This window comes from Trachypithecus francoisi, unplaced genomic scaffold, assembly GCF_009764315.1.
Source record: "Trachypithecus francoisi isolate TF-2019V2 unplaced genomic scaffold, Tfra_2.0 Lachesis_group3, whole genome shotgun sequence".
Taxonomy (NCBI): Eukaryota; Metazoa; Chordata; class Mammalia; order Primates; family Cercopithecidae; genus Trachypithecus; species Trachypithecus francoisi.
Window position 1 is genome coordinate 107,965,914 of NW_022681468.1, and position 288,358 is coordinate 108,254,271.

Genomic DNA, 288,358 nt, shown 5'->3' on the forward strand with positions numbered 1-288,358 from the left:
GCCTTCTACCCAGTAGTCATTCAGGAGCAGGTTGTTCAGTTTCCTTGTAGTTACACAGTTTTGAGTGAGTTTCTTAATCCTGAGTTCTAATTTGATTGCACTGTGGTCTGAGAGACAGTTTCTTGTGGTTTCTGTTCTTTTACATTTGCTGAGGGGTGTTCTACTTTGAATTATGTGGTCAATTTTAGAATAAATAAGTGCGATGCGGTGCTGAGAAAAATGTATATTCTGTTGATTTGGGGTGGGAAGTTCTGTAGATGTCTATTAGGTTCGCTTGGTCCAGAGCTGAGTTCAAGTCCTGGATATCCTGTTAATTTTCTGTCTCCATCTGTCTAATATTGACAGTGAGGTGTTAAAGTCTCCCATTATTATTGTGTGGGAGTCTAAGTCTTTTTGTAGGTCTCTAAGAACTTGCTTTATGAATCTGGGTGCTCCTGTATTGGGTGCATATATATTTAGGATACTTAGCTCTTCTTGTTGAATTGATCCCTTTACCATTATGTAATGGCCTTTGTCTCTTTTGATCTTTGTTGGTTTAAAGTTTATTTTATCAGAGACCAGGATTGCAACCCCTGCCCTTTTTTGCTTTCCGTTTGCTTGGTAGATCTTCCTCCATTCCTTTATTTTGAGTCTATATGCATCTTTGCACGTGACATGGGTCTCCTGAATACAGCACGCTGATGGGTCTTGACTCTATCCAATTGCCGGTCTGTATCTTTTAATTGGGGCATTTAGCCCATTTACGTTTAAGGTTAATATTGTTATGTGTGAATTTGATCCTGTCATTATGATGCTAGCTGATTATTTTGCCCATTGATGGATGCAGTTTCTTCCTAGCATGGATGGTCTTTACAATTTGGCACGTTTTTGCAGTGGCTGGTACTGGTTGTTCCTTTCCAAGTTTAGTGCTTCCTTCAGAAGCTCTTGTAAGGCAGGCCTGGTGGTGGCAAAATCTCTCAACATTTGCTTGTCTGTAATGTTTTTTCTTTCATCTTCTTTGTGATGGTATATTTAGCCAATATCTGATTATTGACTACTTAGGTTGTTTTACAGTTTTCATCATCATATAACATGCTGCAGTGAATATCTTTGTCACAAATTCTTGTGCATTTCTGTAGCTCTTCCTTAGGATAAATTCTTTGACAGAATTTTGGAGCCAACGTCTGAATATATTTTGCAGTCATTTTTACATAGTACTAAATTGCTGTATAGAAAATTTGTACCAAATTATTCTTCTATCCTCATTGTCTAAGAGCATTCATTTCTTCTGTCTTTTATGGTTCTTTTTACTATTTTTTAGTTTACTAGGTGGGTAATATCATCTCACTGTTGTTTCAATTTGCATTTTATAATTACCAGCAAGGTTTAGTTTTTAAATGTATCTTTTGCCATTTTGCCATTTATATTTTTTCTTATGTAAATTGACCCCCTTTTGTTGTTTCTCTTTTCTTTCTTCCTTTTTTTTTTTGTTTTTTATTTTTTTGGTTTCTTACTGCTTTGTAAGAGCCTCTCATATGTAAAAACAGAATCTCAGCAGGAAGCAGATGGCATGTTAAGGAGCATTTAATGGCAGGATTGTTTGCAAATTGTGTGCATACAGTTTAGGGACCCCAACAAAGAGTAGTGCAGTAGCCCTGGGCTTGCAAAAGTGAGGGCCAGTTACCACCCTTAAGCCTGGATGCTGAGAGAGAGGGTGATTACTGGGACCGGGAAAGGACTCCTGACCAATGCTTTCATCTTTCTTGGAGAGATACAGTCAACTCACAGAGACACAGTAAAAAGGGAGACAGTGGCATGAATTCCCTAAGCCAGCACTTTCCTTCCTCCCTTCCATCTGTTGACGGTGCTGCCAATTGGCCAAACCCAACAGGGAGCCAGAGGGCCAGGCAACGGCTGCTGGACATGTCTTGGCCTCTTGGGGCCTATACAGGGCAGGGAAGGATGTAGAATTGATCTGGAGGCAGACAGAAGATGACTAGACATCCAAAGATAATAATTTCTTTTCTGGGATATGTATTTTAAACTCATTTCCTCAGTTTATTTACTGTCAATATTGTTTAGAGTTTCAATAATTTTATGTAGGCATATCAACCAATTTTGATGATTTTTCCTCTGATGTTTTGTGTAAGAAAGCATTCCTGATCCCCAACATTGTGTCATTATTCAACCATGTATCGAGTGTCTTCCTTCTAGAATATGAAGGAGAAATAATTATTTAAAAGATGCAAATAAGTAGAATTTCATTTTAACAGCTTAATTCTTTCTTTCCAAGGGACTGTAAGTCCTTGCACTCTTTCTTCCCACTTTGTGTAATTGGTTGGTTGAATGTGCTGATCTTGAAAGGTACAAACTGGGAAGGAGTTTTATTTTTTTTCTCCATGCTGTTTTTTTTTTTTTTTCTTTTTGACACAGGATGTTCTCTGTCACCCAGGCTGAGTACCTCAGGTACAGTGGTACCATCACAGTTCACTTCAGACTTGAATTCCCTGAGCTCCGGTGATCTTCCCACCTCAGCCTCCTGAGTAGCTGGAACTACAGGCGGGTGCCACCACACCCAACTAATTTTTGTGTTTTTTGTAGAGATGGGGTTTTTCCACGTTGCCCTGGCTGGCCTTGAACTCCTGGGCTCAAGCGATCTGCCCACCTTGGCCTCCCAAAGTGCTGGGATTACAGGTGTGAGCCACCATGCCTGGACTCAGTGCTATCTTAAACCTTCTTTGTTGACTCAGTCTTCTGCCAGTGATGAGCTGGCTGGGACCAGCTGGTGAAAACCAATTGTTAAATAGGAATTTTACAAGCTGGTTGTGAAACCATTGCAGCTGAAAATCAGCCATGATGGGAGAATTTACACTATGGGCATCAACAAATACTACAAACAGGGCTTCTCCCACCCACCACCCCCGTACCCCTGTTTCCAGTCGAGTTTACCTGCACACCACTGCTCTTACCCACTTCTTTTTGAGCACCTCCAGGAGAGAATGGGGACATTAGCTATTCTTCTGTCTTCCACTTTGCTTTTTCTCTCCACTTCTCCCATCTCTTCCTATTCCCGCTGGCTTCTGCAGGGGCACATAAGTGGGGGGATTGGAAGAAGAGGGGTTAAAAATCTTTAATAGGCCAGGCACGGTGGCTCACGCCTGTAATCCCAGCACTTTGGGAGGCCGAGGCTGGTGGATCACGAGGTCAGGAGATCGAGACCATCCTGGCTAACACAGTGAAACCCCGTCTCTACTAAAAAAACAAAAAATTAGATGGGCGTGGTGGCGGGCACCTGTAGTCCCAGCTGCTCAAGAGACTGAGGCAAGAGAATGGCGTGAGCCCAGGAGGCGGATCTTGCAGTGAGCCGAGATGGTGCCACTGCACTCCAGCCTGGGTGACAGAGCAAGACTCTGTCTCAAAAAAAAAAAAAAAAGAAAATCTTTAATAATTTGTGTTATGGTAGAAAGAGGGTTTGTAAGTGTCCTTTGTTATGGTAGGTGTCATTTATTGGCTGTTTGGCATGTTTGGAGAATATTCCAAGATCCCCTTACCAACTTTGATCTGAGCAAGACATTTTCCAGCTGAATACTGGTGAAACCCCTTGGAGTTACCCTATATCCTCTTTCTTTTTTTTTTTTTTTTTTTTTTTTTTTTTGAGACGGAGTCTTGCTTTGTCGCCCAGGCTGGACTGCAGTGGCCGGATCTCAGCTCACTGCAAGCTCCGCCTCCCGGGTTTAGGCCATTCTCCTGCCTCAGCCTCCCGAGTAGCTGGGACTACAGGCGCCCACCACCTCACCCAGCTAGTTTTTGTATTTTTTTTTTTAGTAGAGACGGGGTTTCACCGTGTTCGCCAGGATGGTCTTGATCTCCTGACCTCGTGATCCGCCCGTCTCAGCCTCCCAAAGTGCTGGGATTACAGGCTTGAGCCACCGCGCCCGGCCCCTATATCCTCTTTCTATCAGGAACCCCTTCACCTAAGCAGGCAGCCACTTCCAACAGGGCCCTTTCAAACTAGCTCACAGTAGGGCTGCACTAATTTCCACAGTGTACATTTGACTCATGGGAAGCCTCACACGTCCTTGCCCAGCCAAAAGGAGTGAGTACCCTGACCCAGAGGCTGCCCTTCATCCTTCCAGGCACTGCAGCAGCTCCAGCCTACATCTACCTTTGGTCATCTCTGGGCAAGAGGCACCTTCAACCTCTACCCTCCCACATGACAGGCATGCAAGGCAGGCTCTCCAGAAAACTGTCTCCCCCAGCTCCAACAGCAGCTGGATGACCTGTGAGTTTTAGGCACTCAGAAAGTGTCCAGCTGAGAAGTAAAATATCAGTCTCTTCCTTTTGTAAATCTCTGCAATCTCCCCAAGAGGGGTTCTCTTGGAACCTCTCACTGGGCTTACGGGATGCACCCTTTGAGAGAAGGGAAACCCAATAGCACATGGACTTGTATGTAAATTTCCTTCAGGGCATCTCCCCTTCAGTGACTCTCCAGCCTTCTCTTCCTTAGCCTTGAGGTGGGTCACCACTTCTTACCAAGTCCTTCACAGCTACTCTAGGAGCTTTTCCACAGAACATGGCGGTAACTGTCATCTATTGCCTCAGCAATTCCCATTACATAAACTGACACATCAAGGACCTTGAAAAGACCATCCTGCTCCCAACCTGATCACATTGAAGACAGGCTGCAATTGCGAGTCCTCTGCAGATTGTTTATACTGCTACAGGGTAGTGACCCCTGAGAGATAGTTCTTTGCTCAGCAGAGCACCTTGATGACTGTTAGGATATGAAAAGAAATGCCGAAGGCCAGGCACAGTGGCTCATGCCTGTAATCCCAGTACTTCGGGAGGCCAAGGCAGGCAGATCACCTGAGCTCGGGAGTTTGAGACCAGCCTGGGCAACGTGGCAAAACCCCATCTCTACCAAAAAATAGAAGAAATTAGCCGAGCGTGGTGGCACGTACCTGTGGTCTCAGCTACTCAGGAGGCTGAGGTGGGAGAATTGCTTGAACCTGGGAGGTGAAGGTTGCAGTGAGCCAAGATGGCACCACTGCTCTTCAGCCTGGGTGACAGAGTGAGACCTCATCTCTAAATTAATTAATTGAAATAAAAGAAATGTCTGGGACCAATCTTTTTATTGATGAGAGAGCAACAATTCTATACCTGATAAGGCAAGGAGAATTCTGATGTTCTAGTAGTGGCCTGACTCAGGAATTTACTTAAGGTGTGTGGAGGCGAATGGGAGGGTAGCGGAACTTCTGGGAAATGATGACTAATATTCTGTTTGAAGCTGTTGCTATACCGTATTCCTAAATCTTCAGCAAATTTCCGCTATAAATAACTTCCTTGTGTTTGTGTAATTTGAGGAAATCAAGAAGAAAAGAGGCAATCTGGGATGGTGAATTTTATGTGTCCACTGGACTGGGCCAGGGGCCACCCAGAGATTTAGTCAAATATGATACTGGGAGTTTCAATGAGAACGTTTCTGAATGAGATTGACATTGGAATTGGTAGACTGAGTAAAGCAGATGGCCCTCCCTAATGTGGGGGAGTGGTGCTTCATCCAACCAGTGGAAGGCCTGAATAGAACGAAAAGGCTGAGTAAGAGAGAGTTCCTTCTGCCTGACAACCTTTGAGCTGAGACACTGCTTTTTGGGCTGAGCTGAAACATTGGCTCCTTCTGGGTCTCAAGCCTGCCAGTCTTCAGACTGGAGTTACACCATCAGCTTTCCTGGGTCTCAAGCTTGTGTGCTGCCGGTCTTAGGACTTGTTGGTCTCTGTAATTGCATGAGCCAATTTTGTGTGTGTGTATGTGTGTGTTGCATTGGATGGGGATTGCCGAGTTTTTTCCAATCATGGGAAGCTAAGCAAGTTCAGCTAAATATGAAGAGAGGAAAGGTAGTCTCTAAAAACTGACCATACTCGAGTGGCCAATGTTTATAGTGGTAAGCCTGTAGGCAACAAATAATTTAATTTTGTTTTCTTAATAGAACCTGAAGGTCTTTCATTTTTAGCTGGGAAACCTAGGTTCGTTACGTACTGTTACTGCTGTAGTGGCTGTACTCCTCTTTTCCCAGGTGCTGTGTTGTCATTTTCTTTTTTCTTTTTCTTTTTTTTTTTTTTTGAGACGGAGTCTCACTCTGTGGCCCAGGCTGGACTGCAGTGGCCAGATCTCAGCTCACTGCAAGCTCCGCCTCCTGGGTTCACACCATTCTCCTGCCTCAGCCTCCCGAGTAGCTGGGACTACAGGCGCCCGCCACCTCGCCCGGCTAGTTTTTTTTTTTGTATTTTTTAGTAGAGATGGGGTTTCACTGTGTTAGCCAGGGTGGTCTCGATCTCCTGACCTCGTGATCCGCCCATCTCGGCCGCCCAAAGTGCTGGGATTACAGGCTTGAGCCACCGCGCCCGGCTGTGTTGTCATTTTCGTGTCATCTTTCTGACCTCTCCTTATGGAAACTGTATTTTGGTTTTTTTCTTCTGCAGTGGTGGGGAGATGTCACATTTTTAAATGCTATTCATTATCATCATTAGTTTTTTTTCCTTCTTAAACCTATAATTATAAATCTGTTAATGTCTAAAACAACGTGAAAAAATTTCCTCCCACAAGAGAAGATGAAGAAACCAAACATGGTGGTTCATATCTATAATCCCAGCACTTTGGGAGGCTGAGGTAGGAGAATTGCTTGAGCTCAGGAATTTGAGACCAGCCTGGGCTACCCAATGAGACCCCATCTCTACAAAACATAAATAAATAAATAAATAGTTGGGCCTGGTAGCTTGAGCCTATAGTCCTAGCTACTCAGGAGGTGAGGTAGGAGGATCACTTGAGCCTGGGAGGTTGAGGTCACAGTGAGCTAGGATCATGCCACTGCACTCCAGCCTGGGTAATGAAACAAAACCCTCTGTCTCAAACAAATAAACAAAAAAAAACAAAGATAGAGAGAAGGTGAAGAGCTTAACACAGCCAACCCCTCTGCACGCTCCCTCCTTGTATCCATTGTGCTTGTTATTACCATGTATCCCGGGTTTGTAAAACCCAATTTTCCTTTGTAAATATTAACAATTGTCTATCTCAAAATTGCTTTTGGTTTTGCACCGAATTCTGTGTTTATATTTATAAAACTTATTGCAATATCTTTGTGGTTTTAGGGTTGGTTGCTGGCTTTTTTTTTCCTGTTCTCCTTACCCCAATTTTAAATTCTTGATTTTGTTTCTCTATCTGATTTAGAAAATACCTTAGAGTAACATTTTCTGGAAAAGCAGCCAAGTGCTACTCTTTCTAAGCCTTTGTGTGTCAGAGAACTGTTTTCTTTTGCTCTCACCATGAATAACACCTAAGCCTAACTTTTCTGTAGACATGTTCCTTGTCTTCAATAATTAGTGTGTGGGCACCAGGGGAAGAATGAAGGAATCTTGCAGTCGAGGGGAGCAGTTGGATGCCTTCAGATTTTTAGCCCTGAGGTCTCTGTTCACCACACTTCATGTCATCAGAGCTAGGCAGCCTTATATAAAATCCATTCTAAACCTGCTGCCTAGGCTCTTAGGGTCTTTTTTATTTTATTTTATTACTATTTTTTAGACAGGATCTCACTCCGTCAACCAGGCTGGCGTGTAGTGGCGCAATCTCGGCTCACTGCAGTCTCCATCTTCCAGGCTCAAATGATCCTGTAGTAGCTGGGACCACAGGCACGCCTGGACCACACAGGACCACCACACCTGGCTAATTTTTGTATTTTTTGTAGAGATGAGATTTCGCCACATTGCCAAGCTGGTCTCGAACTCCTGGGCTTAAGTAATCCTCTTGCTGTGGCCTCCCAAAGTGCTGGGATTACAGGCATGAGCCACTGTGCCTGGTCTCTTAGAGACTCCTAAAACCACACTTCTCAGCCAGGCGCAGTGGCTCACGCCTGTAATCCTAGCACGTTGGGTGGCCGAGGCGGGTGGATCACCTGAGGTCAGGAGTTTAAGACTAGCCATGGCCAACATGGTGAAACCCCGTCTCCACTAAAAATACAAAAATTAGCTGGGCGTGGTGGCAGGCACCTGTAATCCCAGCTACTCAGGAGGCTGAGGCAGGAGAATCGCTTGAACCTGAGGGGCGGAGGTTGCAGGGAGCTGAGATCGCACCCCTTCACTCCAGCCTGGGCTAAAGAGCAAGACTCTGTCTCACAAAAAAATAAACAAAAAACCACACTTCTCAAACTTTACTGTGCAAACAACTACCCTGGGTCCCTTCCTAAAATGCAGATTCTGATTCAGCTGATCTGGGAGAGCCTGAGATTGAGCATTTCTAACCAGCTCCTGGTTATACTCCAGGGTGGTGCTGAATTTTTTTTTTTTTTCTAGTAGAGACAAGGTCTCACTATGTTGCCCAGGCTGGTTTTGAACTCCTGGGCTCAAGCGATCCACCTGCCTCAGCCTCCCAAAGTGCTGGGGCTACAGGTGTGAACCACCTCCCCCGGCTGCTGTTGATGATGCTGATGCCATTGACCCATGGACCACACTGTGTAGCAGGCTTTAGAGCATAGGCGTCTGATCTTTTGGCTTCCCTGGGCCACATTGGAAGAAGGAGAATTGTCTTGGGCCATACATAAAATACACTAGCACTAACGATAGCTGATGAGCTTTAAAAAAAATGCAAAAAAATCTCATAATATTTTAAGAAAGTTTACGAATTAGTGTTGGGCTACATGCAAAGCCATCCTGGGCTGCATGTAGCTCACTGGCTGTGGGTTAGACAAGCTGCTTTATAGCTTTCAAAGCTGAGTCATGCATATTGTTGATTCTGTTTGATGCTCCTGATTGTTTTCTGTGAGGGAGGGCAGGTCCTGGGACAATGAGCTCCTCCCTTCCTCCATCCCCTCCCCCAGCCCTCACCATTCCCTCCATCTGCGCCCCTTCTCACCCCAACCCAGCCCTGAGGAAATGAGGGCACTACCAGGTGCCTGTGGACTTGATGCTCCCAGGATTAAGCCCTTCCCACCACCCACATCCTACTCCTTTCTCTGCGGTTGAGAAAAACGCCTGCCGCCTGCCTACCTAGCCCCCTGGCTAAAACAGCTAGGATGGGGTCAAAGGGCATTGGGATTTTGACTTCAGTACTGGAGGCAGGAGGGTTGCCCCAAGGTCAGCTTTCATGCCTTTGTTCAACACAGCAAGCATACATTACCCAGCAGAACTCTGCCAGATATGGGAAAACCTGTGGCCTATGCTCTGTAGGAGGCTACAGTCTAGGGGAAGGGGTGAATGGTATAGGGGGCGCAATATCGAGGCACTGGGCCCTGCACCCAGGGGAGGAAGGAGAAAGCTGCCAGGCATGAGTCAGAGAAGGCTTTGTGTGGAGCTACGCCCTGGAACATGAGTAGGCGTGAGCCAAGGGGAGAGAGGGCAGGGTGAGTCAGGTCATCCACCATGTTATGAGGACTCTAAGATCCTTGAACCAGTGGGAGGGGATGAGGATTAGGGCTCATCTGGGGACTGGGGATGAGGAAGGAATGGGTGACCAGACTGGAGATTTAGGCATATGCCACCTCAGAGACTGCCTGTGTGCTCAACTCAGCATACCCTGTGTGCCTGTGGGTATGGGGACAAAATTCCCCCAATGCCTGCTTCTGGCTTTGTGCCATTGCGTTTTCTTTAGGCAGATGTTCTTAGCTGTCACTGCACTGACTTCTAAAGCCACCCCAGCCTCCATGAGTGAACGTCCACGTCTTCTCCCCTCCAGTCTGTGGGGAGGAGCCCCACCCCCTTTTCTCCAGCAATTCCTAACACATTGCCTCCAGGCCTTTTCAGCACCATTGCCTCACCAGGAATGTTCTTTGCCCTTCTTCACTTGGTTCATTCCTATGCATTCTACAAAACTTCATCTGCCACGCTTTTCTGACCTGTCCCCTCCCAGGCTGGTGAGGCAGAGCAGAGCATCCTGTCTGTCTCCCTGTGGACGGGAACGGTAGGTGGCCACTGGTCACCTAATGCATTGCACAGTGACTACCTGTGGGATTTGGTGACTATTGCAGGGACAAATGTTGAAGGACCCTGAAGTGCCTGCCTGTCCCTCCACCCTGACCTCTCTGTGGCTTCTTTTGCTGCATGTCTAGCTGGGTGCAGTGTCCTGTTACTTGATCGTTCCTCGTTGGCGTCTACTTTCCTAGTCCTCCCTGGATGCCTCTTCTATTGCACCTACTGAACCAGTGGGCTGTGCTCTCTTTCACACAGTGACACTTCTGGCTGAGAAGTCATTAGTAACCCGCCACCCCCTATCATCAGAGTCAGTAGGCCCTAAAACTGGCCCTGTGTTTGGTCCAACCCACCTTCCACTTTGCCTCTCATGACTGATCCTTGATTTATGCCCAGCTGTCCTCAAGCCCACACCCTGATAGCTGACCCTCTGTCAGACTGTGCCTCTTACAAAAGGCCCTTCTCTTATCCTTCTCTCTCAGCCCAACACCTGTCCTACTTCCACTCACTGACCTTCCCTGACCACTCCAGGTAATAACTACTCCCTGTCTTCAGAACCCTGCCACACCACTCATTGGGCAGATAATTTCATGTTCTCCATGGGGCCATTCTGTGTTCCTCTGTGTGCATGGTGCCTGGCACAGAGCAGGGGTGCAAAAATATTTGTTGACTGAGTGTGCAAATGTAATCTCTTTCTCCTGGCAAAGTTTCCTGAAGGTAGAGGCCATGTGCTGTCTACTGCACAGTTGACTTTATGCCCAAAGCTAGTCTGCCAGATATATTTGTGTATTAGCAGCTTAAAACCACCAGTCTGGTACCAGCCCCTTTAAGTGGATTGACTATACACAGATGCACACACACACACACACACACGAGACATAGTTGTTTTGTTTTTAACCTCAATGTATAAGACCCAGAAGCTCTTTGGAAATCATCAAGAGAAGAACTCTCTGTGATGACGGAAATGTTTTATATCAGCTCTATCCTATATGGCAGCCACTAGACACACATAGCCATTGAGCACTTGAAATGTGGCCAGTGTGATTGAGGAACTGGATTTTTAATTGCATTTAATTTAAATTATTTTAAATGTATGTAGCCCCGTGAAGCTAGTGGCTGCCATTGTGGACAGACAGTTCCGGACCACTCCCAGTTCACCTGCTCTAACCTCTGCCCCTCACTGTCTCCCCTCCAGACCCCTGAGCCCCTTCCAGCACTGCTTGAGGTGCCCTCTACCTGTGCCTACCTCTCGTCTGCCAGTTTGATTTGGACCTGTTTTTGCCACCTCAGCCCCCATGCTCTTGTCAAACATGTATTTGGCCTCTGGCCAAACAGGGCCTGGGAGGAAAACAGAGTCCTGCTTCTGCTTGGCTTCCCCATCAGGGAGGGGAGTTGAAGTGACAGCCTCCTGATGGCTTAGAAATGTGGAGGATGCATCATGCATCATGTTCTGGACATGGCTGGCCATATGAATGACATCTTTTCTTTCTTTGAACCATCTCCACCTGCTTTTATGGACCCCGTCCCCCCCCCCCCCCGCCATGGGCAGGGCAAAGTAGGATGTTGACATATGACTAGCTCTTGGGAATAAGGCCATGGAAGTAAGGCAGACACATGGGGTGATTTCATCAGCCTTATTATCCTTAGATAACTGGTTGTCTTAGGTATCCTTAGATAAGTTATTATCCCTAGATAAAATGAAGCCCGTTTTAATAGAAAATGAAACAGACAAGATGATGACATCCTTTGTATGTTTACTATAATACAGCAAAATTTTCCAGACCAGAGCCAATGTCCACAGCTCTAGGTACACCCCTTCCAAGCAATGCAAAGGACATCTCCAATCATGACATTTAAGACAGTTCTTTATTTCTCTGACAGTGACTTCTTGAAGTGCACATATAATAAATAAATAGAAAATATATCTTTGTTCATGGTGATGCCTACAAGAAATGTTTACAGACAAACACTCTATACATCTAACTCCCGAAAAAGGACCAGCTGTTTCGGCAAGAGAAAAAAGACAAGCATTTCAGAGGAGCGTTGCTTTCCTTAAAGACCAAACTCACTTAAGTCTTACAAACAGAAATAACAAGGAGGACAATTTTCTAAGCAATAAGAAAATTTGTGCTACCAAGAAAATGCCTAGATATTGGCTCTTGGTGAATGGTTTAGGAAAGAAAGTTTTAGGTACAGATCCTGTATGGTGAAACATATGTACAACTCTGAGAACTTTCAAATAGATATTTTTTTTAAATGAACTGAGCCAAAGACAGTCAACATTCCTGGCCACCTGAAAGTGATCACATCCTAAGTGGTTCACAGTGTGAGACTCTTGCATTAAAAGAGTGAAAACTCAACAAAACCGTGGACAAGAAGGACATGAGGTCATTTTAACTCTCCTTTCCATCACCGCTAATCTCCCTGGAAGAGGTCCTTCCTGTGAGTCTGGCCTTTGAAGCAGCCATATCTTTAAAAGCAGAGCCCTGTGGTCACCTCCCAGCAGCTGAAAGATGTTTGGTGGGAAAGACCTCCCTGGCAGTTGACTCCCACCTGGGGAATGGACTCTTGGACCGAGTCTCATGGGTGCAGTTGGGTGGAGGGAGCCAAGCAGGCCCTCTTTGAAGGAAAGTTTGTGGTTGGGGCAGGAAAGGGGATAAACGTAGTTCATCACAAGACCCAGGAAGACCTCGGTGCCTCGTGTGAGATTATAAACCACAGATAGAGTTCTCCCTCTTACAGGAGTTCTTTGGGCGCTCTCTAAGGTAGGCCAGGGAGAGAGCAGGGCGTTAAGCAGCAGCTGAAAGGGACTGGGGTGGACCCAATAGCTGTTCAGACACCCAAGATCAGTCAAAATCGCTCACCAGAAACATGGCAGGCCCTACTCCCTCTGCTGGGCCTAACCTGTAGAGCTGCAGAGACAGGAGAGCTAGGTAGCACCAATGGGGAGTTGGCATCTATTGTGCACCCAGGCTGGGCTGACAGGTTGTGAACAAAGTGAAGGCCACAGGGACCACCAACACCAAGGGGAGGGCGGGTTTGTGTGCGCTGGGAGAAGGAGGGAAGAGAGTGGCTAGCTGTCATTCTACTCTAGTCATTTCCTTTCCTTCAAGGGGACTTGTCCCCATTTCCAGAAGCTACTTCAGGAGTGCCTGGGCACTCAGGGGCCAGTTGTTGAGGCAATGTGGTGTGGCAGCAAGGGCTAGGGTGGGGCTCCCCGGGCCCTCCCCTGGCTATGTGGTTCTTTCCCATCTTGGGGGCTCATTTTCCCCATCTGTTAAAACGAAGGCTTTGGACTAGATATGTTGTATATTTCCAGCTCTGAAATCCCAGACGAAGGGAGTGTGAGCACATCTAGAGTCTCCTGGAGGCCCCCGTGCTCAGTTCCCTGGATGAAGAGCAAATGAGGCCCCAAGGCAGGAACTCACTTCTATGGGCTTCACTCCACCCTCTCGGCATCAGAGGCAGGGCTGCCTGGACACCAAATTCCTCTGTGCTCATAAGCAGCAAAGCCCATTGCTCCCTTCTGACCACACTTCTCCATCATGAGTGGGCCAGAGAGGCATGGGCAAAGGGCAACCCTGCAGTCACCAGCTTCAGCAGGCAGCAGCAGGGAGGGCTGAATCCCTGAGCCATTCCAGAGGCTGCCTCATCTCCCCCCAGCAAAATGCCCCCAGCCTTCATTCCTGCAAGCAAGAAGCCTTCCTGACTCTCCCCTCTGAAATGGCACTGGTCTCCATTTTACCTCTCTGTGATTTCTCCACCTGGCATTGCAGTGCACATGGACCTGACTGCCTGTCCCATTGTACTGCAGGCCCCTTGAGCTAGGCATTAGTTCTCACCTCTCCATCCCGTGTGCCCTGGGCACCGAGCATCATGGATATCAGTGGAAAGGAATGTTTTCATCCACTGTTGGGTTCCAGGTACCATGTGAAATGCAGCAGACTTCTGGAATCTCAGAACAAAAAGGGCCTTTGAGAGTCATCTAGTCCAAGTCCCAGCCTGCCGCCCGAAGTCTCCTGAAAGGTGGACACAGCCAGAGGCAGAGCTTGCCTCTTCCCCAAGGGTAGCCAGTTCCACCCCAGCTCCTAATCCTGTCAGGCTGGCTCTTGCTTAGCGGAGTAAAGATTTCCTTAAGGCCAAGGCTCTTTTTCCTACATTTACCACCCTCACTTGTCTGCTGAACACCATGGGGATCTGTGAATGACCGGCCCTCCAGGTTACCTCCTAACTGGGTCAGGGCTCCTGCCAAAGTGGATCTTCGCTGTCAGCACAACCCAGGTCTCCTGATATGGTCCCCAAATCCCCACTGAAGAGGCACAGATAGGAGAGAAGCACCCAAGAGGCTGCAGGAAAGTGAATGTTTCCAGCATTGGCCAGCACCACCCCAGGGGCTCCAGGTAGACACTTGAGTAGGGGCAGGCGGCAGCACCAGGGTCTCTGATATCTTTCCCTTGGCCCATCAGGGCTGAAACACGGCCTTCCCAGGCAGCTGCTGGCAGGGACGGGGGGAACCCAGCCATCCCCCACTGGTCTGCTGCCAAGAGTCATCGTCCGTCATAGTCTACCACGAGGTGGCACCAGGCGGCAGCTGTCTTCACAACTTCTTCTTCTTCACCACAGGGATAGGCACAACTTGGAAGATTTTGGCTTTGTGATCCTCAGTGTCCAGAGTCACCCAGATGGGCCGGAAGCTGCCTTTGAAGCCAACAAATGCCATTTGCTCTGAAAAGCAATGATGAGTCTCCTGAACAAAAGCCCTATGAGAGGACGGCTGCCCCACCCCGTTCCAGGGCTCCCCATCACCAGTCCCCCACCCCCACCAGGCACCCCCCAGCCACACTGCACTGTGGCCCCTTGGGAAGAGCTCTGTGCTCAGCTACTGATGGTGCCTGACATGCATTTGTATGGGGCAGGCAGGGTCTCTCCTGAGCCTCACTGCCACCTAGGCAGGGTGATGGCTTTGCTTTTGACAGAGGAGCCATGCACAGCAGGAAATGGGGCAAACTGTAAGGGAGGAGACCTCCTAGGAACCTGCCTACCTTCGAACTGCCCCTAGGACCACCAGCAAGTCCCTGCCCCTCTCTGAAGCCCTGTTCCCATCCATCAGATGATGGCATTGATCTACAAGATCTCCTCCCCCGCCCTATCACTCTGTGGCTTTAGAAGGAATTCTGAGAGGTGAAGGAATTTGACCAAGAGTGTGGAGTAAATGGTGCAGCCCAGATTAGAACTCTAACCCCCTGAACCCCACACAGCACTCCCCATCTTGCAGTTCAGAGTTTGAGCATCCAAGGGGCATGGGAATTCACATCTATACTCAGCCCATCCTGGCAGGCAACATGCATTTATCACCACCGGGAAAGTGCCATTCAACTTAGGTCACATTACATACATCAACTTTTGGCAACCGGGATCTTAATTTAAAAGACAGAGGCTCCAAAATGATTCCAGGACTGGGCTGGAAAGGATACTTCTCTTTTCCTTATGTTCTTCTTTGGCTGGTTTGAAGGGTTTGCATTGCTTCTGATTTTTCTTATCACCCCATATGATGGGCTTCTGATATGATGTTTTCCATAGTGAGGATGGTGTATAACTAAGAAGCCCAGCTTTGAGTTAGGAAGATTAGGATCCAAGTCCTAACCTTAAACAAGTGGCTTAGCTGTTAAATTCTTGGTGTCCTCATCTTAAATGGAAATAATAGTACCTGGTGTACAGGTTATTAATGAGTAAGTGAGATAATTATAACATGTTCTGCAAAGTGCAAGGCTGAACATTAAACAGAACCACAATGATCATTATCATTATTGCCCATGGAGCTGCTCTACTGCCCACACAACCTCTCTGAGGACTCTCCCTGCACCTAGTTTTTGTGATATAATGGGTGTCATGCTGATATGTCCCTCCTGGATGGCTTCTTCCAGCACAGCCTGCAAACCTGTGCTAGGCTTCACCACCAAAGAGCTGCCTGGCCTTGGACAAGCCATGTAGGTTCTCTGGGCTTCTAGTTTTCTTTTCATCTACCTATCTCAGAGGAACAAATAAGAGTTTTGCAAGCTGCAAAGGACTATACAAATGCTAGGCATCAGCTGGAATGTTGAAGAAGATGCAGGACCCCTGGCCAGTCTGAATAGCAGGAATGGGGTAGGAGGGTGAGGCTAAGCTACTTTTCTTATGATACTTTTGTTGAATAAAGGGCCACTTTCCAAGCAAATGAGTGAACAACTCTAGCAATTTTCTTTCAGTGGCTGGTAGCAAGTTACAATAAATTTGCTGCAGTGCAAGGGTGGTAAACAGGTGGCATCTTGCCCATCCATTCCAGTAGACCACTAGTTGTGTGGGGGATTCTGAGGTTGTACCCAAGTTTAGTACAAAGCATGTTCTCAACTCAGCAAAAGACGGCAGCAACCTCCATGCCAGGCATTTGCCTTCTCTGGTTTTGGGGTCAATTTAAACCCCAGTTCAAACCCTTACCTTTCAACTTGAGACCCCTGTCTGCCCCAAGCTTTTCCAGCACTCTGGTCCATGGGCCTCTGGAGACATATCTTCCCTTTGATGCCATGAGCACTATGGAACTGTGAGAGAAGAAACCAATTAGACCAGAGAGAGGGCAAACTGGGGCAAGTGGGCATGGGGAGGGATGTTGGGTTGTGCGTGGTGGGACTGGAGTTAGCAGTGCCCAGAGGCCTGGCCAGGGATTCGGGAAAGGGCAGCCTCTCCTGTGTTCTGAGCTGACGGGCTCTTTCCATGTGGTGACGAACATCCTGAGCTCCCTCCCACGCATCTGGCCACAGTTGATGCCCATGGCCTTCTCCAAGCTTGGACTCAGCTCACCACATTTATATGTCTCTCTCCAAACAGAGGAGAGGCTGTAAACAGAGCACGCCATGCCAGGGCTCGGCACACAGTAGGACTTCAAATATGCATCTCTTTCCTTGAACGTTCTCAGCCCTGGTTAGGTAAGACCACATAGAAATGTGGTGACAAAGGAAGGAAGGAGGAAGGGATGAGAAAGAGAGGAGGTGAAGGAAGAAGGAGGGGAGCATCTGTCAAATCATAAAACCATCCAGGAGCTCCTGTAGATCCTGAAGGTTCTAGAGACCAGCTCCATTTGGCATCCCTTGGGATTTCATTAGAACCACAGAATTCCTCCACTGCACTCTCTGAATCAGAATCTGCATTTTTACAAGATCTGCAGGAGATCGTATATACATTAAAGCTCTAGAAGCCCCATGCTAGAAGATTTCTCTTGGAGCACATCTTTCTTTTGCTGTCTTCTTTTGATGGACACAGGCTTAGTATAGTCCAGAGCCAGCTTCCTCTGAGCTGCAGGAAGAGCATGGCCAGGTTTGAAGTCTTTCTGGGGAGAACACCATGTCATTACCATGATGCTCGGGTTGTATCAAGAGCTCAGATTGACCTCTTATGTTCATGTCACCTCTCTCTCTGGTCAGGCAAGACAGGGCTATTGCCTCTATTTTGCAAATGGGGAGATTGAAGCAAATAGTTACCAAGTATCTCAGAAGACCTGCCAAAGGGAAATGTGCTTGAAAGAGGCCGAGGTTTGGAACAATGTGTGTGCCCAGCCTGAAGGTCCCAACTTGCAAAAGTTCGACTTGGGAATAAGGAGTGTCTATCCCCTGCCTCGGGGTGTATTCAGTCCAAAGTGCTGGGAAAATAGCCTTCACAGTGGCAGACTCAGCATGCTGGGCCAGACAGGAGGAAGTGAGCACCTCCCTTGGGAATAGAAATAGGGCAGAAGCTCAATGGGGCATCCAGTTCGTATCTCAAAGGAACTCTGTAACCACAGACCACAGTCCAGACATGGAAAAACTGTATAGGATTCTGGAACCCGTTGTTACCCCTATTTGTGTCCCACTGGGAGCAGCAGGAAAGATCTTAAGATGCAAAGGGCTCGTGTGAAATAAGGATAGATGGGAAGGGAGCTGGGGCTGCCTCAGGCCCTTGAGGAAGGCTGGAGAGAGAGGCCCAAAGGGTTGGTAGGGTGAGGCCCCTTAAGGAGAGAGGGCCCAGTGCTAACACATCCTCCACTCTAGATTCAGGATCTGTTCTCTGGAGGATATTTCTGCATTGTTTCATTTCAGAACAAAAGCTAATGGTCCCTTGTTGGAGCTCAGCCTTCCTACTTATGGGACTCAAATGTAGGTCCTGCCCTCCTGATGGGGACCTAGGTTAGCTCACATGAGCGGGACAGGGAGACAGGCTTCTTTTGTCCCCACCGCCTCCCACTGACGCCCAGAAGCCTGCCTAACTGTGTTGGGCACACTTCTTTGCCTGGTATGCCATCCTCATGGCCTCTAAGCCCATGCACCAGCCAGCACAGAGTCTCTCACAGAGTGGCAGGGCACAGGCAGCCCCCAGAAGCCATGCTAGATGTTTACGGTGTGAGCAGCTGCCCTCTTCTCTCCCCAGGACCCTGGGGCCAGTAGTGGCCTGCTGGATGGGGTAGGAAGGGTGGGCCAGGCTAGGCAAGGCCCGTAGCCACAGTAGGACAGGACCTGCCTTGCCTCATTCCCTGCTGCTTTCCGGGAGGTTAGAGAGGGGTCTAGTGGTACCAATGCCTGCCTGGGTACCCAGCACCAGCCCAGGGAGTGGCCCATTCCAGTAAGGGCTTCCCCCAGAGAGTTGCTGCTGCTCGGGCTGGAAGGAGCCTTGCACACGGTTCCAAACAGAGTAGCACTGCAGTCTAGTTTCTTGTTCCAAGCTCTGCATCCTCTTCCATTTCAAAAGAAAATCCTCTGCCCAAAACAGCATGATCTCTAAATAATAACTATTTTTCCGAATTTGGTCAACCTTGTCCTTCTGTCTGAATCTGCATATGAAAAATAGAATGGCGAAGAAGCATCTGATGGGGGAATGAGGGAGGGAGTAAATGTGGTTAAGCAAAATCCCATTATCTAAAATCTCACCAGGTACCCAGTTCACATCGTGCCCCTCATGGAGTCAGCATCTGGGAAGTACATTTGCTTTCATTCAATAACTATTAATGTTTACTAAGCACCTACTATGTAGCAGGTACCACATGAAGTGCTTAGACTTTCCACCAGTTTGTGGCTCCTGAGTGAACAGTACACTCACTTAACTAGCCATGTTCTGTGCTAGAAATGCAAAGGGAAGTTAGACATGGCCCCAACATTGAGAAGGCCACACTCTTCATGGGGCAACAGATGTGTCCACCAGACCTATTGTGAGTAGTGCTTTAGCAGAGGTAGAACTTTTTTTTTTGAGATGGAGTCTTGCTCTGTCACCCAGGCTGGAGTGCAGTGGCACAATCTTGGCTCACTGCAACCTCCGCCTCCCGGGTTCAAGTGATTCTCCTGCCTCAGCCTTCCGAGTAGCTGGAACTACAGGTGCGCACCACCACACCCAGCTAAGTTTTTTGTATTTTTAGTAGAGATGGGGTTTCACCATACTGGCCAAGCTGATCTCAAACTCCCGACCTCATGATCCGCCCACCTCGGCCTCCCATAGTGCTGGGATTACAGGTGTGAGCCACTGTGCCCAGCTGAGATAGAACTTTTGGGTTGGATAGGAAAAGACCTCACCAAGGAGGCAATGTGGGGAGACTTGTAAGGTATTGGGGAATTACCAAAGATTGCTAAGGAGAGGGGACATAGGTTTTCCCTACATTTAAGAAGTTTAAACCAGCAGCCAATATGCAAGATGGGTTGGAGTTGGGGCAACTGGAAGAGGGAGGCCCGTTAGGAGACTATGCCAACAGTGTTGGTGATGACCAGCAAAGGCCTGGGCAGAGCAGCAGAAGAGAGGATGCTGTGGAGGGAACCAGCAGGCGAGCAGTAATGCAGGTGGAATTGATAGTGTGTGATGATAGTGTGTGGAGGAAAGAAAGAGGAGTCAAACAGAATGCCCAGATTCTGGCCTAGCTATCAGGATGGACTGTGATGATTTCATCAAAACTGAAGAAGTAGGATAGTGGCTGGTCTGGGAGGTTAAACATTTTAAAAGGCTGAGAATTCAGTTCCATACAAGACGTCCAGGTGACGTTGTCCAAGTAGCAGTTGGATTGGAATGTCGGGTGCTTAGGAAGGAGATCCAGGCTGGAGATAGTAGCCACCAGCACTTGGATAGTATTGAAGGTGTGGGAGGGGATGAGATCATGCCGGGAGTGTAGTGAAGAGGGCCAGGGCAACCTTCCCATGTGTAGCGGGGCTGTCCCGCCTGCCTCCGCCTGACCTACATTCACAGCAGCCCGGCTCCAACACCAGAGTCCACAGGCAAGGACGCTCTCATCCAACACCCATGATTTGTGGGCAGGCTGTAGAGACTGCCTGAGCTTTTCCAGACTAATCTGTGATGAGGGCCTTTGTGAGAGGGAGGGGGCCCTTGCCCAGGGGTCTGCTGTGCCAGCAGCCAATCCCAGAAGCAGAGGCACAGACTCACTTGTCAGGGATGGTCGCCACATAGTTGAAAAGCTGCCATGGTATGCCCTGCAGAATGGAGTTCCTGAAGCTCATGTGGCTCACCATGCGCCCTTGGCTCCCGTCAATCACCACCACCTGGATGCCATCCTCCAAGCTAGGGTACTTCTTCCCATCCACCTGCAGAGTCAGAGCAATCCAGGTGTGAGGCGGGGTGCCAAAGCCCCAAGGTTCTCCTGCCCTGGTGGTTCCCAAGCAGACCCTGAAGGCAGAAGTTTGCCTATGCAGCTGTTCAAAGCATAAACTCCATTATCCACTTAACTCCTTATAGCCCTCAGTAGTGGGTCAAATAGTGGCCCTGCAAAAGATACGTCCACCCGGAACCTGTGAAAGTGGACTTAACTGGAAATACAATCTTTGCAGATGGAATTAAGTCAAAGATTTTTTGATGAAACCATCTGGATTTTTAGGGTGGGCCCTAAATTCAAAGATAGGTGCCTTTGCAAAAAAAAAAAAAAGGCAGGAGGAGAGGTGAGACGCAGACACTCAGGAGAAAAATCCACATAAAGACAGAGATTAATGTGTCTGCAAGCCAAGGAGTGTGCAGGAGTGCCGCCAGCCACCAGAAGGGAGAAAAGGCATGGAACAGGTTCCCCGCCCCTAGTCCCCGAAGGAAACCACTGCTGCCAACACCTTGCTCTTGAACTTCTGGCCTCCTGAACTGTGAGAATAACTTTCTCTTGTTTAATGCAAACCACCCAGTTTGTAGGAATTTGTGACAGCAGCTCCAGGACACACTATCCCCTCTCAGTGAGCAAACCCTAATCCTCCAGGGGCCAGAGGCGCTTACTTCAATGTAAGCGAAGTCATTCCAAAGGTGGAAGAAGTGCTGCTTGGAACTCTCCATCTTCACCTCCAAGAAATGGTCCTTTGTTTTCTGGAAAACACATAGAACCCAATAGAACCCAACTCTTCCTGTATCTCCAGTCACAGGAAATGGTTTGTGGAGCTGAGTGAGGGACCTAACTGGGTCTGGGCCCGACTGGACGGCAAAGGGGTCCAGGCTTGCTGTCAGCCACTCACCAGCTGAGAACCAAGGAGCTTCTTGGGCATCGGCACGTCCACGACAGCCCTCTCGGTGAACTTGGGGTAGGCTGTGGCTGTGCAGTCACTGACGCCTGCGTTCTTTGGGATCAGAGCTTTAATCTTTATCCTCTCACAGCCTTTCATGGAGCAGAAAGCAAACTTCTCTCTCTCGTTCTGAGCTTTCAGCTTCAGGAACAACAGCCTGCACACAAGGAGCATTGCTGGGCATTTGCTTGGGCACTCAAACCTCCCCCTTCTCCTCTCACCCACCGAGATATTTACTCTGAGCTGGTCACAGCAGGTTGACCCAGCAGCCTTATAGAATGGAACCATGTCTATCACAGAGTTGTATGTAGTTGGAGAAATAAGGAACAAATGCATTGAAGAAAAAGCTAATGAGAATGGCAATTCTATTCTGAGCACATTTTATGTGCCATGCTGTGCACACATAGTAAATCAACATATCTCATTTAATCCTCAAACAATCCTGTCCAGTAGGTACTATTATCATCCTGAATTCCTGGATGGGAAAATGGTGGCTCAGAGAAGTGAAGTGACTCACCCAGGACCACACAGCTGGGAAGTGACAGAGCCAGCGTTTTCCATCCCAGCATGGTGACTGGTGAGGAAATGTTCTATCTTCCTAACTCAACTTTTCTCCAAACCATAATTTATTCCAAAAATTATTTTATCATTTATTTAAAATAATTATTATTATTGTAAAGGAAGCTGACCCAGTGTTACAGGGAGTCAGATTATAAGGAAAACACAGTACTCACTTGGGATTCGTTATTGTTCTTTTAGTGCAACAAAGCACTTGCAGGCTGAGTCCTGCATCTGAAACATGGGAAGATAGGATATGGGGTATCTACCACCCATCTTGCTCTAGGGACCAAGCCTTCACTGAGCCCATTCAGACTAGGGAGCTAGGTTTGCACCACAATGCCATCACCCCCAAACCCCTACCACAGAGCTGCTCAGACCAGGGGCACACATTGGACTCACAGAGGGGCCATGGATTGGCTACCCAGTAACCAAGATTCTCACTCTCATGGGACCCAGCAGGTCTTGTCCACCACTGGTTGGTGCTTGAACTAAAAGACCACATGGAGTCGGGGCTGACAACCTTGTTGTGCCCCGTGCCTGCTAAAGAATCGCCAGAGGGAGGCAGTTTGTAGCAAGTAGCTGAAACAAGAGGTCAAGCATGTGTGCGTGTGTGTGTGAACATGGGGAGATGGAGAGACACAAGGGGTAGGCAGGCTATCTCCTCCCGGCTGGCTTTGTTGTTTTCAGCACCTGAGCCCATGAGGCCCAACTGGGTTTTTAGTTCTTGAAGACCCCTTGGTCTTCTCTCTGTAGCACCTCCACTTAATCTGAGCTTCCTTGAGTGGTTTTATGTTTCAAGCCATCCACATCAAGTGATCTCAGAACAAAGTAGAAACTGACTGTTACAGAGGCCTCATGCTCAGGGCTGACAGCAGAGCAGCCATATCTGTGTTCCGTGCCCGCATGGTGGGGAAGTTGGGGAGGCAGGTGAGCACCCACTTTGAGCAGCTTAGGAGGAAGGCAGTTCAGTGCTGCCCATGGTCATGTCTCCCTGCAGGCTCCCAACATGGTCCAAACCACTCCTGGGACCAAGGCACAGGAATGGGATTGGTCCTGAGGCTTCTGCACAAAACTTAACAGTATTCAGGTTTCTCTGTTGTCATTATATATCAGATTATCTAAATCGGGAGTGACCTAAAAGACCTTCCAGCCCGTGGTAGGTAGCAGCTGCCTTCCCTAATCCTGACCTACAACTTGGATGTGTGCAAGCTGGCTGAATTGCAAGGCCCTGGGAGACACAAAAGCAGCATGGGCCTGGGCACCTGCCAGCCCAGTGCTCAAATCCTGGCTATGACCAGGTAATGTTGCAGAGCAGCGCTATTGATGGCCGTGCACCTTAAATAATATACTTGTTTATAATTTAGTAAGAATCATTATAATAATTCACTGAGGTGGTGTTAAGCAAACTTAGCTATCCAGAACACAGCTACAATCACTTAACAGTTTTTTTAACCTGGAAAAAATGACAGCTTATGTATTTCACACTTTGAAACCCCCTCCCTTTCAGCTGACTTATTTTAATTTTACCCCTAATTATAGCAAGCTAGTTGTTAAGTATCCTAGCCCATAGTAGATTATTAGAAGGTAGCTGCTAAAGGCAGGTGCTCTGAATAGAAAAAAATAACAAATGTATAAGGCAGAAAGATTTTTAAAAGCCCAACAGTTTGCAGCTGTTCTCCATAGGAAACAGACCCCCCCCTATAACCCAACTCCTGGTCCCTAAGGCATCGCCAAATTGAAACACAACGTAATGATCAACAGGCATAGGGCTAAACTAAGCTACCAACCAAAAAAATGTGCTTAAGGTGACAAACGGACAAGCCTTAGATTTTTAAGACTTTGATCAAAGAGGTTCAACTTACTTAGTGGAAGTTTCCATTTGAAAATTTCACATCTTTTGGACATTTCAGCTCACGAGCCGAAAAGAAGAAAATCTGCATGGATGGTATCCCAGGGACTTTACCTTATCAACATCTGTTACTTTAATCATAATATTTCCTAGTGGTATGTGGGGCATATCTCATTCCTCCTCCTCTGGTTTTCATATGGGAGGATTTTCCTAAATACTTCTGGCCCCTGGTCCCTCCCCTCATCCACTTCTTCCCATGGGAAGAGAGTGTCTCATTATTGGTTGGTTTTGGGTATTTGGCTCAGCCCGTAGAGCAGGGGCACTCTGGTCTGTCTTACATGCTCTGAGGTTTTGGGGCTGGGCCCTATGTGGGGAGCCTGTAATTGCTCAGTGCTACCTGCGGCGGAGAAGGTAAAATTGGGGACGATATTGGGAAGCTCTATTCTCCAACAGCTTTATCATCAATAAAATGGATCGCTTCCTCTTCACCTGCCAGCTTGTCTGCCCCCAACTGGCTTAGTGCTTGTGTGGGGAGAAAGGTGTTTTCTATTGCCCTCCCATCCCAACATTGTACTTATACTTTTGATTCTAAATTTTAATTTTCCCTTAATCAAATTGATGGAGCCATAAATAAGACAGATCACCTGTTATCAGTTTCCTTATCATTGGCTTCCATATAAGAATAGAAAACTGGCCATCAAATGATCTTTCACCGTTACTCCTCACAGTTTGCTATCGACATCACTGTGGAGCTGGCTTGGCATTCTTAAGATATTAGACTAAATTTCTTTTTTTTTTTTTTGTTGAGACGGAGTCTCGCTCTGTCGCCCAGGCTGGAGTGCAGTGGCCGGATCTCAGCTCACTGCAAGCTCCGCCTCCCGGGTTTACGCCATTCTCTCGCCTCAGCCTCCGGAGTAGCTGGGACTACAGGCGCCCGCCATCTCGCCCGGCTAATTTTTTGTATTTTTTTAGTAGAGACGGGGTTTCACCGTGTTAGCCAGGATGGTCTCGATCTCCTGACCTCGTGATCCGCCCGTCTCGGCCTCCCAAAGTGCTGGGATTACAGGCTTGAGCCACCGCGCCCGGCCTAAATTTCTTTTTAAGAGAGGGGATCAAAGAACTCCCAGGAACAGATACTCTGTTTTCATTATATCTCTATTGAATAGAACCTAGTGCAGGTTAGTAAAAGGGTGAGGGGCTTTGAAGACAGACAGATCTAGGTTCAAATCCAGCTGGGTCAAATTTATGCTATGATCTCAGGAAGTCTCTTCTGTTTTCCCTGTGCCTTCTTTGCCCATCTCTCTCACTCTCTCTCTCTCTTTTTTTTTTTTTTTTTTTTTTTTTTTTGAGGTAGAGTCTCACTCTGTCACCCAGGCTGGAGTGCAATGACGCAATCTTGGCTCACTGCAACCTCTGCCTCCCAGGTTCAAGCAATTCTCCTGCCTCAGCCTCCTGAGTAGCTGGGATTACAGGCACGCACCACCATGCCCAGCTGATTTTTGTATTTTTAGTAAAGATGGGGTTTCACCATGTTGGCCAGGCTGGTCTCGAACTCCTGACCTTGTGATCTGCACACCTCGGCCTCCCAAAGTGTTGGGAGGCGTGAGTCACCACGCCTGGCTGCCCATCTCTTAATCCTCTGCTCCAAGTGGGTTGTTGTGAGGATTTGAGATAATGTACCATGTTTTCTGGATTCTAAGATTTACTGCCTTCACTTTTTTTTTTGAAATATGTAAATTCCCTACAATTCACATGTATATTTAATAGAGTGTTTACTTTACTTTTAAAGCTTAACAGCTTTAAAAATGTCATTAATGTATGAGACAGCCAGCCTTAGAATCAAAATGCCTAGAAAGGTGTCTTACATTAATTGGCATTAACTACATGGCTGTTCTTAGACTTATTGGAAAGGCCAAGGGGACAAGATGAGGTCATGCCACTTTCCTGCAGCCAGGTGGGCACCTGCTCACCCTGAGTCTTCGTCCCAGTAGTAGTGGCTCCTGCCAGGATAGCTCTGCTCCACTTTGTCCATCTGCAAGGTCCTCACGAAGACACCTGTCTTGGACGTTTGCTTCAGCAGGCGATTGTGAACATCTGAGAGGATGGAGAAGGTGGTGCCTCTCGGGTAGCAGAGACCCACTCGGATCCAGTCGCCCCTAGGATTGGAAGTAGAGTCAGGTTACAAGCAAGGGTGTCCAGGCCATAGGGCCTTTGGAGCATGCCTTGGAGAAACAGACCAAAAAATCTCCACCAAATGACACCTCCACTTCTGTATGGGAAATTTTGAAAGAACATTTGCTGCCATGGCGACTGAGTTGCAGTGTTCAAGGAGCGAGGGAGAGACAATGGCCGCCTGTGAGCAGAGAGTCTGAATGCTTCACTGGTGTGTCTCCAGGGCCAACCCTGGGGGTGTTCCGTATGGAACTTTGGGAAAAAGACATTCTTTTTGTAGTTAAAGAGCACAGGATCCAAAGGACCTAGGCTCAGCCCCTTCTGGGTCCAGCTTGATTGTAGGGTCCATTTCATCTCTTCGGTCTCATTTCCCACATCTGATCAATGTCCGTCTCACAGAAATACTGTGACAAGTAAATGATATGCATAGCAAATACTTGAATCTAAATATAGGAAGCCCTATCTAGATGCCCTCACCCTCATCACTTTATCTCGCAGAACCTCATTTCCCTCTCTGTAGGATGGTAACAACAATACCCAGATATTTTTGCCATCTATCGAGCACTCCCTAATGCCAGGTCCTGGGTGCCCACCATACCTCATCTCCCTAGATCCTCATTGCACTCCTGCAAGGTAATACTATCCTCAACTCAAAGATCAAGGAGCTCAGGCTCAAGAGGTTACATGCCCTACCCAAGGTCACCCATGCCGGAGCAGGGACTTGCCCTGTGTCCTTTAATGCTTAACTCCTGGGTGATGTCAACCCCTCTAGGTACTCCTGCAGGGATCAATCACATGGGCTAGCTTGTGGTTCCGTAAGAGGCAAGGCCAGGACTTTGCAACAAGTCATCGTTATCAGCTTTGAGCTCAGTCGGAGCAGCTGCCCACAGATCTCACTGCTCCTGGCCGGGCCCCCACTCACTTGTTGAAGTTGATGAGCCAGATGGCGAGTTCGGCGGGGGCCGTCTGGTCCCAGTGGATGGTGTAGCCCTTCTGCAGGGTGACAACCGGCTGGTACTGCTGGTAATGGGTGCTCCTGGTGAGCGCCCCCTCCAGGTAGAGAGGGTGGCTGGGGAAGTCATTCTTGATGATCTTCATTCGCAGGTTACTGGTCTTGTAGGCTTGAATGTACATCTTTTAAAACCCAAAAAGGAAACACACAATGAGGCTATTACAAAGGGTTATTCCAAGAGCGTCTGGTTAACATCTGACTACAGACTGCACTTTCAAAGGCACTTTCTCTTTACAGAACCCTTTTTAGAAGGCTTGAATGAAAGAAAGGCCAAATAAGGGGACATCTCTTTCTGCTGGTGGACACAGCCCAGGCCTTACTGTGTAATCCAGCTAATGCTTTCTGTGCATCTTCATAAAAGTGCTCTGTTGAGCTTCCAGTGGAAATTTGAGAAGAGCCTGCATAATAGTCAGATGGCAAATTTTGGACAAAGGACAGAGATGTGGACGGAGGAGGCAGGGAGTGAGAGAGAGAGATAACTTTTATAATTCTACCATAAAATGCAACTCGCCTATAACTGGCAGTTACTCTGCCTGCATTTGAGAGAGTGCCTGGGTGTGTTGGCCTATTTCTCCCTCCTACTTCCTCTCAGTGTCTGGCCCCTAAGGCCAGTCCTTGTGGTGCCACAACACACTGCATGAATAAATGGTGCCCCATTTCAGAGGAAAAACTGAAAGCAAGACTGTCAGCCATTGAGATCCAGGGACCTGAGAGCCTGAGCCCAGCATTGGTTTAAAACACTGTGTCGGCCAGGCGCGGTGGCTCACGCCTGTAATCCCAGCACTTTGGGAGGCCAAGGTGGGCGGATCACCTGAGGTTGGGAGTTCAAGACCACCCTGGCAGACATGGAGAAACCCTGTGTCTACTAAAAATACAAAATTAGCCGGGCGTGGTGGCACATGCCTGTAATCCCAGCTACTAGGGAGGCTGAGGCAGGAGAGTCTCTTGAACCTGGGAGGCGGAGGTTGTGGTGAGCCAGGATCACGCCATTGCACTCCAGCCTGGGCAACAAGAGTGAAACTCTGTCTCAAAAAACAAAACAAAACAAAACAAAACACAAAAAACAAAGCCACTGTGTCCTGTTTTATGGCACATCCCAAATTCATAAAACAATATCCCCGTAACTGTGGCCAAGAGATCACACCAATGTGTGATCACACCAATGTGCAATGATGTTGTGCTTTTGGAAGGAAGTGGTTATCTTCCCCTCTAGTTTTATCGCATATAAGATGGAAAGAGAAACCAACCCTGCCCATCTTAGGGAGTTGCCCTGAGTATCAGAAGGTAAAGGATACATTAAAGCATTTTGTAAGATGTAAAGTGAAGGGAAAATACTATGGATAACAGTTAACCAGTTGCCAGTTATGATAATCTGGCAAGCTCTAACAATGAGCTTTTCTTCACAGAAGATAAGCAACGTATCAGAAAGAAAGTGTGGGAAGGAAAATCAAGGCTCCGTATGGGACACCTAGACCTTGAGCTGAGGCTGTGTAATGCTGACAGCGTGGATGCCAGGCTTGAGGGTTTGGTCATCCTTCAATTACTCAGGGCATGACTGTCCTCCATCAGCTCCCTTCTGACTCCACTACCCTCCTTATCTTTCTCAGACCATCACATCAACCACTCACTCCCATTAGCATCTTGGCCCTTCCTCTGCCCACATCTGCAGCAGAAGCCTCCCCCTGGCTCATTGCACAGCTCTGCCTCTCCCAGGGCTCTTGAGCAGAGCTGAGAAAATCCCACAGCCTGGGAGAGAGATGCCTCTGCAAATGCACCGCCTCCAGTCTCCGCTAGGTTTTCAACACTGCCAGGTGCTCCTTCCACAAGCTTCTTGTCAACATTTTCCACTCTCTATAACAGCTCTTCCAAATCTTTAATCACTCTCTGGAGGTTACTTTCCTTAAGCCCAGTCCCCAAATTCTCAGCACATGACATCACCTTCTACTGCAGAGAGAAACACCTTCAGCTTCCTGCCCTCTGCCCCAGTCTTCCTCTGGTCCTTCTTCCTGCTAAATGCTAGCCCTGCCACCTCCTCTGGCACCTGATCCCCACCAGCTGCACCCTGTGCTCCCTTTGCCCCTTATGGCCCTTTTCCTTCAGCCCAACACTATCTCCCTCTCCTATCACCCCTCCGCACCCAAATCACTATTTAGCTCTTTTCTAACACCCCAATTCCTGACACCCACAGTGGTGATAATAATGCCTGCCTTGTAGGATAGTTGTGAAGACAGCGTCTTCATTCATACATGTTTCCTTCACTCTCTGAGATGATCTGGCTCACTGTGAGCCTGCCAATTCATTTTCTCAGGCCTCTCTCCCCTTAGTCATTTATTCATTAGTCATTCATCAAAATACTAGAAGTAACAATAATATAATAATAGCTAATTAATATTTTCAGTTCTGCCCCATTCTAGGCACCATCTAGACCTGCCCTGTCCCTCATGTGGCCGCTGTGCACTGGACATGTGGCCACTGTGACTCAGGATCTGAATTTTAAACTTTAATTCATGTAAATTTCAAAACAAAAGCAATGTAAATATTTTTTCCTATCCCATTACCCTGATTTGATCATTACATATTATATACATATATCAAAATATCATGCATGCTCCAAGAGAATATACTATGATATAGCAATAAAAATGCAAAAATAAATTAAAAATAAAATTAAAAATTCACATTAAACACAACGTTATTGTTTCAGTAGGACTACACTTCCCTTGGTTGAAAATTGAGTGGGCAACAGTAGATTTTGAAGACTTAGAAAAAAAACAAGAACTGTTTAATGATTTTCTACACTGATTCATGTTGAATGATAGTATTTTGAATATAATTAAAGTATTATTAAAATCAAATTATGTTTCTTTTTACTTTTTAACATGGCTACCAGAAAATTTAAGATTACATGTATGGCTTGCATTATATTTCTATTGGATAGGGCTGGTGAAACATTTTACATGTATTTTCTGAAGCCACCCCCAAAATCTCGCTAGGAAAGTTCAACTATTTGACAGGTGAGGAAACTGAGGCTCCAAGAGTCCAAGTAATTTGCCCAAGGTCCAATGGTAAGTGTTGGAACCTGACTTGAATCGAAGCATTTGACCCAGGGGGTTCTTTTTTTCTAAGCATTTTGTTTACCAAGTGTTTTGATTTTAACTTTGTAAAAATCCTACTGGGTGAGGGGGAAAAAATTAAAAGAAAGAAAGAAAAAGAAAAAAAATTCTATATCTCTTTGTGCCCTGAAACAGAGCTAGGCATACAGTAGACACTCACTGAATGCTTGTTGCATGAGTGAATAAGTGAGTGACCGGCCCCCAGCAAGGTGTCCCCACCTGTGCATAGCGCCCACTGCAAATGGCCCCTCTCCAGTCGGGAACATTGATGCAGTCTGGGTGCCGGACCAGCCAGTTGTCATCCTTCGTGAGGTAGGAGCCAGGGTACTCGGACACGGAACCATCAACGTCATGGAACACAGATGTCTTATCCCCATCCATGTCCAGCTGGTTGAACCAGGGCCCAGGCTCTCCGAAGAACACTCTGGAAGTAATCTAAACAGAGCCCAGGAAAGTTAGGCAGGGCTAGAAGGTGAAGGGAAACTGCAGCCGTCATCAGGCCAGGGCGAGGTTTCCGATTTCCATTGACATTACAAGCCAGCCAAAACAAAGATGCTTTCGGGCACTGAGAGAAACCGCAAGGCTGACCCCTCCGATGCAACCGGAGTCACAGTCAAAGGTTCACCGTGCCTCAACTCCCAGACCTAGCACACACTTTTGGCCTCTGCTCACTGGAGGGTTGGCTGCTGTGGGTGAGCTTGAAGACTGCTCTGACACACAGGCTTCACCAACTGCGGAGATGGAGGAAGGGGACTGAGGACTGTGAGTGTGAATGTGTGTGAGAGGGAGGTGGTGGTGATGTGTGTATGAGAAAGGGCACACACACGTTTACACATACACATACGCATGCACGGGGGCATCCATGTGCAAGGGAAAATGTGTGTGTGGCATGTTTCAGGAAGACAGTTTTGCAGCATGGGTCCTCTCAGATTTCCATGACTGACCTTTTTCAGGCCCTCAGTCGCCTGAGTAAAGACGTTAAGTCATTTCAGTTTCACATCATTTCCCTCAGCCTGCCAGAAACTGGGCAAACAGGCAAAAGGCAGGAGCAGGGGGGAGAAGGAGGGAAAAGTCTGGGAATCCATAACCTGAAGGAAATGCACAGGAGGCCTGGCCCCGGCTGGTCTCACGGGGCAGCCCTTGCTCCTGATCTCCTAATCCTCAGCTCCTCTTCTGCCTTCTCTGTCTAGGGCAAGGAAGGCTCTGTTTATAGTCTGCTCTCGGGGAGAGATTAAACAGAACATCATCAGTTAAGACTTCCCTTGGAAACTGTGGGGCTTGTTAGATTCTTTGTGCCAACTCAGGTGGCCTGGTCGTAAGACTCAGTTTGTCAAAGTCAAGACCCTTGGAGGAACAGCCTAGGAACCTCGATCCACACGTCGGGGTCCTCTGGAGGCTGGCCTGAGTTTTGAGCAGGGAGAGAGCAAGCGGGCATTTACCCAGACCTGACCTGTGGGGCAACCTACGCTTGTACTTTTCCAGTTTGGATGAAGAGCAAACTGGGACACGGCCCAGCCTAGTTGGAGGAGGCTTTTCAACCCCTGCGGTGGTGGCAATAGCTCAAACTCTGGGCCCCAGGGGACCTTGTGAATCACCATCCAAAGTCTGGGTTTGCCGGGAGTCTGCCGTGGTGCCTCACTCACCGGAACGTCCTCAAAGGCAATGCCGGTCACGTTGTTATGGGGGCAGCTCTGCCAGGCATTATTCAGGCGGAAGGCCAGGGCGCTGGTGTGCCGGCCCTCCAGGGCCACAAACTTTCGGAAAGTGCAGTTTTGGATGTTGATGGGGCCATCATAGAACTGAATTCCTCTAATTGGAAAATTCCTATGGAGTTAAGGAAGATGTCAGTCTAAATGTTGTCCATTCCTATGGAGTTAAGGAAGTAAGATGTCAGTGTAAACGCCATGTTGTTTGCCCCTTCTGAGGTGGATGGTAGCAGAGACTTCCTGGGTAAAACCATTCCTGATCCCCACCTCTAGCAACTCCCCCTGCCCCAGATCATTACTGATTCATTAATTAATTATTAATTCATTAATTAATTTAAAGCATGTATAGACACACTAATTGTCAATGAATGACTGTCGGATGAATGGATGGATGGATGAATGGATGGATGAGTGAATGAATATCCATCTAGTTGCTGATTTGGAGTTTGGAGAATGGTCCTGTATTTCAACATTTCCCCCAATGTTTCCATTATATAAAGAGTCATTGGGTAAATACTGTAAATACCGCTGGAGTCTGCCAATAATATGTTTCTTGGGAAGGTAGAGCTGTTAGTCATTATCGCCTTAGTTTTAGTTGCTATAACAATTTAATCAGATTAAGACCCACATGAGTTTTTCCTCTGTGAGTAAGCCTTTCACATTGGCAGTGTGCTGGGTTTGGGAAACAGAGGGGAAAAGAACACAGAATGGAAGGTGATAAACATGTGATAAAAGCAATTGTAAGGCAACATTTTCAGCACCCCTAGAAGAAAGGGAGGTCCCACTGAAAAGCATGACTATGGACTGACAGAGAACCCCAAGAAGGCCCTGAGACCCAGAAGGAGGTAGGAAGCGGCAACAGGCTTGGACGTGGAGGTAGGAGAGACTGGACAAGAACTGGTGACTTGAAGATTTTGCCTTGGTCTAGCATGGAGTAGGTTGCTCAGACACACTTCTCCCGTTGCCTCAGACTCCTGAGCTGAGCACAGGAAACAAGGGTCTGCGAGGTTGGCTGGGCTTCCTGGTGGCCCTTCTTGGGCCTGGCCCCAGTCTAGGCTTGCTCCTTCTCCAAACCCAACATGTATGCTTATGCTGGTGTCTCTATATCTGGGTCAAGCCCATTCTCTTCCACAGCAAATATAAAGAAGAAAAGATAGAAAGATGGAAAAAGAAGCAGAAAAAATATCTGCCCACAGGGAGAGACCATACTCCAGTTGTCCCTGATCTTCAACCCTGGGCTCCCTTCCTTTCCAATATGGTTCCTTGAGGAAGACCCTAGCCACAGCAGTCATGGTAACATGCCTTCAGCAGGCACCAAAGACTCCTTGCATTTCTATATTTTAATGTTTATAATTGATTAACATCATGACCTAGAATCCTGATTCTCATGGGGTGGCTCCATGCATTTTTTCATTTCACATATTTTAGAGACAGCCCATTTTTACTAGCTCTATACTTAGGTTTTACACTTCAGCCTGACCCAGCTCTATACAAGATGGATCAACCATGATGAGGACTGCAAGGTCTTAGGTTCCTACTTGCAGATGCAATTTGAGGAACATGCCTCAGTCTGATAGGTTTCCATAAACAGGATCACCTTTGGAAGTCATCAGAGCATTCTGGCCCTGGGAGGCTGCTAACTCTTGGCAAAGAAACCCTGAACATGCAGATTCAGGGTCACTCATACAAATGCTGAAAGGGACTGCTCCGTCACTCAGGTTAGACAGAAGGAAGGGCTTCTCCCACCTCGTGCTGAAGGAGATCATGATTTTGCCTTTGCAAAGTCTTTTCCATGTCCACTTGGGTTGGAAGTTTTAGGTCAATGTGTATTTTGTGTCCTGGCTCTAGTAGTAAAAATTATATCTTCCTAGAGAGAGTAGAAAGCTCAGAAAGACAAGAAGGGCTGATCTTATCATCAGGAGCACAGGGACCACCATGCTGCTCACAGGCTCTGAACCTTGCTCTCTGGCTTAAATTCACACCTGAGCAGAAACACCAGCAGAAGAAGGGAGATTTCCTCACCACCGACCCAGCCTGTGGCTTTCCAAGGAATTGACTGAGTTCATTATCCCTATTTGCTCATCAGCCTTCCAAGTCACTCACTCACTCTCCACCCACCTGCTTATTGTCTGACCTTCATTTGAACTCCCCCAGCTGCAGAGCCCAGGACTCCTCAGGACAGTCCTGCTATTCTGTTGTTGAGCATATCTGATGTAAAAAGATCCATCCTTCTTGCTCTAGACTAACCCTAAGGACCATTGTAGAATGAGTCTCATCCCCTATGTGCACAGCGGCTCTGAGAACGTGCAACAATATCCCCCATGTTGTCCCCAAAGTGATGATCCTGTCTCCTGTTTGAAGACCCCAACCTGCATGTGACATGGCTTCAGCTTTTGTCACCCTCCTGGTTATTCTCCTTTAAGTGTGCTTTGGCCAGACTCTATCGCTCTCCCATCCTCAGGAGTGGATGCAACACTCCAAGTGAGTGTGCTGTCAGAGAAAAGGACTCATGATCCCTGATCCCAGACATTAAATTCCCATTAACGTAGCCCAGGAACACATTACGCATTTTGATGGCCACATTACCCTGTTGACTCATATTCCACACTATTTTTTGACTTCTCTCTCCCCATTCCAGATTTCATCCCTTAATTGTTAGTCTCAGTCAGCTCAATGATTCCTCTGGCTGGTAGAGGACAGAAGAATTCAGAGTCAACAGGTAGAAACTACCCATTAAGTTTTTCCCTTCCAACACAGCCACTTAGGTTAAGCCACTCAGAACAAGGAGCTACATGGTTGCAAACCTACTGGCCTATAGGGAGGGTCCTTCCGCTATGGTCCAAGCCACCAGGGCCCCAGATCCTATTGTCCATCATTTCTGTCCCCACGTTGCCGCTCTCGCCAACAAACAAGCTGTTCTTTATCTCTTGCTTGGAGCCGTCGTCATATGGGAAAGTTCCACCACTGTAGAGAGAAGATGTTTAAGGTGAGATGTCCAGAGACAAGATCCCACAGAGGTCCAAATACAATGACAGTTGCCCTTACCTGGCCAGGGTTAAGCCGATGCCATTGTCAGCAAACCTGTGGACAAGAGCAGATAGATAGTCAGAGCATGTCCTAGCTTCACATTCAGTGGAGTCGTGGAGAGAAGGACACTTCCCTGCCCTTAGAGTCAAACTGAATACCGTGCAGAGGAAGGAGTCTCTATGTAAGCAGACATGTGCTCTGGGAGTTGTGGCTCTCCTGTTCTACACAGGAAGGGGATGTTCTGGGTCCCCTCCCACTCCAACTCTGACTCTAGAGAGAAAACGGTGACCTCTGAGGCTCTCCATGTTCAACGGCATTGACAGCATGCAGACTGCGGTCCATGAGCCTCCCTCTCCAGCCCTATCCTCTGTGATTCCAGGGCTTAGTTTGAGGTTGGATCAGGAGAACTTGAAGGGCCTTCCGCTGTCAGGACCAGCACCAGGGAACGGTGGAGTATGTGAATACACTTCTATTTTTTTTCTTTTACCATCTTCACTGCTGTTTCAGCCATAGAGAGAGGCAACAATAGCTACTTTTCAAGTTTCCGGGAAGTCAGGCAGATGCAGGCCCTGAGAAGGGCAGGAAGTCATTTTGCAATTGTGCTGGAACCATCTCGTTAGCTCCTTTTCACCTCTGCCCTTTTTAGGGGTCAGATGAGCATGCTCCTGGAGGGTGTCTGATTGCGAGGGCCAAGGAACTACACAGAATCCAGAGCTGAGCCTTGGGTCCGTGCTACCACAGACTCTAGGGCCAAATACAGTGGCCGCCTTCACTTCCTGTGTCCCAGGGGTAGATTTAACTGGTCTCCATGCCTCTGCTCCTTCCACCTGTCCTGTCCACCCTACCAGGCTCATCTCAAAGTGCCATTCTCACCAACCTTTCTGCTCCCTAAAATTTCCATGGCTTTATATCCTTCATAGATCCAAGCTCAAGGGCTTGGTGAATCCACATCAGCTGCACCAGGCTGGTCCCGGTGGCCCGCATGCTCTGTAATTCCCAATGTACTTTTTCATCCTCTGCTCACCCTCTTTCAGACACACGGACCTTTTTCTTTTTCTGAAGCACATTTAGTTCAAATGAATCATTCCAATCCCATCATTAGGGCACTGTCTACTCCATTTATTTTCCAAAACTTCCTGAGTCTTGTCTCCCAGACCCCTCCATGGCTTTTCGTCATTGCTTCTGTCCCCCATTGCTCGGCTCCTGGTCCCCTCATTCTTCCAATCCTTGTAGGGATCCCTATCTTCTGTTAGCCCCTATTGCACCAACCTTGTCCACGCATAGGACCACAGCCTTGGTGCCAGCCAGATCCTAGGCTACCTTGGAATGAGTCTGGTGGGGGATTAAAAGACACACCCACTTTGGCAGGAGGGGTCTTCGCAATTTTTCTTACTGCCCTAAATCTGGCATTCACCGTCTCTTTAAGGACCTAAACTCTGAAATGCCCACAACCAGAACCAAGAGATTTACCGAACTTTGGATATTGCGAAGAATTTTGGCATTGACACCATCTAGTTTCTCTTCAACCCAAGGCTTCCACCCACCTTCTGCATAGTGCCCCTCCCAAGGATGCTCTAGGGTCTGCTCTAGGGATAAGGAGCCTGGCAGCTTATCGCATAGACTGGTGTCTCATATGGTAGGAACGGTTTTCCTTCTCCAGAGCTGAAACCTGCTCCATGCCTATCACTTTTGCCTTCTATAGCCAATCAGAACAACCCTGTCCCCTTCCCCTAAATGCCCTTCAGAAACCCAGAATCAGCTCTCTTCTTTCCCCTCCCTTCTTCTTAAAACCAATGACTTCTTTTCTCCTGTGCAAAATGAAGGCCCCTCGGCCTGGCAAAGTGACTCACGCCTGTAATCCCAGCACTTTGGGAGGCCGAGGTGGGCAAATCACAAGGTCAGGAGTTTGAGACCAGCCTGACCAATGTGGTGAAACCCCATCTCTACTAAAAATACAAAAATTAGCTGGGCGTGGTGTCACATGCCTATAATCCCAGCAACTCGGGAGGCTGAAGCAGGAGAATTGCTTGAACCCAGGAAGCAGAGGTTGCAGTGAGCTGAGATTGCACCATTGCACTCCAGCCTGGGTGACAGAGTGAGACTCCATCTCAAAGAAAAAAAAAAGGAAGGCTCCCTCAGTCTCTCTGCGTCTGTTTTTAGGTTTTGTTTTTTTGACTTTTTAAAAAAAAAAATTTTATTGTTTATTTTTGGCCACTGCCTGCTGCCATTCTATGCCCCTGCCTGGCTGGGCCGAAAGCCTTTGCACCTCCCCTTCTCTGTCTCTCATGCATCTTCCTGGGGTTCCATTGTTAAGTCAGTTTCTCCCCAGATCTCTGCATATCTGAGCAGCCTTTCTCAACCTCCCTCTCTCTCTTCTCTCTCTGTCAATGCTGTGTCTCTGTTTTTCTCCTCACATACTTTTCAATTTCTCTTGTTCCCTTTCACCTTTATTTCTCCTTTACTTGGTCACAATAAAATAGAGAAATATGTTTATTTCCTAATAGGGTTTCTGATTTCCCATTTTTAACACAAAAGGCAGACAAGGAGACATTTCACAATACTCCCTGGAAACAAATCCCAGCTCTGCTGACTGTGCCTTCTGGTCCTTGGCATGTGCCGGTCACTTATATAGGGACTTCATATGAGAGCTCAGCGTTCCCTGCCTTTTTCATTTGGGTCTTGGAGTCCAGTGAACTGTAGCTCCAAGTTCCAGTTCAAACACTAGCTAACTGCATGACCTTAGGAAATTCACTAACTGAAACTCAGTTTATCATCTCTAAAATGGAGATTGTAATTTATATGTTTGAGAAACACGGTAAGAAAGAAATGCAACCAAGGCTTCCACACAGTAAGTGCCCAGAATATTCTGGCTTCTTTCTTCTTCCCTCCCTTAGCTGATGGGCCGTGTGACCTTGAGAGAGCCAAGACCAATGATTATTTGGAAGCAAATCATAACCCGCAGCACCTGGCGCTATGGGCTGAAGCCAATATGCTGCTTTTAGGTTTTGCTTTTTCTGATTTTTTCTTTGTTGCTGCTGCTTTTTGGCCACTGCCTGCTACCATTCTATGCCCCTGCCTGGCTGGGGGACCAGAAGGCCAAACGTCAGTATGTCTGGCTTCCCCTCTCTGCTTTGCTCTCCTCCCTCTGTGGGGTGCTGGGGGAAGATGCGCCATGCCCCCTTTGTGCCAAAGCCACACGCCGCTCTGACTCACCGGCAGCTGTCCAGCCACACATCCCCACCGCGCAGCCAGGCCCCGTGGTCCTGGTTCTTGTAGGCAATGAAGTGCCTGATGATGGCTGGCTCCCGAGGCTTCAGCGGGTCAGCATCCTGGTGAGGGCTGTATCTGCAGCACACCATGGGGAGTGCACAGGTGGTGGTTTTGGGGGCATGCCTCTGCTTCTGGGCTCTGTAAGCCTCTCTCTACTCACAGTGCCCAGGAAGGCACTGACTAAACAGAAACCCATTTGCATTTCCTGGGCTCTGGAATGAACTTTCTGAGTTCATCACAGAAGCAAGAGGTCACTCCTCCATCAGTTCATGCAGGCTCCTCACATACTGAAGAACCTGCCCCCAAGTGGGTCAAAGCACAGAGGAAAGTTCAGACAGCCATTCCCACAAGGGCATGTGACACAGTCCTCGTGGCCCAGGAGAAGAGTCTGGAGATACCCAGTTCTCCCACTAACTGGCAGGTCACCTTAAACTAGTGCCTTTTCTGAGCACTTCTTAGCTACAAAACGGAGTGCACTATCATGTTACCATATTACCCACTTTTGATGGAGACCAAGCAACTTTTCTCTTTAAAGGAGATTGGTTTTGCTAATTACCTTGAGGTTTTTAAAGCACCTTTTAAAAGTTGCCCCTGGCTTTCAGCTGAACAGTAGGTTTATTTATAGGCATGACCTGCATGTTCCTTCCCATTAAATTGATGGTAAAATTCTTCCATTCTATTCTCTTTATCTTTTCATCCTGGCCCAACCTACTGTGGCCCTGCTCATTTCTGCTGACTTACCAGCTATTCACTTTGCTGAGGGATCTAGAAACCTCTGGGAATTTCTATCTTCCTTTGGCTACTGGAGCTGGAATCCTAATTCAGACTTTACTCTGCTCAGATTTTCACCATTGTACCCCCAGCAAATAGCTCAATGCCCAGCACAAAGCAAGGGCTCAACAGATGCTCAGGGAATGAATGAGTGATTGAAGGAGAGGGAGGCAGGAACTGGAGTGCAAGGTCACCATGGACTGTGTCTTCCCAATGGCTGATTACCTGGCAGAGATGATTGAGAGGAAGGGCCGCTTGTCCTTGGCAGAGGCCTCAGTGGTTTTGACTCCGTTGTCTATGATCATGCCAGCCTGCAGGGAAGAGATATTCAGGGACACATTAACTTCTACTGTGGGCTAAAGGCATCTTCTCACACTCAGCCTCACTGTGTACTTCTGAATGCTCCGGGAAAACTGGCTCTGTTCTCAGGCTGCATCAACAGAAGTAGAGGATCTACAGTAAGGTAGGTGAAGATGCTGCCTTATTCTGCATTGCTAAGACCAAATCTGGAATATTTGACCTCTTTGAGGAGCATATGTGGAAAGTGAGGTCTAGAGAGATTATGTATCTTGTCCAAGGCCAAATGGCAAAGTCCATGTGCAGAACCCATACTGCTTTGGACAGCCCAGGCCCCAAGTCAAGAACAACAGGTGTACACTCGTAGGAAATGTATCTGCTGTGATTTAAAGCAAATGCTGAACCTAAGTCCCATCTTTACCTTGGACAGGGGACATTGACCTTCCCACAGTCTCATTTTAGCTCCTGTCTGTCTTGAAGAGAGAATCTGGCTTTCTTGTTTGACTCCAAATATGTCCACTTTGTTAGCCATGGGGTAGGGAGAAATCAAGGCAGCTGAGTGATGCTGCCCAGGGAGGCCACCATTCAGTCTTCATTCCTTTCTGGATTCTCTTGGCCTCTTGTGAATGCTCAAACTCAGATTTCTCTTCTTTAGATAACTGGAGGGCACTGCGGCCATGTCATTCTCCCTCTGGCTTATAATTCAGCAGCAGTGATGTGAGTCAGATGATGTGGGGTTGACTCGCAGCTCTACTCCCACTAACTGACTGGGCAAGTCCCTTCACCTCCTTAGCCTCAGTGATATCATCTGCAAAATGTGCTAGTAACACCTATGTCACAGGATGGTTATGAGGACCCAATAAGAGACCCCAGGTGAAGCCTCCTGGAACAGGTCCCTCTCACTGTGGATGTGGAGTCAAGGCTTACTGGGCATGAACACCAAGGGCGGGACCTCCTCCTTAGCTTAGACAATTGAATCATCCAGCTGGAGGCTCCTCTTCACTCCTTCCGTCCCTGCCTCAGAGAATGAGACTTGCCACCTTCCTCAAGACCCACCCCCGCCCCACCCATAAGCCCTTGCATGCCTGCTTGTTAGAAACCATTCACCTGCATGCACTCCTCCCCTTTCCAGCCTCTCCATACCTGCTAGGTTCTATGTGGCCCACCTCTCTGCTCATGAAGCCTTCCCAGGGGTGGGAGTGGGGGGTTTCTTGACAAGCAGCCAACACATTCTCTCCACTGTTCCCCCTGCCACCAACAGCAGCATGCCCCCTGCAGCTGCCTTTGTATGGAAACAGCTCTCTGAGGGCCATGTCAGCCTCTCAAATGCCCTCTCTGATACCCTGCACTAATTCTCCTCTGTCAAGGTGAGACTGTTGTCCTCCACACCTCTGCTCACTGCCCAATGACACTACCCTCTTCCTAGTTCCTGGGATATGACACTGCCTGGGGACTCTTCTTCTCTTTCTGCTGTTCCACTCTGCAACTGCTCACCCCTTGCCCCACCCTGCAATTGCTTGCCCCCTGCCCCACCCCATCTCCTAGGTGTAAGCACAGATCTATTCTGAGACTGTATCTCTTCATTTTGGTCTTCTCTCTGGTTGGGCTTTTACAAATCTTTTTACTTTTTGACTCTGAATGTATCTGTTTCCTTTGAGGAACATCAATTTTTCTTCATTGGTATCATTAGGGATTGGGCCAGAACACCAGCCTAGGCATTTGGGAGTCTGCCTGTGCACTGCCCTGGCATCCTTGAGACAACCTCTGCCCCCACAAACAGCGTCTCTGGTCTCAGCCATGCTCCAAGCTCCATTCCTATGCCCCACGACTCTGGTCTTGACTGCTGTCCTTACTGGGAGGTCCTTGAGAGACTTGAGATCCCAGTCATCTTGGTATGCCCTCTGTCCCCCAGTGCCTAGCTTGGTGCTGGACACAAAAGCAGGTGCTTAGGACATACTGATGAGCAAATGAAGATGACTGAGGACTTTGTGTCCCACCTGCCCCCTTAGCTCTGTACAGATGCAGCAACCCATTCATTTCCCAAGAAACAAGACAAGAGCGAACAGCAAAGAGGATGCCAGTGCTGCCTCCACCTTCCTTCAGAGCCATGTCTTGATTTCCTTCAGCTTATGGATCAGGCCTAACTTTTCATGGTTGAGACTACACCCAGACCTGCCAAGTGAACTGCAAACCAAATTCAGGTGCCCAGCTCAGGGGCCACCAAGAGAAGCTCTCCCCTCGTCAGCATGAGTGAAGGTACAACTTGTTCCTTTTGGCTCTGGCCATATGCTAAGTCCATGCCCGTGCAGGAACCACACAGGAAATTTGTGTGAAGAATGTGGCCAATGGCCTAGGAGGCCTCACAAGGCTGCTCCATTTTCTTTGAGACCAGTGTTAAGCATGCAGTTGTTCCCAGCTGTCGCCAACTGGTTGTCCCGGCTCTAATCATCTGCAGGCCTAGGAAGGGGACCAAGAGGCTGGCCAGAGAGGCGCAGTCTGGAAAGACTTACCCGGTAGTTGGAATGTGCTCGGTTGTTATAGAATTTTCCCAGTGGAATGTGCTCTGAATAACCTGGGGAGTACATTCCCACGGAGGGGCCCGTTGGTACGTGGTGAAAAATAAACCAAAATCCAGTTTCCTGTTGGGGAAGGACACAAGGGAAAAGCCACAGCGTTCAGCCTCAGAGAGTTCCTGGGCAAGGTGGCCACGCAGCTCACACTGGAGGTGGGTCTAGTATCTAGTGCCGTCACCCACACCAGCCCTCGATGCCCACCCCCAACACACCTCAGTGTGGTCCAGTCTGGAGGGAAAACAGTGACAAGTAGAGCCTACCATGAGAGTTGAAGCCCATCATGGGTTCCTACTCTATCAGGCATGGCTCAGAACTGTTGCATTTCAATCACTGCGGGCTTTAACTCCTCTTCCTGACACACAGGGGGATTTCATTGTCTGCTTTCCCCTTCATTCTACAGATAAGGAAGCTAAGGTCAAGGTCAGGGTCCCAAGGAAGGCCAGAAGCATGAATGGGTGGGTGAGAGCAGGACTGTGTGGATGGAATGCTGTGGCCACCACCTCCCAGCTGTGTGTGTGCCCCTGGGCATGTCAGCTCTCCTAGCCTTAGCTTCCTCCCCCATCAGATGGGGATAATAATAGTACCTGCGTCACTGGGTTCTTACAAAAATCAAATTATGTGAACTTATTTTTTTTATTTTTATTTTTTTTTGAGACGGAGTCTTGCTCTGCCACCCAGGCTGGAGTGCAGTGGCCGGATCTCAGCTCACTGCAAGCTCCGCCTCCCGGGTTTACACCATTCTCCTGCCTCAGCCTCCCGAGTAGCTGGGACTACAGGCGCCCGCCTCGTCGCCCGGCTAGTTTTTTGTATTTTTAGTAGAGACGGGGTTTCACTATGTCAGCCAGGATGGTCTCGATCTCCTGACCTCGTGATCCACCCGTCTCGGCCTCCCAAAGTGCTGGGATTACAGGCTTGAGCCACCGCGCTCGGCCAAATTATGTGAACTTATAACACTGATACATCAGGTACCATTCTAAGCTAAAATCATGGCATTCTAATATGATTTATTATACATAAAGCATTCAGTGTTCACTAACTATGGTCACCAGTGTATTATGAAGTGACAGGGCTGTCCTTTAAAACCAAGTCCAAAGGACACCCCCTGCCCCACCACCCCCAGTCTGTTGTTTTCCTCTTCACTGCAGCTAAGCCTGTCTGCATGGATATCTGGGCTTAGGGCTCAGAGCACAGATACTTCAAGGTAAGCCTCAGGGGCTGTCTCCCGGACTCCAGTCCCTACCCTCACTTTCTGCCAAAGAAGGGATACTTCTGCTCACCTCAGATCCTGCAGCAGCACAGTTTATGAGGTTGTTGTTGGGATTGGCCATCCAGAAGGTGGACACAGCACTGCAGGGAGGGCAGAGATACCTGAGGTCAGATAAAGGCCACCAGGGGTCATCCTGCCACACGGCAGGTGCAGGTCGGGCACTCTGATATTGGCCTGAGAGTCTCTTTTTTTAATTTTTTTTTTGAGACAGAGTCTCGCTCTGTCACCCAGGCTGGAGTGCAGTGGCGCAATCTCAGCTCACTGCAACCTCCATCTCCTGGGTTCATGCAATTCTGCTTCAGCCTCCCGAGTAGCTGGGACCACAGGCACCTGCCACCACACCGGGCTAATTTTTTTTTTTTTTTTTTTTTTTTGTATTTTTAGTAGAGACGGGGTTTCACTATGTCAGCCAGGATGGTCTCAATCTCCTGACTTCGTGATCTGCCCACCTCAGCCTCCCAAAATGCTGGGAGGCCTGAGAGTCTCTTATCAGAGATCTGAGAAATAATTGAGTTGTTGTTCTGAAATCCAGTTTTCTAATTAAAGTGTGGTGCTCGTTTAAGCACTTAAAATGTTCAGAAATTAAAAAGAGCATGGGTCTTGAAAATAGAAGCAGTGTGCAAGTGATGTCTGAGATTGGCTCTAAAACACTTGTAGGTCAGAAGAACCCAGGAAAGTAGTCCTTTCTAAGGGGGGGGCACTGCACTTGGAAGGCTGGCTGCAGAGAGATATCACCCCGTCTCTCTGTCTCTCTCTCTAATATCTAGAAAAGGGTCCATGTGGTTGGGGCCTCCGTGGCAGCTGAGGTGACAGCCACTTCCTCTCATCAAAGAGCACTGTGTGGATAAAGAGAAGCCCCACAGATGAGAACAGGGGTCCTCTTTGGGCAAGAAAAATGCACATGAGGCAAACTGAGAAGGGAGAAGAGAGAAGACACCTTCCCACCTGCTCTGCAGGAAGCTGGAGCAGTAGGTGGTTAAGGGCTGTGAGGCCCAAGCTGCTCAGAGCCCCAAAGTGCAGAAGTCTGGTGCTGGGCTGAGTTGAGTGAACACATGTTCACACATGCACACCCCTTCCCCCCAGCACACAGAGAGAGATCCAGGCACTTACTTGCAGTCTTGCCTGGGCTTGGGGATGTACCCTGGATAGGAGTCCTCTGTGATCATCTTGCACATCTTGCTGTCACGGTCTGAGGGGAGGAGGGTTCCAGACTTGACAAGGAGGCCAAGACAGTGGTCAAAAGTGTTGCGTTCCTCTGGCCCATCTTCCGTGAAGAAGCAGTGGCCCAAAGAGTTATAGCCCACAACGTCCTTGGTCTGCAGGAGTCAAGACAGGGATGTTTCACCAAGCATCCAGTTATTCATGTGCCCATTCATTCATTCAGTAAACACTAAATAGTCTCATGTGCTCATTCATTCATTCAACAAACACTAAATAGTCTCAGCCATACACTGGGCCCTGGGAGGAGCATTGGGGGTTTGGAGATGAGTAGGACACAAGTGAGAGGCCTGGGGAAAGTGGGACATGGGGTGGGATGGTGACTTTTTTTTTTTTTTTTTGAGATGCAGTCTCGCTCTGTTGCCCAGACTGGAGTGCAGTGGTGCAATCTTGGCTCACTGCAAGCTCCGCCTCCAGGGTTCAAGCAATTCTCCTGCCTCAGCCTCCTGAGTAGCTGGGAATATAGGCGTGTGCCACCACACCCAGCTAATTTTTTGTGTGTTTTTAGTAGAGACCCGGTTTCACCATGTTGGCCAAGCTGGTCTCAATCTGATTCGTGGTCCACCTGCCTTGGGTTCCCAAAGTGCCGGGATTATAGGCAAGAGCCACTGCACTGTGCCAGGGATGGTGACTTTTAAAAGTCCTTTCCAGCTGGAGGAGTTGGGGGTGGTGAGGGTCTATAGGGTAGGAAAGGGGGCAAGATATCATATGTGAGAAGGTGAATCCAAGAGGAGGCCATGGGCTGGGCCATGCACACCCACTCCGATGGAACACACAGCTGAGTGCCCTGCGTACAAGGACTTACCATGGAGGGACTCCACAGAGGAGATCCCACTGAGGAAGGGTGGACGAGAGAACTTCATCTAGGAGCAGCACCTGATCTGGGGCAGGTGTGCTTTTTATTAAGACCAGTATAGATTCTCCTTATTGTACCCTCATCCAGAGATCCAAGCCAGCTTGTTAGCCCAAGATGCATATCAAGCCACAAGTGCAACACCTGGGTTCAGAACTAGAAAGGGCTGCAAACTCCAGCTCTTTGGTTTCCTTTTTGGAATACACAGTTAGTGGGGAAAGCAGAAAGAATATTTGCATGGATATTGAGATACCAGGGATGTAGTTTCAGCAGCACATCCAAGCAGCGTGGGGATCTCAGACAAGACTCCTATCTTCTCTTCAGTCACTTTTTTTCCACTGCAAAAATGAAGGACTTGAATTCCATGATCTCTGAAGCCCCTTCTGGGTCTGAATCTCTAAACTCATCAATCTCAGAACTCAGGTCTTCAGAGGGCCTCTAGCCTGGGCCCCGCCTCCCTGTCCAATCCCCAGACTCTGTTCCCAAGCATAATTGGCAAACAGGTACCCTACTTCTGCTCAGACACTCCAGAGAGATGCTCACTTCCTTGCAAGGTGGCCTGTTACACAGTGGGGCAATGGCAAGAAATGCCTCCCTTATCTTACACCCTTCATCCCCACCCCTGGGTACAGACTGCCCAATGATGTCATCCACCAAGGGAGTTCCTGCTTCCTGATGACATCAATTCAACACATACATAGTCAGTACCTGCCACCATGCCAAGCACCGGAAAATCCACATACCAACCAGTAACAACCCTCCACCTTCCACCCCTGGCACTGTGAACATTTTGAGAGGCTGTCCTATGCATTGCAGGATGTTTAGCAGCCTCCCTGGCCTCTACCTACTAGATGCCAGGAAAACCTCTTCAGTTGTGACAACCAAAAATGTCTCCAGACATTCATTGCCAAATATTCCATTGGGTAGAAGGGAGGAAGGGTGACAGAATCACCCCTGATTGAGAGGCCCTGATGTAGACACCACAGTTCCTTCCAGGCTTTTTTTTTTTTTTTTTTTTTTTTGAGACAAGGTCTGGCTCTGTTGCCCAGGCTAGAGTGCAGTGGTGTGATCTCGGCTCACTACAGCCTCTGCCCCCGGGCTCAAACCATTCTCCCACCTCAGTCCCCCCGGGAGCTGGGACTACAAGCGTTCACCACCACGAATGACTAATTTTTGTATTTTTGGTGGAGATGGGCTTTCACCACGTTGCCCAGGGTGGTCTCAAACTCCTGGGCTCAAGCAATCCTTCTGCCTTGGCCTCCCAAAGTGCTAGGATTACAGGCGTGAGCCATTGCACCCGGCCCAGGGTCTTTCATATGATAGCCGCCTACTCCCCAACTCCCAGGCAGCCATCCTTTAAAAGCATCCTCAAACCACACTCCATATCCCAGCACTGGACTGGCCTCTTATACCTTTTAATCTTGCTGAAATCTCACACCATCCTCTATTCAATTTTTATTTTTTTTAGAGATGAGGAAAACGAGACTCAGAGAAGGTAAGTGATTTGCCAAAGGTCACATAAGCCATATGTAGAAGGTCAAGGCTGGAAGCATGGTTTTCTGTGTCCACTCACTCCATAAGGGAGAACCCAACATACATGTAGCTCTGTTCCAGGCAGGCTCTCTGTTCTTCTGAATAAACATCCTTCCCTTCATCTTTAGTAATAGGCAAGGGTGTGATCTTGAATCCTACTCACCTGTTTAATAAGTCAATCAATATCAAGGTCAGCCAATGGGACTGCTTTCCTTTCTCCTATTAAGCTCGAAAAGTTTGTTATAAATAGCCTGGACAGACAAGCATGGGAGAAAAAGGCAAGAACATCTGAGGTCAAGTGTAATGCCTTCAACTTTACAGAGGAGGATCCCAAGGCCCAGAGAAGGGACGTGGAGTGTCCCAGGATGCTCAGCAACCTCATTCTGCAGCTGTGATCAAACTCAAGCCTCTTGCTCCTGCCTCCTGCCTCCTGCCTCCTGCCTATAGCTCTTTCTAAATCTTAGGAACCCATTTACCCTGCTGTGTGGATCATACTTTGGGTAGTCTTTCTCTGAATAGGAGTAAATAATGAGTTAGGTACATTCTTATTCTAAAAAATGCCAGAGAAAGAAACTAACTCCTGAGAGAAAAACCCTCATTGAAAGGAAGAAAAATGATCACTTTTTATTGGATAGTAAATGTTTTTACATGTTATCTTATTTAAACCTCATCACAGCTACGATTCCATAAGTGACACAGACTTAGAAAGTTGCCCCACATCACTTCTCTTGCAAGGACTGAATTGGGACTTGATTCCCCATCTGTCTGAGTCCATAACCTGTGTGTTAATCAATACTCAACAATGCCAGAAAGAAAAAGACGCTCTCACTTTGGGCTGCATTTCTTTCTTCTTATTAGGAGTGGGGTGAGGACGGCACACAGAATCAAGAGGGAAGCATGATAAGGCCGAGGACAGCCCTGGGGTGGGGGTAGAAGACACAAGTTCAGGTCTTTACTCAGCCACAAACTTGCTGTGTGTGACTTGCGTAAGTGTCCCTGTGTGATAGGATGACATCTAAAGTTTCTTCCAGCTCTAACATTCTGGGATTGTTCTTCCTTAGAACATTACCCAAAGTTAAATATTTAAACTGTGACGTAGCTTGGGATGATAGACGTAGATAGATGGATGGATGGATAGATAGATAGATACATAGATAGATAGAGATAGATAGATAGCAGATACATCAACAATAGCTGCATAAACAAACATGCATATAGATTCACAAGTGGCCATTCAGTCCCTATGTATGCCAACCAGAAGTAATATGTAAGTTCTCCCCCCATTCTTTTGCACAAATTGTATTTTCCCTTTGTTCTTCTGGATATCTTCCTCCCTGCTGTTGGTTGGCAGTTGTGAAAGCAATTCCTGAATACTGTTTTAAGTCTTCAATTGTTGTTAGGTGTGGTCCAGGCAGAGGATTGTGAAGGAGAAAATTCCTGGGCTCTGCCTGACACAGAGCTGGAAATGGCCAGCAGGGACTGCTTCAGTGGCGGGGGAGGGTGTGACCATTTTATTTGGTTTATGGTCTAAACCAGGACACGTTTGAAGTGAAGGAGGTGTGATTAGTAGTTAAGCTGGGACAACAGGTCTAAAATGGACCATTCTGTGCAAATCAGGACATATCTATATGTAATAATTTCCACCATCAACCTGTATACAGCAAGTAAAAGAAACTGCTGTTTAAAACAAATACAGATAGAAGTGAACTTTACTTGTTTCTGCCTTCTAGGGTGGGTGTGATATGATTTGTGTGATTGAGAAACTCAACAACAAATACAACCATGTTATAAAGAAGACTGGAATTTCCAATCTTCTGCCATTTTTTTTTAAGTTTCTTTTTGAACGGCTGAAAAGAAGATTGCCATAGAGTAGAGTGTGGGTCATTTGTTTGTGAGTGTCTTAATGAGTTTTTGAATATGCAAATTAAAACCAGGTGCAAGAAAAAACCTGGACAATCAAGTTACTCTGCCTAACAAGGAAAGGAATGAGTTTCTAAGGCAGCCCAGAAGAGATGGGGAGGAGGATGGGAGAATGAAGAGGAGGGGACAAGAACTCAACAACCTGGTTGGGGGTGGGGAGGCAGTAACCTGGGGGAAGCGTTTGGTCTGTAGAGGGACCTGTTACTCCATCTCTTACTGTTGGTTTTGGTGCTGATCTCTAGTGTACTCCCTCTCCCTCTGCATCTCTTACCCCAATCCACCAGTAAAAGCCCTGGGCCAATGAAACTTTTGGGGAAATCAAGGACAAGAGTCTGGGTTTCATATTTGGGTTCATATGGAAAGGAGAGATTGAAACTGCCTTTGCAGCAATTACAAGAGTTAGAAAATTATGACAGTGAAAGAGATCTGACCTAACCAACTCCATCTTGCTTCTAACCTCCAAGTTGTCCTTGGTCATTCCTGGGCGTAGGCCAAACTGACTTTGGGAGGAACTTAGTTTATAGTTTAACTTTGAAACAAAAACGATAACAGCCCCTTCCCAAAACAAACCCCAGTCTTATGGGGGGACTAAACTGCTTTTGTAGGACTAACAAATTAGCCACGAGATTAGAAATTATGGTTTAGGAGTCATGCAGCTAGAGGCCACAAGATTCTAAGCCTCCCCAACTTCTCCTGGGGACAACATCGCTATTGTAAACCCTAAGGTTAGTGCTTGAGATATTTTTCAGATTCCGCACTAAATGGATCAGCTAGTGCCTCCCAGATCAATAAACTGGCTCATCTGACCTTGCGGCCCCCACCGGGAACTGACTCAGCACAAGAGGACAGCTTGGACTCCCTGTGATTCCATATCCAACCTGACTAATCAGCACTCCCCCTTTCCCACCCCCTAAACATCAAATTATCCCTAAAACCCTGTTCCCCCCATTTTGGGGGAGACTAATTTGAGTAATAATAAATCTCCGGTCTCCCATACAGCCAGCTCTGCGTGAATTAAACTCTTTATTGCAATCCTCCTGTCTTGATAAATCAGTTCTGTCTAGGTAGCAGGAAAGGTGAGCCTGTTGAGCAGTTCCAAGTTGAGAGCAGCTACCTGAATCAAGAAGTGAGTGAGAATGTGAATTCAAGAAACTGAAAGAGGGAGGTAACCAGGAAAAACCGAAGCCTCTCCCACAAATTCCAGAGCTGTGAGTTGGGGAGAGAGGGCACTGGATTTCCTGCCAGATACACAGAGGGCTCAGCCATCTTTCATAGGATGCCAGAGGGAGGATGTGTCCCTGGGGCTGGGGCACTTGGGGACTGGCTGCAGTCCATATAGATGGCACCCCTGGAGCAGTGCAGGGCACAACCTGCAAGGCCACATGTAGCAGCCTGTTGGGGACATCCTGGTTTCAAGCATCTTGTGGCTATTGGGAGCATTTATGTCAATGATAGAACATTTTGAGCAATGCACAAGGAGGAAAAGAAGGAAAGGAAAGGGCATGGTTTCTTCTTCCATTCTCTGCCTTAAAGAGGAAAGGGAGGAGGAAACAAGCAGAACCCATACTGAAGTCATTTTGTGCTTCCACGAAAGTACTGGAATGGATTCATTTCCTCCAGGAAAAACAGGAAGGTGATTCCCCCTATGTCCTGCCTCAGAGTTAAGAAACACATGTTAAGATGAAGTGGGGGCCCATTTTGCATGGGCCCACCCCCGCTATCCAGCCTACATATACATAGAGCCTTCCTTTGAAGGCAGACTGCACCCCACATCTGCCTGCATCCTGCAGCTTTGGTGCTAACCATTGCATTTCAAGAAAGACACCATTGACAATATCAATACAGTGAGAAGCATTTTCCAAACTGTGTTATAGAACACCAGCTTTGTGAGATGCGAATGAGTTTAGGCATCGCTAGGATAACCAAAGCTAAGCGTGTGTTTTTATTGCAAGCCTTTGCTCTGCTAGCACTCATCATGAATTTCCAAAACAGGGAAAGAAGACATGTATGCAGTGTTTGCCAAGGTCTTTTAACTACAGAGGCCAGTCTCTTTTTGTTTGTTTGGATACTTGCTACTATCTTACAAAACCAAAGATGTTTACACAGAACACAGTTAGATACAGAGGCACACAGTGATACTATTTAATAAGTAATACTATTTAATATCATTGCTGACTATGTCATATACATTGTCTGGTTTAATCTTCCTAAAGACCCATTGAAGTTAGTTCTATCATCATCCTCACTTCACACAGGAAGGAACTGAGTCCCAGAAAATTTCCATCAGTCCCACAAGGCCACACTGGCAGATGAAAACACAGGTCTCTGTGACTCTATGCTCTTTTACCTCAATGTTCTACTGAAGCCCATAATAACTGCTATATCAAGAAAGAGTTAGGAGTTGAATGAAGAAGGAGAGACAGCAGTGGGTTTGCTGAGCTTGGTGGTGACATTGACATCTTGAGAACCATCACCAAGGCTCAGAGAGAGCAAAAGTTGAGACGCCCACATTTGTGTCAGGACAGGAGTAAGAAGCAGGAGTTGGTGGAATTTCAGGCCACCCTTCCCAAGAGTTGGTGGTGAAGAAAGGGAAAGAGCAAAGGTGGCTGCCCAGGGAAGAATTAGGGATGAAGGAAGCTGTCCTCTGAGGATAAAGGATATCAGAGCCTGTCTACAGGCAGCAGGGAGAGAGGAGCTCATGAGCAAGGGGCTTCCAGGACACTATAGGATCAGCCCAGGGCCAGGCTTTAAGGCACTCTCAGCTCTGCACACCTAGAAACCCTTCTTTCTCCCAAGCCAGTATCTGCTTGTCTGGAATCTTCCTCCTTCAGATCAGGGATGGTGTTAGGAAAAAGGCTTCTCTGATGCTACTGAGTGGCCTCTGCATTCCAAATCACGATCTCATCTTTGTCTGTATTTGGCCTCCTTTTGTCCCATCAGCTAAAAATGTCTTTCCAAACATAGTCAGGCGTGAGTAAATCCTTCAAGCCAAAATGAGGGAAGCAAATGTAAAATACCTATGGAGATCATCCAGTTCCCAAGGCAGCATCTCCGAATGTGGAAATCTCTGCCCCAGTGGCGGAGCATTTACAGGGTGAGGTGCCAATCCATAAAACCCAATTCCCATGTGGGGGATGGATCTTGGAGATCTTAGGGAAGGACACTGGAATATGCTCCATTACCCTGCTGTCTGTCTGGCTTAGAGAGTTAGAGGCCTGCACTTCATCTAGCTTCTAAGCCAGGACAATTTGGTTTTACCTTGGGAAGGCCTCAAGGGCTGCAGACTTCAACTCCTAACCCACCAGCTTGGCCATCAAGCTCAGTCCTGAGCTGAGTGAGGCTGGAGTCCTACGTGGCCACCAGGACCAGGCTGTAACTGGTACCTCGGCCACCTAATGTCTGGACAATGGCCCTGCCAGTTTGGCAGCTGGCATCCCTAAGAGCCAGGCTGGAGGGAGACTTTGGCATACAGGGCAGCAAGGGTCTTCTGGTTCTGAGAGGTTGTCCAAGGCTCTGGCTCCAAGAGTCCACCTCCACTGTGTGTATAAGTGACCCACGTGGCTGCTCCAGATACAGCCCCGTGGGTTACCCCCGATCTGCTGCCTTCCCTCTTGCCCCACACATTTCTCACTCCCCCAGCCTATCTTCATGAACTCACACTCCTGGCTCAAGGCCTATGCCATCTTTCCCAGCCTCTCCCAGCTCTCCCAGCCTCTCCCAGCCTCTCCCAGGCTGCAGCCCTGCTGGGATGCTCACTCTCAATACTGCCCTGCTGGGTGTCCTAGAGTGCCCAAGGCCTCTGCCCCTGCCACCAGTAATTCTTGTACCGCTTCCCCCTTTTTGAGTCCATTGCTGCAGCTGAGACCTGGGCTCAGCGCTCTGAGAAAGGTTTGCTATTCCAAAGACAGCCAAAAACATTTCACAGGTGTTTTCTAACTGAACCACCCTGAGAGGAAGCCATCACATTCTCCACAGCACGTGTGAGGAAACTGAAGACCTGCCTGGTTAAGTAGCTTGCCAGCAGTCACACAGCAAGTGCGTGAGAAAGCACAGCCACACATCCACACTCCAGGGTGTGTGTGTGTGTGTGTGTGTGTGTGTGGTGTATTTTCCCTGAGATTCACAAGAGCTTCCATTCAAACTGCTCCAGATCTGTAATCACAGGCTTCTGGTAATCTTAATATCTTTCTTTTTAACAAAGTTGAATGTAGGTGAATTTAAGCTAAATTTACGAATAGAACTTCAACGAAAATGCTTAGAACAAGCAAAGCTCCAAAGACTCAGTGAGGCCTGTTATCTTTCCTAACCAATTCTACATTGTTCTCTTCACTATGTATCCTGACTGCCATCACCACCCTGTGTGAGAAAGGTGTGATTGCATCCATTGCACTGGTTCTGCAAATCACACGAGGGAGCAGGACAGACCTGAGGCCTACACCCAAGGCAAAATGTGGGCCACACACTGGGCTCCATGCTTTCCGTGTTCTCTGCTTGCTTAATCCTAGAAGCAACCATGTAGGGTAAGCAGTGCCATCCTCTCCATTTTACAGAAGCATAGAGTGGTAAAATGACTGGCCCAAGATCACACGGCTTATAAGTGGCAGAACTCCAGTTGCAACCCAGGAAGTCTGGCTCCAGAGCCCATGCTCATCCCTGACATTCTGAATTTATTGTAAATCTTGATGTCTTTCAGCTTTAGCCAGAAAACATTCTCCTTTCCTTTTTCCTTGAGCCAGAAAAAATTCATATAGCTTCCAGCAATGGCTCCAGCACAGTCCTCTACCACCTGCTGGGGAGAATCAGCCTTCATGTGTGGACAGTACCTCCACATTAAACCTACCTGCATCTCATTCATCCTCACAATAGCCCTATGTTTGGTGTTGCTTTTTTACTTGACTGAGCAGGAAGCTGAGGTTTAGAGAAGTTAAGCTACTTGCCCACGGTCCTACAGCTCACAATCTGTGGATCAAGCCCTTGAACCCAGGCCCTCCTAGACTGGGCTCCAAAGCCGAGGATCTCTTCTCTTTACTCAGTGGGAGGTTTTAAATCAGAGCATTTAAACACAGAAACAACAGACACTCTTTATAATAAAAGAGTACATTGAATAGAACCACACCAGTGTCACACGGAAAGCCTCCTTATTTTCCCATAACCATGTGCCTGTTGGTGAGGCTTGCTCTGCGCAGGGTTTACAAACACAAATGCCCACAGGGGCCAGCAGGCAATGAAAGGAGTGGCACTGGCCTGGGGGATTTACAGTAATTGTAACAGCCATGATAGGCCTGCTGCACACTGGAGAATGCACACCTGTCTTAGTGGAGGCAGCCTCGAATCTGCTCCAAGCCATTGTTGCCTTGCAGGGAGGCAGGACAGGCATTGCCAACTCATCCTACTTTTCAAAAGAAGACAGGAATCCATATTTTTATGTAGAATCTCTTAATTTTTAAATGATGGAAACGAATTCAAATGTTTCTTGGCACTATTTAAGCCAAACAAAACGCATCGTATAGCTGGATTCAGCTTGAAGGGTGTCATTTTGTGACATCCAGTTTTAAAGTTTATAGAGGATATAAAGTGTAGTTCATTTAAAGAAAGTCCAATTTAGTGTAAAATTATCAATTTAGTGTAAAAATGTTCAAATGTTTCTCTAAACACAGTATAAGCCAAACAAAACACATCTGGTTGCTAGATTCAGCTAGCAGGGTGCCATTTTGTGATGTCCAGTGTTAAAGTTTATAGAGGATAGAAATGTAGTTCACTTAGAGAAAGGTCAGTTTAGTATAAAAAATTATCTGTGGAAATCAAGACAAGCCTCTGATACACATGCCAATTTGCTAATGAGAGTATTTCTCCCAGCAGCACTTGCTCTGAAGGAACACTTGGTTCAACAGAAGAAAAAAAGCCCATTGTTGTCACCATCTCAAATCTGTTGGGTATTGGGTAGATACCACCGCCAAGTCTTGGCATGACCCCCCTGTCTGCAGTTAGCAGAGCTGTCATGCTATGTGGCGGCGGAATGATCTCCAGATTTCATGTTATGCCAGTGAAGCACAGGAAAGACTGGACTCCTAGAAACCACCACAAAGTAATCACTCTCCCATCTCTGCTTGGTACATTTGGTAAGGACAAACCTCTATTTTCTTCTTCCTGTTTGATTGGTGATCTGCTCCCAGTTGATATTGTTCTAAAACCTGAGCTAAGGATGGTTCAACCCCCAAAGGCCCTGGATTAAATGTCTACATCCAAACACCCCACCAGTGCTAACCATCCATGGCCCATCCCCAGTGTTTCCTGAGGGAAGGAGGTGCTTACCAACAAGCCATTGGAGCCATGGACTGTGACGCAGCGAGAGAATGTATGATGGATGGAGAGGTCCCTGATGTATGTGGGTGGGTTATAGCCTCCCCTTTCATCTACATCACCGGCCAGGTGGAAGTGAATCGGGTACTGACCCATCAGCTGCTGTCCCATATGCTTCAGCTCCATGCCCTCCAGGTGTGCTGCCTTAAATCCCAGAGCAAACTAGGAGAGGAGAACCAAGAGTCAGAGGAGCCCATGAGACGCTTTGGGATTTCCCTGGCTAGTGCCCATATTCTGAAGATGCAGAGGCATTGTTCTTTGTCAGTCCCCACCCAATACTCAGTAAATCAAAGATATTCTCTGCAAATGGGTTAGAATGCCTGGCCCTTCTTATACTGTGGAAGACAGACAAGGAGCTGCTAATGACAGAGGACATTGTGAGGAAATTGAGTGCTTGGAAATGAGATGTTCTGAAGGGCTATTCTATAGTTGGGGCTCACTTTGACCCTCCTTTCCTGTCTCCCAAACCATCAAGTGTTAGGAGCAAAGGATAACTCTGAGACAATCTGGAGGAGTGAGCTAGCAAAAAGCATGCCCTATGAGCATGGGCAATCCAGGTTACAGTGAACTATGGAGCAGCAAGAGCTTTTGCCATTGTCTCCCACCTAAGACCTTCTCCTAGCAGAGGGAAAGGGAACACTGACTCTGGAATCTTCATGAGCCCATGTTCTGGTGGCATGTGTGTGAGTGGAGGGGATGCCACACACTTGCTTCATGATATGCCTAGAGTCATTCCTTTCGGGCTCAAGAAAACCACTTGATCACACGGAATTCCTGCCCTCCAGGTGCTCACCATGAAAGCAGTCTGAAAATGATTCCTGTCAAAGGTCAGGCTCAGCTAACCTCTACTAGAGAAGGATAATCTTGGCATGCTAACCATTTCTTCCAAAAATAGGTGTCAACTGGAGTGTCAACTCCAGCAGTGGCTGCCCTGGAGAGTTGTGTTGAGAATGACTCTGAAGGCTAGTTTGAGCTCAGTGGGAAAGAGTTCCCTGATCACTCAGGGACTGCTCTCAGGATTGGAAAGGGGGCTATAGCAGCTTGTGTAACATAGACCTGTTATTTCTGCTTTAGTTTCACTAATGAGTTTCTCAACTGAGGACAGTATTGTCGCCTCTGCCCCACCCTATACCCAGGAGATGACTGGATATATGAAGTGTTTTTCATGGTGATAATGACTGGGGAGCACTGCTAGCATTGAATTAGTAGGGGCCAGGGATGGTAGAAATCCTATAATACAGGCCTATGTGACAAAGAACTATCTCACATAAAATGCTGCCAGTAGGGCCCCCATTGTGAATGCTGTAAGTTTCACTCCATTTGTCTCTTCAGTTCCACTACCAAAAAGTCTTATCCTTAAAGTGCATGATATTAGCTTTAAGAGAACTGTCTTCGCAAAACTCTGAGGTAATATTATGCTATCGGCATTGAAACCAATTACCACATGAAGAAATTTTGGGTATCTTAAGCAATACAATATGCCTGGAAAGGCACTTTGCATTATGATATAAAAGAAATTCCTCTTTGAGCTTAATACTAGGAAAACGTCAGCACCAATAAACTAGTATCGTTTTTCTATATTGTGCGGTAAGAACCCTGCAGCTCACTATGTCTCTTCTTTGTCTTGACTCTAACCAGGAAATTCACAGGTAAATGATATGCTACAACTTCTTCTTTTTGTTATTGTTGTTGTTTTTGTTTTGAGACAGAGTCTCACTCTGTCACCAGGCTGGAGTGCAGTGGCGTGATCTCGGCTAACTGAACCTCTGCTTCCTGGGTTCAAGCAATTCTCCTGTCTCAGCCTCCGAGTAGCTGGGATTACAGGCGCCCACCACCAGCCCAGATAATTTTTGTACTTTTAGTAGAGATGGGGTTTCACCATGCTGGCCAGGCTGGTCTTGAACTCCTGACCTCAGGTGATCCACGCACCTCGGCTCCCCAAAGTGCTGGGATTACAGGTATGAGCCACCACGCCCAGCCAATGCTACAACTTCTAGTTCCTCTCACCTGCTTATTGTTTTATCTATATGGTAATGGATCTATTGTAAATGTGACCTTTTGCAAGTTCAATGCTAGTTGTTTTAGGAAGTGATCAGGGCAATAATGAAGTAATAATGAAGTAGTCATGAAATAATGAAGACAAGGAATGAAGGCAATGTTGAAACAGTGTGATGTGTACCACGTGGCAGAGAGCTGTTTGTTGTCGAGTTAGCTCCGTCATCTCTCTTATTCCCAAATATTTGTAGGGGGAGCTGCACACCAATGGATAATACATAAGACTTCTCAAACTTCCAGAAGGCGCCCTCCCGTTGATCCCACCTCCTGTTCCCCGACCCTCATCCCTACCAAGAAGCCCCGCCTAGAGGCTGACATCATGGGAACTCTCCTGGTTGGGTTGAAAGATTCTGCCAGACTGATACATACCTTGATGTGGCCCCCAAAGGTATCGAAGTCAAAGAAATTGCAGATGTGGTTTCTGTAGGGGTAGCATTTGTCCTCCATCTCCCCCATCACTATTATGTTCCGGCTCAGAAGCCCAACCTCCGCCCGCATGTCCACGCCATCTATCTCCTCCCCGATGTGCAGGTACATTGGTTTCCCTAGGGCAGAAAGGGAGGAAGGTAAACAACAGCAGGTACTGCATGCCCACTGAGTTCCAGGCCCATGCCAGGTGCTTCCATGGCTGTTGCTTACTCATCACCATGACCGGTGTGCACAGTGGTCTCATGTTACAGAGGGATGAAGGTCAGGGAGGTGAAGTCACATGCCTGCATGCAGAGCCAGATCTCACAGCTACACAGGCTTAGGTCTGAAGCCCTTAGCAGAAATGGCTGATTGTCCCCTAATATTTGTCTCCTCTTCTGCTTTTCAGTCCTAGACTCCCGCATTTTAGCTGGACACAGGGCCACCCAAGGGAATGACATTTCTCAGCCTCCTTGCAGTTAGGTGTGGCCGTAAGATGTGGGAAGTGGTAAGTGCCACCTCCAGACTGCCCTCCTCTTTCTCTTTCCTGGGGGCTGTTGGGCTAGCCTCGCCCATGCAGGTAAGAATCATGCCCCAAAGACGGCAGAGCAATGGGAGAGAAGAAACCTGGTCTCTGGGTGATACCGTAGATTGCCAATGTTAGGGAGATAAAACAGATCCCCTCTGTCTTTTAAACAGTGCAAATTCATAATCTGTTAAAGCAGGCAAATCCCTATTCTGCTTACCTCAGCCTCATGCAGAGTATGTATCTACAGCCTGGGGCTCCAGAAAGAGCCAGGTTGGAGCTTCTGCATCCACCACTGTGCCCTGGCTCTGGATGCCTCCATGGTACCACGTGGAGCAGGGAAGAAGGGCCTCCATCTGACTCTATACGGAGCTCCTCACCATCCCCTGCCCTCTCTCTGGTGTTGGTGGAGAGGATGCTCTCCCCACTTGTGCACTGACCCCCCAGTCCCACCCCTTTCCATATCCTTAAGGCCCTGGACTCCCTGCACTAGTAATTTCATTTCTTCCTTCATTTGGGTTCCTTATATTCTATCTTCAAACTTCTCTAGACCTTCCCATCCTTAAAAAACTAACAAACAAAAGACCTTTTCCAGTTCTACTACCTCTCCTAGCAATTGCCAGTCTCTTTCCCGCTGTAATTAGAGCCCCTGAACTTGGGGTCTGCACCTAACCCCTCCGTTTTCTCTCCATTCTCTCCCTCCCATCACTCCACTCAATCTCTTGCCAAATGCAGTCTCTTCCTCTCCACTCTGTGCAGAAAATGCATCTCAAGAATGGTGCAGGGTGACAGGAGTTCAAACTTTAGAACTTCCTTTGATCTATAGCCCCAAATTCTGCCTCCACAACAATCCCACAATCTTTTATGGAATAAAGAGATCTTAGGCGAGCTCTAAATTTGTTGGGCTCGTCACTGAGGTTGCTGACCTGGCTTATGGATACTTTCTCTTCCATTTGAGGATGCAATTACAGACAGCAATAACCTCCCATGTGGATTCCCGCTGTGAACCACACCACCTACACAGCTTGGCTTTCACTGTGATCTTGACTGGAGCAATGGAGCACCGGCCTCAGCCCCCAGACACTGCCAGTGTTCACAGATGAAGACCATGGTTATAATTAGCCCTGAGCAACACCTTCTACGGTGACATTGTCCTGCTGTCTCCTCCACAGGAAGAGCTGACCCTTGCCTGCCCCTTCACCCTGCGCATATCCTGTGTGCCTGCAGTGTTTCTAGAGATGTTTACCATTTTGGGATTCTGCAGAGTCAGTGAGATTGTGGGTTTTTCTTTCTTTCTTTTTTTTTTTTTTGAAGTCTCTTATTCAAGATGTGAAATTGATGTACGGCAAATTTGAGAAAATATCTCCCATGGAGTTGGTATTAGTTTCCTATCCTGCAGTAACAAATTACCATAAACTTCGTGGCTTAAAACAACATAAATTTATTCTCTTATAGCCTTGGGAGTCACAAGTATGAAATGAGTCTAATGGTGATAAATCAAAGTGTCAGCAGGACTGGTTCCTCATGAAGGCTCTAGAGGAGAATCTGCTCCTTGCCCTTTTCAGATTTGAGTGGCTGCCTGTGTTCCTTGGCTCATGACCCTTTCCGCCCTCTTTAATGTGCATCACTCCAGTCTCTGCCCCTGTCATCACGTCACTCTCTTCTGACTCTGACCTTCTCATGTCCCTCTTTTAAGGACCCTTGTGATCACATTTGGCCCACCCAGATAATCCAAGATAATCTCCCATCTCCAGAGCCTTAATTTATCACATCTGCGAAGTCCCTTTTGTCACATAAGCTAACATTCATGGGTACTGAAGATCAGGACATGAATATATTTAGGGGTTATTATTCCATCTATCACAGCGTCCTCCTTTTTTTTTTAGATACTGGGTTGGGTCTTGCCCTGTCACCTAGGCTGGAGTGCAGTGGTGTGATCACAGCTCACTGTAGTTTCAAATTCCTGGACTCAAAAAATCCTCCTGTCTGGGGATCCCAAAATGCTGGGACTACAGGCAGATGCCACCACACCCAGCACAGGATTCTTCTTTAAACAAGTATCAGACATTAAAAAATAATAATCTTAGAAAGATTTGATTTACTGCCATGGACCCTTACTCCCTGATATGCAGATGCCAAAAAGTTCTGTGCCCTGCCAAAGGGGTCAGGAGTGCACACCATACATGGAAGTTGTCAGGCCTTTGGTTTCATCCGGGGTTCTGACACCGACCAGGGGAAATGATATGAAATGAGTTAACTCTGCAGAATGCTGGAGCTCCCTCCTCCAGGGCAGCCTATTGAACGTGGCTTCTCATTTGGGCTACAGGGCCATGTGTCTTTACGTTCTGAGATCCAGAAGCAGGGCTCCCTCTGGCCACCCTCAGAAAAACCTCTCCTTCCATCCCTGACTCATCTCCCATCCATCAGCTCTGTGGCCTTCAGTTACGGGACCTTCCCAGGTGTGGGGGTGCAGAATCTTTCTGAAAAAGAGCTTTGCACTGGCTTCTGAGTGGATCCTGAGAGCACAGAGCAAACTTTGCCAAGGAAAGGAAGGAGACTTCCCACACTGCCCAATGGGTTGAGCATGTTGAGGGAACAGGCACAGAGAGCAGCAGGATCAGTCTTGCCAGGCAGGGGATGGCAAAGAGGTCTCCATGCAAAACTCAGTTCCCTGTTTACCAGTCTAAGGGGCTGACACAGTGAGACTCCAACTCCTGTGGGTTCATCTCTTATCACTCCCACACACCCTCTTCTGTTCCGGCCGGACCAGACCATCATCCTTCCTTGAACATGCCTTTGCTTTCATCAGTGTATCTCCCTCTACCTGCAGAAAGCTTTCTCCACTTTGTCCCACTTAGCTCCAGTTTCTCCTTCTCAGTGATGTGCTCCTTGACCACACTCAGTGTTAGTCTTTCCTTATGGGAGTTCCTGCAGTGCTCAGCAGAGCCAGGAAGCCAGGCTGAGCCTCCCCACCTCCAGGACACTCATCCTTCATCTTCCAACCATCCCTCACAGCACGTGCATCCTGGTGCTCTGGGTGCTTCTCTCAACTTGCCAGCATCCACCTTAAAATATAGTGTCCAGGAAGGACGCTGACTAGAGGTTTCTGCTCTCATAGGTGGCCAGAGGAACTTCCTCAGGGATCTGGTCTTGAACGTGGCTGCAGAGGTAAGATAGTGTGATGGGGAGGATTGTAATTCTGGAGCCAGGCTGTGAGGGTCAGATTCCAACTCAGCTCACAGCTGTGAGTCCCTGAGTGTATTTAAGCTCTTGGAACCTCAGGCTCTTCATCTATAAAATGGAGATAATAATAGCACATACCTCAAAAGGTGGCTGTGATTGTTAAATGAGTTAATCCATGGGATGTGCTTAGAAATGTAGCCCCTGGCATATGGTAGGAGGCTAGCGTAACAGAAATGACACCTGCAGCTGTCACCAGCACCATCTCCAAGGCTCCCACTGCAGTCTTCACACCTATAATAACGGGAGTTGGTAGATAGCAAATTTGGCATTTTCTTTGTTCCATGGGGGAAGGTTGGCAGGGTGTAGGAGTGACTGTCAGGTAGGTGGAGGCACTATGTTTATCAGACTCCTGTCAGCCAAGGAAATATAACTCAGATTGAGAGCTGCAAGAATATTTCAGTCCAACAGCCGTCTTCCCAGCTGCGGAGCTTCCTACCAGAATCTTTTACAAGACCTGGCCATGGCTGTTAGCTGCAGCAGCCACCTTATCTGTCCTGCTGCCGTCTTCACTGGCCACTCCCAGGCTGCTATCCGAGAGACAAGGGACACTGTGTGCCTGACTCCCCCGCACCCCATCCTGCCTCAGAATTCTCCCACCAGCCACCACTCCTCCCTTCCTCCTCAAAGTACTGATACATGAAGCCCAACCAGGGAAAAACAGATGTGGCCAAACTAGCCTTGTCTCAAATAATCCAGAAGAGCTGTGAGCACCTGGGTGAGGGGGAGGAGGCCTGTGAAGCAGAGGGGCTCTGCACAGTTGCCCTACACAGGACTGCAGATGCCGACCTACCCTAGTCTTTACTCTGCAGGTGTCCTGGTTCCACAACCTGCAGACCCCTCTCCACAGGGTACCTGTACCCTTCTCTACAGGTGCTAGGCACCCTGGGGTCAAGAGAAGAAAAAACATCAAGGACCTTCCAATGGAAGGAGCCAGAGTGTGCACATGTAGCTCAGACCTAGCAGGACTCAGTGAGTCTGGGGAGATGGGGCCTAACCTTCTCAGATCGGGTATGAGGACGAGTCCAGAGGGACTCAAGTTGGAAGACCCCAAAAAGCAAACATAAACCCAGGTTCCCCACAGTCATCTTCATGTGGAGACCTTGGGAACAAGAGCTTTCATGGAGGGAGGATGAAGCGGCGCGTGTAGTCTCGGAGCCAGATAGCTCTGAGTTGGAATCCTGGCTCAGCTGTTGACTTGCTTGACCCTACATCAATGCCGCCCACTAGAACTTCATGTGATGAAGGAAATGCTTTATTCTGGGTTGTCCAGTATGGTAGCCACTAGTTACTGGTGGCTACTGGACACATGAAACCTGGCTGCTGTGATCGAGGAACAGAATTTTGTTTTCTTTTTTTTTTTTTTTTGAGACAAAATCTCGCTCTTGTCCCCCAGGCTGGAGTGCACGATCTCAGCTCACTGCAAGCTCCACCTCCCAGGTTCAAGCAATTCTTCTGCTTCAGCCTCCTGAGTAGCTGGGATTACAGGTGCCAGCCACCGTGCCTGGTTAATTTTTGTATTTTTAGTAGAGACGGGGTTTCACCATGTTGGCCAGGCTGGTCTCGACCTCCTGACCTGAGGTGATCCACCCGCCTTGGCCTCCCAAAGTGTTGGGATTACAAGTGTGAGCCACTGCGCCCGGCCAGGAATAGAATTTTTAACTTTATTTAATCCAATTTAGATTTAAGTAGCCACATGTGGCTGGTGGCCACCATATGGCTCAGTTTCCTCATTTGAGTCATGAAGAAAACAGTAGCCCCTACTGTATTAGGTTGTTGTGAAGAGTGAACAAGATGGTTTATGTGAAGCACTTGGAATATCACAGAAAACAAAATTCATGTTAATTCTAGCTAATAGCGGCATTCTTTAAAGATGTGGGGGGTGTTCACGGGCAAAGTGGGGAGGTGGTAAAGACAACAGGGCAGAAAATCAAGGGAGGGGAGTTCTAACTGCCACACTGTGAGGTGTTGGCAATCATACTGTGGTTGACAAAATTTTGAAATTATTTTTTAGGTGATTCATGCATTTTCATTACTATGTTACCCCTATCTGTTTCCCATCAGAAAGTCCTTAAGGGAAATGCAAACAGTCCTGTAGAATGAAATCTGGGAGCAATGAGGAAGGAGGACCCAGATAGATTGTGTCCCTGTCTGCAGCCAGCCTGGGGGAGAGAAGCCTAAGAGACAGCTGGGTGGGTGGGGGTGCTCACAGAAAAGGGAGAAGTGGGTGGAGTCCTTGATCCTGTTAACGGGGAGATGGAGAGCCAGAGAATGGGCTTGGGGATGAATAGGAGGAATGTGAGCCTCTCCAGAACAGACAGACACAACACACACACACACACACACACTCTCACACACTCACACACATGCACCCCTACCTGGGGCTTTTCTGGTGCTGTTCACCAGGAGCTGCTGTTTTCACGGGGGCCCCACAGCTCCTGGGCAGAGCAAAGGAGGTGGCTGCTCCGAGCTGAATGTCTTTAAGGGAGGGGAGGTAGGCTGGGGTGGGGCTAATGGGGAAACAAGCACAGGCAGTGCTAACCCCAAGGAAAATAGAGGGCATTGAGGTGGGCGCAGCATCTTCTCCACTTATCCTCTCCTGCTTGGTACTTGGGGCCTGGAGCTGCCCCCCTGCATTCTGTCCAGCCTTCAGGGACCTCCAGAAGCAGCTGACCCTGGTGGTCAAACATGATCAAGAAGAGCAGCTCTCCTCCATGGACACCCCAACCCCACCAAAGCAGAAATGCTTTGACGCACACAGGTTCTCCATTCTCAGGGCCACCCTTGGCACCACAGTTGCCTTGTTAGGACCTGCTCAAAGTGAGACCACCCATGCAGGCCTCAGGGTGACCCACCCTGGGGTGCAGATGAGGACTGGTCTGAAGAAACCCCGAGCAACTCTCCCTAGAATGCCCTCCCACCTCCATGCAGGCAAAGGCTCACAGTCAGGCTTTCACCCTCCTAAATAGCCCAAGTGCTACCCCAGGCCCATGGATCATCTTACAGTGAACAGTGACATCAGCTCAGATGGTCTCAATGCCACTCCTGCCAAGAGTCCAGGAGGACATCTGACCTCCCAGAGGCTTCTTCACAATTGTCCCTGGGTGACACATAGTCATTCAGTGAAGACCGAAAGGTTTAACAATCATTAGGAACTTGCTTCTCTTGACACCCTCCTATAAACATAGATCTAGACAGTCTTTCCTTGCCAAGGGAAATCCAGTAAGCTTCTGCCCTTCAGTGACTTCCCTGTGCACTCAAAATAAAGCCCCAGATTGTACCATGGCCCCGCCCTCTCTCTCGAGCCCCATGCAGCTCTCCCATTCTCCACTTCAGCTACTCTGGCCTTTTGGTAGCTGGAACACACCATGCACCCCTCAACTTTACGTTCCCCTCTGGCAGTACTTCTCCCTAGGTAGCTTCTATTCTGTCTCAGCTCAGTCACTCATTCCTCTGGGAAGACTCCCATGCCTGTTTGTCTTTGCCAAATCTCCCTTTTCTATACTCCCAGCACCTCCCATATCCCACTTTGATAGCAGTTGTCATCTTTCTATTTTGGAATTCTATTTTGATTGGAATAATACTTTGGTGGATATCTATATTCACTGCTGGACTGCAGGTTCCCTGAGGACAGGGAACACGTCTATCTTGCTCACCATGCCGTATGCAAGCTTGGCACATTGTATGTGTTCCCTTCCTTCCTTCCTTCCTTCCTTCCTTCCTTCCTTCCTTCCTTCCCCTTTCTTTCTTTTTTTTTTTTTGAGACAGAGTCTCACTCCGTGCAGTGGCATGATCCTGGCTCACTGCAACCTCCGCCTCCCAGGTTCAAGCGATTCTCCTGCCTCAGCCTCCTGAGTAGCTGGGATTATAGGCACAAGCCACAATGCTTGACTAATTTTTGTATTTTTAGTAGAGACGGGGTTTTACCATGTTGGCCAGGCTGCTCTCGAACTCTTGACCTTGTGATCCATTTGCCTCAGCATCCCAAAGTCCTGGGATTACAGGCGTGAGCCACCATGCCCGACCTGTATGTGCTTTCTAATGGCTTGTTGAATACATGATGAAATGCTCCTGCCCACCTCCTCGTGGAGAAAGGGCGGGACAAGGTCACCTGCCCAGGCTAAGGGTGGGGGAAGTGTGCAACATGCACACTCACACCTTGAAGCACTGGAGACATGCACAGAAATAGCTGCAGGCCTATGACAGACCTCGAGTGTTCATTAATAATGATGATAGCCAGGTGTGGTGACTCATGCTTGTAATCCCGGCACTTTGGGAGGGCTGAACGGGGAGGATCTCTTGAGCCCAGGATTTTGAGAACAGCCTGGGCAACATAGTGAGGCTCTGTCTCTATAAAGTAATAACAATAATAATAATGATAGAAATAGTTTGTTTCCCTCTCACTACAACAAAAGGAGCAGAATTGGTATAAATTGCTGTTAGCCACGCCCCTTCCTCCTTTCCCATCTTTAAGCATAGTTGCTAAATTATTACACCTAATGGTAATAATAAGAGCTAACACTCATTAAGCACTTACTGTGTGCTAGGCAATATTATAAGTGCCTCACATATACAAACTCCTTTAATCCTCACAATAATCCCATGAAGTAGTCACGATCATTATCTCCATTTTACAGATGAGGAAGCTGACATAAAGGAAGATTACTTAATTGTCTAAGGTCATACAGCAAATAACTGGCATTCCTGGAACCCAAATCCCGGATGTCTGGTTCCAAAGCCCACATTCTTTATTCTATTCTGCCTCTGCCAAACAAAACCCAAGCCAAAAATGTCTTCTTCAAAACGTCTTTAGAGAATGTGACCAACAACATGTCCCAATTTACTATTAGGAGTCAAACTGCAAATAGCTGCACAGACAGCATCTTTGCATAAAACTGCTCCTAGCATTACTGCTGGCAAATTCCTCAGTGGTTCAGAACTACAAGAAAGTTGTCCCTCTTGGTCTTCTGGGCTCCTTGTTGCCTTCCTTTCAGTGGATGATAGTTAAGTAATTTGTGAAGTTTCTTTCTTTGCTCTGGCTGCCAAGGAGCTCAGAGATAAAGTTTATTGTCTATTTTAGTATCTTCTGCTCTTCCACTAATCTTAGTCACCTCCCCCTCTGGTTTTGCTGAATTTATTCTCCTTCCATCTTTTTTACCTTCGTTGCCAGATTTACTTGGACTTGTGTTTATGGTAAGATACCCCAAAACCTTTTGCAAATAATGTAGGGGTTCAAACACTGTCATTTTAAAAAGCAGACTCTGCTACTTTGTCAAGGAACAAATGTCTAGTCATCTCGGCCTCTACCCACAAGCTGCTGTTTCTTTCCCTCTCTTTAGCTACACTCACCAAATTACCACCTGCCTCCAAAACACGTAAGCCTTCTTTTTCAGGTTCTGAAGTGTAAGGTGGGCATGCTGACATCACAGCCACATTGTTTGTGGACTGTCTCCGCCACATGACCTCTAGGGTCCACTTCCCCATGAGTGAGATAAGAGGACTGAATTCCATCAATGTTCTCGGATTTTTTAAACTTTGCCACCACAGATTCTTCCACAAGCACATCTCAGGCAGCTAAAAAGATAATGTTGAATTTTATGTTCTGTGGGTTTGTTTCCAAAATAGTAGATATGGTGAGTATATTGGATATGCTTTCTCAATCCATGGTCTTTCTCCCAGCCCCATATTATAATACTCCTCCAGGTGCTATGGTCCTGTAGCATTTGATATTTTTAATGCCCCTTATGTGTTGATTTCCCTTTCTTCTGGTAATACATACCAATTTTCCTTTGGGGAACGGCCATTTATCCGTTTGATGCAGTCTTAGAAGAACTTTCACTGATGGTTTTGTCTTTCCTAGCCAAAGGGTGAGCACACAAGCCACCAGCCCAAGCAGATGCTCTCTCCCTGGAAGGTGACTTTTGAGCACTGTGTCCCAGGGCCTAAGCATGGTTCTTAAAGATGATGCCTCAAGGATGCAGTCCATTAGTTCCTGCTACCCAGATCCCAGAAGCTACCCTGTCCTTTTGGAGGTTAGTTATTCAGCTTTTCCTTCAGTTCTCCAAGTTGAATAGCCTCTCAATAAATTCCTGTTTTGCTTGAGATAGTCAAGTTGGATTCTGTTGCTTACAATCAAAGAAGTCTAACTGATACATAACTCCCCCTACTAAGAATAATTGACCTGGATTATATTTGAAGTCTCTTTTTACCTTTAACAATCTGTGATTCCAGTAACCTCACATAACATAAGTTACAGGATATCTAAATCAAGATTTAAGAGAAGAAAAAGAAAAACCCCAAACCCACAGATAGAAGAGATTAAAAATTTTGTAGTAGACTGAATAATTGTCTAACAAATATTCACTTCTTCCCCCTCAGATTTGATGAGAGATATATGCTTCCCTAGCCTCTTTGTGTTGTGCTTTACCATGTGATTTACTTTAGCCAGTGGAATGTGAGTGTGAGAATGTGCCATTTTTGAGCCTAGGCCCTAAGAGTTCTGTGTTTCTGCTCACCACTAGGAGTTTGCAACCTCCTCCATGAGAAGAACATGTTTTGGGAAGAATGGGAGTCATATGGAAGTGACTTGAACCCAACTCTCAGCCTGGAGTCAGGCTCAGTCTAGAGAAGCTGAACCCTAGACAACCTGCAGATGCATGAGTAAGAAATAAAGACTTGTCATGAGGTTTTAAGATTTTTTTTTGTTATGCAGCATTATTACAGCCATAGCTGACTGATACAGATTTGTTGTAACTTCACTTTACTTTAAGCCTAACAATTTTCAGATTGATCCAGTCTACGAAGGGGTTAGTAAAAGTCCTACCTGCCACTTTGACCTGGTTGGGAGCGCAGGATCTGCAGGGAAGAACCTGGAACTCTTCTGCCTGGTACATGGAGTAATCAGTACTGGCAATGACCAAGGTATCTCCAGGCTTCCATGACTGTACATTATCCTCCAGGTTCAGAATGGTGCTGTTCACATTGGTGTCAATGGTGACTGTGAGTTTGGGCCTCACTGTAACCCAAAACAGGAAAGACTGAGATAGAGCCTTTTGCCCTTGGCAAACTTTTGGCTATCTCTTTTTTCCCTTCCCCTCCCTAAATAACTAAATGCCAGGTTTGCCTATCCAAAACCCAAATCACTAGCTTGCTCCATCCCACTCTTGGTAAAGGTTTTTGAAGTCAACAAAAACCCTACCAGAAAAGAGCCATTCATTAGCTCTGGGCAGAGGAATTTTCCACTAACTTCTTAGCTGGAGTTAAATGTGGCTGCCTCACCCCACCCACTTTGCTCAAGATGTAAAACAAATATAGTTCCTCTCAACTATTATTTTCAGTTGCCATAAACCTCTCCCCCTAAACTTTCATTCCTAATGACTGCCTTCTGGAGATGGCCAAGTGCCTCTGAGAACAACCCGACCATTTCCAATCTCTTCTAACAAGCACCTTAGGAACTGGGTTTAAAATAATAGCACCCAAAGAGGCAAAGAGCTGCACATCTCTGCAGGGGAGGACAGCTCTGTCCATCTGTACCTTGACTGTCTTGGACCAGGCCCTTCCCTTTCCTGAAAGGCTTATGGGCGGGGTGGGGTTCTGCTGTCTCCTGCCAACTCCAAGGATCCTCCCACTGCTCCTGTGTCACAAAAGTGCTCTCCTTTGGGAGTACTGTCTCACTGAGATGTCTGGAGGTTGCCTGCATAGCTGCCAGTTCAAGGAACCGAGCCTTGTGTCCCCGACAAGGGGCTGCCAGTTCAAGGAACCGAACCCTGTGTCCCCAACAAGGGGCTGCTTACCAGGCTTCCCACAGAGGAACCGTACACGGTAGCTCCGGCAGGCTCTGCCCCGGTCATAGCAAGCAAACCTATAATCCTGGCCTTTTTTGTAGACAACCTCGGTGCTGAGGTTAACTCCATCCATTGTAGTGGCCTGGGAATGACACAGAAATTACAGAGCAAAGTCTTTTTTTTTATAAAGAAGGAAGGTAATGATTAATGTTCTAAACATATACTCAGAGGTCTAAAATTGTCCCTGCTGCAACACTATTTACAACTGCCTGAGATGATTATCCCAATGATTGCCCCCATCACTTTTGTTATGAGAAAGACAGCCTAAAGTCTTGGAATAGATAAATGCCTGGCTTGAGGTCCTACAGTACTCAATATTGAAACCAGTGATCTACTGCTTATGGCTGGGTGAACATTTTATGGAGCATCTACAATAAGTAACCACTCTTCTAGGCTCTGGGCTGGCCACTTTTTACAGTTTGCACCATCACTACCAGCACCATGAACAGTGGCCAACAGGCCAAACATGGTTCCACATCTCCTGGGGAGGAGTCTTTAAAAAACACTCATGCCCAGTCCCCATCCTTGGAGTCTCAGATTTGATTGTGTCTGAGGTGCAGCATGGAATCTGGACCTTCAAAAGTTGCCCAGGTGATTCTAATGGGCAAGAAAGTTTGAGAACCACTTGTGTAGTTATAAAGCTAGATGTTTACCTATATTATCTCATTTCATCTTCATAGCAAAACTATGAGGCTGCTGTTACTTTTACAGATAAGGAAACTCATCCTCAGAGAAGTTCAGTCACTTACCCTGGATCACAAAGTCAGTAGGTGGCAGAGCTAAAACTTGAACCCAGACTTATGTAACTACAACGCAACACTTCTAAGCCCCATCCACTCTTGCCCTAAGGCGGAAGCCACCTAATGTCTTTTGTTCAAATGTCTGCCTCCTCCCACATGATGGGCTCTGGGAGGGCAAGGAGCTGGTTTCTGCCCCCTTGTCCCCAGCATTCAGCCCAGGGCCTGGCACAGAGTGAGGTCTCAGTGGATGAGGGCTGGCTGGTGAGCCGCCACAAGGCCAGGTGGAGAATTTAGGGAGCAGGCTCCCAGGAGGGCACGATCCCTGCCAGCTGGGGCCCGTCCCAGAGCCAGGGTGTGTCTGCATCCTGACCGTGACTATCATTCAGACATGCAATTTAGAGCAAGGGCTGTAGCTGCTGTCATCTTTGGCATAGAGACCAAAGGGACCAGACTGGGGTAATAAGGAAGGAAAGTATAGCCGATCAAAAAAAAAAAAAAAAGAGGAGACTTTTTAGGAAACATTGTTTTAAACCCAGCAGATCCATTTTCTTTGGCTTGGAAGAACAGCCATGTGGATGTGAGTTCAGCCACAATTAAAACTCAGTCATTTTCTGCAAAAACACATTCACACCCACTATCTCAGGTGGTTTCCACAGCAGCCAGAGAGACAGGGGTTGCAGACTTGCTTTTAGACGGAGGTCAACGCTGATGGGGTTCAGATGTAAGCTCAAGGTCAGTTAAGGTAAGCACAGCTCCTCCGGCCTCCTGACGTTTTCCCCTGACGCTAGCATTTTCTTCAATGGGAGACCCCGTAAGATTGAGAACTGAGCCTGAAAACATCATCGAAGGGAGCTGGAGATTTTTTCCAGGTGCAACATCCAACAATAATTCCAGGAGAACATTTACTCAATTCTGCTGCTTTTTCTTTTTTTCCTTTTTCTAACCTGAAGAAAGATCTCAGTTTTGGATAAGAAGAGTAAAAGGGAATCCATCGTCATTCAGAGAAACAGATCTTTAAGTAGACTTGAGTTTATTATTATTCCTGGTAATAATAATTAGTAACAAAATAATTATCAATATTATAACTAATAATAATTTTGTTTTATTTTATTTTATTTCATTTTATTTATTTTGAGACGGAGCCTCACTCTGTTGCTCAGGCTGGAGTACAATGGCGCCATCTCTACTCACTGCAACCTCCACCTCTCGGGTTCAAGCGATTCTCCCACCTCAGCCACCCGAGTGGCTGGCATTACAGGCATCCGCCACCACACCCAGCTAATTTTTGCATTTTTAGTAGAGATAGGGTTTCATCAGGTTGGCCAGACTGGTCTCAAACTCCTAACCTCAATTGATCCACTCACCTTGGCCTTCCAAAGTGCTTGGATTACAGGCGTGGGCCACTGTGTCCGGCCAATAAATTAATTTTAAATAATAAAAAATGTGTGGGCCACTTTTCAGTTTGCACACTTCGCTGCACTGAATCCACAAATCATGCCCATGAGGAAACAATTATTAGCCCTGTTTTTACTGTGAGTAAACTGAGGCACTAAGTAACATGACTGTGAGTGAGGTACCCAGGGCACAAAATTTAAGGCAGCACCCACTCTTGGGGTCATGCGAGTATTGAGTTGGCACTGGAGGGAGTGGGCTGCCTTAAATTTTGCACTGTGGGCACCTCACTTGCTGATATGCCAAACCTCACAAGTGGTAGAGCTGTGATCTCTCTGGCAGGCTTAGATCTCTCTGACTTCAAAATATGTTTTCGTTAGCATCAGGCCGACCTCTAGCCACTGCACCAGATGCTGTGGGGAACACACAGACTGCCTGATGTCCCCAGAGAAATCTGAGTCCAGTAGATCCCACTGGCCTCGAAGGGTGGCTGGGTTTTAAGAGAGAAGGTGGGAGGCAAGAGAATTTTCAGCCAAGGAGAACTGAACGAAGGGCAAGACATAGAAACAGTGTGTTTTTGTTATTATTATTTTTTTCAGAATCACAAAATATCAGATCTTGGAAACGCTTTTCTTAAGGTCAACTGTGCAGTCTTGCTGCTTCCCCTTTCTTCCCAACCTGCCTCCTCCAATCTTGCCTAGGTTGCAAATGTCCTTGACACTCCCTGGCCCAGAGGATCTGGCTATGTCAGTGCATGGCAGGTATCCCAGGACCCACTGTGTATGACACAGAGTTGGGCACTGGGGGCAGACACAAGCAGGAAGAGGAGCACATAAGAGCTCAGGGCCTGGGGAGGTGAGAGGCACCAGGTGACCAGAGAAAAACTGCATTTTTGCAATAGTGGCAAAAATGAGCATGTGGGAAGTTCTGTTTCATCTTAGTCTCTCCCTGGGTTAATTAACTAGGTCATTTAGCTTTTGGCTGATGCTTTTGTCACCTGCTAAAAAGGAGGAAATCCTGCTTCTCTCACCTCTTGTGACCATAAACAAGAATGGCTTTGTTTTTCTGGCCTTGGAAACATCCAGGAGCATATTCTGCATCACCATTTTTGCCTTTGATGAGTATGAAGAGATGTTCTAGCTAAGTCTGGGGATGACCATTGATTAAAGATTGGTAGCGAGAATTAGGAGTAAGACCCATCTCTCCAGCCTGGCAACATCTTCTCATCGGTAGAGATGGAGGTTTGAATTCACCCTTGGAGGCACATGACTCTTACCTTTTAGATGACCATCTCCACAGACCTTGGTTTTGCCAAGAAAAAGCCAAAGGTCTTATTATGGAATTGGGAGTTCTGAATGCTTTCATTGTGGGAAGACATCCCTAAGCTTCTGAGTAAGGGGACCACACTGCTGTTGGATCTTCTATTCTCTGAACCTCAAATAATGGAGAACTCGAACTTGGGGAATGTATTGTCAAGGGAACTCTTTTTATTGGAAGAAAACTAGGCCTTGCAATATGGCAACAGACTAATAGCTATAGAGCGTAGGGTTGGGTCCCTATGAAGGGTCTTGGCTTTCGGAGCTCTCAGCCTGGGTTTAATTGTGTTTTGGGACGTTCAAGGAAGGGCCTGTGTCTGTGCTGGGAGCAAAGTAAATGCAAGAGTGGAGAATGTCTAAGGAATGCTGTTTTCCTGGCACCGAGAGGTGGTCTTCCAATCAACAATGTCTGGAGCCAGACAACTGGCAGAGCAAACACTGGGAAAGATTTGTAGACCATGTAAGCATTCCTTGAGCATTTCCAGAAGTATTTGGAGAGGGGAGGTTGGTAAAGAGCTAGACTTCCTGTGGTCAAGTGAACTGGAGGGATAAGATTATGGCTATTTCAGAATTAAAGCTGGAACATTCAAGGTTACGAGAGAAAATTAAAATTAAATCTGGAAAGAATGTGCTGTGGGGGATCAGTGCTTTTTGATTCTGTTGGACCCAAGGAGAATCTGCAACTTGAAACTTAATCTGGGTAAATCCTTCTCAATAACATTGAAGCCATGTGAAGGGAAGAGCCTTAGCCAAATTATGAGAAAGTTTTCCTCAGCCTTTGCTAAGTGCAGAACAGAGGCTCCTCCCTTGGATAAGGGGTCCTTCCCACAATGCAAGACAGAGGGCAGACGTTCTGACCAGGTTGGTGTGGCGGGGTGAAAGCACAGACAGATGGCCTGGGACTCGAGCTGACCTGGGACATGAGCTTTGATATTCTAGGAAAAAGTGTTGTACAAATGTGGTAGCTATTTTTATTGGCTGAAGGAGGATAAAATGGGCGGAAATGGCCTTTCTCAAATGCCTTTTTTTTTTTTTTTGGAGTCGGAGTCTTGCTCTGTCACCCAGGCTGAAGTACAGTGGTGTGATCTCAGCTCACTGCAACCTCCACCTCCTAGCTTTAAGCAATTCTCCTGCCTCAGACCCCTGAGTAGCTGGGACTACAGGCACCCGCCACCACACCAAGCTAATTTTTTTTTTCCGTGTTTTTAGTCGAGAGGGGTTTCACCATACTGACCAGGCTGGTCTCTAACTCCTGACCTCAAGTGATCTGCCCACAGCCTCCCAAAGTGCTGAGATTACAGGCATGATCCAGTGAGCCCAGATCAAATGACTTCTAATTCTCTATCAAGCATTTAAGCAGCCTCAAATCTTGTCTTGGAATGAGACTGGGCATAAGGAAATAAATCTCATTTACCTTGCCTATTTCTCCTGTCTTTCCTGTTGTTCCCAAAGCCCAGCATCCCAATGGCTCAGCTGGTGAATGGTGAGGGCTGTGTATTTACTCAACACTTTCTTGATGGATGGGGCCAACTGAGAACATCAAGGTCCCCTTCAGATGGAATTAACTCCAATGAAGATTTTGAGCAAACACTGTCCATTCTATGAATGCTGGCTTTGATTTACCTCAGTCGAGAATAAGGCCGTGCATGTGTTCTACATCTGGGCTGGCCTGGCCTGCACCCCAAATCCTAGCTGCATCCTGTGCACTCAAGGTCCCTAAGGAAATTGACTGGGAAGTGAGGCTGGGGAGGCCAAACCCATCCCTGTGGTGGGGGCACACTCAGCCATGGCTGAAGAAGCAAGTTAAAGAGAAGCAACTCAGAAGCTGGACCCAGGAGAGAATCTGAGCCCTGGTTTTGGGCAGATAGTCAGCCTCTGCTTCAGTCTCTAAAGTGGGAACAGTACTCTTTAACTGACCTACCTCACAGGAGGGTCATGAGAATCACAGCACCCAAGTGGCAAGAATGTCTGTGATCAACAACACATTTCTATGTTCTATTTTTGCTGTGAGTTTGGTACCTGTATATCAATGGGACGATTGCAGATTTTTCCTGGGTGAGCTTTCCAGAGGTCTGAAATTTTATCCCCACCTTTAGTCTGAGATACTTTATCATGATTGAACCACTCCGTCCACTCCACATCTAGGCAGAAAGCAAACAGCACAGTCAGACAGGAGGTTGCCTGTGAGGGCAAGTCACACTCAGTGTGTCTCCAAGCGTCCTCAGCACTATGGGAACTGAATATTATCTGTCTGTGGTTGCACCAGGCTGGGGCATGGATGGCTCTAATCAATCTGCCTACACTCCCACGTTTTAATTAAAAAATGAGTTTCTCTTAATGAGTTTCTTACTTTTATAAAAGCAATTTATATTCTCTGTTATTGCAAAAGCAAATAAACCAAGAGAAAAGAAAGAAAATCCGTCTGTAAACCCATTATCCAAGGACTGCAACTAGGATTGCTGCTTTCTGTAGTTCTTGAGTGTGGGCTATTTGAAGGGCAGATTCTAGTCCTATCTGCATTTCCTGTTCAGTGCCATTGCCTGCCACATCAAAGATATTCTGTGAACTAAGCTGAATGCCACAGACCCTAACTGAGGTGAAACTGAAATCTTAGCCAGAGGACAACATCCTTCTGGGCTATGGGCTAAAGTGGTTTGACTAATTAAAGACAATGTTTGGTTGCACATTTTTAGTTGATTCTGCAAAAATTAAAGTGGTCCTACTGGTACAAGAGATAAATCCTAGTTCTGCAAAAGACAGTGATTTCTGGTCTTCTATCCCACTCTTAGGGGTCACCAAATTGTCTGAAACTCCTCACCTTGAACCCACTCGCTGGACAAAGAAACATTGAAATATTCTCCATGCTCGGTCTGGAACAATTTGAATACCCGGGCAGCAGCAGAGCCTCGATGTCCTGTCAGAGAAACCAGACCCTTTAGGAGCTGGACAGACCCCCAAATTAAAAAAGCTATGATTCCAAGGCAAGGAAATCCCCCTACACACATGGACATTGACTCAGTTCTTTAAAATTTTTTTTTAAGTAGATAAAAGAAAATCAGGACATTCATTCACTTGGGAAGCAGATTATCATCCATTCTTTTGCTTCAGTTTTGACAGTTTAGTTTCAGCCTCCCAACAAATTCAGATTGTAGAACTCTAGCATGTCTCACGGTCTGAATTCTTCCTTGGCATTAGAACTGCAGCGCTTCCTGCAGCCTTTGCTGGGCAAAGGAGGCTACCACTGTGTCCTGAAACCCCATCTAAAGTGTTGTTTTAGCTCTTTTTAATTTTTACTTTGTATTTTTTATTTTTTTGAGACGGGGTCTCTCTCTGTCACCCAGGCTGGAGTGCAGTGGTGTGACCTCCTCCCAAGTAGCTGGGACTGCAGGCTCCCGCCACTATGCCTGGCTAATTTTTTTTTTTTTTTTTCGTATTTTTAGTAGAGATAGGGTTTTACCATATTGGCTAGGGTGGTCTCGAACTCCTGATCTCAAGTGATCCACCCGCCTCAGCCTTCCCAAATGCTGGGATTACAAGTGTGAACCACCACACCCGGCCTCGTTTTAGCTCTTAAAGTACCAACCCTGCTGGCTCTATCTCCATTCTTATCTTTTCTATGCCAATTCTAGGTTTTAGATTAAGTCAATGAAGATTTCCATGAAAAGGTAAATATTATCGCAAGTGATGGGTCTTTGGCCAGCATTGGCCTTTGCCACTTCCATGTAAGGTGGCCAGTTAAGCGGCTACTCACTCATCTAGGCATTGGGAGCTGGACAATCATGCTCAGAGAAAAGTGAGCTATTCAGAAATGCCCTGCACCTCTTGGTCAGAGAGACACTGGAGGGAATCAAGCCTCCAGCCAGCTATGTATTACCATGATATTCAATATGGTCTTCCACTGAAGAAGATGGATTTCCTTTCACAGTTAGAAAACTCCAAGGGTGTCTGAAAAAAAGAAACAAATAACAAAAAGTAAAGCTCTGCACAAGTCTGAACCTGCACAGGGTGTGGGGGGATGGAGCAGAGTTGAAGCAGCATCAGGTGGAAGAGGGTCCCTCCCTGCTGTTTGGGGGAAATTCATTCACTTGCTGGGCTTCTCTTCTCCAGAAGCAGCACCTTTCTTTGCAAGCACTCCTCTGGGCTTCCTCGCTCTCTGGCCTGCCTGATGTTTGCTCCCTGTGAGTCTCTTCAGCTCCATTCTGGCAGAAGATGGGAGTATGAATCACAAATAAACAAACAAGCCAACAGACCTACTATACCTCCCGCCAAGCTCAATTATGTCCTGAAGCAAGTGCTTGCATACCTTCAGGAAAACATGTTCCAAGAGAGAAAGGTTATTTCTCTCATGCTCAGCTCCCCTAGAGTTGAGCTTGAGGAAAATACCAGAGGCTAATGTGACTGACTACCCTAGCCATCTGCCTTGGGCCGTGGAAAGGAGAGAAATCTCTCTTCTTCTTAATGGGGAGGGAAGCAAAAAATGGTTTAAGGTTTTCAAAAATTGTACATCCATCTTTCCTCCATGAAAGCATGTGCTGCTTTAGGGCAGGAAGGTTTTCTTACCCCATTTTGTTTTAGGCATTTTGCATAATGCCTAACGCAGTAATGGGGTTCAGGACATGCTACCCCCCAAAATGGCAACTTGGCATATTGAATATTTCAAGCTCAAGGAATTTGTGAAATGGCAGGAAGGAGTTTCTGACTTTCCCCTGAAGCAGGTCTTAGACCTTTATGTGGGAGGGCCTTCCTTATTCTGAGAAAAAGATCATCCTTATCCCCAAACACAGAAGGAAGCCAAGAGGAAACTGAAGGAACAGAGACCTTGCTAAGTTTCCCCTGTTTACTGTGCGTAACTCAAGCCCCTTGTCCTACCACATTTTCCCACAGCTCTCCACTTCATCAAACCTCGTGTACAGACACTCAGGTTTAACTGTTTCTTTGGGTCCTTGTTTCCTTATGAAGGCTCCCGTGTTGTGTAAAACTTACTACATTTGTGTGCTTTTCTCCTGTTAATCAGTGATTTGTTGCAGGTGCTCCAGCCAAGACCTTAGAAGAGTAGAAGGAAAGAGGTTTTCCTTTCCTACAGTAGCCCTCTCTTACTATAAGCCATCAATCGATTTTGGTGCTGAATAGCTCTCATTATTCTTGTTTTGATCTCTTGTCTTGGAAAATGAGTCACTATTGAATGGTGTTTAACTGAGGTTGGGGATTTGACTGTCCACTTTCCTGCTTAAATCCTTCAGTAGTTCCCCATTGCCCTTTGGATAAAATCCAAGCTCCTTGGCACAGAATCGAAGGTCCTCTGCTCCCGCCCTCCTCCAGCCTCACCTCTCATCCCTTGCCCTCTCTCATATACTGCCACTGCCTGACCATCCCCACCTTCTTTGGGAGAGGCATACTTTTGCCCCTGGGCCTCCGAAGCTGCTGATCTCTCTATGGGAACTTTCTTGGTCTCATCCTCATGTGTTCATCTGCACTAAACTCCCTTGCCCGCTCTGTTGCTTTCTCATGCCCCGTCACCAATTTCCATTCATACCTTCCCCCGAGAGCTCAGGACACCTGGTCTAACCAAGTACCTCCCACCAGTATGTGTTCAATAATCATTTCCTGAATGTGTGAACAAATGAAGGGTCCAAGTTTCAGTTCTCCTACTGATTTTCGATGCTTTAAGTTTATCACTCAAAGAATGTCTCTATACAAATGAGGTGTGGACATGTAATTCCTGCCTACATATCTCCACTGCCCATGTGAACCGCCCTAGCAAAAGATGGCTAGTGCCCATCTTTCCAGTGGCTCTTGTTTATAAGGAGAAAATAGTTGTTAACATTTATGGAGTGTTTATTCTGTGCCAGACATAATGAAAAATATTTTGCTCATATTATCACATTTAATTGTCCCATAGTCCTTTGAGATAGCTGCTGGTATATCCTATTTTACAGACTCAGGACCAGGCAAAGAGAATGAGTCACTTGCCTGCAGTCACACCTCCTAGGAGGTGCAACCCAGACTCAAACTCAGGCCACTGGATGCCAGATCTTGGGCCCTTAGCCACTTTCGTCTTCTGCTGAGGCCCTAAGTAGTCAGCTTCCTGGTGTTTCTAACTCTCACTGTAAATTAATAAACTGGCCTTTTGGTTTATAAAACAACAGAATGGAAGTGCACTTAGTGTTTGATAACAAAGGAGACTTGCAATGCCAAGGTATCACTGTCATCTTTGGCTGCTTAAGTTTCCTGCTTGAGTTTCCCATCCAGAAGAAGTAGTCTCTGGGCTGTCGGAGAATGCACTCTGGAACCTGGAGCACTCCTCCCTTGCCCAGGGAATTTCTGCCCAGCCAGCAAAATTGCTTTGCTCCAAGCCCAAAAAAGTCTCTGGCTTCCCTCTGATCTTGCTCCTAGATGCGGGAAGCTGAAGTGGGGAGCATCATAATCTCTAAGCAGCCGTGGGACAGATAACCTCAACTTTCCACTGAGCTGAGATTTGATTCAACATGATGAAAAAGCATGCTTACCATGGACACCAGGAGGGGAACAACACACACTGGGGCCTGGCAGGGGCGGGGGCAGAGGGAGGGAGAGGATCAGGACAAATAGCTAATGGATGCTGGGCTTAATACCCCGGTGATGGGTTGATAGGTGCAGAAAACCATCACCGCACACGTTTACCTATGTAACAAACCTGCACATCCTGCACATGCATCCCAGAACTTTAAATTAAATTAAACTTTTTTTAAAAGATGTGTTTACTATGGGGCAAGTAGCATCCTCTTGGTGCCAATGTGTGTGCATGCCAATGTCAGGCATGATGCTGCACTCCAAGGCAAACAAAACACACACTAGAACATGTCAAAGGGCTGCTTCTCCTTGGGCATTTGCCTCAGCAGAAGCATTTCACATAATCTTTGAAAAACTATCTGCCAATCCCCAAGCCATGACATGATCCCTTTGCCAAAGAAAGGGAAAATGAATATTAGTTGTGCATTGGAGACATGGCTCTTACACACAGTAGATACTCACTTAGTATTTTGTTAGTGGCTGGCTGAATGAATGAGTTCATATAAACACAGAGCTTTTGTGTTTTTTGAGTGAACTATCCTTGTAAGAAAAAACAAGGTTTCTTTAAGAACAATTCCCAAATATGCCAAATGCAGATGTCAAATGCAAATGCCTGTATCTACCAGGTCATTTAGGATGGTACGGCTATGGGGAGGGGAGATGGGAAAGGTAAATTCTCAGTGGGATAGGGTGGCTTCAATATTCCAGAGCCCAGTGGAAGCCGAAGTGAGGGGCAGTACCTAAATCCAAGGTGCAGGAAGTGTTTGCTTCCCAATTTGGTCATTGCCTTCCTGGCCATGTCATCCAGATTTCGAGAACCTTCATCATTCACTGCAACAGAAAGGATCCTGCCATCCGGCACCGCGTTCAAATACTGGACCAGACGTTCACTCTCTTTCTTGGATCTATAGGTGTCAAACCTAAAAAGGGCAGAGAGAAGAGATCTGAATAGTCTTGACAGACGCCAAAACAGAGAACTCTAAGCACATGTCTGTGCTGCAACAACTAACATGCTATCCGATGATCCCAGGGCTACAATTCTTAAAGAAGGAAGCCTTTTCTTTAAAGAGCAAGCATGTTTCATTATTTTGCATACCATACAGGGATAGCCAAGAAGAAGGGTTATGACTTGACCATAATGTTCATTCGCTAAGTAAAATGCCAAAGAAATGATTGCAGCAGTGAAGACTTCAAGCTCCAGGATGTTGAGTGGGTCAAATACTTGAGGTCTAGGCCTTTTGATGTTCCCTTTTCATCCTGGAGGCAGAGGATCATGCCTCTTGCAAGAGCCTGACTTTAGGAGATAGTTCAGATAGCTAGGGCATTAGGAATTTATATCTCTGATCCAGACTAAAACACCAGTCCTAGAATTCTTGGAAATGACATGGAGACTATCCCAAATCCCTTCTCCCACCCCTAGAGCAGCTTGCAGAGAGTTACTTGCAGAGATCCAACTTAAAGTTTATTTATTGACCTGTTAATGATTCTTATGATAATGTATCTTAGAATCATTAAAATGTAATCTTGATTCACACAGTAGCAGTCATATAACATTTGAGTATTGTAAATGTTGTTGTATTATTTTCTCCTGTTTACTTTTTAAAAATTATTTTTACTTTATTAATTTAATAAATTTTTAATAAAGTAAATTAATTTAATAGTTTAATAAAGTAAACATTATTTTACTTTATTGTGGTAAGAACACTTACATTGAGATCCACCCTCTTAAAATTTTAAGTGTACCGTACAGTATCGTGCAATGTTAGACAGCAGATCTCTTATAAGAGCAAGAACTAATAATCTCCAAATTGACTGATAACCTACCCTCATGCACATAAAATATCCATGAAATACAAATCACACACAAAAATCTATACTCCTGGTGAGAATAATTTACAAAGCAAAGACACAATTTTGTAATGATTCAAACTCTTCCCCATGTAAGGATAAAGATTTTATGCAATTGCAGTGGAAATTCCTAAATAATATGTCTTGGAACTTAAGGAAAATAGTTCTAAAATGAATCTGGAAAAGTAATCTAAGGAGGTTTTTGGAAAAGAAAAACAATGTTGGTACCAGTGGTAGCTGGATAGCTGCTCCTGGGTCCTCACACTTGTTTCTAACTGTGGCACAATCTGGTCCAGTCCCACCTAAGCTCTCACCCTCTGCTGACCTTCCCCAGGAAGCTCCTGCTACAAGCCTAGTGCTTCTCAGTGACCACCTCACCCACCCACTCCTGTCTTCATCATTCCTTCCCACCTTTTCTCTACCTGATCAAACACCTACTACCTTTCAAGAGCTGACCTAAGTTCCTGCTTCTCTGAGTGACCTTCTCAGATGACTTATGCTTGCATTTACGTGTGTGTGTGTGTGTGTGTGTGTGTGCGCGCGTGTGTGCTTATTAATATCTTTACTCATACACATTCATCTGTCAGATTATTGAGATCTCCAACACATACTTTAAGCAAAAGATATTCGGAACAAACAGACATTCTGTCCTTGCCGTCTCCACAGCATCTGTCCAGATCACTTCTCATTAACAGATCGGTAAATAAACTTTAAGTTGGATCTCTGCAAGTAACAGTGTTGTACTTAAGAAACAGCACCAAAAAGATCAGCACACAATTGAAGAGGCCATCCTCTCTAGTATGAAGGCAGGGGCTCCCTGACATACTTTGTGTCAATCAAGGCGTCAGCTGTTTCCTGTGGGCTCAACCTTGCTCAGTCTCAGGGCAAGGCAAATGGCTGTCACTAGGCAGCCCATGGAGGAAATACAGGCACACCTGGGTTTGAATCCCATCTCCTACACTTTCCATCCTTGTGACTGAGTAAATTTAGCCCGTGAGCCTCAGTGCTTTCATGTGTATAAGGTGGATAATAACAGAACCTGCCTCACAGAATTTTGATGAAGATTGAAGCATATTTGACAGGTAAAGTGATGAACAGTGTTTTGTGGGGAGAAAGTCCAGTGACTATTAAAGGCACTAATGTTTACCAGCAATGTTGGGTGTCTGTGAGCACCAGCAGGCACTTCAGCTCCTGCCCACCCTGTCCCTGACCACAGCTGGCTCCTGCTGCCTTCATGGTGACACCCACAGCTTGGGCCCTGTTCTTGAGGAATGCCTGTCCCCCTCCCCCAGCAGCCCCAGGATAGCTCTGTCTCTGCTTGTCTACCACACCTCTGTCCTTCCCTCTGAAGGGCCAGGATGAGAGCCCCTGGGATTGCAGGGCAGGTCCAGCCTTGGCAGAATCTGCCAGCTTACACCTGCCCATGCTGCCTTCCAAACATCTCACAGGTACATCCACTAACCGTCATTCCTTTTGGGTCTCACCACTGCCATGTCTTGCCTAGACCACAGCAGAAGCTTCCTAACCCCCTGCACCGTGTTTGCTTTTGCCTCCACAATTAAAACCATTCTCCACATGGCAGCCAGAAAGTTCTTTTAAATCAGCTCACGCTCTTCTTAATGCCTTTCAGTGACTTTGCATCCCACTTAGAAGAAAACCCACCTCCTTACCGTGGCCTCCGAGGTCCTGTCCCATCCCCATCTGTAACTCCCAAGTGACTGTGTGCTGCTCTTGCGCCACTCGCAGTGCTCCCACCACTCTAATGGCCTTTCCTTCATTTGAGAATGTCATGCCCTTTCATACCTCTGGCCTTCTGCACTTGTTCTCTCTCTTGAACACTCTTTCCCTGACATAGCCTCACCCTTCATTTCTCAGCTCACATGTTGCGTCCTTACACTGCCCTTCCCTGACCACCCTATCCAAAGTGGTCTTCCCTAGTTACACTCTAGCATCTCTGTCTTTTTTTCCCACTTACTACCAATTATCACAATCTGAAACTACGTTATGTATACGTATGTGTGTATGCTTGCTCCTCTTCAATACAGCATCATTGGGCCAACACCTGGGGAAGGACAGAACTCCTTGAAGGCAGGGATTTCCGTCTGTTTCATTCATGCTGTTCTCCCAACACCTAGAGCAGTACCTGGCCAGGAAGCACACTCAATAAGTGTACTTTGAATGAATGAGTATAAGTTTAAGTGAAGGCAAACCTTACCGGTCAGAATGGATGACTGTGCCTGATTTGGGGTCGATGACGTGAACAATAACTCCACGGTGGCCCCAGCTCCTTTCAAAAAAATAGCCTCCTTCTGCCATGCCACCTGGGTGAAGGGTCTTGTTCAGAAAAGTCCAGGAGAGCTTTTTCTGTCCATGCAACTCAAGAGTGCCTCCTCTACCGACCCCAATGTACTTCAGACCATAGTAAGGATCTGGCTGGATACCTTCATCAGCCCTGCAAGAGAAAACAGCTCCCCAAAGTTGGCTGACACATCTCTTTTACTGGATACTGAACCCAGAGGGAACCTAGGAGTCACAGCTCAGCTCCCTGACTCCCCACCATAGCCACCATAGAGCCAGTTACACTTTTATCACCTAAGGTCAGTAAAAATAACACTAGCGGCAGGGCATGGTGGGTCATGCCTGTAATCCCAGCACGTTGAGAGGCCGAGGCGGGCAGATCACTTGAGGTCAGGAGTTCAAGACCAGCCTGGCCAACGTGGTGAAACTCCATCTTTTCTAAAAATATAAGAATCAGCCAGGTGTGGTGGAACATGCCTGTAGTTCCAGCTGTTTGGGAGGCTGAGGCACCAGAATTGCTTGAACCAGGAAGCAGAGGTTGTGGTGAGTTGAGATCATGCCACTGCCCTCCAGCCTGGGCCACAGAGCAAGACTCCATCTCAAAGCAACAACAATAACAACAAAAACATTAGCAACCCAATCTTCCTAAGCCAGACCAAAATAAAGCCCTCAGGGCCAAGCAGAAGTGCCAATTATTAGTTCACAGGTTGGCACGTCTTCCATTCAGTTTAAGTGTTTTGTATTTTGGTCCATATCAGATGCGGAATCACCTGGACATGAACTGCATATCCTTGTGCATTCCTGGCTCTCACTTCTTAGCACTCCCAATTGTTTAAAGAGGGAACACAGCCAGGGGGCAAGTACCACTTGGAATTTTCCTGTATCTTGTCCATCGTAGCCTATTATATAAACACTTGCAGAGCCTCCCTGAACATGATATGATTGGAAGGTAGCTGAAAGGCTGGCAGTTTATACTCTAAAACAAGTATAGCATCCAGGCCACTATAAATAACATGCCTCATGGACTTCAGCTCTCCCAAATCACCATGTCTGTCTTGTTCATGATCCCCATCTGGCAGGACAGAATGATTCCTATCTTACAGGCAAGTCTTGCCCTCTTGCCTCTCTCTCTGTCTTGGAAAGCCTCCCTCTTGTCAGATCCACGGGTGGCATTTGATCTGTAGGAGTGGTCTACGCACCTTCCATACAAAATGATGGTGAAATTGCCCTGGAAAGGGCAGAGGGCACTCCCAGCATGCAGCTCTCCTCCGTTGTCAATCAGGATGTGCCGGGTTCGCAAAACAATTGGCTCATTGTGGTCTTTAATGACTAGCTTGCCTGAAGAGGTAGCATTGGGGGAGGTTTTAATAACACAATGTTAAGGGTAAGGTTATATCAGAGCCAAGGGCAGACTCCCTAAGCACCCCCCATCTCACTGGGACAGGCAAAAAGGCACATCTTCCAAACATTTCTCTGCTTGGTGTACTTACAAGTACAGTCATCCCTCAGTATCTGAAGGGAATTGGTTCCAGCACCTCCCACAGATACCAAACTCCATGAATGCTCCAGTCCCTGGTTCAAATGGCATAGTATTTGCATATTTGCATCTAACCTATGCATATCCTCCCATATACTTGAAATCATATCTAGATTGCTTATAATACCTCATTCAGTGTAAATACTGTATAAATCACGATTAAACTGTATTTTTAGGAAATAATGACAAGAAAAAAGTCTGTACATGTTCGGTACAGGTGCAAATTTTCTGGAATATTTTCAATCTGGGATTGGTTGAATTCATGAGCAGAACCCACAGATACAGAGGGCTGGCTGTAATTCCTTTTCTATGCTCTCTGCTTTACAATGTGTAAATAATGTCTGTCTGCTGAAATGCCATCACTGCATGTACTGCATTCAATGACCAGGCCTCTAAAGGTAAGACAAGCAGAATTACTCAAAACACCAATAAGGAGTTTCCTCTATAAATGCTCCTTTCACTAAGATTGGACCTCCGACAAGCCATTCCTAACAGCTCAGAACTGACGGTTATCTCAGACAACCAAATGCCAACATGAACCCAAAGCATGTGATGTTTATTCTGTCCATCTGAGCTCATGGCAACCTGCATCCTATCTGCTAAGTTGTGGGGCAGTGGAGGGAAGAGGGAGCAGCAGAGAGAGATAGGCTTACCTCCCTCTGAGATGTGGATGGAATAGACTGTGGCAGAAGAGGTGAGCAGCAGTGTCTTGCCCTGGCCGATATGCACATGGTAGTCTTGGTCATGGCCAGGGTTCCAGGGTTGCAACTCAGGGCTCTGGTCAGGGCACCCAGCAGCCACTGCCAAGGACAGAGAGATGTCACTGCTCCCATCTACCAACCTCACCAAGCAAGAATGCTACAGGCCAAAAGGGGGACTCCCATGCATCTTTAAGGCCCCTGCCTCTTCTCTGTTAGAGCTAAAAGAAAGACCTTAGAGAGCTGAGAAACCTCCTGACATAGGAGGCTGGAACCTTGGGGACCAGTCATATATTTTGCATGAATTCATCACATATCTGTGGATAAGTCACTTCCCTTTTCTGGGTTCAGTTTCCCCATTTACAAAATAAAGGGTAGATAGATGGCTTCTCAGGACATTCCAAGCTCTGAAGTTATGCGATGATTTACCCAGACTACTCAGATTCCAAGATATTCTGTCTTCTGGAAAGCAACATTTGAATAGCTAATAAAGCTCTTTCCCTTTCTGCATGAGAATTAGACCTTTGGTTAATTTTCTAGCTCTGTTCCCCTGGAAACCTGAGAAAGACAATATTATATAAATTGTTACCTAGCAGCATTGTTTATAACAAAGTGACCCCTGATTGGTGAATGTCATCTAAACTGGGAGAAACTATAGTTTATATTTATATGTGGTGGAGATGTCACACTGTAGGCTTCCCTGAGTGCAGTGACTCTTATAATGGGACATTTTGCAAGAACCCTGAAAGTTACATCTATGGAGTTGCTACTGGCTCCAGTGGGGCATGAGGCTTCTAAGACACAGTGGTTTCCACACTTGTCCAATTACAGTCTTATTTCCTTTCACCTGAGCTGTCACCTGGAGAACCAAAGACAACAGCTTCTGGATGGCTGTCTGGAAGGCTGCCAGGACCACTCCCATGGAAGAGAGGAGCCTGATGCTGCTCTGATGGCATCTGTGTTTCCCATTCTATATTTTCCAAAGGAGTCTGATGACCAGTGTGACATGTGGTCACCTAATGAGTCTGATATGTTTAGTTGAGTCTAAAAAGACCTGGGGTGGGTATTGCAGAGACACTTCTCCCTGACCTCTGTAGAAGCACAGGAAGAAGTCTCTATGTTCACATGGCTAACAAGGCTTGAGTGAGGAGGACTGGTGCTGTCACAGAGACTGGAACAATCTCCATCAATAGCACGGAAAATTCAGAGGCAAACAGGTGGGAAGAGACAATGGACAAAACAAGATGAGAATGAACTGGCTCCGAGAACAAGCCCCGGTGCCCTTTTTTTTTCTGTGACCAGAAGGGTGTGAAGTATGAAACAGTAGCTTTCAAAATAACCCGGGGTGGTGGTGAGGAGGCGGGAAGCTGACGTGCAGGTAAGCTCATGGCAGGGCAAGGTTTCAGATGAGAAACTCTGGGGCAGGTACTGGAAGGAATGGAAGCAAGCTCACAGGTCAGGCCCTGAAGAAGGGAGTCTAGGAGAAGCTGTGTCTCTCAAGCAAAGAGGATGCCACAAACCCTGGGAGGAACTCTGGCTTCAGTGCATGATATGATGGTTGTGTCCCCACCCAAATCTCAACCTGAATTGTAGTTCTCACAATTCCCATGTGTTTTGAGAGGGACCCAGTGGGATATAATTGAATCACAGGGGTGGTTTTCTCCATACTGTTCTCATGGTAGTGAATACATCTCAGGAAATCTGATGGTTTTATCAGGGGAATCACCTTTTACTTCATTCTCATTTCCTCTTGTCTGCTGCCGTGTAAGATGTACCTTTCGCCTTCTACCATGATTGTGAGGCCTTCCTACTCATGTGGAACTGTGAGTCCATTAAACCTCTTTCTCTTTATAAATTACCCAGCCTCGGGTATGTCTTTATCAGCAGCATGAAAACAGAGTAATACAATGCAATTACTGGCATGTCAGTTCTAAATGCTCCTTGATTTTTATTCAGCTATCTCCAGAGTAAGAGTGTCTGTCCCATACTTACATATGTCAAGGAAAACTCGAAGGAAGTTCCCCCTTCATCTGCACTCAGCAGCACCAGATACAGACCCCACACCCACACTGAGTTGTCCTTTTTGCCCATCCAAAGGCAGCTACTGGCCCTTCTATTCTGTCCAAAGCGGAGTGTAGGCACTCAGTGTCCACTGCCTGGATCTCATCCTCATCCCCACTTCCAGCCCCATAACAACCCTCCTCTATGCTCCCTCTGCCTTGCTGTTAGCCCTAGCACAGACTTTGGATCTCTTTCATTAAGAAAAGAATTTCACATTTTTTAGAGTTTCACCAAAGTAGCTCTTCCAGCTATTGTAAATATCAAGGGGCTCAAGCAGTGGCAACAAAAGGAAAAAATTTGGGAAGACGTGGGTTTGCTCATCAGTGGACTTTCCATTTTAATGTAAAAGCAGAGTTGCCAGCAGTGGGGTGGGCTCTCTGCAGTGATACTGAGCAGCCAAGAATGGTCTTGAGGGCTGGGCTGCGAAACCCGCTGCTGGTTTTATCTCCAGACAGGGTCAGGTGCTTGGCTGGCTTCCAGTAGAGGCCAGTCAGAGGCCCTGGGCTGCCTTCCATCAAGTCCTGGACAAGAGTGTCAGGCTCCAAGGTGGTGAATTCCCAGCCATGTGGTGAACATATGTGGCCAGCTGAGGATCCCAGTGGTCCAGGGAAGGAGCCATGAGTATGCTGGAAGGAGCCATTGCAACTCCACTGGACAAAGCCTTGCAGCCTTGTAGTCCACATCTGCCAGGACAATCCTGACTGTCCTTTTCACTCTCCAAGTGCAGGAGTTTGCATAGACTTTGCATCTGGATTTGAAATTGGTCAGTCTGACCTGTGTGACCACACATCCCAGCTCTCCAGAAGCTCTGACACCACTGCTAAAGCACAGCAGTTGCAAGATTGGCCTTGAATGGACACTCCTTTTTTGGAGCTGGACATTTTCCTCTCAGTGAAGGCCAGTGTTAGTGGCTTTTCATTTGTATGAATCAGAAAGTGTCTAAAGAGGGTCAGGGCTTTCGCTGAACTATCACCATGGCAACCACCCTCACTTTCCCAGGAGAGGCCACTAGAAGCGGGATTGAGAGGGAATGCAAGCCCGACCTACTTGGAGCATGAATAGCAAGGGTTGGCTTCTACATCCCTCTGACATCAGAGAAAAGCACAGGCCAGAGGGAACCAGAGGCTCAGCCCCTTTCCACATGGCTGATATGCAAACAGCAAGAGAGGTGCCAGGATGTGGGAAGAAATAATCAAAGGAAGTACCTGAAGGCACCTCTCCAAGGTGGATCACCTTTAAGGTAAGTCACCCTAAAAGATAAATCCAAACCCAGTTCCTGGCACAGAGTCAATGCTCACTCTGTGTTTGTTAATTTAATAAATGAAAGAAGGATAAATGAATGAATTCAGGTAATATAGCCAGTTATTGCCTGGAAAGTTAAAATAAGGACTATTGGCTGGGCATGGTGGCTCACACCTGTAATCTCAGCACATTGGGAAACCCAGGCTGGAGGATCCCTTGAGCCTAGGAGTTCGAGACTAGCCTGGACAACATAGTGGGACTGTCTCTACTAAAAACTTCTAAAAATAGTCAGGCATAGTGGTGTGCATCTGTGGTCCCAGCTACTAGGGAGGCTGAGATGAGAGCATCTTTTGAGCCCAGGAGGTAGAGGTTGCAGTGAACCGTGATCATATCACTGCATTCCAGCTTAGGCAACAGAGTGAGACCCTGTCTCAAAGAAAAAAAAAAAAAAAAAAAGCTACTTGCTATGTCCCCTAAGGATCAGAAAGATTCTTCAAGAAATCACAGTGAAGGAATTTCACTAGTTATTAATTATTTTCTTCTATCAATGGGTAGAGAAAAACAAAATATAAATTTGATGTAAGGTTCTTTATTCTTACAGAAAAGCATCCAACTCAATGGACATAAAAATAGCATTAATAAAAGAGTAATCAATGGTGATTATAATATTGCAGCACTAAACCCCCATCTGAAATTTAAAAATTGTCCCTGTCTCGGCCGGGCGCGGTGGCGCAAGCCTGTAATCCCAGCACTTTGGGAGGCCGAGACGGGCGGATCACGAGGTCAGGAGATCGAGACCATCCTGGCTAACACGGTGAAACCCCGTCTCTACTAAAAAATACAAAAAACTAGCCAGGCGAGGTGGCGGGCGCCTGTAGTCCCAGCTACTCGGGAGGCTGAGGCAGGAGAATGGCGTAAACCCAGGAGGCAGAGCTTGCAGTGAGCTGAGATCCGGCCACTGCACTCCAGCCTGGGCGACAGAGCAAGACTCCGTCTCAAAAAAAAAAAAAAAAAAAAAAAAAAATTGTCCCTGTCTCTCACTGTCTTCTGTCCCAAGTTTGGATGATCTGATCGGTGTTTCCTGTAGCCTAGGGAAACTTACCTTACACTTCTAGATGTTAACTGAAAATCACTTGAAGAAAACGTTGACAATGTTGAGATAGAAAAATAGATCTAAACCTGGCTTAGAGCATCACAGCTGAAAAGTACTTTAATGTACCTAGATCCTAAGATACCAAAGCAGGAAGGGAGCATTGAGACCAGGTGGTCCAGACAGAGTTGGAAAGATATCTCTCAGATATGTGGGGTTTTATTTTTTTTTTTCAGCCTCTTAGAGTGGTTTTTACATTTTGAATTCATTGGTAACATTTAAAAACTAGGGAGATTTTACATAAAGCTCTAGATTTCTGGTTTCTCTGAAAAATTCAGATCCTGCAAAAGGGGATCCACCTTCCCACAGTAGCAATTGGCTAGAACTGAGAAAAGTGTTTCCCTGCCTGGTCAGCTTCACTCATTTGTATCAGGTACCTGGCTCCTGTAGGCACTGAGTTTGCAACCCCTGATTCTAGTCCAATCCCTTCATTTTGTGGATGATGAAGCCCAGGATGAAACGTGTTGGGGACCAAGGAGTTTAGTGAGGTGGGGCCAAAGCCCAGGCACCCTGACCCACTCCTATGGCTCCTTCTCCTGGCTCCCCCAACAGCAGCCTTGCTCCAGTGAGGGGCCGTGCCTTCCATGCCGAGATACAGAGGTCCATCTGTTTGCAGTGCTCACCTGTGGATGTGGCCCCAGGGAAGCAGGTCAGAGTAAGCCAGCTGATTGTCAGCATAGCCTTGAAGGAGAAGTCCTGCCTCCCAGCAGCTCCCATCCTGGCAGCGTGCTCCCTGAAAGAGAAGCACACAGAGTCAGACATGCAGCCTTGGCAGGCTGGAATCAGTACACAGGGCTGACACGGAGACAGGCAGTGCCAGAATGTGCACACTCCAGCCAGCCCACACTCCAGTGCAGCGTCCTCACCAGTGGCTTCCCCAGCTGCCACAACTCAAGGCTGGGCAGACTGGGGCATAAAAACCCTACCGTTGTCCTGCCTGTGTCCTGCAGCTCAGAGACCGAATGATAGATGTAATTTCATCCTTTGCACTCAAAACTCCCTCCCCTCCAGAATGAAGCTTTTTTCTTAAGTTAAGAAACAGAGCAGAACAAAAATACTCCAACTAAACATGAGCTGGGTATTAGATTCCACCAACTTGCTGTGTGATCTCAGATGATCTGTTTAATCTCTCTGGATCTCAGTTTTCTAACCTTTAAAATGGGGGTGTGGACTGGATGATTTCTAACCTTTACATTATCAGTCTATGCTTCTAATCCAGCCTTGGATATTAGTATTGAAAACATAAATATAGATGCCTGCATGTTATAAACCCTCTTCTTATCTATCTAGGAGGAAGATGTGGCAAAGATAGCTAATTGTCCCCAATATTCATTTTCTTCTCCTTCCTCAGTAACAGAATCCCTGGTTTTTATCTGAGCACATGGCTACCTAGAATAAAGATTACATTCCTTAGTCTCCCTTGCATTAGTTGTGGCCTTGGAATTCAGCTCTGGCCAATATAGCAGAAGTATAGTGTCTGAATTCCAGGAAACTCCCTTGAAGGAAGGACAGAGAGACTTTCTTCTCTCCCTTCTCCTTCCTGCTAGCTGGAAGGAAGATATGGTGGCTGGGTTTTCAGCAGCTATCTTGGGTCATATAGTAGCAGCCATGCATGCACTGAGGATGCCAATGCAAGCAGAGAGAAAACTTAGGTCCCGACCCTGTGTAGAATGAAAATAGCCCTAGATGATGGACTCATTTTATTGAGAGAGAATTAAGCTATTTTATTTTATTTTATTTTATTTTAAAGACAGAGTTTTGCTCTGTCACCCAGGCTAGAGTGTAGTGGCAGGATCTCGGCTCACTGCAACCTCCACCTCCTGGATTCAAGCAATTCTCTTGCCTCGGCCTCACCAGTAGCTGGGATTGCAAGCGTGCACCACCACACCTGGCTAATTTTTGTATTTTTAGTAGAAACAGCATTTCACTATGTTGGCCAGGTTGGTCTCAAACTCTTGATTTCAAGTGATCCAAAAGTGTTGGGATTACAGGTGTAAGCCACCATCTCTGGCCTGAATTAAACTTCTAGTTTATTAAACTTTGATTTTATTTAAGCCACTGTTACTTTTTTCCCTTTTACTCATATAGAAGTTTACTATGGGAATCTGTCTAGGTAAACTTCAAGACAGGAACTTAATAAAGGAAACGATGTGAGATTTCCTTTTCAGGCTATAATATCACTTGGAGAGATGTCTTTGTTCAAGTCCTCTGTAGCACACACAGAGAACACAGATGAGCTTTGGGGGTGGCCAGCTGCAGCTTCTATGTCATCTCCCCAATTCCTCCTATGACTATGACTGTAGTGCCCAGGAACAAACAGATACTCTCCCACACTGAGAAAAGGGCCAAAATCTATCTCACCCAGCCCAGGTTCCTCCCTTTGAACAAGCTCAGTAAAAAATCTGATCACTCCTGACCTTTCGGTTCAAAGTGAAGCTCTTTGTGCGAGTTCAGTGAGTTGGGACAGCCAAGGGGTCTGAAAGGAGAACACTGGGCCCTCTGCCTGGTACCTCCCACACAGGTGTGCTTGGGAGGCTGGGGGAGGGAGGAAACGATACTCCCAGAATCAATGCTGGCCGTGTCCTCTTAACAGCCACCCTGCCTGACCCAAGCCTGCTCTGTGGAGAACAACAGGGCCCATTCTAGTCGCTTCAGCCAGATTGCTGAAGTCACGCATCACAGCATGTGGGAATGGCTCCTTTCCCATGGCCCCCAGAAGAGGAGTGCTCCATTTTATGCTCCTTGTAATAGAAAGAAGGGGACCCCAGGAATAGCAGCATTTTATGGTCCTCAGAGAAAAGCCAGAACCCTGGTTTCAGATCTCCACCAGTTTAGAAAAACCAAAGGTATTAATAGTTTGCTGTCTGCTGCCAAAGGGCCCCAAATCATCATGGCTTCAGAAGAGCCCTTCCTTGGTAAAGGAAGATGACAGACAGCAAGGTTGGAGGCGGCAGGGTATAGGGGGTAGGCTGGGTGGGGGTATCCCTCCTGCCCTAACTTGTTGGGTGACCCTCATTAAGACATTTCTTTCTGTGGACCTCAGACTTCCCAGGTACCAAGTGGGGAGGTTGGTGACATGGACATTGAAGCTCTGATGTCTTCTAATTATATCACAGGTGATTTCAAAGACCAAAAAAGAGTCACTTTCTGGATAAATGCAAAAATAATTCCACATAGGGGAATAATGCTCAACCCCCTTTTCCTAACATTTGTGAGACCTTCTGCTATGTCTCAGAGCCAGCTCTCTAAGCCACTGGGGGCAGAGAGATTGCCCTGCCCAAAGAGGCTAATCCCACATTGCTGAGCAAGGGGTCATCCATGCTTTCTTGCCCCTGAGTGGCTTCCAGTGCCTGAAGACACATGTCCAGAGAAACATTCTGTTGAAGTGAATCCTAAAAGATTCTCAAATTTCTCTTGGGAATTCTTTCACCAAGGGAGGACAGGATTCTCCATTGGCCATTAAAAGCTTTCTGGCAACAAGAACTGGGATTCCTCTTCTTAGCTGGCAAGATAGTCTTGAAACAGTTCCCAGCTGTTGAAGGCCTCAGAAGAGCGCACATTAGCTAACAATGCTGGAAGTCTCTGCAGGAAGCTGTTAGCTGGAGACTGGTTGACCGCTGTCCTCACTGGGTTAGAGGGCTGCCCAGAGATCGAGCCATGAGGACCTGAGCTGGCCTGTCCCTTCAAGGGTGCAGCAAACTCCTTCAGCAGAGTCTGTGCAGAAGAAAATGCAGGCACCCGTTTCCAAAAGCCAGCATTTTGGGATACTCCACAAGTCTTCACAATAACAAGCTAAAATTTTCCAGAAGCTCGTCTGCCCCCAGATCCAACTGCTACTCAGTCCCCGTGGTTGCTGGGCCTCACTGGGTCAAGAGATACAAGAGCAAAAGCAGGGGCAGGAGGCGTTGCTTGCTGGCGTCGCTCTCTGCTTCTCCTCACTGCCATTGCTCACCAGGCACCTGAGTCTCTGCTCTCCCTTCAGGTAGCCCTAGCCCCAGCTGCACCGGAGTCCAGGGCTTGTTACCTGCAGAGCAAGGGGAGACAGGGGAAGAGGAACCAAGTGTTACAGGAGCCTCCAGAGAGGCTGCAGAGCAGTGGCACTCCCATGGCATCCTCAACCTTATGGGGATGAGGATTCCTGCTGTCCAGAGAGGCTACGGAAGCTAGGATCTTTTCTAGGGATTATGGAAGAAGAGGGAGCAGGAGGTAAGAGGAAGGGCCAGTTTAAGCTGTGAGGCAGGAGGCGAGATGAGACCTGCAGGGTGACCTGGAAGTTCCTGAGATAAGACAGCAGAGGGACAGCCATCCCCATCCCTACCCACACTGCATGAGGTGATTCTTACTTTAGGCCAACCTAGGCAAGTTTCAGCTCAGTGACTAGCAGGACAGTGGGGTAGCCAAGAGCAGGGGCTCCAGAGTCTTCAATCCCAGCTCACATGGAGGGTGCCATCTGGCCACTTGTACCCCATTTAAAAGTCTGTAACGCTGAGATGATGCACTGTAAATTCCAGGGTCAACGTGAGAATCAAAAGAGGCACTGTGCCCCGTGGTCAGTGCTCAAGCCATGAGGGCTCTTGGCATCAAGGACAGTCTGTGGCATGAGAGAAGAGATGGGAGATGGGACCTGAAAACCTGGGTTTGAATTCCAACCCTGGCTCTCATCAGCTGTGTGACCTCCGGCAGCCCATTCAATCTCTCTGTGCCTTATCATTGTGAACATGGGAATAACACTACTGATAACCAGGAGTTATTGTTGTGAGGGTCAACTGAGATTTGCTAACTTGAAAAATGTCAACTCATATATATCACTGGTCTCGGGAGTAGGAGTTTTGGGAGGTACAGAGAGGAATCGGATGTGAATCCTGCCTCTCGAGTATCTTACTGGCAAGAGGAGAGAGAGGCAAGTACACAAGGAACTACACTCCCAAATGGCAAGCTGCTATCTTCTTAGGCAAAGGAAGATAAAGAGATGGTACCATTGACAGGATAGCACAATCTAGACAGTCACTGCTTCACTTAGCAAAGTTCAAGGGAAATATTTTACTTGAGCCTAATGACTCTGAACACTTCCCTTAAAATGACATATGAGAATATAGGTCACTTTTTCTCCTGTTGAGAGGTGGCGGGCTTTGGAATCAACCACACCCTTGTGAATTCTCTTGGGCACAGTTTTGTTTATGCTTATATGTCACTTAATGGTTATATATCTGTTACGGGCTGAACTGTGCACTCCCCAAATTCATATGTGGAAATGCTATCCCCCAATACCTCAGAATGTGACTGTATTTGGAGACAGGACCTTTAAAGACGTAACTAAGGTAAAATGAGGTCATATGGGCGGGGTCCTAATCCAGTATGACCGGTGTCCTCATAGGAAGAGGAGACTGGGATGCAGACACAGAGGAGAGACCACGTAAAGAGACAGGGAGAAGACAGCCACCTGCGTGCCAAGGAGAGAGGTGGTTTCAGAAGAAACCAACCCTCCTGACACCTCGATCTCAGACTTCTAGCCTCTAGAACTGTGAGCAAATACATTTCTGCTGCTGAATTCACCCAGTCCATGCTACTTTGTTATGGCAGCCCTAGCAAACTAATACAGCATCCTTGAGTAAATTACCTAGCTTTTCTGAAGCTCACAGGTTTCTCATCTGTCATAATAACGGTAATAATTGAAGCAAACACTACCAGAGTCCTGTTAGGTGCAAGGCGCCTTTATGCACTTTTCATATATTGACTCATTTACTACCTCAAAGCAATACTCTGAGCTGGGTATCATTATTATCTCTAGTTTATGGATGGGGAAACTGAGGCACAAAGTATATAACTTGCCCAAGGTCACACAGGAAGTAGATGACAAATTTCAAAGCCTGCCTTTCTTCTCCAGAAGTTGTGCTTCTAAGGATTCAATCATTTGCAGCATAATCTCAGGATCTCAGAATATAGGCGCTGGTAGGCATATGAGAGATTATATAGTCAGCACTTCTCAAACTTCGGTGTGCACCTATGTTTCCCCAGGAAACTTGCTAAGAAATGCAGATTCTGATTCTGTAGGTCTTTCGAAGAAATGCAGATTCTGATTCTGTAAGTCTTGCTGAGAAATGCAGATTCTGATTCTGTAGGTCTGGAGTCGGGGCTGAGGTTCTGCCGAGGGTCACAGAACTAGTAGGTGGCTTAGTCAGAATTTGAAACCAGGTGGTCTGGCTCCAGAACCCACATTCTATAAAATGGGAACAATAACACCACTCCCTGCTTATCTCTCACCCAGGTTTACTGGGAAGAGTAAATGCTTGATTTGAGCCATTTCTCTGCCCTGGTAGACAAAATAATGATCTTGAAATAAAGCCTGGGTGAGCTTGGGGGAAGGTGGACAAGAATCTCCCTCCAGCTCTCTTGTGGTCAGGGAAGCTTTTACGTTTCCCCCTTCCTTTGTGACCTAGTCACATGTTCATGGATTCTTAAATTCATGCCATGACTCCTGGAGGACTGGATCACCTGCACAGGGTCCACTAAGATTCTTTTCTGACTAAGGACCCAAAAGTCTATCTTTGTGGACACCAGAAATCATGGAAACAGGAAAGCAGAGCTCAGAGATCTTGCTCCCACAGGACAGAAATCTTCCCTGACAAATTGTGATGCAGAAACCCTTCTCTGACATTGCCCAATAAGAACCCTGTCTTCCTCTCCTGGGTCAGGTAAGGGGCAGCCAAACACCGCCTCCCGCCCCACTGTCTCCGTCTGCCACTTGTTCCTCCCCAGGCCCAGCTCTCCCCTGACAGAGAAATGCATCTCTCTGGTCACCTGGTCCTGACACAGTATCCCTAGAGAGAAGAAAGAAGTGGGAGACAGAACAATCCAAGCACCCCTCTGGATCACAGATAAACACAGGAAGAGTTCCAAGCCTGGGGAACTCCCAGCAGCCCTGAGCTCCTTCCTGCCAGCCCTTTCTCAGAGGGGTTGCCATCAGCACAGTCTCCTGAGACAGGATGTGTGGGGCTGCTGTGCAGGGGCCCCAGGGACAGGGCACCCCAGTCTGCATCCTTGGAGAGAAGCACTTAGAAAACCCTTTGCTTCTGCAGATTGGGGCATCCCAGGGTGCTGCAAGAAACATGTTTCTCTGGCATGAGTTACTTTTACCTTTTGAAAACACACGTGCCCAGACCTCTCCCATTGCTGCAAAGACCAAAAACCCCAGAGGCCCTCCAAAGCCTGGTCTCTCTTCCAGAAACTGTGCTTCTAATTCCTAAAAATAAAACAACTTGCAGTTTAGCTTCAGGCTCACAGAAGGTAGGAGCTGAAATAAGACACCTATTCCAGCACGCACTTTCTTATGCCTATCAATGTTAGGGAGGGAACTTGTTAAAATGCAGATTCTGATAGGGCAGGTCTGGGGTAGGGTCTGATTCTGCGTTTCTAACAAGCTTCCAGGGGAGGCTGTTGCTGCTGGTTGGTGGACCATATTTTAAGCAGCAAGGATCTAGTTCACCCCCACCCTCCCCATTTTACAGATTTGCAAACTGAGGCCCACAGAGTAGAAGAGAATTGCTCCTGTTGATTAGGAGCAGCTAAATGGAAACCTGATCCAGTATCTGATAGGGGAATTACTGTCTGAACTCAAGTTATGGGACACATGTCATTTCGGTCACTCTGCTTGCTTGGGAGGAAGGGTGAGAGAAGGGAAGACTAGGCCCATTTATTCCTACTGTTTCTATTGAGACAACACTTCAAAGCAATATTTGGATAGTAAACACATGCCTTGGGTACCTTTTATTTATGTACCCATAGAGTCTTTTTTTTTAGACAGAGTTTTGCTCTTGTTGCCCAGGCTGGAGTGCAATGGTACGATCTCAGCTCACTGCAACCTCTGCCTCCCAGGTTCATGCCATTCTCCTGCCTCAGCCTCCTATGTAGCTGGGATTACAGGCATGTGCCACCACACCTGGCTTATTTTATTTATTTATTTTTGAGATGGAGTCTCGCTCTGTCATCCAGGCTGGAGTGCAGTGGCGCCATCTCAGCTCACTGCAACCTCTGCCTCCTGGGTTCAAGCAGTTCTCTGCCTCAGCCTCCCTAGTAGCTGGGATTATAGGTGCCCGCCACCACGCCTGGCTGATTTTTTTTTGTATTTTTAGTAGAGACTGGGTTTCACCATGTTGGTCAGGCTGATCTTGAACTCCTGACCTCAAGGGATCCACCCGCCTTGGATTCCCAAACTGCTGGGATTACAGACGTAAGCCAACCTGCCCAGCCAAGAGTCTTGAATTGTCTTTTCCCCAAAAAACATTGATATGGGAAATTTCCAATAGGGAATCACCTACAAAGCCAAAGAGGAGAGATGCTACAGTTCCCTGTGATAACAGAAATTCACCTTCACGGACTCACCCTATCCCCAAGCATGGCAGAGTGAATCCCGTTTGATCCTGCTGTGCCATCAAGTCCAAATCCCTCCTCACCCCACCAATCAGCTGTCGGGGAGGGATGGGAAAGGTAACTCTGAAACTATTTCACATCCTCCTATTCATTCAGCTCACATCGCTACCCCATGGGCGGCCACTGCGCTGGTGCTGGGGGCAAAGGAAAGTAAGATCCCCACCCTTAAGGATCCCCCAGTCCCATCCCCCTGTGCAACAGGCACTGAAATCTAAATAATGCACGTGACCCTCCCAGCAAACCAGATATGTCCTAAAGAAAAGTCAATCTGTAGTTACTCACTTGAGATGAAACATAAGAGTAAATAATTTAGCCACAATGATAAATCTGGCAGGGTGTCCAAACTTTTGGTTTTCCTGGGCCATATTGGAAGAAAAATTGTCTTGGGCCACACATAAAATACACTAACAGTAGCTGATGAGCTTAAAAAAAAAAAAAAAGGCTGTGCATAATTTTCATGATATCCACCATTACACATAAGCAAAAAAGTCCTCACGTTCAAAGGGTTGGACACAGCTGCATGCTGTCCAGTACGGTAGCCATGAATCACATGTGACTATATAAATGTAAATTTAATTATAATTAGATAAAATTTAAAATGTAGTTCCTTGGCTGGGGGTGGTGGCTCACGCCTCTAATCCCAGCCCTTTGGGAGGCTGAGGCTGGTGGGTCACGAGGTCAAGTGATAGAGACCATCCTGGCCAGCATGGTGAAACCCCGTCTCTACTAAAAATACAAACAGCTGGGCGTGGTGGCGCAAGCCTGTAGACCCAGCTACTCAGGAGGCTGAGGCAAGAGAATCGCTTGAACCCGGCAGGTGGAGTTTGCAGTGAGTCAAGATTGCACCACTGCACTCCAGCCTGGGTGACAGAGCGAGACTCTGTCTCAAAAAAATAAAAAATAAAAATAAAAAATGTAGTTCCTCAGTTGCACTAGGTACATTTCAAGTGCTCCATAGCTTGTATATGGTTAGGGGCTACTATATTGGACATCACAGGCTGAGGACACATTTATCACTGTAGAGACTTCTGTGGAACAGCTCTGAGCCTCACTACTCAGAGTGGTGTAGTTAGGTCCACACTAGAGCTACAATTCAGTTCAGAGCGACAGTTCTCATGGTGGTATTCCCTGAACAGCAGCATCACACTACCTGTTAGAAACAGATTCTCAGTGCCACTCCAGACCTACTGACCGAGTGACTCAGAAAAATCTGAGAGTGGAGCCCAGAAAGCTGTCGTAACAAATCCTCTGGGTGATTCTGATATGCACTTAAGTTTGAGAACCGTTAGTTACAGAGTATTAATTAAATCCCAAAAAGACACTTGTCAGCCATCAGTTAAGTGTCAGCCTCCTAAATATTTGAAAATGTATCAGGCTTTATCACAAGATAGATCCAAATTTAAGTCTCAGACCTGCCACTTAAGGGCTGTATGTGTAGTTGGCCAGTTACTCAACAATCTAAGCCTCTGTCTGCTCAGTTGTAAAATGGGGGAATAATAGTAGCTGTCTTAGAGGTCTGTTAGATGGGATTAGATGATGCATGCAATGTGTGTGGTACATGGGTTAGCCCTGATGAAGACTCCATAAAGGTCAGTGTGTCGCCATTACCAAGGTCTGCCTCCCGGGCAGTGATGGACACAGCTGACCATCAGCCTGGCTTACTATGTGGGCTTTTAGGGTAGCCTTTTTCACTAATAAATTGGTAAAACTGAGTCTTCAGATGAGTGTTACATCTAAACAAGAGGTGCTTTCTCGAAAGCTTGTCACAGAGGGCTTTATGCAGGAAACTCACCCCTGTCGGGCAATATGTTTATGACCTGGGGAAAAAACCCAAATATGACCTAATGAGAGTCCCTCACTGGGCTCTGGGCAAAAGTTCTGCCTGGATTATGTGAAGTGTGGCAGATGCACCAAGCCAGAGTCCTGAGGTCCTGAAACAGCAGAGAATTCAGGAGCAGATAAAGGGAGGTTCCTGCTACCTCAGAGGGCCAGGGTATAAGAAGAGGTCATTTTTGCACTGCATCCTGGCTCATTGTTTTATTCCAGGGGGCTTTGCTTGTCTCTCACATTCAAGCAAAGCACAGCTCCCAAAAGAGGGGAGGGGAAGTGAGAAGAGAGGAGAGAAGGAGTGGGGAGGGCAAAGGAGGGGACAGGAGAGGAGAGGCGTTAAAAGATAAAATATGGCCTTGTTTACCCATCTTGGTATTACATTCCCACCCTTCTGGGGGATTCCATGAATGAAAACACAACACCTGCTGGGCGAGGGGCTGTGAAAGATGAGAAAGGGTGATGGAAATGCAGCACCCAGGGAGCAGATCTATTCTTAGTGCCATGAATTTCCTCCTGGTCTCCAAAGGCCTTGCCCCATTCTGATGTTTGCTTCCTTGACTTCAGTGTTTTTTCTCTTCCCGACCATCCTCCCAGCTGCCATGCTCAAGCTTTTGAAATGCATAATTTGTTTCAATTACAAAATAAAATAATTTCTCCCCTAGAGGGTTCTTCCTGGACCTAAATTTCCTATCAATTCCTTCTCCCTCTGCATCCACATCATATTCATCAAACCCTTCTTTAAACTTATCTCATTCTGTCTTTGGAGTTCCTGAACATTTTCCACACTGGGCTGCGGGCTCCTTGAGGGCAGGTACCCCGTGAACACATTTTTCCTTCCCAACAGACCTTAGTTCAGTAGCTTGACACACCGAGGCTGCCCAGTCAGCATTGGACTAAGTGAATGTGTTTGCCAAATGAATTTGGTTATTTGCCAGCTCTGCAACTTTCAGCTCTTTGTCCAACACCCTCTATCAAAACAGGTGGGTGTATTTTGAAGTAGAAATTGGAGACATTAAGCAGATTTTTAAAAATATATATTACTCTTTTTTGTCATTCAAGCATTACCCTCAATTGAGTAAAAAAAAAAAAGAATATCTTCCCTGTTAAAGTTGGTTTTGTCTTCCAGCATCATAAAGCAAGAGGAGAAGTCTTGTTACTGATACAGGTGCTCCCAGGCCCACCAAGTCCGAGGACAGCCTTCCCCTCCTACAGTTTGGAGTGACTGGAGGCTGCAGCGAGGAAGGGTCCTGGCCTGTCTCGCCAATCCCAGGACTCTCTGGAGAGGGTGCTGCCCACTATAAAAGGTAAGCCAAGTGTCCCAGTTTTCCCTGCCCTCAGCCCCGGGCTATAGTCACCCATCACCTCTGAGATTCACTTATTCCTATAGGGCAGGCCTCTTGCATGATTCCTCTAGGTATTTCTGGGACTCCCTACGGGTGCCTACACAAATCCTGTCCCAGCTCATGCTGCAAATATCCTGGGATTTCACAGCCACAGCCTCTTGCTGGGGGTTTAGCTAAGCTCCATCTCCACCCCTGCTCCTCATCCACCTGCTGCTATCTTTGTGCATGGGACATGAGGGATTCTCCCCCAGCCCAGCCTGCCCTGGAAGCTGCCTCTTACCTCACAGTGAAAGTGGCCCATCTTATCTGCATGGAGAGGGAGAGTCCATGCTCAGTTACATGTTCCATAGCCAGGTGACCCAGCTCCCATGGTATTATGGAGGCTAACAGAGAGGTTCATTCAACACACCTAGGACCTGGTGATGAATGCTACTCGGGTAGCTGGGTCACTCTCCACCTTAAACCTCTCCCGACCGTCCCTCTGGCCCCAACTTTGAGTCTGCATGGCACAGGATGGCTTCTTCCATGATGGGATTCCTCTTTCCAAAGCCTCATTGTCCTTTCCTGAATTTGAGCATCTGTCTGGCCTTCCCAGTCCATCAGATGGTCTGTAAACAAGTGAGCCTCATCTGGAAAGACAGTTTAAATTCCACCAGCTCAACCCAGGCTCCTCAGCTTCCTTATAAATCAGTGGATGCAAGTAGGTATTTTAGGAGAGGAGCTGCCACCTGACGTCAAAGACAAGTTGACCTGAGTCCCAACTCTGGCTTCCCCGGGCATCATCCATAGAAGGCTCTGCCAGCTGGCTCTTGTCCAGGCAGGGAAAGTCTGCCAGGGTCAGGGGAGCCCAGGAGGCTGCCCCACCATGAGTCTTTTTATTCCCAGGTCCCTGGGCAAATGTGGTGTGGGCTGGCTCCTCAAAGCCAGCAGCTAAAAGGTCAGGTGATGCCAAGAGCAGCTAGATCACAGAGTTCAAAGACCTCAAAGGTAAGGTGAGCCTCTCTTGAGACCCTGAGTCAGAACTTGGAGCTACCTAAGTCTACTCACTGGGCTATGCATCTTCCCAGCTGGTTGTGTGCACTGTACTGGCTTGGTAAGTGATTGTAGCAATAAACACTTCATCAGTTGTATTTGTTAACTGAAAATACTAGCATCAGCAGTTGACTTGGCATTTATTGTGGCCTGAAGTTATTCTATGTGTGCCTACTTGTTTCTGAGGCTCAAGAAAAATTTCTACCAGATGTCCCGTGCCCTCTCCCCATCACCTCCTACCAGGGTCAAGACCCACATCACTCCTCATCGAGGTTATTTAGTGGCCCTTTTGTCCCCATTCTCCCCACTGGGGGGTTCCTGGCCCAATGGGGGAAGGGAGGCTCATGGTCCCAGGAAGAGCTTTGTTTCAAAGAGGATAAAATCATTGCTTAAGGAGATTGAGGATGCCTGGAGAATACCGCAGGTGCCAAGGATCAACAAAGATGAACGTAGTGCAGGGTTCATTCATGAAGTACCTTCAGTGCAAAGTTAAGGAGTCTGGACTTTATCCTGAAAGTGTGGGTGTGGGGGCACTGGCGGACAGGAGGAGCCAGAGGAATGAGTCGATGTGTACTTTTAAAAGATACCGCTGCCAGGGACAGGGAGGAGGAATGGGAGGGGAATAGTAGTGCAGCCTGGAGGTTTCTGCTGGAATTTAATCAATCAATTCATGTTTATTATTAGTGCCTACTGCATGATGGCTCTAGGCATTGAGACACAGCAGGAAACAACTCAGGAAAAGACCCTGCCCTGGGTCAGGTTAGAGCTCACAGTAAGATTGTTGGAGAGAGGGGTTGCAGGAGGAAGAATAGAAACCAATAAGCAAGGAAATGCATCCCATATATGTCTGATCATACAAAGAGCTACAGAGAGAAATCAAGCAGAGGAAAGGAAAGCTCTCTTTGGTAAGGTGACATTGGAGCAGGCACCAGAAGAAAGAGACATGGAGTTAGGAGATGCCATGGGAACACATAGGCAGAGGGAACACAGCAAGAGAAGGGTGTGAGGGAGTGCAGCAGGCAGGGGCTGGAGCTGCATGGTGAGGTCAGAGGGCAGAGGGGTCAGCACAGCTAAGGGGTAGGGTAAGTTGAGGGTGATAAGACATGAACAGTTTCAGGTGGCTGAAACTGGGGTGGAGGCAAGGTAGGGGTGGGAAGGGATAGGAGGGACATGTGTAGTGTTTGAGGCAGGGCATGCTGTAGAAACAATCTTTCTCTGCAGCAGATGCCCACTCAGCTCAGCGCTTCATTGATTACCTGTTAGGTAAGATGGCATTGAAGCTGCAATGCTGGCTTAAATAAACTCTGCAGCAAGCATTGTACCATTCTCATCCCATCCAAAGCTTTCACACCAACAACTAATCCTTTTGGAGTGATGCCTCCAGGCACTGCAAGTACATCATCTCAGACAGTGTGGGCCCGACTTACAACTGTCTTTAAGATTCTAATGCCCAGAGAGGAGATAGGTAATGTGACAGGAAGGCTGGACTCTAGCTAAGTGGGCCACACCGTACATACTTGGACATGAAAGGAGTTCTCAAAACCAGAAGATCCTGGAAAATGTTAGCTGCCATTGGAGTGGCTGTATGTATGGCTCTGTTTTGTGTGTTCAAACTATTTTGTATGATAGAAGTGTAATTCTAAAGCATCCACTTTCCAAATTAAACAAAGGAACAGGGGAATGAAGCACCGGAGAGACTCACCCAGAGGCCTTGAAAGCAGGTGGAGCCAACAACCTGAGCTGGAAAGGTCTAGAAAATGTGTGTGCGTGTGCCTGTATGTGTATGTGTGTGTGTGCATGTGTGCATGTGTATGAGTGAGAAACAGGGAGATTACTCTGCAGAGCTTGACAAGCAGGCAGATCCACCCTACCCTTAGGGTTCTGACTCTGTGGATCTGGGGCAGGACTCAGTAATCTGCATTTGCACCCCTGTCAGACACCCTGAAAGATTCTGATGCAGGTAAAGCCCTTCTAGAGGTACAGTGGAAAGGGGAAAACGTGTTTTCTTCTCTCCACCAACTAAAGGAAAAACTGCTTTTTCCCTCCACTACTCCAATACTTCCGACCACTACATGTGCAGGGGATTTTCAAACCAAGCAATTCTCCAGTTCTTGGTGCATAATAACTAGGTGCTCTACAATCCATTCAATTCTGATACAGTCTACCTGGAGTCGGCACAAATGCCATGGATTGAAATCTGTGTATAGACCCAGGGTAGGGCCACCATTGCCTTTCGGCGTGTGGACTGTGAACTAGGGGTGTCCTTCAAACTGGAAACAAGGGCCTTGTGGGGCAAAGGCCTTCTGACCTGGGCAAAGGCATATTCTGCTGGGAGCAGCAAGAGAGATGGAACAGGTAGGGCATCATTGCCAGCAAGATGCCTCCTGCTCCCAGAGCTAGATGACTTCAGGAGGGACAAGATCCAGACACAGGTTTAGAACAAAATGTGATGAATTGGAACCAGCCTTAATGATTGATGGAGAAGGTGCTACATTCAAAATGAATGAGGAGCCCACGGAGGATGTTTGCGGGTTTCATTCCCTGCTCCCGAATTCAGCCCCTTGATCTTCCTTTGCAGCCATCTCTCCCTTTACTCTCAGACCATGTGGCTCAACTGGGGCTGACCCGCCCACCTTGCTTCTAAGGTAGATCTGTGACCTGGGCTGGCCAATGGATAGATCCATTCCCCTGGCTGCTGTGATTGGTGCAGGGATGTTCATATGACCCAAGCCAAAAAAAAGGGACATTGGCTGGAACTACTGGGAAAGCTGGATCTCAATCCACTGTGGTTGGCAAACCTGGAGTTGCTGGGGCCACACTTGCCTCTATATTGAGAGAGGATCCCTGAGAATGAAGCTTGCACAGAGGAATGTGGAGCCTAGAGATGGAGAAAGCTAATACTTGAGCACCTAGACCCAAATATGCCTAAAGCTACTACTATCCCTGGACTTTTCAATTGCATGAGCCAACAAAGTTCCTTTTTCATTTAAGCCAATTTGAGTTGTGTTTTTGACATTCACTATGGAAACAATCCTAACTAATAAGGAACCAACAGGAGAAGAAAAGATGAAGGCTAGTTCTTTCTTTTTTTTTTTTTTTGAGACAATTTTGCTTCCGTTGCTCAGGCTGGAGTGCAATGGCACAATCTCCGCTTACTGTAACTTCTGCCTCCTGGGTTCAAGCGATTCTCCTGCCTCAGCCTCCCAAGTAGCTGGGATTACAGGCATGCACCACCATGCCCAGCTAATTTTATATGTATATGTATATGTACGTGTGTGTGTGTGTGTGTGTGTGTGTGTATATATATTTTAGTAGAGACGGGGTTTCTCCATGTTGGTCAGGCTGGTCTTTAACTCCCGACCTCAGGTGATCTGCCCACCTCGACTTCCCAAAGTGCTGGGATTACAGGCTTGAGCCACCGAGCCCAGCGGAAGGTTAGTTCTCTACAAGTCTTTTTGTTCTCATAAAGTGTTATTTAATTAATGAGGCCTTACATTACTTTATTGTAAAAGAAGATTTCTTCTCCTCAATTGTTTTGTGTCCCCAAAACATGCAGTTCCCTAGGAAATGTGACCGACATCAGAAAGAATGAAAACTTCCACTACCACTAAGGTTGACGACTATTTCATGAAGGATTGTGCACCACAATCATGAAGAACCACCCACCAGCATACTCTCCACCTTATTCTAATCCATCTTCCACAGATGCACCAGCATGAATCATGGCACATTTTTGCTTAAAACCCTCCAAGCGCTTCCCATCACACCTAGAATGAAGTCAGAGCCCTTTATCCAGCCCTGTGTGGCCTGATTCCTCTCCAGCCTCATCTCACGCCCATCTCCACCCATGCAACATGGGCCTCTCTGTCACTTCCTTGATGATGGCAAGCTTGATTGTGCCCCAGGGACTTTTCACATGCTGCTCCTTCTGCCTGGAATGCTTTCCCTACTCCACTCACCCTCAGGTCCCAGTCTAAAGTCCTGTTCTTACAGACGCTTTTCCTGCCATCTTCTTCCCATCTGAAGATCCCTCCCTCAATACCCTTTGTAGCATCCTGGTTATTTTCTTCACACAGTTTATAACCATATATTCACTAATGAGTTTGCTTATTGTCAACAAACTTCATGAGGGGAGGGATTTGGTCACTGGTGATGCTACTCAGAGTGTGGTCCAGGGACCAGCAACATCAGCATCACCCAAGAGCCTGTTAGAAACCAGAGGTCTTGCTGCAGGCCACTGACTGGCAATCCTCAGTGACTAATGTGCCCAGTGAAGTTTGCAAACTTCAATTTCTAAGGGTCCTTCCTCTGCTCTACGACACCTTCTGCCCTCATCCTTCCCCACCATGAAAGGAGTCAGAGGTGTTGGCTTCTGTGCATTTCTTTCCATTCTCCTTCCCTTCCCCCAAGAAGAATTAATATTAACCACTAGGGCCACCAAACACAGAGGATGCCGTGAAAAGTTCCTCAAAGAGCTGGGAGCCCTAGCGGGCTTATGTGAGAGCCCAGAGACAGGCATGCAGCTCACGAACAAGCCCCTTAGGCTCGGACACACAAGAGGCCAATTTGTTGGCACCTGCTGTGCCTGGAAGCCAGGCTGGAATGTCATGAGGCAGGGCCTGGCAACAGTTCAGAGAGTGCAGCCTTCCTCCAGGGCTCCTGTTCTCAGGCTCACACAAACCCAGGAAGGGCAGAGACAGGGAATGTTTGCACAGCAGATAGACTTTCTCCACTCCTCCCTCTGCCCAGCCAGAGTAGAGTCGAAAGAGCACACTTGATTTTAGTTCAAGTTTGGGCCAGAGTCCTCCTTTGATCTGACAGGCTTGTCTTTTCTTGGGTTATTTATTTGTAGAAACCACTCTGGTTTCCTACTACTTCAAATACACCTACAGGAAGCCACTGGCAGGTGGGGTTCTAACGCATAGGCCTGTTTTACTGCCCCGGGTGCCACCGGCTTATTGTGATGGGATCAGTTACCTGGATCTCTGCATGCAGGTGAAATTTACAGCCCTGGGCTATAGAACAAAAGGCCCTGTTCTATGGAAGAAAATGGGTTCTGATAAAGCTAGCTGGGAGGAGTGGCCAGAAACAGGGAGTCCTGGGTTCTAGTCCTGAGAGACCTTAGCAGGTCTTCCTTGGGCCTCAGTATTCTCTCTCTAAAGTGAGACCCAGGGAAATGCATATTTTAACGCTTACTTGGGCCAGGGAGCTGTGACAGAGATATGTAAGGATAACAGTTCCTGACTGCATAATCTCAGCTCGCAATTCTGAGCTCCGGGACCCCTAACTCACCACTAGGGGACCCCAGGGTTCCACAGAATCGCTTTCCCCTCCAACCCAACATTTTGCTATGAAAATATTCAAACTCACAGCCAAGTTGAAATAATCTCACAGTGAACACTAATACAGCCACAGCCTAGATGCTACCAGTAACATTTTGCCTGTTTATTGCATATCTATCTGTCCATCCAGAAATCAATCTTAGTCTTTGGATGCATTTCACAGTAAATTAAAGACACCACGGCAATATTTCCCCTTAAACACTTCAGCCTGCATATTATTAACTAGAGTTCCATATTCTTTTTTTTTCTTTCATCTTTTGAGGGAAATTTTACATGTAAATAAAACACACAAACCTAAAGCACACATTTGTTGAGTTTTGACAAATGCATACGTCTCTGAAACCCAGATCCCCAGGAGGGTCTGGAACATTATCATCACCCCAGAAAGTTCCCTCATCCCCTTCCCAGTCAATTCCAACAAGAGGCAACCACTCTTCTAGGTGAGAAATACCAGAAACATTCCATAGATTCACTTTGCCTCTGCTAGGACTTCAAGTAAATGGAATGATCCAGTATGCAGACCTTTGTACAAGGCTTCTTTCACTCAGTATGCTTTTGGGATTCACCTACGTTGCTGTGTGTATCAGTAGTTCATTTTCTAGAATGGCAAAGGAATATCCAATTGCATTAATATACTCTACCACACAATTGCCTTACTATTACTGCTTCAGGGAACTCCAACAAAATGGGATTTGGGAGCAAAAAGAAGGCACAGGTCGGGTGTGGTGGCTCACACCTGTAATCCCAGCACTTTGGGAGGCCGAGGCAGGCAGATCACTTGAGGACAGGAGTTCGAGACCAGCCTGGCCAACATGGCGAAACCCCAACTCTACTAAAAACACAAAAATTAGCCGAGTGTGGTGGCGCATGCCTATAGTCCCAGCTACTTGGGAGGCCAAGACAGGAGCCGAACCCAGGAGGCAGGAGCTTGAACTCAGGAGGCAGAGGTTGCAGTAAGCCAAGATCATGCCACTGCACTTCAGCCTGAGCAATAGAGTGAGACTCCATCTCAAAAGAAAAAAAAAAGAAGGCACAACTTTGCTACCAAAATGCAGCGAGAATGAGCTGTGTTTGCCGCCATCCTTCTCCAACCCAACAAGACACTTGGGAGGCAGGTGTCCTCGGCCCAGTTCCCAGTTCCACCACTCATTTGCTGTGTGAACCTGGGCAAGTTCTGGTACCTCCCTGTTCTGCAGCTTCCTCATCTGAAAGATGCTAGTGACAATAGGACCTTCCTCAAACAACAGTTGTGAGGAAGAGTGAGGTAAGCACATGTTCCATAAATGTTACTATATGTTATTGAGGAGGAGCTTTGACTTTTATTTTTATTATTTATTTTTTGAGATGGTGTCTCACTCTGTCTCAAAGAGCTTCAGTGCGGTGGCATGATCACATCTCACTGCAGCCTCAAACCCCTGTACTCAAGCAATCCTTCCATCTCAGCCTCCCGAGTGGCTGGGACTACAGGCACACACCACCATGCTGAGCTAATTTTTTAATTTGTTTATTCTCACTATGTCATGTTGCCCAGGCTGGTCTTGAACTCCTGAACGGAAGTGATCCTCCTGCCTTGGCCTCCCAAAGGGCTGGGATTACAGGCGCGAGCCACCATAGACATAGTTTGACCCCTGCATGTTCTACTTAGTGGCTCTGCAGGTCTGGGAAATTTCTGTAGGTTTTTTTTTTAAAGTAGGTATGGCTTCACTATATTTTACAACATTATCTCATGGATTTATTTTTCCTCTTCCTGGTTTTCTCCTTTCCCTCCTCATGACTTCCCTTTGCATTTTTAGGCTAAGATTCCTGTCCAGCTTATAAGGCTGTTAAGTATCTTCTGCCTAATTGAGGTTTCAAGAGGATTCAAAGAGATAATATATATGAAATGCTTAGGAAAGCACCCGGTTTGCAGTTAGCTCTCTTATATAAAAGTTGTTTTCCATTATTAGCTGTGTTCTCCAAAAGGGCAGAGCAGGGACTGATTTGCTGAAAACAAATGTGTATGCTCAAGGTATACTTTTGAAAGAGTCTTGCCCTGAGAAGTCAGGACACCAGGCTCACATGTCAGCCTTGTGCTCCCTGCCCTACAGATGCTATTAAAAATGGAATTCAAGGGAGCAACTGCAAATTGCCTGAAGTATCTCCTGGGCCTTCAGCCTGGTCTCCCAGGGGCTGCAGCCCATGCTTGGTTTATAGCCAGGAGAAGTTGCCAGGCAGAGAGAAGAGCCCCCGCCTCGGGCTCTGGCTGCATTTGCAGAGCTGAGCTGTGGCCCAGGATGCTGGCCTAGTTTCAGCTGTAGTCGGCCATGTTGCCTAAGATCTTCCAGAGGCTTCAGTTGGAAAAAGTTATTCCTTGCTTTTCTGCATAAAATGAGAGAAAGTGGTCCTGGCAGAGAGAGGAGGTGGCACTGTCATCTCAGGGCAAGCCTTGCTGGCTCACTGAGGGCCTGCAGAGGCCCAGGGGACAGTGCCTGGTTGGAATCTGAACACAGATCTCTCTGACTCCAGCTTGTTCCTGCCTCTGTCAGTTTGCTTCTGGGTATTAAATTTGGAAGTTGTGCTTCCAGCACCTGGGTCCAAGGAATAACCTTAAAAACCCTCAAGATTCAAAGCAAGGTCTCAATTCAACCCACTGCTCGTGCATCACATATTAGGTTGAACAATACAAAATCATCTATATTCAACTGTCTTGATCTACAATAATGTCTATTCTATGCAATTCAACCTATACATTTATTCAGTCCTTCTTATGTATACACCATTGTCCTTAAGTCTGGGAGGTGGGGTTGGGAGACCAGAGAGATGAGAAAACAATGCTTGCCCTTAGAGCTTATGTTCTAGAGCCCTTAGAATCTAATCTCTCTGTTTTGATCTTCTCTCTCTCAAGTAGTCCTACCTCTTACTATGAGATCCATGCCATTTGAATTGGGTCAATTCCCTTCTTAGGGTTTCAAAGATCACCATATTGTAAGGCTTCCCAAATCTCTGCCTTGAGTCAGGGTCTCCACTCTGTTCCAGAGCCCTCTCTGTGATCCACCCTTTCACAGGATGGACCTCCTAGAGTCACGCTTGTTCAGCGAGATTTCTCACTCCCAGGTCAAACAGACTGGACCGGGGCACAAGGGACCAAAGTTGGGCTGATTATTTTTCTCCTGGTTTCAGTCCCTTCTTGTGGCCTGGCTTTATTTCTGCCTTTGATGCTTGGAGACATTCCCTATGTCCTTATTGTAAATCCAAACCCCATGCTTTTTTTCCCCTTTCCATTTGACTAAATGTAGCTAGACTTCGTTTCTCTTACTTGCAACCAAAAGTCTTAGTTCTTCAGCCCATACATGAGTGATCTAATTTTTTCCTCCCAGGGTCTTAAATGGGCATTGGAGCTTTCAGCCACAACAAACACTTTTTTCTGCATAGATTTCTACCCTATTTTCCATGTCTTTCCTGTGCTAACAGTACCATCTCTGGTGGCCAGGACTTTGTAAGAACAGAGGAAGTCATTCTCCTGACTCACCCGGTATCCCAGGGCTGGACAGGAGTGAGCTGTGCAGGCTTGAAGGGCTCATGATGATGGTACATGTGGGTGTGGGCCACTGGGACATTTTGCCCCTCAGCTATTCAGGCACTTATTGGGAGCTACTCTTGTGTGTTTACCATTCAATCCATGTTGGAACAAAGGCAAGCTGAAAATCAAATAAACGCCTTCCAGACACTTAACACTGCACACACTTTATCTTCCTCCTCCTTCAGGACTGAAAATGAGATAAGCACCACCTTACTTGGCTGTTCTCCAAGGTCCTGGCATAAAAGGGGAAAAGGGAGGGGGTGAGACTATCCCTCAAAGTATGTTGGGACATGAAAGCAGAGGCGTAAACCCTTCTTTGAATGGGGAGAATTTATATATATATATATATATATATATATATATATATATGTGTGTGTGTGTGTGTATATATATTTTAAACCACACTTCAGTATGCAAGAAGACAATGGCAGAGGAAATGTCAGTAAGCTGGGTCAGAATGTTTCCAATGCCATAAAAGCAAATGCTGTCTTCTATATGCAACTATTAAAAGTAACAGCAAAAACGCAATTACTTTCGCACCAACCTAGAATAATATTTTTGCTTCTACTAGTTACTAATCGTACCTCTCCAATTAAAACACACACACACACACACACACAATGGAAGTAGCCATGGAGTCCAAAAGGTTCTGATTCTGGTGTAAATGTCACACTTCAAGGGCCTTCTGTGTGCCAGATATCAGGCTATTTACCACTACACGGCTTAACTCCCACCACATCTCAGAGGTTAAGTGATTTGTCCAAATTCACATAATCGGCAAATGGCACTTCTGTTCCACGGTCCCAGTTAACAGAATTTCAAGCCATTGCATTTTCTCACCACTCTGCTGTGCCAAGGAATGAACAGTTCCAACAGAAGACAGCAGTGAACTCTCAATCAAGCACTTCTTCCTGCCCTGCAAACTTTGCCTCCTCTCACCCTTGTTCTTGAACTTACTTTGTCCCCCTTGAAGTTCTACCCATAGCCTTCTACTTCCTCATCATCTATTCAGTACAGGAGGACCTCTCTATCCTGACATTCATGATGGCCTCCTGATGGTCAGCCCATCTCCAGTTTCCTCCTCCTTCCAGTCCGTCGCCTACACTGCTGCCAGGATAGTCTTTCTCATAGGAAAATCTTGTATTTTACACCCTTCCAAAACCCGTGTTGCTGTATGAGGTCCCTCAAGAAGTGGTCCCTTGATGTCTACTCAATCTCACCTGTTCTCTCACTTCATGACCCACGCCACCTTCTAACTTACACTCTGGCCACACTAGTACCACCAGAAGACCCCCTGCCCACCCAATGTGTGACATGAGCTCATGGTCTGTGCCTTTTATCACATTGCTGTTTCTGCTGGAAGGTTCTTCTCCAGCACCAATGCCTGGAGGAACCCTACTACCCATCAAGCCTTTAATAAATTTCCAAGAAGAATGAATCACTCTTTCTTCCTTATTTTCCACCTCTATTCAGCATAGGTCTCTTATTAGCATAGGTCTCTTATTATTATAGAATTTTATTACGTGGATTTCCCATGCTAGAACATGAACGACTGGAGGGCAGGGAACCTTATTTTCTTCCCTTTTCTATCTCTGATTGAGGGCCTGGCCCAGACTAGGAATTCAGTAAAGGCTTGTTGGATGAATCACAGAATCAATGCTCAGCAGATCAATGAACAAATGACTCATGTTAACTCTAAAAAGAACCTCACCTAGAGAGGGATTAGATTTGTTAGCCAATCACTGGCCGCATCCCTGTCTCATGTTCACCCTTTGATTGCTCCCTGGCCCTGCTGTGGAGCTGCGGCGACCCCAGGGTTGTCTGCCCGCCTCCCCTCCTCTATGCCCTGCCTCTCCCCCTCCCACAGAGTCACTCCAGGGACTCCCATGAGGGCTAGCACCACCCTGGCCCTGGCCCTGGCCCCTGCCAACTGGTCCACAGGCAAATGCCTGACTCAAGCCAGACCAATAAGTTGCTTCCCTGGATCCTGGGTTTGGAGCTAGAAAGAGTCTGAAATCTGTCTCACTGCTGTGGTGAAAGTTACTCGGTACAAGGCAGCAGCCCCATCAGCTGCCCCATTCCTTGTTGGCACTGGAGCCCTGCAGCCCTGTTTTCAGCCGTCCCTGAGCCTGCCTCCCCCAAAGGTGTTTCCAGAATTTCATTTCTCAATCCTATCTCAGATTATCTGCACCTTCACCTTCTCTGTTGCCTTGGAGCTGGGTTTCTGTCACTGACAATCCCAGAGCCCTGATGAGTAATGAGCAGACAGACCTGGGAGAAAACTGAGCCAGACTATAGCTGAGTCCATGGGGATCACCGCAGTGAAAAGGAACCCCCTTCCCTCCACACCAGCAACTTTAGGGAGCAGCAAAGACCCTGACAACATGGCTTCTCCTCACCCACCCTACAGGACACGTCTCCTTGGGAAAATAACAAGAAGATGATGGCTGGGCGTGATGCCTCACACCTGTAATCCCAGCACTTTGGGTGGCCGAGGCAGGTGGATCACTTGAAGGCATGAGTTTGAGACCAGCCTGGCCAACATGGTGAAACCCTGTCTCTACTAAAAATATTAAAAAATTAGCTAGGCGTGGTGGCACATGTTTGTAACCCCGGCTACTTGGGAGGCTGAGGCATGAGAATCACTCGAACCTGGAAGGTGAAGGTTGCATTGAACTGAGATTGTGCTACTGCACTCCAGTCTGGGCAACAGAGCAAGACTCTATCTCAAAAAAAAAAAAAAAAAAAATGACAATAAAGAAGCTGTCACCACTCTGTCCTTGTACACATGCCCAAAACCCCTGACTAAGAATCACTCCTCTGGCCAGCTCCCGCCAAAGACACCCCTCCGACCCCTCCTATATTCACCTCCCATCTCTCCCACCCCCAACCCTGACATTTCCCTGCTCTGCCCGTCCCTTGCCTGGACAGCCGTAACAGCCTTCTCTCCCTGAACACTACTTTGCCAATGGAACCTTCCCAAACACATATTCACTATGCTCCAGTCTTGTTCTAAAGCTTTCAGTGCTGCCCTCTCCCCACCACCACTGTTTACAAACTCTTGATGGCTTAGCAGAGAGTGGCCCTTACCTAACTCATCACACCTTGGGCCAGCTCATCTCCAGCGTGTGTCAGGCACAGTGGGCCATGCATTGTCTCTTGGGTCATCCTTGAGCATCTCTGCCTCTCTGCCTTCACTTGCTCAGCTGCCCTGCCTGGAATCCCTTCCCATCCATTCAGGTATTTAACTTCCTTTCGTATATTTCAATCTGGCCTCATTTTTGAGAACCTGCCTGATAACAGCAATTTGACAGGGCACTTCCTAGTTAACCTACTTGCTTTCTCTCTCTCTCTCTCTCTCTCTCTCTCTCGTGCTCATTCTGCTCAACCACACAGGACATTTAGATTAAGAGTGGCCTCATCCACCTCATTTGACCAGCACACGAGTAACTAGAGCTGGGCCTAAGGAGTGAACTGGCCCGAGAGCTCTCAGGTCACTGGCAGAGTCGGTAACCAATCCCACAGCGTGAAGTGGGTAAGCAAGAGGGAGGAGGCCAGGGTGACTCAGGGGTTTGTAGCTGGAGTAGAGAGTAGGCTCCTTGCCAAGGCAATGGTGAGCAGATTTCCCAGCTGGCTGGGAGTTCCTGGTGAATTAGAAGTGCTTTCAGATGGCCGATGTAGAGGTGCAGTGGGCAGTTGCACAGGTGGGTCTGGAGATCAAGAGAGAGACATGGACTCTAGATATATTTTAAAGAGATTGGCCAGGCGCAGTGGCTCATTCACCTGTAATCCCAGCACTTTGGTAGGCCAAGGCAGCACTTGAGGTCAGGAGTTCGAGACCAGCCTGGCCAACATAGTGAAACCCTATCTCTACAAAAAATAGCCAGGTGTGGTGATGCATGCCTGTAATCCCAGCTACTTGGGTGACTGAGGTGGGAGGGTCACTTTAACCTGGGAAGCAGAGGTTGTAGTGAGCCAAGATAGCACCACTGCACTCCGGCCTGGGCAACAGAGCAAGGCTCTGTCTCTCTCTCAAGAAAAAAAAAAAAAAGTCTAAAGAGATCCCTGCAGCCAGGGGATGTGTGTGTGTGTGTGTGGGTGTGTGTGGGTGTGTACGCACGCGTTCATCAGAGAACACACTGACCGTGAGGAGGTTGAGGCCTGAGTTCTGGGAGCGCAGAAAAGATTCATCTGGAGTGACCCTGTGTGGTCTACTTAGTCCCTCTTAGGCAGCTGCACCCCATTTTGCAGGGCTGGCCCTACTTTCAGAAGCTGGGGAGACTGGTATCTTGGGTACAGCTTCCTGCACCCCTTCTTTACACCTGGGAACCCCTTCTCATCTATGGGCAGGCAGTGCTCCAAGACATCAAGAGATGGCTTCCTTCGTTTCTTGTTGATGCTCCTTGGAAGAATAACCCCAAGAGAGATCTTCCATAAATGGGATGATGTGAACTGGACTTCAGCCCTCTCCCTGGAAATGCCAGCCACTGCATGAGTCCAAGGCAAGAAGAAAAGGCCCCACAGGCTTGGGGCTTGGCCTGTTGAAGCTCTGCCCTTCCCCACAGCTGTTCCTGAGCCACAGGTCTATAAATGTATTACAAGGTGTTGAATGGATTGTCTGAGGCCAACCCAAGGTGTCAGAGCATGGAGCAGGAACAGCTGAGGGGCGGCTGTCCAGGAACTAAATCTCTCATCAGTCCATTTCCCAGAACTGTGGAGCGTGAGTGGCTTCTCTACAGGAAAAAGGCTGGCAGAGGCCTGGTGACGAGGCCAAATAGGAGGAGTCCATGTGGCTTGCGGAGGCCAGAATAAGAATACTCTACCTCAGCCCTTCCAGACCTGCCTCCTGCAGGGGTCCCTCTCAGACGTTTTTCCAGGCTTTCTGATAAATTACCCAATTTCTGTTTTATCTGGGTCATCTCCTTCTTAAAGTTCTGAAGATCATTATCTCCATTCAATTTGCCATATTTGGGTACAGAACTGTGTCCCACTCTTGAGGATAAAGCCTCTTTGTCCCTGCAGAAGGCATTTGAGGAGGAGATGAACATGCTGGAGAGCTGTGCATCGTGACTTCACCATCTCTGGAAATCATGGAAGGAATTTCAGGAAGAGCTGAGCATCTCCATGGCTCACTGTTTCACCTTCTGCTCCTGGCTCCTCCCAGGTGGGCAGGGACACTGATTTGCATCTGCTACCTGGCCAGCAAGCATCCTGCCACCCACAGCGCCCTTCTGCATTTTGACATTCTGAAGAAACCCACGGTTTTGCCAGAATGAAAAAAGATGGTCCCAGCATCAGCCTTCTGAGCCCATGGAGTGAGGATCTATTTTCGCAGTAGCCTTGCTGGCCACTGCCCTTGGTGACTAGGATCATCACACAGGCACAAATTGCAGCTCTTTGTCAAAGGCATCTTGCTAGAGTGGATGAAATACCTGAAATATTGGATTCTGGGGGTCCTACTCCCAGGCGGTACAGCAGTGAAGGGACTTGATCTTCACTTTCTTCACAACATGGTCCTGAGTCATTGCTGGAGCTGTGGTGAGCCCAGACTGCACCCCAACCTGGAAGCTTTCTGTTGGTTCACATTTGCTTTATTGATATAATTTGCTGATGCTTCCCAAAAAGCCCTAAGTTCACCCCTCACTAGTTTCCAAAAGCTACGCAAAGGCTGGGTGCAGCAGCTCACGCCTGCAGTTTCAACACTTTGGGAGGCCAAGGTGAGCTGATCACTTGAGGCCAGGAGTTCAAAACCAGCCTGACCAACATGGCGAAGCCTTGTCTCTACTAAAAATACAAAAATTATCCTGGCATGATGGCATATGCCTGTAATCCTAGCTACTTGGGAGGCTAAGGTAGGAAGATGGCTTGAGCTGGGGAGGTCAAGGCTGCAGTAAACCAAGATTGTGCCACTGTACTCCAGCCTGCATGGCAGAGTGAGACCCTGTCCTGCCCACCCCACCTCCAAAATAATCAAAAGCTACATAAGAACCCCCTGGAGAACTTTTAAAAAACACAATTTCCTAAGTCCTTTCCTGGAGATCTTCATTCTGAACGTTCTGGTATGGGACCCAGGACTTGATCTTTTAAAAATGTGCTCAGGGCTTCCAGTGCACAGCCAGGAAATGGAAACCACTGACTAAAGCCCCCAAGTCTTGTCACCAGAGTGAGTGATTATTAGGCTCTAGTATCAACAGCTGAGTTGCTGAACCAGGAATTAGAACTTCACACTTATGCTTAGAAAGCGTCCTTTTCATTTCAGCCGCCTTTGATCTTTCAGATCTTGAACTTATCACTCAAATCCTGCCCCACTGAGTGGCTTTGGGACCACTGGCAGGCAGGCCTTTCTCCCTTCCACACGGGTTTGAGAAAAGAGATGACACTGTCTCTAAGCTGCTGTTAGTCACCAAGTTCACTCCTCACTAGTTTCCTGAGCAATATCAGTACCACCTCAGTGAGAAGACGAGCTTGCACACAACCTGTTTGAACATCAGTTCCCTTGACCCAGACGGCCAAGCACATGAATAGCTGCTCCAGAGGCCTGTGACTACAACGATGATGACTGCAGGCTAAGCACTACTGACAGGTGATCCACCCAGCAGGTGAAGCACAGGAAAGGTTTTCCTGGGGGAGGAAAAGCCTGCCTTGGGGTATCTGGAGACCTGCAGGACAAGCATGACTGACCCAGAGAGAGAGAGGGGAAGAGTGCTCTGGTTGGTTGAGTGACTATAAATGAACGAGTCAATGCATGTCCCACATGGGCCTATGTGCATGAGTTTATGGGGATGGGGGAAACATCCAGCTCCATAATAGAAACCCTCTGGGCCTGACACTGCCAAAGGGTTAGATGGAAAGTATTCCATGACTGTCCTTCCCAAGTGTCTCCCCTTCCCTCTGCCACCTGGCCCGGTCCAAAGCAAAGTGATCTGTATGGAGATTTACACTGAGGTGGGTGGGTAAAGGAAGCACCCGTCCCTCAGCCTGGAAGTGAGGTTTCGGGGTGGGAGTGTATGTGGCAGAGGGCATGCTTGCCCAGAACAGGGTCAGGCTGAATTCGATGAGGTGGGTGTGTCAGGAGGAGTCGCCCAGATCTAGAGGATGGAGGGAGGAGGGCAGGTGCTGGAATGTCTGCTGGCTTCACTAGTTGCCTTGTGTGTCTTTTCACAACACTCCAGGGTCTAAGCTATTTTCTCTGGTCCCATCCAGCCCCGCCTAGTGACTCCATCTAGCTCACTGACAGGATTTTCCACCTCAGTTATGGCCTACCCACCTCATCCCAGGTCATAGTCAAAGTCACTGTGGGAGGGTTAAAGGCTGGAATGCCTGCTGTCCCAGATCCCACTATATCAAAATCAGTTCATGGAACTGTCTGTCTTCCCTGGATGAAGACCAAGGAGAAGGAGACCAGCGAAGAAGACCAGAAGAAGACCAGAAAACCAGAACGAAGAGGAAGGTGATGATCAGCATGTCCCATATTGTCTCAAGTAGGGTCCACTGACAGGTTTTTTAGTGCCATGTTCATATACTCCTTGTATCATCCACACTGTGTGTAGCACAATATTTGCTCAATATATTTCTGGTTACTTTTTTTGAAACAGGGTCTCACTTTGTTGACCAGGCTGGAGTGCGGTGGTGTGATCACTGCTCACTGCAGCCTCGACCTCCCAGGCTCAAGAGATCCTCCCGCCTCAGCCTCCCGAATAGCTAGAACCACAGGGATCCACCACTACGCCTGGCTAAATTTTAAATTTTTTGTAAAGACAGGGTCTAGCTACGTTGCCCAGGATGATCTCAAACTCTTGGGCTCAAGCGATCCTCCTGCCTTGGCTCCCAAAGTGCCATCACACCCAGCCTCAATATATTTTTGAAAGGTATTCCTCCTCAGATATTAGCTTCATCGCCCAATAAATAATTGTCAAATCACTGGTTATGCAGAAAAATTTAACTTTATCCATATATGCATATGGATAATATTTATGGATATATATTATTCCTATATATCCATAACATCATTTTACAAATCATTCATACTTAGGAACATATGGATGAGCTGATTTGAAGGTCTTTCTAACACTTAGAGAATAAATGAGAAGTGGATATGGTGTGTGCTGGGTTCTGGGGCTGAGTTCTGCCCATGGGCACCCTGGGGCTGGGGCCATGCCCTGCTCTCCCAACACAAGGCTGGGCCACCTGGCTTCTCTCCTGCTCCTGCTCCATGCCCCAATCTTTGCTGTGTTTCCACAGCAGCCTCAGGATGTTTTCAGCACCTCTGATATCTGAGCATGGCTGCCTCATTCCATGCTATCTTCTGTCACTTTGGGAATGGTAGGCCCTGAAATCTGATGGGGACACAGGAAGTGGGAGGCAGCCCAATTCTGACACGATGGAGCTGCTGGTCAGGTCCAACTGGCTTAAAACAGCCCTAGCTGAAATGAATAGACATTCCTCTCTGAGCTGCCACAGCTCTGTGAGTCATCTGGGGGGTGGTTTTGAGGAACACAGTCCTACGGTGGAGGCAATGGCCACCCAAAAACCCCAGAGAAGGAGGAGCAGGGCAAAGCAGTCACCTGGCTAAATTTGGAAGAGGAGACTGCAGCTGTTTCCACCCCCTCCTGCCCCCTCATCCTGGCATTAGGCTTTTTTTTTTTTTTTAATGGCCTTTGCTTGTCGCTTGAGCATTACCAGCTATTTTCCCCAGGAGACATTAAAGCAGGGCACAGGCTGGCTGGGGGGCACAGGCAGAGAGGCCCCGAGGCAGCTGCAGCTCATCCCAGGCAGGGGGAGGGCACGACAGGGGTGGGGGCACACAAGCAGGAACTCCACGCCCACTGACCAGCTGCTCCGGACACTGGGTGTGAGTGCCAGAGAGGCTGGCCCGGGACTGTGTGGGCCCGCCTGAGTGGTTGCTGGGTGGCAGCCTTAGTGCTCTGCCTTCCAGGGAAGTGGGAGTGCAGAGCTGGCTTCCCCAAGAACAGCCCCCATGGAGAGTGAAGGATCTGGGGCTGAGTTGAAGCAATACAAACACGGGCTGCATTATCACTTGGCTCTGTCACTAATTCACCAGGAAGCCTTGGGCAATGACTGGCTGTTCCCTGCCTCAGTTTCTTCTTCTGTAAACCAAGGAGGGGTCTCATACTTTCCAAAGTGCCATGCCACCAAGATCCTAGTTATTCTCTGGAGTGAGGGGCAGGCCTCTCTCTTGACACCTGGGTGGGCTGCTAGGGGCTGGGTGACAGAGCGCCCAGAGGAAGAGCCCCTTCATGATCTCCTCAACACGTGGTCTCCACCACGAGCTGATAGAGATGGAGGGATATGTCCAGTTCATACAGAAATCCTTTGAGACTGATGCCGCAAAAGGGTTAGAAGGGTTATGACTGTCCTTCTCAAGTGTCTGTCCTTCCTTCTGCCACCTGGCCTAGCCCAAAGCAAAATGGTTAGTATGGGGATATAGACTGAGGTGGGTGGATGAAGGAAGCACCTGTCCCTCACCCTGGAAGTGAGATTTCAGAGTGGGGGTGGGTGTAGCAACCCCCCTGCTCCTCCAGCCAGCACTGTCATCCCATATCCTCAGCTGTCTCTAAGCAGAGGCAATGTGCGCAGTAGAATAGGAGCTGCGTGAAGGCAGGTCTTCTTGACTGATACATTCAAAGCATCTAAATGGTACCAGCCTCATAGTAGGTCTTCGATAAATGTTAATTGAATAAATACATGAAATGGGCAAGAAGATGGGCTCTGGGGTCAGATTAGCTCTACTCACTTGGACCAGTGACCATTGGACTGGTGAGTTATCTAATATTTCTGACCCTTAAAATAGTCACCTGAAAAGTGGGGATCATGATGGTGCCTTCCCTCATAAGGCCATCATGGAGATTAAATAAGATACAACACCTAAGACATTCTGCATGTGTCTGGCATGTAGTGGGTTCACTGTTATCATTTACAGGGTGGTTCTACCTGGATGTGCCACCAGCATTTTAAAGGTCACCTTGTATGGTCCAGCTCATCACCTCTCACTAGCAAGATGTTCTCTGCTGCTCCTGCTTTCAGTTGGTGACAATGTCATCCACTCAATCATCTAAACAGAAATGGGGAGTTCCTCTTGGCTCTTCCCACCCCCTGACCCCTGGGACGTCCTGGAAGGTCCCTCTACAGGTCTCATGCATCTGTCTTTTCCTCATTCCTGCTGCCATAACCCTTATTTTCTCTCAAGCCTTGCTGTAAGATCTCCAGATGTCTTCTGCATTCCAGGCCCCTCCACACCCTGGATTTCTCTCTCTCTCTCTTTTTATTTTTTTATTTTTTTATTTTTTATTTTTTTTGAGATGGAGTCTTGCTCTTGTTGCCCAGGCTGGAGTACAATGGCACAATCACGACTCACTGCAACCTCTGCCTCCCAGGTTCAAGTGATTCTCCTGCCTCAGCCTCCCCAGTAGCTGGAATTACAGGTGTCTGCCACCATGCCCAGCTAATTTTTGTATTTTTAATAGAGATGGGGTTTCACCATATTGGCCAGGCTGGTCTCGAACTCCTGACCTCAGGTGATCCACCCACCTCGGCCTCTCAAAGTTCTGGGATTATAGGTGTGAGCCACCGCCCCAACCCTGGATTTCTCTTTATCCTCAACCTTGCTGCAATCTTCTGTCTTCCTCCCTCCCTAGCTGTCAGCCCCTTGAGAACAAAGAATGAGTCTTTGTGCTTAGTAAACATTTGTTGACTAATGAATTAGCAAACACAGGAGACCAGAGTAAAGGTCCTGGTGGGGGAGAAAAGCCAAATAGGAGGTGAAGAAAAATGAAAGGCAGTGAGAAGTGAGAAGCTACTTTGTGTGTAATTTATTACCTTTTAATCCACCATAATTTTGTTTAAAAGAGAATAGGTAAAAGACAAAATGGAAATACATCTATAAGATATGTACAAATGGTACCCAACGTGTTTCTATTCTAAGAGTGTGTTTCTAAGTTGATTGTTGAGAACCTGACATCACATCTTCTGATAGACATGCAACTCAAGAATATATTGAGAGCTCATCCATACTTGTCACTGTCTCAGATCATGACAATTATGGATGAGCTCTTAATATATCCCAGGCACTGTGCTAGACATTTTCCATGCATCTTTGTATGTAATCCCCACCAGGAATTAGTATCCCCATTTTATAGATGAGGAACAGAGTTGTGGGAAATTTGTGCAACTGTTTCAAGGTCTTTTGGCCAATTAGGAAAGGAATTGAATCTAGGTCTGTTTGATCCCAAAGCTCATGCTTCCCCATATACCATGTTGCTGTTAATTCCCAGCAATATGGCCAACTGCTCTGATTGGTCGGCCTTGGCCTCCCAGCCTTGTCATTGGCCAACACCACCTGGAGGGAGGGCTCTGGCAGCTACCAAGGACCTGTAAGAGGGAAAGCCATGGACAGAGAAGAGAAGGAAGGAAAAAGAAAGAGCCTCCTGATAAACATACCAGGTGGACTGAACCAGCAGGAGATCACGCCAAGGGCAAGTGAAAGTGCCTGAGAGAGAAACAAGGTCCAAATTCTAGAAGTCATACCCCTCGTCCCCTTCCCCCATGTCTGTACCAACAGAGTGGACGGGAACCAAGAAGTGGGGCAGTGCCTACCCTTTTGGAGGAGTAGGGGAAGGATGATCCATGCCTTTCTTGCCTGTGGACTCGGGGGTCCCTCCTCGAGCGTTTGCTACACCCCTACCCCATCACTGTTGCGGGGATGCTTTGCTTAGGTGCCTGGGTGTCTGAAGGCGGAGAGTAGAGGTCACTGACTGGCTGCCTCGGAACCGAGTCTGGCCTGCAAATGTGTATAGATCGTCCTGCATAGTGTTTTTATACATTGTTTAAATCGGGAAAGTTTCATATGAACATCTGGATTTCCAGCTTTGCTGGAAAATCTGAAGATCTGGCAGCCCAGGTCCAAATTCCCATATGGCAGCCATCAGCTGGCAAAGCCACGGCTGCCCCCTTCAGCTGGGGCACAGCCTGCCTCTCAGAGGACGAGATGAGAGGGGAGGGAACACAAGCTGTCCCTGGCTATGGCCCCAGGTTCCGGGATAGCACCCTGGAAGTTTCCAAAAGCTGTGTCCTCCTCCCCTTGTGGCCAGTGAGGACAGAGAACTGCTTTGTCAGCTAATGAAACTGAGGCATGGCGGCTGCACGGCGGGAAGCCTGACAGCCTCCAAGCCTGCCTATTTCTCGACCACAAGGCTCAGTCCACTCCAGGAAGCCTGCTTGTGCACCACTGACTTCCTGTTCTGGACCCCCTAGGACTCCCTCTCAGGCGGCAGTGCCTGCGCCCTAGGTCCCTGCACCCTAGGCTAGTGTGTCCAGGGCACCTGGGCAAACACTCGGGCACTGCAGGGCCCAGGGCTGGCCTCCCACGCCTCGGCCAGGGACACTCAGCAATCCAGCAGTGTGGCCCCTGCAGCTCCCCATGCACAGGCCTGTTTACTTCTTCAGGGAATGCTGTAAGAGCCAGGCCTGCTGAGCCGAAGAGGCCATTTCAGAACCACCAGGCAGATTTTTCATTCCAACTTCAAGGAGCTTCCAGAAAACCCAAACAAACATTTGAAAACGGCTGCCTCGCTACAGTTCTGGAGGCAGCACCAAGGAGAAAGGCATCACCTGTGGGCCAGCAAGGGTCCCTGCCAGGAAGGAGGGTCCTGACATGCTGGGCTGACCTGTGAGACCCGCTGCTTGAGCCAACTGGGCGTGGAGTCCCTATGAATGACCGTCCCCCTCCACGCCCCGTGAGTGGAACGCGAGTGGATGGGTGATCTCTGTTTCTACTCTGCCTGGAATTCCCTCTCCTCTATCACACTTGCCCTTCAAGACTCCTGGAGAACGCTGATACCCTGGGGTTTTCTGGGACCACCCTCTGAGCCCCTAGGAAGTCCCTTTTGACTTAGACACCCCCCTTTCCTCTTTCTGCCTTCTACCAGAATCGGGTGCTTATGACTTTCTCTTCCCTGCTGGCCTGGGAGACCCCTTAGAGGAGGAGATTCAAAAAGACCCCACAGCTTCAAGTCCCACCCCACCTTTCCCAGTTGGGGGGCCTTGGACTTGCCACTTCTTCATTTTTACAGTTCTGTGTCCTCAGCTGTAAAATGGGGTGGATAGTGCCTACCTGGTATGGTTGTTGTGAGGGCAAGGGAAGAAAATGTGTGTGATGTGTCTAGAACTTTGCCTAATCAAGACTGAAGGAATATCGGACAAATAAAAAGCCAGAAGGAACGACCTCCTGGGACGGTGAATTGCCCCTCACATCCAGCCCTGTGCCCATGCCCCATGCAGCTCACAGCCCACAGCCCAAGGGAGGTGGGCCGATGAAGGGGATGGAACTTTCTAATGCCCCTCTCAGCCTGCGGGGACTCTCCTGAAGCATTTGCAGTACAGCCCCAGTTAGCCACGAAGGCAAGCGCAGTGTTGCCTTTTCCCACTACACAGGGCCCCATTGCTGAAGGCCCACCCTTCTGCTGTGAGGGAGGCCAGGAGGTCTGGCCGGTTCCGCTGCTGCTGAGGGTGCTGGCCCTTCTGCAGGGCCCAGTTTGCAGGGAGCCCAGGACTTTGCACTTGACTCCCTCAGAAGCTGGTGTCCTCTGGCTCCACACTTATCCCTCCCCCACTTGGGACAAGCTGCCCTTGTTTGCCTCTTTTATTCATTCTTAAGTCTGGCCTCTGTTGAAGCCACAAATTAAACACACACACACACGCACACACTCACAGCCTTGACTCCACAACCTTTGCTCCTGACTGGGCCTCCTCTGAACAGAGGTTTCCTGTGCTATGGAATACGATTCCTGTTGGCTGAGGAGAAGTGGCTTTCAGGCCTCTGGGCCGGGGCCCCTCTCACTTCACTGAGTGTGGCTGCCACCACATCAGCGGCTTCTTGTCCTCTCCTGCTACCCAAAACACCTCAACTGCAGCCTGAGTCCTGCTGCCTCCATTTCCTGTATCCTCAGAGGGCTCAGCTGCAAACCAAGATGCCTGAGGGTGGCCTCAGCTCCTGAGTGCTGGACACCCTGTGACTTAAACCCCCTAATACCTCAGCACCAAACATGCATGGAGCTCTTTGGCTATCCAGAAAAAGCAGGGCAGAAGGCTGGGAACACAGATTTTGGAGCCACGTAGGATCAAATACTCAGTCTGCCCCGTCCTAGCTGAGTCACTGAAAGCAAGTTGCCCAACCTGTCTGAACCTCTGCAAAATGGGAATGCCTTCCTTATACATCTGAAGAGAGAACATGGAAGTACTCAATGAATTTTAAAGAGCTGTGTCAGTATTGGTTGCCACTGAGTATAGGGCATTGGGATAGGTCTTGGGAATACAAAGACAAATCACACAGGCATGTTTATACTCAAGGACCTCCTGACTAGTGAGGTGGATGAAGCACATAGAACAACATAGAGGAAAGAGGACTTCTTAAAGGGGCCTGATGATGTGTCTGGGAATTTCAATCCAACCATGCGTATTTGGGCAGTGATGGGAGGTGGCATTGTGCTCAGCCTTGAACCAAGGGAATGCTGCAGAACCCAGGTCTGCTGAGCCGGAGAGGCCATTTCAGAACCACCAGGCAGATTTTTCATTCCAACTTCAAAGAGCTTCCAGAAAATCCAAACAAACATTTGAAAACGGCTGCCTCACCACAGTTCTGGAGGCAGCGCCAAGGAGAAGGGCATCGCCCACGGGCCAGCAGGGTCCCTGCCAGGAAGGAGGGTCCTAACAGGCTGGGCTGACCTGCAAGACCTGCTGCTCCAACCAACTGGGCGTGGAGTCCCTATGAATGACTCGTCCTCACCCTCTGCTCCCCGCGAGTGGGTTATCTCCGCTCCTACTCTGCCTGGAATTCCCTCTCCTCTGTCACACTTCCACATCACAGGTCAGGGTCTGGACAAGCAGAGAGTCTGGGGCAGGGAACAGCAGCAGTGTAGAAACCTGGAGGGGCTGTAGCATACAGCACACCTGGGACAGCCAGAGGGGCAGAGTGGGAAATGCATTGGTAGAAGTCCAGGGGAGAAAGGGTGTTCTCACCTAAGATGGGTAAATAAGGAAGTTGGTGTGGCCAGTGGAGGGCACAGAGGAAAGCAATGAGAGACTCCAGTCTGTGCAGGGGTGGTATTTGGGATGCAAGGTGAAACCTCCAGGTGGGGAGGGATTACTTTAGCAACTGCCCATGTCTATACCGTGAGCTCAGCGGAGCAACTTTGTCCCCAACAGCTGGCATCTTGAATGAAAAGAAATGAGCACTAATAATGCCCCCAAATAAATGCAAGGATGCTTGGTCAGATGCTCTGGAATATCTGTGTACTTCCTCTTGATGGAAGGCATATGGGGAAGAAGGAAAATATCATCAGATAGTATTTGGAACAAGAGTTCCAGCCAACCGGTGGCAACTTCTTGGAGGCAGTCTGGTGAAGTGGCTGGAACTCTAGCATTAGAATCTGAGTTTTGACTGTATGTTTCTGGGCAACCCCTGGTTTCCTAAGCTCCAATGACCTCTCAAGGGTGTTGTGAGGACAGACATGAACTGGTGACTGTGTTCTGTACCAGGTTGCTGTAAAGAATGGTGTTCTTTGGGTCTTGTCATTTTGAACTCCTCTTCCAGAGTAGCCTGGGAAACCCTCTGCTTACCTGATTCTAGACTCCACCACCCATCATTTACACCCCTCCCATCTCTCTTGTTCATTCCATTTGCATATCCATCTGTTTGTCTGCCAAGCATGGAATCTGGTATGACATCACTCTCCCCCATCTGTACATCTCGGAGTGCTTATGAAGCAAATCATTCTGAGCAACCACAGATTACTGAGGAGGGCCTGCTAGTGCTCTGGAGTTTTAGCAACCTCATCTTCTCCTTGGCCTCAGGGACTGTGCTGAGGGCCAGACACATCCCTTAGACCACAGTCAGCAGATGATTGCAGATATAATAGGGATGTTGGGTGTGGGTCTGTTCCCAGTGAAGGGGAGAGTGGTTCTGGGGCCGGCTCTGGTAGTTGGAGCTAGGGGCTGGGGAGAAATTAGAAATAACCTTTCTGAAATAGAACTCTAGGCAGCCAGGGGCTCAGAACATCTTCTAGGACTCCACTGCTTAGCCCTTACAATCCTATCACATTATTCTGCCTTGCTGCAAAATATCACTTATAACTTCCTACTGCTCTGGTCCTGATAACTGCAGGGTCTTCATTTGCTGAATGCCCTGTTGGATAAAAAATTAAAATCTGGGCATGGAAGCTGACACCAGACCAAATTTCTCTGCATAATAAGCAGGGAAGCCTTTGGATGTGATGGAGGTAGAGGGTAAGACTGGCAGGAAACCCAGGAGGAAAAGGAAAAACAAAAGAACTCATAGGATTGGACACTATGGAAGAAGGAACTGTGGAAAACAAACACATTTGAGGAAGGTTTTCAAGCTGTTTTTTTTATGGTGTGTGTGTCTCCAAGCCGTCCTTCCCTGTGAGACCTTCAGCAAAATGTCTGCCATGTTCATGAACGCATTTGGTACAAAGTGGACAAAAACCAGAGAGACAAGGGGGATGCTAGACATTGGCGAAACAATTTGCTTGAAATCACTGCCTTAATTTATCACAGAGGAAGGTGTTTTTCTGCCCTTTGGAACACTGTCCTCCTCAACCCATTAATACCACCAGTCCTGAAAAAGATGTCTTTTCGATCTTAGAGAAGCAGCACTGAAGGTCAAGCCGAGCTCAGCACACTTAACTCTTCCGTTTGGGCAACAGAAGCCTGTACCAGAATTTTAAGGCCAGGAAAATGCTCTAGCAGTGGAGAGGGTGGAGAAATTTTCCAAGCACTTTTTGGTTTAAAAAGAAAAATAGAGAAAAACTGAATGCAAAAAAAAAAAAAAAATCACTTCCGTCTCCTCTCTAAATATACCAAGTATGAGCCACTCTGTTTTATGAGCAAACCAAGTTACACATGACCTATTTTGATGTTTCCCAACCAACCGAAAAACTTAACATTAAAAAAAAAAAACACTTAAAAATAAACATGTAGATATTTCCATTTTCACCAAAATTTTATTATGTTTTATTTCGAAAAGAAAAATCCATGGTTCAAGTTGGGGCAAGGCTCTAATCTGTCCAGACTATCTATGGCAACAGCGAGACAGAGAGAAACAGACCGTGGGAGAAGGGAGACTGTGGATGATCATAGCACCAGCCTACAAGGTCCCTAAGAAAGAGGGAACCCTTAAGAAATTCCAAGTGCCCACAAACCATGGACACACAGGTGAACATACACAATGTCCTCAAGGACATCTCCAATCTGTAATGAACAAAATAATATCTGTTTCCAGACTTTATGGGCACCCTGTAGATGCAGACTACAGAAAGATGGGCCGGTAGATTCCACATGTTTGAGACAAACTGGTTCCTTCTGTGAGCCAGAAAGGCAGAGATTGGCTGCCCCTAGAGGGCGAAGGGTGGCCATGCAGGGCCCTTGCCTATTACCCAGGTCTGGGACCTGACAAATATCCCAGGTGGGCAAATACTGATTGAATTCCTACCCTGTCTTGGGCCTGGTTAGGCATTAATGGCGAATGGGTATTCCCTTGTTTCTGCCTAGAAATTCCTACTTTGGAACTCAGCGATGGTACTACATTCTCCACGAAGCCCTTCCTGACATTCCAGGTGGAGAGGACAGTAGGAGCAAAAGCATGGTGAATTGGGGGAACTTGGAGTAGCTTCACAGGGCCCAAAGAAAAGATATATAAGATAGGAAGGAGGGCAGGAGGCAGGCTGGAACTAGCTTGCTAAACCCACTGAATGCCAAGCTAAGAAATTTGGCTGCATGCTCTCTTCCTCTCTCTTCCTCTCTCTTTCTCTCTCTCTCTCTCTCTCTGCAATGAGGACTCAGAATAGTTTTTAGTCCAAGAAAAATAATCTTCTAAAAATGCAAACAATCCCTATTTTGAAAAATAACAACACTTGAGTAATATAAGAAGCTGTCACATGCTCTTTTTTTAAAAAGCATTTTTTTTTAGCAAGAGACAAATTTTCAAAGGCCTGCATAATGGAGAGATCCTATCTTCATGAATTGGAAGACTGAATATTGTAAATATTTGGTTTTTTTCCAAGTTGATAGGGAGAATCCCAAACAAAACCCCACTATGTTTCCCTTAATGGAAACTGACAAGGTGATTCTAGAAGTTGTATGAAACTGCTAAGGGCCAAGAACAGTAAAGACAATCTTGAAGAACAAAGTGGGAGGCCTTAATCTCCTGGATATCAAGACATATTCTAAAGCTAAGTCTTTAAGACAGTGTAATATTGTTACAAGGATAGATAAATGGATCAGTGAAACAAAATAAAAGCCCTACAGATTACAGACATTTGATTTATGACAACTGTGGCTCCCCAGGGCAATAAGGAAAGAACAATGTTTTCGACAAAAGTTGCTCAGTCAATTCAATAGCCATATTTTAAAAATGAAGTCTGACTCTAATTTTGGCCATGCAAAAAGTCAATCCCAATGTAGATGGTACCTCTAAGTGTAAAAGACAAAAATAAAGTTTCCAGAAGAAAAGGTAGGACAGGCAAAGATGTGTGAAACAGAAATACAAAAGGACTAACCATTTAAAAAAAGATTGGTAACTGGACTACATTAAGAACTTCTGTTCATCAAAAACACCTTTAAGAGCCTGAATGCTGCAGAGTGGGAGGAGATATTTGCAAAATGTTTAACTGACATAGGGTTCCTACCCAGAATACGTAGAGAAATCAGTGGCTCTCAACTGGGGGTGATTTTACCCTTTTCCCCTCCCCCTTGGGACATGTTGCCATGTCTGGAGACATTTTTGGAGACAACTGGGAGGTGGGGGTGCTATTAGCACCTAGTGGATGAAGGCCAAGGGTGCCACTACACACCCTACAACGCACAGAATAGCCCCCCAAAATAAAAAATCGTCCAGCCCCAAATATCAATAGTGCTGAAGAAGGCTGAGCACGGTGACTGTAATCCCAGCACTTTGGGAGGCTGAGGCAGGCGGATCACTTAAGGACACGAGTTCAAGATCAGCCTGGCCAACATGGCAAAGCTCCTTCTCTACTAAAAATACAAAAAATAAGGTGAGTGTGGTGATGCAAACCTGTAATCCCAGCTACTAAGGAGGCTGAGGCACGAGAATCACTTGAACCCGAGAGGCTGAGATTGCAGTGAACAGAGATCATGCCATTGCACTCCAGTCTGGGTAACAGAGCAAGACCCTGTCTCAAAAGAAAAAAAAAAAAAATAGTGCAGAAGCTTGGAAACTCTGTTCTTAATCAGAAAAAAAAAGAAAGAAAAACAAACAAACAAACAAAAAACAGAAAAATAAGCAAAAGACTTGAATAGGAATTTCACAAAAGAGGAAATCCTAATGGCCCATAAAGAGCCCCATTAATTAACAGGAAAATATAAATAAAATATAAATGAAAACCACAATGAGCTACTACAACACACTCTGAATGGCTAAAATTCAAAAGACTAACAGCCAAGTGTTGGCAAAGATGCAGAACAACTAGAATTCTCATGCACTACTGGTGAGAATGTAAACCAATATACACGCTTTGACAATGGTATTCATGCTAGCCAAAAAGTGCAAACCATCTAAATGCCCATTAAGAGTAGGCTGGATAAATAAGTGGTGGTATACCCCTACAAGGGAATACTATGGACAATGAATATGAACAAACTAAGATATAAGCAAGAAGAGCACGATAGACTTCCATAAACAAAATAGGCCAGGCACAGTAGAGTCATACTGTAGTATTCCATTTATATACAGTTTCTCGAGGAAACAGGCAAAACTGAAGTATGGTATTAGAGGTCAGTATGATGTTGACTTTTGAGGAGGAAGAAGGGGATCATGATAGAGAGGGGCCACAAGAGGGGTTCTGGGGAGCTGGTAATGTTCCTTTTGTGGGAGTTTTTTGAGCTGTGCATTATGATCTGTGCACTTGGATGTATGTTATGTCTGCCTAACAAGATATTTTTCTTTTTTTTTTTTGAGACAGAGTCTCCCTCTTGTCGCCCAGGCTGGAGATTTTTTAAATACAATTTTAAATGCCCTCTTGTGAATAATCTCAATTACTGAACACAAAGCACTGCATAGATATTTGTTTTTTTTCTTGTATACATATACTGAGTAGATTCAGTCAGTCTTTCCAGCCTTGGAGGTGTAGAAAGGCTCTGCCATCTACCACTAACCTAGGAGTCATCCTGGCTGCCTCTGCCCATGCCTCTGACACAGCCCTCCAAACTGCATCTCTGATACCCAAAGGAAGGATGGGTAATGAGTTGCTTGGTTCTCGAAAAATCACCTGTTTGGATATAACCTGATTCCTTTGGGGGAAAAAATTTACTTCTGAGTAAATTCTGAGTTCTTACTTTTCAAAAATGGGAATTCCTTGTAAATTGAAGGAGCTGAAAAGTGAGTCTGAACCCTCAGATATAGAAAGCCTAGAGTGGCAGACCCAAGCTCAAATGACTACAGGGGTTGAGTGCAATATCTCGGTGGGTGGAGGGGACCCAGCAATTTGGAGGGCCCATGCTCTGTCTACAGGGGCAGCCACTGCTCAGGCCACATCTTGCTGGGACCCCGAATTTCCCAAGAGAACTGAGAGGTCGGCATGCTGGTTTTAAAACATGTCTGCATTATTTGATAGTCCTCCCATAAAAAAGTGGGCTCTAATTCCCCTCTCTGTGCATATGAACCAACTTTAATGACTGACTTCTAATCACCAGAATGGAGCAGAAGTGTAACTTCCAAGACTCATTTAGAAAAATGATGTGCCTTCCACTGGGGGGGGGGTCTCTCTCTCTCTCTCTCTGTGGACTTTCACCATTGGAACGCAGCTACCATGCTGTGAGAAAGCCACATGGAAAGGCCACTGTAGCCCCTGGGGAGGTTTCGGTTGAGAGCCAGCATCAGCTGCCAAGCATGTGAGTGAGCAAGCCTCAGATGCTTCCAGCCCCAGCCTCTCAGCTGATGCAGAACAGAGACAAGTTGGCTCTGCCCACATCACAGATTTCAGAAACAGATAAATATCACTGTTCTTTAAAATCACTGAGTTTTGAGAAAGTTAAGCCTTAAGAGATACCTGGAATATCTGGATTTTAACGTGAATTTTCCAGATTTTTAAAAGACTACATAGGCTGAACAAAACAACTGCAGGCCAGATCTGACTCATGAGCTGCCACTTTGAGACCCTAGGTTAATGGACATATTAACTGCCTCCAGCTTCCAAAGTGGCAAATCCTGACATGTATGAGTGCCTCAGTGAGACCCCCAATACTCGTTCCGATCTAATTCAAATGCACAACATGCACTCACTTGAAATGTCAAAATGAGAGCTGGGAGTGAATCCTGCCAATTTGCAAATCTACAGTTTTGACCAACTTTTGAACCAAACAGATCACAAGCAAGTCCCACCAATTGGAACTAGCAATGCCTTAGTGTCTGTTTCTCTTACACACACACACACACAAACACACACACACACATACACACACACGCACACACAGAGTTTATTTTAAACCAAAGCTCCAGAAACCTGAAGTCCTGTCTAATATAGTAACATATAGGCAACATAGATCAAAGAGTGAATTACTTTTAGCCATGACTGTAACAATATAAATTCACACCCACTGAAATGTTGCTAAATATGGAAAGTGCAAAATTTTCAAACCAGATTTTGCAAAACAGAAGCAGGCTGCCAACTTGGAAGGGTGCTTTCTGCATGATGTATGCCAGGCATCCTAGAAGCTTCTACAAACACATTCTTGTCTTTTATGACCAGAACAGGTGATACTTAAAACAGTATCCACTTGAATGACAATAGATGGGAAATGTTTGCAACAGGTTCTTTCTATCTCTGTCTCTTCCTCACTGTCACTCCTTTTGTAAATCCACCTTTCCCCTGGAGCTCCATTTGTACATAGATCAGCATGAGGAAGGCCAGGGAGAAGGAATTTGGCACTAACGCCCTTGAATGAGCCCAGTGGCCAGCAACTGCACCTAGAGTCCCTCTGACAAGAAAGACAAGCCGTGACTTGTGGTCAGCTTGAGGACACCTGACCTTCACCACCACATTGCCCAGCATGAACCCCTCGGGACATACAGAGCTGCAGGTCTTTGTAAGGAGATACAGTTAGAACCTGGATACTCCAGCCAGGGCTTTGGAGTCATCTGGAATGCTCACCACTGCCCTGTATTCATTATCTCCACGTGGGACCCAATTCAGAGAGGCTGGTCTTTCCCTACCCATTGGCTGCTGCTTGACTCTGAAAGTAGCATGATTAGCCCAGGTCATAGGTACCACCTCCCAGAGATCCCGAGCCAACATGCTGCGTATCCTGTCCCCCAACTTAGCCCTAATCTGCACTCCTGTGCCCACCGCGAAACTGGAATCAGTCACTTGGGAAGTGCCGTGGCCCACTGAGCCCATTGAGCGCTGCTTGGCGGGTGACCTTAGACACTACCAGAAAGACATCCTCACAGGCTCTCTCTATCCTCCTCCAAGCCCCCAGCCACCCCATGCTTTCTCTGAGCCTCTCCCACGAAACCTTCCAGAGCTCCTGTTCTATAATTCACAGCCTTGCCTAAACCTCAACACCTTCATGGAAAGTGCCCTCTATCTCCTCCCTAGACCCAAAACCAGTTCTTTCTCAAACACACAGAGTCCTATCAGCCTCCCAAGGTCACTCGTTTCCCACACCTCCCAAATTTCCAGCCCGGAAGGCTAGACCAAGGTTCTCAAAACTAACAGTACATAATCTCCCAGTACGGTAACTACCTCTTGATTTACTTCCGCCTACATGTGAACTCCATGGGGTCAGTGCTGGACCCAGCACATGATTAGTATAGGCAAAATACACATAAAACGTTCAGTACATGTTGAATGACTTAATAGATACAAGCAGATATTATTGCACCCATTTTACAGATATGGAAACTGAGCCTCAGAGAAGTTAACAGATGTGCCTAGTCATACAACAAACAGGTAGCAGAAACACAGCTTGAACCAGGTCATCTGTGTTCCTCCACACGTTGCTATCTAGTAACATTACTCAGCCTATGGGGTCATGATTAGATAAGCTAAAAGCATAGCTTAAAAATAAAGATAATTTTATTTCCTGTTAACACAAAGACTTCCAAAGAGCTTACAAGATGAAAGAAATAAAATGCAGAGAGTCACCTTAAAAAAAAAAAAACACAAAGACATTCATCCCCCGGCAACTCCAAGGGGCTCCTTTCCTGTTCAAACTACCTTTGAAGCAGGAGGGAGGGGATAGGAAGGTTGGTCCCATTGAGCTCCAGGGTCCTGGGGCCTTCCTTAGTCGTGGGCAGAACAGACAGCTCAGAGAAATCACAGTCCTAGAACCAGAAGGGCACCTCCAGTGCATGCCAGTCCTGGCTCTTACTCCATCCTGGACTCAGTCTGACACTGTAAGAGACAAAGAACTGTGGATACAGGCTACTACAGGAACCATGCTCACTGTCAAGGGCTGCTGCTTTATGCTAATTACAGTAATGACTGCAGGAAGTTGAATTGTGTCTTGTTGCTAACAGACAAACGTGAAAAAAAATAAATTACAAAATGCTGAGCCAATGACTAATAGGAGGGTTGAACAAAGGAAGTTTACGGGCGGATGTAAAAGTGACCAGCCATCAGCCTGGACCAGGAAACTTGGCCCATGAGACATTGTGAGACAAGGAGTCATTTGTGTCGAATGGTCCCAGATCCCCTTACAACACAAAAACTGGTTTAGGAGTGGCCAGAACCTCTGGAGCAGTGGCCTGGTTGCTTATTGGAAGGATGTGCACATGCACACACACACATGCACACACACACACACACACACACACACCTCCCTTCTATGGTACTAGGTCAAAAGCATCAATCCCAAGAGGCTCTTAATAGAAGATAACTGCCTGGAGATTTGTGAGAAGAGATTTGCACAGTAAGATTTGGGGAAATTGCATAAAGGAAGCATTGGTTTACCAGCCTTCCCATACTCCCCATAAAATCCCAATACTTCTTAGAGGTATTTGGTCAACCTGCAGAAATTCCTGCCTCTGCTGTGCACAGCCCCAGAGCAGGCCTTCTAGGTGCATCTACCATAGGCCCAGAGCCTGTGCAGTAAATCCCTGTTCTAAGAAACTCCTCATAACATCCCAGTAGTTAATTGATAGGAGCAGTTGCACTGGTTGAAGCAGGGTGAAGACCAGCTTATTACCTCCTTTCCTCAAAACTCCGGAGAAACCTTTGTGTAAATCCTAGGGTTCCGTGGAACACCATCTGAGAACTGATCTAAGGTGTGCCCAACATGACAGGGCAGTCCAGAAAGATGAAAAATGTGGGTAGCTTTTAAAAGGAGAGGCTCTGTGGAACCACGAAGGTAGAAGTGAGACAGCAGGAGCTAATGAGGAACTGTGTGACAGGGAGCTGAGGGTGGCAGATGCAGGTATCTCATTCCCAAAGGCATCGGCTGAGCAACAGCAGCAGCTGAATGAGGATCAGGAATCATATGAGGGTGCTCAGATATCAGGAACCCAGGAGATGGAAGGAGAGGGAGGGAAGGGCCCAAGCAGGAAAGACAAGGCCCTCAACCTCTAAGTCCTGAGGAAGGCCAGAGATGTGGGCGATGACAGGTATTTGAAGGTAGGAGTTGAAGGTACTCTGGCCAGATGGGTCAGGCCTCCATTAGGGCAGGGATCAGGAGAACAGAGAAGGCCTGGAGCAGCTGTGGGGTGGGCTTGGGAATCCCTCTGGGATCACAAAATGTGGCCTCTACTGTGGGTCCCCAGCATGAGTTCCTAGCAGCTGTTCTCCACTTTAATTTCACAAACTGCTTTCTGTGCAGGGAAAAGAGGAAGAGGCCATTGTTCCCAGTTGCAGATGAGCAATCCAGAACTCAGACTGAAATTCCAGTCCCCAGATTTCTACCCCATTCCTGGCTCACACAGATCAACTGCCATTGGAAGCGTTGCAGCCATTTGTAAGTCTACTCAAGACCACTCCAGTGGAGACCTGCTCCAAAGCCTGATTTTTAATTACAGCACCTGCAACACAGACTGAGAAAAACAAGAGGAAGAAAACCAGTTCCTGCCATCTCAAAGTGCCTGCTATTTTTCTTAGAAGATTCAATTCCACTATGCCTTGCTTTTAGAAAACTCCATGTGTGAAATTCATAAATAGGCTAGGAAGTATATATTTACATCACCAGAAAAAAATTCATTATATAAGAATATTCACTTTACAAATGATTAGCCATAGGTTTATTCTAAGGAGTGAACAACCCTTCTAGCGTTCAAAATATGTCTTTCAAATCAAGCTCTATGATCAAATGATTCAAATTGTGTATAGCCTTATTATTTTGGACAATGTGATGTTTGGACCAGACTTTTGACCTCTGGATTCTGGGACTGCTGCATGGCATTCAGCATTCTTTTTTTTTTTTCTTTTGAGACAGAGTCTTACTCTTTCACCCAGGCTGGAGTGCAGTGGCACAATCTCGGCTCAATGCAACCTCCACCTCCTGGGTTCAAGTGATACTCCTGGCTGAGCCTCCTGAGTAACTGGGATTATAGGCATCCGCCACCACACCCGGCTAATTTTCTGTAGTAGAGACAGGGTTTCACCATGTTGGCCAGGTTGGTCTTGAACCCCTGACCTCAGGTGATCTGCCTGCTTCAGCCTCCCAAAGTGCTGGGATTATAGGCGTGAGCTACCACACCCGACCTGCATTCTCAAGAAGTCTTAGGGAAAACCAAAGCACTCTTCTTCACATGAAGAGACTACAGCTTAAGTTCAGGTCTTAGTTCTCTGCCAGACTCACTCTGATTATGAATTGCTGCATAAACCTGTAACTCAGTTTGTACACTGAAAATCCAGGAAAACCCTTACTATGACCACAAAAGATAGCACCATAAAGTTTTAAGTGATATTCATGGTACTAACCAGGTTATTCTAAACTAGCCCTTTGCTTATCCTAAGGCAAGATATAGAAGCCTCATAGAAGCCAAGGCCACTAACGGTTACTATGCACCAGGAAGGTGGCAGGGGAAATGAGAGAAAAGAGCTGTATGCAGAATAAACCCAAAGAGACAACAAAAATGCCCAGACTGGTAACTTGACAGCAAATGAATTTTGTAAATAATGCAGTATTTGCAGCATCTGGAGAAAATGCAATAGTATCTAAAATATAAGATCTTTGAGAGTAGGATCACATATATTTTTAATTCCCTACCGTGCATAAAGCAGCCTAAGCATGCAGAAGGTGCTTGGTTAACACTAAATGAATGAAAATGATTGGACGGAGTTGCACAGAAGAAGGAAAGACGTGCAGACAGTGAAGTTCCTAAGTAACAACTTGTACAATTGTAGGTGTGAGAGTCTAAAAGGTGAGTCTGTATGTCATACAAACAGAGAAGGCCAGGTGCCCACAATCTTTTCTTTATCTCAGATGTTTCTGTTGTCTGGGCAATAACAGACAAATGTGCCCTCGGGCAGTCTGTGACGGTCAGAGGACGGCACAGGAGGGCTATCTGCAGATCTTAGTTGGGGAACGGGGAGCATTCTTAAAGCCTGAGGGGTCATCCTGCACTTGCCACCCCTTCTGTGCCCTAAATGACATCTGAGAGATCTGGCCAGATGCAGATCCAGGTCCTTGGCTTCAAAGTGAAATAGCTGATGGACACTTTGCCTCTCTCACTTTTGTTCTCCTCCCAGATGCTAATGAGAAGGCGCAATGGCTTTGCTTACTTGTTTGAACCACGGCCATGCATGCTGTGGCTTGGCCAATGCTCAGCATTTGGAGTGGTTTAAATAGCAGGTCAGACAGAGGCCTTTCTAGCCCAGCCCTGTCCTGGAAATTCTTATTAACATTTACAAGAATAAGAGGAGAAAATAATGCCTGCTTCACCGAGGGTGGGGGAAAGGGCTTGGGCCTTGAAGTTAGGAATTGCACATTTTTCTCCTAGTTCAGCTATTCCCTACTGAATGTTTTTTTGACATATCATTTAACCTTTCTGAGCCTCAATTTCCTCATTTATAAATAGAAGGTAATGCTACCATAGGTTTGTTGTGAGAGTTATTAAATGAAGTTTTACACACACACACACACTTCATAGTAATACAATGCCCACCCAGTACACAGTTAATTCTTAGTTATTATCTTCATCTATAAATGGTGATACCAAGACCCCTCAACTGTACATCACAGGTTTGTTATGACAGCCCATAGGTAAGACGTGAGCAGCCTGGGGTGCTGATGACACTCCCTTCTTCCCTTTTTAGCTGGTGGGGAATACATGCAGACCCAAATGGGGGTCAAAGGATCTATTTTACTCAATCTCACAGTTCACAGCTAAAGAATATTCCCGAACTTCATATGTCCCAATCTGATGATAAAAGCTGAGTCCAAACATAGGAAAACACTGCTTCTGCCACAGGCCCTGTGAGGTCATGTTCTGAGCTAGAGAAAGGTGGGCCTATTGAGTCTGTTCCCAATAGTCTGCTTACTATGTGGGAACCAGAAACGTAAGCACCCACCCTACCTAGCTCAAAGAGGTGGGAAGAATCAAAGACAAGAGATAATGAGTCTTTCCTATTTAGTAACCATCTTTCAAACTACTTATAAAATGTAATTAGTGAATCAAGACAATATTAAAGAACCTGCCACGCTGTTGGACCAGGCTGCTGATGTCAGAATAAGGTGCAGACCTCCTGCCCCCTCCCCTCCAAACAAAGAGGCCAGAATATCCAGATGTGTTGAATTGAGGTGTAGCGGCTGGGGACATGGATGACTCCAAGTGCTCATGGGGCAAGAGGCTGCAGGTCTGGAGCAGAGGATGCTGGAGACTGTCCTCTTGGGTCTTAAGAGGCGAGGACAGGAGCAATAAGCAGAACTCCTCAGGGATGCCAGTTGAGACTGTGACAGAGGGGACTGCCCTGGTGACAGTTTCACCCAGAAGCCCAAAGATGAGAATCTGAGGCCCAAACAAGAAAAGACCATGTGTCTCCAGAGGCCAAGAGCAGGTGGCACTGTGGGTAAGCACCAGCAGGAGAGGGTGGGGGAGCTGCAGCTGTGGGCTGGACTGCCTCGCATCTTATAGCACAGCCACGAAACATAAAGCAAACATCCCTCACTTCCCCTTCTCAAACTCCAGGCAGATGTCACTCATCAAACACAACACCTGTCCCCAGGGCCCCTCAGTGTGCCTTCATGGTCCTTCTCGCTTGAGTTGATAAGCAAGACAAAGCCTAATTGCTGTCCCAGGCTAAAGAAAAGACTTATAGCCCCAACAGCAGGGAGAGTTCAGTGCTTCAGACATACCAAGTTCAGGAAGGCATTGACCAGGCCCTTTCTTGATGCTGTGCTGGGGTCTTAGAGTCTGCACAGTGGGGGTTAAATCTCAGCTTTATCACTTACCAGTGGTGCTCAGTTTTCCCATCTGTGAGATAGGGATAGTTTACAGGTGGATGAGAGAGTTCACACACCTGGCCTGTTGCGCATGGTAAATGTGAAAGAAAGAGCCATAGTCTTTTTTTCTTGTATTCATCATTTCACCTCTGGAAGTGCCTTCATTTTGACCTCAGTCCAAATATACAACTCACAGAACATTTTTATCGCCTCTCCCTATCTTAAAAATTAGTAAACCTGTTAAGAGTTACCCATATCTGGTGTAGCTAGAACCCACCATCAGGGTTGAGTTGGGAAAATGGGGCCTCCTCATATCTAGTCTCAGGACAGGAGACCCCCAAGTGATGGTGTGGGTGGTGTGAGGATTATAGAAGGGGAAAGGGACTGGGTCCCCAGGGTCTAGAGGAGAAAGCGGACCTGTTGGAAAGCTAAGTTAAGACTGAGAATTCCCTGCAGAGCCATATCAGGAAACCCCTGTGGTTGCCAACAGGATCCCAAGTCTCCATCCATGCCCCAACTAATTCTGGCCCTGGAATACCAGGGCAGATTCCTCTCACTGATGGCATCATCTCCAAAGGCCTCATACGGGTACACACATTGCGCCTGGCCAACCCTCTGGGGACACCAACTGTGTCTGAAGCTAGTTGCCATCAATGGAATGACTTGTACTTAGCTCAAGGGGAATTAACACATACAAATATCTGTAAAAACCACACAGGCTGAGACTCCCCAGGGGTGTAAACAGAGGCATACTCTCATTTCAACAAGAAATTCAAACAAACCGTTTCCCCAGTTCCCTTCCTGAAATCCTGTTCTCTCCCACTTAAATCTTAGAGTAAGAAAGGATTGTGGGTTGTTGTTGTTGTTGTTGTTATTTTTTTTAATGTGCAAATTAGCAGATGCCCAGATACGTTAAGCAATTTTTCAGGACCACACAATCAGTCAGTAGCTCATCCAAGCCTGGATTCTGGCCCCTGGACTCCCAGCCCCATGTTCTCACTTAGTTTGACTGCTTCTCAAACTTGGCTCTCATTTCTGACCATCTGTTTGAAAAGCTCAAGAGTGAGGAGGTGTCCTATGTGGCAGCAGATGGAAGTCAATCAAGGCATATAAACCAAATGGCACCATGCTGGGGGGAGGGATACTCTCAAAGTGGAAATATCCTCATTTGATGCCACAAACAACATGAGAGGAGGAAATAAAACCAAATCGTTAGCCAAGCAGCTGTGCTGGGTCCTACAAAAACCGAGCCACCTTATAGTGTTCACCATCACTGGGCAAACCACTGTTTTCAATGTGGTATTGACACTGCTAATGTCAGAGCAGAGCTTTCTGCTCTGAGCTTATTCACAATCTTTTCTGTCTTTCATGTGGAAAATCGAGGAGAAAGACTGGATCTTGTGAAAACAGAGCCTGCACAAGAACTGGACAGTGACAGCTTAAAAGGAGGCTCATGAATCCACACCAAGGGGAACCTGGCCCTCGTTTCAGAGACCTGATGCCTGGCACAGGCTGGATTTGGGTTGGAAAGGGACAGAGCTGTGACTGCACATATGAGAAGACCATCAAAACACCGTGAGGTCATTACAAACATCAATCACTCTCACTTCCTGCAAGGTCTCTGAGGTGGTGGCCCCAGGGGCAGACAACAAGGAGGCTCATGCATTCAGCCAACAGCCATGCTCTGAGGGCCTGCAGAAAACCAGGTTCTGGGCTTGGCACTGGGACTGATGGGAAACACATCTGGGGGAGCCAGGAAGCTGTGCACAAGAAGCATAAAAGTTTCAGTCCTGACTGGGAGCTTCTGTCAAACCCAATTGGATATACAATGGCTTCAGGGGCTATCAGATCCCAGGTAAGACTGGTACACACTGACACACTTCCAGTTATTCTCCACTTGAGGATGAACTGATCCAATCCTTGTACCATAGTCTCAAGGTGCAGCAACCAGGAGGAAAAGGAAACTAGCTGTGTCACTCTTCAGGTGCCCAATGGCAAACAACAGCCTTCCAACATGGCAGCCTCTAGAAAGTTCAAGTGCTTCCAAGAGCTCCTGACATGCATACCTTTCTAATCCCAAGGGGAGACTGTCCTGAGAGTCCCTTTCAGCGATTTGACACACAGAGCTGCGCCTTCAGGCAGTCCTCCATCTCCTCTCAGCCCCAACCTGTTCCATGGCCCATGGGCACATCTAAGTGGCCCATTAGAGGAAGTTCCAATGGAGGGAAAGAGATGTAAGGGATACACAAAGGTCTTTTCTCCACCAAAGACCTCATTCCCTCTCCCTCACACTGTCCCCTCTCACACTCGGATTGAGTGGCAACCCTTCAGCCTGTCTTCTTTGATGAACCTGTCTACTTATCTCTCATAGGCTTCTTGAATATGCCTTTCTATTTTTGGACCCTATTATTTTCACCTGGTTGATGGAAAAAGCCTCCCTGCCAATCTCCCTGCTTTTATCTACCTAGTTCTACCCAGTCCACTTAGTTGCCAGAACTATCTTCCCAGAATGCACCTGTACTCATCCTTTCTCCTGCCTAAACGCTTTCCACGGCTCATATATATATATATATATATATATATATATATATGTATGTATGTATGTATATAGGTCATAACTTCCTAACATGACCTTTTATAACTTGACCTCTGCTTCTTGTTCTGGCCACTGACAGCACTGGTAGATCAAACCACTGGGAATAAAACAGAAATTAGGGTTCCTGAATGCAATAAGCCAGGAAAGAATGAGTCTCCCATGCTCCGTGCTCCCTCATTCCTCTGAGTCGTCTGCATCCTCACACTGCCATCCTGCCAGTAGCTATTTCTCTGTGAGATTATGTGCTCCAAGGGGCTAGTGGAATGAGTGAAGCTCATCTCTAAATTCTGAGCAACCAGCACAGAGCCTGTTGTTTGAACAGTTCCTTTCCAACTACTGCCTTCTCAAAGGTTTCATATCTTTATGATGAAGTGCAAATATTTTGAAGCATCTTTTGGGTTCCAAACTCTGTATCAGACACTTCCACATTTTTAGTTTATTTGATCCTCACTGCAACCTTGTAAATTAGTTAATAATAACATAAAATAGTAATATTCAAAACATATTTAACATTTAATAAATACCAGAAATTGTCCTAAGTGTTCCCATGTTTATGTTCATTTGCTGTGTACAACATCCCAATGGGTTAAGTATTATTATAATTTCCTTTCTATAATAGGTGAGAAAACTGAGGTTTGAAAAGGTTGAGGGACTTCTCTACAGTTACCTAGTTCTCACTGTCCTTGGGAATTCAATCCAGATCTATTAGCTTCTATAGCCTGTGTCCTTAATAACTATTATTACCCCCTTTTATAGACTCAGAAACTGAGGATCAGAAAGTTGAGGGGATTCAGGGTCACTTGGCTAGTCAGCAGCTAAGCCAGCCTTCCTGAATCCACATCCTATGCTGCGATCCACTGCTACTCCTTGTAACTGATGATCCTGACTGTGGTTCAGGTTGGATGAATCAAGGAAAAAACCTTGACCCATCAAAAATCAGGTTCCTAAGCTAAGAAGACCCCAGGAAAATACACGCATCTATGAATATAAAGGATACACTGTGTTACCAGTCCTCAGAAAATTTATGCAGGCCAAAGGAATACTGGGCTCTGCTTGAATATTTTTGGCAGTTGGGAAGACATGTGACTCATGGTATTTATAAGGAACAGGCTGCCCACTTTCCTCTGACTAGTCTGGGTAGCAGCACTACCATGGAATACCACTGCCCCGGAGAATTCCAGATTAAATAGAGGAAAATCAGTCAGGGAAAAGAAACATCCAACTCAAAGAGAGAGGGAGACAGAAGAGGTGGCATGTTTTTGCACAGCCCCACAGAATTCTGGAACAGTCCAGAGCAGGAGTGACCTTAGCCAAGGATCAAAGATTAACATGGGCAAGAGAAAGCCTGGCTGAGCTTCACTGTCCCACCTTTGTCACGCTGGCCACTTTGAGATGTCTACAATTCAATTCTCTGGTTGGCTGCAGAAGTCGAAGGGTTTCAGACAGACTTGCCTTTGAATCCTGACTCTGTCCTATTGTGACCAAGTGACCAAGTCAACCAACTTAACTGAGCCTCAGTTTCCTCTATCCACAAAATAGGGTTATTGAGACCTATAGCTCAAGGATATTCATGAGGATCAATGTCATAATGTATGAGAAATACTTGGTGTGGGCCTAAAGTAAGTGCTTAATAAATGTTTCCCCATTCCCTTCCTCTTTCTCTAAGAAAAGATCCTTTATTTCCTCCTTTAAACAAAATAGGCTGAAAACAATCTAGCCCGTCATTTAAAATGATTAAAGTCCCCAATTTCTGTTTATGAATGCTGTAGAGGGTAAAGGGGGAATATACAGGGCGTGCTGTCACTGGTCTTGGTGAACATAAATTTGAGGAATTGTACCAGTGTTCCCATTCCAGGTCACATCTTGTCATGATCAAGACATTAACGGGTATGACAAAGATCCCAGATGAAAAGCAACTCCTGAACCACACTACTGGCATCATGATTAAAGCAAACATAAGCAAGCTGAACCCAGCAAGACATCTGGAACCATCCATAAAAGTGACCATCCACTAGACAGGACCCAACCCTGCCATGAGTGGAATCAACTTCCTGTCTCATGAGGCTGCAGATTTCAAATCCTGTGCCTCTACATGGCTGCCTGAGATCCTAACCACACTCTGACAGCCATGGCATCTAAGCAAAAAGGGAAATGAGTGAGGCCAGTTGAAGAATTATATAATCCTCCATTTTAAAAATAGGACTGGGTATTTTTGGAAAGAACTGGCTGGGTGAGTTATTTAACAGCCTTTCTGGCTAGCCTGTGGAAACTCAGAAAATGGCATTCTCTCAGGGTCTCTAGAAAGATGTGTTACCTGGTACAGCCAAAGAAGACTGAAGATGCCCAGGCTAGGCTGAACCTGAGACAATGCAGACATAGCCTGGTCCTTTGTAAACTGTGGACTGGCCCTGGAATGCACACTGGGAGGAGAAGAGTTTGGAAGCCACTCCCCAGGATGGATCTCTGTAGGCAAATCCTTTCATCAGCTACTGTGACGCCCTCTGAGTGATGCAATTGATTAAGGATGACAAAAGCCTGGCAACAGCTTCCGCTTCCCACTTCTTGTTCCCATGTTAGACATTATTAATCAATTGCAACTCTTTCTCTTCAAGCCCCAGATACAATCCTTTACACAAATCTCCCGGAAGCCACCAACAATCAATGGGAGTTGGCAAGAGGTGAGACTTCTCCAGTCTCTCTGCAGTAGCTAGTAAGTGGCGCACTGGCTTCAGTTTGGACCACTGCTACATTGTGGAGTTGACCTGTTGAAACGGATGAGCTATTCTGACATCAGTAATGCTGCCTGCAGCTTAGAGTTCAGGACTTCCGTTGTGATACAAATACAGCTGCTTGGAGAATGAAAATATTCATATATTTTTGGAGCAAATTCTAAGTACTTTCAAGTTTGTGCCAAAATTAAAACTATCCACAAATACTCTGATTCTCTTCTCCTTTGGGCCCATGGTAAGTTTGCATTTCTCCTGCACCTTTTCAAGTGAGACTATGGCCATGTGACTTGGTTTGGCTGATGATACATGAATAGAAGTGACATATGTCACACACATGAAGTCTTAAGAGCCAGTATATGATGCACCATGCTCTCTCTCCTCTGCCCTCGTGATGGTGGAAGCACATATGGAGATGCAGCTTCTCCAGCAAGGGGCCTTGCATGACTGTGAAAGACAGTATCTCTTTGCTGACCCACATTGGACATGAACATGAGTGAGAAATACATATTTTTTGTAGTAAGCTGCTGAAATTTGGGGGTCATTTGTTCCTGCAGCATTGCTTTACTTATCCTGACTTTTACAAACACTTTCAACTAGTCATTCCATCGGATCCTCTCAACAACCACGTGAAATAGGAAAAATGCTATTATCCGCATCATATAAATAAGATGACGAATGCCCAGAGAGGTTAAATAATTAAGAAACACTGAAACCTTTTACATTAACTGGCCAACAACCTATCACCAAAATGGAAATATATACGCTCTGATCATATAATTTTTACAAGAAGTGGTGCATGTAAGCAAGTCATAGATCTCACTGAAAAATTAAATATTGTCTGAAAATTGACCCAGAAGCACCAAACACAGTCATCCAAGAATGAAGCCACAATTTGCCACCACAGCCTCCTAAATTAAGGTTCTTGCTCATCTTTGCAGCAGTTGTCAGGATCCTCACAGTCAGCTACATAGCCCTAAATGCTCCCATAATCCTCTGTGCTTCCACTTACTTATTATTATTATTATTATTATTTTGAGACAGGATCCCACTCTGTCGCTCAGGCTGGGGTGCAGTGATGAAATCACCACTTACCGCAACCTCTGCCTCCCGGACTCAGGTGATCTTCCCACCTCAGCTTCTTGAGTAGCTGGGACTACAGGCACACACCACCATGACTGGCTTATTTTTTGTTGTTGTTTTTGTAGAGACGGGGTTTTGCCATGTTGCTCAGACTGGTCTTGAACTCCTGAGCTTAAGCTATCTGCCCACCTTGTCCTCTCAGTAGTGTAGTGGTGGGACTGCAGGCATGAGCCACCATGCCCAGCCTACTCTCACATTATTTATGCAAATCCTATTCTCCTATAAGCAATATCCAATTATTTGAGCCACTTTCTCCCCACTTCTCCTTCAAATGACGGACACTACATGTTCCAGGGCAGCCTTCCACATCCCCAGCTCCACGCTGTGTATAATCATAATGATTACATCAGTTAATGTATCATCATTTTAGCTCCTTCCTCCTTCACCATGGCTTTCCATTTCTATTTCTATATAAATAGGCTTGTTATAAACTCTTTACTGTCAGCCAACTCCATTCTTTTCTGGAAGTAGGCAAAGTATATATTACAAATATAAAAATATAATAATAGACTTATCTTTACTCTGTTCAGGCATATAAATAAGATCTCTGTGCTGAAGCCTGAGAAGAGAGAATCCTGTCTCCTGCTTTGTTTGCAGTTACTTTCCTAGAGTAAGGGTGCACTGCAGGCTCCTAATGACGAGTATTCATTGCTCACCTGGTTTGTGCTCATTGCTGGGCTTGGAGCTGTGCAGGTACAAGGACACTATGTCCTCTCACCCTCGTTTGACCTGTCTCCTCTCCCAGTGCCCATCCTGAGACCCATCCCCACCCTTCCTCATGCAAACATGTACGAGAAGAATTTCAATCCAGCTGATGGGGTCAGGTTAGAGTGTTGAAGGAGATCATTCAGCAGAGACGATTCAATCTTTTAAAGATTCCAGGAAAGAAAATTCTGATATCTGGAGTAATCAGGGAAGGCTTCCCAGAGGAGAAGCAACTTGACCTGGGCCAGGAAGTGTGGCTTATTTGTGGGAGGACTGGCCCAGGTGGTGCAGAAATTAAGCAAGGAGAAGAGAGGTGATAAGATCCTAGTGATAGTACAGACTCCTGCCTGCAGGAGGCCCTGGAGTAGGAAGTAGACAGGGGTCAGAGGAAACGTCCAGACAGACAACTTTCCTGCCTCCCTCAGGGACCCGTTTCTTTGATTTTGGAGCTTTCCACTCCCTAGAAAACTGTGAGTGGGAGCTAGCCTAGCCTGCCTCAACCACCACTGAGTGGTGATGCAGAGAAGGGAAGCATTTAGGGCTTAATGGGCCCTGCAGAGATGGGAAAGTTTCTCCTGTGGTCTTGATCTGATATAATTCTTCAGGGTTACCATATACCCACTTTTCCCTGAAATCCACATTCAGCCGTCACAACTTAAGGGAAAAAAAAAAAAAAAAAGCGCTGACTTTTCACAACAAAATAGCATTGCAAAAGAGTTTGCTTTAGAAAGTCACAGTCTCTTAACTCACTTGGATTTTTAAGCATAAATTTCAATCTGGAGGAATATTGGAAAGAGGGCACCGGTAATGGATTCATCCCAGGAAAAGTATTTATTCTTGCCTTTCCTCGGCCAAGGAAAGTTTCTATGCTGGAAAAAGCACCTCACCATCCACCGAGCTGTATGGCAAAGATTATAAATAGAAATAAAGAAGTCATTCTGACATGTTTATCATTTTGCTTTAAACTTCTGGAGCTCCCAGGGCAGAAAAAAGCTGGATCTTTTCCCTCCTACTTGGAAAATATCATATTTCTTTGGGTTTCCAAATAATATCTCATTATGATCTTTACTTTTTTAAAAAGGCACAGACTTAGACTCTTTAATGAGAGGATATTTATTCTAACTCCTCATTTTTATAACTAAGAAACAAAGGAGAAGGAATGAGAGAGGGAAGGAAGGAGGAAAGGAGGGAAGGAGGGAGGAAAGAAAGAAGGGAAGTAGGAAGGGAGAGAGGAAGGAAGGAAGGAAAAAATAAAAGAATATCCATTGAATATCTACTATATACCAGGCACTGTACTGTGCATTTTCCATATGTTACTTCATCTAATCCTCATAGCCAAATGATCTGGAAAGTATTCTTGGCCTCATTTTCATGACCAAAGAATTCAAGGTACGGTAATTAAATGCCTTTCCCAATGTCTCATAGCTAGATAGAGACAGAGTGTTGCTCATCTGGTCTTCACCACAGCACTGGGAATTGGGCCAGGCAGGCTACATGATACCCATTTTTCAGATGAAGAAACCTAATTGCAGAGAGGCTGAGGCATTTGCCTTTAGTCTGAAAGTTAGTGAGTGACAGAGTTTGGATAAGAATGCAGTTCTCCAAGCATCCTGGTCAGTGGTTTCTCTACTGTCTTACCCATAAGGTATATATGGCATGTTTTCCTTACTCGGACCGGTTTTTCCAAAGAAGTGAATTGCTACTGTGATCTCCTTGGAAAGACCTTCTCAGGGATCAGGAAAAGCAGTAGGGACACTCTCTACCTGTATTGAAAGTGCAACCATTGGGCCGGCCCAGGGGCTCATGTCTGTAATCCCAGCATTGTGGGAGGCCAAGATGGGAGGATCACTAAGGCCAGGAGTTTGAGACCAGCCTGGCCAACAACATGAGACTCCCATCTCTTAAAAAACGAGAGAAAAAGAAAGCACAACCCTAGAATTTAAGTCTGCTTGGGGAGGAGGAAATAATACAACTCACACTGGAGAAAATAATGATTTGGAGGAATTAGTGAAATCTCACTGAGAGCCATTCATTCTCCAGGTCTGTGTGTTGCCCATGCTGTCACTCTGGCTAAGGTACCTTTCCCTTCTTCACAGGCCCAAAGCCTATGTATCCTTTGAGGTACAACTGAAGACCCTCAGTGAGCAATCTTCCAAGGCACCCACACATTCTGCCCTGAGGTTTGGGGAATAGGGAAGATGCAGGAGAAGAATTCTAAGAGGGGTGACATCGAGCTGGATCATGAAGGCAGAGTAGGAGATTGTCAGGGACATATGAACCTTGAAGAGGATCTTTCAAGCCAAACGAATCAATGACCAATGTGCTGCCCTAGCTGGAGCAGAGAGAGAACTGCTGGGGACGAGGCTGAGCTGGAGATGGTGGCCAAGCCGTGGGTTGCTCTGGTGTTAAGCCAAAGAGTTTGGACTTTTTCCTTTTATGGATGGGAGAGGGTGTCTCAGCTTTGATCAATAAACCTTTGCTGCTAACAGGTGTGGAGCCAGGTACTAGAGATACTTCAGTGAATGAAACATCTCTTCCACCCTTGAGAAGCCCAGGGGCTAGTGGATTTTAAGTAAGAGAAAAATGATCAAAGCTGTCTTTTAGAAAGATATTGGTAACTGACATAAATTTTAATTCTTACTTGTACAACATCAAAATCATTTTGAAAAACATAATTCAAACTGCTGGCTCTGAAATCACCTGCCCAAGTTCAAATTTGGACTGTTCCACTTGCCATTGGACCTTGAGGAAATGATTTCACCTTTAGAGTGCTTCAGGTTCCTACCCTTACGACAGTACTGCTGCTGCAGCTGAGTGTGGTGGCTCATACCTGTAATTCCAGCACTTTGGGAAGCCAACGCAGGTTGATCACCTGAGGTTGGGAGTTCAAGACCAGCCTGACCAACATAGTGAAACCTTGTCTCTACTAAAAATACAAAAATCAGCTGGGTGTGGCAGCATGTGTCTGCAATCCCAGCTACTTGGGAGGCTGAGGCAGGAGAATCGCTTGAACCCGGGAGACAGGGGTTGCAGTGAGCTGAGATCATGCCACTGCATTCCAGCCTGGGTGACAGAGTGAGACTCTGTCAAAAAAAAAAAAAAAAAAAAAAGACAATACTGCTGCTCCTATTACAAATGATGAGGAGGAGGAGGATGGCAGCTAACACCTGCTGAACACTGACTACGTGCCAACCACTGTTTTAAGCACATCTGCATGAACTCATTTAACCCTCACTACAACCTTTTGAAGGAGATGCTATTATTGCTTCCATTTTATTAACCCAGAAGTGACCAGCTTCTGGTCACAGAAGCATTAGATATCTTGCTCAAGGTCAAGTGGGATAGTTACTATTAGCTCTTATTTTCATTCCTCATCTTCTGCCTCTATTGACAAAAACAAATGCATTAGTAAAATTAAAATTAATCATGCATTGTAAAGGGAAAACATGGCAATGATGTAAAACACAACATTTCTTTTGAAGTCTATCCCCCTTGATTTCAGCGTGATGCTAGTGTAGGGATGGCTATTTCCAACTCTGCATTTTCAATGAAGCCATCACAGGCCTCTGACCCAACCCCTTCCAATAGGGCACATGAAGCTTTCAAGCTAAAACACATGTGATTATTGCCCAGCCTATGCTAAGTGTTTGTTAACAGCACTTTCATTCCAGTGTTTTCTCAGCCTAACAAATTAGACCTAATGATTTGCTTTCCTGCTGCATTTAAAAAAACATGACTTCATGTTTTTTATAAACATGTTTAACCATAAATCTGGTTAGTCTGATCCATGAGCCAATTCTGCCTGTGAAAAAAATATGAGAATTCTTCCAATGTAATTTAAAATATCAAATGTCCCTGGGAATCACTGCAGTAACAGCAACCACAAAAGCAGCTCCCATTTCCTGAGTGTGTTACTACGCTTTACAAAGGTGCTTTGCATTTCACATGCACTAGCTCCAGAAATCCTCACAGCAGGCCCACAAGCAGGTACTATTGGGCCCATTACACAGGTGAGAGATCTGAGGCTTAGCAAGGGTATACAAGGCTGTGCAACTGACTAATGGCAGAGCTAGGATTTGAATCCAAGTCTCTGTCTCCAAAATCCTCTTCTTTTACACAAGTTTGTAATACAAACAAGAGAGGAAGAGGAGTCTATGGAAATGACCTAGAAGCTTCTCATTGAAATTATCCTGAGATGGACTTGAAGATGAAAGCATTTAAGTGATCCCCAGATGCAGGCCACCACCCAGGTAATTATAACACTGCAGAATATGCTCATGAGAGGTTTGCCAAAGCTGGCTACAAACAACTCGGGTTAAAACAGGACATCAAGCCAGCCCGGTGTCATGCGCCTGTAATCCCAGCTACTAGAGAGGCTGAGACAGGAGGTTTGCTCGAGCCCAGGAGTTCAGCCCTGTAGTGTGCTATGTTGGTGCCTATGAATAGCCACTGCACTCCAGCCTGGGCAACACAGAGAGAAAGCCCTTCCCTAAAAACAACAAACCAGGAGGTGGAGTCAAAGCAAAAACCATGCTGAGTGTGAGCTCCCAGGCACAATGACGTAAATTCTCTGGCACTCAAAACAACTGGTCAAATTATACCAGAGAAAGCCAGGTGTTTGTGGACCAGGTTTAAATCAGGCTCATGGACTAGGTGTGGTGGCTCATGCCTGTAATCCCAATACTTTGGGAGGCTGAGGCGGGCAGATTTCTTGAGCTTAGGAGTTCAAGACCAGCCTGGGCAACATGGTGAAACCCCATCTCTTCAAAGAAATAGAAAACATTAGGCGGGCATAGTGGCAAGCACCTGTGGCCCCAGCTGCTCAGGAGGCTGAGATAGGAGGATCGTTTGACTCCGGGAGGCAGAAGTTGCAGTGAGTTGAGATCGTGCCACTGCACTCCACCCTGGGTAAGAGAAAGTGAGACTCTGTCTCAGAATAAATAAATAAATAAATAAATAGAATAAACCAGGCTCACAGGAAGTGTGATTTAAAACGAGACACTCATCACTGTCTGTTTGGAAAGGTTGCCTCTGGCATGTCTCAATCTTCCCTGTCATTATCACTTGACCATGTCCAGAAGAGAGCAAAATCAATGCCATCGATCCAGCCTTCCAGGACTGTGCTCTGTAATTTCTACAGTACATCAGTCACACTGGGAAAATGTCACCTTCACAGAGATTGAGAACACTTGCAATCTCCAGGCTCCATGATGGATGCAGTAAAAACTTGCAGGATTTCATTCAGAAATGGACAACTGCGTATCCTCCAAGGGCCAGTTTATGTATCTTTTTTCACAACTTCCAGAAAAACTTCCTACCCCAGTTTGGGCTCCTAAACCACCTGACATTCTTCTATTATAGGAATTTTCATGTGAATTCTATCTATTTAGTTTTTTTTGTCTCATTTTTCCACTAGACAATAAGTAGGTTGGGGGAAGAGACTTTATCCTAGTATCCTAGTGTCTACTACAAGACCCAGCATGTAGTTAGAGTTCAAAGCAGTTTATTAAATCAATGAGAAGCATGATGTCTGGGTGATGGGTAGGTTGGTAAATAGATAGGCAAATGAATGAACAGAAGGTTGAGTAGGCAAATGGATGGGGAAATTGTAATTTTGTTGCTGGATGGACAGCCGGATGGTTGGAAGAGTAGATGGATAGCTGAATGTGAGGGTGGCTGGTTGGAAGGATGGATGGATGGATGGGTGGATGGATGAATGGATGGATGAATGGGTAGATGGTTGAATGGATGACATAGATGGATATACTGTGGGTGATTTGGTAGATAGAGAGACTAGTGGGTGGATAGATGAATAGACAAGGAGCAGACAAGTTCTCAAGGAGCCAAGTCAGTGAGCCATTTTTAAATACAAGTTTAAGAACACAGGTGACTCAAAAAAGGAAATGGAAAGTTGTCCTTCAGGGGAGTTCAAAGCCAATCTTACCCAAATCAAAAGGGAAACATAGTTGTAGGCTATATTTGTAAGACTTTTTCTGCTTCATAAGACTTTATGAAATCTTATGAGGCCTGGTCTCAATAATGTCACAATACTGCACATCCATAGCGGTGGCTCAAGCCTGTAATCCCAGCACTTTGGGAGGCCGAGACGGGCGGATCACGAGGTCAGGAGATCGAGACCATCCTGGCTAACACGGTGAAACCCCGGCTCTACTAAAAAATACAAAAAAAAAAAAAAACTAGCCAGGCGAGGTGGCGGGCACCTGTAGTCCCAGCTACTCGGGAGGCTGAGGCAGGAGAATGACGTGAACCCAGGAGGCGGAGCTTGCAGTGAGCTGAGATCCAGCCACTGCACTCCAGCCTGGGCGACAGAGCAAGACTCCGTCTCAAAAAAAAAAAAAAAGAAAAAAATCAATTTATCAATTGTGTGGCAGGCAGAATTCTAAGATCCCCCCACCAAGATTCCCAGAATGTGGTATACACACATACCTTGCTCCCAGTTTACACACATACCTTGCTCCCAGTTACCCAATCAAACACTAATACAGGTACTGCAGTAGAGAGATTTTGAAGATGTAATTAAAGTCCCAAATTAGTTGACTTTAAGATACAGATATTATTCAGGTGAATCTGACTTAACCACATGGGCCCTTTAAAAGAAGAAAGTATTCTCTGGCTGGTTGCAGAAAGAGAACCTAGATACTCAAAGCACAAACAGTATTTGCTGTACAATTGTTGACTTGAAGACAGAGGGGAACACATGTCAAGAAGTACAGGTGGTCTCTATGTGCTTACAGCAGCCCCCAGCTACAACAAACACGGAAATGAACTTCAGTCCTACCAGCTCAAGGAAATGAATTCAGCAAACCACAAGAAAGGGCGCAGAAGTGGATTTTTCCCCATAACCTCTAGACAAGAACTGGGCCTGGCCAACACCTTGATTTCTTCCTGGTGACGCCATGGGTAGAGAACTCTGTCACTCTGCACCATGCTTCCTATCCACAGGACTGTGAACTAACAACCTGGTGTTGTTTTAAGTTGCTAAATGTATGGCAATTTGTTAAGCAGTACCATGAAATTAACCTATCAGTTTCATCCAGAACAATTCCACAAAAGGAAATTCACACTTGATAGAAACGGAATTGTTATATTTTCTTCTAGTTGATTGAAGAAATATTTAATAGCAGCACTCTGTCTCAGATAGATTCAAATGCTGACTTCACAATATGAACATTTTCCCATATAAATAAACATTATTTTGCAAGATTTTAAATAGCTACATATGATTACATTATATGGAAACACAATAATTGACTCAACCTTTCCCCTACAGCTGGGCATTTGGGAGGTTTCCAATTATTCACTATTATAAACATCACTATAATAAAAATTATTGTAGAGGCATTCCTGTGCTCTTCCCTGATAAAGTCTTTAACATCAGGTGTCAGAAGTGAAATTGCTGGCTTTAATATAGTAACCATTTTTAAATCTTTCAATACAATTGATATTTTCACAAGCATTATATGAAACTGTGCAAATCCCCACATCTGACTACAAGTAGGTAATGTAAGAAAAATCAATAACTTACTCTTGTTTCTTCATCCTCGAGCATTCATATTTATCATATTGTCCCCAGTTAATGGCATTTCTTTCTATTTCTCTGCGATTCTGGGACAGCAGCATATGGTGTTGATCAATTAAATCACTGACAATTTTTAGCAGAGACAGTTCTACTCTCTAATTTTTTCTGTTTCTGCTTTAAACCATCCTAGCCCATTGTTGGCTTCTTTATGGGTATTTTTTTTTAGCTTCCCCATATGTTATTTTGCTTGAACCGGTTATCTCTTATTTCATAGAATTGATTTTTTTTATTGCAGAGAGTTCAAAGCTCTGCAATAGTAGATGCTATCCAAACTACTTCTATTTCCTGTAACAATTTTTTGTGTTTTTTTTTTTCCTCTACCTTTCCATGCTATGGTTATTTCCTTCTTTTCTGTTCCATAACATTTTCGTGGGCCTAAGTTTTGTCTTTTGTTTTTTATATAATTTATTCATCTGTGATGATACCACTGTATCCTGGTTTGTTATTTCTCACAGGTGTGTTATAGGTAGATGCTCTGAATCTCATGGGTCAGCTCTATGGGTGCTGCTAGAATCCTGCCTGCCGACCTGAAGTTAGGATGGAGGCTGGTTGATGCCAGTTTATATTCCCAGCTCAAGGATGCAGCTGCCTAAGTGGAGGCAATGGGAGGCAGATTCCCAGCTCAAGGATGCAGCCACCTAAGTGGGGGCAATGGGAGGCAGCTGGGCTGTATGTAATACCTTCCATTTACCGCTGTGAGGGTCTCAGCGGTAGAAGTCTGCAGGTGGGCCATCCCCAGCATCAGGTCTGCCGCCTTGTCGGTCAGCATCTATGCACAACTCACCATTCCTAATATGCTGGATACTAATAGGCCATGGTGATATTGGATGACTTAGTTCTCCCTTTTGAGCCTTAGCTTCATCTATAAAGAGAAAAATACCTAGCCTAGTCTCCTGACTTCAAAGGGTTACTATGAGTGACACAAGTGTCAAGGAGTTTTATAAACTGCCCACAAATCCTGGGTTAAGTATTATATTTAGAATGAAGCTTGGCAAGGGGCTGCAATGGGTAGAGAGAAGAGACAGAGAGAGGGAAGATCAAGTGGACACTGCCAGCAGGAGCCTGCGGACAAGTGCTCCCTGTTCAGGAGCACACAGGTGCTCCCAGACACATGCTCTCTCCAGAGGACACAGGTGCCTACAAACATCAGGACACATTCTCGGCAAACTATCAACTGTTCCTACTACAAACAGGACTTCATAAATGTCAGTGCAATGGCAGAGCACTGACAGAAACATTGAAATGGAAAGAAAATGTTTTAAATGAAGGCCACTGTGCTGGCTGATAACCTTTTGATGACTCAATGTTTTTAAGACAGCCTTTAGCTATGATGTCTTACTGTCCCTCAACAGTTGATCCAGTGGCTCCCACTGACTACAGTACCATGCACTCTCTTGTTCTGGCTTCTAAGGCCTCCAAAATTTGGATCCAATCTATCTTTCCAGACTTATCCTCCCTCCAGTCCTTACAAATATCCTCTCCTCAGGCCAGGTGTAGTGGCTCATGTCTATAATTCCAACACTTTGGGAAGCCAAGGCAGGAGGATCATTTGAGGCCAGTGGTTTGAGACCAGCCTGGGCAACATAGTGAAACCCTGTTTCTATACAAATCAATTAGCAGGGTGTAGTGGCATGCACCCGTAGTCCCAGCTACTCAGGAGACTGAAGTAGGAGGATCACTTGAGCCCAGGAGTTTGAGGCTGCAGTGAGCTATGATTGTGCCACTGCACTGTAGCCTGGGTGACAGATCGAGACCCTGTCTCAAAAAAAAAAAAAAAAAATCCTCTCTAGATACTTTGTCTCTATTCTTCCTTCAAACTGAAATGCCCCCTTCCCTCCTCTCTATAACTTATTTCTCACCTATCCTACATCTAGTCCCACCTTTTCTTTAAACCTCTTTTGAGAAAGCCCATCCCACAATTGTAGTCTCTCACCCAAACTCGTAATACTTTTTGTTTCTGACACTGATTTGACATTGATCACCAATTGACTTCCACGCACTATTTCTTGGGTTGCTTTGTGTTGTAAACTGAGGCTCTTCTATCCTAAACACAGCGGAACTTAGATGTGCAGATGATTATCTCATCTAACACACACTCTGGAGGAACTAGGGACCTTAAAGGCTTCTGCACATCCTCAAGACTATTCTCAAAAGTGACAAACTTATCCGTCTTAGGACTTAATTCCCAGAAATAGACGGTCACTTGAAAAGAAAACTGGAAAGTGAGCAGATGATTAAACAGTAAAACACTATGCATAAAGTGTCATGTAACTCCAAATGTTAGAGATTAATTTTCTTCTGGAGCTTATAATCTAGTTCAGAAAGCAGCTGCAAAGAGCTTTTCAAACTCTCCCAAGCAGCTATCCAGGGGAGCAATTATATTAATTTTACCACAACCCTTTTCCCATCCCCTCTGCTAGGCATGTAAAAAAGGTGGGATTCCATGCATATTTAGTGAGTAAATGATCAAATGGACAAATTCATCCCCATCTCCTCTTTCCTAGTTCCTGGAAGAAAATTGTTCTCTTGGGCTGTCCCACATTGCAAGGAGACCTTTTTCTTCTATGAGCGCTCACCATGAACTTCTCTCCAGAATATTTTTCAGAATTGGGGTCCAAAGACCCCTGTGGACACAGTCTCAAGGGCTCTGTCATACAAGCCTTTCTTCTAGATCAACTGGATAAGCTCTTGTAATGAAGTGCTGCACAGAATTTCAGTGCCGTCTGTGTTAGTGAATACCTTGGACCAAGTTAAGGTCACACAATGCCTAGGCACCTCAAAAGTTTCCACAGTAATTAGAATTAAGTGGTAGAAGAACCGAGTCATCACATGACATATGTTGGTATGGGCATGCCAGCCTCCCCAATAAAATGTGTTATAGGATATTCTGGTTGCTCACAGATGCATTTTACATACCTTGCCTTTGCCCTCACCAGTGTTCAATTATTCAGTACCTGTATGTAAATACACGGTGTAGAATATTCCATTAACCAGCATCTGAAATTTCTTTTAGTGTTAGGTATTGGGAGATTTCCTTTTATAGCAACCAGCTTAATAAAATAATAATTTAGTGGCCTAATATGAATTCAGTGTTAAAAACTGGGAAAAAGTGACACAGGATGACTCAAACAATGGTCCTTTATACACAAAATTAAATAAGCCGAGACCAAAACAAGTGAAACGCAAAATGGAGAGATAAAACTTTTTCCTATGAAGCCAGATTGCTAGATCTGGCATATGAAGTTTATGTTAACAATTTAAATTTGATTCATGTTAGAGTTTTGTTTGCACATCATTTGTAAATTTGTTTTAGATTTATAGATGTGTAAGAACTATAAGCTGAGGAGCTTATACCTAGTTTTATGTTTGTATATATTTAAATAACATAATAATCAAGGTAATTTAAGTCAACAGTGTACATCCTTGGGAATGTTTTCCCTTAAAAAGAGTCTGTATCTTACTCAGGCAAGAGCAACACTACTCCTGAGCTTCCTAACCACATGGTAACCACCAAAGGGAAGGCAGGCAGCTGGCTGGCAAATGCGTTTTTTAAACACCTAACTTAGTGCTGGGCAAGCACCCCAGCACGGGAACCGCCTGGCTCAGTAGGGAATTTAAACCCGAAAAGAAGGTCTGCTTGTTTGCATGTCTGCTTTGTAAATATTGTCCCAGGCAGGCAGGAAGAGGCAGGTTTTCAAAACACCCATAATCATCTTCTTCTGTGTATTCCTTTTGCTTCGGACCTGACTCACAGAATGCAAACAGCCTTTAGAAGCCTTGTCAAATCATGAAGCAGTTTCTCCAGGGCTGATGTGATCTCTAAGCCAGCCACTGATTTTATCAGTGCACAAAGCTTCTTCTTGGGGCTGTTAAGGCATAAATCCGCCTCTCCTGCTTTCATGTGGTTGTGAGACCTGGTGGGAGGATAGGTGTTGATACAGGAATTGGGGCTCTCTAGTGCTAGCTAAATGCGCAAAGGGGAAAACATGCAGTTCCAAGGTGGCCATGGTAGCTCTCCATGCAGCCATGTGACTTGCTCCCAGCTTTGGATCTTCTAGAAGTTCAGGCCTGGCTACCTCCTACATTAACAATGAATTAAAGCCATTCCAAAACCTTATTGTTGCTTTTATTAAGCAACAACCAAAAGTCTTTCCTATGTGACCCTTTTGCTTGTCCCCTAGTTCAAGTACTATGACAAGACCTCTGTCTCTGCGTATTATCAACCAGAGGAAAGATCTTGGTTTTATCATACAAGGAAGATGAGTTTGTTCTGACATTAGAGACTTTCCCAGAGTTTTTGAGATTTTCACCTGTGAAGGAATCCCAGTCATTAATTAGGAAAGACACATGTGCTTTCAGCAAGTTGAAATCCTGCATGGAAACCTCTCCTGGGACATCTGCAGCAGTAGGTGAGGTGCCTGGCATCCTTGCCCAAATGTCAGAGCTGACAGGAGCCTAGAGCCAGTCCTGTCCAAGCTTCTCGTTTCTCAGGTAGAGAAACTGAAGTTCGGAAGAGTCAGCCTTTCTCTGGTCACATGGCCACATGGTATTAAAACTAAAAGTAAAACCTAGGCCTCCTGTCTCTTAGTCCAGAACTCTTTCCACCAAACCACAGTTATGTCTTCAAAATAAAGGAGACACTCTCTCCCACATTCTCTAACTATGCAAGTCATATTATTTACAAAAAAGGCACTGAAAAGGCATCATTTTCTTCTGCAAGATGCAAGACACAGGGATCAGAGTACTTTAGAACTGAAAAGACATCTTGGGGTCTGATATGGTTTGCCTGTGTCCCCACCCAAACGTCATCTTTAATTGTAGCTCCCATAATTCCCATGCATTGTGAGAGGGACCTGGTGGGAGGTAATTGAATCATGGGGGCTGGTCTTTCCGGTGCTGTTCTCTTGATAGTGAATAAGTATTACAAGATCTGATGGTTTTATTAAGGGGAGTTCCCCTGCACATGCTCTCTTGCCTGCTGGCATCCAAGATGTGCCTTTGCTTCTCCTTTCTTCCACCATGATTGTGAGGTCTCCCCAGCTGTGGAACTGTGAGTCCGTTAAATCTCTTGTCTTTAGAAATTATCCAGTCTTGGGTATGTCTTTATTAGCAGCATGAGAACAGACTAATACAGTGTCCAACTGATTTATATTCCAGATGGGATCATTGCAGTCCAAAGACAGCCATTTACCCATAACAGAAAATGAGTCAGAGGCAAAGCAGAGACCGGTGGCTCTGGAGCCCAAGACAAACTTGAACTCAGACAGCAGATCTCTTCCACACCACAGATTAGCTGTGTGTCTGTGGGACAGTTGCTTAACCTCTCTCAGACCTTTTTATTCTCAGCTAGATAATCTGGATAGTCTAGAACCAACTGCATGGAGCTGTTGGGAAGTCTAAAGGAGATAATGAATACAAATACTCATCACAGTGTCTGGCCATCAGCATCATCATTGTCATCTTCACCACCTTGTCTCCCCATCCAGGGAAATTTCCATTATAGTATTTTGCTGCTTCTAAGATTATTTTTCATTTTGGTTTTTTAAAAACATAAATTCTAAAGTTAAATGTTTTGGGTTTGGCATTTCCTAATCCAATGCCTGGAGCTTTGGGTCAAAATTGTATTGAATACTTTCCACACATCCATCAGGAGAATAGCATTCCTGCCTAGTGATCTGATGACCATGGAAAGTCGTCTTTAGCTTTCTGAATATACACACTCGTTTCAGGGAGAAATCCTATCCCAATAACCTCCTTGTATATGGGGGGACAGAATCCAGTCATCTGTGGCCCCAAGGGAGGTTCTGTACAACTCTGCGGGACTGGTCACCCATGATGTAAAGCCTGGTTTCTTTACATGAGGAAGTACAGAGTGGCAAGAGCAGTTCACAATTGAACTGAGGAATCACTCTCTTCCTTAGGGCTCTGAGAAGCATGAATGAAGAATAATGGTGTTTAGGAGCCCTCCAGAGCCCCACCATGCTGGCATCCTGAGCTTGGACTTCTAGCCTCCAGAACTGTGAGAAATATATTTCTGCTGTTAACAAGGCACCTAATCTATGGAACTTTGTTATAGCAGCCCAAACTGACTAAGACAGTGGCTCTGATAAAAGATCCCAGTTTGTCCTCACCATTCCTTTACAAAAACAAGGGTGTTCCTCCCATCATGGTACAAATGAGAAAACACAGGCCTGGAGAAGTTAAGTTGCTAGTCCAAGTCATACAGCAAGTTAGTAGCAGAATCTTGAACCCAGGACCTGTAAGTCCAAAGCCATTGCTCTCCTGACCACATTCCAAGATAGACATGTGAATATGTCAGAAATCTTCCAGGAAATGTACCCAACCAGTAGATTTATTTCAGTCATTCAAAGATACAGAGAAAAGCAGCAGGAACTGACCCAGAATTGCAGGAAAGTGATGTCACTGCTCTTGCCAGCCCACGCCCCATGGTCATTATTTTAAAAGCGATGAGACCATCCATTAGAGCTGGCGCTGGAGCCATGCCCCTGTCAACATCCGGGTGTGTGGGCAGGGCCTGAGCAGATCCTCTGGAGGCTGCATTGCTGACACTGTGGGTAAGGGCTGGAGCCTCAGTGGGTGGGGCCTGCCCACGCCCAGCTGAAGGCAGAGGCAGAGCCATCAGGAAGGGTGAAAGAGGTAACAGGCCTTCCTTTGGGCTTTGGACCCTGCCTGGCAGCCATTGACGGCTTAAGCCAGCCTTTAGGCCATGCAGCCATGATTCTGTACATATGTCCCTTTCCCACCTTAGGGTGCCTGCCTCCTGGTTACCTCCACTCTCAGGTGTCTTGTTACTGCACTCAGTGCCCTGTGCCTTGTTACTGCACTCAGAGGATAGAAGGCTGTGATTAATGCAAGTACCAGGCCATGTTGGCCGAATTAGGACTCAAAGAAACAATACAATATGACCCCACATGAGTACTTCCAAGTACAATAGTACAGTTGTCCCTTGGTAACTGCAGATTAGTTCCAGGAACTCCCTCAGATACCACACTCTCCAGATGCTCAAGTCCCTAATATAAAAGAGTGCAGTATTTGCATATAATCTACATATATCCTCCTGTATACTTTAAATCATCTCTAGATTACTTATAATACCTAATACAATGTAAATGCTTTGTCAATAGTTGTTATCCTGTATTATTATCCTGTAAGGACAAGAAAAATAGTCTGTACATGTTCAGTGCAGATGCAAACATTTTTCAAATATTTTCAGTTTGCAATTGGTTGAATCTATAGGTATGAATCTATAGTATGGAAGGCCAATTGTACTACAGAGTAAGTACCTCTACCAAAGCTGGGTGTAGTGGATTGATCACAAAAATCAATCAATCATTCCGCTCCTCCTTCCTTCCTCCCCTCAGATCCTTGTCTTTTGCAATGTAACTATGCAGCTTCTCCCATTAAAAGGTAGAGTCTAAATCTCCTCCCCTTGAATGTGAACTGACCTGGCTTCAGCCAAAAGAAAGCAGCAGAAGTGCTGGTGTGCCATTGGGTTTTGAGATCCAGGCCTTCAGAAGCCATGCATGCTTTCCTTCTCTCTCACAGAACAGCATCAGTCATCTTGAGAACAAACACAGGCTAGTCTACTGGGTGATGAGAGACACATGGTCCAGTCACCCTCATCCACTGAATTGAGAGCTAGCCAATGCCAGACACATAAATGAGGCCATCCTAGACCAGCCAGCCTCCTGTTGTCCTGCTGATAGACACAAAAGGGAGTTGAGATTAGCCAAGCCTGTCCAGATCAGCAGAACCAGCTGCTTGACCCCCAGGACAGTAATACACAGTTGTTTCAAGCCACTGCCTTGGGGGTGGTTTGTTACACAGCAGTAGCTTACTGATACATTGGAGAAAGAGAGAGGGAACTCTTCACAAAGAAGGGGATGCCTCAGCAGGGTCAGGAAGAATGAATGGTAGTTTGCTAGATGATTGAGCAGAGAAAGCAGCATTTACAACAGCAAGATGGCAACAAGCAGCATTGCATCAACAGGACCATACAATTCTGGGATGTTGCTAGAGTCTAAAATGAAAGGGAGAAGCAGCCGGACAAGAAGCTGGAGAGGAAGGTGTAGCCCAGCTATGGTAGGCCCCAGGCTCCAAGGCTGAGCTGTATCCCCAGAGATCCCCAAACCTCCGAATCAACAGTTTACTTTATAACACATTTTTGGAAAGTTATTAGAAGGTGTAAACTCAATGTTTTTGTCCCCACATCGAGTCCTGAAATATTTCAAATATGAACAGAGATGGTGAGAATGTTAATTACTCTGCAAATCTACTAGAATGTGAGTTTCTTCTCTAACTCTGATCTAAAGTAAGGTTTTCAAAAGACTCCCTCAAGAGCATGATGATGGTTTGTAAAGATCCCTTAAGAGCATTATCATAACATGTGTTTGATGAAAACTAAAGCCTGGATTTTGGGAAAAGTCCCAAAGTAAAATGACATGAAAGTCAAGGTTTTCCCAAGATTTTATTGAAGAGAAATACCAACAGTTTAAAAGGAGTTGTCTCAACAAGTATTAAGTATTCCAGCTGTGGGAAGACGTGGAAAAACCAGCCACATTTAGCCATTAATGATTTTATTCAATCATTCTGCAAAGGTAGCAGTCATTGACTCTGTCAGATCCTGCAATAGGCCCTGAGACTCTACAAATAAATGACATGAGCCCTGCTCTCTTGGTAGTCCCAGGCAGAGGGAAAGAAAGGACATGGAACCACGCCCCACCATACAACTCACATGGGCTATAAGAATGGAGGTGCTCTGGAAACCCAGAGGATGGTGAGGTGATTTCAGCTACCCCTTCAACATAGACTATTAACAAATTTCCAGCCAGGTGCAGTGACTCATGCCTGTAACCCAGCACTTTTGGAGGTTGAGGTGGGAGGATCACTTGAGTCCAGGAGTTCAAGACTAGCCTGGGCAAGATGATGAGATCCTGTCTCCACAAAAAAATGAAAATAAAAATAAATAAAAAATTAGCTGGCATGGTGGTATGTGCCTGTAGTCCCAGCTACTCAGGAGGCTGAGGCAGGAGGATTGCTTGAGCCCAGGAGTTCCAGGCTGCAGTGAGCTATGATCATGCTACTGCACTCCAGCCTGGGTGGCAGAGAGAGATGTTGTCTCTCTAAAAAATAATAAATTATTTTACAAAATTTGTGATCAAGTCAGGGCTTATTTCACTTAAGATGAAGACCTCTGGTTATACTACCATGTTGCTGCAAAAGATGGGATTTCATTATTTTTTGTGACTGAATAGTATTCCATTGCATATATATACATTTTCTTTATCCATTCATCCTTTGATGGACACTTAGACAGATTCCATATCTTTGCTATTGTCAATAATATTGTGATAAAAATATAAGTGCAAGTATCTCTTTGATACTAATATAGTGTTTTCTTTTCCTTCGGGCAGATGCTCAGTAACAGGATTGTACAGGGTAGTTCTGTTCCATACACTATTTGTGAATAAACCTTTCATAAGCTCCCATTTTGCAGAAGAAGCTATATATGACACTCAAAATTGTGACTTCTCTCCAGACCAGGCCTTCCCTAGCCTGGGCCACAAGTGGGAGTTCCAATGTGGCCCCTTTCAGGTCTCAACTCATTGAGAGAAACACAGATGAGGCTTTAGGGAAGAGCCATCTAGTTCCTCTCCCAACCAGTGCTGCGCAGGGACTGCCTGGATCTAGTGCCCTCAAGGTGGCTGGCAGCCCAGTGTGCCACTCCAGGCTAATCCTCACTTGGCTAAATCCTTAGTTCAGAACATCCCTAAGCTGGCCACATCTCTGCAAAACCTGGAACACACCCAGGCTTGGTCTGCTAAGATTGAATCTCTGAAGTATGCCCAGATGGTCGAATCAAATGTCTGGCTGAATTTCCACTGTGCTAGCTTTATCTTATTCTTGTCATCTTCCACACTGGTAACGGGATCAAATAAGCTTTTACTGGCAGGACAAATCAACAGATAAAGGAAAGATTGTTCCATGAAGCTGTCCTGGGATAACAAGTTAGTAAATTGAAGGGAAAATTGTGTTAGAGTGTCTCCTTGCACTATGAACTGAAATAAATTTGAGACAGGTCAAAGAACTTAAAAATCAATCCACAGGACCTTTAAAAAAGAAATCAATATGTAAATGATCAACACATTGAACTGCATGAAAATATTTTATATATTTTACAAAATAACTGAAAGGGAAGAACGGGAGAGAAAACTTCAAATATGTAATGAGATCAGACATACTGATAAGAAAAATATGAATACCCCATAAATAGGCATATGATATGAATACATAATTCCAAAAACTAAAAATAACTAGTAAACAAAAACATAGGATGGCTTTCAACCTCTACAGTTATCAAAGAAATACAAACCTATTAGCTATGATTTTCACGTATTAAAATTATTTTTTAAGTTATAGTAATATAAAATATTAGTGTAAATAACACTGTTGTACACAATTAGTGAGAGTGTTAATTTGAATAAATCTTTGGAGGCCATTTTCTTGTTTACTTACACTTCTAAATATCATTCTATGGAAATCAGCAAAACTTGGGAAAAAATGTATATAAAATGGTCATTTTAAATGTTTAATAGTAAAAATTTAGAAATAAACTTGATGTTATTTTATATCAATTAAAAAGATGACTTCGAAAGCTGAAAATGCTTATGAATCAACTTTAAGATGTGTTACATATAAGGTAAAATTCTATCAACATCATGTAAAAAATATACAATAATAACACTAAAAAAATTCATCAAAATTCTTATAGTGTCTATCTTCAGTAGTAGGATTATGAGTTTTTCTCTTTCATTTCTACATTTCCCAAGTTATAAGGAAATACATGGTTATGTGGCTTACATAATGGAAAAATATGTAATATGTATATACATATGCACTATGTACGTTCTTTTTAAAAATGTAATAAAATGCCTCCCTTGACCACTCCAACTCCTAGTTATTGCTCCTTCCTCCAAAAGTCTTAGAACCAGGCTGGTTTCGCACAGTGCTTAGAGCACAGACCCAAATGTTTGTGGAATGAATTAATTAATGAAGGAGCATTTCTTTTCTACACAGTGGCCTAAAACACAGTAGAGACTGCCTGGCATTGCTTACTAGTGAGGATGGGTTATGCTCTGCTATAGTAATAAAGAACCTAAAGCTGCAAGACTTCTTTCTCACCTAGTCCCCAGGTCCACTGTGGGTGTGTGAAGGACCCTGTGCTGTTATGTGCACCTAAGCACCCAAGTTGGCCCCTCCATCCACACCATTGCCAGTCACTGCAGCAGAGGAAAGAGGAGGTAAAGAATCGTGTGTTACTTTTTGTACATTTCTTCTAGAAATGGCACACATAGCTTCAGTTCCTATTTCACTAAGACAAGACACTTGACCACAACTAACATTGAAAGTGTGGAATGCATTATCCTCCCTTGTGCCCAGAAAAGAACAGTGAACAGTGTGTCTGTTGCTTTTCCTGTGTACACATCTCTCTACCTGCTTAGACCATGAGCACCCCAGAAGCAGCTGGACCCTGCATGCCCCTGTCCTCCCTGCACTCTCTCTACCCTCCACACACCAGCACTGCTCATGCCTGGCAAAGCACCGGGACACACTAGGTGCTCCCTGTGGCATCGAATAGCGATGGAGGTTGTATCTACACCAAAGATATCATTATCCCAGATTATATTCAAATACACATTGTACCCTATATCATTGTAGATGTACATTATAATCATCTATAATGATCTGCAATCACCTCCACTTCTCAATTTCTGACAATCACAGGTTGCTGTGCACAATTCCCGTAGGCAATTCTGGCCAGGTCCATCCAACTGGTGCCATGAAGTGTTACAGGAACCTTTCCAAGCTTTACCTAATAAGACTTCTCTGGACATCTTTCATGTCAGAGCCCCATCTCTCTCTACATCCGGCTTCATCCTTACACCCTGGCCACACTGAGCCATTCATGGCTCCTTTGATGTACTGGGTTATCTGATTGCCCTTTGCCTAAAGTGCCCTCTCTAATCAGCAGACGAATTCTTACTATGCTTTGTAAGGTTCAAGTCAAAGATTAATTCCCCCAAGAATAATGAGGTACCACTTTTCTGCCCACTCTTTGCCTTATATGGACATAAAATGTATTAATCTCATGTGTTCGCATGACTCCACTCACCCACCCCATGCTCCCAGATTGAAAGGTAGGAGAATAAGTTACTGGGTTTTGCATTCATGTCTGGTGTAGAGTGGTTGATTAATAAACGTTTGCTGAACAAATGGTCTAAACACCTGCAATATCTCATGGTTTTATTGATCTACCTGGCAGTGACTCAGAGCTCTCAAGTCTTGGTATCTTTTTCGGTAAACAGGTCAGACTGATAAATGTATTGGTGGCTTATCAAACACGTAAGTGGGACATGGAACATGCACCAAGAGTCTTTGTAATAAGAGCATTTCATCCAGAATACCCTGAGTCTGCTCATTCATTTCCTGGCAGTCTCTTTTTGACTACATCTTGGGTTTCAAGTTCTCCATCAGAGCTCTCCAGGATGAAAAATGGACCCACTGAGAACACACATTAGTGACAGTGGATTTCACTGCAGCCCTATCCATTTACCAAGCACTCTACAGTTCTGAGTGTAATCCACAAAGAGAAGCTAATTCAAAGCCCTCTTTAAAATACTTGCTAAGGCTGGGCACGGTGGCATGTAGTCCTAACTGCTCAGGAGGCAGACACAGGAGGATCGCTTGCGCTCAGGAATTTGAAACCAGCCTAGGCAACATAGTGAGGGCCCTCATCTCAAAACAACTAAATAAATAAACAAACAAAGAAATTAAAATCCTAGTAAGCTCTGATTAAATGCTATTTTTAAAGTTTAAAGTTGTGAGAAAAGCCACCTCTTCGTGAAAATATTTTCTGGTACAAGCTGTGTGTTACTGCAATAATACATTGCAAAATGAATCAGAGGTAATTTTGTATCATTTCCTCAGAGATAATAACAAAAAAATCCATATCATTTAAAATTTTGTTTTCTTCTGTCACCCAGGCTGGAGTGTAGTGGTACAATCATGGCTCACTGCAGCCTCAAACTCCTGGGCTCAAGTGATCCTCCTGCCTTAGCCTCCCAAGTAGCTAGGACTATATATGTGAGCCACGGCACCTGGCAATTTATTTTTCTTATAGATGGGGTCTTGCTGTGTTGCCCAGGCTGAGTTTGAACTCCTGGGCTCAGGAAATCCTCTCACCTTGGCCTCCCCAAGCACTGGGATTATAGGTGTGAGCCACTGCACCTAACCTGGCTTTTCAAGAGCAATGAATAACTCCTGTTGAAAAGATGCAAGGTTTCTTGCTTGGCCGTGCCCAGGGTGTCCTGGAGTATAATCTCCAGCCCAAACCCACTCTAGTCTTCCTAACATCCACCAAGATGCTCATCCCACATCCTGGGAGTTCTCCTGGACACCTCCCTCTCCCTCATCCTATGTCCAGTCCACTATTCCGTCTGTCCATTGCATCTCTTAAACACCAGTTGGATCCACCCACACTTCTCCTTTCCTGCTGCCTCCACTCCAACCCACCATCACCAGGTCCCCAGCCCAGCACATAGCATCCCCTGCCATCTTCCTGCATTTATTTTTGCCAGCTATTGCCTATCACCCTCACCTACCCAGACAGAGAGCAGCCAGAGGGATCCCTTTAAAAAAAAAAAAAAGAAAAAAGAAAAAAAAAAAAAAAACAGAAAAATCAGACAATGCAACCCCCTGCTTGAAATCACTTCATGTTTTCCATTGCTTTCAGGATGACGTTCACAATCCTGAGCGTGGTTTAAAAGATGCTGTATGATCCCCCTGCTGCCCCCTCACCCCTGCCTCCCCTTCAGTCCTGCATTGCTCCTCACCTCACTTTCCCTGCCCCAGCCAATCTGGGCTTCTCTCACTCTCTATCTTGAGGCCTCTCCACATCCTTGTTACCTAGGACATCCTTGCCCCCACTCTTTGTCTTTCTAGCTTCTACTCACCATCCTCCTAGGCTCTGCCTACATGTTGCTTGCCAAAAGAGGCTTTCTCTCCCTGCTCCCACTTCTATTTCCACCAGCCACTTGCAGCAGATCCCCTATTTTTTTTCCTTGAAACTTTCAATTTTGCTTCATATCACTGACCACAGTTTGGAATCACATATGCCCATGATTTTTTCTTACCTATTTCTTATATTTGTCTCTCTCCCTAGACCTACACTGTTCCACTAGCCATCTGTGGCTATTAAGCACCGGAAATATGGTGGGTCCGAATTGAGATGTGCTGTAAGCAGATAATATATACCAAATTTTAAGATTTGGTATAAAAAACATAAACAATCTCATTATTTTTTATAGTGACTACCTGTTGAAGTGACAATATTTTGGATGTATGAGGTGAAAATAAAGTATACTATTAAAATTAATTTTACCTGTTTCTTTTTAAACTTTGTTTTAGTGGGGTTACTAGAATACTCAGAATTCCAAATGTGGTACCCATTGTAAGTCTCCGGGACAGCACTGCTCTAAACTGTAATCTCCATGCAGGCAGGTCTCAGCTCATTTTGGTCACTGCTGCATCCCCAGAGCTTACCAGCCTCTGCAATATTATAAGCTGACTTCAGTAAACTGCTAAATGAGGGAATAAATGAGTGAATGAGTCAGACAAGCAAAGGAAAAACTTCCGGTTAAAAGAAAATAGTCATATGAATATGAATACTACAATTTTGTAAGCTCACTGTTGTTTTGTGTGAGGGAGAAATTTCTGATTGGTGACCATTTGGAACAAGCTACCACCCTCTCTAGAGGCCAAGCAGGACTACTAGGTAATCTGTGATTAAACCAGATAAAAATCAGAGACAACAGAAAGGCAAAGATAAACTGCTGGATGGTCTTTGACCTCAAGTTGTCCCACTTTTCAAATCCCCAAAACCAGGAACACACTCGGCACACTTTGACTTAAAAATAAAATCATAAATAACAAAAACAACTTGACAAAAGCATTCTACTTAAGTTCAAAGAGGACCCTAGTGTTAATAAAACTGTGATGAGCACCTATTAAGAATTTCTGGCGGCGATGCCCATTTTCATGTTGTGTTTGGTTTTCATCCTATCCCACTACTGAATATTTAGCTCAGTGTTTCCCCAACATAGGTCCCACAGCACCCAAGTCTCAGAAAGCCCTCTGTGAAAATAGAAAGGGAATTCCCTAGACCAACACATCTGAGAGATACTACACACTATGCACCTCTCCCTGAGAGTCATGGTGCATGCTGGTTTACAAAGGCATTGAAAAGATATTGGAAAATGAAAACAGGCCCAGTTTGTCTCAAACTTGTTTAACCTTAGAATATCTAGTAACAGCTCAAGGAAGTGATGCCACTGAGAAATGCATTTTAGGAAGGGCTCATCTAAGCTTCATTTCCAAAACCATAATTAGTGATAAATTGTTCTGATATTGTGGGTAGTCCTACCTGGGAAACCTGGCTGTGATAACCAGAGTTCCACCATTCAATGGTAATCACTTCCCTTTACTTTGGGTAAGAGACAAACACCCACCACAGAAGACTCAACCTCATGTTGATAATGTGTGTAGTTATGCATAACGACAAGTAAATAAGGGACTTTAGGCATTGGTCTTACACACCCAAATTAATTATGTGCCCCTCAACATCTTCCTTTTTCAGAGAGCAGAAGTGGGAAAGACATCCTGAATGAAAGCAAATAATTGGACAGGTTACACAGCCAAGCTAGGCAAGAAGTTTGTGCCCTTCAAATTTCACTGTTGCACCAACCTGCTGCCACCCACACAGATGTCAAAACCTGCAGCTCCAACGTTTACCCTCTTAATGTGATATTCTGAGCCAGGGTACAGAGATACTAGCAAATCTGCTTTTTACACTTCTTAAACTGTATTTTCACCAGAAGTCAGAAGATTTGGACTATCTTTCTCTATTCTGTGTCCTACCAATATATGTAAAGCACTTACAAAGTTAGTGTAAGTAGTAGATCTCAGGAAATGCTAGTAAGTAGCTCTCCTCTACGGATAACGTTCATGCCTGAATGTCTCAGTTCTGGAGATACGATGGCAACTGAGATGGACTAGTTCCTGATCTCATGGAGTGTTGAGCTTGACAGACACCACACGAAGGAGACACAATCTCTTCCTCTGCAAGGGACCACTAGAGCATATGCCTCGGCCATTCAGATGCTTGTTCTAGGACCAGCTACTGCCCATAGCTTGTCAAAGGTTTAAAGTTTGTAAATTCCCCCAAAGTCACAGCATGGCCATCTCTACATACAGTGTCTGCTAATTCAATCAGCTACATTGACAAGTGGAAGAGACATGCTATTTTGTATACCTAGTATGTACAAGATCATAACTCTAAGAAGTTGCCATGTATTAGTTCACATAGTACTCAGAATAACATATAATCATCCTATTTTAGGGAATGGATAAGCAACTGAGGCACAGAAAGGTGAAGTAACCTGTCCAAAGTCACCCAGCTAATCAGTGCAGGAGGTAGATTTATAATTGGGACTGTTGGGCTCCAAAACTTATGCCCCTTCCCAGTTCATTATACCAGCTCTAATATTCTACAACCCAAGGAAGATATAAAGTAGAGAGCATGCAAACTGATGGAGAAAGAATATGGAGAACAGTTTATTTTGCAGTCAAGAAAACCTAAGGGGGCTCTTCCTGGAATACTTCGCATTTCTCTCTTTTTGTCTGATTAGAACCATCTTGGAGATATTGGTGATCTGAATTTAATGTGTTTCTGTTGAATGGCAGAACCCAGTCTTTGTGACTTTTCTCTCCTCTGGCTATTTGGTGGGCATACTCAGATTTGCTTTAAGACCACACACAGGGATGACACTAAAAAAATATTTGTGGGTGGGTTTAGTTTGCTAAAATCGCCCACATGTCTGATGACAACTACAGTGCAGAGAAGAGATGAGGACTACGGAAGACCACCCAGGGGGCATCTGCAGACCAGACCACATTCAGAGTATCCATCTCATCCAGTTAAGCTTTGACGAAATTTGAGCTGAATCTGCACCCTTTGTGATGACTACTCCCTCCTCCCCAAAGGTGAGTCTCACCTGAAATGCTGTCGCTTTATCCCACTTTCCCTCCGCCACCTCTGCTACAGGTCAGTCAACAAGGCAGTTAGAAATTTGCCCAAGAATTCATGAAGAATTATGAAAAAATCACAATATTTGCACAACTCACAAAAAACCAGCACAGAGGCCACAGGATAAACCCTCCTCACCCTAGCCCTGAGACCGGATACAGGAAACAGGAGCACATCAGTCCAAAGGGATATTGTGAGACAAGGACCTGGGATTAGGAGCCTGGAACATTTTCTTCAAGGGCTTGGAGCCTCTACTTGCAGCAAGAAGAAACCTCATGTTGGCAGTGACTCGAGCCACAAGACCCCTGAAATGTCCCTGACTTAATCTTCTCTCTATTGCCTTCTGGGCCCTGTTAACCCTGGTAGAAACAATTCACTTTGGGCAGTGCAGTTATCCTTCTTGCTGAAGGGTATTTACTGAGCCCTAGCAGTGACATTATCTACTAATCTAGAGTGAGAAGTAGGATTCTGAAATGTATTTCTTACCAAGAACACCACCCTTGGGAGGGAGGAAGACAAGCCCAACCTTAGATACCTGCCACCAGGTACAAGGGCCTAATGCCCACCAACTGATCACACACTTCAGTCAGGTGAAAAGTCGAACTCCCTGACTCAGCTTTCAAGGAGCTACAGCCCTGCCCCACCTTTATGATCTCATTTCCAGCCACAGGAAACTTCTAGTTCTTCTCTAAATATCTTTTTTTTTTTTTTTTTTTTTTTTTTGATCCTCTGCATTCAGTTCAGGATATTCCTTCCTTCTTAACCCTCCATTCTCTGGCCTGGGAGAAATTGTACTTTTCTTTAAGGCCCAATTAAATATCACTTCCTCCATGCTACCTTGTCTCTTTCCCCAGCAAAGTCGTTTACCATCACTTTGTAGTGCTTCCATATTGCTTTGTTTATGCCTCTGTTACAGCATGGATTGTAGGTAGTTGAATGTCTGTCTGTCTCCCCAACTAAACTGTGAAGTTCTCCATTGCAGGGAGATGCAATGGAGTCATCTCTGAATCCCAAGTATCTAGAAAGAATTGGTGGGTCAACAATGAGTGCATTCAGGTTGCAATTATTCTCAATGAATTCAACTCTATGAATACTGTTTTATGAATCCGATCTACTGTGAATTCTAATATTCCCCTCAACATGCTTTTTCAAAATTCAAGATTCGAGTAACATTAGTTACTATGAAGAGCTTTTGGACTCACGGTGACATAGGTCCGAGTTCCCACTCCACCATCTTGAGCTGAGTGGCCTCCACCTGGAGCTGCATGAGTGATGCAGCTTCACTGAGTCTCCATCTGCAAAACAGGACAACGTCTTGTTCACAGTTGTCAGGAAGCTTAAATAAGATGATGCATGTAATGCTCTCTGCATGAGTCTGAATGTTTTAGGTGTCCAGTAAACACTGAGTATTAATGATGTTGATGGAAATAACCATAAAGCCACAGGAGTACAGACCTCTGAGAAGTTGACTAGCAGGCTTTAGTTTCATTCAAATACCAGAGAAGAATACATAAGGGTCAATATCAAATGTACTGAGAAATGTACATGCTTGGGGGACTGGTGCTCAGATTCAGGACTCATTCATTTGAATTTTTAAAAAATATTTGAGTACCTACTATGTGCCAGCCCTTGGGAGTAAAACAGAACATGAAAAGTCTCTGCCTTTGAGCCAAGTAGAGGTCCTGTCTCTGAATGAAGAAAGGACTCTTTATTGTACTGGGACGTGGCTGAGATGAGAAGCCATCTCCACTGAGGGAAACCACAGACTTCTGCACCACGTATCCCACAATGGCCACCAAGGGCCCATCATGAGCAGGGCTCTATTCAAATAGTGACTCGGCCTTTCTGCCCCTTGTTCCTCCTGAGCTCGGAGGCGTGATGTCCTCAAACAACCTCAACAGAGCAGAAGCTCGAGTTCATGCTTATTACGCAAGATTCAACAGAAGTATCATCTTTTTTGTATGTCAAAAATAGCTTTTAAATAAAAGAAATTTTATATGGAGATGTTTAAAGTAAAAATGAACTTCACTACATGGTCATTCTCAGAAAATTCCAGGATATATTAATGTGTTACCATTTGTAACATTATACCATGATTTTAAAATGTAGAACAGATTTCAGCTGTTTCTCAGTCACCTGGAAAGTTCAGGCATGCACATAATCCACAATTATGTGGTCAGAGGAATCTCCGAGCCTCTTCAAAGCTACCAACCAAACAGACACCACTGAGATGGCCATGCCTTTTTATTTTTAAAAAATCATTTAAGCAAGAAGAAATCTCTGCATATGGAAGTCCCAAAGCCAAAATCCTCCAACTGCTTTCTCTCTCACTACCAGGAACTGAATTGAGAAATCTGATGAACTCAGTGTCTTCTTAAGCAGTCACAGACTAGTGACACATCAACCCAGCAGAATTTGCAAAACACTCTACTATGGAGCACCACAATTCCCGCCCTCTCCGAAAAGGAAGGGAAACAAGGGAGAAGGGAAGAGAGCAACTTCAGATGCCAAGTCTGAAAAGGACACACGTTCCTCTCTTCTCCACTTTCTCTGGGAGTCCCACACCCCAAATTCAAATCAACAGGGCTCAGAGGACCCTTTAGCATCACCAAAGGGCATGTCTGCCTTGTCTCTGGTACTGATCTCTGCCTGGGAGACCACAGCAGAACCCACACCGACTGGGATGTTAACCTTCCAACCAGAATGGGCCCTGGAGGTGGGTGTTTACTAGGGACAGGATGAGAGTGAGATAAGTGAGGCACTTGCCTTGGGCTCAAAATTGAAGAGGCCACCAGAAAACTCAATCATCAATATAAAGAACTGTGCAATGCAACGCTTTAAAAAACAAAATTAGCACCAAAAATGTCATGATGAATGAAATATCAAAATTCTAAATAAAGATAAGGTCAATATTATTGATTTTTCTTTTGCCTCTAGTGCTTACGTTTCCTTGTGTCTAATATAAGGCTTTAGAGTCGTCTGGCTGTGAGCATGGGGCTCAGCTGCAAGCACCAGTTGGAGTGGAAGAGAGAGGAGCAGACTCACTCATGGCTCAGCAATGTTGGTGCAAAACAACCTTTTGCTGAGTAACATGGAAATGGATCTAAAACATATGGATTAAACGCCTCTGAAAATAAACAAGGTTTTAAAAGGAAAGGAAAGGAAAAGTACTTAGCCACTATGTTTGAGGTTTTCCTGAACCCAAACCTTTGGAAAACTAGCATAAGAGTGAATTACTCAGCGCCTGTAACACAATCAGCTTTGAAATAGACTTGTCATAAACCACCAGTTTCTTCTAAAAGAATTTTTTTTTTTTTTTTTAGACGGAGTTTCACTCTTGCCGGCCAGGCTGGAGTGCAGTGGCGCAATCTTGGCTCACTGCAACTTCCACCTCTCGGGGTCAAGCAATTCTCCTGCCTCAGCCTCCAGAGTAGCTGGGATTACGGGCACATGCCACCATGCCTGGCTAATTTTTGTATTTTTAGTAAAGACAGGATTTCACCATATTGGCCAGACTGGTCTCAAACTCTTGACCTCAAGTGATCTGGCTGCCTCAGCCTCCCAAAGTGCTGAGATTTCAGGTGTGAGCCACTGCACCCGGCCTTAAAACAATTTTTTTAATGGTTCACCCAAACTAGTTCCCTTATGCACTCCTTTTGGGGCTCAATCCTACTGTTCTTTACAAGAAGGAGCATGACTTTACACACCGACAGGGGCTTGGGAGGCACTGGAGACCCGGGATTCAGTAGGACTCCTGAGGGGAGCCTTTAGGAGGCTTGAGGAGACCAAGCTGGGAATAAGTCCATCACAGCATGACAAGAGTCCTCCAGAGAAGGTGAACAAGTAATGATTTGGACTAGGAGCCAGACAGATACCCAAGGGTATCAGCCTGTACCACCTCTGTAACTCTGAGCATCAGTGTTTTTGTCTCCCACCTGTAGTTACCACTGCCTCCTCAGGAAGCTGGAGAGAAGAAGGGCCCACACATGGTGAGAGCCCAGGCAGCAGCCACTGTGTACCAGTGGATGGCTCAGGTTCACCACTGGCCAGCCCCCTAAGACAGTTCCATGGGATTTTAGAAACCAAGATCTGTGGCTACCAGTGCTAAGAGATCAAGCACAACCAAGGAGCCAACCTAAGTCCAGCTTTGAGGAAAAATCTAGGAAGTAGGAGAGAGAGGGAGGCTGAATCCCAAGGTCTGGGAGTCAGTCTTTGTTTTAGTATGTTCCAGTTGCTGTGGTGATGTGGGCTGATGCAAAGGCCTCCAGACAGGAGGCTGGCTTCCCTTTGAAAGAGATGCTGCTGATATCCCACCAACACTCAGCGTTCCTTGACACTGTCCAGGGCAAGTGTTTTGGTATGGCTGGCAGAAGGAGTGCCAGGCAACTGCAAATGCCCATCCTAGAGGAAAACCCCTCTGCCAGGGGGCCCCTTCCCTCTGCTAGAGTTCCTCACATACCTAGAACTGGTGAAGGTGTTGTCTAAACTCTTTAGACTGAAGATGCCTTACTCTCACCATCTTCAATAATTCATATGATCATGTTTTTAGAGCTGGCTCCAGGCCCAGAAAGGGTTCTTCAGATCCCTTTCTAAGGCCTGGGACCACCCATCAGCAAGGGGCAGCCTCTCTTCGGGTGTTATCCCATTCAGGGTATCATTTTCTCCCTTGAGGAGAGCTTTGTAGGAGGCAGACAGAAGCCACAGCTAAAAATTGGAGCCCCACTCCCCACTGCGCCTCTGCAGCAGAGCTCTTCCATTCCTATCCATCTGACTTGCCTCCTCTTTTCAAACCCCACCTTCAAAACATCTTGTAATCAATCAAATTTGGCTTTTTGACATCAGTGAAAAAGGATGCAAGATCCTGGATAGAACCTGACAAATTTTAAACCCTGAAAATAAGATATTTTTTCCTTACCAGTTTTTATATAAAAAATATTGGGAGGTTTAACAAGATTAACAGACCAGGTTGTAAATAAGAAGCCTATTTTTGCAAAAAGCTCACAGCTTTGTTTGTCCCTCCCATGCTCAGCTACAAGCTGGAGTTTCCTGGACCAGCACCTATCCTATACAGCCCTTCCCACTGGTCCTCCATGTAGCCCATCTTTGTTGGATTCTCACACGTGTGATAATTCCAGATTTCTGTTTTTAATTTTAATTCCAGTTTTCAATTTTCACTGAAAATTGTTTGATGGACACACACACACACACACACACACAACAAGACATCTAGAATGTTAAAAAGACATAGCAGGCCAGGTACAATGGCTCATGCCTGTAATCCCAGCCCTTTGGGAGGCAGTGGTGGGCAGATCGCTTGGGCTCAGGAGTTTGAGGCCAGCCTAAGCAACACAATGAAACCTCATCTCTACAAAAATGCTAAAATTAGTCCAAAAAAATTAGCTAAAATTGGTCCCAACTACTTGGCAGGCTTGAGAATCACCTGAGCCTAGGAGGCTGGGCTGCAGTGAACCGTGTTCATGCCACTACTCTCCAGTCCAGGTGACAAAGGTGAGACTTTGACACAAAAAAACAGAAAAAAGACACAGCAACACAAACCACAATAAAACTAAGCTAACACTATTGATATGACTGCCAAAAGCAAAATGAAATGACCCAGGACCGAGATTTTTCAGACTGTGCTCCTTGGAGCCCACAAAGCTCGGTGGAACTTTTTGAGAGCTCTCAAGACAAAAATCAGCTCCCACCCCCAACCACAGCCACTTCTTATCTAGTTTTTAAATTGGATTTACTAAGATTTTATTGGAAAAAAACCATTTTGTGGTTCAAGTAATTTTTAAATTACTACTGTAGAAGACTAAAGGAAAGAGGCCTAACGGCTGCTCTGAAGTACTCTCTCTTATGCCCGGTGTAGCCCAGAGTCTGGACAGGTAAGGGAGCTTATGCACATGATGCAAGTAAGGGAGTTTATGTACCTGGACAGGTAAGGGAGCTTATGCACCTGAGGCAGGTAAGAAACTTCATGCACCTGAGAGGTTGCAGGAAGAAAGGGGTTTAGGCCTTTCTGAGCTTCTGACTCTCCTCATATGCCCTCAGTGAAGCTTCCTCGGATCTCCTCTGGCTGAATTAATGGTCTTCTTCATTTCTCCAGCAGGTCTTCTGCCCTCCACTCCTCCTGACTAATCTGTGCTAGCCCCCATCACCCTGTATGACAACTTCTGACTGGGATATCTGTCCCCTCACCAGGCTGCTAGTTCTTTGAGAACAGGAACCATGTATTCAATTGCCTTCTCAGTGACTCATTCAGGGCCTGCCTCATAGAAGATTATCAAAAACTTGTACTCAACTTATTTTCTGCTTCCTGCTGTGGTGGTGGGTGACAGAACACAATTGCACACCAGTATCTTGGGCTACCCAGAATGTACTGGTGATGACCAATTCACCCTCCCAGGAGTGCCACAGGGAGGGAGTTGAGGAAGGTAATTGGGTCTTAAATTTCATTTTCAGGTTCAAAAAAGAAGAAACTGTGATCTTTGGAGTCTAAAATAGTTGTTTAAATGTAAACATGCATTCTCAGTGTCTGGAGCCAGAGTTAGATGAAATTCCCCGAGTGATCTCTTAATACCACCAAAATTACATTCAAATGCCTCTGCCAGGCACAGATAAATTGCCATTTGCACAATGATTTTGCACTTAAAAGTAGTTCAATCCAGAGAGCTTTGGAAAATTTATTATGACAGGGAAAAGTGGAAACTTAAAGGGGGCCAAGATATTTAGTCTGCTGATAAGATGGCTTAGGGGCGACAATAATTATCTCCAAGAATTTTAAGGGTCATTATAAGGTCATTAGGAGGGCACAGACCAGCTGGGCTTCCTCAACTCGGAAAACAGGAACTGACGTAAATTACACCAAAAATAATTGGAATCAGAATCACAGAAAGTCATCAATGTCATAATGACATAGGCCCCCACGGCTTGAAGGCAGCTTTGTGAACCAGCAGCATCACCTGGGAGCATGTTGGAAATGTGGACTCTCAGGCCCTATCTCAGATCTGCCAAATCATAACTCTCACTTTAACACGTGCCCCTATGATTTGTTGGCATATTTTAAGTCTAAGAAGCACTGGTCTAACCTAACCCCTAAAGAAAGGACTAGAGAAGTCGAGGAACCTGCCCAGGTCCTGGTTGATAGTCCAGGCGAGGAGTACAGTCACAGTGACTGGCACCCATAAAGCAGTCCCCAAGGAACACTCCAACAGTTCCCATCTTTCCTGACTGGCAGAGCCACAGAAAAGGGTGCCTGTCCTCCAGGCCACTGTACTTTCCTTGTCCCAAGGGCTGGGTGCCTACCTTACAGCCACAAAGACTCTGGAGAACAGCATGAACTCCTCACCTCAGAGAGGGCCAAAGAGTGCAGCAGGCTCCTGGGGAAGCCGGTGGCCCTCTCCGCTCTGTGTGATGTCTAAAAACAGGTGAGACAGCAATCTGGCACGGACACCTTCCATGCCAGAACAGCTATCTAGATGTGCTTTCTCCACAACAGAAAATGTCTAATGGTGTGGCTCTCCTACTGACAGGAGAGAAAGAAATTCACAGGGCTTTCAAAGACCTGGTCTTCAAAGGTTTTCAAAGTCTGGGCAAAACACTTTAAACTGAAGTTGCATCTAAACCCCTGATACGACTGCCCTTCCAGAAGACTCAAAGACATCCTAGTGCAAGGAGCTAGGCTCTCCAGCTCCTTGCTCTGAGCAGGTGCCTGTGCAAGGAAGGCCTGCCTGCTTGTGCTCCCCAGGGCTCACTCACCTGCAGGGGTGGAGAGGGAAGGGTGGATTCAGATTCCTGGAGTCAAGCTGAGCCTAGGGACAGGCCCTAAAAAATAACAGGGGCAGAAGGAGTAGCAGCTCCTCTCCCTCTGGGTGGGCATGTGTGTTTCCTGACACCAAGGGAACTAAGCAGACAGCAAATGTATATTTGATGACATTTCTCTGCAAGCAGTCTCCCTTCTGAAGAACCAAGCTTGAACAAAGCCTGGTGCCAGGGCACACAGAAGAAAAAGAAGGACTAGGGGGTCTACCAGAGATGATAAGATGGCCCCTGAAGAGAGTGGCTAAAGCAAAGAGGTGCAGCTTTAATAAAAGTCACCATGATAGTCACCATCCTACTCAAATTAGCAAAGTTTCCACCTGCTAGACTTTAGGGAAAGGGGGATCAGGCCCAGTTGAATAGCTTACAAAACGGTAGAAAGGAATCCACCACTGAGAAGTCTCTCCTGGCACCCACTGCCACTTCCAGCCTCCTGCCAACCCAACCAGATACAAGAGAGTAACAATGTGATCCTTTCCTATTCACTGTCCAAAGGAAATTGAAACTGCCTCCAGATAATGGCCAAAAACCAAGCGGTAAGAGATAGCTGATGCTTTACCCTGATAAGATCAAACATCTGGGTATGTGCCATCATGTAGAAAGAGATGTGTAGTCCAGACTTTGAAAAGTCTATGCATACTTTGAAAAGATATGCAATCTTGTGGATGCAGCTCACAAACTTAACTTTGTTCCCATTTAGGAACCCAACCTACATGTTTGCATTTCTCTTTTGAGCTATAACTGCAAATGCAAATTGCATTTAATCCATCAAATTGTGATATTCTGCCAATACCACAGAAGGTGCTAAAAAGAGGTCACTTAAGCAGCAGGCTTCAAAGGAGGCTGATGAGAATAATTGAATTCACCCCTTTCATCCTGCTGGCCTTCCCCACTGAATGCCACTCTTGCCATTGGATCTGTCTGTCCTGAGGATTCAGGTCCTGCTGCAACAGGCAGAATGCCACAGAACTGATGAAGAGGTCATTTCTACCACTTCTCGTGACAGTTCCTCCCCTCACTGGCCCTTCACTCCAAGAGTGTCCTGAAGTTCAATAGTTTACTTACCAGAAAGCCAAATGTATGCTGGAAACTGGAATCTGCATAGGAGGCCACAGAAGACAGTCAGGAATTCAAGGTCATCCAAGGCCCCATGTCCTCCTGCTCTATTCATGTCATCAATAATCTCATAGAAAGATTCTGAGCATCTGTAGCATGTATTCTTCGACTCCAATCCTTTTAGATGGAAGGAGCTAAGATTCCTTCTGAGCTATTAAGAGTAGAAGGAGGAGAAGAATAAAAATCTAAGAGCACCAGAATGTAAAACTGACAGGGATAAAAACACTCACATGCGCACACGCACACACTTTTGTGGGAAAAAAAAAAAACTCTAACTGGAAGATTGGGTACTATATAATTGCATTCTCCAAACTTCTGTGGTGTGTCATGTATTAGTGATGTCTACCAGACAGAACCCTGAAATGCAGAGCTGGAGGGGACCCTCCAGTCCAGCCAGGATCACATAAGTGCCCACTGCTCTGGGCAGAGCAAGTGTCTTGGTCAGAATCTCACACCTAAGCAAGGCTCAAGCATGAAGTAAGGTGCTTCCTGCTTGGCAATGACCACTCAGTGAACCCCTGGATAAAGTTCCACTCCATAAAGCTTTCATCCTGGAGTGATCTAGAAACCAGGCCTTGGAGGCCACTCCCCATCAATACCCAAGAGTACTTCACTCCCAGAAAGACAACAAAGCCTCTTAGAAGACTTTGCAATCTCGTGAGAGAACAATCGGGAAGAACTGATCATCTGAACCAGAGGGCTGTGATAATATTTTGAAAATGACTTACTTTTATCTTTCCTCCAAGTAGTATAGGTAGGGGAAAACAGTTGACTGATTTTTATCACATAAAAATTCTTCCATTTGTCTTTAAATGAGAACTTTTTTTTGCATTGTGATCAACTCCAGAATTTTCATCAATTCCATCAACAAGTTCTTAGATGCAAAATAAAGTGAAGATGGAGTCCCTATCAAACAGTTACTAGGTTAAGAGAGAGGGCAAAGGGTTGGTGAACATAATTCAAAAGAAATGCACAACTGTCTTTAAAATATATCTGTAATTGCTACCATTTTAAAAGATTTCTCTGTGCTCGGCACTGGATTAAATGCTTTATGTTGTACCAATTACTGTAATTCTCGCAGCAACCCTACAAGATGGGATTGCATTATTCCCAGTTTACAGATCAGCAAACAGGCACAAAACATTTGAGCAACTTTCCCAAAGTCACAGATGCTGTCTCAAAATTTTTTTATAAGAGGTGTTGAATTGTTTTTACTTTCCATGGGCCCTTGTCAGTCACCAAAAAAGCAGACCTGGGTTTCTTGTAATTTTAAAATAAAGGAAGATACACACTTCTGTATGGGTGGAAATGACAAAAAGAGCCCCATCCGGTGTCATTTCTTACCAGAGGAGGGAGATCTTTAATTTGGTGCACAGATCAAACCCTACAGGTTTTTCCACCCTGTTTCAAGTAACCAACTTGAAAAGTCATCTACTGGGCTAAAGAGGAGCCTTTGGAAATTGCTTTAAGAATGTCATGGGCTTTGAACAAAACTGTTAGGATCAGAAAAGCATAGTTGCTTTTGCAAATACATCCGGTTGCATTCTCTATAAACTTGTTCTATTTGATTTCTTCTCCATTCTGTCATTAATCATGAAACTAATATATCCTCCCAATACCATATTTACTAAATAAATAATTTAATTTGATGGAACACATGAACCTGTGCCCTACACAGAAAACAGTTTGAGCTGGATCCCTAATTATGTCTGGCATAATTGTATCTGGCATTATTTCACTGCCTGGGTCGGATTCTCAGGGGACGCACTTTCCTAACAGCTCTGAGGTGTCTCCGTGGTGTCATAGAAAAGCCAGAGAACCACAGAGTGCCTCTGGGAGGTCCTATAGAAAGCCACCTGCCGACTCAGCTAGGACGTGGTCAGAAACCACAGACTCCTGAGGACTGGGCTGCCTCCTGAGTGGTAATACCGAGGGCCCCCTCGGACTATCAATCCCTTTCCTCTGTCCCAGCGCTCCAACGCCTTGGGTCTGGGAAGAAAGCGCACGACTTCCCCGGAGACCCAGGGCCACAGACCCCAAGTGGAGGAAGTGGCTGGGAGCTGTCCATGGTGGCGTCGCGCCTGGGCACGCAGAGCCGCCGGCTCACCGCCCTCGGGCGCGCCCTGGATCGCTTTCCAGACCGCAGGGATGGAGAGACGCGCTCCCCGGCTCACTGTCCCCGGGATGGGGCTGCAGCCAGGCACTGGTTCGCACATCAAAAGGTTAGTTTTTAAAGGGAGTTCTTACCTGTGGGTAGCGTTGGCTGCTTGGAGAAGGACTCAGGACCTCAAACCCGGCAGCTGGCGGAGCTCCTTGGGACTGCCGTAGCGTCCGACACTTGAGGAACAGCGGCTGTCGCGGAGAGTGTCTGCGGCTGAGGACCCAGAGCGCATCGCGCTCCTCTCTCATGAGCACACGCATCCCGCGGGGTCCATTCCAGAATGTCACTGGCCCTCATTGCCAGAACGGCGAGCGGGAGACCTGGCCAGCGCTCAGCCAGGACTCTGCCTTTCCTCCCAACCTAACGCGACCTTTCTTGCAGCCGACGTCCTTTGCCAGGGACCACCAAACCTTCTTCCAGTGATGCCACGTATGGAATCTCAGTCTAAACATCAGCAGAGGATCCCGGGTTCATCTAACATTGCAATTGCCTCAGCTCGGCCCCGCGCCAGCGCGTCGCTGGGTGCCTAGCGCTGTCCCAGAGGCACTGGGAGGCGAGGAAAACCGGGAGGAAGAGCGTGCTGAGGCAGGAGCAGCAGGGCGCAGACCTGTTGCTAGGCGCACGCCCGCTAGCGCTCAGCCTGAGCTGGCTCCCAGTCGGCAGGACACCGAGACCTGACCCTTGTGATACTCCCTCCTCGGTGAGACACTCTCCCGGGCTCAAGCCCCAGGTGCCATTCAGAAGGGGAAAAATCTACGGAAAGCAGGAGTCTGCCCCCTCTGGATGCCCTCTGGGGACTCCAGCGCCCCCCCCCGGCACCTGCAGCTTGTAAAGCATCACAAGACCTCAGAGAAATCCCACAGAGGTCAGTGCCAGAGGCGTGCGCCTATCAACAGACGCATGGACAAACAGACAGACAGAGGTAGACTGCACAGCACAGGGTGGACAGACAAACAGAAACTGAGGCGGGTAACGTTTACCCTGTGCCGGGTGGAGGCGCGAGTCCCCGCTTTTTACCTCCCTACCGTGGCATGGGCCGTCAGCTCATCCCTGACGGCCCTAGCCAGGCCCTCTTACCTCTGGGTCGGTGGCCGAAACAGTGTCAAGCCTCGCGGGCCAGGAGCGCAGCGGCCCCGGGCGTCTGGTCGCTGATCGCCAGGCGCCGCGAGCACCCGGGGCGTGGGCAAGCGGAGTGGTAGCTCGTCTGGGAAATCGGGGTTCAGACCCTGGCCGCGCTCAGCCCCGCTGGCTCCTCGCGCCGCTTGCGCTCGCCAGGCTCGGTCCGATTGCACCGCGCTGGGCTCTGCTTGCGCGCTAGCTCCCCGGCCGTCAGCCGGAGCTGCCGCTTTTATAGCCACTTTTATTGACTCCTCCCCCGCGGAGCCCCTGACGCCCGCGCGGCACCGAAGCTCCCTCCCTCGCCCCCCAGTGAAGCTTCCCTCCACGCGTCCCCGCCTTGCCCAAGTGGGGCGGGGGCCCTGCGCCCGGGTCGGACCGGGGCGGGCTCTGGCGGCGGCTCTGGGAGACGCTAAGCCTGGGTGCGCGGAGTCCCGCCCGCAGCAGCCAGGTGAGGGCGCTGGAGGCCAGGACTCGGTGGAGCGGCCGCGGCTGACCGCGGAGAGCACGTCCCCGGGCCTCCAAGGAGCCAGGGTCTCTCGTGCCCCGCTCGCGCCCCGGGGCGTCCTCCGAGGCGAAGAGGCAGTGGACGACAGGAGAAAAGGTCTTCGCCTGCCACAGAATCTCTGGGAGTCGGGGTCCCAGGCTAAGTCTCAGGATCTCTTTTAACTCAGCAGCAAAAGAGTGGCCTGAGAGATTTTGGTATTGGCCTAGCAGTTCATCTGAGAGGAAAATGCGTGGATGTTCGATGAAAGCCACCTTGGTTTGAAATTGGATTCAGACCCCTCCTAGCCTCAGTTTCCTCATCAGGAAAATGAGTTATGTGATGCTTCCTCACTAGAATGGTGAGACTTAAGTGGGATCATTAAAGTCCAAGTTCTAAGCACATAATAGGTGCTCGGTAAGTTAGAAACATTACCTGTGGGTAGGAGGGCTCTGTGCCTCTTTAATTGGACAGGCCAAAGTTCTGAAGGGTCAAAGCAAGAAGGTGCGACTGGTCTAGACATTCCCCTGCCAGAGGAAACAGTATCAGTAGGAAAAGTTCATCACAACACATCCCGAGGGCATATGGAGACTCCTCTCAACTCTGCCGCTAACCTACTGTGTGACCAGGGCCAGCTACTTCCCCTGTCTGAGTCTCAGGACGGTTTTTTTGCAGGGAGGTGAGGAAATCTGTAAAATGAGGGCGTTGATACCTGCTCTCTGCCCCTTCCACTTTTTAGAGTGTGACTCAGCCCCTTTTCCTGGTTAGCAGAGGCCTCCTAGAATATACATTTCTTTCTTCCTTCCTGCCAGTGTTTTCTGAGAACTACCTCCTCACACAAGGTCTCCATTCTGTGCGGTACACACTAGTGGGAATCTAGGTCTGGACTTTAAGGCCAGGCTGTGGTCGGCAAAAGCTGTGAAAGTCTGTAATCATGTCCCCTGTGCTAAAGCAGAAGCGTTTGTCACCTGGTTAAACCGGGAAGTGCTGTTATCCACCTCTAGGCCTCTTCCAGAAAGCTGAACTTGATCCTTACTGGGGATGGCAGTCAGGATTCTCAGCCCTTCTTTGATTTATTGGGAAGTAATGAACTGGATCCAACGGCAAGCCCTCCTCCCCAGCCTTTTCTTTCCAGCCGAATTAAATGGAGCCCCCTCCCCGCCCTCAGGGCCCCTCCCCAGTCCTCACCATGATTCCTGTTTATTTTTTTCTTCCTTAAGGAGCCCCCGGAAAGCAGACCCACAAACAGTTGTGTGTTAGGGGTTGGGGGTGCTGGGCATTTGGCCCAAATGGAGAAAGGTCGGCCTTGAATCAGCCTTATTTTGGCACGACATGCAGGATTTTCCATCAACACGCAGTAGATTTGAGGCCTGAGTGGAGCCAGACAGCTCTCTGGTGAGGGGCTGGCTCCACAGGCATCTGGGGGATGAAGTGGTAAAGGCAGGGTCCTGTCTAGGGATGGGCCCTGAGAAGTGCTTTGTCATGTTTTCTCAAAGCACTGAAATGCCCAGCACATTCCTCTTGTATCCAGTTTTCTTTATCACAGACCGATGCCCAGGAGAAAAGAGCAATGCTGATGAATTACAAACAGGCTCCCCATGTCTAAAACCAGATTCTCCAGCCAGTTCTCTATTCAGCACTGCCATTCAGCATTCAGTGATGAACGGGGCGTGCCGGGTAATTCTTTATGGATAAATATAGCCACATGACACTGGCGGATTTACTACCCACACTTCCCCAATCCAAGGTCTTGCTCTTATAAATGCAGAGACAGGAAAGAGCTGGTCAGGAAAGGTTGTGCTGGTTTTCTGGTTCTTGCCGAAATCTCCCAGCAGAGAGTCTCCAGAGAGAAGGGAAGTGCCCATCAATGGTGTGACCTCCCACCCAGAAAGCCTACCCTTTCATCATTCTTTGCATTTGCCTCCAGCCCACCTTCCTCAGGTGGGATACAGCCCCCTCACCTACATCCTCGTGCAGTAGAATGGCCTGCCTGCTCACTGTTGCCTCAAGCTGCCCAAGTCTGGCATCCTCAGTCTGCTGACAGGATGCCAGATCTGTTCCCTAAAACAAGGACCTTCACACTCCACCTACTGATCAGCAAAGCCAGCACCTGCCCCTACAGTAGCCTGCCTTATTACAGTTTAAAAGGTTGGCCACACCTGTGGCTCCATAGGCCAAGTCTCCAGACCCAGTTGTCCAGGAAAACCTGGAGTAGATGGGTGGGGAACAAGGAGAAAAGGGAAGCAGGATGTAGTTAGGGTAGTGTGTGAGTGGGCTGTGGGCCTCAAGCTTTCCAGCAGACCCACAAAAAATTAAAACTGAATTGGGCATCTTGGAGAAGCAACTCACGAATAATGAGCATATTTAAGTTCCACCAATAGGGGTCGCCCTTAGACACTGGCCCTGAAGCTGGCATCAGAAAAGGGAAATTCCCAGGCCTGGGTCCCGAGGCCAGATTTCCAGCCCTCAGAGCTGTTGGATTCCTGTCTTGGACACAGAAGAGGCTGCCGAGCTGAGGAGAGACAGGTCCTCAGTTTTTCTGGTGAGTGAAGGCCTGTGCTGGAATTTATGACAGCAAATCCCAGCTCTGAAAGTGGATTTCTACATCTTCCTCTTCAAACTCACCATCACTCTAGAGAAAGAACTCTTCTTTCCTGTGTTTTATTTGTATCTAAAACATAGGTAAACGGTGTATGTATGATGTCTTATTATTATTTATTTCCTTTTTTCTAGTTGCAAAAAATCATACATGTACCCTGTAAAAAAAATCAACCAACCAACCAACCTTGAAAAACTTAAACAATGAACAAAGAGAAAAGAAATTACCTAACATCAAACATAATGTATGTACATTACAAAAGCTTGAAAAATACAGAAAAACACAAAGGAAAGAAAAAAAATTACTTCTACTCAAAAATTATTTCTGTTAATTTCAGTACATAGTCAAGCATTTTTCCAGGTATAAGTTACATATGTAGTTGCACAAATAGATAACGTATGTAAGTGTTCCATAAATGTTCAAGAGCTAGCTCATAATTATTCTCTTCCATCAGATTGCATGTTCTGAGAGGGCAAGGGTTATGTCTCTCAAGTTCCATCTACCCTATAGTAGCTCCTATAGTATCTAACATAAAGTCCACGTGTAGTCCACTGTCAACGAATGAATACACGAATGAACGTTTCTTATAAAAATAACATACATTCAGTGGAAAAGGAGATCCAAGTGGTTTACAAACATGTGAAAAGATGCTCGACTTTGCACATAAATGAAGAAGTACAAATTAATACTATGCTGAACTACCTGTCAGTCTGGCAAAAATCCAAAAGTTTGATACTACCTCTGCTGCAGGGGAGGCCAGTAGGGGTGGAGAATAAACCTTTGAATACATCACTGATGAAAGCTTACATTGGTACAACCTGTGAGGGCAGTTTGACAAGATTTATGAAAACATACATAATGTTTGACTCAGCAATTCCAGGAATTTATCTTACAGCTATAATGTGTGAAAAGAATAGCACCAGGTTATACATTGTAGCCCTATTTTTAATAGTAAAACAACAACAACAACAAACTAGCCTAAGTGCCTAGTAGTAGGGCTAATTAAATAATGTTGCATCTGTATGATGGAGTACTATGCAGCTGTTTAAAAAACGATTAAAATAATTTTTTTTTTTTTTTTGAGACAGAGTCTCACTCTGTCGCCCAGGCTGGAGTGTGGTAGCACAAACTCAGCTCACTGCAACCTCCACCTCCTGGGTTGAAGTGATTCTCCTGCCTCAGCCTCCAGAGTAGCTGGAACTGTACTTGTGTGCCACCTCACCCAGCTAATTTTTGTATTTTTAGTAGAAATGGGATTTCATCATGTTGGCCAGGCTGTTCTCGAACTCTTGACCTCAAGTGATCTGTCCAACCCAGCCTCCCAAAGTGCTAGGATTACAAGCATAAGCCACTGTGCCTGGCCAGGAATAGGGTAAATTTTATGTAATAAAATAAAAAATTAAAGTGTGGAGCAATGTATATAGGATATGTCTGCGCACTGCCACTTGTGCAAAAAGGAAGGGGAGGAAAAATACTCTGTATTTGCAGTTATTTATGGATGCATAGGAAATTATCTAGAATGACACACAAGAAACTAACAATATGGTTTCCTGTTTGGTAATTGATTTTTTTTGAGGGGTGGGAAGATGGAAGAGGGGTGGGAGGTCAACTTTTCCTTATGTGCTTTTTTGTGATTTTTTTCTTTTTGAACTAAGTGAATTATTACCTAGTCAAAAATTCAAAACTGGGTGTGGTGGCCTGAGCCTATAGCCCCAGCTACGCAGGAAGCTGAGGCAGAAGAATCATTTAAGGTTGTGGTGTACTGTGATCAGGGCTGTAAATAGCCACTGCACTCCAGCCTGACCAACATAGAGAGACCCTGTCTCTTAAAAAAAAAAGGAAAAACGTAAATAATTTTTAAATGCCAAATTGTATATAACAATAAGCCGTTTTTTCACTTAATAATATATCAAACACATTTCCCTGCATTTTAAATCTCTTTTTAAAAATTTTTAAAACATTTATTCATTTTTTAGCATTTTTAATAATTTTTTTCCTTTTTTAAAAAATTTTAATCTATTTATTTATTTATATATTTTGAAACCGGACAATGAGACTGGCTAATTTTTGTATTCTTGGAAGAGACAGGATTTCCCATGTTGCCCAGTCTGGTCTCGAAGTCCTGGGCTCAAACTATCTACCTGCTTCCACCTCCCAATGTGCTGGGATTACAGGCAGAGCCGCCACGCCCAGTCTTAAATTTCTTTCCACATTATTTTACAGTGTCATGCCATTTCCTAATATGGACATAATTTATATAATCACTCCCCTGTTACTGGTTTCAGCATTCTGAACACTCCCATGTGTGCATTTCAGGAAAATTTGAGCACTTCTCCAGAGTTCTTATTTCTTTTTGCATCGCACATGGGAAGGTATGCTTCAAGACCCAACTCAAATGTCACTGTCTCTGGGAAACCTTTTCTGATCTCCCCAACCCTGCGTGTCTTCCATTGCCTCCCCACCTCCAGCTGTGAGCACTGGAGAATAGGGATGCATCTTACCTATCTTTCTGTTCCCAGACCAGCACAATGACAACCTGAGTAGATGCTCAGTAGACATACAAATAAATAAACATTTCTTCATTACAATTCATACGATAATCCCAAGGAGAAACTCCTGTCTTAAAAAATAAAATACAGTTGAGCCGTGAACAATGTGGAGTTAGGGACACCAACTCCCAGCACAGTAGAAAATCCAAGTATAACTTTTGACTCCTCATACACTGAACTACCGATAACCTACTGTTGACCAGATTCCTCACCAATAACATAAACATATTTTGTATGCTATATGTATTATGTACTTCATTCTTACAATAAAAGAAGTTACAGAAAAGAAAATGTTATTAAGAAAACCACAAGGATAACAAAATACATTTATAGTACTGTACTATGTCAATACCATAAGTTTACGTGTCTGTTTTCAAGATGAATCCTCTGAAATGTCAGGAAACTATAGCTACAGACTGCAGTCTATGACACATATCAAGCAATTCAACTTTTTCTTGTAATGTCATGACTTTTCTTTGCTTCTTGGGAGCCTTTCCAGCTTCAGTAGAGGCATGTTGTTATTCGAGGTTTACGGTATTGCACTAAAGAGGATGAAAAATACACAAGAACCACAAGAGATCACTTTCCATTGAGATCTGCAATTTACTGGAGAAACAATTGCTCATGCGGAGATGATTAGCGTCACAGGGCGTTTTAAGCGGATACTCACAACACTTGAGCTCACCACAATAGCCACAGGAGGTGGCTATGAAATCATTACAGTAGCACAGCGTGTACTACAGATAATTTTTATGCAGTTATGGTTTAATATTACATCTTTATATTTGCATTTCTTTGGACTTACAGTGCCATGTACGGTCTATAAGTGTGTGCATAAGTTTTGATAAATGTTAACTTTCTATACTAGATATGTGTATATTTTATAGTCGTAAATAATAAAATAGATTAGTATCTACACATATTTTATGCATTTGTGACATACCTAACTTTTTCTTAATTTTTTATTATTTCTAGTCTACAAGGTTCATCTGAAAGTATTTTCAAATTGACAACAAACCTCCAAAAACTGTTCTAATATATTTATTGAAGCAAATCCATGTATAAGGGGACCCATGTAGTTCAAACTCAGGTTGTTCAGGGGCCATCTGGATAGGTAAAATGCTATTTAGGTACTCTAGCTCATCCACAGATAATCAAGGAGTAGACTTGCCAATACCCTTAGCTAGAATGTGCACGCCTCATGGTTTCAATGACAGCAACATAAGCATAATTTTTTTTATAGTGCCATGAAATCCTTTACCTTCTTTTCTTTTTCTTTCTTTCTTTTTTTTTTTTTTTTTTGAGACAGAGTCTCATCCTGTTGCCCAGGCTGGAGTGCAGTGGCGCAATCTCGGCTCACTGCAAGGTCTGCCTCCCGGATTCACGCCACTCTCCTGCCTCAGCTTCCTGAGTAGCTGGGACTACAGGCGCCTGCCACCACGCCCGGCTAATTTTTTGTATTTTTAGTAGAGATGGAGTTTCACTGTGTTAGCCAGGATGGTCTCTATCTCCTGACCTCATGATCCACCCACCTCGGCCTCCCAAAGTGCTGGGATTACAGGTGTAAACCACCGCTCCTGGCCTACCTTCTTTTCAAAGCGTACAAAGTGCAGCAGCATGGGAATGGGCTGTATTTAAGCTGTCACTAGATCAGTTTCTGCTCTCAGGCAATTCCCTTCCCCTGTGTGATGCTTATTTTTACATGTCAACTTGCCTGGATTAAAAAATACCTAGGGAGGGCTGGGTGCCATGGCTCACGCCTGTAATCCCAGTACTTTGGGAGGCTGAGGCAGGTGAATCACAAGGTCAGGATTTCAAGACCAGCCTGGCCAATGTGGTGAAACCCCGTCTCTACTAAAAATACAAAAATTAGCTAGGTGTGGTCGTGGGCACCTGTAATCCTAGCTACTCAGGAGGCTGAGGCAGAAGAATTGCTTGAACCTGGGAGGAGGAGGTGGCAGTGAGTCGAGATTGCGCCACTGCGCTCCAGCCTGGGCAACAGAGCAAGACTCCATCTCTAAAACAAACAAACAAAAAACCTAGGGAGCTGGTAAAGCATCCCTTCTGAATATCTGTGAGGCTGTTTCCAGAGGAGATTGGCATCTGAGTTGGTGGACTGAGTGGAGAAGATCCACCTTCAGTGTGGGTGGGTACCATCCAAACAGCTGAGGGCATGGATAAAACAGAAAAGGAGACAAAAGCATTTTTTTCCCCCTCTCTCTTTCTCTCTCTCTCTCCAGGACCTAGAACATTCACCTCCTCCTGTCCTTGCAGATGTGAACTTCAGCCTCTCCAGTCTTGGGACTCCAGGACTTGCACCACTGGCCCCTTGGTTCTCAGGCCTTCGGTCCCCAACTGATAGTTACACGATCAGTTTCCCCAGTTCTGAGGCTTTTGAACTTGGACTGGGGCACCCTACTGGCCCCCCAGGGTCACCAGCTTACAAACAGCCTGTGGTGGAACCGCTCAGCCTCCATAATTGTGTGAGCCAATCCCCTTCATAAATCCCCTCTCATATATCTATACCCAGTCATGCATCACTTTATGAGGGGAATATGTTCTGGGAAATGCATTGTTAGGCGATTTCATCATTGTGTGGATATCATAGCATGTACTTTCACAAGCCTAGATGGTCCAGCCTACTACATACCTAGGCTATATGGTATAGTCTATTTCTCCTAAGCTACAAACCTGTATAGCACATGACTGTACTGAATACTGTAGGCAATGTATCTAAACATAGAAGAGGTCAAGTAAAATTATAATATTATAATCTGGCTGGGTGTGGTGGCTCATGCCTGTAATCCCAGCACTTTGAGAGGCTGAGGTGGGCAGATCACTTGAGGTCTGGAGTTCAAGACCAGCCTGGCCAACATGGCAAAACCCCGTCTCTACCAAAAATACAAAAAAATTAGCTGGGCCTGGTGGCGTGTGCCTGTAATTTTAGCTACTCTGGAGGCTGAGGCAGAAGAATCACTTGAACCCAGAAGGCGGAGGTTGCAGTGAGCCAAGATTGCACCACCGCACTCCAGCCTGGGTGACAGAGTGAGACTCCATCTCAAAAAGAAAATAATAATAATAATAATCTTTGGGACCACTATTGTGGCTCATCATTTATTAAAACATCATTATGAGGCACATGACTACATATATAAGTATTTTATATACATATTTAATTTTCTGTCTCTCCAGAGAATCCTAATACTTCCTGGACTGCCTAAAATGAATTAAATGTATGAGATGAAGGATTGCACTAATTTGGATGTTGCAGACTGATGGCCTGTAGCCCACAGGGCTGCTGGTGTGGTTGGTTTGGTCTGTGTGGTGTGTGTATGTGTCACAGCAATGCAACAGCCTCTCCAAGTCAACACATTTACTCAGCGTTACCTCGCACATGGCTCACCTCATGTGTTTATAATGCATACCCCTGTAAGTGTCCGAGGGGTGACCTGTGGACTGAATCCAACTTTTGCCTGGAGCTGTGGAAGGAAGAGACGGCTACTCTATAGCAATTTGCAATGGGAGAAGTGAACACAGCGTGCTGCTGATCTCTGCAGAGTTTTGTGGAGTGCAGGACTTGGAGGCTGGCCCACTCAGCGGTGGGAATTTTTAGGGATTAAAAAACCTTTAGAAGCATGGTCCCTGGAGGGAGGCTGTTGCTGACTGGCTGGCCTTCGGAAGCACGTGTACTGACAGAAGGAAGTTGTCACTGAAGGGCTGGGGCAGCTTTAAAAGCAGTTCTCACTTATTACTATGAACAAAGAACAGTACGTCTTTTCCTTTCTAGGAAATACTTCTAAAAACTCTTTCTAGAGCAATTAATTCTCAGTAGGATGCCTTATTTATTTAAATATAGCATGAATCAGATCAAATCACTTGAAAGGCTTTTTATTACAGCTCATTGCAGCCTTGACCTCCCAGGGCCAAGCAATCCTCCTACCTCAGCCTCCCCAGTAGCTGGGACCACAGGCACGCACCACCATGCCCAACTAATTTTTTTATTTTTTGTAGAGACAGGGTCTGACTATGTTTCCCAGGCTGACCTTAAAATCCTAGGCTCAAGAGATCCTCCCATCTCAGGAGTGTCAGAGCATTTGAACCAGAGCCACTTCATCTTGAACAGGGGCTGGGTAAAATAAGTCTGAGACCTGCTGGGCTACATTCCCAGGAGGTTAAGCATTCTTAGTCACAGGATGAGATAGGAGGTTGTCAGGACTGGTATCACAAGATAAAGGTCACAAAGACCCTGCTAATAAAACAGGATGTGGTAAAGAAGTTGGCCAAAACCCTCCAAAACCAAGATGGTGGTGGAAGTGACCTCTGGTCGTCCTCAATGCTCACTCCTCATTATGTGCTAATTACAATGCATTAGCATGCTAAAAGCCACTTCCACCAGCATCAAAACAGTTTACAGATGCCATGGCAACATCAGAAAGTTATCCTATATAGTCTAGAAGGGGGAGAAACCCTCAGTTGCAAGAATTGCCTACCCTTTCCCAGAAAACTCGTGAATAATCCACCCATTGTTTAGTATGTAATGATGAAATAACCATAAGTATATTCAGCCGAGCAGCCCATGTTGCTGCTCCTCCTATGGAGTAGTCATTCTTTTGTTATCTTACTTCTCTAATAAACTTGCTTTCATTTTACTCTATGGATTCACTCCGAATTCTTAATTGCGCAAGATCCAGTAACTGCCTCTTGGGTTCTGGATCAGGACCCTTTCCAGTAACAAACGTGCTGGGATTACAAGCATGAGCCACTGCACCCAGCCTTAGAATCTGCATTTTTAATGAGTTCCCAGGTGATGCTGCTATTCTAAGGACCACACTCTGAGAACTACTAGAATCCAGCATGATAGGATTTGTACTTAATTATTGGTTAAGAAAATATTTACAGAATATGATGCTAGTGAGTCCAAAAATGCTGTAAAATGAATTTGTAGAATGGCTTATTAATCATAAACATTAGAAAAGAACCATCAATGTGTAGGTGAAATATATTTATTTCTTTTACAGATAATGGTTAGAAAGTATAAATTCCAGGATGCAGTAATTCTTCCTCTCTTCTCCTCTCCTTTTCCCTACCACCTGCCTACTCCCCCCCATAAATTTGTGGCCTACTCCATGTTGGGTCATTTCACACCAGATATTTGTCAAGGACTCTCCTAGTTTTGTGATTCTGTATTTGTTGCAGATCCTGACTGGGCACATGAACTCTTCTAGTTAAAGTATAAGCCACGTCAACAAGCTGATGTAATTTGCAAATAGAGGAGGCAAGCAAGTTTATGAAACAATTGATGAGTGGTGTTTGTGTTTCTGTATGTCTCTGTGTGTGTGAGAAAGAGAAAGAGAAAGACTGACTTGTGAAATTACCCTAAAACTGTTCCCTTTTACATCAGTTGAAGTGCTGGATACTGTCAGGCCATTCTGGTTCTTTTAAAATAAACCATTTTGCTGGAGAAATATACGCTGTCTTCAGAAGAAAAGCTGTGCTTGCTTGTGTTTGCATTGAGACATTCTGAGGGGAGGGCACTGGTTCTAAATATGTGAAAGAGAAATGAAAACACTTCCTGTGTTTCTAAAGATAACAATTTTTACAAAGAAAATTCTTACTAAAAAAATTAAAAACCAAGGTGTACTGTTATACATAAAAGGCATTCTTATGCATGATTCAGGGCCTGGAATGAATCAAGCTTCAGTACACATTGAATGAATGATGCCATTTCCCATACATTTCCAAGAGGCTTTTTATTAATGTGCTCACGTGGAAAATCCTTTCAGTAAAGAATAAAACATTCTGTTTCTCCAGATGATTAATAGCTAGTATTTATTGAGAGCTCAGTATGTTCTAGGCTCATATAATCCTCACATTAATATTATGAAGTAAGTAATAAATCATCCTTACTTTACAGGTGAGGAAGCACAGAGAGGTTAAATAATGTCCCTGTGTCACAGCTAATAGCAGGTGGAGCTAAAATTCAAGCTCAGGTAAACAAACGTCAGAGATACGTGTCGAACCACTACACCCTCATCCTCCCAAACGCCTAAAGATTTGACGCCCTTAATCACTTTCTCAGCATTTTTGTTGTTGTTGTTGAGAAAAACAAAATGTGTGTAATACACTGTGTACTACAATTTAATTTTTTTATTTGCTCACTTGTTTATTGTCTGTTTCCTCTACTAGAATATAAGCTCCAAGAGGACAGGAGCTTTGTCTGTTTACTGCTGCATCCCCCAGAACCAAATTGAATGTTTAGAACCAGAAGCATTTGTTGAATTAATGAATGCATGGGTAAATTCTATCCATCAGTCAGCTTGGCAAATAAGGTCTGTATAAGAGAATGTGGGCCAGGCGCGGTGACTCACGCCTGTAACCCCAGCATTTTGGGAGGCCGAGCCAGGTGGATCACCTGAGGTCAGGAGTTCGAGACCAGCCTGGCAAACATGGTGAAACCCGTGTCTCTACTAAGAATACAAAAATTACCTGGGCATGGTGGTAGGTGCCCATAATCCCAGCTACTCAGGGAGCTGAGCCAGGAGAATTGGTTGAACCTGGGAGGTGGAGGTTGCAGTAAGCCGAGATCATGCCACTGCACTCCAGCCTGGGTGACAGAGCAAGACTCTGTCTCAAAAAAAAAAAAAAAAGTGTATTTTTTTATTGTTCGTTAATTATGCATCAAATGGTTTTTCTTTTTAAATTGTTTTATTTATTTACTTATTTATTCTCGAGACAGAGTCTCACTCTGCTGCCCAGGCTGGAGTGCAGTGGCGTGATCTCAGCTCACTGCAACTTCCGCCTCCTAGGCTCAAGCGATTCTCCTACCTCAGCCTCTAGAGTAGCTGGGACTACAAGCACCCACCACCATGCCTGGCTAATTTTTGTAGTTTTTCAGTAGAGATGGGGTTTCGCCATGTTGGCCAGGCTGGTCTTAAACTCCTAACCTCAGGTATCCACTCACCTCAGACTTCCAAAGTGCTAGGATTACAGGCATAAGGCACCATGCCTAGCCTTAGTCTGCTCTTTACATATATCTTTTCTTAAATGATTCTGAGAAGTTGATAGTGCTGAAATGGCTCATATGGGAGTGGCAAGAAATTAGAAACTAATTAGAAGCTTCCTAATTAGAAACTAATATGTCAACTGGGATATCACTGAGAGGAAGAATCAGTAAATAAAATTCTCTTCAAAAGACAAATGGAGAGAATATATTGATCATATATAAAGGATTTGTACCTAGAATATATAAATAATTTCTTTGAAAAAGAAAAATATAGAACTCTATCAAATAAGTAGTCAAGAGTCATATACAGACATTTCACAATATAGAACTTACAAATGACCACGTTTCTGAAAAGTTGCTTATTCTCATATGTAATCAGGAGCATAATATTTCACATCCACTGGGCAAAAATTTACAAAGTTAGAGGATGCCACATGTGGATGACTAGACCTCCCATCCTCTCTTGGTGGGAGGGTAAATTGGTGCCCTTCCTTTGGAAAATGACTTGGCATTACCTGGTGAAGCTGAACAGGCAGATCCCTAATGACTCAGCAATACTCAGATGGGGCCCTGGACCAGCAGCCCCTGGGAGGTTCTCACAAATGCAGAATCTCAGGTTCTACCATGAACCTACCGAGTGAAAACCTGCATCCCCGGGTGATCTGTGTACACACTGGAGATTGAGAAGCCCTTTCTGGAGCAGTGGCTTTCAATTTCTAAGTGCCCATTGGAACCCCCTCCAGACTGATTAAATTGGCATCTCTAAGGGTTGCACCCCAGGCATCAGCACTTGTAAATGCCTCTCAGATAATTTCAGTATGTTGCCAAGATTAAGAACCTTCAACCAGAAGTCCCTCACGTTGTAAGATGTACGAAACTAATAGCAAAAGCCTGGAAAACAATGTCCACCAACAAAAGATTTCATAGACTGGGTGGGGTGGCTCACACCTGTAATCCCAGCACTTTGGGAGGCCAAGGTGGGTGGATCATGAGGTCAGGAGTTCAAGAGCAGCCTGGCCAAGATGGTGAAACCCTGTCTCACTAAAAATACAAAAATTAGCTGGACATGGTGGCGCATGCTTGTAGTCCCAGCTACTTGGGACGCTGAGGCAAGAGGATTGCTTGAACCCAGGAGGCAGAGGTTGCAGTGAGCGGAGACCATGCCACTGCACTCTAGCTTGGTAGACTGAGTGAGACTCTGTCTCCAAAAAAAAAAAAAAGAAGAAAACAAATGAAAAGTACAGCAGTAGGATTATACTTGCACAAAATCTTAAAGAGCAGATTATATAACATACATACATACACATACATATGTGATATATGCATATCCACATATATAGATATAAATATATCACATACATTTTTATTATATAGGAAAGAAAATGAGTGAGAGGAAATTCAAGATAGAGGTTATTCTGGAATACAGAAGGAAAGAGAATGTGATTGCGAGAGAACAAGAGAAAGTGAGTTTCTAAGGTCCTGGTAATATTCTATTTCAGGTTCAATAGTGGGAATATGGGTTTTTTATTCCCCCTTAAACTGTAAAAATATCTTTTATCCACTTCTTTAGATAAAATGTTAAAATTTTAATTAAAAAAAAAAGTTATTTAAAGGGCATCTTTCCTGTAAGTTTTTCTGAGCCCCCCTCTTAAATATAACTCAGGCTTCATCAAACATCTTTCTCTGCTCTCTTCTGAGCTGGCTCCCCTGGCCCTTGCTTTGATACCAACACAGAGAGGGTCCACTTCTTTCCCAAACTGGCTTTTTATTTTAGGGACCCTGACCCCCTCCAGGTCCCATCCTGGAATGTGCTGGAGGGGCTCAGAAGCCACCTGTGCCTCACAGATCTATCTGCAGGGCACGTGGGAGCCTGAAGACGGGAGGTCTGGCAGGGTGGGATTCAGACAGAAGACAGTATCTGTGTAGGTCTGGAGGCCCTGGGCCCATCTCCACCCACACCCAGACAGAACCAGACAGGGCCAGGTGTGAACAAGCTGGGGCCAGCCAAATGGTAAATCATTTAGCAGCAGAGTAATGATTTTAAGTAACAACCTAGTGAGGGCACAGACAGGGTAAACTGTCTTACCCAAGAGTTTTCAAAGTGTTTTCTGTTTTGTTCTAAACCCAGACCTCGCCCATCCATTTAATGAGAAGGTCCAAACCTCCATTACTTCTTGCAAGGCACTTATTTCTACCTACAGAATTTCACCTGATCCTTACTTGACTGTTTGGTCAAGGAATTACTACCATTTCAGAGATAAGGCACAGGCCCAAAGCTGTTAAGGGATTTGCCCAAGGTCACACGGTTCCCATGGCACAAGAACTCCCAGCTAGACCTGCTGTCTCTGCATCCAGGACTCCTTCACTGTCTTGTCTTCTTCTGGGCTTGTAAAGGCTTCTATACTCCACTCTGGTACAACCAGAGACCCCCTCCTTACTCAAAGTGTTCTAACAAGCTCGTGGCTCTCCCTAGGATTGACTGTGGGATAAATCCAAGCTCCTTAACCTCTCCATAATCTTCTCTCACAGTTCTCAGAGGCCAAAAACATTGATTTTTAAAGAACCTGTAAAAACCATCTAGTTCTATGTTCTTAATCTTTCAGAATCATTGATTCCTTCCACTGGAACTGTGGATTTCCTCCCCAGAAAAACGCCCATACATACAGGCATCCAAAGTATGGCATGCAGTTTCAAAGGGGGTCATAGATCCCAAGACTCCTGTTAAGAATTGCAGATTAGCCCGTCAATGACAGACCGGATAAAGAAAACTTGATACATGTACACCACGGACTACTATGCAGCCATAAAAAGGAACAAGATCATATCCTTTGCAGGGACATGGATGAAGCTAGAAGCCATTATCCTCAGCAAACTAACGCAGGAACAGAAAACCAGACACTGCACATTCTTGCTTATAAGTGGTAGCTGAACAATGAGAACACATGGACACAGAGAGGGGAACAACACACACTGGGGCCTGTCAGGGGAGGGTGGCGGGGAAGAGGGAGCATTAGAAAAAAGAGCTAATGGATGCTGGGCTTAATCCCTAGGTGATGGGTTGATAGGTGCAGCAAACCACCATGACACACATTTACCAATGTAACAAACCTGCACATTCTGCACATGTACTCCAGAACTTAAAAAGTGAAAAAAAAATTTTTTTTTAAGAATTACAGATTAAATATGGTGGTTCCTCAAAAATTAAACATAGAATTACCATATGATCCAGCAATTCTATTTCTGGGTATATACCCCAAAGAATTGAAAGCAGAGTCTCAGACATATTTGCACACCCGTGTTCATAGCAGCACTATTCATAATAGCCAAAAGGTGTAAATAACCCAAATGTTCATCAACAGATGAATGGATAAAGAAAATATGGTTGATATGGTTTGGCTCTGTGTCCCCGTCCACATCTCATCTTGTAGCTCCCATAATTCCCACATGTTGTGGGAGGGACCCAGTGGGAGATGATTGAATCATGGGAGCTGGTCTTTCCCGTGCTGTTCTTGTGATAGTGAATGGGTCTCACAAGATGCCATGATTTTAAAAACAGGAGTTACTCTGCACAAGCTCTCTCTTTACCTTCTGCCAACCATGTATGATGTGACTTGCTCTTCTCGCCTCTCGCCATGATTGTGAGGCCTCCCCAGCCCTGTGGAACTCTAAGTCCAATAAACCTCTTTCTTTTGTAAATTGCCCAGTCTCTGTAATGTATTTGTCAGCAGCATGAAAATGGACTAATACAATGGTATATACATACAATGGAAACTTATTCAGCCTTAAAAAGGAACAAAATCTACCTTGAGGATGTTATGCTAAGTGAATAGGCCAGACGCAAAAGGACAAGTACACTTAATGATTCCACATATATGAGATACCTAGAGTGGTCAAATTTATAGAGACAGAAAGTAGAATGGTGGATGCCAGGGGCTTGGGTGATGGGGAAATGGGGAGTTAGTGCTGTTTAGTGGGTACACAGTTTCAGTTTGAGATGATGAAAAAGTTCTAGAGATGGATAGTGGTGATGGTTGCACAACAATGTGAATGCACTTAATGCCCCTGAACTGGCACACCTAAAAAAGGTTTAAAAGGTAGATTGTATGTTATGTATGTCTTACCATACACACATAGAAGAACTGCAGATGAAATGGACCCCTTACTTCACACATGAGGATTCTGAGGCCCAGGCAGTGGTCAAGGCCTCTGGCTGAAAAGGAACAGGGTCAGGAGCAGGTGGGACTCCTGCACCAGGGCTGGCCCTCTGCCTGGAACCCATCCAGCAGGGCAAGCTCCAGACAAGTTCCAATGGGAAATGCCTGTGTCTCCTGCTGCAATCCTAGTGGGCAAAGCCTCATGTGGAAGCATTAGAGCTGGACAGAGTGAAATGCGGTATTTATTTGCACTTCATTTATTGGCTGCATAACTCTCACACACAGGGGGAAGTGATTTACCCCAATACTTGTTCTCTTTAGTAAAAGCAGCATTTTCTGGGGGAGTTAGGTAGTGCCATCCAGTGGTGTTCCAGAACAAATTATGATAACAAAAGCTCTTACTGATACCATTTTATATAACAACTTCTTCACATGAATCCTGAAGAATGGGTTGGGACATTTCTCTTTGTAAAGGTGTATTAAGGAGACACTTAGAGGGCCAGGTGTGGTGGCTCATGCCTGTAATCACAGCACTTTGGGAGGCCAAGGTGGGAGGATCACTTGAGGCCAGGAGTTTGAGACCAGCCTGGGCAACATAGTGAGATTACGAAAAATAAAAAAATTAGCTGGGTGTGATGGCACATACCTGTGGTCCCAGCTACATGTGAGGCTGGGGCAGGAGGAATGCTTGAGCCCAAGAGTTTGAGGCTGCAGTGAACTATGATTGTGCTACTGTGCTTCAGCCTGGGTGACAGAGCAAGACCCTATCTCTTAAAAAAAAAAAAAAATTTAAGATTTTCAAGACACATTGTTATGTGATAAAAGTGAATACCAAATAGTTCATGTGTATGACTGCCCCCCACTGCTTCCTGCACCTCCTCCACACCCTCAAACTTGGACAAACAGCTGGCTATGTACCAAAATGTTAACAGGCACATTTCTGTTGATGAGATTCAATTGCCTCTCTGTCTCTTTTTTTTTTTTTTTTCTTTTAAGAGGCAGAGTCTCACTCTGTCACCCAGGCTGGAGTGCAGTGGTGTGATCATAGCTCACTGCAGTTTCGAACTTCGGGGCTCAAGTGATCCTCTGGCCTCAGCCTCCTGAGCAGCTGGGATTACAGGTGTGAGCCACCATGCCTACCTCTTGAAAATATTTTCATGTCACTGAATACTATTCTATGGCATTATCTTTTATGGTTGCAGAGTAATTCGTTGTTTAAACACAATAATTAAAACCCTATGGATGAAAACAGATTGTTTGCGAGCTTTCACTGTTACTAAGAGTAGAGCAGTAATTATCCCATATAATTCTAGCTCATCTTGATTATTTCCTAAGGCTAAATTCCTAGAAACAACTAGTTACATTAAGTGACTGAACATTGTTAGGATTTTGAGTCAAGGTGTACTTTAGAAAGTTTGTATATATGTGATATATAAAGTTAGCAGTGTAATTTTAGAGAACCCATTTATCTACACCCTCACCACCAATGGGTATTATATTTTAAATATTTATACCAAGTTCATTGTTTAAAATGGAATTTTACTATTTAAATCTGTAGTTATTTGCTATATTTGATTATTTAATTAAATCTATATGATTATTAAAGACAACAATCTCTTATGAACAGTCTCTGTGTCCTGTGCTCTTTCACACATGGAGTGTCTCAATCATTGGATAACTAAGTATATTTTTACATTATCTATCATATGCTTTGCAATGTTTTACCCCAAATTTGTCATTAGAGTATGCTATTTTTAATATGAAAGTTTTACATTTTAAATAAATCAAATCTAAAAATTTATTTCTTTGAGGTTTCAAGATTCATTTTGTCATCAATTATTTTATTAATCTGTTAATTCTAAATCATCTTTCAATTGTTTCTCTTGGGTGTTACTACATGAAATATACATATCTCATTCTTTTTTCCTTTTTTAAAACCATTTTATTTTATTTTACTTTATTTATTTTTTGAGACAGGGTCAGCCTCTGTCACCCAGGCTGGAGTGCAGTGGTGCAATTTTGGCTCACTGCAACCTCCCAGGTTCAAGACATCCTCCCAAGTAGCTGGGATTACAGGCTTGTGCCACCATGTCCAGATAAATTTTTCTTGTCTTAATACGTGGCTATAACTTCTGGAATTATATGAACCACAAATAAACTATTTATATTAATGATAATATAAAAATTATTAAGTATATTAATGATAACTGCGATGTGCAGGGGAGTACAAAATATGGAGACAGCACTTGGGAGGGGCATTAACCTAGAATCGGGTGTCAGGCAAGGCTTTCTACACTACAGAATTGGAAGGATGGAGGCTTTTGAATCTTGAAATTTCTCAGATGGAATTCTTTATTCTGGTAAGGTATTTATCTCCATCTTTTTCATCTTCAATTATTCTGGCTATTTTTGGCCCTTTGTTCTTCCATACAAATTTCAGAATCACACATTTCTAGAATCAGGGTCCAGAAATAAGCCTGCTGGGATGTTGATTGGAATCATATTAACCCCACAGATCTATTTTGGAAGCACTGATGTATTTAAATAGTGAGACCTCTTTTCCATAAACATGGTATATCTCTAATTTAGGTGTTCTTTAATGTCTTTCAAAAATAACTTTTTCTCCTGAACGTGTCTTGTACATGGTGTGTTAGTCTTAGGTATTTAATGTTTTTTAATACTATTGTAAGTGGTATTTTTCTTTTCTAAGACTTATTAAATATTTTTCCTGATTTATGGAAATAAGGTAGATTCTTGTATATTGATTTTGTGTCTAGCAACTTAAACTCTTATTAAATCTAATAATTTATAGATACTGTCAGGTTTTCTACATAGACAATCATAACCCAAAAATAATCGTTTTCTTCATTTCTTTTTATAATTTTTATTAAGGTATACTTTACATATAAAATTGATAGATTTTATATGTACATTTTACTGATTTTTTGACAAGTGTGAGTTGTGCAACCATCACAATAGTTTGGATTTAGAGCATATTCACTGCCTCGTCTTTTCCACGTCTTACATCTTTTTACCTTTTTTGACCCTACTGAACTTGCTAGAATTTTTTGTGTAACTTCGAAGACAGTGAGGGTAGTGGATGTTATCTTTAATTTCCAATCTAAAGTAGCATAATGCTTCTGATGTTTTGCCTCTTGGTATAACTCTTATTATGTTTGGAGATAATCTCTCTACATAAAAGTTTCCTCCTATTCTTTAATAAGAGCTTTCTTTTTTTTTTCTAACTTAAATGGGACATTGAATTCCATAAAAGGTTTTCTCTGTGTCTGTTGAAATGATCCTAAGAATTTGTCCTAAAAGAGGATCGTTTCCAAGCAGATCTTCTGCCTTGGAGGGTGCTCTAGGTTTTGTTCACTGCTCTGAGATTCACCAGACTGGAAAACCAGTGTTCAGAATAAACCAGTCCAGCAAATTCCTTCAAAGAGAAAATTAGTTTCAGTGCTCCTCCTCCTCCCTGTCAGTTCTTATCTTTACTTTGCATTTGGCCTGCACGCAGGTCTTATTTTCTTGACAGTTTATGCATCTGTTTAGATTTTTACCATTTAATTCAGTAGTGTTAGTTGTTTTCAATGGAAGGGGTGGTTTACATCTCAGGACTATCACAAAGCAGAAAACAGAAGTCACGAGATCTTCTAGGTTCATTATTGCACTGAGTATGTTTTCTGTGTTACTATTGTGAGGTCTGTTGGCCATGAAACTTCCTAACTAGTTACTACTGGTAAACAGAAAGTAACATAATCTCCTAATGTGTTTGTATAACTCTAATTTGATCATGCTATATTGTTCTTTTGATAGAGGACTGATTTTGCAGTATTTTGTTTAGCACTTTTGCCTCTGTATGTGAGCTCCACTTTAGTCTCTGAGTATGAATGGATATGTGCATGCACGCACCTTTGGAACTGTTAATATACTACGAAATTGTTTCTTAATAGTCTGAAGGAATTTCTTCTTATAACTGCCTGGGCGTACTATATTTTTTTGAAGATAATTTGGTGCTTGCTTTCCCCTAGTTCTTCAAATGTTACTGTTCTATTTTCTTTTGAGAGCTTCATCTTGATCAAGTAGCTCTGCTGTCAGTAGTGTTTTATAAAGCATAAAATGCCGGGTGTGGAGACTCAATCTGTTATCCCAGCACTTTGTGAGGCCAAGGCAGGAGGATCGCTTGAGGCCAGGAGTTTGAGACCAGCCTGGGCAACATGGTGAAACCCTGTCTCTACAAAAAACATAAAAATTAGCTAGGCACGGTAGCTAATTTGGGAGGCTGAGATGGGAGGATTGGGAGGTCGAGGCTGCAGTGAGCCATGATCACATCACTGCATTCCAGCCTGGGCAACAGAGTGAACCCTGTGTCAAAAATAAAGCAAAAAATGGACAGTATTTGCATAGCCATGATTTCATGTAATGACTATGTGCCCTAAGTGTGGTCAACAAGGGGGAAAAATGCATCAGAGGCCCAGAGAAATTAGGGAACGAGGTCAAAATCACCCAGCTTGGATACGAAGACAGGTTAGATATGGTCCTAATCCTCTCTCTGAAAAGGCTCACCTGAAAAAGACTAGAACAGACAGACCCTCCTCATGTGTTTGCACTTTCAAGTCCTAGTTCTAAGAAAGGGCAGTAGCGGGTACCTACAGAAAGGGGAGCACTGAGACAGGGGGCATTCAATTTTCAACTTGAACCCAAGATGATCCCTCAAATCAAGAAGACACACCCTGCCCTGTTCTGTGCAGGCTAATTCACTTTTGATCATTTCCTGAAGTAATCAAGGCCCCCGAAGTCTATAGACTCTATATTCCTCCTCCACACATCAAGGGTCAGAGAAATGTTCCCAAAAAGAGTATTTTGACCATTCATTTGCCCTTTCAAACCTTTGATTCTCACATTCAAAATTGTCTTGAACAAGAGTACTAACAGGTTTTTTTGTTTTTTAAACCATAGACTATTTTGAGACAGTAGCAATCATTCCATTCTTGTTTTCAAAGGATGCAACCATGATTTAAATTAGGATTTGAGATTTTCCTGCAATTATGAGTGATCCAAAACTGTATTACTCTGCTTAATTTTAGGGATCACAAAGCGTAATAATAATCAACAGAATGAATAATAATATGGTCACAGTATCTTGCTCTGAATGTTACTTCTAGGCCTTTAATAGTTATAAATGGATTTCCACAAGTGTAAGACATGAATTCATATATTAGAAATAATGCATATACCTTCTCTATACTTTGCAAGGACTTCAGGTAGCCACTTGATTTTTCCTTCTTGACTAGGGAGAAAGAAATAGTAAGGCACTGAGAGAGGAGACGCTACCCCACTTAGTGGAAACCGAACACCTGGAATCCGGCCCCAGGTCTGAATGGAGAACAGCTCTAGAAAAAGCCTGCAGCTCAGGAGGGGTATCTCTCAGAAGCCAACAGAGAAGTTTTCTCCCTGGGATTCTCACTGTTACCACACATACAATTCTCAGAGGAATGCTGTTCCCATGCCAAACCCTGGCAAAAAGTGGAGAAACACCCCTCCTCAGTTTTGGGAAAGCACGAGCTGCTTCCAGTGGACACAAACCATCTACATCAAGTGACAAAATCAATGAAGCAAAAGGCTTTGCCACCTTAGTTTCTGTTATTGTCAATTTATCATTTCCTGATATTTGGCTGACGAAAGGAAATTTACTAAATAGTTTAGAAGAAAACAGGGGGGTAATGATTACAGAAGATGCAAGCAGCAGACAAATAGCATCAGAAATCAGGTCTTTCGCAACCCTGGCCCGCTGCTCTCTGGCCCCAAAGGCAGGTCATTGCTTGTGCTTTTATCCCACCTAGGTCTCCCAGACTTCTGGGACAGGCATCACCACTGGAGATATGCTGATGGCCCCTCAAGTGAGCCAGCCCCACCCACCTGATTCAAGATCAGGAAGTAGCCTGCATATGCATGTGTACACACATTCACATGTGCACACTCCAATGTCCTCACACCTTCCTGACCACCACTTCCTCCTAATGCACCCTCAAGAGAGTATGTTCCAAGAGTTGGAAACTAGCATCCCTCAGTTGCTCTTTTCTGCTCAGGTGGTCAAACGGCTGAAAACTATGGAACACACCTGTTCCAGGCTTCCCAACAAAAGAGGCACTGTCCTTCCTCTGAGCCAGGTCACAATGAGGTCACCTTCATCAGTTTTGTTTCATAGCCAGAATCCACTGCATCCTCTAGTTAGATATCATCTGCACTTTACTGCTATATGCTTTATATCTTGGCTTCTTCCAAAAGTAATCTAAGGCCTTTTATAGAACAAAACCATATACCTTGAGAAAGGTGGTGCAGTTTGAAAGCCCCAAGGGTTTCTTCTTATATTAAGACAAAAAGTTGTTTTCTTATTCACTATTTTCTTTGATGGAGAGATGAAGAAAAAAACTGCACAAGCCCACACATTCTGATCCATGCATCCTTTATTCCATTACCAACCACTGTGCTGCATCCAAGCAACAGTACACAAACTGGCAATCAACCGCAGTCCAGTTGTACAACGATCTGAGGCTTATAGTACATTTAAGGCTTTTAAATTTGGAAAAAAAATTAAAACCAAAGAATCCCCAAATCCAAACCCCTAACCAATACAAGTAGTATAGCAATGTTAAGCATCTTCTATTTCTGATGCTTATTTGGCGCAACTCCAGTGTCAAAACCCAAATAATTCCTAAACTAAAAAGATTAGTTTAGTGAAATTTTAACTACATAAATTCTTCAAAGCATAAACTTGGAATTTTTGTCTTGGAAATGTTATAAAATTTTTAATAGCAAAACATAGGAATAAAAACATATTAACAAAATGTATTCAATCATTTACATTACAAACAAGGAATTTGCAGTTCATTGTTGTAGCCTGACAAAAGAAATCATATCTACCATTAAGAATCTATGCACAATGTGATTGCAAATATGTACAGTACTTTAAAAAAGCCTACAAGGAGGACTTTACATAAGGAAAGTCGGCTAGGCTCTTTAAACCAACCGGACAATCAAAATATTAAAACTCTGTTGGCTAGTAATAAATTTACACTTAAAAAAACCCCTAGTTTCTTTCTGTTTAAGAATAATCCAGTTATATTTATATGGTTACAGTTGATGAAGCTGTACATGATAGTTCCAGTGAATTACCCTTCAGTTCATTTGTCCAGGGAAAGATCAGCATGTTAACAAAAAATAATAAAGGAATTTTCACCACACTAGCTTTCCAGTTACACTATCACAGCTTCACAAATGGATTGAACCCATGGATCCAGTGGCAGAAAGAGAGCTGCATGTCAAATACTGAGAACATTGGTGGAGACAGGGGCGAGTTCTGCATGAATGTCAGAAATGACGGGAAAGGTTGAGAAACAGATGCGAGGCTACTTTATACAGCACTAGAAAATTGTCCTTACATTCAGCTCTCATTCCCATTCCTGCAAGGTAATGAAGCTGGGAATCATGACCGTTCAGTTTAACGTGTTGTGTGAATTAGCAGAACAACCTCTAGATACAAAAGACTGAGATTTCATCAGCTCTTTGATTAGAACACCCTAAAGGTTGGGCACTTCTTCATGGTTATCAAGCCTTTACAGCTACCCAGTTAAAGCATGTGCAAAACAGAGGACTCTTCTGTTCATAGTAAATGAGGTAAGATCAAGTTGTTGTCTTCAGGAATTAGGAAGTTCGTGAGATATGAACTGTTTTAGTCTTTCTAGGTATTGTGCATAAAGCTCTATGTCATTATGCCCAGCCCCTTCAACCCAAAGGGGCTCTACGGCTCGGGGACAGCGCTCGTACATCGCTAGGCCATGGGAGAAATCGATGACTTCATCTTCCGTACCGTGAATGACCAACACAGGAGAGGTGACTTTAGATATCTTGTCAATGCTGCAAAACGGAAAGGGGGGAGGCAGAAAAAGAACTCTATTAGTTATGCTCACAGATAATACACATCACATTTAATGATGATAAGTCAATAAATCTCCACAGGCAGGGAAATAACACCGTGGGTTTTTTTTTTTTTAATTAAGAACTTTTATCGTTTAAAGCAGTTTTAGGTTCACAGCAAAACTGAGAGGAAGGTACAGAGATTTCCCAGATACCTCCTTGTCCCTACACATGCACAGCCTCCCCCATTATCAATATCCCCTACCACAGCAGTACATTTGATGAACCTACATTAACATATCATAACAGTTTGGCTTTTTCTTGCTTTATTTTTTTTTCTGGTAATTTATTTTTTTTCTTAAATCAACTTTGCATTTTAGAGTAATTTTGAACTTGCAGGAAAAGTGTAAAGATAATACAGTGTATACAAAAATCAGCTGGGCCATGGTGGCGCATGCCTGCAATCTCAGCTACTCAGAGGACTGAGGTAGGAGGATTGCTTGAACTGGGAGCGGGAGGCTGCAGTGAGCTGAGATGGCGCCACTACACTCCAGCCTGGGCAACAGACTGAGACTGTCTCAAAAAAAAAAAAAAGAAAGAAAAGAAAGATAATACAGTCCCCCCCTACATACTCCTAACCCATTTCCTATAAGGTTAACATTGTACATTACCGTGATACATCTGTCAAAACTAAAACACCCACGTTGGCGCATTACTATGAACTAAACTCCAGACTTTATTTGGATTTCACTAGTTTTTCCACTAATGTCCTTTTTCTGTTCCAGGATCCAAACAAGAATAGCACACTGCATTTGGCTGTTGTATTTGTTAAAGTATTTTATTAAAGACAGAACTCTTCAGAGCATCAGACTAGCAAACCAGTAACTACTATTTTTTACATATTAATTTTTATATTATTTTTAGATTTTTTTATATTTATATATTATTTTATGTATTATTTTTCAAGAGAATTTTAAAAAGGGCCAGAACTTAACATATCAAATGAATGTCTCTTTGGAAAGCTGGACACTTAATCTGCTGCCACTCAAGTCTTCAGAATTCTGTTTTGAGAGCTACCATCAGATTTGACTCAAAGATACACACCCCATTTCATAAAAGCAAGCATCTCATTTTAAAAAATAACAACTGTACTATTTAGCTTGAAAACTTAATGTAATGCCTAGATTTTATTCCAAATGACTTCTCTACAAAAATCAAATCTACTCTCAAAGGATGAATATTTGAGGATCTTTAAAATAATATGCTTCAGGCTGTGAAAGCACATCCCAAAGAGGAATCCAAAAAACTTCAAGCATTGGTTGAGCTGGGTGTGTAGGAGACTTCTCTGATGGGGATAACAGTCATTTCATCCACAAAGAAACCAAGAGAAATGGCTCTCTCTCCATTCTGTCTTGCCAAAGGGTCTCTTATAGTTTACTTCTCTTTCCATATTTGATCCTAGTCGAAGTTACAAATGGATACCAATTTGTACTATTTGTGGGAATCTTTTTGTTAAAAAGAAACAGCTAACATTTTTTAAACATTTACCATAGCCAGGTGCTTTGCACTACACACAAAATCTCATTTAATATTCAATGAAACAGAGTGAGAAAGGAATGACCACCTCTGTTTTAATCAAGGAGGAGACTGAAGCTCAGAGAGATTATTAAATAACAGGAATGAGGTCGTGGAGATAATAAAGAGCTCTAACATCAATTACATATTCCAAAGATCTACAAACAACTGTCATCTAGCCATTATTAAAAACTTAGGGAGCCGCGGACCACTTTAAGACATGCCAGAAAGATTGCAAAACCTCATCAGCCATGTAATTTGCAAAGATCAGAGCCACTGTGGCAGTATTCAATTATACACATTAGAAATCTTATTTGGAAACCTGTTTTCCCCCTATATTTAATTTTAAAGTGACTTCCTTTAAGAGAGTTCAATTATACTCAATTAAAAATATATTTACTCAACAGTTACAATGGGCCTGGGACTATGCTCCACACTGCACAGTTTAAGAGACTCTCCACTGCCTGGAGGGTATATTGAAAGTTGAATGCCATCATCTCATCCCAAGTGTAAAGGAGGTTAAAAAAAAAAAAACTATAAATGAAATAATAATCTGGATTCCTTTTCCTTTTTTAAAATTTGTTTTAATATGAAAAGGAAATATGAAAGTATCCTCCTTTAAGGAGAGGGACACACGATTCTGCCACTTGACAGCAATGGACATATTAAGAAAATGCTTACCAAATTCAAATTCAATTCATGATGAAAGTCAATGCAACCATTAATGGTTTGAAATCTATCATATTAATAATTTACGGCATTACCTATGAGGATTTGTCTCATTTGTTGTCTCCAATCACTAGCCTTTTAAAAAAATTTTTTAAGAGACAGGGTCTTGCTCTGTTGCCCAAGCTGGAGTGCAGTAGTGTAATCCTAGCTCAATGCCACCTCAAAGTCCTGGACTCAAGGAATCTTCCCACCCCAGCCTCCTGAGGAGCTGGGACTATAGATGTGCACCACTATGGCTGGCTAACTTTTTAATTTTTTCTGTAGTGACAGGATCCTGTGGTGTTTCCCAGGTTGGTCTTGTACTCCTGGCCTCAAGTGATACTCTGGCCTTGGCCTCAAAAAGTGCTGGCAGTACAGGTGTAAGCCACTGTGCCTGTCCTCCAATTACTGACCTTAATTCAATAAATTACTTAACCTCTCATTTCCTCATCTGTAAAATGAGCACAGTAACTGGACAAACATCTTTATTTATTTATTTTTTTGGAGACAGAGTCTTGCTCTGTCACCTAGGTTGGAGTGAAGTGGCGTGATCTGGGCTCACTGCAACCTCCGCCTCCTGGGTTCAAGCAATTCTCATGCCTCAGCCTCCCAGTAGCTGGGATTACAGGCATACACCACCAAGCTCGTCTAATTTTTTTTTTTTAGTAGAGACAGGGCTTTGCCATGCTACCCAGGCTGGTTTCGAACTCCTGAATTCAGCCAATCCGCCCTCCTTGGCCTCCTAAAGTGCTGGGATTACAGGCATGAGCAACCGTGCCCGGCTGACAAACTTCTTAAGACTCTTATAAAGATGAAGGGGGACCATGAACATGAAATGCATAGCCCAATACCTGCTATACCAGATAAACTCAGATAAGATTAGTTGCTAATTTGTTATTAATCATTTGCAATTTGTTGGCATGGCTGTATTTTAAGGTACATGCCAATTTAAGAGCCAGGGGGAAAAAATAAAACAAAAAACACCTATCAGTTTTGTTGCTAGGGTAACTCCTGGCATTGCTTCCCACAAACATGCTCAGTATCTGTCTTTCAGCAAACTGGCCTCTCATTACCAATTCAGCACAACTAAGGCCACATTTGAGAGGCACATTAGCCCTACTTAGCATTCCCAGCCACGCCACTAGAAATTTGCAGTGCAACTTTCCCATGAAGCTGAATCTCATTGAATCCTGGTACAAACTGCACAAAACTGAAGTTCACCCAAGGTGTTAACAGAAGGTTCCTTTCTGTGAAAGGAGCCAGTCTGTATAATAGATGTTTATGTAACCAAACGATGATCTTTTTTTTTTTTTTTTTTTTTCCAGTAATAGCAGGATGAAAGCAATTAACAGGTCAATCAAAAACCCTAAAACTGTGTTTTCTTCCTGCTGGGGTTTTTCTATAAAATGGCAATATGAGCTGGGCCAGTCCTGGGGTAACTATCCTAGGCTGCTTTAGCAAGGACTGTGGGAAAAGCTTAAGGGGCAAAATATTTTGTATTAAAAACACTTTCCTCATGCAGGCAACTCTGCAGGGGTGAGATCTTCTGGTCAAAGTGGTAGAGCAGAATAGGGGGTGGCAGGTGAGCTTGTTCATTTATACCATTCCTGTGGCTATTTACCGAAGATCAAAGCCTGGCTTGTCAACTAACTCACTTTGCCTTTATTCTTCTATTTACAAAGATTAACTGAGCATGGTACCTTTTCCCTTACCTGTACTATCCAACTGAAAAAGTAAGATAAATTTCAAAACTGTGCTCGCTTGAAGTTTTTGAGCATCTACACCACTAGTTACCCCATCACACATATTGTATACAGCTCATAATTCAATAAGATGTCTCTGAATGAATGAGTGCTGAACTGTAAGTTCCTTTAGGATGTATGGGTGCTGTTAAAGATCCTGTGTATCACAGCTGAATCAATTAACCTTAGGTGTCAGTATACCCAAGGTCCTTATACATCATCTGGGAGATTTTCACTAGTGAGTCAGGCCTGGGAGGATAAAATCTCTGGATAGTGTGTGTCATATTTGCTTCCACATGCCCTGTGGCACCCAGCACAGGGTCTGACGTATGGCTCCATTCAATAAATATTTACACAGCTAATGGGAGCATCAGATGTGAACATGGCCACTGGCTGACTTACCACTTGTTGGACAAGCATGAACTTACCTGGGGAAAGCATCAAAGCAGTATGTTTTTCTGGTATCCGGAAAAGCCACACGCAAACCAGACATCAGAGGGGAATGGAGAATTACCGCTGCGCATTCATACCTCGAGGCCAAGTCTACCGTGGGGACAGTCCCAATGCTCTGACCATAGAGGATAATGTTCTCGGGACTCACGCCATACCTCGAGAAATCAGAGGTTGTATGCCATTAACTAAGGTATGAAGAAAGAGATAAAGAGACAGAGAAATCCGTATCTTAAACCCATGAAACTCCCACATTCACCAGCTTAAAACCATATCATCTAACTTGTACACTTTAATTTAAGATGAATGTGAGCTTGAGAAAAACAAATGTTAGAGGCCTGTTTTGGTACTAAGTGACTATGATTCTGTCTTCCACAACATTTGCAAAAAACAATAAACATGATATTATTTTTCTGGCTAATTAAATATATGCTTTATAAATTTCATTTCAGTAGCTACAGAGATGGTCATCTGATTTCCTATTATTCTCCCTTTATATTTTCTTTGCTAATCATAAACATACTTCTGAAGTAAAAACAAAAGCAGTTTTGGCAAATTGCAATATTAAAAACTCGAAGCAAAGTTTTCATGATACAAAATATATTAACACTTATCAGAAAAAGATTTACTCGGAGACAATTAATTTGAAGACAATTATATTTTCTTTAGTCTCTCTCAGGGTTAAACCCCTCCAAGTCTTTCAATCCATCAGTGGGTTCCGATCCATTCTCTTCAAATTGTTAGCTAAGTAAAGGGCTGTGTGGAATACAGGCTTCATTTCCCAGCCTCCCTTGCAGCCTGGTGTGTACAGAGACCTAAGTTCCAGCCAACTGCATGTCAGCAGAAGTGACATGAGCAACCCCCAGGTCATGCTTTAAAGCAAATGGTGTGCTTTTGCCATCCCTTCCGCCTTCCTGGAGATGGCAAGTAGATCACAGTGAGCCACCTCAGCCCATGCAGAAAGATGTGGCACCCTAGATATGGTGGCGGAATAAAACAGAAGGAACCCGGGAAAATACATACTCTCTTACTATCCTACAAAGGATATCCAGAATATCTAAAGAGTGCTTAGAAATGAAAAAGAAAAAGACAAATAGGTGAAAGAAATGAAGATGAATGCCTAATACACACATAGAAAGATGTGAAATTTCACTAGAACATGAAGATGCAAATTAAATCCATGAGTTATTATTTTATACCCAAACGACAGGCAAAAATGAAGAAGCCAGACAATGTTGAAAGATGGCAAGGACATAGAAAAGTGGAATGCTGTTACTTTGTAAATTAGTACAAGCACTTGGGAAAACAATTCAACATTATCTGGAAAAGTTGAAGCCAGTGGGCCAACAATTCTCCTTTTCGGAATAAATACGTATTGTAGCTTACAGGACAATATGAAATGCTTTCTGATAACAGCCTTCAGTGAAAAGAACTATCAATCCACAGCTGATGGAAATGGCAGGATTTCAGCCCAACTTCCTCCCCTCCAAGCTCCATGGAAAAATGGAGGCCCTAAAGAACGAATTCAGGGCATTGGAATGTGCTTTATGCACAGCACCGCACCTGGGCCATGCCATGAAGACAGGAATTAAACACAGGGAGGTAAGAAGGACTTTCTATGGGAGATGTGCAACACGTACCCAATGCAGCAGCAGGAAAGCAACGAGCTGGCCGGCAGGGGATGTGCTAGGATAGCGTGAATTGGAAACTAAAGAGTTATGGGCTGTCCTGCAGATGAGGGCCACTGGAGTGTCCAAGGGCGAGGTGACAATGGCAGGCAGGAGATGACAGCATGAAAAGGAAGCTGGGAGATCCGGCAGGGGACTATTAAGAATCATGCAGAAGACAGGAAATAAAAGATTGTAACAAAAACAGCATCCATCCTCCATTTCTAAAGTGAAATGTCTGTGTGGTCCTGCAAGTTGACACCATCCAATAAGACGGTGTCTATGGAAGAGGCTCCCAGATGCGGGTTTTGCCTGGCATTCTTGCCTGGGGCTTCCTTCCTGTTGGCGTAACAGGTTATTAAAAAATGGTCAGCACGGGCAGTTTTGGTGGGGAGGTCTGAGGAAACAACTGACAGAGCAGCATCCTGTGCCCAAATCCACACCAGTGACCACGGATTGACAAACACAGAGCACCCTCCATGAGGACTAAATGGGCAGAGGGGTCAGAAAGGAACACTGTTCTCACGTCTCAATGCTGAAGGTAAGCTGTCCCAGGGATCTCCCCAGCAGCAACTGCCACCAAGATCCTTCTTTCATGGACTGGGAGAGCCGTTTCAGCAGGAGTTTTTCATCTAAAGTTCAGGGAGTCTTTGGGGAGAGCATAAATAACATCAGGGGTTTTCTCCTCCCTCCACAATTTTCACCAGATTTTCAAAGTGGTCTATGACCCCAAAAAGCGTATGGACCATGAGATACTGCATTACAGGGAGTCTGCAGGCACACAGAGAGAGAGCAAGCCTCCAATTTCTGCATTTGGGGATGAGTTCTTTCCACAATGACCACTCTTGTGGATAGGCCATTCATTTTGCTATCAATTGTTTTTAAAAATCATAAATCAAAGAAAATATAAGAGGAGGAGAGAAGTGAAAACTGAAGGCAGTTAATAAATGATGCACAGAAGACTAAGAGATGATCAATACTGAATATCAAAAATAAAGTAAAAGACTTCCAGGTAAAAATGGCAACCAGACTAGCCCTTACCTTCTTTGATAAAATCTGGTCTGAGACGATTATATAGGATAACATTATCACAGTTATGAGGAAGTGTTAATTTTACTTCTTATGACGAGTCCAACATATGTTTTCAAAATCCTGTCTTCTGTATAACACGCCATGGGACTTTACAAGCTCAGAGGTTTGCACTGGATAAAGGAAGGAACAGGCACAGACCCAAGAGGCATAGCCCAGGAGACGAGGCAGAGGGAAGCACCCTGGCCATCACACAGGCAGCTCTTTCTCCTGTCAATGTCCTGGACCAGCCATCCTCAGAGATCACGGCCTTCTTTAAATGCCTTCTGGAGAAGCGAGAGCTATTGTGCTTGAGGACACTCAGTTCCTAGCCTTCGGGTCTCAGCACTAGGACACACCCAGTACCAGTCTCTACAAAGCCCACCTTTGATTCTAATAGACTCACATCCTTCGTGACAACCAACTCAAAGTTTCACTGAAAAATGTCACCAAGTAAAACACAAAAAGCACTAGTCATAAAGAAAAAAACAAGACAGAAAGTATTACATTAAAATCAAGAACTTCCGGTCATCAGAAGACACCCAGAAGGAAGTAAACGGGCAAGCCACCAAGTGGGAAAAGATACTTGCCACAGAGTCTAGATCTAGCATATATAAATAACTACTACAAATCAATAAGACAACTGACTAAACAAGAAAAACAATTTTACAAAATGAGAAAAAAAAGAGGGGAGGGAAAGACAGAGAAAGAGAAAAAAAGAGAAGAGTTATTCAACTTCATTAGTAAAAAGGAAAATGCAAATTAAAATAATCATGTGATACTCTACACATTTATCAGACTGACAAAAATTCAAAAGCCTAACAACATTAAGTGTTGGCAAGGATGCGTGCAAGAATGCTCATTTACCGTTGATGGGGGTTTATGTTGATAGAATCAGTTTAGAAAAAGTTTGGCAATATGAAGTGACATGATTTTATTAGCACATACCCAGGGACCTAGCAATTCTACTCCAAGATAAATTCAACACACAAATAAATGCTTACATATACCAGAAATACATACTAGACTTGAGTGCATGCCTACACAGTTAGAGACAGCCCTAAGGTATATCAACAGCAGAGTGGATGAAGAAACTGTGGTATGGTTGTGCGGCAAAATATGTACATGGACACTAAAAGATTCATATTTTTATTTCAATAGTTTTGGGGGTACAACCGGTTTTTGGTTATGTGGATAAATTCTTTAGTGGTGATTTCTGAGATTTTGGTGCACCCATCACCACCAGTGAATCTTAAAGTCATGCTGTTAAGGCTGGGTGCGATGGCTCACGCCTGTAATCCCAGCACTTTGGAAGGCCAAGGTGAGAAGACCACTTGAGACCAGAAGTTGGAGACCAGCCTGAGCAAAAACGCAAGATCCCATCTTCACAAAATGAAAAAAAATTAGCTGGGCAAAGTGGCATCACCTGTAGTCCAAACTACTTGGGAGGCTGAGGTGGCAGGATCACTTGAGCCCAGGAGGTGGAGGCTGCAGTGAGAAGTGTCCGTGATACTGCACTCCAGCCTGGGTGACCCTCTTAAAAAAAAAAATGCTGTTAGGGAAAAGAGGCAGATACAGCAAAACACACACTATGTGACACCATTTACAAAAACTTAAACCTACCAAAATTAAACATTATTGTTTAGGATATTAATTGAGTGGTAAGCCTATAAAGAAAAGCAAGGAAGTGAATCACTAAAGCCAGGATAGTGATTACAGGCAAAAAGGGAAATGGTCATCACTAGAGATAAGCATGTCCTTCCTGGGGGTTGTAAATGCTGGGGATAGTCTATGTCATACCACAAGTGTTCCTTTTATAAGTCATTAAGCTGGACATCTGTGTTTTATAAACTTTTATGTATGGCAATTATATTTCATGACAAAAAAATTCTTTAAAAGTTCACCAGATACTTCAGATATGGAGACAGCCCTCACAAAACTGTGACAACTCATGGTAGATTTTGTGCTAAAAATAAACCTCATAAGGCAACATTAGATCATTAAAAATGATGTCTCATAAAGAATTAACATGGGGAAACACTCATGTTAATTTTAACAAAAAGCAGCTTACAAAAACAGGGTCACAATTACATTTCTAAAAAGAAATCTATACATGGAAAAGGGACTTCAAAGCAATACATGAAAATGGTAATAAATGTTTTCTTCAGGTGGTGAGACTGGGTTTTTCTTCTTTCAAATTTTCATTCCTAACTTCCTTTAGTTATTAGGCAGTGACTTGTTGGGAAAAAAGGGAAGCAGCATCGCTGGTCCTTTCTGTGTGGAGTCAGTAGGCATGCTGCTGACTGCCAGCGTCTTTCAAAGGGCTCAGAAAACAGGAGCGTGCTAGGTCAAATGCTCAGATTTGTTAGCACTGCGTTAAGGACTTTTGTCATTGCTTTTTCCTGTCTTTACTATACTGTTTGACAACACATGAGGAACCAAGGAGGTGGATAATTCCGTGAAAGTATCAGGATTTTTAGTAGAACGGTAAGAGACCTCTGTTCTAACACCCAGTTTTGGCAAATGAGGACAACTCTTTTTACTGTAGCAGTAGGATTTTTTTTTCTATCAAAGCATTAGACTAGTGACCTCTATGCCAATCGTTCCAAAGTGAGAAGTATCTGAATTACTTGGGAAATTATTATTATTATTATTTATTTACTTTTCACGTAAACACCCTGGCTCCACACGTATAAATTCTGATCCAGTGGGTATGCGGATTCTTCAAACTTAAACACTGACTGACATTTGGCAAAAAGAGTTGGACTAGAGCCTAAGGCCCCTTTAGTTCTCAGGTTAAATTACATAAAAGACACGGGGGAAAAAGAGACAATGAATTAAGTTTGTGTGAAACATAGGTCAGTTTAACATCACAGCTTTAGAAAAAGAATAACAGGATCAAGTGAAAAGTATTTTCTCAAAAACATTAACAGTTCCAAAGTCTAAAGCCTTTATTTTAGAATAAAACAGAAGTTAAACCCTACCAGTCTGGAACAAGGTAGTATTTTTGGAGCAGCCAGAAACAATATAGGCGACACAGAAGACATATTCATGGCCGGGCACTGTGGCTCATGCCTGTAATCCTAGCACTTTGGGAGGCTGAGGAGTGCAAACTGCTTGAGCCCAGGAGTTTGAGGGCAGCCTGGGCAACAAAGTGAAACTTTATATCTGCTAAAAATACAAAAAATTAGTTGGGCATGGTGCTGTGCGCCTAGTAGCATCCCTGCTACTAGGAAGGCTGAGGTGGGAGGATCACCTGAGCTCATGAAATTGAGGCTGCAGTGGGCTGAGGTCGCACCACTGCACTCCAGCCTGGGCGATGGCAGTGAGATCTTGTCTCCAAAAAAAACACAACAAAATAAAACAAAAAGATGTATTCATGCAGGATTTTTAGCATTTTAAATTATGATTTGCTATTCTGGGGAGTATCACAAGGGGAAAAGGTTAAAAATGATTCCTGTTAGTAAGCATGACCTTTGTGGGAAAAACATAGTAGCAGGGCCTCTACACAGCGCTTTCTACCCCTAAGGCTTTTTTTTTAAAGTAAACGTTCCTGCTCCCCAAATACAAATACACAGCTGGTAGCGGGTGAGTGTGGATCTAGAGGCCCTGGGGGTACTCCTTCACAGACTACACCAGGCCAGACCATTCTCCTTCCCCTGCCCATTTGCCCCTGCTTCCTGGCATTGTTGAAGACATGTTGGTTCTTTTTAACAAGGGTTAACCTTCCACTTGAGCGCCGGATTCTTACCCCTCCCAAACCTTGAAGAATCTCCTCCCTGACCCCGTAAAATTTCAATCTTTATTCTCTCAATGCCACAGATATATCCAAGTTTCTGAATCTAAGAAAGGATCTGTCTTCATCAGCACTCTGTGCTTGAGGCCACAACCCCATCTCTTACCTCCATTTCCCCACCACCCCACCCTCCCATCCACTCAACCCTAAGCCCTCTGAAACCTGCCTTCTGCTCCTAAGAAGTCTTGCAAATGGCTATCAGAAGTACCAAACCCAAACGCTTTTTCTCACCTCTCATCCAGTTCAACTTCTCCTTGGCAGTTCACATTAATGATGCCTTCCTTCTTAAAACCCATTCCTAAGCTTCTGAGACACTGAGTCACTCTTGGTTCCTCCTCCTACCCCTGCCACAAATGGGCCTGGCCTACTACTGGCTCATCTTCCCCAAGCTCTAATCTTACTATCACACTCTTACATTTTCTCTCCTACAATCTCATTTAACCCCAGGACTTCAACTAGCAGTTCTTTGCTGGCCTGATGGCTAATTTTATGTATCAACTAGATTGGGATAAGGGATGCCCAGACATCTGGTAAAATATTATTTCTGGGTGTGTCTGTGAGGGTGCTTCTGGAAGAGACTAATGTTAAATCAGTAGACTGGGTAAAGAAAGCATCATCTAATCCACTGAGGGCCCAGATAGAACAAAAAGGTGGACAATAGGAAACGTATCTCTCTCTTCTTGAGCTGGGACATCGATCTCCTGCCCTTGGACACTGGAGCTTCTGGTTCTAAGACCTTCAGACTTCAGGACATACACTTGTATCCTTCCCCTGCCTACCCGCACTCCCCTGGCAAGATTCTCAGGCCTTTGGCCTCCAAGTGGGAATGCTGCATCATCAGCTCCTCCTGGTCCTCAGGCCTTTGGACTGGGCCTGAATTACATCACTGGCTTTCCTGGGTCTCCAGCTTGCAGATGGGAGAACATGAACTTGGCCTCCATAATCATGTGAGGCAACTCCCATAAAAAATCTTCTCTTACATGTCTATATACAGTAGAGTCCCCCCACCAGATTCATGGTTTTGCTTTTCACAGTTTCTATTACCTACAGTTCAACTGCAGTCTGAAAATATTACATAGAAAATTCCAGAAATAAACAATTCCTAATTCTGAGCAGCATGATGGAATCTCACATTGTCCCATTCCGTCCCAGCTGGGATGTGAACCTTCCCTTTGTCCAGCATACAGAGTCTACACTACCTGCCCATTAGTCACTTAGTAGCTGGCTGGGTTATCAGATCAATTGTCATAGTATTGCAGACTTGTGTTCAAGTAACCCTCATTTTACTTAAGGAGGGCTCCAAAGCACAAGAGAGGCGATGCTGGCAATTCATATATACCAAAGAGAAGTTGCAACATGCTTCCTTTAAATGCATAGGAAGTTCTCAACTTAATAAGAAAAAAGGAAACTGTTGCCGAAGTTGGTAAGATCTACAGTAAGAACAAATCTTCTACTTGTGAAATTATGAAGAAAAAAATTGTGCTAGTTTTGCTGCATGTACAGGACTCAGGACTATCCTCAGTTTCAGGTATCCACTGGGAGTCTTCATCTTTTTTTTGAGACAGTGTCTTGCTCTGTCACCCAGCCTAGAGTGCAGTGGCACGATCTTGGCTCACTGCAAGGTCCGCTTCCTGGGTTCACGCCATTCTCCTGCCTCAGCCTCCCCAGTAGCTGGGACTATAGGCACCCACCACCATGCCTGGCTATTTTTTTTTTTTGTATTTTTATTAGAGGTGGGGTTTCACCATGTTACCCAGGATGGTCTCGATCTCCTGACCTTGTGATTCGACCACCCTGGCCTCCCAAAGTGCTGGGATTACAGGCTTGAGCCACTGCGCCCAGCTCATCGTTTTTAATGCATTAAAACAACAGCTGCTGGGCATCTCTCTTGGACCAGACATGGAACCTTTAGAGGACAGAAAGATGAATGGAATATGTTTGGTGGTCTTCAGGAGCTGAGTCTAACTGGGGAGCCAAGACATACACATAAAAGGGGAGCACAAGCAGAAGCAAGGTTATATGTAAGGTCAGTAATTCAGACATGGATGTCATGGCAGATGAAGAAAGAGGATCAAGACCAGGAAGGGTACAAGCTATGTAGGCAACGGCAATGTCTGCTCTTGGTCAACTACTAATCTGTTTCCACGTCCACTAAACATGTGTTTTCGTCAGATTCTCCCTAGACTTCATGAAATCTGTGGTCCTGACTTAAATGTGTAAGTAGATATTTTCTACACACTCTTCTCCAGGGAAAGGTCATTCTCACCAGTGAGAATAAACATATTCACTTTACAACAGAGTCTCAAGGTAGAGTGTCATCATATTTTGACAAGATGAGTCTAGGACTGTACAGCTGGCCCTTGGGTCCCACAGCAGGTTCTGACACTGAAATCTGACTGAAGAGCTCAGACTTATGTAGAAGGACTGGAATTAGGACAAAATGTCTTGATATTAATGATGAGAATGCTGAGGCAGTAGAAGAATCATCATGACCTGTATCCCCTCACATTTCTTACAGGCCAGAATTCTGATCTGTATGTCTCTGTACCTGAGCACAGTCCATCATCTTCCGCCCTTGGTGTTATAAACCCCAGAATCCTTTGACCTCTTGACCATTCTACTTTGGCCAACTCCCAGTCCTGGGAGTTGGCTTAAGTAAGGGGATTTGCCAGAGGGAAAAGGCAGGAAGGCAGACAGTTGATGTGTTCTCCTACGAATGAAACCACAGGCCCATCCAAATGACCAAGGCAGTGAGTACAGCCTCTTTACTCTAAGGAACTCAAGATATAGCTCAGAAGGATACTAACATGGCAGCAACAGGCAGTGTCCTGACGAAAAGTGGAAGACCAGCAGGGAGAAGTCACAAAAAACTAAGTAATGAGGTCAAGTCTACTACAGGTCTGAGCAGGTGGCAAGATTAAAGCCGTTGGACGTAGTATCAAGGGCTTAGTTAAGCAATAGAATCAGGAAGTTGGCATGTGTGGAAAGGGTAGGGCAAGAAAACAAAACAAATGAAAACAAACCCAGGCATTGACTGGGCAGCAGGGATTAGGAAGTCAGATGGGGAGCTAGTGCAGCCCCAAGCTCAGAACACACAAAGCATCTGCAGAATAGATGTGTGACACTGGAGGTTTAAAAAGAAAGACGAACAGGCCAACAGGGAAAAGACTTGAGTTAGGGAGGAGAACTCAGACAGCAGCCCACCTGTAAATTCAAATACCCAAATGACACAGAGCAATGGGGGCTGTATTGGCCCACTTTGTGTTGCTATAAAGGAATACTTGAGACTGAGTAATTTATAAAGAACAGAGGTTTATTTGGCTCATGGTTCTGCAGGTTGTACAAGCATGGGATCAGTACTTCCTCCACTTCTGGTGAGGCTTCAGGAAGCTTTTTTCATAGATGGTGAAGGGGGAAGTAGGGTGTCACATGGTGGGGGAGAGAGTAAGAGAGATGTCAGGTTCTTTCTAAGCAACCAGCTCTCATATGAACTAATATAATAGAGAGAGAACTCATTACCATGGGGGAGGGCACCAAGCCATTCATGAGGGATCCACCCCCATGACCCAAACAGCTCCCAACAGACCCGGCCTCCAACACTGGGGGTCACATTTCAACATGAGATTTGGAGGGGACAAATATTTAAACCATGTCAGGGGCAAAATCAGGAAGGATTCTGATTTAAAATACATAGAAAACAGAAAATTCAACATGTAGGGCAGTAGCTAAGGCATGCTTAATGGAGTTGTTGCCTGTGAACCTGGCAGTCAGGATGAAAGAGAGCTCACAGGTAGGCTGTGAGTTCAGGGGCCAAGGGAGGGTTCTCTACCTTTGAAGGGATGAGGTGAAGAACAATGTATTTTCTGCACCAGAGAAAGGTGCTTAATAAACATCTGCTATTGACTACGCCATGTCATTCTGAAAATGTTCTTCTCTGGTACCCTCAGCACCACATTAGCTAGATGTCCCCTGCTCTTTCTAGGCACGCTTCTGTTTCCTTTAGTCACTACTCTTTCTTCTCCCATACAAAAGTGGGCATCCCTCAAAGCTCAATCCTCACCCCTTTCTGGCATCTTTTATCTTCAAATTGATTTCCTTGTATTAATAGAACTTGTTCAATGCCAGCACCTACCACAGTGGCTGACATATGGTAGTTATATGATAAATATTTGTTAAACGAATAAATGGGTGGCCAGAGTCTCTAAAGTTTGTTCATTTGCCCCCAGTATTTCATCTGAACCCTAGCCTCCCCACCCTTCCTTTCTTTTGATGCTTCTTCCTGAGCACCCCATCACTTCATATGTAACATCTCCCAAACTTGACTCTTCATATTCGTTCCCCAGTCCTTCTGTTTCTATCAGTCACCACACCCTATATCTGACGGGCTTGGGAACTAGGATGAATTTTTCACCTTTCCCTCCCCTTCGTCTCTCACACACTTATAGTCACTAAGTCCCACCATTCCTATCTTTGAGATGTTTTACAGGCCCATCGTTTTTCTGACACCACTTCTGTTGCTTTGTGGTGGGCTACAAATGGCAGCATCTTTTGGACAATTAATCAGGGTCTGCCTTCTGTTTGGTGTGTGAACGTGCACAGTTTGCCCAGTGATGAACATCTCCATCCAGGTACCCAGAGTCTGTTACCCAGAGTCTTTCTGGAAACCTGACTTTTGCTGCCTGTACATCCCTCTCCATTGTGCTCAGACTGCCCCTGAGGGACCTTGGCTGCTCAAACTACCCACCTGTTTTGTCCCATCCTGTTGGTTTCTGTGTGTCAGCTTACAGTTGAGAAGGAAGCAGGTGTCACGGTTCTTGATTACTGACCTGCTGTCAATCCATCGCTGTACCCTGACTCATGCTAACAGCATACACTCTGACAGCCTACCAGCTTCCATCCCAGCTTCTCCCTTTTTCCCAGGCAGAACCTGGGAATCCCCCAGGCATAATCAATGCCCACACCTGACTTCTCTTCTCTCCCAGATGGGTTTTCCTTCAAATTCTATCTATATAAACTGCCCCACTCATGTCACTCCCCACTCCAATCCATCCTTCCCAACAGATATATCTTCCTTGAAAACAGAAAAAGACAAAAAAAAAACAAAAAACAAAAACTTTTGTTATGCTACTTTGTTCATCAAACTCTTTAGGCAATCACTATGCTTAGGATAAAAGTCCATGTCCACAATCTAGTCCCGTCCAACTATTCCAACCTTTTCTTTTCTCTCCAGGCAGCCCTTCTGATCCTGTGGCTCAGGCTCTTCCCTCACTGGGCTCATAAACACCCCATGCCCAGAATGTTCTCCCTCTTTGTCATCACCTGGACAACTCTGGGGTCCTTCGGGTCCATTCCGGTCCTACCTCGTCCCTTCACATTTCCTGACTCCTCCAGTCTACAGACAGAATTTTCTTTCCTGAGCCATCCACTCAGATGCTTAATGACAGGAAGGTGGATGTGATTAACTGTACCACGGCATGCCCTACACTGCCAATAATGATGTAAGCTCCACAAGGGTAGATAAAACTGTATCTCTCTTTGGGCAAGTTAACAATTTTCTAGGCTCAGGGATCAGCGAGTTTGGAGGCACCATTTGCTTTGAACAGAATGTGATTCTAGCCAAAAGCCATTTTTGATCAAATTAAAATTAAATTTCAGACACAGTCATCATTCCAGTGGATATATAATCCATGCAAAGTTTAACATCATCTTGGGGATCTAGACAGGAACAGAATCTCTTGTAGCAAAAACAAAGACCATAATAATATTTAGTAACCAAGCAAGCATTAACGTTTTTAAGCATGATATAAGATTTTCTTAAAACAGAGCACAAGAAATTAAAGTCTCCCAATTTTTACCAGGGGGAAGCCACAACCCTGAATCATTACTTTTTGTCACGGGCAGTGTGATGTGTACAGTAATCCCCTTTGCAAGTTTTTGCTCTCAGCCTCTCCCAATGTCTACCGTCCTTTTGCAGTCACAGGCTATGCTGAGTACAGGCTGATCAGCACAAATTTAGGTTTCCATTCCCACTCAGCATATGGGAATGGGACATGCCCCCATGAGCACCCTGAAACTGAGGGCTCGGCAGCCATCTCAGGAGCAAGAGGAAGCACTGAGGCAGGAAGTTCCTGCAATGGAGGCTGATAGCGCCAAGGAGATGGTGTCTCATGGGAACGATCACTTATAAGGTTAAAATCTGTTTGTTTTTGTTTTAATGTAAGGCTTGCTTTTCCTTCTACAACCATGAACAAGCCTGGCCTCCCTGAGACGCACTGCATCCTGTTTAAGTTAATGGGCCTTGACTTTGTCCTTTGTCAGGAGCTCTCCCATTTATCTTCAGAGAAGCACGCTTGGCACAGTTCCACTGACTTTGAAGTCAACATTTTAAATATTTCAGAGCTAGAATTCCTAGTGGAAATATCTTAAGACACAGGACGAAGATAAATACACAAGGTAATGTGAATGTTAACTGAAGGATGAGGTCTGAGGATATTGAGAAATCCTAATAACTTTATAAACTTTAGATAAACATTAAAAAATAAAAAGTAAACTTTAGAGAAAAGCCTCAGAATAAAAAGACTGACTATGTAAGGGACGCAGGTGCATAAACAGGACCTGCCAGAAAACACAGTTGGCCATGGGGAATATTTTTGCCCTCAGGCAAACCTTTTAGCCAAAACTTAACAAACATGCTTTATATATTAATTATGAGGAAGAGGAGGAAAAAAGCATCAATCACCTAAAATATACTTATTTTTCCTTAAAATACATCTTTTTTTGAAGAACTGCCAAAAAAAAATTTGTAGATTTAGAAAATTGTTTAGCATTATACTATGTAAAATTTCACAAACAGATTTCTACTGGTTGTTCATTCCAACGGTGAAAACAAAGAAAATACATTTTAAAGTATCCGCTGTTTTGGTGCTATTTGAACAAAAATTTAAAGGTTAGTAATGTCTGCTGTATATTTTTTCCTTTTTCCAATTTTTAACTAATTTGATTAAAAGGGACACTTACAAACAGCTCATTATAACCCCTGGAAGTTTCTAAAACCTGGGCACAGTCCAGGTATTCTCTCAACAGTGGTTATAAAAGAAAACATACCAAATACAGCATTAAAAGTAGGCTCAGTCCCTTCAAATAACACTGGATGTAAGGAGGGTAAACCATGTGCTCTTGGGTTACAGGTCTTTGGGGAAATAATGAAGGAAATGAGAATCAAACCAAGAAATAACACCAAAATCAAGTATAAATGTAGGCAAAATTAATATTGTGGTCAAGTTCATTGAAGTACAGCAAAGAGAATGATCAAAACGGGGACCTGAAAGTCAGAAAAAGCTTCAGGTAGAAGGTGGAGCTTGCAGCCAATGTCAAAGGAAAGGAGATTTAAAAACATAAAGAAAGGCAATAGCAGCAGGGGAGGGAAGAGTCTTCTGTGAACACGGGCCTGGAGCCTACCCTGGCTGGAGCGAGGGTTTGATGTTAGGAAGCAGCAGGGGGTAAAAACAAGGAGGAACCAGAGTGTGGAAGGGCTTGGGAATGTACACAAGATCCGACAAAGTGGAGGTGGGCGGCGAGTGTGGCAATGGGAAGGAGGGCGATCGCTGGGAAAACGTGCTTTGCAGAAGAGAGCTGCTCTCATCCCACATGTATGTAGCAGGTAGAGGGGTGCAGGGAGAGATTCAAAGACAATTCTATAGGTAAATGTCGAGAAAACTGGCACAAATTGGGAGGCTGGGAAGGAGATAATAGGTAGAGTTGGATTTTTGTTTGTTTCAGTAGGAAATAAGTTTAGTTTGGGAATATACTGAGTTTCAGGGAACTTTGGAACATGCTAATAAGCATGGCATAAAAAGTCAACCTCTCAGAGTTAATTACAAAGAAAACCCTTCCTGAAACTGTTTGGATATCTATGTTAAGAAAGACTAGTCCCTGAGCTCTCCTCATTCTTTCTCCTGCCACAGTGCAGAGGAAGACAAGTGGCCGGAAGTAGCAGCCGGGGGGTATCTGTCCAGGCAAGGAGACAGGAGCAGAGCTAACAGCAGAGGCTCTGGAAGGCCCAGGTCCCATGCGAGATGATGATAACACAATGCACAGAATAACAAGGGCATTTTAGGAAAACATAACTTACAAAAGGGCTTGGTGTGGTGAAATACCTGCTAATCAATGTAGCCTTTCCTAAACCTATTCACTCATTTCAATACCTATCAAGATAAGCTTTATCTAATTTTTGTAAAGCAGCATCCACCATTAATGTACGATGCTTCATTCTATCCTACATGCTTGAAATTCTTTTCAAATAGTGGTTCAGGGAAGGGCCCTTTGTGTCATGTTGAAATCTACCTTCAAAAGAACATAATACTTTACGACATTCAAGACTATTCTCTCCTACCATATACCCTTTCTCTGTGCCAAAGCAAAAATAAACAAGACCTGACATAATGACTTCATTTTATTTTTTAAAAATCATCTTTCAGAGGAAAAGTTATAGACCTAAAAAAATATAAAATTAAATCTCTTTAGATCTGTTACAAGTAAAATAGAACAATTTGCTTGAACTTAGTCTGAGTATAATTGCGCATGAAACTGTTCTAATAATAATGGAGATTCTTTTGGCGTTCTGTAATTATTTAACATGTTGGAAAAGCCAGAAAATGCTGCCTTCTCTCTACAACTGCACAAATATCTGTTGAATGGTTAGAATACTACCTCCTCCACAGGGTATTTGAGCTGATCGCTTGAGCCCAGGAGTTCAAGACCAGCCTGAGCAACATGGTGAATCCCTATCTCTACCAAAAATACAAAAATTAGTCTGGCATGGTGGTGCACTTCTGTAGCCCCAGCTACTTGAGGGTGAGGTAGCGGGATGGTTTGAGCCTGGGAGGTGGAAGTTGCAATGAGCCAGGATCACACCACTGCACTCCAGCCTGGGTGACAGAGCCAGACCCTGTCTCAAACAAACAAACAAACAAATAAATAAATAAATAACTATTCCACTTCCAAGAAACTCAGCCAAAAGTTAAGGTACAGATTTCACGAATTCTCTATGTTGGGGAAAAAAACTTTAAATATTGAATTTAATTATCAATTTGATTGCCAAGGCTGAAAAATATTTTTTAGAACTAGAAACTCAAGTATCTCATTTCTAATTGTTTTATTTCTTTGTAGGATGAGTTCATACAAGTGCTACAGTGGAGGAGACACAGATGGTTGGTTGAGTTTGCCTGCTTGACACTGACTTGCAAATGACTGTGAATCTGAGACAGCAACGCTACATTTAGTTCCTGCACTAAAACTGCTGAGATGTTTGCCAGGAAGCTCTTGGAGAGTGACTTACTAGGGACAGAGAACGTGTATGACCTGCTCTGTCTTTCTGGAGCATCCCGCTGCCTCCCAGTCCTTGAACTCTAGGTATGAACACGTGTCCAGGTCTGGGCAATGAGAGTACTGAATCCTCCCGGCCAGAGTGACTGCTTAGGGGAAAAGCCTAGGACCCAAGCCTGGTCAATCCCGTCCTCCCTAGGATGTCTGCACCTTCTTCTGCTGAGTCTGGGCCTCCTTGAGAATTACACAAGGAAGAAAGCAAAGCTGAGAGCAAGTGAGCCTGCTTGATGCCATCGTCTGAGGCCCTGCACCCAGACAAGAGAGCTTGGAGTCCTCTCTCTTAATGCTAGGCTAAAACAGGGATTCTGTAAGTAACCTGGAGTATGTGGTCATGACCATGAGGAGGTCGGGGAGAGGGGAGGGAAGGTGGAGATTCGTAGAGGATGTAGAAAGAAGAGTACGCTTCGCAATCAGACAGCACAAGGTCTGAACCCAGCTCTGCTTTGCACCTGTAGCAGCCCTCTCCACGGCCACAGAAGATGGAGTAAGGCTTGCCTCTGGGACTGCTGCAAGAATTAAATAAGCAGTGAGTGAAACTGCAAGAATTAAATAAGCAGGCCAGCCTTAATCCTCTCTCCTGTACTTGTAGTCCTTCCCCCATCCAGGCCACTTTCCTGTTTCCATAAACAGTGAGGCCTAGGAAGAGTTAAATACAGCTCCAGGACACCACAAGGCCACATGTGAACTGAAACCTGAATGCTGGCCCACTTATTCCATCAGCTCCAGCTCAGCACTGCCCACTCTTGCTGTTTATTCCCTTAAATGTGTTTTACAAACATTCAAACTGGAAGTGTGTTAAACAGACACTCTCCACTGGGCAGACCCCATGAAGCAGCTGAAGCAGCCCTTTGGCCCCTCCTTGATGGCATCTTCAGTTCTGTTCTCCTGGACCTAATCCTCTCTTTGTGCCTGTCTTACCTTCTTTTTTCCTTGTATTTCCCACTTTCCATTTTGCAACCAGAAACCTTCCATCCCCCTACCCCGTCCTTTTTAAAAGCTTAGAAAGTTCACAGCATCAATTGGGGAAATATACCAAACACAGGATAGAAATGAAAAGGCCCTTAGAGAATCACACAGATGGTCCACTTTATTTCACAGAGAAGGAAACTAAAGCTTTCTGAGAGATTACTGACTTAACTCAGAATGGAAATTGCCAAGAGAGCTGCTTGCGATAAGCCTATCAGAATCTGGGATATGGACTAAACATGGAGAAGCATGGTGAACCCTGTGAATTAAAGAAGCTGGCAGAAGCATCGCTGAATTGAGGTAGTTAGCACAGCTTCTGCATTAGGCACAACTGTCTGAACTCCACCACTGCAGCTAACAAGTCTGGGGCAAGTGGCCCAACCCTGCTCTGGGTGTCCATTCTCTCGTGTGTAAAATGGGGCTCCAAACTAACAAAGCTGGTGCGCAGCTGCCCAGTCACATTAGTTATCAACACCCTCTCCTTTAGCTCACAGGGAAAAGCAATTTGGAAGGAGTCTGTTCAGAGCACCAGCCTGAGCACCTCAGATGTAAATGGCACTTTAAACGTGAACATTCCATACAATGGGTGCAGAATCTCAGTTTGAGAAGATGAAGTTCTAGAGATGAATGGTAGTGATGGCTGCACAAGGCGAATGTCCTCAATGCCACAGCATTGTACATTTAAACACAGTCAAACTGTTAACCTTCGTTATGCCTATTTTACCACAATTTTTAAAAAAAAGAGTCAGCATTCCTCTTAAATCCAGCTCATGCTCATCATTTTCTTATTATGTAAGTACCAAGGAAAATTCCAGCTCTCCTGAATTCTAAATGAGATTTTATTATAAAAGTAAAAACAATAAACAGTAAAATTTATCTTTTATTGTAAAATCTCTAAAATCCAAGGGCATTAACAATTTGCAAAAAAAAAAAAAAAAAAGCTTATAAAAATACGTGTGTCACTAGCACTGTGTTTGTTCTTTTACAAATCTGGTACAACATTCTACTCGTGATCTATCTCGCAGGTGAGGTAGAAGGTTCAGGGAAGCTTGGTGGCAATGACAAACCTGGGATCTTATAAGAACTCTTTTATTTAAACATGATGATGACCTCACTGTCACGAAGACCTTCCATTACCTCTCCTCCTTGCCTGGATTTTTAAAAAGTACAACAAAGGAAAATGACTCCTTGGAAAAGCACAAGTCTGTCATCCTTTTTGGAGATGAAAGGATTCCCTGAGGAACATCACTTCTAACAGGAAGCCAGTGCAGTAAGCGGAAACACAGACAGAAGTATTTCTTTCAGCAGTACCTTTCATTTGAACAAAATGGTAGCAGAACTCCAATTTCTATATTTGAACACTCAAGGGCAGTTGTTAAAGAGGTTGGCTGCATTCTAAAATATCACCCCCACCCGTCTGTCAAGGACATGGGATTTGGGGTTCTGCGTGCCAGATCTGGTCCCCATGGTCTCCACACAGACGATGGGGACTGTATGACTCACAAGCCTTACCACACGGACTCTTCCATTTCTTTTTAAAGTCAGTCTAAATAAGGCCTTGAAGTAACTTCAACATTATATTTTAATTAAAATACAATGTAGTGTACAAACATAATGAAACAAATCCCACACCCTGATTTATCATAAACAGGAAGTCTTTATTGGCCACTAAAAACATCGAGTACCATGACATTAATAATTCAAAATACCCAGCTAGCCACATGCCATCCTATTCATTTCACCATAAACAACTGCAATATCCCTATAACCCAGTTTTTGGAGTAAAATGCAATAACCAGAGACAAAGCAGCATAAACAGCAGATCCATTTCTTCTGCAAGCGACACAAGCCTGTAATATCGTGTGCTCAGAAGTAAGCACTTCACACGCTTTTTGTCCTGCAAGTCCACGTTTCAATCCACATTCTCAACCTTGGTGTTTTACATTTATCCTGTCATGCTAATGACCTTTCTTTGGCAGAACATACAATACTGTGTCTCCTAGTTTAAATCATCTCAGAAATGGAGAGGCCTCATACAAGCTGCATGCCAACAATGTCTCAAACAGCTACAGAAGTAGAGCTGCGTTTTAGAGCTGCGTTTCCATCCTGAAATAAAACTGTTTTGTCATTGCAAAAAATTCAGACTATGACAACATCTAGATGTATTTATCATACACATTAAGGAGCCTGGTGGAGAGGATCTCCATCCCCATCCATCCAGCAGGAACTCAGGGAGAGCAGAGGAGGCCTGGCCACCAGAATTGGATTCCATGGGCTATGCAGGACGGGGAACTTCAGGACCCCAACTGGTGGTCCCAGATACTGGGGTTAAGATGTTCAAACAAAGGAAAGGGTTCAAGGTGGAGTTGTTCTGAGCATATGAAATTTATTCCATTTTTCTGGGTCAGGCTTATCTATAACCACCTATACCATCTATGCCTAGGTGCTCACGTGGAGCCCTTCTTGTCCCAGTTTTTTTATGAGACGGAGTCTTGCTCTGTTGCCCAGGCTGGAGGGCAGTGATGCGATCTCGGCTCGCTGCAACCGGGTTCACGTGGTTCTCCCGCCTCGGCCTCCTGGGTGGCTGGGATTATAGGCACGCACCACCATGCCTGGCTAATTTTTTTGTATTTTTTAGAAGCGACGGGGTTTCACCATGTTGGCCCCCATGCTCATCTTGAACTCCTGACCTCAAATGATCCTTCCGCCTCGGCCTTCCAAAGTGCTGGGATTACAGGCGTAAGCCACTGCGCCTGGCCTGAATTGTCTCCTCTTTCAAAACCCACTGGACCTCAAACAGCCCTGTCTCTCTAAAATTCCACCCAAGATGCCATTAGGTTATTGAACATATCAAACGTGCAAATTCCTTTCCTTGGCCCTAGTATGCTCCTGCGATTATTATTTCTAATACATCCGACTCCCTGTTGACAATTTACCAGGCTTTTTTAGTTCCCATCAAAGAAAAGCAATGTGGAAAATGAGAGTCTTAACTATATAATTTTAAAGGTAGTCAAGAACTGCTTTTTTCACCCAAAACTTGAAAGCAATCAGAATGATATATAATCTTCTATACAGTATTAACAAATGCTTTCCATAATTCCATTTATATGCATTTTTATCGTAAAAAGCATGTTTTTCACCCTTTTCTACAACATATTAGAATTCTTCAGATTGAAAAATGTGAAACAACATGAACAAAAATATTTATGAAAATATCAAGATTTTATTAAGATTTCATATTCACTAGTTCTTTGGCACAAAGCAACATTTATGTAAATAAAATGAATATTTGAATTGAGTATTACATAATAAATGCCTCAGTTGAGCTTTTTTTCTGCCCTGCTGGTTACACGCATGCATGCTGGCTAGGTTCTCTTTGAGGCCTCCCAGCAACCAGAAATAGAGAAAGGAAGAATTTATTCCTCCAATGGTTACCAGGTACCCACAATGCACCTTTGGTGCCCACCAGATGAAGATTCAATAATAAACAACGAAGACCTGAGTTTTGCCCTCATGGGGTTTATAATCTAACAATCTGATTATAAATGCCATTTCTACTCATTTTAAAATAAGAATGACTGCTTTTAAAGTCTTGCCGATTCATTTCATATGGCTGGCATGCACATGTCTCATCAACTTTTGAGAAAGATACAGACTTTAGAAAATCTGTGCTTTAGGCTGGGTGTGGTGGCGCATTCCTGTAATCCCAGCACTTTGGGAGGTTGAGGCAGGAGGATCACTTGAGCAAAGGAGTTCGAGGCCAGCCTGGACAACATAGTAAAACCACGTCTCTACAATCAATCAATCAATCAGTCAATCCAATCTGTGCTTTTTGATAACTCATTTGACTACATGGGAGGAGATCCCCTTTTATCTTCGAAAAAGTCTCAAACTGATTCAGATGTCGGAAGGCCCTACAGTTTAGTGGTTTACCTGGCTTCATCGACTTATATGTACTAAAGAAAGTGAGGCTAAGGACTCTGAGCCCACGAATTGCTAGTCCTGACTCTAATGCCCAATAAAAATGCCCATAGGCATTGAGGTGATTTGCCTGCCTTTAGATTTCCTATCTATCAAGTGAGGGGAATGGATGAGGCCTGGATCTGCCTCCTCTGGTCCTTCTCAGCTAGTCACTATCACATCCCCTAAAAGTTCAGCCCCACCAGGTGATAAAGCATGCTTGATCAGGTCAGACCAAAGGTGTTTTTCCCAGGGAGGACTGAGGTCTCATCTGCATATGAATAGCAGTCCTGGCTCTTAGAAGGTCCCTATATGTCAGGAAGACACCAGGGACCATTTTGGTGAGTTTGTAGGTGGGTAAGTGTGCATGCACATGTTCATACAGTCATTCTCCTTATCAGCAGGGGCTCGCTCTTGTTCATTATTAGGAGGCACGTGGCACACAACAGAATAAACTATAATAAAGTGATCATGGCACTTTACATACCCTATCTCTAATCCGGACAACAATTTGCAAGGTGGTATCATCAGCTCCATTACACAGACCAGGAAACTAAGGTTCCTGCTAGGAAGGTGAATCGCCCAAGACCACAACGCTCTTAGGCAGCAGAGCCTGGCTGTGAACCGGGTCAGATGCCTGCCTCCAGAGCTAAGCCCCCCTGCGAAGAGCCATAAGTCTTCACAGAGCCACCAATGACGCCTGCACCCAGGGAGGAGTGGCAGCAGCAATGCTGTGTCTTGAGTGGCAAAGTGAAGTCTGGAGTGCAAGTGCAGAGGCCTGACAATCCCTATGTGTCACCCCAGCCCTTCCCGTAATGCCACACTCACATTTTTAAATGATGAAGAACCAGAACCTTACTAGAAAACCTCAGAATTCATGGTGCAGCAGCAATCAGGCCAAAGAACAGCACACATGTCACCGGACTGGTCATTGGCCCCCTCAACCTTGGGAACGCTCACAGACCCCAGTGCAGCTCCTCGAATAACGAGCATTGGTCCATAGTCCTCACACGTACTGTTACCTTTCTTCCCCGCCTTTTGCTCACTCAATACTTGCCAAGTTACCTCTAGGAAATTGTCTTTATTTCTGGAGACTGATTATATTTTAATTTGAAAAGAATGCTATGCTATGACACTGATTGTTAGCCAGAGGATCAAGAGTGGCTCAAAGGAATCTGGACTATTCAAACCTTCTAGGATAGCAAGGCTAGTGAGGGCACACACAACATTCCTTATCAGAAGCACAATGGGGCCATGCGGTTCCACCTGCCAAACAACCATATAGTTTGAATTGCTCATCTTAAATTTCTCAAGCAACCAGATACTCTAACACGCCCTCTCCACTGGCTGAATTGCCCTCAATCTCTGCTTGAATGCACTAAACTACTGAGTGACCTGAGTGACCCTAGATGATTCAGATCTCTCACCATGTGGGAGAAGGAAAGACTAAAAGTTCAGCTGTTCAAGGGCATGGAAAAGACATCAAGGTCAGGTCTCCTTAAGAATTCATCACACCCCCTCCAACACTTTCAGATGAGTTAATTGTATTTTCTTTTTGTACTTTAAGTTAAACCTTTCTTTCTCCCTGTCTTAAACTACGAGATTTGAATACAGCTATATATGACCTCTGACAGAACTTTTTTCAACTCTCAGCACTAGGTAGCTACAGACACACAGAAGAAACAGACAATCAGAGGAAAAGTACAGACATGTAAAAAGATTTTATGAAGTTTAAAAAGGGATCAACTTAAGAACCAAAGTAAATGAAAGCTATGGCACATTCCTTAACTACAATGCAAAGGTTAAGAAAAGAAAAAGGGTTGGGCGCGGTGGCTCACGCCTGTAATCCCAGCACTTTGGGAGGCCAAGGGGGGTGGATCACAAGGTCAAGAGATTGAGACCATCCACCTGGCCAACATGGTGAAATCCCATCTCTACCAAAAATACAAAAATTAGCCGGGCGTGGTGGTGCATGCCTGTAGTCCCAGCTACTTGGGAGACTGAGGCAGGAGAATCGCTTGAACCCGGGAGGTGGAGGCTGCAGTGAGCCGAGATTGCGCCACTGCACTCCAGCCTGGGGGACAAGAGCGAAACTCTGTCTCAAAAGAAAAAAAAAAACAAAAAACATAAAATGAAGCAATTAACCAAGGGAGAAGGGAAAATCCTTGAAACTTGGGGGGTGTGGGGGGAGAAACAGATGCAGAAAAGTCTTTTCTGAAGTACTCCTGAGTCAAGGAGAAATCAAAACAGCAACAACAGCCTAAATGAACAAATAAACAAACAAACAAAAAACGGCCGGGTGCAGCGGTTCACACCTGTAATCCCAGAGCTTTGGGAGGCCAATGCGGGAGGATCACTTGAGGCTAGGAATTAAAACTCAGCCTGGGCAACACAGCAAGACTACACCTCTATAAAAATAAATAAATAAATATCAGCTAGTCATGGTGGTGCACACCTGTAGTCCTAGCTACTCAGGAAGCAGAAGCAGGAAGATCACTTGAGCCCAGAAGTTCAAGGCTGCAATGAGTCAGAATCATGCCACTGAACTCCACCATGGGCAACAGAGTGAGATCCTGTCTCTAAATAAATAAATAAATAAATAAATAAATAAAATACATAAAAATTATAAAAACAATGACACCAGGTATTGAGAGGTGATATAATGAGAGTCATCTTGACCATTAAAATAAGCAAAGCTATAATAATACTAAACTAGAATGTAGAATTCGAGCTTAAAGAACCTGCAGATAATTGCATAGAGTGGGAATTCTCCACTATCCCATGTCTGCAACAGCCCATCACTCTGAGAATGTCTGAGGAAGAAGAGACTTTAGATCATTTCCATTCCAAGGGTCTGCTAACTCAGAAACGGTGGAGAAAATTTTCTGTATTTATGGGTTAAGTGTTTGGTGTAACTTTTGGTTAGTGAGGTTATATTCGTTTTTGTATTCTCCGTTAGACTAGACCCTGATACCCAACAGGCAGTCACGTCCATAAATGAAACTATCCCACAGACGAAATTGTGTTGGTTAGGCACACTTGGTTAGGCACACTGCCCTGGTGTCTTCATGCCTCTTCCCTGCAATTCTTTGTTTGACTCTGGTCACTCTGTAAGACACTAGGGTATAAAACATAACAACAGTGGTTATTTAATGAAGATAACATGGAAGTACTACTTGGTGCAGGATTTAAAAGACCTGTGATGGGATTTGTAATAAAAACTGTCAAAGTAAAAGCATGTCACTCTGTTCTCTTCCACTGAAACTCGCCACAAATAAAAAGATTCCAAGAAAGGGCCAGGAGCAGAAAACTCCATCCTTGATAAAACTAGAAATAGAAGGAACAAGAGGAAGAGGGAATTGAAGGAGAAAGAGGAGGAGGGGAGAAAACAGCACTGCAGGTTACTTTTGTGCAGGAGCATCCATCACCCTCACAGACTCACAGAGCTTGGGGGGCAACTCTACCCAGTCCAGACACCTGAGACCAGGCAGCAGCTGACTACGGCAGGCATTTCTAAACCTTATTTGTAGATCCATTTTATATTTTTTCGGTCTTATTTATGTTTTTTCCTTATGAGAATTTATCCCTTTTAATACTTTGTACATCATTCTAGACAAGACATAAATCAATCAAAAATCACTGCATGTATAATACCCAAGTTCCATTATGATGACCCTGAGTCATTAATAAATTATTACATTGCCAATTTTTTGCTTAGGCTGGAAAAGAAGTACACAAGATATTTTAGGCCTATTTCAAATTATAAGGGGTTTTCTTGGAGGGGACAGGGCAGGAGGAGACAGGGTCTTTGCTCTGTTGCCCAGGCTGGAGTGCAATATCATAATCATAGCTCACTGCAGCCTCAACCTCCCAGGTTCAAGTAATCCTCCCACCTTTGGGGATTAAAGACATGCCCCACCACACCTGACTAATTTTTAAAAATTTTTTTTACAGAGGTGGAGTTTTGCCATGTTGCCCAGGCTGGTCTTGAATTTTTGGACTCAAGCAACTCACCTGCCTCAGCCTCCCAAATAGCAGGGATTACAGGTGTCCACCACCACGCCCAGCTAATTTTTGTATTTTCAGTAGAGACAGGGTTTCACCATGTTGGCCAGGCTGGTCTCGAACTTTTGACCTCGAGTGATCCACCCGCCTCAGCCTCCCAAAGTGCTGGAATTACAGGTGCGAGCCACTGTGCCCGACGTGAAAATGATTTTAAATTCATTCTGCTCAAAGGCCATCAGGAGGACAGACCATACTGACAAGCAAATGCAAGCACCCTGTTCACCTCAGCTGTAGCAAGATGATGCCACAGGGGGTGGTCGGATTAGAAAGTACTCATGCCATCGGCCACACAAAGCAGCAGCCTCTCTTCCTGCACTGATTCCGTGTGCCCCAGGAAACCGGTGGCAACGTGGTTTTCTTTAAGTTGTGCCCATATAGAGATAATGTGGTTATAACAAAGCAAACATCTACTGGACCTAATATTTCTCATTGTAAATTAATAAACTATCTATTAAGAGTCATTTAATGTGTACTAGCTGAGTCTGATAAACTGTGGAACACTGATAAGATGGAGTTTTGGAATCCCTAATACTATCCATGGTAAATCCCCACTTAGACTATGGCAATTCAATAAGAGATAATGAGCAAAGGCCCACAAATGATCTAGTCGGTTCCTTCACTACAGGACAGTCTCACCCATGGAGGAGTTCACCTGCAATGGTGCAGGCCTCATTCACAGCAACTTCCATTTACATAGGCTGAGAAGTCAGTGGTGACCCCTGGGTCATGGGATGGGGTCCCCTGATCACCACCACATGAAACAGCCTTGGCAGCTCACAATGAAAAGCACAGGTTTGGCCGGGCGCGGTGGCTCAAGCCTGTAATCCCAGCACTTTGGGAGGCCGAGGCGGGCGGATCACGAGGTCAGGAGATCGAGACCATCCTGGCGAACACTGTGAAACCCCGTCTCTACTAAAAAATACAAAAAAACTAGCCGGGCGAGGTGGCGGGCGTCTGTAGTCCCAGCTACTCGGGAGGCTGAGGCAGGAGAATGGCGTGAACCCGGGAGGCGGAGCTTGCAGTGAGCTGAGATCCGGCCACTGCACTCCAGCCCCGGCGACAGAGCAAGACTCCGTCTCAAAAAAAAAAAAAAAAAAAAAAAAGAAAAGCACAGGTTTATAATATTGTAATTTAAAAGATTCCTTTGTGACATTCAGACAAATGTGATATACATATATAAAGAATGGAATACAGCCATCCCTCAGTATCCTCAGGGGACTGGTTCCAGGACGACAGTCCTCAGACGCTCAAGTCCCACAGTCAGTCCCACAGAACCTAAGGATGGGAACAGTTGGTCCTCCGTACCCATGAGTTGTGCATCGGTTAAATACTGTTATTTTTCATCCAAGGTTGGTTGAATTTGTAAATGCAAAAGCTAACTGTACTACTCAGCCCTTAGAAAGATGGAAATCCTGCCATTTACAGCAACATGGATGGTCCTGCAGAACTTTATGCTACATGAAATAAGCCAGGCACAGAAAGATACATGCTATGTGATCTCACTTACGTGTGTAATCTAAATAGGCAAACACATTGAAGCGGAGAGCAGAATGGTGGTTGCCAGGGGTTAGGGGAGATGGTAATGGGGAGGTGTTGATCAAAGGGTACCAAGTTTCAGTCATATGAAGTGAATATCTGGAGGTCTACTGTACAGCATAGAGCCTATGATTAACAATACTGCACTGCATACTTAAAAATTTACCAACAGGGAAGATCTTATGTAAAGTGCTCTTACCACAAAAGGAAAAAAAAGGGTGGGCAAGAGAAAATTTCTGGAGTGACAGATAAGTTTATTTCAATGACAGTGATGACAGTTTGATGGTTTCATAGGTGCAAACTTCAAACACATCAAGTTGTATATATTAAATATCTACAGCTTTGTGTATGTCAATCATAGCACAATAATGTAGTTCTTTTAAAAAAGATTCCTTTCTCACAGTGAAGATAAAGGGGAAACATTAAAAAACAAAACAAAAAAAAGATTCCTTTGGCTTCTAGCTCAAAATGATGACCTTAGCCCATCTGTTCACTTCTCAACCAATCCAAACATCACTGAAAAAGTAGCATAAAAATTAGAAAGAGGCCAGGCGTGGTGGCTCAAGCCTGTAATCCCAGCACTTTGGGAGGCCAAGAGGGGCGGATCATGAGGTCAGGAGATCGAGACCATCCTGGCTAACACAGTGAAATCCCGTCTCTACTAAAAAATACAAAAAACTAGCTGGGCGAGGTGGCGGGCGCCTATAGTCCCACCTACTCGGGAGGCTGAGGCAGGAGAATGGCGTAAACCCGGGAGGCGGAGCTTGCAGTGAGCTGAGATCCAGCCACTGCACTCCAGCCTGGGTGACAGAGCGAGACTCCGTCTCAAAAAAAAAAAAAAAAAAAAATTAGAAAGAAATAAACTTACAACAGCAGAGAACAGGAAGACAGGCAAAAATCAGAAGGAATTTCAGTGCACTTCTTGGTAACAGAAGGTGTGTGGAAACAAACTGACGGATAAAACCGAGTGGAGAACTCTGTCCAGGACATGCTACAACAGGGCTGCAGGCAAGATGGAAACCACCTGAATCCCAGAGAGGATTCTGACTCAAAATTAGCATGCAACTAAAAATAGGTAAATCATAAGAAATCTGAACAGAAAGTTATAGAAATCCGACTCCCTTCCCAGCACAAAGTATAAAGTCCTCCAGTGTGAGCTAAGACTTTTAGTTGGTGCTCTCAAGGAAAGTCATCCTTATTCTGGCATTGGGGGGCCTCCTTCCCTCCAGAAACAAAGTCTACCACAACAAGGAAGGAGGGCCCCAGTGCCCTACTGGCTGCCTATGTCTGAAAGCCCCCAGCCAACTTTCCTCTTGCAGGATAGGCCTGGCAAGGAATACCTGCTTACACCGCATAGAGGAAACCCAACCTGGTTGGTTACCCAATCTTTCCTTCCTCAGTGTAAACTGATGAACAGAAGTGACGACAATGACAATAGCATTTATGGCACATCTGCTATTTTGCCTGTGATGACGATGACAATGACGATAACATTTATGCCACGTCTGCCATTTTGCCTGTGATGACGATGACAATGATAATAGCATTTATGGCACATTTGCTATTTCCCTGGCACAATTCTAAATGTACTAAATCATTTAATGCTCAATACCTCCAGCAGTTGGATATCATTATTATTAAAGTACTTTACAATTAGGAAATTAAAAAGCCAAGATTCAGCCCAAATCTGAGTCAGTGACCAAGCTCTTCATCACCAAACTAACCTGTCAACATATAAGGAAAGCTAGCAGCATGAAAGACCCAGGTATCTTTCACAGGGACACAGACAAGTATTGGACCAGCATATAAGGCTTAAAAACAGTAAGTATACTTTTGGATTTATGAAAATATATCCTTAAAACAAGAGCAGGATGCTATGAAAAAGGGAAGTCAAAGAGTTAAAAAAAAAAAGACAAAAAATGATGGGTAAACACAAAATCTAACTCAGAGTCCCAGAAATAAAGTTGAAGAGGCTTCTCAGAATATCAAACAAAGTAGACAAAAAGATGGAGAATATGGGAGACAAGGAAAATCCAGAGGTCAGTGTAACAGAAGTCATAATAAAACAGGCCTATGAAAATGGAAGAAAAGGAATTTTGAAAGAAATAATAAAGAAAATCTCTGAGATCAAAGGATACAAGTCTTCGGTGGGTAAGGGCCCCCACTAAGTGTTCAACATAAATTAATAATCTTTTTTTTTTTTTTGAGACAGAGTCTCACTCTGTCACCAGGCTGGAGTGCAGTGGCGTGATCTCGGCTCACTGCAACTTCCGCCTCCCAGGTTCAAGTGATTCTCCTGCCTCAGCCTCCCAAGTAGCTGGGATTACAGGCACCTGTCACCATGCCTGGCTAATTTTTGTATTTTTAGTAAAGATGGAGTTTCACCATGTTGGCCAGGTTGGTCACGAACTCCTGACCTCAGGTGATCCGCCTGCCTCAGCCTCCCAAAGTGCTGGGATTACAGGCATGAGCCACGGCGCCCGGCCATTAATAATCATTTTTAAAAGACCCTCCCTTGGAATATTTTTGTAAAACTTCAGAACACAAAGAATATATACATACATATATATATATATATATATATATATAAAAAATCCTAAAAGCTTCCTTAGAAGAAAAAACAGGCCAGCTTCAAGAAACCAGAACCAGTCCAGCACCAGGCTCTGCATTCAAGATGCCTACAGGACAATGCCTTCCATGTTCTTAGGTCAACTGACCTTCAGATATGGATCCATTAAGTGGTTTCTAGAAAGTTTACCTCCTACACTCCCATCCTTTGAAGATATTATGAACTTCCTCTAGCAAAACTAGAATGAGAAGCAAGAAAGAACAAATAGAATCTGGAAAACAGGGGGCCCACCAAGAAAGGGGAAAGTCCTCAGGTGATCCGTGAGTCCTGGGCAGGGAAGTGGAAAATTAAAATGGGAGAAAATGAAAGGTTCCAGAAGACAAGGGAGAACGTGATGCAAAGGATGGTGTAACAAAGAAGATGGAAACATCTGAGCAGACGATGAAAGCCCATGATCCTTTTCTAAACAAGAAAAAGAAAAGGAGGCTGGTTGCGGTAGCTCATGCCTGTAATCTCAGCACTTTGGGAGGCTAAGATGGGAGGACTTCTTGAGCCCAGGAGTTCAAGACTAGCTGGGCCAACATGGCAAAACCTTACCTCTACAAAAAACACAAAAAAATTAGTTGGGTGTGGTGGTGTGCACTTGCAGTCCCAGCTACTTAGAAGGCTGAGGTGGGAGGATTGCTGGAGCCTGGGAGGCGGAGACTGCAGGGAGCTGAGATCACACTACTGCAGTCCATCTTGAGTGACAGAACAAGACTCTGTTTCCAAAAAGAAAAGAAAAAAAAAGGAAAAGGTGATCACAAAATTCAGGAAATGCAAAATGCGATATAAAGAAAACATGATTCAAAGATGAAATTGAATATATAGCAGTTTTTAAGCCATGATTGGAGTACACATTTGCCCTAAATAAGAAAGATCTACAAAACATGATCTTTGAGTGGGCTGGAAGCCCTGAAACCATGTGTAGAGATGAAAATGTTACTCTAGCATAACACATGTCCTAATAGTAATGATATTTGCTGATTTTTTAAACTTATAAATTCAAATGACAGAAATCAATGGAAAGTCACTTGTGACTACCAGGAAGAATGGAGATGTTTGCAACCTTAATTCTGTAGTAGTAAAAGTTAGGCTGATAGCAAGCAGGAACTGGGGTTAAGGAAAGGGAGGAGAATTCAGGTGCTCATGCAAGGGAACAGAAGAAGAAATAAAGCTTATGTACATTACCTAAAAATCACAAACACTCTCAATGAAAAACCAAAAATAACTATGAAACACTGAAAATAGTAAAAGGAAGTCAGCAAGATTGGTTAACTAAGAAAAATTCTCACTTCTTAGCAGAAAGTCAACAAATAACTGTCTAAAGTTGTTCCTGGGTATTAGGAGTCAAGAGGAAGGAGGGGTGGCTCTTGCTTTTCATCATAATCTTTTCAGTTTGACTTGTTATATCGTCTGCATATATTATTTAAGTAGAAACATTGAATGTTATCATTAAAATGCTACTCATGTCATTTATTACAAAGTCTTCTCACTGGAAGGCTGGTATATCTTAGTACATAATAACACATCTTACTGTACTTATGATGGCATATTCTCCATTAATACCCTAAAGGCATTCCTCCTTTAAAAAAAATAGAAGAGGGAGTTACTACCTTGTATGTTGCTGTCATCACTGTAAGAGGACGTGAAATGCAGGCATTATTCTGACTGACTGACAAAGTTACACAAAGTTATTATATCTCTCCTCTACCTTACTCTGCCCTTCACAAATCAACCTGTCTCTTCAGCTGCAGCAAAATGACGCCACTCTGTTGGAATGATGCTGCAGTCCTCTAAGTCACCAGATGCTAATTTGCAGTAATTACATTTAAGAATCTGATCTAAAAACCAAGACTGAATATTAATAAGGTCAGTGGCAAGGAGATATTGATGGGCAAAGCGTGGGATTTAAAATTACAAGAAGTGGCTGGGCACAGTGGCTCACACCTGTAATCCCAGTACTTTGGGAGGCTGAGGTGGGAGGATCACTTGAGGTCAGGAATTCAAGACTAACCTGGCCAATATGGTGAAACCTCATCTCTATTAAAAAATATAAAAATTAGCCAGGCATGGTGGCACATGCTTGTAATCCCACCTACTCCGGAGGCTGAGGCAGGAGAATCACTTGAACTCGGGAAGCAAAGGTTGCAGTGAGCCGAGATTGTGCTACTGTGCTCCAGCCTGGGCAACAGAGTGAGACTCTATCTCAAAAATTAGGGATAAATAAAATTTTAAAATAAAATAAAATTACAAGAAGACATTTAATATAGATAAATATTTTAAAATCTTCAAAGCCAGCTTAAAAAAAAAGATAAACTACAAGTTAGAGGCCTGATTTAGCAATAGTTTACGGGGGGAAACATTTCTGAGGGAGGAGCTTATAATTGACCAAAAGCATGGGACTGTTAGAAAAGCTTACACAGGCAATGTTCAAATCTCAAACAATCCTATGGTCCTAATCTAAACTACCTTCCTGACAACTCAAGTGGGCTTCTGTTTTGTTTTTATTTAATTATTTATTTATTTATTTTTCAATAATCAGGCAGTCTGCCTGAACTGGAACAGGTTCAGAGAGACTCCCCAGACAGACCTCTGTATTCCACAATGATGGGCCTACCAGCTAGTAGTTCAGTTAGGCGAGCAGCAGCATCCTTACTCAGCAGTACTTGTGAAATCATGTGAATATTTTATTGTAACCATTTTCAAATTTTGTTTCAGAGCATCTTAAGCTCCTCAGGAACCTAGTCTGGGGAGAAGGTTGGGCTTCCTACTCTGGTTCAATCCTAATTCAACTTTTGAAGAAAAATGGTTCCAATTTTTAAAAATAAAGATTGCCAAATAAAGATTTTAAAACCACTGTTAAAATGCATTTTGCAGCTGGGCACAATGGCTCACGCCTATAATCCCAGCACTTTGGTAGGCCGAGGCAGGTGGATCACTTGAGGTCAGGAGTTCAAGACCAGCCTGACTAACAGGATGAAATTACTAAAAATACAAAAATTAGCCAGGCGTGGTGGTGTGCACCTGTAAACCCAGCTACTCAGGTGGCTGAGGCATGAGAATCGCTTGAACCTGGGAAGCAGAGGTTGCAGTGAGCTGAGAATCACGCCACTGCACTCCAGCCTGCACAACAAACTGAAAGTCTGTCTCAAAAAAACAAACAAACAAACAAAAAAACCAAAAAAAACAAAACATTTTGCTATAATTTTATGAGTGGAAAATAGAAAAAATTAAAGTGCTCAAATTAATAATAAGCACAAGACTCAAACTTAATATGGATGAGGCAAAGATGAAAAGTATCAGCTATGCCAGAACGCTGATTTTTTATTTTTTTGGCTCCCATCAAATGCTCACTAGCCTCTGGCTGATAGAGTGCATGCATGTTCAATTGTAAAGGAAAACAAGAACATGTAAAGCACATGTGTGAAAAACTAGAAATAAATGTCATTTTAAAAACTATTAATAAAAATAAAAACATAACTAGGGAAATATTTTTAAGTAAGCTTTCAATGAATGGAATCTTCCCTATAACAAGTCTATCATCCTGCTCAAAGCAACATTTTCAGAAATGCTTTTCAGATAATAGTAGGCTGTTTGCTCATTTTTAAGTCTTATTAACTGGCGAGATGAGGTCATGGGGGAACAGATCCACTGCACTGCCCCTCGTCAGACCACACCTGAACTATAAGCCTGTCTCAGAAATTCTGCTCAACAGGGATGTGTTCAGAGAGAAGGACAGGGATGGTGAAGAATTTGGAAACACCTTATACAAAGAAAGGTCAAGAGAACTGGGACTATTCAGGCTGCAAAAGAAATGATTAGGTAAGAGAATAATTTAATCTACTTCACCCAGGATGTATTGAGGCTCCACTTCATGTTAGGTTCTGTAGGGAATTCAAATATGAACAAGACGCCACCTCTGCCCTCATGGAGCTTACTAACCAGCAGTTTCCAAATATCTGACAGGATGTAAAGTGGAATGACAACAGAGAATTAGGACTGTAGAGAAAATTAAAAGACCAGAACTTAGGAGAAAACACTGTTCTTCCTAGAAGGATTCAATTGTTGATATTCAAATGTTAATTCAGTTGATTTATTCAGTTAATGCATTCAAACAACATTTATTGAGACTAAATAATGATTAATAATATTAAAAAATTACTGACAAAGATAAATTCAGGGTTCAGGTGTCTAGCCACCTGGGAATTGGAGGGTTTTGCAGGAGAAAGGTGGAAGCAAGACAGGGACCATATGGTTAGAGGTAAATTATTATTTCCCTAGAAATGAGTTTTATTTATTACATTATTCAAATAAACACAAAAGCTAAACAAATGTAAATTGCTAACAGGCTATGAAACTATATCAAGAACCTAAGATTACAATCAAATTTTGCACTTGACATTACCATTTTTTTAAAAAAGAACTTAAAAAGTCTTGAATCAAGTATGAGTTAGACTAAATGAGTAGCTCCTATACTTCTAGATTTCATATACTTGCAAACTGCCCCTCTCGTCCCCCCTCCAGTAAAAACAGACAAATGATTTGGGTTGCCAAATAAAATACTTTTAAAGACTACTTGAAGAACAAAAAGCAGGAGAGGCAAAAATCTCACAATACTGGACCTGCTAAATAGATTTGGCTTCAAAGATCTACCACTGTTTTCGTTTTTCCTATTTTGCTGTGGATAAGTAAAAATGTCTTCCTGCACCATGCACTGGCATGAGGAATCCACTGGATTACCTCAACTCTACTGTCCCTTCCGAGGATCATCTGACTGTATACTATAATGGTTTCCCCAGCAATAGAGGGGCTAAAACCTTATAATCCACTCATAAATATAATGGTTTTTACAGGACACAACATAAGTAAGCAGAGACCATGCCCCTTCATTTATCTGGCTATAATTCAAGAAGACTAAACTTCAATGGAGTGAAAAGAGAAGGGAGGGATTTAAGATGATTTCCTTTATTAATGGCATCTTACACTAGAGATCCAATCTACCAAGAAACCTACAGAGGCTCTGGACACAACTGTAGTTCTTCTGTTGCCAGGGCCCTCTCATTTTAGGGTTAAAGGGACCTTCTTACTTTGTTGAAATTGTGGGGGACCTACAGACTACCAAGAACACATGAAGCAGAGACGTTTCCAACAAGATGACAGGGCTTGTCTTCAGTGGCCGTCCCTGTGGTCTGGAGACAGAAGCATGTCGGAGCTTAGTCTGGGATTAGGTCAAAGAGCCTTTACTGAGAACTGCCAAGGACCAGGCTCCTGAGCAGCTAGTTATAATCAACATCCTTTATCCCTGGAGTATGCACATCTCCAGGAAACCACCTGCAATGATAAGCCAAGCTCTTGGAAGATAAGAACCCCCTTCTCTAGGTCTTAGAGTTAGGCACGTTGCAGAGACTCCATAAACACATCAGACTGACTTTTAAAGATTCTGACTCCCGGCCGGGCGCGGTGGCTCAAGCCTCTAATCCCAGCACTTTGGGAGGTCGAGACGGGCGGATCACGAGGTCAGGAGATCGAGACCATCCTGGCTAACACGGTGAAACCCCGTCTCTACTAAAAAATACAAAAAAAAAAAAAAAAAAACTAGCCGGGCGAGGTGGCGGGCGCCTGTAGTCCCAGCTACTCGGGAGGCTGAGGCAGGAGAATGGCGTAAACCTGGGAGGTGGAGCTTGCAGTGAGCTGAGATCTGGCCACTGCACTCCAGCCTGGGCCACAGAGCGAAACTCCGTCTCAAAAAAAAAAAAAAAAAAAAAAAAAAGATTCTGACTCCCTGTCTAACAAGATGCAAGTCAGTAGGAAAAACTGGTCCTTGTTTAAATAATCAGGAATAAAATGTTGCTCCAGATAATTTAATACAGTTTATCATGGCTCAAGGAAACAATTACAGTAATGTCCATAAGCAGACTATAAGAAATAAAGTTGAATTGCTCTAAATTTTTGTTAAGGACAAATAGGGAAAGACTGTTGCTAGACTGGATACATGGCTTTATTTAGACTGACATAAGCATTACAAAGCAAATGACAAAAACGACTACTAATGGCAACAAGTTAATCCAGGCAACTGCACACTGAAAACATGTAGAAGTCAAAAGAAATACATCGAAACCTTGCACTCACTAGTTAACAGCCATGTGGGCAGCACAGAACCGTTCTTAGGAACCAAGAGAGTGTATGTGAAAGCGCTCTGAAGATCACAAACCCATTTAGAAATAGGTGGGATGCTATTCTTCAAATCTTTGAAAGCTGTCTACTACTATAAATTCATTGATATCTTTCCCCCATTCCTTTCAGTTTTTTAAAAATGTATTCTATCCAACTTACATGTAAGCCCTTTGCAAACACTCACTCATTTACTATAAATAACAATCCTACTATATTCACAATTATCATTTCCCCGCTTTACAGAAGAGGAAACTGAGGCACAGAGATTAAACAGTGCAGGCAGGATTCAAACCCAGGTGGTCTGGCTCTACTGTCCTTGTTCTTAACCCAGGCCCACCTACAGTTATCCAGGTTTCTGTTTACTAATCCTCAGCCATCTTCCTCTGAACAGAATCAACAATAAAAAATGGTAAAGCAGTCAGAACCACCCAATCCAAATGGTGAGAGGAATCTGAATGGCCATTGCAATTCTTTCCTTCCTTTCAATTGATTTCCAAAGACTCAGGAGAAATTTTATGTCATCAGCAAACAGACAATATAGAATTCCATGAGGGGAAAACCTCTCTAGGGGTATATAAAGTAATCTTTTAAAATGCAAACTGTGTATTTTTTTTTTTTTTTTTTACGGCAGAATATTATACCTAGCACTTAAGCCCAACACCTGACGTGTATCAAGCACTCAATTTGTTGAAAGACTGCAATTTCAAAGCATTTTAATTTATTGTCATGCTCAGATACTGTATTTTTGAGAAAAGAAATCCAAAAATATATTAACACTATGAACTGAGAACACTGGTGTCTAAACTTTTAGTCATGCATCCTTTTTCATAAAAATGAGAGCATGTGCTCCTGATTTGTGTGTGTCTGCGTGTGTGTGTTTTAAAACACTACAAAATCTACAGAAATTGAAAACACATAAAAAACAATGAAAAATAATAAATATTAAGACAAAATATAAGTTCTGGTGCCGTCTTTCTGTACCCCTAATGTAGGTCTTGAGCATTTTCTAGATGTCCACCCCTGCCACCTTGGAAGACTATGCATGTAGTGAATATTTTCTAATTTTAGAGCATGGGCTCCAGGGTCAGGCTGCCTGGGTTCAAATCCTGGCTCACCTTTTAACGTGGTATGACCTGCCACATATCATCTATCCAGGTCCTAAGTTTCTGCATCTGTGAAATGGAGACAACAGTTCATACCTCACAGATAGGTGATGATTAAAATTACGTAATATGTGAAATGTGCTTAGCATAAGATAGACGTTCAAGGAGTGCTGGTTACACCAGAACTACAATCTAATGCAAACTGCCTACTTTATAAATGGAGACAGGCTGGGCATGATAACTCATGCCTGTAATCCTACCACTTTGGGAGGCCGAGGTGAGCAGACTGCTTGAGCCCAGAAGTTAAAGACCAGCCTGGACAAAATGGCAAAAATCTCTTCTCTACAAAAAATACAAAAATTAGCCAGGTGTGGTGCCCACACGTGTAGTCCCAGCTACTCAGGAGGCTGAGGTGGGAGGATCACCCGAGCCCAGGAGGTCAGGGGTGTGATAAGCCATGACTGTGCCACTGCACTCCAGCCTGGGTGACAGAGCAAGACCATGTCTCAAAAAAGAAAAATAATAAATAAATAAGTATATGTGTGTGTGTGTATGGAGACAATGAGACCCAAAGATACTATAAAACTATCCAGGCCACACAGCTGTGTACCTCAATGTTTTTTTGTTTTGTTTTGTTTTTTTGAGAGGGAGTCTTGCTCTGTCACTCAGGCTGGAGTACAATGGCGCGATCTCTGCTCACTGCAACCTCCACTCCCGGGTTCAAGCCAGTCTCCTGCCTCAGCCTCCTGAGTAGCTGGGATTACAGGCACCTGTCACCACACTCGGCTAATTTTTTGTATTTTTAGCAGAGACGGAGTTTCACTATGTTGGCCAGGCTGGTCTCAAACTCCTGATCTCATGATCCACCCACCTCGGCCTTCCAAAGTGCAAGGATTACAGGCATGAGCCAGTGTACCCAGCCTGTACCTCAATGTTAATGAAAGCCATTGTTCTCCCAGCTCCAGACCAGTGCTCTGTTTACAGCATACCACTAATTCTGGATAAATGGGACACACTCCTGGAGTTCCCTATCTTTCTTTCCATTTTCCTTTCTAAGATTGATTTTGGGGAAGAAAAAAAAAAGACCAAGACCTCAGTGGCTTTACTTTGGTAACTATTTAGTATTAAATTTATCCACAACCTTCCTTAACTCTACTCTCATAGTGCAATCCATATCCCAAAAACGGCAGGACACTGTTACCACGGCACACCAAGGAGAGCCTGGCTCTGCAGCTCATCACTGTGCCTGAGAGCTGCTGTAGGTGGCAAGAAGACACTGCTGGGAAGTTAGAGAGCTATGATTTGTGCATTTCAATGCATGCGCATTTTTCCTTAAAAAAAAAAAAAAAAAGACTTACAAAGTAGTAATAATAGACTGCGGGTGGTGAGTGGAACTGTAGATGTTGTAAGAATGGCAGAAGGTTAATAGTTGCTGCAGGTGATGAGACCGCCATGGAATTTATGTTAATATTTTCCATACATTGTATACGATTTGAGATTTTTCCATTATGAAGTTTTGTTTTGTTTTCAATAAACAACATGGCAAAGTAACAAAAAGACAGCAAATGCACAGGTCTCATGGATCCGAGGAGATGAAGCCGATAGATAGGCAGTCAATAAAACTATAGATTTAGAAAAAAATTGTTTGAATTCTGCATTATTTTCATTAAAAAGTGACACTTCAAGTATAGGCATATCCTTCAGTCATAACAACCACAGTCACTTTTCCCAAGTATTATGAAAACATATTAGAATGAGATAGCTGTCAATCCACATATGGAGGGCTGTACTACACTAACAGATGGACACATTCCTCCCCAACACACGACAAGAAGAGCAAACATTCCCTTTCTCCTCTGAGCACTTCTATTACTCTTCCTGGACCTCACCCACAGACAGGTGAGGCTGCTCTTATGAAAATAAGCTTTGTCTTCTATACAGAAGTCCAGGCAATTGAAGGATCGATGGCAGGCTATTTCCTGGGCCCAGATGGCTCCTTCTACCCCTCCTTGGCTGGGCTACACATTCACACCCATGCCTAGAGAGGAACCTCAGCAGGAAGCTGGGGCTGCACCAGCCACCTGACTGATGCCTCCATTCCAAGAATCAAAGGAGATGAAGGCCCCACATCCTGAACCTGAAAAGAAAGAGCTCTCAATACAAATCCTACGTCTTACAGTGATTCTACCCAGTCCTTCGACGGAAGAACTATTATACTGGGCTGTCTGAAGAGTTAGACACTACCTCTGTCCTCAAGGAGATCACATTCCAACAGGGGAGTCAGGTACAGTCATCAGTAACCAAAGGACCAGGGGATAAGGGCTAGAACAAAGGCATAATCTTAGAACTATGGGGGCAGAGAATGGGAAGTCTGTCTTGCTGGCAAGGGAGAGATATGAATGGTGCAGGAGGGCTAATGGATACCAGCATCTGACGACTGCAGAAAAGCAGGTAAAGAGCAAAGAAAGGCTATGGCATTTTTCTTCCTTCATAAATATACAGGCAACAGTCTTTCATTCTACCTAGAACTTTTCAGAAAAGAGTTGCAAATGAAGGGACAAGTCCTGAAATACAGACTCCAATTGTTTGGTGTGTTAGTTAGCTTTGCAGTTCTTTAGCAAATGTAAATAAGAAGATAACTCAGAAATAATACAAGAACAGGTTTCAGAAGATCCAATGCCTGTAAAAATCCCCAAGAAACTGGTCCCATTTTCAGTTCAGAGAGGAAATACAGGGAAACAGACAGGCAGCAGGCATTATGCAAATTAAAACTGTAATCTTCACCACACTTAATCCTGCCAAAGTAATTATGGTTCTCTCACATTTTACAAATCAAGAAACACTAGTCCACACGGAGTCAGCAGGAGGGTTTTTTTTTTTTTGGAAATAATCTAGTGGAAGCCAGGAAGCATGCAGTAATGACAAGACCTCTGGCAAAACTGCAGTGCATAGAACCTCCTATGGGAAATCACCTGCCGGCTGCCTGGGGCTGCTACAGAAAGCATGGAGCTGTCCTGCTGCTCTTCTGGGTGCTGGAAAGAAATCTCAGGGGAAATCAGCAATCACCCTCCAGCCACAGATAGTGACCAAAGAGCCACAACCCACAACCTGATGTCACAATCTGGTATCAGGATGCTGTCTCCTACAGAGAGACACCTGTCATTCAGTGATTCATGCGAGCATCTGATCCTCAACACTGGGTTCTTTTAAAGGCCACCACTGATCAAAGATGCTAAGAAGACAGATGAGCAGAGTGCCTACAGGGTGATTTTGGCACAGAAGCAGAGGTAGGTCTACCCCAGGAAAAACTGCCAATTCTTTCAGGTTTGTTTTTGGCTTAACTGCCTTTCCTTCTCTGAAGGGAGAATTCCCAAATTTATTTCTAGCCCAGACCTCACTCCTGAACTCCAGACTTATATTCTATTGCTTACTCTACATCTCCATTTAAAGGTCTGATGAGCACCTCCAGCTCAACAATACTCCTGATCTATGCCCTGCACCACAATTCTGAGCCACTCACAGCCCTCCCCATCTCAATCAACAGCAATTCTGCCAGGCGCGTTGGCTCATGCCTGTAATCCCAGCACTTAGGGAGGCAGAGGCAGAGGCAGGAAGATTGCTTGAGTCCAGGAGTTCCAGCCTTGACAACACAGTGAGACTCCATCTCCACAAAAAGAGAAAAGTTAATAAAACTGAAAGAAAAAAAAAATCAGTCTCAGTTTCTAGTTTTCCTGTTTCTCAAGCCAAAATCCTTGGCGTTATCCTTGACACTCCCCTTCCCCACTCTGCATCAGCAAATACTGTTGTTGGTTCTGCCTTTAAAATACATCCAAAATCTCACCACCACTGTTGCTAACACTCTGGTCCAAGCCACCAGCATCTCTCATCTAAACTACTGCATTTGAATCCTAATTGGTCTCTTGCCTTCCTCCCTTGACATATCAGCTCCTCCAATTTGTCATTAACACAGAATGATCCTTCTGAAACCTAAGTCAAATCATGTCACATCTCCACCCAAAACTCTCCAATGGCTCCCATTTCCTGCTGTCAAAGCCAAAGTCCCTGCAATGGTCTGCAAGGCCCTATTTGACCAATGCCCTTGCCCCTCCCCAATTACTCTCAGCCCTCATCTCCTACTACTCCTCTTAGTCCTGCACCCCTTACTTGCCCTGCTGTAGCCCCCCCGGCTTCCTCGATGATCTCTACATCTGCCAACCATGCCCCATCTTAGGACCCTGGTCCCTCAGTCCATTTCTGCACATAGCTAATCCCTCACTGCTTTGGGCTACGTGTCATTTTCTGAATGAAGCATATCCTAATCACCCTTTAAAAGTTGCAACCAACCCATCCAGTCTCTTGCCCCAATCCAATCCCCTTGCCCTGTTCTGTGTTTTCCTCTAGCACTTATCATATTTGAATAATAAACCATCATTCACATAATCATTATGATTACTGTTTTTCATGGGCACTTGTGAAACAAAGCTTCACCAGAGCAGGGGTTTTGTTTGTTTTGTTCTGGAAGAAAGCCTGGCCCACAGTGGACACTTAATACATTTGTTAAACACGCAAATCCAACAGGATATGAGGTACGTCAGAAAGGAGTATTTCAGAATTCAAAATCCTGGAAGCAGAGCATTCCAGGTGATCACAAGGTACAAGATGTGGCCACAGGTGTGGGTTGCTGCAGAGTTGTGCAGGGTGGAGGAGGAGAACAATGAGGGAGAGGCCGGGAAGTGTGAGGTGGGGCTGCTAAACAGGCTCTCAACAGCCCAGGATATCCACACTACACGGGATGAAAGCAGGAGATCCAGGGGTAAAGAAAATGGTGATCTAGATGTGCGAGTCTCCGAGGAGTATGCAACTATATCCTGGAGGCCAACAGCTACCAATGGCTTTTTTATTTTATCTTTTTTTTTTTTTTTGAGACAGAGTCTCACTTTGTCGCCCAGGCTGAAGTGCAGTGGTGTAATCCCAGCTCACTGCAACATCCGCCTCCTGGGTTCAAGCAATTTTCGTGCCTCAGCCTCCCAAGTAGCTGGGACTACAGGCGTGCGCTACCACACCTGGCTAATCTTCGTATTTTGGGTAGAGATGGGGTTTCACCACGTTGGCCAGGCTGGTCTCAAACTCCTGACCTCAAGTGGTCTGTCTGCCTCAGCCTCCCAAAGTGCTGGGATTACAGGCATGAGCCACCACGCTGGGCTCCAATAGCGTTTTTTAAAAATCTATATATTTATATTTATAATATATACATATATTTATAAAAGTATACATTTACTGCTAAAAAATTTTTGAAACCCCTGGTATAATACAAACTGCAAGTTGCCCAATGACTATTCCTGCTCTGGCAAAGGAGATTCGCAGAAACTTCCAAGGAGCAGGTAGTATTTTACAAGCATGGTCACTATGTGGGGTCTCCAAGTGCCTCCCTCAGGAACTTCATGTCCCCAGGTTCCTAAAATACAGACAACCCACCCTCCCTAGCAGGCCTGCAGTTTAAAAATGATTGTATCTGGGCCTGCTCCACAACTGTTCTCTCAGAGTCTTTGAGGATGGGGTCTGGCATCTATTTTAACAAGGCCTCCCAGTAATTCGTACACTAAAGTTTGTGAACTCTGTTATTACCAACTTACTTATTTATTTACTCAACAAATATCCAATGAGCACCCATTACCCACCAGGCTGCACTGGTCCGGGGCCTGAGAGGAAGGAGTGAGTGAAGCTGACCATGCAGAGTTAAGCCCGCCCCCTATACTGGAGAATTCAGGCTTAACTCACAAAACATATGGACAATTCACACCTGTAATCCCAGCACTTTGGGAGGTTGAGGATTGCTTGAGCTTAGGATTTCAAGACCAGTCTGGTCAACATGGCGAAATGCTGTCTCTACTAAAAATACAAAAATTAGCTGGGCGTGGTGGCACATGCCTGTGATCCCAGCTACTCAGGAGGCTGAGGCATGAGAATCACTAGAACCCAGGAGGCAGAGGCTGCAGTGAGCTGAGATCACGCCATTGCTCTCCAGCCTGGGAGACAGAGCAAGACTCTGTCTGAAAAAAACAACAAAACAAAACAAAAAATAGAGAAGAATGTGAGGTGGGGAGAATGGGCTAGTGTAGTAATTCCAGGACAAGCTATCAAGAGCCTAGAATAAAGAAAGGAGGATAAGGAAAACAGAGGAAATCATAACAGAAACGTGTGGCTGACCAGATATTCAGATGAAGAAGAGAAAGGGACCACAGAAGACTCTGTGACTTGGAGCCTGGATAAAAGGAAGAGAGTGTGAGAAGCATGAAGAGCTGTGCTGACAGTGCCCGGGGCCCAGGCGTGGAAGGACTGTCCCGTGGGCGCAGCAAGAGGCAGCTGGAACCCTTGCACTGCAAGCTCCCACTGAGCTTCAGGGATGGAAACAGGAATTGGAAACTATGTATATTTTTAGTTTAATACCTTCTTAGGCTTTTTACGGTTTTCTTGGCATTTTTAGTAGACAAAACTTATTTATTCCAATTAAATATATGATGATGTTGGGGCTCAAAAATGGATATCCCCAAATACAGTACTTTGACAGGCTGAGCTGCAGAAGCCTCAGGAAACCTCTCTGCCCCTCCCCACCAAAACTCTGACCCTCCCAAACCACAGCATGAAGTTGTTCTCTAAAGTTCCCTTATGGGCCTTAAGTCTAGATTACGCTTGTCCAACCCTCGGCCCAGGATGGCTCTGGATGATGTGGCCCAACACAAATTCGTAAACTTTCTTAAAACATTGTGAGATTTTTTGCGCTTTTTTGTGGGGGGCTCATCAGCTATCGTGAGTATTAGTATATTTCATGTGTGGCCCAAGACAATTCTTCTTCCAGTGTGGCCCAGGGAAGCCAAAAGATTGGCCACCCCTGATCTAGATCCACCAAAGAAGAAAACAATGAGTTCTGGTGCCTTCTGTAAGTTTTTATTAACTGAACTCCTACCGCACTACTGCAGGAAGAAAGACTGCAGTCTGTCAACACACCTAGACAGACTTTTGTCACAAACCGCTGTCTGCCCTGCGGATCCAACAGACTTTATCTCAGGCCACTGTATGTTCTTCAAGTCCATTAAATTCCCTTAAAAATCATTTACCATCCCTCTAAAATCATCCACACTTTCCCACCTCCCTTTCCCCTAAGAAGTAGGGCATATAAGAATATGCACCCCCTCAGGATATTGGGTATTCTGTAATTTTTCCCCTGTGCACACGGATTTATATGCCATTTCTCCTATTAATATGCTTTTTATCAAGTGGTTTTTCAGCAAACCTTCAGCACACAAAGAAGTTTTCCCTTGGCCTCTACAATGGCATGTTCATTTTTTAAAGTACTTATTTTATCCAGTCTAGCTGTACACTATAAAACAAGCTTCAAAGTGATTAGCATGCAAATCGTCCTTTCCTAATAGTTATATTGAAATTAAAATAGTATAAAGTTTACACATTATAAGGACAACGGTGATAGTTAAACGTCACGACAACAACCAAAACTAGAGAAACTGAAATACCCTTGAGTTATTTCTGACAATATGGATAAATCAAATTATTTAAGTGAGATCAGCCCACAAAAATCATGTTCTGGTCTCATAGACCTTTGCAGGCCATATAATCATCCCTGCACAGGGTTTAGTTATGTCCATGACAATCTCTAAAAACAGTCTGAGATTAGGTAAGAATTCTCATCTGATTATCAATCATAATCACGGAGATTTTAGCTAGTAGATTTATATTTAACATCTGGAAACTCACTTTTTGTGGATATATTCTGAACACAGGCTCCTTTACATTTTTCCCCCAAAGTAACTGCCCAGATTTCACTGTAACCATTAAAAAATGTAAAGTGAAGGAGCAAACTAATCATCAGTGCTGGTGGTTCTCTTTGCTCATTTTTCCTTTGGAAATTTAAACAGTGCTCTGTTAACAAGTAAGCTTGAGGTTAGGCTCCTCTCCGCCATTCGGCAAGTAATTGACGTACAATGGTTAACTATTCGTCTGAGCACTGAATCTGAATGACCTAGACTTCCTGGAAAACAGAGGTTTCCAATTTCACCATGGAGCCATGGTCCTTTAACACTCTTAAGTGAATCAATAATGTGGGAGTTATCAATGAGCTCCATTACACAGAGCTATGAAAACGCCACATGAATCTGAGGCGCAAGGCATTATGGGAGCATTCATATTTTAAAAGGAAGCTTGCTATTCAGGTCCCCCGGCCAACTAGGAAAAGGGAAGGTTAACTCTATCTATTAAGGATCGTCCCGTAAGTAAAGAGCAACCAGAACATCTTGAATGGTACACACAATACAAGCTTTTGCCTTCTGGTCCTTGCCATCCCTAACTCTGCTTAGAGAAGTCTCTGATTCCTGCCCAGCTCCAAAAAGCTAAGCCCCGGAACTGCAAAGTGGAGGGAGCAAACCAGAAATGGTTTGCAAAGTAATTGTAGGCGTTGGATTACAGGTAGGGTTTCCTCGCCTTTAAAGATCTCCCTAGGGGATATAAACACCTAGGTAGATTGAAATGCTATCAGATTTAAAATACTAATGCATATTACTCTCCAAAGCTCTTGAGGCCACAATTCCAAAGAGACTTTCCCCTTAGCTACAAATAAAACTAAAACATCTTTACTGTTCCTCCACTTCCACACCCACCAAGCTAGGCTTGACCTGGGTATTTGTATCTACACAAAGTGGGACAAGAAGCAATTTCTTTAACACTCCTTCTGATCTAAGCACCTAGTTTTCAGCATGATCTGGGCATTTGGTTATTATAGCTCTAACAATTTTATCAATAATCCTAAACGACACCATCCTCTTACTATGTGGAAAGCACTGTGTTAAGCACCTGACAAGGTGGTGCAGCTATTGTAACCATCAACATCATTTTAACTGAGGCTCCAAATGGCAGAAAACTTGCCTGAGGTCAAGCCGCTAATCACAGGCAGGACCTAAAATCAGGTCTGTTGAACTCTAAAATCTATGCTCATAACCACACACACACACACACACACAAATCATAAGGAGCTCAGAACTGCAGGGAACATTTCTCCCCAGGTTACCCTTGAGACAACCTTGCCCATGTGACTCTGACATAAGACCCAGAATCAGTTCCAGTTGTAAACACTCTAAATGAAGAATTAAATCATTAAACCATTTCACGCCAGGAACCTCCAACCCAAGACACATAGAAGTCCGCTGGCACCATCAAGTTTTGGCCATCTTCCCTCTCTTGCCTCTTTTCTCCTGCCTTCTTCACCTGATGCCTGGCCTGACCTCTGCTGCCCCACAGGCTGTTCAGAATTATGTCTGCACCACAGATCACTTCTCATCAGCAGTCCCATAGCCCCATGGTGGATGGTGTGTCAGCTGCAGGACAGGAGACAGCAGAGGCAACAAAGGGGAACAGACCTATTTGTCTATAGCCTTTCACTTCCAGGCTTGCAATGGGTATCCACACACACGTGGTCTCAAAAAGGCAATGACGTCACCACTCTACTGACCTGGTTTAAGGAATTAATTATAGTCTATTCTTCAAGGTCGATGATCTCTTGTCAGACTGAGCTCTGTGTCACACAGGGAGCTCAGTGGAGAGCAGTGACAATTCCATGCAACCCTCCATCCACAACTAGAGGAGGGCCAGGAGCCTGACTCAGGAGGCACAGAAGTGACAGCATCCTGGGGTGTCCACATGCTTACCCAGCCACAGCCCCCTTCTCTCAGGACTGCACCCTCCTGCAGGCTCCAAGGAGGTGGCTGCATTTCTTACAATGCTTTAGCACCAGTCCTCTCTAACCTGGGGGTACAACCAGATAAAGCAAGGATGGGAACTGAGTGCATGAAGGAGGCCAGCTGCAGGCAGCCAGGTCAGAGCAAAGCTAGGTGGGGTGGGCCTCAGTGATGTGCAGCGAGTGTGAATGAGGGAAAAGGCTTGAGTGTAGAAAGAGCAATGGGACAGGCACGTGGACAGGAGATGAGAGGAGCCAACCCCAGAGAGAAGCAGCTGGAGAGAGAGAGAGGAATGGGGCAGGAGCTTCAGGCTCCCTGGAATCTTGTAAATATGAATGTGATGATTTCTTTTCAACGACTGCCCCTTCATATGGTTTACTCTAGTGGGTTCCTGGCCACCAAAGATCTGTATCTGAAACCATCTACAGCACTCTCCCCTCATCCACTGCTTTGCGTTCCACAGTTTCAGCTATCCACGGTACAGAACAAGATATCCTGTGAGACTGAGATCACATTCACTTAACTTTAATTATAGTGTATTGGTATAACTGTTCTATTTTATTATTACCTATTACTGATAATCTCTTACTGTGCCTACTTTGTAAATTAAACTTTATTGTAGATATGTATGTATAGGAAAAAACATAACGTATACCAGATTTGGTACTCTCCAAGGCTCAGGCATCCACTGGGGGTCTTGGAATGTATCCCCCACAGGTAAGGGGGGATAGTTGTATATAAATGTGTAAAAAATCTTTTCTAACATTCCATTTTTTCAACCCTTAACAAATTATAATCGGGGCTGATCTTAATATATTCGCTGGCTCTTGGACATTTCTAGGCTAGTGTGTCTCAACTCTGGCTGTGTGTGTACACACACACACTCATATACATAGACTGCACACTTAAAAAAAAAAATCTACCTAGGAGATTCTAAAGTACAGCTAATGTAGAGATCCACTGCACCAGAGTGAATCCACCGTATTTCCCAATGTAGTCAAGAAAAAGCAAATTCAAAAACATTAGGTGCTTTCCCTAAAAGTCACAAAACATAGACTTACCAGAAGACACCTCAGAAGTCATGCAGGTAGATGACATTTTATTGTTCCAGGTTTCAAACAGTGGAATGTGAAGCCCAAAAGTGTGAAGTGTCTTGTTTAAGAGGGCTGCTATGGTTTGAATGCTTGTGCCCTCCCAAACTGATGTTGAAATTTAATTGCCATGGTAACTGGATTAAGAGGTGGGACCGTTAATGGTCATGATCAGGCCATGTGGACTGCACTCTTATGAACAGATAATGCCTTATCTCAGAGAAGCTTCTTTATCAAAGAGGGAGTCTGCGCCTCTCTCCCCTCCCTTGCTTGTCCTTTGGCTTTTTTGGAGGAAGGCTTTGAGCAACAGCCTTCCTCCCGCCTTTGGTTCAAGAAGCCAGCCAGGAAGCAGAGTAGTCATCATCAGACACCAAACATGCAAGTGCCTCGATCTTGCATTTCCCAGCCTCCAGAAATTGGGAAAGAAACCTCCTTCTTTATAAACTACCCACTCGCAGGTCTTCTGTTACAGCTGCGCAGAACTGACATAGTGAATTAGTGGGAGTGCTAGAGTCAGAACTAATTTTCCTAGTCCAAAAGGTTTTGTTTGTGTTTTTTGAATCACATCTTTTAGATAAAATTAGAAAGCCTATTATTTAAAGCAGCCCTAACAAAAAAATCACTCTGTTATCCAAATAATAATCTCCTAACTGTATGTGTTGAGACTCTGGATTCCTGTACATAGGCTTCTTAAAGTAGAACAGATTTATAGTTTCAACACAAGCCTAAGCAAAATCCAGTACAGAGGGTAAAGCTGCTATCAAAATGAACAGTGCAATTCCTAAAGCCAGATTTTGGAGTCTTATGTGGGATTATCAACACTGAAGAGAATTGTTACTAAATTTGGAGACAGAATGAGGAATAGAAGCAGTAATATAAGGTAGGGAATGACCTTAAAGGGAAGCTCTAAGTAATCTCAGGACCATATGATTTAAGTGACTTTCGCAGGGGGAAAAAATGCTTTTTACACCAATATGCCATGGCATCATTAGAGTTTTAAGACTTGATTTTGGTTTTTGGAGACAGGTTCTTGCTATGTTGCCCAGGCTGGTCTCAAACTCCTAGGGTCAGAGATTACAGGCATGAGCCACCATGCCCAGCTAATTTATTTTTTGTAGAGACAAGGTCTCACTATGTTGCCCAGGCTGGTCTGAGACTCCTGGGCTCAAGCAATCCTTCCACCTCAGCCTCCCAGTAGCTGAGACTACAGGGAGGTCCAGTGAGGCTGTGTCACCGTGCCTGACCTAAGACTGAATTTTAGAGAAGACTGAGCCTCTAAGAGTGCCCTAAATGAAAACAACTGTGCTCGGAAAAGAACACATTAAGGAGTTATTGCCCATTAACACAGAAAATGAAGTCATCTGCCACATCTTTTGCAACTGGATTACCGGGGAAAAGCAAGGCCCCTCAAAACAGAACCATGGGTAAGAAAGTTGTGGTGAGAGGAGAGTGAGAGCTCAGATTCTGGTACTGATAAAGAGAGAAAACCTGCAGAACCACACAGCGAAGCAAGCCGGAAGAGCCAGGTATGGCAAAAGAGCACTTGGAAACAGGCTGACGGTGGACCAAAGAGAAGGGCTCTGAGTGGATTCCCAAAATGGACTGTGCCTACTTTAATTTCAACAGGTCTGTTCTTAAGAGTTACATTCTTCCTGTTCACATACTGGCTGCCTTGAATTGCAAGCCAACATTCTATTTCCTTTCTAGAAAGATCACTGTGCTTTCCGCTTAGGTCAAACAGTATTCATAACATTTCTGTTTTTCTTTTTTCTCTTTTATTTTTTTGAGATGGAGTCTTGCTCTGTCACCCAGGCTGGAGTGCAGTGGCGTAATCTCGGCTCACTGCAACCTCTGCCTCCCGGGTTCAAGCCATTCTCATGCCTCAGTCTCTTGAGTAGCTGGGATTATAGGCGCCTGCCACCACACCCAGCTAATTTTTGTATTTTTAGTAGAGATGGGGTTTCACCATGTTGGCCAGGCTGGTCTCAAACTCCTGACCTCAAGTGATCCGCCCGCCTCAGCCTCCCAAAGTGCTGGTATTACAGGTGTGAGCCACCACGCCTGACACATTTCTGTTTTTCTCTTCCCTAATCAGTCAAACTCAAGCAGAAATTCTAAGCTTTCTTCCCTTAATGGCATCGTAGTATTCCCTCTGAAAACACTGAGAACAAAGAAGTTAATAACCTAACTTCAACATGCCCAGGAAAGTAACATGCTACTCAAGGAGAATTCCACCCTGGGACTGCTGGCCATGAACACCATTCACAACCAACAGAAGGTGTTTTTCAAGGGTTCCACGACCTCAGAAGATGCCACTACAGTTTTGCTGTGACATGGATTTTCCAATTATGGATCCTGTGAATCACCGACACAAAAGTTATAAAACAGCAAATCATAGTTACGTATTCAAAATGCCTCTGAAATCTATTCCATCCTTTTACAACAAAAAGAAACAGCTTGCGATTAACGATACTTCAAGAATATGTAGTACAGGGTCTGGCACAAGCAGAGCATAAATAAATGTGTGTTTAACAGTTTGGGGTTTTTTGTTTGTTTTGTTTTTTGAGACTGGGTCTCGCTCTGTTGTCCAGGCTAGAGAGCAGTGGCGCAATCACGGCTCACTGCAGCCTCAAACTCTGGGGCTCAGACAACCCTCCCACCTCAGCCTCCTGAGTAGCTGGAACTACAGGCACACACCACCATACCTGGCTACTTTTATAAATTTTTTGTAGAGATGGGGGTCCTAACTATGTTGCCCAGGCGGGTCTTGAACTCCTGGGCTCAAGTGATCCTCCTGCCTGGGCCTCCCAAACTGCTGGGTTTTCAGGCATAAGCCACCACACCCAGCCTATGTTAAATGGTTTACTGGTCAAATGAAGGAATAAATGAAATATTAAGTCTTTTGTAATTTGCCTTTTGTACTAAAGGCACTGAAAAGTCTTATTTATTTTCTTCTCTCTGCATCTGCTTTCTCTGACTGTATCAACGTTTCTCTGCCTACATTACCAAATGCCTCTGTCCTCCACAGCTTTTGTCACCAGCATCAAAAAGAAGGATCAAAGACGACTTCTGTGGATGGTATCAGCAAACACCGATAACAAACTGAGTTACAAAGGTCTCACTCTCCTGTTTCTCCATTAAAATATTTCAGCTAAAATACTCTGCCTCCTTTACACCTCATTCTTTGGGCTATTTGCTTGTTTGGGTTTATAGTTTCAAATCAGTCTGATTCACTGTCTCTTGAGTCATGCTGCCACTTGTGCACACACAGTCTAAAACTGCTCGGCCCTAAGAGAATCCCCTGGAAAGATGTGTGTTGAGGAGGCTGAATCTGCCTACTCCCACCTTAACCAACAGGCAGCCTTTCCTGCACAGATTAATCACTTCACTTCCCCAACTCAAGTGACAACAATATGCTCCAATAAGGTGACCCTGATTTTCAGTGTCCTTTCCACAGATATGTCTAAGTAATTTCAATTCATTCCCTCAATTGCTTGTATTCACAACATACTTATATTACTTACCAGTAATGCAAACATAAAACAAGTCTTGATCTTGGGGCTCTCCATCATGCTCAATGAGCTCTCCTCATTGTTCATGCCACTCTTCCTGGCTCCTTCAAACCCTGCCTCTCCGCTACACTCTCTTCAGTAACTTTTCAAATGTTTAAAATAATCATCTATTGGCCAAATGGCAACAACCACCTTTCTTACCAAATCTACTTCCTCCTGAAACCCTTACTCTGGATTACATGCCTATCTTAATACTCATCATCTGAGGGGATTCACTGTCTTTATCCAAGCATAAGGGGTCTGCATACTGGTAGTATTTACATCTGTTTCGAGGGCTGGACAGCTCACTCTAGCATGCGTAGGAGCTGGCACAGATAGGTAGTGAGATAAAAGATGTAGAGACATACAAAGGATAGGTTAGTATTGTTTTTCTCTTCAATACAGACCTTTCAGTGTCACAAGAACACCAATACAATGAATACAAAGGGGATCAGGCCTCAAGCCAATACATCCGGCTCTTTTTTTGTCTATGGTTGTACCTGTGGATATTAAACCCTGAAGATAAAGTAAGATCCAAGTACCTGTAAGAGTCCAACTTAGGAAAAATTAAATTTACCCCACTTATTTATGGGGCACCCACTATGTGCAATTCATTCAACAAATACCAATGAGTGCCTATTATTTTAAGACACTGTGCCAACTGTCAGGAATAGAGAAGACATAGTGTCCCTGCCCTCAGAGATCTTTTCAGTTTACTGGAGATACAGTTAAATAACAGATATAGCAACACTGTGATAACTCAAGCAAAGGGGCCAAGTACCAGGTGCACAGGGAACACAAAGAGTGTCCTAATCCAATTAAGATCCAGTCAGGATCCATTGTTCCTAGCATAGGAGAAGAGCAGATACAAAAGGCTAGGTATGAGCAGAAGAGTGGAGCAAAGTCCTGAGTGTGGGGCTTTGGGGCCTGCAAGGCACTGCACCTTACAGTCCTCCTGGCAGAATAATCTAAGTACAGAGACGGAGATGACTCAGAACAAGGCAAGTTCTCCAATCAGTGTCCTGGGGAGTATGGTTAACTAGGAGGACAGGAAAGATAAAGATTCCCAAAGAAGACATGGGGGATGGCCGGTGGAAAACAGAGTCTCACCCAGTAACAAAAGAATGGGTACATGGGATGGAAGGCATTCCTGCCATGCACTGACCTGAATTAAGCTGTAAAAGAACAGAGAGTAGGGTATGTTCCAGGCAAGTTAGAGCAGAAGAATCATACTGAACAGCAACAGGAAAGTGGTTGAGGGGCTGACTGGCTTCAGAATTAGGTAACTCCTAAGTCAGCAGAATAACCAAGACACACAAATGCACCTCTTGAAGAATCTGATAAATATGACAACCGTAGCAATGGTGCCGTGGCAAGAGTACTAAACTGGTAGTCAAGAGACCTACTGCTGATTTGCCGCTAGACTATCCTCCTGTCAGATGAGCTGGGTGAACATGAGCAGTGTCCATACATGAGTTGGGAAATAAATTTAGCAATTCACAACCATCATTCTTTTTTCTTTTTTTATAAAAGTGAAATAGGCCGGGCATGGTGGCTCACACCTGTAATCCCAGCACTTTGGGAGGCTGAGGCAGGAGGATCACGAAGTCAGGAGATCGAGACCATCCTGGCTAACACGGTGAAACTCCGCCTCTGCTACAAACACAAAAAATTAGCCGGGCGTCGTGGCAGGCGCCTGTTATTTCCAGCTACTCGGGAGGCTGAGGCAGGAGAATGGCGTGAACTCAGGAGGGGGAGCTTGCAGTGAGCCAAGATGGCGCCACTGCACTCCTGCCTGGGCGACTGAGCCAGATTCCGTCTCAAAAAAAAAAAAAAAAATACAGTGAAATAAAATAACATATTCTGCTACATGTGTTGCCCATAGAAAAATTATTGTTTTGTGAAGCATTAGCTTCAGGTATGTAGATACAGACGTGTATGTGTGCTTGATGAAAATGTAAAATGTGTTTCTTACTGTGAGGTTACAGTCAAAACAGTTTGAAAAGCACAAGACATGAGGATTTGTAAGGTTCCTTCAAATTCTAAGCTTCGCATGCAGCCTTTAAATTCTAACCTATTTTACAGGTGAATAAATTAACTTTGATATGAGTTGTGGTATAACATTAAATAAATCATGGGCAATCTTTAGACATACCATCAGATAATTCAAAATTATCCAAAACAATTCCCCTTAATTCAACTGAAACACCATCAGATAATTCAACATTATTCAAAACGACGCCCCTTAATTCAACTAAATATGACCAAAAAAAAAAAAAAGTCTCCAGGAAATAACTACGCTCCACGTCTGCTGTAACACAGACACACCTGTATATTTGGGGCAAAGGGCCAGTCACGTGAAAGGCTTTCACTGTAATGCAAACACGCACACACAGGAGCAATGTTCTATGGAAATTCTTTAAAAATCTACTCAAGGTAGCATTTTCATGTTTCAAATTTTAAAGATCTAATGCCAACCTTATTTTTAATACCTTTGCCAACAGCAAATTCTAGCAAGCTATCGACTGTGTGTGACACATACTTTTGAAACCCTTTACTGGAACAGGTGGCTTTTAACTACTTACAGAGTCTGACCCAATGCATCTGCACATGATACATTCTCATCTACCTAAGCCACTTTCAAAAAGCTATAATCCCAATGAGGGCATCCTCTTCAGGACTTCAGGAGGGCATAAACATGCAACATACAGCAAATACTAAGTACTTCCCTATTGGACAAGCCATTTTCCCAGACAGGCAAGGAGTCACTTAGGAACATATGCTTGAGTACGAATGAAAAAAAAAAGATCATTAACGTTGGTGATGTGCATAAGCCAAGCAAACAGGTTTTAGATAAAAACTATAGAAGGGTCCATGGCGACAGTAATGCCTGGTGTACTTCTTCTGGGGACTCTTTCATCTGAAGAAATCAAATCTCATCATAGACATGGCCTCAGGCTATTTTCACCATCACTGCTATGAGGCAGGTCGGAAAGGTCACAGATACCCAAACTGGAGCACAAACAGGTAACCTGACCTGCCCACGTATCAGACTTTTGTCTAATTCTGAATAAAAGTCAGGTTTTTGGTTTGCTTGTTATAAAACAACCAGGTCTAACCCCTAAACCATGCCCCCAGTTTGTGCCTGGTTCACAGATGGCCCACCCTAAACCCTTTTCAGTCCTTCTGTGAATGCTAATTCAAGGTCAGAGATTTCCCAGCCCCTGTAAGATTCGAACTTATCCTGGGCTGTTATGGAGGCAGTGCGGAAGGTGCCAGGCCCATAGCTACCAGCTAACCTCCTGCCCCACAGTGCCACTACTCTGCCCCACCAGGAGGCAAACTCCCCGCTCCACCAGACCCTCCAGCTGCCTCCAAGGCTGCCCAGACATTGTCCTGCCGGCACTTTACAACCATAAAGTCTTTTAGAGGCCATCCTGTCTCACCCACTGACTTTACAGGGAAGGAAAGTGAGGTCTAGAAACCCATGTGCCTTGCCCAAGGTCACTTCAGCTCGTGCAAAAGAAACACAAACCAAGTTGATTTTTTCTGCCTGGTACTTAAGCACCCACACGCTGCCACTAGCGGTGACCGGAGCCACAAAAGACCCAGCCGGTAGGCCGGCGGCACCCAGGCGAGCCAAAACCGGCAAAAATCCTCTGAGTCCGAGCTCTCCAGGAACCTGAACGCTGGCGCGGCTTTTGGAGAAGGTGGGAGCAGGCCAGGGAGAGACAAGAAAAGCGAATTTACGGCGGCCAGGGGGCTCGCTGCTGGCCCGCAGTCCCGGAGGAGGGGCCCCTGTCCCGGCAGGCCGCCCCAGGGACCCCAAGAGACCTCCACCCCGCCTCCCCAGAGCTGGAAGCCAGGACTGGAGAACCCGGCGGACTCACCGGGTGCGCAGCGCCTGCCACGCGGCGTCGATGTCGGCATAGAGGTTCTTCTCCGAGGGCTTACCCGAGCTGACGCCGTAGCCCGAGTAGTCGTAGGAGAAGATGTTGCAGTTGATGCGCGAGCCGAGGCCGATGTAGAAACTGCACATCTGGCCCAGGTCCACGGCGTTGCCGTGCGAGAAGAGCAGCGTGTAGCGGCTGGAGGGCGCGCAGCGCACGAACATGCAGCCGAGCCGGTTGTCCCGGGCCGTGCGCGAGAAGAAGACCTCGACTGCGTCCAGCTCGCGCTGCGAGTACTGCCAGTCGGCGCGCTCGCTGAGGTGCAGGCTGCACGCGCCGGGCCCCGCGCCCGCGCCCGCGCCCTCCTCGGGCTGCTGCGGTGCCGGCTGGGCCGCGGCGGCGGCGGCGGCGGCGGCGGCGGCAGCTTGGGCCGGGGCCGGGGCGGGCGCGCCGGGGCCGCGCTGCTCCGGCGCCAGCACAGTGTAGGTGGGCTCGGGCGGCAGGAAGGCCAGCTTGGCGGCGATGCGGCTCGGGCAGGGAGGGCAGCAGAAGAGCCAGCACAGCTCGCCCAGCGAGAAGCCGTTCATCCTGGGGCCTGGCTCGGGCATCGGGACGGCCTGGTGCCCGCCGCCGGCCCGGCTGGCTGGCTGGCCCGGCAGGACGGAGGGCAGGCGCGCGGCGAGGGAGCGGGCAGGCAAGCGCGGAGGGCGGCTGCAGCCGCCCGCCCGGCGGCAGGAGGAGGCGGAGGCGAAGGAGGGCAGGGGGCGGGGCCGGCCCGGCGGGCGCGGCGCTCGGAGCCCGGGCGGGTCAGCGGCGGGCCCGGAGCCCAGGCGAGGCGCGGGCGGCCTGGGCCCGCGCGCGGCACACAAAGCCGGCGGCGGCGGCGGCCATGGCCGGCTCGTGCGCGCCGTCCCCCCCCGCTCCCGTTCCAGCTCCCGCTCCCGCACGCCCGCCGCCGCCGCCACTTCCGGGTTACCGCGCGGCGGCGCCCCCGCCGGGACGCGGCGCAGGGCCGGGCATCGGGGCGGGGCTCCGCGGGCAAGGGCGCGGACACCTTCCCCGGCCTGAGAAGCATGTTCTCGACCTGCGGCCGACGGGGGCTTCTAGGAGGCTCCGGGGCCCGGAGGAGCTGGGCGCTGGGGCTGGGGACTCTGCCCCGGGACAGCTGGGCGGATCCGCAGAGGGGACCCTGGAGGGGGTGCATGTGTCCCGGGGTGGACCGCTCCCCTCCCCTCCCTCTGGGATTCCCTCCCCCAAATCCAGGTTTCTCCCGTGGATGAAGGTTCTGGAATCTACTGAAAACGAACATAAGGGATGGACAAGAGTTGGAATGTACCCGAAATATTTGGCTTTCTCGTGTGTGCTGCTTTCTGAACGGCTCAGTACCAAAAGTTCTTGGCACCGTAAGGGGTACCGGGGTTGTGGGATAGGGCGGTCATCAGTGTGTTTCCTATTAGGGGAGGCTGTTTCTGTGTAGATAGCAACAGCGTTTACTTTCTAAGGGCATGGTTTTACCCTTAGTACATTTCTGTACCTATACAAATCAGCTGTTAGAACAGGAGGGTACTGTATTTAGCAACAAACCATGTTGAGGTTGTCATTTCTAGTCCCACGTGTGGCAGATTTTCCGGTAGTAAGTATATACTAGGTATCCTTTACAGTGTGTGTGTCTCTGGAGTTGTTTCAGGTCCAGGATTTTTAAGTGGTCTTAGTCATGAACGATTCTTATACTGCTTTAAATCCACTGTAATCTTGGCAGCCACCTTTACATGATTTTTCAAATATAACTCTCAGTGCCTTGAAACTGTGCTCTGGTGCCAATTTCCACAGAGCCTTCTATACTTCCTTTTTCCTGCCTGATATGGCAGCTGAAGAATTCCCTTTCAGGAACTGACAGGAGATACCCTTCCTGGACTGCCAGCAGGGCAGCTTGAGACTGGGAGGTTGGCACAATCCCTATGCTGGATCTGTTGTTTTAACTCACAGATATCCTGAGAATTTTACCTTTTGTTGTGGCTTTCTACAGAACGAGTATTTTGAGCACCCTCATCTAAATGAATTGTCCATACTGATTTCATTAACCTTCAGGACCTCGCTTTTAATTTTTTCTTTTTTAAGAGACAGGGTCTCACTCTACTGTCCAGGCTGGACTCCCAACTCCTGGGCTCAAATGACCCTCCGGCCTGCCTCCCAAGTAGCTAGGACTACCAGCACACGGCACCTTGCCCAGCCAGGAACTGGGTTTTAAAAGACCATTTCTTCACTAAAACAATTTTAGTTGTTTTTGAACTATTCAAATTTGATTTTTAAAAACCTGGTAAGAAAGCCTGTTCAGATTGCATATTTGAAGTCTGTTTTGAAGGTTTTCACAGTTGGTGAAACTATTCACATAAAGCCAAATTTTAGCTTTGCAGGTTTGAAAAAAAAAAAAAGTGTATACAGCTGGGCACAGTGACTTACGCCTGTAATCCCACTACTTTGGGATGCTGAGGTGGGTGGATCACTTGAGGTCATAAGTTCAAGACCAACCTGGCCAACATGGTGAAACCCCATCTCTACTAAAAATACAAAAATTAGCCGGACATGGTGGCGCACACCTATAATCCCAGCTACTCAGGAGGCTGAGGCACGAGAATCACTTGAAGCCAGGAGGCAGAGGTTGCAGTGAGCTGAGTGAGATCGCACCACTGCACTCCAGCCTGGGTGACAGAGTGAGACTATGGCTCAAAAATAAATAAAAAATAAAAAGACTTTCTAACTTGCTACGCATTGGTATACTTTGGTCACTTTATTGTATTCAGCATTTATGTATGTAATGTTTTCTGTGCTCACAGCATCCACTGTGTTAGGTGCTACAACTACCAAGGCGAGTAAAATAGTCCCTGCTCTCAAAGACCTTACAATTAGGACATCAGCAGAAGATTCAAAACAGTTTTTATGTGCCTTTAAAAAAAATCAAGTCCTCATAAAAGCTAAGAAGACAGTCTTGCGTCCTGGTTCGGTAGTGATGTTTCTATGGGGAGCTAAGGTTATAGTCGAGTGCATTAGTCCCTAATCTAATTCAGAACAAGAATAGAACTTTGGGAACTGAGATGATAGGGTATCTAACAGCCCCCTCAATCAGTCTTTCTCAGATACCACTCCTCTCACCTGTCCTTTGATAAGAATTGAATAGCCCTTAGTTCATGAAAGGGGGGATTGATGAGAGTCTCAAGTACTTGTCTTCTGTGCTGCTGATGGAAAAGACAGTCTTTATATTTCAGATGGCCTGGCAACAGGTTAGCATTGTTAGAAAAATTTAAAAGCTAGATACTTGTTTATTTATACCTGATCTCATTCCACAAAGGATTTGTGGAGTGTGATTCAGTATAATATAAATACATAAGCAAATAAATAAAAGCCTGGCTTTTGTTTTCTTTCGATTACAAGGCTACACAGAGGTGGGCTGAAAGAGCACTTATTCCCCAGGAAAACATGTTGGTTCAGGTTTGTGTGAACATTCAGTTGAGACGCTAAAATTATATGCCATTGAGTGGAGCTACCCAACCTTTCTTATCTCGTGCCACATATAGCCAGTGGTAGAGTTTGTGTAGCCCACTGACATGAGATGTGCTGCCCAGGGGATAAGAGGTTGAATATCTCAGCACGTCTCTAACATCTGACATCTCTAACAACAAATGTGTTAGTGTGCCTTGTCATATTGGTTGGGAAACTTTAACATACAGCACAGAAAGAATGCATTTGCCCTATAAAATGTGAAGATTGGGGATTACCAGTTGTCCACTTTGACCTTAAAGCAGCAGTCCCCAACCATTTTGGCACCAGGGACTGGTTTCATGGAAGACAATTTTTTTTTTCCGTGAAAATCCTAGTTAGATTCTCATAAGGAGTACGCAATCTAGATCTCTTGTATGCACTGTTCACAATAGGGTTTGCAATCCTATGAGAAGGGTATGCTGCTGCTGATTTGACAGGGGGTGGAACTCAGGCAGTAATGCTCACCCATCAGCTACCCGCATCCTGCTATGCAGCCCAGTTCCTAACAGGCCACCGACCAGTACAGGTCCACAGCCCGGGGTTTGGGGACCTCTGCCTTAAATTTCTATGTCATTCTGATCATCTTAGTAGAGAAAGGTCTAACTTTGAGTTCAGGTCAGCAAACATATTTACTCTGCTAGGTACTTACCATGAGTCAGTCACGAAGTTGACTTGGGAATGTAAAGGTGGCTAACGCACAGCTCCTCCTGCCCTCAACAAGTGCATTGTATGATCTGTCTTTTAGAATAACTCTATATCCTGCCAAGCCAGCCAGTATTGATGAACTAAACAATATTCCACACAACTAAACACCTTGATCTCTATTACTTAATATTGGCCCTTTACACACTGAATTTTGGCTTCCACACTAGTCAGCTGGATATGGAGTTGCTCAAGACCACTTTCATTTGTAAAAGTAGAACAAACTTTTGACCATAAGAGAAGGATACTCATGTGTAAAAACAGAATCTGGTTGTCTTGATGGAATCTAAGGTAACGTTGCCCCATTTTACATTTTTTTTTTTTTAAATTTGGGACTGGGTACTCAGTGAAATCAGGGATCATGTCCATTTTGTTCATCATTGTTTCCCCCATGACTGGCATAGAGAAGATGCTCAGTAAATGTTAATTAAATTGCTAAATTAAAGAATGAGAGGCCAGGTGCAGGGGCTCCCACCTGTAATCCCAGCACTTCAGGAAGCCGAGGCAAGCAGATTGCTCGAGTTCAGGAGTTTGAGACCAGCCTGGGCAACATGGCAAAACCCTGTCTCTATAAAAGATACAAAAAGAAATTAGCCAGGCGTGATGGTGCACTCCTGTAGTCTTAACTACTCCAGAGGCTGAGATGGGAGGATCACTTGAGCCCAGGAGGTCAAGGCTGTAGAGAGGTGTCATCGTACCACTGTACTTCAGCCTTGGTGATAGATCAAGACCTTATGTCAAAAGTAATAATAAAATAAATGTCAAAGAATGAATGAATTATTTAGTGAGTACATCCAAAAGACCAAGCCTGTTCCTTCTGGTTTGGGCAGTGTTATTGGAGTTATGGGCTTTGAAGAAGATACAATGTGGTCCGGAGCCAATGCCAGCATCACACTGTGTCCTCTGGCTAAGGAATTGTGACATTTTCTCCATATTTGTTACCAGTTGAGCTCAAATTTTGTTCTGGTAACAATGTAACCAGTTAAGACCCAGTCACTCAACCTCCCCTGCTGTCAGGATGGCCACATGAAAGGATTCTGTTCAATAGGCCCTAACTGGAGAATATTGGGGGATCTTCTGGAGAGACTTTTAACAGAGCCAGGTTCAGCTCTAATGTTTCCCTTCACTTTTTTTGTTGTTGATGTTGTTCCTGCCTGGGTTGCAGACACTGTTTTTTGAGCAACAGCAGCCATCTTGCAAGCATGAGGGTAAATTTCACAGCTGAAGATGGCGGTGCAGAAAGATAATCTATTTCCTTCATGGTTTAATAGCTGCCCAGATCTCACGTAAATTGTCGAGGCTTCTTATGTGAAAAAGCTAGGTCTTTTTATGTCATTGTAGTTGGTTTATTTGTTACCTGTAACTTAATGCAGCATTAACTGATTCGGGAATCAGAAGCAAAGATCTTACATTGTTCTTAACTACTTTCTCAGTAAGGACAATGAGTACTTTCTTGATCGGTAGTGAAACAGTGTGCCTAAATCCTGCTTGCTGCTCCGTAGAAAAATATTTAAGTATGACTGACTAAAGATGGGAAAATTTTTTGAGGAGATAACCAGTAAAGTAACAAATCTGAAATGTGAAAACATGAAAAGCTTATAATTTTTAAAACAAGACAAATGATACTTTGAGGCGAGAAGTTCTGTGCTGGCATTAATTAGGGTAAGAGGCCTGCCATTCAACTAAACACTTTTGGAGGCAAAATATCTTTTCCCAGAATCTTTTTCAGTCTGAAGGCCCTTATCCAAAGTGTTGTAAATGAGGTGACTAGAACCCAGCCTGGGAGAGCTCTGAGATCCACAAACTGCTGAGAAAGCACTGCAGAGATAAAGATTGAAAGAAAGGGGGGGGGGCGGAGCAAGATGGCCGAATAGGAACAGCGCCAGTCTCCAACTCCCAGCGTGAGCAACACAGAAGACCGGTGATTTCTGCATTTTCAACTGAGGTACTGGGGTCATCTCTCTAGGGAGTGCCGGACAATCGGTGCTGGTCAGCTGCTGCAGCCTGACCACGTGAGCTGAAGCAGGGCGAGGCATCGCCTCACCTGGAAGCGCAAGGGGGAAGGGAATCCCTTTTCCTAGCCAGGGGAACTGAGACACACAACACCTGGAAAATCGGGTAACTCCCACCCCAATACTGCGCTTTAAGGAAACAGGCACACCAGGAGAATATATCCCACACCTGGCCGGAGGGTCCCACGCCCACGGAGCCTCCCTCACTGCTAACACAGCCGTCTGCGGCTATCTATCCACAAGGCAGCAGCGAGGCTGGGGGAGGGGCGCCCACCATTGCTGAGGCTTAAGTAGGTAAACAAAGCCGCTGGGAAGCTCGAACTGGGTGGAGCTCACAGCAGCTCAAGGAAGCCTGCCTGTCTCTGTAGACTCTACCTCTGCGGACAGCGCACAGCTGCAGTCCATTAGGGGAAAGAGCGGGGGCCGGTGCAGACGCGAACGACTCTGTCTGACAGCTTTGGGGAGAGCCGTGGATCTCCTAACGCGGAGGTTGAGATCTGAGAACGGACAGACTGCCTGCTCAGGTGGGTCCCTGACCCCTGAGTAGCCTAGCTGGGAGATATCCCCCACTAGGGGCAGTCTGACACCCCACACCTCACAGGGTGGAGTCACCCCTGAGAGGAAACTTCCAAAGGAAGAATCAGACAGGTACACTCGCTGTTCAGCAATATTCTATCTTCAGCAACCTCTGCTGCTGATACCCAGGCAAACAGGGTCTGGAGTGGACCTCAAGCAATCTCCAACAGACCAACAGACAGTCCTTCTGACTGTCAGACGGAAAACTATCAAACAGGAAGGACACCTATACCAAAACCCCATCAGTACGTCACCATCATCAAAGTCCAGAGACAGATAAAACCACAAAGATGGGGAAGAAGCAGGGCAGAAAAGCTGGAAATTCAAAAAAAGAGCACATCTCCCCCTGCAAAGGAGCGCAGCCCATCACCAGCAATGGATCAAAGCTGGTCAGAGAATGACTTTGACGAGATGAGAGAAGAAGGCTTCAGTCCATCAAACCTCTCAGAGCTAAAGGAGGAATTACGTACCCAGCGCAAAGAAACTAAAAATCTTGAAAAAAAAGTGGAAGAATTGACAGCTAGACTAATTAATGCAGAGAAGATCATAAACGAAATGACAGAGATGAAAACCATGACACGAGAAATACGTGACAAATGCACAAGCTTCAGTAACTGACTCGATCAACTGGAAGAAAGAGTATCAGCGATTGAGGATCAAATGAATGAAATGAGGCGAGAAGAGAAAACCAAAAGAAAAAAGAAGAAAAAGAAATGAACAAAGCCTGCAAGAAGTATGGGATTATGTAAAAAGACCAAATCTACGTCTGATTGGGGTGCCTGAAAGTGAGGGGGAAAATGGAACCAAGTTGGAAAACACTCTTCAGGATATCATCCAGGAGAACTTCCCCAACCTAGTAGGGCAGGCCAACATTCAAATTCAGGAAATACAGAGAACGCCACAAAGATACTCCTCCAGAAGAGCAACTCCAAGACACATAATTGCCAGATTCACCAAAGTTGAAATGAAGGAAAAAATCTTAAGGGCAGCCAGAGAGAAAGGTCGGGTTACCCACAAAGGGAAGCCCATCAGACTAACAGCAGACCTCTCGGCAGAAACTCTACAAGCCAGAAGAGAGTGGGGGCCAATATTCAACGTTCTTAAAGAAAAGAATTTTCAACCCAGAATTTCATATCCAGCCAAACTAAGCTTCATCAGTGAAGGAGAAATAAAATCCTTTACAGATAAGCAAATGCTTAGAGATTTTGTCACCACCAGGCCTGCCTTACAAGAGACCCTGAAGGAAGCCCTAAACATGGAAAGGAACAACCGGTACCAGCCATTGCAAAAACATGCCAAAATGTAAAGACCATCGAGGCTAGGAAGAAACTGCATCAACTAATGAGCAAAATAACCAGTTAATATCATAATGACAGGATCAAGTTCACACATTATTAACCTTAATCACAATATTAACCTTAAATGTCAATGAACTAAATGCTCCAATTAAAAGACACAGACTGGCAAACTGGATAAAGAGTCAAGACCCATCAGTCTGCTGTATTCAGGAGACCCATCTCACATGCAGAGACATACATAGGCTCAAAATAAAGGGATGGAGGAAGATCTACCAAGCAAATGGAGAACAAAAAAAAGCAGGGGTTGCAATCCTAGTCTCTGATAAAACAGACTTTAAACCATCAAAGATCAAAAGAGACAAAGAAGGCCATTACATAATGGTAAAGGGATCAATTCAACAGGAAGAGCTAACTCTCCTAAATATATATGCACCCAATACAGGAGCACCCAGATTCATAAAGCAAGTCCTTAGAGACCTACAAAGAGACTTAGACTCCCATACAATAATAATGGGAGACTTCAACACTCCACTGTCAACATTAGACAGATCAACGAGACAGAAAGTTAACAAGGATATCCAGGAATTGAACTCATCTCTGCACCAAGCGGACCTAATAGACATCTATAGAACTCTCCATCCCAAATCAACAGAATATACATTCTTCTCAGCACCACATCGCACTTATTCCAAAATTGACCACATAATTGGAAGTAAAGCACTCCTCAGCAAATGTACAAGAACAGAAATTATAACAAACTGTCTCTCAGACCACAGTGCAATCAAACTAGAACTCAGGACTAAGAAACTCAATCAAAACCGCTCAACTACATGGAAACTGAACAACCTGCTCCTGAATGACTACTGGGTACATAACGAAATGAAAGCAGAAATGAAGATGTTCGTTCTTTGAAACCAATGAGAACAAAGATACAACATACCAGAATCTCTGGGACACATTTAAAGCAGTGTGTAGAGGGAAATTTATAGCACTAAATGCCCACAAGAGAAAGCAGGAAAGATCTAAAATTGACACTCTAACATCACAATTAAAAGAACTAGAGAGGCAAGAGCAAACACATTCAAAAGCTAGCAGAAGGCAAGAAATAACTAAGATCAGAGCAGAACTGAAGGAGATAGAGACACAAAAAACCCTCCAAAAAATCAATGAATACAGGAGTTGGTTTTTTGAAAAGATAAACAAAATTGACAGACCACTAGCTAGACTAATAAAGAAGAAAAGAGAGAAGAATCAAATAGACGCAATAAAAAATGATAAAGGGGATATCACCACCGACCCCACAGAAATACAAACACCATCAGAGAATACTATAAATGCCTCTATGCAAATCAACTAGAAAATCTAGAAGAAATGGATAATTTCCTGGACACTTACACGCTCCCAAGACTAAACCAGGAAGAAGTTGAATCCCTGAATAGACCAATAGCAGGCTCTGAATTGAGGCAACAATTAATAGCCTACCCACCAAAAAAGTCCAGGACCAGATGGATTCACAGCTGAATTCTTCCAGAGGTACAAGGAGGAGCTGGTACCATTCCTTCTGAAACTATTTCAATCAATAGAAAAAGAGGGAATCCTCCCTAACTCTTTTTATGAGGCCAACATCATCCTGATACCAAAGCCTGGCAGAGACACAACAAAAAAAGAGAATTTTAGACCAATATCCCTGATGAACATCGATGCAAAAATCCTCAATAAAATACTGGCAAACCGGATTCAGCAGCACATCAAAAAGCTTATCCACCATGATCAAGTGGGCTTCATCCCTGGGATGCAAGGCTGGTTCAACATTCGCAAATCAATAAACGTAATCCAGCATATAAACAGAACCAAAGACAAGAACCACATAATTATCTCAATAGATGCAGAAAAGGCTTTTGACAAAATTCAACAGCCCTTTATGCTAAAAACGCTCAATAAATTTGGTATTGATGGAACGTACCTCAAAATAATAAGAGCTATTTATGACAAACCCACAGCTAATATCATACTGAATGGGCAAAAACTGGAAAAATTCCTTTGAAAACTGGCACAAGACAGGGATGCCCTCTCTCACCACTCCTATTCAACATAGTGTTGGAAGTTCTGGCTAGGGCAATCAGGCAAGAGAAAGAAATCAAGGGTATCCAGTTAGGAAAAGAAGAAGTCAAATTGTCTCTGTTTGCAGATGACATGATTGTATATTTAGAAAACCCCACTGTCTCAGCCCAAAATCTCCTTAAGCTGATAAGCAACTTCAGCAAAGTCTCAGGATACAAAATTAATGTGCAAAAATCACAAGCATTCTTATACACCAGTAACAGACAAGCAGAGAGCCAAATCAGGAATGAACTTCCATTCACAATTGCTTCAAAGAGAATAAAATACCTAGGAATCCAGCTTACAAGGGATGTAAAGGACCTCTTCAAGGAGAACTACAAACCACTGCTCAGTGAAATCAAAGAGGACACAAACAAATGGAAGAACATACCATGCTCATGGATAGGAAGAATCAATATCATGAAAATGGCCATACTGCCCAAGGTGATTTATAGATTCAATGCCATCCCCATCAAGCTACCAATGAGTTTCTTCACAGAATTGGAAAAAACGGCTTTAAAGTTCATATGGAACCAAAAAAGAGCCCGCATTGCCAAGACAATCCTAAGTCAAAAGGACAAAGCTGGAGGCGTCACGCTACCTGACTTCAAACTATACTACAAGGCTGCAGTAACCAAAACAGCATGGTACTGGTACCACAACAGAGATATAGACCAATGGAACAGAACAGAGTCCTCAGAAATAATACCACACATCTACAGCCATCTGATCTTTGACAAACCTGAGAGAAACAAGAATGGGGAAAGGATTCCCTATTTAATAAATGGTGCTGGGAAAATTGGCTAGCCATAAGTAGAAAGCTGAAACTGGATCCTTTCCTTACCCCTTATACGAAAATTAATTCAAGATGGATTAGAGACTTAAATGTTAGACCTAAAACCATAAAAACCCTAGAAGAAAATCTAGGTAGTACCATTCAGGACATAGGCATGGGCAAGGACTTCATGTCTAAAACACCAAAAGCAACGGCAGCAAAAGCAAAAATTGACACATGGGATCTAATTAAACTAAAGAGCTTTTGCACAGCTAAAGAAACTACCATCAGAGTGAACAGGCAACCTACAGAATGGGAAAAAATTTTGCAACCTACTCATCTGACAAAGGGCTAATATCCAGAATCTACAAAGAACTCAAACAAATATACAAGAAAAAAACAAACAACCCCATCAAAAAGTGGGGAAAGGATATGAACAGACATTTCTCAAAAGAAGACATCCATACAGCCAACAGACACTTGAAAAAATGCTCATCATCACTCGCCATCAGAGAAATGCAAATCAAAACCACAATGAGATACCATCTCACACCAGTTAGAATGGCAATCATTAAGAAGTCAGGAAACAACAGGTGTTGGAGAGGATGTGGAGAAATAGGAACACTTTTACACTGTTGATGGGATTGTAAACTAGTTCAACCATTATGGAAAACAGTATGGCGATTCCTCAAGGATCTAGAACTAGATGTACCATATGACCCAGCCATCCCACTACTGGGTATATACCCAAAGGATTATAAATTACTCTACTACAAAGACACATGCACACGTATGTTTATTGCGGCACTATTCACAATAGCAAAGACTTGGAATCAACCCAAATGTCCATCTGTGACAGACTGGATTAAGAAAATGTGGCACATATACACCATGGAATACTATGCAGCCATAAAAAAGGATGAGTTTGCGTCCTTTGTAGGGACATGGATGCAGCTGGAAACCATCATTCTTAGCAAACTATCACAAGAAGAGAAAACCAAACACCGCATGTTCTCACTCATAGGTGGGAACTGAACAATGAGATCACTTGGACTCGGGAAGGGGAACATCACACACTGGGGCCTATCATGCGGAGGGGGAGGAGGGAGGGATTGCATTGGGGAGTTATACATGATATAAACGTCATGCACATGTACCCTAGAACTTAAAGTATAATAAAAAATAAATAAATAAATAAATAATAATAAATAAATATAAAATAAAATTAAAAAAAAAAAAAAAAGAAAACACCAACCACCCACAGAAATGTGTTTTCACAGTTCCTATAACCATGGTCATTCCATGGGTGATAATGCCTTCAAACCTGCATTTCTGACTAGTCTCATCCAATCTCCTATTCATAGATTCTTTTTTTTTTTTTTTTTTTTGAGACGGAGTCTCGCTCTGTCGCCCAGGCTGGAGTGCAGTGGCCGGATCTCAGCTCACTGCAAGCTCCGCCTCCCGGGTTTACGCCATTCTCCTGCCTCAGCCTCCCAAGTAGCTGGGACTACAGGCGCCCGCCACCTCGCCCGGCTAGTTTTTTGTATTTTTTTTAGTAGAGACGGGGTTTCACTGTGTTAGCCAGGATGGTCTCGATCTCCTGACCTCGTGATCCGCCCGTCTCGGCCTCCCAAAGTGCTGGGATTACAGGCTTGAGCCACCGCGCCCGGCCCTATTCATAGATTCTTAACAGGGGGTCCAGAGTCCCTGAACTTGATGACAGAATTTCGAGTTGGTAAAGTACTTCATAGGATCGGTGTCCACCTGTTTTTCCCTGTGTAATCGGCACCAAACATCATATCCTAGTACATAATGGGAACATAAAACACATTTGTCACTTGATTGAAATTAAATTTCCGGTGATATCCAAACACTTAAAAATATGCAAAGATGTAATAGACTGGATTTAAGCAATAAATAAATTTATACTTAATAAGTGATTTTCTAAATGGAAAGTGGGAAGGAACAGCCTCTTATATGCTGAGTTTGCACATCTAATTTTAAGATGATGATGAACAATATCATGGTATCAATTTTGAGGTTTTTAAGAATTTTGGATAGTTGCACATTAACACAACATACATGAATGATTATAGTGTTATTCCTGGAAATTTTTAGTAACAAATATTAAATGCATGTTCCAAAAAATAGTAATACCAGCATGACACCGGAGAGAGAAACTACCCTGACTTAGCAGTGTATAAGTATTTCACATGTGATGAAGTTGATATTTCACACCAGTGAGGATGCATTAACATATTCAATTAGCTACATATTTGGAAAAAATCAGTTCTGATGGATTAAAAAGTCAAATATTTATTTTTAATGAAACCAAGAGTCAACCAAAAAAGAAAGTTAGATAAAAAGTCATAGGCTGAGTGTGGTGGCTTATGCCTATAATCATAGCACTTTGGGAGCCAAGGTGGGAGGATGACTTGAGACCAGAAGTTCAAATATAGTGAGACTCCATCTTTACAAAAATAAATTTTAAGAAGTAACTGGCTGTGGTGGTGCACACCTATGGTCTAAGCTACTCAGGAGGCTGAGGCAGAAAAATCACTTGAGCCCAGAAGGCTGCAGTGAGCCATGTTTGCACCATTGCACTACAGCCTGGGTGACAGAGTGAGACCTTGTTTTAAAAAAAAAAAAAAAATGATAACATAAACTTTCAGTCTTCTCTATACTAAAATATTTACAGATGAGATGACATGGTGTTGGGGATTTGCTTTAAAAAAAAAATCATCTGCCTGGTACTGTGGCTTATGCCTGTAATCCCAGCACTTTGGGAAGCTGAGGCAGGCAGATCACTTGAACCCAGGAGTTTCAGACCAGCCTGGGCGACATGGCAAAACTCTGACTCTACCAAAATTAATACAGTTAGCCAGGCATGGTGGTGCTTGCCTGTAGTCCTGGCTACTTGGGAGGCTGAGATGGGAGGATTGCTAGAGTCCAGGAAGCAGTGGTTGCAGGGAGCAGAGGTCACACCACTGCACTCCAGCCTTGGCGACAGAGCAAGACCCTGTCTTTAAAAGAATAATCAAATCAAATCAAATAATGTGAGGAGAGGGTGAGGAAGGAAGATAGACAAGAAACAAGATTGATTGGCCGTGAGTTGATAATCATTGAATCATGGGTAGATGGGCATATGGGGGGTTGATACACTGTGTTCTGCTTGTGTATATGTTTGAAAATTTTCATAATAAAATTTACATATTTTTTAATCTTCAGGATTTTGACAAACTGGGCAAAAATATTTGCTACAAATTCATTTTTTTTTTTAAAGTGAAACACCCCACTGGAGAAAAACTGGCAGAATAAATGATCAAGCATTTTATAAAAAGGAGTACAGATGGCCAATGAGCATATGAAAAAATGCTTAAAGTCATTAGTTTTAAAAAAGCAAATTTGAAAGACTGTATTTTTTACCCCCTTCGATTGACCCAAACTAAAAGATCTTTTTTTGAAAAGGAATAAAGACCACTAGCACTCTGTTGGACATGGTGCTGGAGTGCAGGCACTCTCATATACAATTTTCTGGCAAGAGTGTTAATTGGTGTAACTTTCTGGAAGGAAATTTGACGATATATATCTAAAGGCTTAACAACGTACCTTCTGGTAATCCAGTAATTCAGATTGGAAGTTAAGGAAATAACTCATTTCTCAGATTTTAAATACTAGGATGTTTATGACAGCATTGTTTATCATAGCCAAAAAAAAAAAATTGAGAACACCAAAAACTAAAGTAAATAATAGTACATTCAGACAACAGAGTAATATGTGCCATTAAAGTGGAAATTGAAGAACCGTATTTACTATGATAGGAAAATATCCACAATATGTTGAGTGAAAACAGAGCACAAAGTATATACAACAATATGTAAATATACTTTAAAAGTTCAAGCCCTGAAAAACACTATCACTGGCTTTATTAGGTCATTCTTGCATTGCTATAAAGACATACCTGACACTGGGTGATTTATAAGGAGAGTGGTATAATTGGCTCATGGTTCTGCAGGCTGTACTGGAAGTGTAGTGCTATCGTCTGCATCTGAGGAGGCCTTGGGAAGCTCCCAATCATGGTGGAAGGTGAAGGGGAAAGCTGTCTCATGTGGCAGGAGCAGGAGCAAGAAAGATGGGGAAAGGTGCCACACTTTTAAAGAACCAGATCTTGCAGGCACTCACTTGCTATGGCAAGGACAGCACCAAGCCGTGAGGGATCCGCCCCCATGACCCAAACACCTCCCACCAGGCCCCCACCTCCAACACTGGGGATTACATTACTCTTTCAACAGGAGATTTGGCAGAGACACAAATCCAAACCATATCACTGGCTAGTGAGATTATGGGAGATTTGGTTTGGTTTGATGGTTGTGTCTTGTGAATGCATATATTCTGTAAGTTCTAAGCATGTGCTATTTTTGTAATTAACATTAAAATAGTAAAGGCCATTTTTATGCAAAACACACAAAAAAGGAGGAAAGTACTCACGAATAATGAAAATGTTCTTCCAGCTATTCTAAGATACTTTATTTTTTCTTTTTTAAAAATATTTCTTTTAAAAATTTAATTGTTCTTCTTACATTTTGTTAACTGTTTTGTTTTGTTTTGTTTTTTTGTTTGTTTGTTTTTGAGGCAGACTCACTCTGTCACCCAGGCTGGAGTGCAGTGGCGTGAGCTCAGCTCACTGCAACCTCCACCTCCCAGGTTCAAGTGATTCTCATGCCTCAGCCTCCCAAGTAGCTGAAATTACAGACATATGCCACCACATCCAGCTAATTTTTGTATGTTTAGTAGAGACAGGGTTTCACCATGTTAGACAGGCTGGTCTCGGCTCCTGACCTTCAGTGATCCACCTGCCTCAGCCTCCCAAAGTGCTGGGATTACAGGCATGAGCCACTGTGCTGGACCTATTTAAGATACTTTAAAATTAATATCTCAGAGATAAAGTAATTTTATATTAATAAAAGAACAAAACAATGTTATTACAATTGAGTTCAGCAAAGCTCTACCAATTCTTACTATGAGCCAGAAATATGGTAATTTCTGAAGAAAATACAAAGATGAAGAAGACAGCCCATGCCCACCCTCAAGAACATTCTTTCCCTCTTACATCCCTCCCTCTTTTACAATCCAAATGATCTGGTTATATAAACTTTCTCAATGTTGGTACCTGCTGTGACAGTTAATACCGTATGTCAACTTGACTGAGCTAGGGGATGCCCATGTAGTTGGTAAAACATTATTTTTGGCTCTATCTGGTAGGGTGTTTCTGGAAGAGACTAGCATTGGAATCAGTAGACTGAGTGCAAAAGATTCACCCTCATTAATGTGGGAGGGCATCATCCAATCCCTTGAGGGCACAGATAGAACTAAAAGGTAGAGAAAGAGTGATTCTCTCCCACCAACAATCCCTCCACCCCATCTACTATTGTCCAGTTCCTAGGCCTTTGGCCTGAGACTGAGAGTGACACCGTTGGCTCCCCTAGTTCAGGCCCTTGGACTAAATTACACCGTGGGCTTTCCTGGTTCTGCCATCTTGCAGACAGCAGATCATGGTACTTCACAGCCTCCATGATTGTGTGAACCAGTTCCCATGATAAACCTCCTCTCTCTCACTCTGTCTCTCCTATTGATTCAGTTTCCCCAAAGAACTCTGACTAATGCACTTGCTTAGCCCGAGGATGTGCTTTTGTCTTCTGTGATGGTTTTTGCAGCAGGCTTACTCTCTTCTTCTCTTCTCTATCTTCTTCTCTTCTCTACCTTTTTCTCTATAATGATGACAGCAGTACTCATAGTGAGGATGCCCAGATAAAGAACCTGACTTCACAGTTCTGTATTGCCTCATCTCTCCTGATCCTCTCACTTATTCTCTACTGAACTACCCCTAACATTGCCACTCCCTTGTCCTTGTTGTCACGTGGCACTGTGTCATTCCTAGGATGATGCAGTCCCCTAACCACGGCATCCTACTCCTCCACCACTCTTCTTTCCTTCCACTGACCCCCTTCTAGATTCTTATTAATTAGTCACTCCTTGACCTGACAGTCCAGAATGTTCTTCCTGACCTTGTCTTTGTAGTAAATCATATCTGGAATGCTCTGTTGCCACTTTAAACTGCAACCTGCCTCCATCCCCATACTTCTGCTTCTGCTGTGCCCACTTTGCTAATCCCCTTCTCTGGACAGAACACATATATAACAAAATATTATTGAGCATCTACTCTGTACCATGCAGATCTGCAAAGAGCTAGAATATCCAGATCACATCATTTAAAAAAAATATTTTTTTATTACTAAGTTTAATAGAATAAGAGGCAGTTTGGTTCAGTGGAGAAGCTCAGGATTTAGACTAGAGTAGGTCTGGATTTGAATCCTGGTTCTGCTGCCTTGGGCAGACCACTTCTGTGAACTTTAGCTTCCCTGTCTGTAAAAAGGATGACAACACCTTTTGAGAGAAAATACCTTGTAAGGTGATAAGAAGTTCAGGGTTATGAATACAAGCCCTTCAGCAGCACGTGACTAAATTCTGGCCCCTAATAAAAGTTTTGTGAAGACTACCTTTTACCTTTATGGCAGGCCAAGTAATGACTAAGAACCTGGGTTCAAATTCCAGCTCTTTCAGTTACCAGCTGCATAAACTTGGGCCCATGACTTAATCTCTTTGTGCCTTTGTTTCTTAGGGCTTTGTGAAGATTGAAGGAAATATGTATGTGTAGTATTCAGCACTTGGCACATAGAAATTGCTCACCAAATGTATGTTGCTTTCTCCATTGGCAGTTCTGCGTATGCAGCAGAGAGAAACAGCCCACAGCATTTTTGCCTGTTTCCAGAAAATTCCTTCTGACTAAATTTGCTTTGTGCTCTAGAAAACGTGGTACCTGTCATGCAATGGTGATAATGGTGCTGATGGTAATTATAGAAGCTAACACTTGTTGAGAACTTACTGTGCTCGTAGATTAATACATGTACTTTACAGTTGTTAGCTCAGTTTATCTTCAGAACAATCTTTCTGATGTATACACTACTGTTTCTTTCCATTTGTAGATGAGGAAACTGACTGTGTTAGTCTGTTTTTACACTGCCGATAAAGACATACCTGAGACTGGACAATTTACAAAACAAAGAGTTTTAATGGACTCACAGTTCCATGTGGCTGGGGAGGCCTCATAATCATGGTGGAAGATAAAAGGCACGTCTCACATGGCGGCAGACAAGAGAATGAGAGGCAAGCAAAGGGGTTTCCCCCTATAAAACCATCAGATGCCGTGAGACTTATTCACTACCATGAGAACAGTGTGGGGGAAACCGCCCCCATGATTCAGTTATCTCCCACTGGGTCCCTCCCACAACACCAGGAAATTATGGGAACTACAATTCAAGATGAAATTTGGGTGGGGACACAGTCAAATTATATCACTGACACAGTGAAATAAAGTAACTTCTAAGGTCACACTACTACTAAGTGGAAAAGCCTAGATTCACCATTGCTTTTAACCACTACTGTGTACTACCTGTCACTGAAAATACTTCATAACTATTTGTTGAATGAAAGCATAGATTTATGAATAAATCCATGTCACAGACTATGCTGAAAAGATGGTATAAGAAATAGTCTATGAAGAATTACATATATTTTGAACATGTTTAGAATTATGGTAGCTTGTCTCCAAGGTGGCCTCTGCTAATTCCTTCCCTCCCTTCCTCAATTTCCTCCCTTCCTCAATTTCCTTCCCTCCCTCAATTTCCCCATTGAGAGATGTATTCTATTCCTCTAGTTGCTTGAGATTGGGTTTGCCTATGACTGCTTTCATTAACAGAATGTAGTTGAAGTGGTTCTGTGAGACTTTCAAGCCTATATCCTACAAAGCTTCCCAGCTTCTGTCTGACTTTCTTGATATGCTTCCTCTGGGGAAAACCAGCTGGCATGCTGTGAAGAAGTTCAAGTTATCCAAATGAAGGGTCTGCATTGAGAGTGTCTGATCAGCCTCCCAGATTCTCCAGTTGTTCCAGCCCAGGTGTCTGGAAGGTGATCATCATTCAAGTGATGATCAGCTTCAGCTGCCATCTGACCACAACCTTATGAAAGATCCCAAATGAGAATCACCTAGTTAAGCCTATCCACCCTCAGAACCATGAATAATCATAATAAATTGTCATCTTTGCCACCAAGCTTTGGAGCAGTTTCTTATGTAGCAATAGAAAACTGAAACAAAAACAAAAATTTTTTTTATCATGACACATGAAGCCCTCTTCATTAGGATTCCTTAGGAGAAATTTCTATTTTATCTTGATGCCAAAAAGCGTTGAGTAATTAATTGTCCTGCTCTTACCTACCCACATCCGACCATGGACATTGTGACCTGTGTGGCCCGAAAGTTGACCCTTTCACTTTAGCTGCTAGAAAGCCCAGAGTCAAGTGCTGCCCCTCTTGAGACTGGTGTGATTGTAATCATTTGCAATCACAGCTTTTTTTTTTTTTTTTTTTTTACTTTGTTGTCTTTTCTGTTTTTCACTTTTAAAAAAAACCCCACATATAATTTATGTGAGCTTACATTTCAGGTATCCTTGTAAGCTTTCTTAACTTACTCCTATAACAAGGCAGAATGTAATAAATATAAATAAATAGACTATTTTCCAGGAACTGTGCAGGGTTTATGAAAGAGTCATAAAGTTGAATCAGCCATGGTATTGTTCTCACGGAGAGACACCCATACAATAATAACTCTCATGCTTTTTCTGTGACTTGTGTGGTAGCAGTAATATAAGAAATACTGAAAGTGCTCTGAGAACACAGAATGATTTATTCCATTGTGAGGCCTCTGATGGATGCCTTCTCAGAGCTGGGCTTTTAAGGAAGAAGGGGCAATTCAAAGCAAAGGGAAGTGTGCAGAGGATACAAATGAGTATAAATGTTTGAATCTCTGAGGAACCAACAGGTATATGGCTTGCACTCATTTAGAGCCAGATATGGCAGGATGGCAGGAGATGAAAAGAAAATCAGAAGTTGAAACTAAATTAACAGAGGCCTCATATTGCTTGTACCCTTCCTCCATGTGATCCACTTCATTGGTCCTCCTCTTAAAAGGGTACTCAGACTCAAACTTCACACTCCACAGAGCAGCACCTGACAAGAGCAGAGCAAAGGGGTACCATTCCGTTCTTTATTCCACACAGTTTCTATTAATGCTGCCTGAAATTGCACTGGTTTCTTGGATTTGCTTGTAGTGTGATCCCAGCTATGTCCCATAACCAACAAAAGATGTGCAGTGAGGAGAAATATTGGAAGTATCTCCAAATATTGGGAGCAATCGTTAACTGTAAGACTATGGGTAATGTCTGTCTACTTATTTTTATTCCCTGTGGTTTCCAGTTTTCCTATGATGAACATAATTACATTTGGCATGTTGGAGAATAAAAATATGTTTTATTTGTTAATGCCTTCTGTGTGACACTAAAGAGTTTTTATTTCATTTTGTAGGCAGCAGAGAGACATTGGGGTATTTAGAAAAGTAATAATCCTATCCGGTTTGGGAGGGATGCCCCCAGTGCCTTGGAGAGGTGTCTTTTTGAAGCATCTGCTTGTTGCTGGGGGTGGTG

The 288,358-nt window shown here is 44.9% G+C and overlaps 2 protein-coding genes across 3 annotated transcripts; both read right to left on the reverse strand.

The window, feature by feature from the left end:
* Positions 1-11,670: 11,670 nt before the first annotated feature.
* Positions 11,671-184,214, reverse strand: CEMIP (cell migration inducing hyaluronidase 1). Of its 2 annotated transcripts, XM_033189218.1 has the most exons (29): positions 183,938-184,214; positions 90,494-90,603; positions 85,373-85,519; positions 84,382-84,520; positions 83,100-83,336; positions 79,777-79,956; positions 76,362-76,432; positions 75,306-75,401; positions 74,507-74,628; positions 68,989-69,121; positions 68,019-68,210; positions 57,391-57,566; positions 54,919-55,128; positions 44,193-44,398; positions 43,093-43,162; positions 41,753-41,881; positions 39,171-39,256; positions 38,118-38,249; positions 34,923-34,958; positions 34,686-34,841; positions 31,815-31,995; positions 30,391-30,606; positions 26,969-27,180; positions 25,845-26,030; positions 21,417-21,621; positions 21,184-21,270; positions 20,356-20,513; positions 16,408-16,508; positions 11,780-14,658 (listed from the first exon to the last, which is right to left on the reverse strand). In XM_033189218.1, the coding sequence occupies exons 2-29, from the start codon at positions 90,585-90,587 to the stop codon at positions 14,531-14,533; spliced, it is 4,086 nt and encodes a 1,361-aa protein (XP_033045109.1). In that variant the 5' UTR covers positions 90,588-90,603; positions 183,938-184,214; the 3' UTR covers positions 11,780-14,530. The 2 variants fall into 2 exon arrangements, with proteins under 2 accessions (XP_033045108.1, XP_033045109.1); XM_033189217.1 differs by lacking the exon at positions 183,938-184,214 and having other exon boundaries at positions 11,671-14,658; positions 90,494-91,637.
* A 23,000-nt stretch (positions 184,215-207,214) lies between these two features.
* ABHD17C (abhydrolase domain containing 17C, depalmitoylase) lies at positions 207,215-268,715 on the reverse strand. Its single transcript, XM_033189222.1, has 3 exons — positions 267,763-268,715; positions 213,136-213,315; positions 207,215-208,682 (listed from the first exon to the last, which is right to left on the reverse strand). Exons 1-3 carry the CDS (start codon positions 268,368-268,370, stop codon positions 208,463-208,465), a joined length of 1,008 nt encoding a protein of 335 aa, XP_033045113.1. The 5' UTR covers positions 268,371-268,715; the 3' UTR covers positions 207,215-208,462.
* Positions 268,716-288,358: the final 19,643 nt, after the last annotated feature.

What these genes read in the sequence shown, in the direction of transcription:
- CEMIP (XM_033189217.1), bottom strand. Translation starts at nt 90,632, where the DNA reads ATGTCTGACTCTGTGTGCTTCTCTTTCAGGGAGCACGCTGCCAGGATG. An exon ending in ACCATCATTTTGTATGGAAG is followed by an intron (nt 83,337 to 84,381) that starts GTGCGTAGACCA and finishes TTTCTCTTGCAG; the next exon opens with GGCTGATGAAGGTATCCAGC. An exon ending in TGGCTCATCAACTTCAACAA is followed by an intron (nt 26,031 to 26,968) that starts GTGAGTGGGGGC and finishes TTCCAATCCTAG; the next exon opens with GGGCGACTGGATCCGAGTGG.
- ABHD17C (XM_033189222.1), bottom strand. Translation starts at nt 268,370, where the DNA reads ATGCCCGAGCCAGGCCCCAGGATGAACGGCTTCTCGCTGGGCGAGCTG. An exon ending in TGGCAGGCGCTGCGCACCCG is followed by an intron (nt 213,316 to 267,762) that starts GTGAGTCCGCCG and finishes TGATTTCTCGAG; the next exon opens with GTATGGCGTGAGTCCCGAGA. An exon ending in TGCTTTGATGCTTTCCCCAG is followed by an intron (nt 208,683 to 213,135) that starts GTAAGTTCATGC and finishes TCCGTTTTGCAG; the next exon opens with CATTGACAAGATATCTAAAG.